This window comes from Pseudophryne corroboree, chromosome 6, assembly GCF_028390025.1.
Source record: "Pseudophryne corroboree isolate aPseCor3 chromosome 6, aPseCor3.hap2, whole genome shotgun sequence".
Classification (NCBI taxonomy): domain Eukaryota; kingdom Metazoa; phylum Chordata; class Amphibia; order Anura; family Myobatrachidae; genus Pseudophryne; species Pseudophryne corroboree.
Window position 1 is genome coordinate 812,146,508 of NC_086449.1, and position 288,358 is coordinate 812,434,865.

Sequence of the window (288,358 nt, forward strand, 5' to 3'; positions counted from 1 at the left end):
GGGGGGCATGTCATGTGTAGCTGGCACTGCTGGGGGGCATGTCATGTGTAGCTGGCACTGCTGGGGGGCATGTCATGTGTAGCTGGCTCTGCTGGGGGGCATGTCATGTGTAGCTGGCACTGCTGGGGGGCATGTTATGTGTAGCTGGCTCTGCTGGGGAGCATGTCATGTGTAGCTGGCACTGCTGCGAGGCATGTCATGTGTAGCTGTCATTGCTGGGGGGCATGTCATGTGTAGCTGGCACTGCTGGGGGGCATGTCATGTGTAGCTGGCTCTGCTGGGGGGCATGTCATGTGTAACTGGCACTATACTGGAGACATTGTGTGTACCTGACACTATACTGGAGACATTGTGTGTACCTGACACTATACTGGAGACATTGTGTGTACCTGACACTATACTGGAGACATTGTGTGTACCTGACACTATACTGGAGACATTGTGTGTACCTGACACTATACTGGAGACATTGTGTGTAAGGAACACTACTGTGGCTGTTATGTGTAAGGCTGCTAACTGTGTGCATAGAGGGTGTGTGAAAATATATTTATTTATAGTTTGATTATATGAACTTATGAAGCCACGCCCACTTTTCCATGAGGCCACACCCACTTTTCCAGGAGCGAGCGCGCATGAGTGTGTGTGTGTGTGGGGGGGGGGGGGGGGGGCTCTTAAATCTTCTCGCTCAGGGTGCTAGTAGGCCTGGAGCCGGCCCTGCACTTACTGTCATATAATTAGTATTACCAGGCTTCCTATGATGGAGCAAATAGCTCCATGTGTAAGGTGTGTGACTGCAGAGTAATTAGTACCGGGTGTGACATCCTGAGACGTGTATAATACAGGGGATGTAATGGAAGGAGCACATATCTCCTATATGTACAGGCTTAGCTGTGGAAACCAATCACACAAGCCTGCCTGGCTGATTCCCCCCACTCCCCATTACATCAGTAGAACAGAAATATTTCGAAGAGACGTTGATTACAAAGTTATGATCGATGTCTCCCAAAGTCTCTGACTGTGACGTTATAACGTTGTTTATTACATGTATAATGTCATTAGTATGATTTAAGGCTCTTATGGTGACAGCGTACATGGCTGTAAGTGATGGCGGCAGTATAAAGGGCGCGATGTAAAGAGAGAGCGCTGTATAATTTATACTATACTTGTATAATGGTGAGCACATAAACAGTCATTATACATTGTGATTCCTGCATAAGATAATACAGATAAGCAATGAGGCATCATGCAGTTAGGAGCTATCCAGCCAATCATGTGTTATGTAAGAAACATCGGCTTTTGTCACAGTTCCCAGTAGGCGGAGCTTTACACAGTCCCCGCCCCATTCTCCCCCTACACACATAACACCCAGTGCGAGCGAGTGTAGCTCTGACTACAGTAATAGGGGGCACCAATGGTCTCAGTGTTACTGAATCGCAGCGCCCTAGAGTATCAGCATTTTATTCACAGGACTCCGAGGCCAAATGTTTTATATTAAGGAATTCAGCAAATATTACATAGATAAAATAGTGCTGGGCTGTCCTCCCTATGGTCAGCTGTGTGGTGATGGGCCGGGGATGTAGTCACAGTGATGTCACTCATAATGTCACCATCACACTATACTGACATCAGCACACTGACAGATATTCCAGCCAATCACAGGTGTCAGAGGCAGAGATGTGTATTTATATAGTTATAATGACAGCAACACACCAATAAGGGAACAGCTCCAGACACACTGGTCATGTGGTCATATACTGGGAGGAGCTCAGCTGTAGCTCCACCTACTGCTACATTCTATTGGCTGAGTGCTCCACCAATCATATTCCTCTCCATGTGATGTCACCAGTCTCTGGGAGGATTTCCTATGGTAATGTCTTCCAGCTCCTGACTCCCCCACATATAGTTATAGAACCTCTTGGTTCAAATAAACTGTTTCCTACCCATAATGCAGCATGGAGGGGCTCAGTGAGGGCGGCAGTGTAGGTGTGTAAGTGTCTGATGGGGTCACACAGAGAATAAAAGGACAGCTGTCCTGCCTCATAATCCAGATATACCCTCACTCTGTCACAGGGGATACTGTCAGGTAACTGGATCTCTCTACTGTCATGTGTCACTGAGTACTGATTATTATCTCTACACAGACACCAGGACTTGTTATTATATCCAATGAGTGACTGACGTCCTCTCCTGTCTATACTGGGATAACACATCCCCACCCTCCACCACTCTGACTTACTGACATCCACCTCCCAGTAATGTCGCCCTGAGGAGAATCTCCTGGTGCTTATTACCTGATCACACTGAAATCTCTCTGGTGTTACTGGGTGATTCTGACTTGGTGACCAGGATGCAGTTTTCCTGTCACCTGATATCTGTATATTATTACCAGCTGTGGTTACATCCAGTAATATGTCTGTAGCCTCCTGCACATAGATCCCTGTATTTATACCTGTTATTATATCAGATAATGTGTGTAATGTCTCTGAGATGAGACCCACATCCAGATCTCCTGCACCACGGACCTGGGTATCATGTCTCTCTGTGTCCTCAGTATCACACAAGTCCCCTGTGTCTGGTTCCTGTAAGACAGTCACTGGATCAGACATGTTACACAGCTCCTCAATGTGACGCATCTTCCCGGACAGCTCGTCCTTCTTTATTTCCAGCTGCTGGATCAGGTCAGAGACTGAGAGTGAAACGCGCTGTTCCTGCCTGGAGATCTCACTGAGGACTCTCTTCTCCAGGTCTGCCAGCTGTCTCCTGATGTCTCTAAACAGGGCAGTGACTGTCTCTGTTACACCCACTGCTTTTCCCTGTTCTTCTCTCCTGCGCTCCTGCAGACTCTGGACTCTTTTCTCAGTCTCCTCTCTCTTTATGGTTAGTTTCTGCAGAACATTTCTCAGCTTCTCTTTCTTCTTCTCAGAGGCCTCATCCAGCATCTCCACATGGTGTCCCCGATGTTCCCCAGCTGAACAGTACACACAGATACAGGCAGCGTCCTCAGTGCAGTAATACTCCAGGATCTTCTTATGGACGGAGCATTTCCTGTTCCCCAGGGCAGTGGTGGGATCACATAAGACGTGCTCTGATGACTTGCTGTGTACTCTCAGGTGATTATCACACAGAGAAGCCTCACACAGCAGACAGGATTTAGCAGCAGGTACAGGAGAGTCCACACAGTAAGTGCAGAAGATCCCAGTCTCCTCCTGATCTGGCCGAGTAGACAGGAACCTCCCCACTATGTTACACAGCGTTATGTTCCTCTGCAGTGCAGGACGCTCCTGACACTCTGCTCTGCATTCAGGACAAGTATACGCTCCAGCCTCCTCCTGTGTATCCAACACACGATCAATACAGACCCGGCAGAAGTTGTGGCCACATCTCAGGGTTACAGGATCTGTGTAAATGCTCAGGCAGATGGAACAGTCCAGCTCCTGTCTCAGATCAGCAGACGCCATCACTGGAAGCAGGAAAGAGAAATGAAAGTGAGAATTTCTGACACTCAGATACCAGTGAGGTCACATTCTGCACACAGGGCGAGGCTGAGCTTCACTCAGATTATAGCTACAGGCTCAGTTACACTAAAGGGCCGTACACACGGGGGAGATGTGTGCTCAGCGTTCTAGAACAGACTGCTCTGCACACATCTCTCCCCCCCGATCAGCACGACGTGATGTGAGCTGAGCGAGGGCGCACATTTCACCCAGCGGTCAAATGAGCAGTGTGCTAGATTAAGTCTGCATCAAGGGCGTAGCTACCATAGGTGCAGGCAGTGCAGCTGCTATGGGGCCCAGAGCTGAGAGGGGCCCCACCTTCCCTATCAAAGTTACATGAGGTATATACATTTCTCTGACGTCCTAGTGGATGCTGGGAACTCCGTAAGGACCATGGGCTATAGCGGCTCCGCAGGAGACTGGGCACAAAAGTAAAATCTTTAGGACTACCTGGTGTGCACTGGCTCCTCCCCCTATGACCCTCCTCCAAGCCTCAGTTAGATTTTTGTGCCCGGCCGAGAAGGGTGGACACTAGGGGCTCTCCTGAGCTTCTTAGTGAAAAGTTTAGTTTTAGGTTTTTTATTTTCAGTGAGACCTGCTGGCAACAGGCTCACTGCATCGAGGGACTAAGGGGAGAAGAAGTGAACTCACCTGCGTGCAGAGTGGATTGGGCTTCTTAGGCTACTGGACACCATTAGCTCCAGAGGGACCGAACACAGGCCCAGCCTCGGAGCTCGGTCCCGGAGCCGCGCCGCCGGCCCCCTTACAGAGCCAGAAGCAAGAAAAGGTCCGGAAAAATCGGCGGCAGAAGACATCAGTCTTCAACAAGGTAGCGCAGGGCTATATGGGTGTATTTTAACCCCTGCCAGAACTCACCTAAAAAGCGGGAGAAAAGGCCGCCGAGAAGGGGGCGGAGCCTATCTCCTCAGCACACGGGCGCCATTTTCCATCACAGCTCCGCTGGAAGGACGTCCTGCACTACAGAAAAGGGTAAAAAAGAGAGGGGGGCACTAATTTGGCGCAGTTTTATACTAACAGCAGCTATAAAGGGAAAAGCACATTTTATAGTGGTATTCCTGTATATATATAGCGCTCTGGTGTGTGCTGGCATACTCTCCCTCTGTCTCCCCAAAGGGCTAGTGGGGTCCTGTCCTCTATCAGAGCATTCCCTGTGTGTGTGCGGTGTGTCGGTACGATTGTGTCGACATGTTTGAGGAGGAAAATGAGATGGAGGCGGAGCAATTGCCTATTATACAGTTGTCACCCCCTAGGGAGTCGACACCTGAGTGGATGAGCTTGTGGAAGGAATTGCATGACAGTGTCAGCTCCTTACGACAGACAGTTGACGACATGAGACAGCCGGCTACTCAGCTTGTGCCTGTCCAGGGGTCTCAAACGCCATCAGGGGCTTTAAAACGCCCGTTACCTCAAATGGCAGACACAGACACGGATTCTGACTCCAGTGTCGATGATGAGGAGACAAACGTGACTTCCACTAGGGCCACACGTTACATGATTGAAGCAATAAAAAATGTATTGCATATATCTGATAATACCACTAAAAAGGGTATTATGTTTGGCGAGAAAAAACTGCCTGTAGTTTTTCCTGTATCCGAGGAATTAAATGAAGTGTGTGATGAGGCGTGGGTTTCCCCCGATAAAAAAACAAAAAACTGATAATTCCTAAAAGGTTATTGGCATCGTACCCTTTCCCGCCAGAGGATAGGGCACGTTGGGAAACACCCCCTAGGGTGGATAAAGCGCTCACACGCTTGTCTAAACAGGTAGCACTACCCTCTCCTGATACGGCCGCCCTAAAGGAACCTGCCGATAGAAAGCAGGAGAATATCCTAAAATGTATATACTCTCACACGGGGGTTATACTGCGACCAGCAATCGCCTCAGCCTGGATGTGCAGTGCGGGCCTGGCGTGGTCGGATTCTCTGACTGAAAATATTGATACCCTAGATAGGGACAGTATATTACTGACTTTAGAGCATTTGAAGGATGCATTTCTATATATGCGTGATGCACAGAGGGATATTTGCCGACTGGCATCAAGAGTTAGCGCGCTGTCCATTTCTGCAAGAAGAGGTTTATGGACGCGGCAGTGGTCAGGTGATGCGGATTCTAAAAGGCACATGGAAGTATTGCCTTATAAGGGGGAGGAGTTAATTGGGGTAGGTCTATCAGACCTGGTAGCCACGGCAACTGCTAGAAAATCCACATTTTTACCCCAGGTAGCTTCTCAACCTAAGAAGACGCCATATTATCAGGCGCAGTCCTTTCGGCCCCATAAGGGCAAGCGGGCAAAAGGCGCCTCATTTCTGCCCCGTGGCAGAGGGAGAGGAAAAAGGCTGCAACAAACAGCCAGTTCCCAGGAACAAAAGCCCTCTCCCGCCTCCGCAAAGTCCTCAGCATGACGCTGGGGCTTTACAAGCGGACTCAGGCACGGTGGGGGCCCATCTCATGAAGTTCAGTGCGCAGTGGGCTCACTCGCAAGTGGACCCCTGGATCCTTCAGGTGGTATCTCAGGGGTACAAATTGGAATTCGAGACGTCTCCCCCTCGCCGTTTTCTAAAGTCTGCTTTACCGACGTCTCCCTCAGACAGGGAGGCAGTATTGGAAGCCATTCACAAGCTGTATTCCCAGCAGGTGATAATCAAGGTACCCCTCCTACAACAGGGAAAGGGGTACTATTCCACACTATTTGTGGTTCCGAAGCCGGACGGCTCGGTGAGACCAATTTTAAACCTAAAATCCTTGAACACTTACATACAAAGGTTCAAATTCAAGATGGAGTCACTCAGAGCAGTGATTGCAAACCTGGAAGAAGGGGACTATATGGTGTCTCTGGACATCAAGGATGCTTACCTACATGTCCCAATTTACCCTTCTCACCAAGGGTACCTCAGGTTTGTGGTACAGAACTGTCACTATCAGTTTCAGACTCTGCCATTTGGATTGTCCACGGCACCCCGGGTCTTTACCAAGGTAATGGCCGAAATGATGATACTCCTTCGAAGGAAGGGAGTTTTAGTTATCCCTTACTTGGACGATCTCCTGATAAGGGCAAGATCCCGGGAACAGTTGGAAGACGGAGTAGCACTATCTCAGATAGTGCTGCGCCAGCACGGTTGGATTCTCAATATTCCAAAATCGCAGCTGATCCCGACAACACGACTTCTATTCCTAGGGATGATCCTGGACACAGTCCAGAAAAAGGTGTTTCTCCCGGAGGAGAAAGCCAGGGAGTTATCCGAACTAGTCAGAAATCTCCTAAAGCCAGGCCAAGTCTCAGTGCATCAATGCACAAGGGTCCTGGGAAAGATGGTGGCTTCTTACGAAGCAATCCCATTCGGCAGATTCCACGCAAGAACCTTCCAGTGGGATCTGCTAGACAAATGGTCCGGGTCGCATCTTCAGATGCATCAACGGATAATCTTGTCACCAAGGACAAGGGTGTCTCTCCTGTGGTGGTTGCAGAGTGCTCATCTTCTAGAGGGCCGCAGATTCGGCATTCAGGACTGGGTCTTGGTGACCACGGATGCCAGCCTGAGAGGCTGGGGGGCAGTCACACAGGGAAGAAATTTCCAGGGTTTGTGGTCAAGCCTGGAGACATCACTTCACATAAATATCCTGGAGCTAAGGGCCATCTACAATGCTCTAAGCCTAGCAAGACCTCTGCTTCAAGGTCAGCCGGTGCTAATCCAGTCGGACAACATCACGGCAGTCGCCCACGTAAATAGACAGGGCGGCACAAGAAGCAGGAGGGCAATGACAGAAGTTGCAAGGATTCTTCGCTGGGCGGAAAATCATGTGATAGCACTTGATAAAGCTAAATATTTATCTTATTTAAAACCCTTTAAGAGGTCTAAGAACACTGTACGCTATTGACGTATGGAGTACCGTAAGGGTACGCACGTTGCGTAACAATCGCTTAGCCGTAGTCGAGACGCTCAAGCGTTACGTTCGCTCACGGCCAAGAGATCACAGGCAGGCACGCTATTGGCTGCCGACTAACGTAATGGTTCGCTATTAGCGTAGCGGACGCTTGGGACCACGAGGAGATCACCAGCGGCGCAGACGCTCACACTGTTAAACCTTTGTATCTAAACCATACACAATGTAATATGCAGTAAACCTTTGTGTAGTGATAGGGTGTAAATGCAACACAGTGTAACCTTATTAACTTAAAAGCTGTTTGGGCGTCACCGACGCTCTGAGAATACTTAGCGATATAAGAAATACACAGATACCGGTCTTAGGGTCTAACGCCTTATATGAATGTTATACTTGCAAAAAGAATAATACAATACAAGTCATACACTACAATATAACATAGACTAACTAACCAGATAACTACACAGGAAATACAATACAATTACGTTTAAGGGAAAATGAGAGAAAAAGGAGAAGAGAGAGAGAGAGAGATATGGCTCACAATAACAACAAAGACAATATGATTGCGGAGAAAACTTACGCACAAAGGGAATGATCGCATGCACCTCTGAATATCCAGCTCCCGATTATCAGTGATGAGAACCGTTGAAGAGAGTGAGCTGGATATCATCGGCTTGTCTATTTATGCCCCACACACAATACAATTCAATGGTCCCTACAATCTCATTGTTCATTGGACACAGGAATTCGTCTTCGCATTATAACAAAAGGTCATAGGTTGATTCATACAGGTGGGCTGTGGCTACTTCCAACTGCTCAGGTGGGTGGGAAACTAGGTTGCAAGTAAGTGCAAATAATAGTAAATGGACATAACTTCTTATGTCCATAACTATTCGCACGAGCGATTAATCCGCTTCAAACCAACACCGGAATATTGCTAATTAAATACTCTTCCGATGGATACTAAACACCACTGTATGACCCCTGTCGGACCCTTCGTATCAAACAAAGAGGGATCTCTTTGTCCAGGAACATGCTACCTTAACTAAACTTTCAGATTCTATCAAAGGGACCATGATCTACAAAATACATTATATAGTGAAAATATGTAATGATTGAGTCGCACGCTACGAACACATAAACTCTACCGTAAATACGCATACCGTGCACCTGCGGGTGCACGTAACAGCGGGTATGCGCACGCACGGGAGAGCGCACGCATGCGCAGCGCGGACATGTATGAGGTGCAAATATGGCAGTGTGCATAGTGATATTTTTCTGACTTTGACAGTCCACCCTTTGGCAGTCAACAATAACTGCCACTTCCTAAAACATTTCAAAAAGAGAAAAATATATGTCAGGTGTTAATACATTTCCATGGTTGGGTAAGGGAGGAGAGAAGAAGGTGTGAAAAGGGTATGACCTAGTGAGATAGCAGAAGCATGTGTGTATGAATCCATGTTTGGGGGAGTCATGTATTATCGTGCCGTACGTGTTGTAAATCAAGCTTCGAGGTATTGCGAAGTATACATTTGAATTCCTTCTTATCCCGTATCAAGGGTCTGTGGATGGGCTGTCAAACTCTACCGAGCTCTTTTCGGCTGTGGTTGTAACAAAATGGGGGAGCACATTTTAGTTGATGATACATGAATGGGGGAATATGTGATTGCTGATATCTGTGCCTGTATTCCCTATCGACTATGTGTGTCATTACCTGAGGGTTGTAGAAATGAAGATAAAGAACACTTATGGTAAATGCAGTGGTATTCTATGTCAGGTTAATGAACGTTTGTCGGTTGAAGTCTTGTTCGGTGTCTGTTGAATGCAGTCTTCTTTGTGCTTTTGCCCAAAAGGTGTGGGCAAAAAGCTTTGTCAATGTCCATAGACTTACAAAAGTGTTGGGCTAGCGTAATTTTAAAATTTCTAGGGAAACTGGGGGTCTATGGCATAGTTCATCAAATATCTGTGTATAAGGTTGTCAAAACTTCTTCTTTAATCCATCAGTTGTCTGTATACAGGCTCATCAAATTCCTCGTCCAAGTGGGTCTTTTTACCTTGGAGAAAACGGAAAAACAGGTGAAAGAAACGGACCGTATAATCGCATTTTCATCACATCATTGTTTCTACCGTTGGGTCATAAATCAAATCCATTGGAATTACAGTTTCCTCACTCCTCAGACTCATTACCCTGGTACTATGTTTGCACTTCATTAAAGCCTGACCGCATCTAAATATCAAGCCAATTGATATGACAACACCTAAGATACATAGAAGAAACTTCCCAACATCCATTATGACTCCTTGAGCCCATTCTCCTAAACCAGAGAACCAATTTCGCGGGTTCAACCATGACACTCAACCAGTCAGCTCATTACCTACAGCAGCAAGAGTGAGATTGTGTCTCCTGCGAAATTCCCACTTTAGTTGGAGAATATCGTCCATCTTTTGGTCTATGACCTCGACCGGGTCCTCGGTGCTATTCGTAATATATGTGCAACATTTCACGCCGTACTGCGTTGCCAGTGTGACACAATATCCGCCTGTCACTGCTGTGAGGTAATTGAGAACCATTCTATGCTGTACCAGTTCTGTTTTATAAGCTTGAAGTTCTCTTCCAGTATACCTAAACGTGTCATCATACATTTCAGTGATATTATCTAACAAATTTGCAAGCGCAGATATGTATCTATAGTTCATCACTCCTCGAGCGGTGCGAGTGAAATCTAACGCAAGCAGGACCTGAATCCCGGTGGATTCATGGATCAGATCAGAGGCCGGATGCTCTGTCCTTTCTCTCAGTTGCCTTTTAACTACGTGCTCGTAATGAGTATGAGTATTAGGAGCTTGGGCACCACGGTGTATATCTTTCATTCTGGCATGTGATACAGTCATTACCTCAGGCAGTACTTTTCCAATATAACACAATCCTTCAGAGTTTGGGACAAGCCACTTATACGCCTTCCTCCCGCATATGAAATATGCATCATCGGGGAGAACATAGGGGACGGAGTAGGACATAACCATGTTACACATCTTCCATGTGAAATCTCCTAGCCCTAATTCTCCCATCTGCCTAGTACACGTATCAGTTTGTACGATATGTGCACAGTATCCTGGTGATACCTCTCCAACTCTCGTAATCCTACTTCCTAGGGTATACCTATATCGGAAAGATTTTCCTCTACTGGCTATGTGGCGTATAAGCTCTGTATCTGTAGGCATTCTATCTGCCCTATATGAAAAGGTCATGGTTTGGTTACTCCATGACACTTCCCAATTTCCCGGCTTTCGGGGATTGGTAATGTTAAAACATATTAGGGATCTATCCACATGATATTGGTGGAGCTTCAAACTAGGAGGACTGGAGATATTGAACCTCCTGTCCACCGGTCTCCCACCCTTTAGCTCAAGTACCTCCCCTACCGTTAAAGGAAATGGTACTAGCCCTGATTTGCTATGACCTTGAGGTACTTGAGAGCATACCCAACAATCTGTTTGATTTAACACACTACCCACTAAGGAGTGATAGTCACTCAATGGATGCCGGTCCATGTGGATATTAAAACTGGATTGGCATTTCTTGATGCACCCATCCTCAACTTCATTGTTACAGAGCCTACAGATACAGTTTTCTTCAGCTAACAATCCTTCACAATTCCTTCTATTGTCAATGCTATCGGATCGTTTTCTGATACTCGCCTTTACTTGTTGGTTAAGTTGTTCTTGGAAAACTACGCCTCCATCTTTATCATCAGAACCCATTCCAGAACCTCTCTCGACCTCCATGGTACTCTCGCCGGAACAGACTGCTCTGGTCAACATCATGGTCAACAGGAAAATCCGGATCACAGTCTCTTGGGGCAAGTCCATCTTATAGGAGGAAACGGAGAAGAATGAGAAGGGGAAAAAAATAATTTGAAGGAGAGGGGATGGGAAGTGGAGAAAACAATAAAAGGGAACAGGGAATCGACAACTGCTTTTGATCTTGTGATTTTCAATGCTCAGGTGCTGCCTCAGTCCTCCTGGAACAGACACTCCAGTGATACAACTTCCTCTACCGTCTGTTCCTTATCACGGGACCTCTCTGGATCAGCAACCTTCTTACAGTGGGATGAATGAACCCAAGTCTCTCTCTCGGCAACCTTCAATGTTGTAGTGCTAGTCAATAAGACTTGGTATGGTCCTTCCCATCTGTCAATAAGGCAACCTGAGCGTAGAAAATTCCGTATCATTACATAATCCCCAGGTTCAATGTCATGACAATTACTATCTGGTAAATCAGGAATCACCAACTTCAAATTATCATTTTGATTCCTTAACTGTTTACTCATGTTAATCAAGTATTTTACAGTCACTTCATTGTTACACTTCAAATCATCCTGAGGGTTAATCATAACATGCGGTTGTCGACCAAACAAGATTTCAAAGGGGGACAGATTAAGAGGGGACCTGGGAGTGGTTCTGATGCTGTACAGTACAATGGGTAAAGCTTCTGGCCATGTCAATCCTGTCTCTGCCATAACTTTGCTCAGTTTATTTTTAATAGTGCTGTTCACTCTTTCCACCTTCGCACTCGCCTGTGGACGGTATGGAGTGTGCAGCTTGCTATCAATTCCCATCAACTTACACATTCCTTGAAAGACATCACCTGTAAAATGGGTACCCCTATCACTTTCGATTATTCTAGGGATACCATATCTACATACAAATTCCTGCACAATTTTCTTAGCAGTAAACATAGCGGTATTTGTGGCCGCAGGAAATGCTTCGACCCAATTTGAGAAAACATCTATACAAACAAGTACATATTTTAAATTTCGACAAGGGGGTAATTGAATGAAGTCAATCTGTATTACCTGGAAAGGGCCGCCTGCAGGTGGGATATGAGATGGTTCTGTTGGTATTGCCTTTCCGATATTCTTTCTCAAACAGGTAAGGCATGACATTGCTCTCTTACTCGCATGAGATGAAAATCCTGGGTCGCACCAATATGCTCTTACCAACTTGCACATTCCCTCCTTGCCCAGATGAGTCAGCCCGTGAGCTGCCTCAGCCAAACATGGAAGGTATGCTCTGGGGGCCACTGGTTTACCTTGTCCATCCGTCCAGAGTCCTGAGGACTCCTGGCCATATCCCTTTGCCTTCCAGACTGCCTTTTCCTGTGTGGAACACAAATTTTGCATTTCACTCAGCTTCTGTGTGTTGATGGTATTAAATACCATCAGTTGTGTGGTGTCTGTCTGTCTGGGGGTACCAGCTGCTAACTTAGCAGCTTCGTCTGCTCGGCTGTTACCAAGTGATACTGGGTCCTGGCTATATGTGTGTGCTTTACACTTGATAACAGCCACTCTGTCGGGTTCCTGTATCGCTGTTAGAAGCCTTTTAATGTGAGCTGCATGCGCTACCGGTGTACCAGCTGCTGTCATGACATTTCTGAGGCGCCATAGGGCTCCGAAATCATGGACTACCCCGAAGGCGTATCTAGAATCGGTGTAGATATTGGCTGACTTACCCTTAGCCAATTCACATGCTCTGGTTAGGGCGACCAGTTCAGCAACCTGGGCTGAGTGAGGTGGGCCTAGCGGTTCTGCTTCTATGGTGCCTTGGTCATCTACGACTGCGTATCCAGTACACAAGTCTCCCGATTCCGACTGTCTGTGACAACTACCGTCCGTGTAAAAAGTAAGTTCTACATCTTCCAGTGGGTTGTCACTGATGTCAGGCCTCGCCGTGAAATTTTGGGTCAAATATTCCATACAATCATGTGTGTCTTCCTTTGTATTAAATCCTCCCTCCCCACCACTCTCATCCTCCACCCTTTGTGCCTGTCCAGGCACACCTGGGAGATATGTTGCAGGATTTAATGCAGTGCATCTCCTTATGGTGATGTTTACAGGGGCCATTAGTGCCAATTCCCATCTTGTAAACCGTGCTGATGAGACGTGCCTGGTTTGGGCAGAATTTAACAAAGCTGACACCGCATGTGGCGTATGAATTGTGAGGTTGTGACCTAGCACGACATCTTCGCTTTTCGTCACTAGCAATGCAATCGCAGCAACGCTTCGCAAACATGTGGGGAGGGATCGCGCTACCGTGTCTAGCTGAGCGCTATAGTATGCTACCGGCCTGCTGGCATCACCATGCTTCTGGGTTAGGACGCCTGCCGCGCAACCAGCACTTTCTGTTCCGTACAGCTCAAAGGGTTTCCCATAGTCTGGCATACCTAATGCTGGTGCCTGCGTTAGGCACTGTTTAAGTCTCTCAAATGCCTTCTCGGACTCGTCTGTATGCGAAATCCGATCCGGTTTGTTTGAGGAGACCATCTCCTGCAAAGGTAACGCTAGAATGGAAAATCCTGGGATCCAGTTACGGCAATACCCACACATTCCTAAAAACGTTCTGATCTGTTGCTGTGTTTGTGGCAGAGTCATGTCTCTAATTGCTTGAATTCTATCAGCGGTCAGGTGTCTCAGTCCTTGTGTTAGACAGTGTCCCAAATATGTTACTTTAGTTTGGCATAATTGCAACTTGTCTTTGGAAACCTTGTGTCCTGTGTCTGAAAGATGAAACAGGAGCTGTTTCGTATCCTTCAGGGATGCTTTCAATGAATCTGAACACAGCAGTAAATCATCCACATACTGTATCAATACTGATCCACTCTCTGGTTGGAAAGACTGTAAACAATCATGCAAAGCCTGGGAAAATATACTTGGACTATCTATGAAACCTTGTGGTAATCGAGTCCATGTGTATTGGACTCCTCTGTATGTAATGCGAACAAATATTGGCTGTCAGGGTGCAGAGGTACCGAAAAGAAAGCGGAGCAGAGGTCAATAACAGTGAAAAATTTCGCAGTGGGAGGGATTTGCATAAGGATGACAGCTGGATTTGGCACTACGGGGAACTGACTCTCAACTATTTTGTTAATCCCCCTTAGATCCTGCACTAGCCTGTAACCCCTCCCCCCACTCTTTTTCACAGGGAAGATGGGACTATTGGCTGTGCTGGATGTTCTTACCAGAATGCCCTGTTGTAGCAAGTGCTCTATTGCGGGATACACTCCTAACTCCACCTCTGGCTTCAGAGGGTATTGTGGGATTTTAGGAGCTATCCTACCATCTTTTACTTGCACAACTACCGGAGCTACGTTTGCCATCAATCCAGTGTCCTGTCCATCTTTAGTCCAAAGTGACTCTGGTATTTGGGATGTCATTTCTTCTACTTGGGATGGAGTCCTATTTGTCATAATGGTATGTGACATTAATTTTGATGGGGAGTCTAACATGTCTCGCACTTCCTGAGCGTGATTCTCAGGTATGTCCAAGAATACACCTTCAGGAGTACAATAAATGACGCACCCCGGACTTCCGGGGGCGGAGCCAGCGAGTATGGCTGCCTTTTAATGTGGCTCCCAAAGCTGACTGAAAATTCCCCAATATTGGCAAGAATTGGGAATTCAGGTCCTCATATTTTCATTGCTGACACCTGAGGGACCTCGGGACTAAAACATTTATCAGGGAGAATTGAAATTACCCCGGAGTCAGGCCATCGGTAAGAGACGGCCAGCAGGCTTGCTAACACGGCGTGGGCGCGAAAATGGAGCTGCGTGTGTGAGCAAGCTCTGAAGAATCGAGTCCCTGGTAGCACTTGAGCCCGCCTAAATCACAGCCCTTAAAGAAACAACTGACGACGAGCTCGTGGAGCGAGGCTAGAGAGGAGTTGCGGGCAGAGGAAGAGGTGAACGTGTACCGTGTCCCGGGCGGGTGTAAGGACACTGAGAGCGGCGGCAGAGACCATCCTCCCTGCAGGACCCTGGGGACGCTCGCTCGCTAGCAAAGGGATTGCCGGCTACCTAATCCTGAAGAAAGAGTGTGAGCAGAGGAAGCGGTATACCTATACCGAGTCTCGGACGGGCGTCAGGACACTGTGTGCTGTGGCGGAGACCATCCTTCCTGCAGGACACCGAGGACGCTCACAAGTACGGAGGAGAGAGAGTGCCGGCTACCTAAACCCCGCTGGGCGCGACATACTGGCCGGACCGGAGGGTGCTCCCAGGAGGCGTAGAAGCGGCATAGCTCAGAGGGGCTCCCTGTCAGATACACGACCATAAGCCAACAGCATTGTGGACGGAGCTCAGATCGGAGCTCAGTAACGGGGACCGCAAGAACAAGAACACAGGGTTCCCTACAGTGCCCCTCCAGGGTCCGAGCCTAATATTTCTTTGCCCTCCAAGGTACTAATTTTGTTTGTACACCTCCTTCTCTTTTATTAACACTCTTCATAACTGCCTGCACCCTTCCTAAACTTGTATCCATCCCCCCTTGTGTGTTTCCCATATCCCCCCCTCCCCATGATTTCCCTCCCAACTCTATGATCCCTTTAGCTATCCCCTTTTTCCTCTTCTTGGCACATAACTCCAAGACAGCGGAACGCGGGCTGTGACCGGCTATCTGCCACTCCGAGTGAAGCAATCACAGAACACTAGGTGAACTGCTCTGAACCGACCTGTGAACAGTTTATGGACTGGCGGCATATTATCCTTACACCTGTCAGAGTGAATTATTCTACATACTGGGGAGGTTCTTTAATAGAAGAAAACCTCTGCAATTTCCCTTGTCCCCTTATTTTCCTCCACGTGCAGTACAGGTTTTTCAGCCTACTCACGAGGCTGGGATAGTATTACATGTGCCTGTAGTGACACCTTGTGGCTGATTTGAAAATAATTCTATTTAAAATCTAACTTGCAGGCTGCTGCCCTCATTTCACCATAACTGCTTGTTATATGTTTCACACTGAGGTTCCATTACACCTGATCCTGCTGCGGATCTGAATTTAATTTTTATTCTTATTTGATTTATTCATCTAATTATTGATTGATCTTATTTTTTTTTTTTATTTTTTTTTTTTTTTTTTTTTTCTCCTCTCCCCTTCCCTTCTTACCACAAAATGCCATGATCCTTGCATATACTATTGAATTAAGTGACAGAGATATGCTGTTTATTTTGTAAGTGGCACCTGCTACGTTTCTTATTTACCATTCAATTGCTTGTACACGGCTCCCAGGGCAAGTGAGACCGCTGGTCTTTTAGCCTCCGGATCCGTATATTTTTCAGGTACTTTTCTATGTGCAAGTTACCCATCTCGTGAGAATATGTAGTTAACATTTCGTTCGCAGGGTCTAACGTACACATCTCAGTAAGACTTATGTATGCTTTATAGCGGTTAATTTACCATTGCGGCTATCATTGGTCACATCTGCTCTGCTTCTAGTGCTAGTACACCGTGGTATGGACAAGTATTTGGCTAAAAACCAAAATCCATCCGCAGACATGCCTAGTTCCGCGGCTAAATCAGGCTACAAACGCCAAACCAACCAGAAAACAAATGCGTCTCAATCATCTTCTCCTCCTTCTCCATTATCAGGAGGAATTGAGGACACACATCATGTCCATATGGCAATTCCGTCACCAGCGGATAACGCCAAAGAAGTAATCAACATGCTAATGCCCCTCATTGATAAAAAATTTGAGGATCTGCATGCGCGACTAGACACATCGCTAGCAAAGATAGAATCAAATACTGCTAGAATAGACACTTTAGAACAACGAACAAGCGATGCTGAGGACTCAGTTCACGCTTTGCAACAAGAACTAGCGATTAAATCTCAAACTATACACACCATGGTCGAGAAACTCGATGACCTGGAAAACAGGAATAGAAGATGTAATTTACGTTTTATTGGCATTCCCGAAGAGGTTACTGACACACAATTGCAGGATTACGTTGGTAACCTTATCCCGTCTGCTCTGGGTCTGCTAGAATCTGACCTGCCACTGCCGGTGGAAAGGGCGCATAGGTTAGGTGCAGTTCGCAGGGATAGGGGTAATCAATCTAGGCCCACTATTGCTAAATTCTTAGACTACAGAGACAAAGAAAAAGTACTGCAGGCTTACCGTGCCGCCCCAGAGTTGCGAGTGGGAGGTCACAAAATTCTGGTGTTCCAAGACTTCTCAGCCTTGGTATCACAGAAACGTAAGGCATTTTCGGAGGTCTGTAGGTTTTTGGTGGACAAAAAGATAAGATTCGCTTTACTTTATCCAGCCAAATTGAAAGTAACTGAAAATGGCCGCACTCAGCTTTTTACTGACCCCCAACAGGCGAAGTCCCATTTCCTTAGACAGGGCCCTCCCTCGCCTGCCCGCTCTAATGCTAGTTCACGAGAATAAACAAGTCACACTCAAATAGCTCCTTATTGTGTTATCTTCTCGGGGGGGGGGAGGGGCGCTCGGCCTAAACCCACTTGGTAGCCGGACCCCTACAACTTTCGCTCATTTCTGTGCCACCATGTCAATGAATAGGGGGGCTCTGGGGGGGTGGAGGGCCGGACGCACTTCCCCCTTATATTAGGTCTTACCCTACACTGTATTATTTACCCAGACCCTGACTGAAGGTTAAGATTTTTCTTTTTGATCTTCTCTTTGTTCTTCATTAATGATGTTTTGTGGGCTTCTTATACCTGCATTACAATGTTTGTTGTTTGTATTGTTTTTGTTCAAAAAACGGAGCATTCCCTCCATTACGGTTGGGAGTCCTCAGTTTGTTGACATGGGTCAATTAAATGACCCACGTTTAGTTATAGTTCTAAAAAATGGAAATGTATTACTTCACCTGAATTTATTGAATGTGATAGCCTGTTCTGTCTCCTCAGCGGTCTCCAGGGGTTGTGTAGCGGGGGGAGGGGGTCGGGACCTGAGCGCCAGGAACTTTGGGACCCCTGCTGTTCTACTCTTCGTGGGGGAACAGTTGCTCCCAATTGGGAAGGTTTGGGAAACATCGGGGCACCCCTTTCAGCTCTTCATCACCAATGATGGCGGATGATAATAGGCGCACGTCTGCGGGCCGGGAGACCGCCCACCGTTCTATACTATCTTGGAACGTGGGTGGACTTAACACCCCGATCAAGAGAAAAAAAGTACTCATTCACCTTCGTCGGAAAAAACCCTCTATCACCTTCCTCCAGGAAACTCACTGGAGGCTTGGTGATGAATCTACTTTGCGAGCCCCCTGGTTAGCGGAATGCATACAGGCTTCTCACTCCTCAAAGTCCAGGGGAGTGGCAATCTTGTTTCATAAACAATTGAGATACAAGATTCTACATACACTGGTGGACCCAGAGGGCCGCTATTTGATTCTTGATGTGGAAATTGAGGGTAAAAAATTTACCTTAGTGAATTTATATGCACCCAATGTGGCAACCGGGGAATTTTTACGTCACCTTACGCAGATCTTAGCCAGCAGAACCAATTACTCTTTAATAGTTGGAGGCGACTTCAACGCGGTTGATGACCACACACTGGATAAGTCATCTCCTGTCGCTAGACCGACCTCCCCATGTTGGCAATTTATACAGGAAATGAAGGAAATATTAGAACTGAGCGACCCATGGCGTTTACTAAATCAAACGGACAGATCTTATAGTCACCTATCTAGGGTACATGGTACTATGTCCCGGATAGATTATATATTACTGGCCAATCACTTATTGGACCAGGTGAAAAGTACGGCATTGGACGATATCGTTATCTCGGACCATGCTATTATACGATTAGAGTTATATGTGGATTCTCAGGGGGGCGGGGACCGCCTTTGGCGCTTTCCGGATCACCTCTCCAATTCAGAAGATTTCAAGAAATTTCTATTACAGTCCTGGCACAACTTTGTAGATGACAATATAGAACATTGGGATGACACGGTGCTTTTTTGGGAAGCGTCAAAGGCGGTGTTACGAGGTCACATAATAGGTTATGTAGCAAAGTTGCGGAAAGATAGCTCAAGACAATATCATACTTTACACAACGCTATGTCTCACAGCTTCAACATCTATAAAGCCACTCCCTTAGAGGAACATCTGGAGAGATATGTCAGGGATAAAAAATTACTTGATGCCTTTTTGACGGCTCAAGCTCAACAACGCTTAGACTACACCAAATTTCATTATTATAAGTGGGGCAACAGAACTGGTAAACTCCTAGCTACTATGTCTAAACCGAGAAGGCAACGCTCCTTCATAGCAGCGCTGAGAGACGATTCCCAGAACAAGACCTACACAACGACAGCGGACATTTTAACACATTTAAGTGATTATTACACTGCCCTTTATAGTCCCGTATCTCCTCATGAAGAGTTACAGAGGGAATTTCTAAATATGGCGAATCTACCTCATCTCAGTACCGACCAACAGGAGGCGCTTGACGGGGACATCAGGGAAGAAGAAATACGGGAGGTTATTGCCTCTTTACAGCCGCACAAATCGCCTGGACCCGATGGATTCACAGGGGCATACTATAAATTGTTACAAAGGGAACTAACACCGACGTTACTAGAACTATTTAATAAAATCTACAGGGAGCACCCAAGCTACTCTTCCTTTTCACAAGCATACACGACACTAATCCCCAAACCAGATAGGGACCTAATGTCAGCAGACTCATACAGGCCCATTACTCTTTTAAACTCTGATTTTAAGATCTTTACGAAAATAATGGCCAATAGGTTACAATTGATTCTCCCTGACTTATTGACGGACCATCAATATGGCTTTGTTCGGGATCGCCAATCGGTTAAAGCCATCCGAACAGCCATAGCGGCCACAATTGCGTCAAGGAATTCACCCCTATCAGAACATATTCTCTTAAGCCTAGATACACACAAAGCTTTCGACACTGTGGCGTGGCATCATTTATTTAATATGTTGAAGTATAGGGGCTTCAGCGACAGGTTTGTGAACCTCATTAAATATCTATATACTGCCCCGAAAACATCATTACTGGTTAATGGCAAACGAGGTAATCAAATAACCATGCAAAGGGGCACTAGGCAGGGCTGCCCATTGTCCCCTCTTCTTTTTAATTTGTCTATAGATCCCCTATTCCGAGTTCTCCAAGACTCAACGGTTTATAAGGGTATTCCTGTTGGAAATATGGAGATAAAATTATCTGCTTTTGCGGATGATGTCCTATTATATATAGGGAACCCTAGAGAGTCCTTAAGGGACATTCTGAGATTGTTAGATGATTTTGGTAAAATATCGGGCTTTCAAGTTAACCTTAACAAATCAGTGGGTTTATGTTTAAAAACTGGAATAAAAAGTCCAGGATGGGCCCGCCAACTTCCTATCAAATGGGCCCCCACATATATCACATATCTAGGCATCAAACTCTCTAAATACCCATCGGATTTGTATCGGCTAAATGTTAAAACGGCGATCGACAACGTAGCAAAGGAGTTGGAGGCTTGGAAGAGCTTGTTGCTCTCATACCTAGGACGGGCTAATTTAATTAAAATGTGCACATTCCCCAAACTGTTGTACATCCTGCAATCCCTCCCTGTACTGCTTAGCAGAGCTGACGTAGCATACATAACTAAACTGTTCAGACAATTCATATGGAAAGGTAAAAGACCGCGTATTGCAATGCACAAATTACAACAACCTAAGGCTAACGGAGGCATTAATTTTCCAAACGTCCAGAAATATAACCATGCTTCTTTATTGAGGTTTTTAAAAGACTGGTTACATAATAGTGACACTTATGCTAATACACAGCTGGAGGCACAATTTGTGGGGTCCAGAAACCTTATATCTTTCCTTCACGGGGTAGAAGCGGAATTTGACCAAGAATTGAAAGATAACCCGCTTCTATGGACAATATATAGATTATGGCATACTCTTAGACGCGCTAGGAATTTAGGTGGGCACAAGTCCTTGTTCCTGACGTTCCTGGGCAATCCGGAGTTCCAACATGGGGAGGCGGTCTTTCCATTCACGCTGTTCAATAAAGGGGGCCTGAAAAACATACGTCACGTAATTGATGAGGGTAGAAGGAAGCCATTGACATTTACAGAGGCGAGGGAAATTTACCCATTTATCTCTGATTTCCCGTTAGCATTTTTTCAGATGCAACATTATGCAAGCTCAGTGATCAAATCTCTTTCGGGGGCGGATTTCACTAACGATTTAGATACTATGCTCTTGACTCTGCCTGCCACGAAACGAGCTATGTCCATATATTATAGAAAACTTACTACTCTACTCGACCATTCTGCATCACAATATGGGATGCAGAAATGGACATCTGATTTCCCTAGGCTTACATGTGAAATAATTTTAAACAGCCTGCTTCAATCCTGTAAATTATTGCCTTCGGCACAGTATCAAGAAATGTTCTATAATATCACCCATAGGACCTATTTCTCCCCATATAAGCAATATTTGGCAGGCATGACAAATTCGGATAGGTGTCTCAAATGCCATACACCCAAATCCGATCTCATGCATTGCTTTTGGTCATGCCCGATTATCCGCCATTTCTGGCTGCAAGTACGGCAATATGCCATGGAAGAGCTGATTAATTTTATTCCCTTCACGGCGGAATGGGCAATTTTCGGAATTCTTCCGTCGGGGCAGAGAGTTACAAAGGGATGCAAACGATTACTTTTGGCAATAAGTGCGGCTGCGAGAAAGGCCATTCTACAGGCCTGGATCCTTAAAGATCCTCCTACCTTACCTCTATTCAAAGGGAAGTTGCACCACCTATTTCAAATGCATTGGATAGAAACTACCATACAAAAAGAGAAATTGGTGGGGCAATTCTTTGAGTCTTGGGAAAGCTATATCACCACCCTTCCCGCTGATTTTAAAATTAGAATAAAAAATTCATTGAAAATGACGCACCCCATTTTACACAATAAGTCCCTTCCCAGGATATTAGTCGGTGCCGATGCAGCCAGCAAAAAGGAATGCTTGGTATGTAAAGGCCCTTTGTTAGAGACACGTGTACACAAAGCAAATATCCACCGTAACACAATGTACACGTTTATCAATGTAGATGATCCCCGATCATCTACCGAGCACCACACCGATTTCTCCTTGTATCTCAGACGAAGCTGTGTGTGTTTTTCTACACCTTAATGTATTACTTTTACTCTTTAACTATGAAATAGCGGCAAATCTCTCTTAGCACGTTTATCAATTATAAAATGGCAAACAGGAGAGTGATATATGAAAATACACGAGTGAAAAAGAAATGCAGATATATATACGTGCGTGCGTACGCAAGACAGAAATAAACAGTTTTGTTTGTTTTTTTAAAAGACACTAGCGTGTTGTTCTTACCTCCGGTTCCCAGATTCCTTCAGCACCCTTTACCAAGCGAAGCAGACGCTTATCCCGTCAGCACTGCGAGGAATATGATCTCCCGCCCTTTGCTGATGGATAATGTCTGCTGTAATTACCTAGTGCAGATATGTGAAGGACGGGCGAGCCGCCAATTGATAAAGCTAAATATTTATCTTATTTAAAACCCTTTAAGAGGTCTAAGAACACTGTACGCTATTGACGTATGGAGTACCGTAAGGGTACGCACGTTGCGTAACAATCGCTTAGCCGTAGTCGAGACGCTCAAGCGTTACGTTCGCTCACGGCCAAGAGATCACAGGCAGGCACGCTATTGGCTGCCGACTAACGTAATGGTTCGCTATTAGCGCTACGGGACGCTTGGGACCACGAGGAGATCACCAGCGGCGCAGACGCTCACACTGTTAAACCTTTGTATCTAAACCATACACAATGTAATATGCAGTAAACCTTTGTGTAGTGATAGGGTGTAAATGCAACACAGTGTAACCTTATTAACTTAAAAGCTGTTTGGGCGTCACCGACGCTCTGAGAATACTTAGCAATATAAGAAATACACAGATACCGGTCTTAGGGTCTAACGCCTTATATGAATGTTATACTTGCAAAAAGAATAATACAATACAAGTCATACACTACAATATAACATAGACTAACTAACCAGATAACTACACAGGAAATACAATACAATTACGTTTAAGGGAAAATGAGAGAAAGAGGAGAAGAGAGAGATAGAGAGAGAGATATGGCTCACAATAACAACAAAGACAATATGATTGCGGAGAAAACTTACGCACAAGGGGAATGATCGCATGCGCCTCTGAATATCCAGCTCCCGATTATCAGTGATGAGAACCGTTGAAGAGAGTGAGCTGGATATCATCGGCTTGTCTATTTATGCCCCACACACAATACAATTCAATGGTCCCTACAATCTCATTGTTCATTGGACACAGGAATTCGTCTTCGCATTATAACAAAAGGTCATAGGTTGATTCATACAGGTGGGCTGTGGCTACTTCCAACTGCTCAGGTGGGTGGGAAACTAGGTTTCCCGCCGCATGGCTAAGTAAGTGCAAATAATAGTAAATGGACATAACTTCTTATGTCCATAACTATTCGCACGAGCGATTAATCCGCTTCAAACCAACACCGGAATATTGCTAATTAAATACTCTTCCGATGGATACTAAACACCACTGTATGACCCCTGTCGGACCCTTCGGATCAAACAAAGAGGGATCTCTTTGTCCAGGAACATGCTACCTTAACTAAACTTTCAGATTCTATCAAAGGGACCATGATCTACAAAATACATTATATAGTGAAAATATGTAATGATTGAGTCGCACGCTACGAACACATAAACTCTACCGTAAATACGCATACCGTGCACCTGCGGGTGCACGTAACAGCGGGTATGCGCACGCACGGGAGAGCGCACGCATGCGCAGCGCGGACATGTATGAGGTGCAAATATGGCAGTGTGCATAGTGATATTTTTCTGACTTTGACACACTGTCAGCAGTGTTCATTCCAGGAGTGGACAACTGGGAAGCAGACTTCCTCAGCAGACATGACCTCCACCCGGGGGAGTGGGGACTTCATCCAGAAGTCTTCCACATGATTGTGAACCGTTGGGAAAAACCAAAGGTGGACATGATGGCGTCCCGCCTCAACAAAAAACTAGACAGGTATTGCGCCAGGTCAAGGGACCCTCAGGCAATAGCTGTGGACGCTCTGGTAACACCGTGGGTGTACCAGTCAGTGTATGTGTTCCCTCCTCTGCCTCTCATACCCAAGGTACTGAGAATCATAAGAAGGAGAGGAGTAAGGACTATACTCATGGCTCCGGATTGGCCAAGAAGGACTTGGTACCCGGAACTTCAAGAGATGCTCACAGAGGACCCGTGGCCTCTACCTCTAAGAAAGGACCTGCTCCAGCAGGGACCCTGTCTGTTCCAAGACTTACCGCGGCTGCGTTTGACGGCATGGCGGTTGAACGCCGGATCCTGAAGGAAAAAGGCATTCCGGATGAAGTCATCCCTACCCTGATCAAAGCCAGGAAGGATGTAACCGTACAACATTTGGCGTAAATATGTTGCGTGGTGCGAGGCCAGGAAGGCCCCTACAGAGGAATTTCAACTGGGTCGTTTCCTGCATTTCCTGCAAACAGGACTGTCTATGGGCCTAAAATTAGGGTCCATTAAGGTTCAAATTTCGGCCCTATCGATTTTCTTCCAGAAAGAACTGGCTTCAGTTCCTGAAGTTCAGACGTTTGTCAAGGGGGTACTGCATATACAGCCTCCTTTTGTGCCTCCAGTGGCACCTTGGGATCTCAATGTAGTTTTGGGGTTCCTAAAATCACATTGGTTTGAACCACTCTCCACTGTGGACTTAAAATATCTCACATGGAAAGTGGTAATGCTGTTAGCCCTGGCTTCAGCCAGGCGTGTCTCAGAATTGGCGGCTTTATCCTATAAAAGCCCTTACCTAATTTTTCATACGGACAGGGCAGAATTGAGGACTCGTCCTCAATTTCTCCCTAAGGTGGTTTCAGCGTTTCACTTGAACCAGCCTATTGTGGTACCTGCGGCTACTAGGGACTTGGAGGACTCCAAGTTGCTGGACGTAGTCAGGGCCCTGAAAATATATGTTTCCAGGACGGCTGGAGTCAGAAAATCTGACTCGCTGCTTATCCTGTATGCACCCAACAAGCTGGGTGCTCCTGCTTCTAAGCAGACTATTGCTCGTTGGATTTGTAGTACAATTCAGCTTGCACAAAATCTGTAAAAGCCCATTACACAAGGAAGGTGGGCTCATCTTGGGCGGCTGCCCGAGGGGTCTCGGCTTTACAACTTTGCCGAGCAGCTACTTGGTCAGGGGCAAACACGTTTGCTAAATTCTACAAATTTGATACCCTGGCTGAGGAGGACCTGGAGTTCTCTCATTCGGTGCTGCAGAGTCATCCGCACTCTCCCGCCCGTTTGGGAGCTTTGGTATAATCCCCATGGTCCTTACGGAGTTTCCAGCATCCACTAGGACGTCAGAGAAAATAAGAATTTACTTACCGATAATTCTATTTCTCGTAGTCCGTAGTGGATGCTGGGCGCCCATCCCAAGTGCGGATTGTCTGCAATACTTGTACATAGTTATTGTTACAAAAATCGGGTTATTATTGTTGTGAGCCATCTTTTCAGAGGCTCCTCTGTTATCATGCTGTTAACTGGGTTCAGATCACAGGTTGTACGGTGTGATTGGTGTGGCTGGTATGAGTCTTACCCGGGATTCAAAATCCTTCCTTATTGTGTACGCTCGTCCAGGCACTAGAGATGAGCGGGTTCGGTTCCTCTGAATCCGAACCCGCCCGAACTTCATGTTTTTTTACACGGGTCCGAGCGACTCGGATCTTCCCGCCTTGCTCGGTTAACCCGAGCGCGCCCGAACGTCATCATCACGCTGTCGGATTCTCGCGAGGCTCGGATTCTATCGCGAGACTCGGATTCTATGTAAGGAGCCGCGCGTCGCCGCCATTTTCACATGTGCATTGAGATTGATAGGGAGAGGACGTGGCTGGCGTCCTCTCTGTTTAAAAATAGATAGGAGAGTGAGAGTGAGACACTTCATTTACTGGAGCTTAGGAGGAGTACTCAGAGAGTGCAGAATTTTGCTGATAGTAGTTAGTTATACTAGTGACTGACCAGTGACCACCAGTGCGGTTTTATTATTATTTAATATAATCCGTTCTCTGCCTGAAAAAAAACGATACACAGTGACTCAGTCACATACCATATCTGTGCTCAGCCCAGTGTGCTGCATCATCTATGTATAATATCTGACTGTGCTCACACAGCTTAATTGTGGGGGAGACTGGGGAGCAGTTATAGGTTATAGCAGGAGCCAGGAGTACATATTAAACAGTGCACACTTTTGCTGCCAGAGTGCCACTGCCAGTGTGACTGACCAGTGACCACACTGACCACCAGTATATTGTGATTGTCTGCCTGAAAAAGTTAAACACTCGTCGTGTGACTTGTGTGGTGTTTTTTTATTCTATAAAAAACTCATTCTGCTGACAGTGTCCAGCAGGTCCGTCATTATATAATATATACCTGTCTGGCTGCAGTAGTGATATATATATATTTTTTATATCATTATTTATCATCCAGTCTATACTAGCAGCAGACACAGTACGGTAGTTCACGGCTGTAGCTACCTCTGTGTCGGCACTCGGCAGTCCATCCATAATTGTATACCACCTACCCGTGGTTTTTTTTTTCTTTCTTCTTTATACATACTACATCTCATTATCATCCAGTCTATATTAGCAGCAGACACAGTACGGTAGTCCACGGCTGTAGCTACCTCTGTGTCGGCACTCGGCAGTCCATCCATAATTGTATACCACCTACCCGTGGTTTTTTTTTTCTTTCTTCTTTATACATACTACATCTCATTATCATCCAGTCTATATTAGCAGCAGACACAGTACAGTACGGTAGTCCACGGCTGTAGCTACCTCTGTGTCGGCACTCGGCAGTCCATCCATAATTGTATACCACCTACCCGTGTTTTTTTTTTCTTTCTTCTTTATACATACTACATCTCATTATCATCCAGTCTATATTAGCAGCAGACACAGTACAGTACGGTAGTCCACGGCTGTAGCTACCTCTGTGTCGGCACTCGGCAGTCCATCCATAATTGTATACCACCTACCCGTGGTTTTTTCTTTCTTTCTTCTTTATACATACTACATCTCATTATCATCCAGTCTATATTAGCAGCAGACACAGTACGGTAGTCCACGGCTGTAGCTACCTCTGTGTCGGCAGTCGCTCGTCCATCCATAATTGTATACCACCTACCCGTGGTTTTTTCTTTCTTTCTTCTTTATACATACTACATCTCATTATCATCCAGTCTATATTAGCAGCAGACACAGTACAGTACGGTAGTCCACGGCTGTAGCTACCTCTGTGTCGGCACTCCATCCATAATTGTATACTAGTATCCATCCATCTCCATTGTTTACCTGAGGTGCCTTTTAGTTGTGCCTATTAAAATATGGAGAACAAAAATGTTGAGGTTCCAAAATTAGGGAAAGATCAAGATCCACTTCCACCTCGTGCTGAAGCTGCTGCCACTAGTCATGGCCGAGACGATGAAATGCCAGCAACGTCGTCTGCCATGGCCGATGCCCAATGTCATAGTACAGAGCATGTCAAATCCAAAACACCAAATATCAGTAAAAAAAGGACTCCAAAACCTAAAATAAAATTGTCGGAGGAGAAGCGTAAACTTGCCAATATGCCATTTACCACACGGAGTGGCAAGGAACGGCTGAGGCCCTGGCCTATGTTCATGGCTAGTGGTTCAGCTTCACATGAGGATGGAAGCACTCAGCCTCTCGCTAGAAAAATGAAAAGACTCAAGCTGGCAAAAGCAGTAGCACCGCAAAGAACTGTGCGTTCTTCGAAATCCCAAATCCACAAGGAGAGTCCAATTGTGTCGGTTGCGATGCCTGACCTTCCCAACACTGGACGTGAAGAGCATGCGCCTTCCACCATTTGCACGCTCCCTGCAAGTGCTGGAAGGAGCACCCGCAGTCCAGTTCCTGATAGTCAGATTGAAGATGTCAGTGTTGAAGTACACCAGGATGAGGAGGATATGGGTGTTGCTGGCGCTGGGGAGGAAATTGACCAGGAGGATTCTGATGGTGAGGTGGTTTGTTTAAGTCAGGCACCCGGGGAGACACCTGTTGTCCGTGGGAGGAATATGGCCACTGACATGCCTGGTGAAAATACCAAAAAAATCAGCTCTTCGGTGTGGAAGTATTTCAACAGAAATGCGGACAACAGGTGTCAAGCCGTGTGTTGCCTTTGTCAAGCTGTAATAAGTAGGGGTAAGGACGTTAACCACCTCGGAACATCCTCCCTTATACGTCACCTGCAGCGCATTCATAATAAGTCAGTGACAAGTTCAAAAACTTTGGGCGACAGCGGAAGCAATCCACTGACCAGTAAATCCCTTCCTCTTGTAACCAAGCTCACGCAAACCACCCCACCAACTCCCTCAGTGTCAATTTCCTCCTTCCCCAGGAATGCCAATAGTCCTGCAGGCCATGTCACTGGCAATTCTGACGAGTCCTTTCCTGCCTGGGATTCCTCCGATGCATCCTTGAGTGTAATGCCTACTGCTGCTGGCGCTGCTGTTGTTGCTGCTGGGAGTCGATGGTCATCCCAGAGGGGAAGTCGTAAGCCCACTTGTACTACTTCCAGTAAGCAATTGACTGTCCAACAGTCCTTTGCGAGGAAGATGAAATATCACAGCAGTCATCCTGCTGCAAAGCGGATAACTGAGGCCTTGACAACTATGTTGGTGTTAGACGTGCGTCCGGTATCCGCCGTTAGTTCACAGGGAACTAGACAATTTCTTGAGGTAGTGTGCCCCCGTTACCAAATACCATCTAGGTTCCACTTCTCTAGGCAGGCTATACCGAGAATGTACACGGACGTCAGAAAAAGACTCACCAGTGTCCTAAAAAATGCAGTTGTACCCAATGTCCACTTAACCACGGACATGTGGACAAGTGGAGCAGGGCAGGGTCAGGACTATATGACTGTGACAGCCCACTGGGTAGATGTATGGACTCCCGCCGCAAGAACAGCAGCGGCGGCACCAGTAGCAGCATCTCGCAAACGCCAACTCTTTCCTAGGCAGGCTACGCTTTGTATCACCGCTTTCCAGAATACGCACACAGCTGAAAACCTCTTACGGCAACTGAGGAAGATCATCGCGGAATGGCTTACCCCAATTGGACTCTCCTGTGGATTTGTGGCATCGGACAACGCCAGCAATATTGTGTGTGCATTAAATATGGGCAAATTCCAGCACGTCCCATGTTTTGCACATACCTTGAATTTGGTGGTGCAGAATTTTTTTAAAAACGACAGGGGCGTGCAAGAGATGCTGTCGGTGGCCAGAAAAATTGCGGGACACTTTCGGCGTACAGGCACCACGTACAGAAGACTGGAGCACCACCAAAAACTACTGAACCTGCCCTGCCATCATCTGAAGCAAGAAGTGGTAACGAGGTGGAATTCAACCCTCTATATGCTTCAGAGGTTGGAGGAGCAGCAAAAGGCCATTCAAGCCTATACAATTGAGCACGATATAGGAGGTGGAATGCACCTGTCTCAAGCGCAGTGGAGAATGATTTCAACGTTGTGCAAGGTTCTGATGCCCTTTGAACTTGCCACACGTGAAGTCAGTTCAGACACTGCCAGCCTGAGTCAGGTCATTCCCCTCATCAGGCTTTTGCAGAAGAAGCTGGAGACATTGAAGGAGGAGCTAACACGGAGCGATTCCGCTAGGCATGTGGGACTTGTGGATGGAGCCCTTAATTCGCTTAACAAGGATTCACGGGTGGTCAATCTGTTGAAATCAGAGCACTACATTTTGGCCACCGTGCTCGATCCTAGATTTAAAGCCTACCTTGGATCTCTCTGACTTTCCGGCAGACACAAGTCTGCTGGGGTTGAAAGACCTGCTGGTGAGAAAATTGTCAAGTCAAGCGGAACGCGACCTGTCAACATCTCCTCCTTCACATTCTCCCGCAACTGGGGGTGCGAGGAAAAGGCTCAGAATTCCGAGCCCACCCGCTGGCGGTGATGCAGGGCAGTCTGGAGCGACTGCTGATGCTGACATCTGGTCCGGACTGAAGGACCTGACAACGATTACGGACATGTCGTCTACTGTCACTGCATATGATTCTCTCAACATTGAAATAATGGTGGAGGATTATATGAGTGACCGCATCCAAGTAGGCACGTCACACAGTCCGTACTTATACTGGCAGGAAAAAGAGGCAATTTGGAGGCCCTTGCACAAACTGGCTTTATTCTACCTAAGTTGCCCTCCCACAAGTGTGTACTCCGAAAGAGTGTTTAGTGCCGCCGCTCACCTTGTCAGCAATCGGCGTACGAGGTTACATCCAGAAAATGTGGAGAAGATGATGTTCATTAAAATGAATTATAATCAATTCCTCCGCGGAGACATTGACCAGCAGCAATTGCCTCCACAAAGTACACAGGGAGCTGAGATGGTGGATTCCAGTGGGGACGAATTGATAATCTGTGAGGAGGGGGATGTACACGGTGATATATCGGAGGATGATGATGAGGTGGACATCTTGCCTCTGTAAAGCCAGTTTGTGCAAGGAGAGATTAATTGCTTCTTTTTTGGTGGGGGTCCAAACCAACCCGTCATATCAGTCACAGTCGTGTGGCAGACCCTGTCACTGAAATGATGGGTTGGTTAAAGTGTGCATGTCCTGTTTATACAACATAAGGGTGGGTGGGAGGGCCCAAGGACAATTCCATCTTGCACCTCTTTTTTCTTTAATTTTTCTTTGCGTCATGTGCTGTTTGGGGAGTGTTTTTTGGAAGGGCCATCCTGCGTGACACTGCAGTGCCACTCCTAGATGGGCCCGGTGTTTGTGTCGGCCACTAGGGTCGCTTATCTTACTCACACAGCTACCTCATTGCACCTCTTTTTTTCTTTGCGTCATGTGCTGTTTGGGGAGGGTTTTTTGGAAGGGACATCCTGCGTGACACTGCAGTGCCACTCCTAGATGGGCCCGGTGTTTGTGTCGGCCACTAGGGTCGCTTATCTTACTCACACAGCTACCTCATTGCGCCTCTTTTTTTCTTTGCGTCATGTGCTGTTTGGGGAGTGTTTTTTGGAAGGGCCATCCTGCGTGACACTGCAGTGCCACTCCTAGATGGGCCCGGTGTTTGTGTCGGCCACTAGGGTCGCTTATCTTACTCACACAGCTACCTCATTGCGCCTCTTTTTTTCTTTGCGTCATGTGCTGTTTGGGGAGGGTTTTTTGGAAGGGACATCCTGCGTGACACTGCAGTGCCACTCCTAGATGGGCCCGGTGTTTGTGTCGGCCACTAGGGTCGCTTATCTTACTCACACAGCTACCTCATTGCGCCTCTTTTTTTCTTTGCGTCATGTGCTGTTTGGGGAGGGTTTTTTGGAAGGGACATCCTGCGTGACACTGCAGTGCCACTCCTAGATGGGCCCGGTGTTTGTGTCGGCCACTAGGGTCGCTTATCTTACTCACACAGCTACCTCATTGCGCCTCTTTTTTTCTTTGCGTCATGTGCTGTTTGGGGAGGGTTTTTTGGAAGGGACATCCTGTGTGACACTGCAGTGCCACTCCTAGATGGGCCAGGTGTTTGTGTCGGCCACTAGGGTCGCTTAGCTTAGTCATCCAGCGACCTTGGTGCAAATTTTAGGACTAAAAATAATATTGTGAGGTGTGAGGTATTCAGAATAGACTGAAAATGAGTGGAAATGATGGTTTTTGAGGTTAATAATACTATGGGATCAAAATGACCCCCAAATTCTATGATTTAAGCTGTTTTTTAGTTTTTTTGGAAAAAAACACCCGAATCCAAAACACACCCGAATCCGACAAAAAAAATTTGGTTAGGTTTTGCCAAAACGCGGTCGAACCCAAAACACGGCCGCGGAACCGAACCCAAAACCAAAACACAAAACCCGAAAAATTTCCGGCGCTCATCTCTACCAGGCACAGTATCCTAACTGAGGCTTGGAGGAGGGTCATAGGGGGAGGAGCCAGTGCACACCAGGTAGTCCTAAAGCTTTTACTTTTGTGCCCAGTCTCCTGCGGAGCCGCTATTCCCCATGGTCCTTACGGAGTTCCCAGCATCCACTACGGACTACGAGAAATAGAATTATCGGTAAGTAAATTCTTATTTTTTTGTCATTTGGTGGTATGTAGGGGTTCTTTCAGACCTTTTCCTTTGGGCCTGCAATATATCTAGGTATGCCCCTGGGCCTGCTCATTGTAGTGTGGTATAAAATGAACTGGAGGGCATTTTAATGTTATATAATATGAACCGGGGCACTGTAATGAGGCACAATGTGAACAGTGAGCACTATATATCATAATGTGAATTGGGGGTACTGTGCGGCATAATGTGTACTGGCAGCTCTGAATTGTGACATAGGGGGAACTTAAGCACTACTGTGATTCATAAAAGAAACTAGGGCACTACTATGGGGCATAACATTAATGAGGCTCTACTATGGTTCAGAAAATGAACTAGGGCACTAATGTAGGGCATAACATTAACAACTGCTGCAGAGAAGTGTCTCTAGAAGCATTGGGACGGGGGCCCCTTCAAAATGTTGCTATGGGGCCCACAAAGTTCTGGCTACGCCTCTGGTCTGCACGCAGGCTCAATCTAGCACCGGCGACAGCGACGTGCGGGGACGTGCATCACTATCACTGTGGGGCAACACACAGAGATTTCCGTGCTTAAGTTCTAAGCAATCTAGTCAGATTGCTTAGAATTTATGCACGGATATCTCCGCGTGTACCCCCTTTAGGGACACATAATATGTATGACTGATAAAGATACACATTGGGCCTTATACAGAGTTGGAGATCAATGTAATCACAAAATGTATCTTGGAAAAAGCGCATTTTCTTCCTAGTATGAGTGGGCGTGTTCTGTTCTGATGTTATCTTATAGCAATGAAGAATAATGTATGCTGATTATGTCTTTTATTTCTTTTTGGTAATACCTGATTTATTACAGGTAGACACAGACAGTATCGGACTGAGGCATTAAGGGCCCACCGGGGCGGATGCTATGGTAGGAGGCCATGTATAGGGGTGTAGCAAGTCTCCAGAGGGGGTGTGGCCAGTATCCAGAGAGGGTGTGGCCTGCCACCACATTGGTTTGCCTAACCATTAGAGCGTGCATGGCCCCTTGATAAATATATACCGTATATACTGCTAGTGCGTGCATGATAATGTACCAGAGTAATAACAGCAATGCACTGTAGAGAATACACCATAGTCCTGTGCAGGATAATGTAACATAAGTATAATGTATGTAACCCTAATATGGGGTTTACAGTGACAAATTAGTTACTATCTATGGTGGGTAGTATTATATGGTATAACCCTGACACTTAATGACTGATATAGATTTATTATTTATGGGAAAATATATATATATATATGGATATATATGATACATAATTACAGTATGAATACATGTAAGTATGTGTTATGCACCAATGGTGGTAGACAGGTGGTAAATGTAAATGCCCCCGGGAACTGGGGTAAATTCTTCTGAGTGTCCTCGAGCTAAAACAAAAGTGCTGTGTGCAGAGAGGGGAGCGAGCATGCAGCACGCGGGGTTAAGGGACTGTTACTCCGTGGGGGGAAAAAAAAAAACGGAGCGAAGGAGACAGATCTGACAGGAGGAGAACGGAGAGAGCTGACAGAGGCACCGCTGTGGAGAGCGGGGAAGTCAGTTGATTGACCGGGACCAGAAGCGGTAGTGAACCCGGACCAAGAGGACTGGACTGCGGCCACCGGAGCAGGGGGAGCACCGATTGGAAGAAAGGCGGAGATCTAACTGACGGCGACGCTGAGGAGAAGTGGAGGGACTCTATACCAGAGAAGGCCGCTGCTGACGAGACTGGGAAGGGAGAGGATGGTGGAAGCAGCGATCGGGGTACACGGAGCGGGTGACCGGTGAGGAGACATCGCGCTAAAACATCCACCCAGCAGGGAGAGAGATAATCACCTGAGGTGACATTATGGTGTATAGTCAGTTCGGAGTATAATACAGAGACTGTGCCCATACTCACCTCATAGAACTCAGGGAAAGTTGGGAGTACTAGCCAGTTGAGTCTGCAGGGGAAGAGGAGAGCCAGCCCCTATATTAACATACTGAGTTCAGCCCAGATCTGGGGGAGGAGTGCTTGGCATGAGGGACAGAGACTGCTAATGATAAAGAATATAGAACATAAATAGACTTGTGTTCCTTATAAGTATCAGTGGAAAACCGGTGCTGGACATAAACTATACCGATACATTCTCTCTTCAGTAGTGCAGTGCAATAATCTAAATAAAGGAAGATATTCTGTAACCCCCATGAAATACTCCTTGTATTGCTACATACAATTGTTAAGTCAGCACGAGGGCTGAGGTACTGTAGGATATTATACACAGAGATTCTACACAGAGGGATGAGATACTTTTGCACTGGGGGTATCATTGTATTTATCGCTGGCCCCTTTGACTGCATTTAACCTAATAGTCACCAGGATAGAGCTACGGAAGCATTGGAAAGTTATAAATATTGGAGGAGATTGAAAGCAGATACCCCTAATAGTATAATCTCCATGGATAACAAGGATAGTTATATATGCAGCAAGAGACAAGTACCCTTCTCCGTTGTCGCCTAAGACTGTACTTGAAAGCAGCTAAGAGAAGATCATCAGACCCACGCTAGGCCATCGATACGTAGCGATCAGTAGATTTGAAGTACTGGACATCATACTACTTCGGAATTTGTGACCCAGAAGATGTATATATATTTCCCTCTAATCTTTATGAACCCTACTAGTAATTCATTCATCCTAATGTGACGACTACAACAAGAGTAAATAAGGTAACTTGGGCCCCAACAGTGCACCAACGATAAACAAAGGGTATACCCAACACATAAAACTGAGACTGCAGTGTGAATTATAAGGTTATAGTAACTGTATTATTAATCTATCTGATAAACCTAGTTGAAATAAGTTGTTGTATGGTAGAAAAGGTAACAATTTATGTATAGACATATATGTTGGTAAATTATATCATTATTCTGTGGGTAATGATTTCAAATGCTTGTAAGAATTGGTAATGTACTGTTAACCTAAAGTAAATAAGTGTTTATTCGGTGAACCCAAGAACATGAGAAGGTATTAACGTCCTATTAATAAATACTTACCGTTGAATGGGATCCGTTGTTTCAGTCATCTGAATATCCGAATCTGAAAAACATAAGCAGACATAAAAGGTACAGTGAACATCTTACTCAACCCACACAAGACCAAGTAAATATAACATTACTTATAATAGCTTTCCCAAGCAAGCCTGGGTTGGAACAAACACTGCTTGGGTGGAGGCACTCTGTCCTATGTAGAAAGTAACCCTGTGAGGTGAAGTAAGGGTTACATGTATAATTCATGTACACAGTCTGGAACATGATCCCTAGAGGAGGGGCCCCCAGGCATTGGGGCTCACTGGCAGTTACCCCTGTACCCCAGGGGCAAACGCAGGATTTACTTGGGGGGGTTTCCATATTTTAAATATATATGTAAAATATACATATATAGGAAGTGGTGTTGGCGACACTAAGGTAGTGAAAAGACTTTTCTTTACCGGAGTGCTGCCGACACCACTTGCTATATTTGGGCTCCTGGCCGGTGGGCACCATCGGAAGGCATCGGGGCTGTTATTTACATATGGGAGTGCTGCCTCATGGGCTCTTATATATATATACACACACACAAATCAGTCCTTGCGCACAAAGTCCCTCAGGCTCCAGAGTTTAAAATGTCCAAAATGTTGCTCTGATCCCTCCAAGCTCTCCGAGTATCGCAAGAACAACTGGTAAACAAATGGGGAGCGCACTTGTAAGTGGTTAAAAAGTACAATCTTTACTTACAACATATGCTCACGTACATTCCCCCTGACGAAGTCACCCATTGGACGAAATGCGTTGGCATAGCCTAGACGTGGACGCTGTGACGTCATCTGCCGAGACCAGAGCGGACGCTGAGACAAGTCTGCATTACAACCGGAGCAGCTAAGTTGCAGCGATCCATTCATGCCGTTCATTTTACATTTGAATGTACGTGAGCATATGTTTTATGTAAAGAGTGTGCTTATTAACCACTTACACGTGCACTCTCCATTTATTTACTACACACACACACACACACACACACACACACACACACACACACACACACACACACACACACACACACACACACACACACACTGTATAGGGACCAGATGCACACTGACACACACACTGTATAGGGACCAGATGCACACCGACACACACGCACACACACTGTATAGGGACCAGATGCACACTGACACACACACACACACACACACACACACACACACACACACACACACACACTGTATAGGGACCAGATGCACACTGACACACACACTGTATAGGGACCAGATGCACACCGACACACACGCACACACACTGTATAGGGACCAGATGCACACTGACACACACACACACACACACACACACACACACACACACACTGTATAGGGACCAGATGCACACTGACACACACACTGTATAGGGACCAGATGCACACTGACACACACACTGTATAGGGACCAGATGCACACCGACACACACGCACACACACTGTATAGGGACCAGATGCACACTGACACACACACACACACACACACACACACACACACACTGTATAGGGACCTGATGCACACTGACACCCACACACACACTGTATAGGGACCTGATGCACACTGACACACACACACACACACACACACACACACTGTATAGGGACCTGATGCACACTGACACACACACATGTTGTACAGGGGGAGCATACCTTCTCAATCATCACAGGCCAGCTCTCCCTCCTTCAGACCCTACTGCACTGTGTCCCTCCCCCTGTTCCCAGCATGGGGGAGGGCTGCTGTGTGTGCTCAGAGCTGCCGGAGTCTGACAGGCAGTGTCCGTGAAGGCTCCCATCAGAGGAGCCTGTAATATCCACAGCGCAGATTTCTGCAGCAGGAGTGACATGACTCACTGTCACTGACTGCAGTCCACGCTCTACGCCGGCCGCCGAGGGGTGAGTGCGCCGGCTGGAGGGGGCTCTCTGTGTGGCTGCAGGTCCGTCCTCTCCGCTGGTAGGGGTCTCTGATGCGGGCCTGCTTCCATCTTCCGGAAGCAGCCGCACCATGCATGACGATGCCTAGTCCTCCTGGGCGCTGCACATGCGGCTGCTTCCGGAAGTTCAGCTGTGATTGCGGTAGCGGTTGCGATCATCGCGGTTTATATTGAGACGGAGACAAAGCTGTCTCTGTCTCTGAAAACAAGAATTTGCCCTAACAGAGGGGGGGGGGGGGGGGTTCTGGGTACTCAGAAACCCCCCCTGCGTGCACCACTGTACATACCCCGATCTCACATGCCTGATGCAGCGATCGCCGAGCAGGCTGATTACTGTCGCCTCTGTGCTGCACCCTGTCAGGACTGCATTACTGACCGGACACCTGGGTTAATCAAGGATGCCACTGCCACCGGCTTTCAAACTCTCGACTCCACCTCCATGTACAAAAACAGCGTGCAGAGAGAGTTAGATTTGGGTGGGGTGTGTTCAATCTGCAATCTAAATTGCTGTGTAAAAATCAAGCAGCCAGTATTTACCCTGCACAGAAACAATATATAACCCAACCAAATCTAACTCTCTCTGCACATGTTATATCTGCCCCTCCTGCAGTGCACATGGTTTTGCCCAACTGCTAACAAAGTTCCTCCTGCGATCAACTCAGAATTACCCCCAATGTATCTGCTTTATAAGGATTGGTACAAGGGTGGATATTTTATATTGTGTTGACCATCAATAGATGGCGCTAGACACGCCCAAAAGGCGGTGCTAGACACACCCCTCCCGACGGTGTACCCCCTAATAAAACGTGCTGTGCACGCCTATGCTCTCATACTCACCTACTCTCATATTTCTGCTACTTGATAATGCACATAAGCTATATCTATATCATACTCACCTACTCTCAGATGTTGCAGGATACTCACAATATTTTGGGTAGCTCCTGCACCCCCAGAAGAGTAAGCGTCTCTCCCGCATCCTACCCGCTTCCCATCAGGCAGGATGTGGAGAAAATCACCATAATGGTGGTTCCGGGCAGAGGGGGTGGGATTCAGTGATGCTATTTGCATAATTACACCCCGTCCCTGTCCTTGGACCTACAAATTGCAGCATTTTTCCTATGTTGGGGCCTAATAATGTGACAGACCGGCCCCCGGCCCCCAAAGTGGGCAGCAGTGAGGAGACAAAAGTAGGTTACTAAGATATACCAGATGATTCATCGCGCCCTACGGGCGCTCTTCACACCGTCATATGGGGCTACGCCCCATTAACCCTTGTGGCATGCAATATTTGTATTATATGGAGTATTACCTTCAATCATAATTGTGTGAGTGGTTAAATATTGCACGGACAAAGGGTGTGCAATGGTTAAGGGGTCGTAGCCTCTTGCAATGGCGTGAACAGTGCACGCAGGGCCTGATGAATCACCTAGTAGGTGCTGTGGTTGGGGAGTGGTGGGTGAGGGAGAGGTGCAGATGGGGGAGGTGGTTCGGGGGTGGTACGGATGGGGGAGGGGGTGCCATGTGTGGGGGAGGGGCAGTAGCAGTGGTGCTACAGGTGGGGCTGGTGCGGTGGTGGCACAGGTGGGGAAGAGGCAGGTGCGTGGGTGCCACAGTTGGGGGAGGGGGTCCAGAAGAAGATGCACTCAATAAACTTCAGCTCCCAGCAGCCCCTAGCACCGGAGCTATAGTTTATTTAGTGCATCTTCTTCCCTGTAATGTGGCGCGTTGGGACACCGGCACTAACAATAGTGACTGGCTGGCAGAACTGACTGACTCGCTGAATCAATGTAAAAGGTGAGAGTGCTGTGCAGTGTCAGTGACACTGCACACCCACTGCACTGCACAGCACTGTCACCTTTTACATTGATTCAGCGTCCAGACATTACCCTCCGCGATATCAGCCACTCTATCCATTACATTAGCCATCTCGCGGCTTCCAGGCTGGCAGCCCAGGTGCTGTGTTGCTGAGTCAGGGCCTCTGGGGATGTGGGCGCGGCTGTGGTGGGGAGGCACTTCTGTAACATCACGCGCAGAGGAGGCTCCAGGGCTCAGAGAGTATGCAGCGCAGGGAGGGCTATGAAAGCCTTCCGCTGCACCGCTTTCATACACATCTATGCCGGTGGCCGCAGCAGCTTTCGTTCCACCTGCGCCGCCCTACGGAGTGGGGATTATTGATGTCGGAGGGGGCAGGTGGACTGGCAGCAGGACATTGGGGGTCATTCCGACCTGATCGCTAGCAGGCTACTTTTAGCGCTGCTGCGATCAAGTAGTCGCCGCCTACAGGGCTGCAAACGCTTGTGCAGAGAGCTGCACAAACAAAAGTTTTTGCAGTCTCTGCACAGCTCAGGACTTACTCACCCACTGCGATCATCCAGGACGGAGCTGACGTCAGGATCCCTCCCTGGAAACGGCTGGGCACGCCTGCGTTCAGACGGACACTCCCTGAAAACGGGCAGTTGATGCCTCCGGCCGTCCTCTTCCTGTCAATCTTCTTGCATTCGCTGCTGTGAATGCTTTATTCGATATTCTCGTCACTGCCCGGTGACGGGCATCGCCAGGCAGCGATGCTCCTGCGCATTTCCACCCGCATGCATGCGCAGTTCTGACCCGTTCACACGGCTGCAAAAAAGTGCAGCGTGCGTACGGGTCGGAATGACCCCTATAGGACGCTGCAGTAAAAGGATTTTTTTTCCACCTATCTACAGTGCAGAGACTTGCTGCAGATGCAGTGGCATACCCTCCAGCTGCACCTTTTTGGCAGGTACAGTCCCTATTTTATGGTCTGTACCAATTTTTGGCTCTCCAAACTCCCATTGAAAGTGTAGGAAAAGGGGCGTGATCACGGCACTGTACCCGTGGCCACGCCCCCTTTTTGAATTTGTAGCCATTTTTATGTGTAAATTGTTGGAGGGTATGATGCTGCAGATGCAGTGGGCCTATTTTGGGGTGTGTACCTGGAGCTGCAGCTCCATCAGCCCCATTGTTAATCCTGCTCTGGGAAAACACAGCAGCCAAAGGGCAGAGCCTCCCATTGGATGTAACCTGTGTGGGAGGGCATTTCTCGCCCAATCAGCTGTGGACTGGGTGTGATAGACCTGCTGCTAACCCAATGAGAGCTTCTAGCCACGCCCAGCGTTATACACACAGGCACAGAGTCACAGATCTGGGCTATTATATAGGAGATATACAAATATGCTTAAGCCCCATACACACTAGAAGAGAAAGCAAAAGATCTCGTTCAGAAGGGCCAATCTGAGCGAGGTATTTCACAATCTCGTCCAGTGTGTACACTCAATGAACATGTACAGACGAGGGAGGTTCTCGTTAACGACAGCCCCCCACCATCGCTGCCGCCACCAATATCAGCGTCCGCGGGGATCACCTAGTTTGCACCAGGCTTTAGACAGATTTGGTACCCCATAGAAAAGATAATAAATAATTGGATTATAGTGATATTTTATACTGTTTGCTTTCTTGAATTAGCATCACCCATCTCTTCATTCTTCTAATCAGTCATTCAGCCAAAAAATAGAGATAAGTAGTTGCTCTGCTGTTTGGTATCATTGTGTGCACCACACTGAGCATGGTCCAGAGAAAGCAAAGGATAGCATTGTCTGAGATCAGAAAGAAAAGCATACACCTGCATAATAAAGGTAAAGGCTATAAGACCATGTCCATTGGCAACAAGATGGCGGAGTGGGTATTCTTTACCCGGGCCTGTTGCGGGGCCCTAGTCCAACTGACCCCCCTCCCCTTTCCCAATTGCAGTAAGCCACACTTCAGGAAGGGAGAGAGAGAACGGACTGTTGATGCAGCAGCCTCTCTCCACAGCGTGCTGGGCTGGAGTAAGAGGCAGCAGTCAGTCCTCTCCCTGCATGGGGGAGCGATCGCACTCACACACCCCGGTGCCCCGTGTGTGGGTCTGAGCATAAGATAATTTTTTTATATTTTCTAAGGATGGGGTCTGGCCACACCTCCCCCCATTGGCCATGCCCCTCCCTGTACCGGGGCCTGGCAAAGCTGTCGGCACTCCTCTCCATGTCCAAGCCGCTGTGACTATAGCTGCAAATATTATTATGAAGTTTAAAGTCCATGAGACTGTGTCCTGGATGTGGCTGCAAGAGGATAACTGGCCCCAGATTAAACAGAAGGATGGTGGGAATTATAGAAAAAGAGCCAAGGAAAACGTCCACAGAGATACAGCTGAGCTCAAAGGTCAGGGTATGTCAGGGTCTGATCCCACCATCCAGCGCTTTCTGACTGGTCAACACTTTTGATAATACCACATCAGGGCCGAAACTAGGATTTTTGTCACCCGGGGCAAGGTAGTCATTTGACACCCCCCCCCGGCAAAAAAAAAAAAATTATTTTACAATAAATAAATAAAAATAATAATAAAAAAAATTAAAATAAATAAATACATGAATAAAAATATTATATGTATATATATATATCTCTTTCAGAACTTTTTTACCTGAAAAATTGCCTTTTCTAACATGAACTTCATATCCAGGAAAAAGTGTCCCCATTTTACACAGTACGACAGGCAAGTGTCCCCATTCCCCATTTTACACATTGCGGCAGACAGGTGACCCCATTTTACACATTGCGGCAGACAGGTGTCCCCATTTTACACATTGCGGCAGGAAAAAGTGTCCCCATTTGACACATTGCGGCAGGCACGTGTCCCCATTTTACACAGTACGCTGGCAAGTGTCCCCATTTTACACATTGCGGCAGGAAAAAGTGTCCCCATTTTACACATTGCGGCAGGAAAAAGTGTCCCCATTTTACACATTGCGGCAGGCACAGGTCCCCATTTTACACAGTACGCTGGCAAGTGTCCCCATTTTACACATTGCGGCAGGCACAGGTCCCTATTTTACACAGTACGCTGGCAAGTGTCCCCATTTTACACATTGCGGCAGGCACAGGTCCCTATTTTACACAGTACGCTGGCAAGTGTCCCCATTTTACACATTGCGGCAGGCACAGGTCCCCATTTTACACAGTACGCTGGCAAGTGTCCCCATTTTACACATTGCGGCAGGCACAGGTCCCCATTTTACACAGTACGCTGGCAAGTGTCCCCATTTTACACATTGCGGCAGGCACAGGTCCCCATTTTACACAGTACGCTGGCAAGTGTCCCCATTTTACACATTGTGGCAGGAAAAAGTGTCCCCATTTTACACATTGAGGCAGGCACAGGTCCCCATTTTACACATTGCGGCAGGCACAGGTCCCCATTTTACACATTGCGGCAGGACGGTGGTGGAGGGAGAGAGAGAGAGAGGAAGGGAGAGGGGCTGACTTACATTTGAAGCGGTTCTCGCCGCTCTTCAGCCGCCTCTCCCTCCTCGTCCGGTCTGCGCGGCTCCCCCTTCTCCCTCCTCCGGCGGGGTTTCGTGGAATGACGCGTTTGCGCCGTGACGTCACGACGCAATCGCGTCATTCCGCGAAACCCCGCCCCCCGAGCTGAACACTCGGGAGAAGGGGGTTTCAATGTTATAAAAGTGCCGCGGCGGGTGTTAGGGGGTCTCGGCGCCCCCTCCAATCCGGCGCCCAGGTCGCCTGCCCCCCTAGCCCCCCCCTAGTTTCGGCCCTGACCACATACAGGCCAGACTGGAATCTGCTATAATGTATATTGGGGGTGATTCCGAGTTGTTCGCTCGCTAGCTGATTTTAGCAGCATTGCATACGCTAGGTCGCCGCCCTCTGGGAGTGTATCTTAGCATAGCAGAATTGTGAATAGAAATTTCTTAGCAGTTTCTGAGTAGCTCCAGACCTACTCACAAATAGCGACCAGTTCAGTCAGTTTCGTTCCTGGTTTGACGTCACACACACGCCCAGCCACTCCCCCGTTTCTCCAGACACTCCCATGTTTTTCCCTCAAACGCCTGCGTTTTTCCGCACACTCCCAGAAAATGGCCAGTTTCAATCACACTCCGATCAGTGCCCCCAGTTGCTGTGCCCCTTGTAGCTGTGCCCCCTGTAGCTTTGCCCCCAGTAGCTGTGCCCCTTGTGGCTGTGCCCCCAGTAGTTGTGACCCCTGTAGCTGTGCCCCTAGTAGCAGTGCCCTGAGTAGTGGTGCCCTTAGTTGCTGTGGCCCCTGTAGCTTTGCCCCTAGTAGTTGTGACCCCAGTCGCTGTGCCCCTTGTAGCTGTGTCCCCTGTACCTTTGCCTCAATAGCTGTGCCCCGAGTAGTTGTGACCCCAGTCGCTGTGCCCCCTTTAGCTGTTCCCCCAGTAGCTTTGCCCCCTGAAGCTGTGCCCCCAGTAGTTGTGACCCCAGTCACTGTGCCCTCAGTCGCTGTGCCCCCTGTAGCTTTGCCCCCTGTAGCTTTGCCCCCAGTAGTTGTGACCCCTGTAATTGTGCCCCTTGTAGCTGTGCCCCCAGTTGCTGTGCCCCTTGTAGTTGTGCCCCCAGTTGCTGTGCACCAGTTGCTGTGCCCCTTGCAGTTGTGCCCCAGTTGCTCTGCCCCTGGTAGCTGTGCCAGTGCCCCAAACACAAACACATTAAAAAAAAAACACACACACATACTTACCACTCCTGGATGGTCATTCGCTCGTTGCCGATTTTCGCTATGCTGTGATTTGTGGCTAAATGCACATGCGCATGGTACGAGGGCGCATGCGCTAAATTATTTAACCCAAAACTTAGTAGATTTGCTGTTGTCTGTGCAGCGCTTTTCAGTCGCTCTGCTGATCGGTGAATGATTGACAGGAAAGGGGCGTTTCTGGATGGTAACTGAGCGTTTTCCGGGAGTGTGCTAAAAAACGCAGGCGTGCCAGGTAAATGCGGGAGTGTCTGGAGAAATGGGGGAGTGGCTGGGCGAACGCTGGGCGTGTTTGTGACGTCAAACCAGGAACTAAACGGACTGAGCTGATCGCAGTCTGTGAGTAGGTCTGGAGCTACTCAGAAACTGCAGGGAATTATTATTTAGTAGCAGTTCTGCTAATCTTTCGTTTGCTATTCTGCTAAACTAAGATACACTCCCAGAGGGCGGCGGCCTAGCGTTTGCAATGCTGCTAAAAGCAGCTAGCGAGCGAACAACTTGGAATGACCCCCCTGCTGCGCTGTCCTCCGTCTGCGACCGCCGGCTCGTCTCTACTATGGGAGAGATGTCATGACTCATGACGTCTCTCCCATAGTAGCGCCGCTCAGACACTAGGGGTCAATTATGACCTCTAGTGTCAGTCAGCGGCGCCGTCTGCAGCGGGCGCCCACACAGCCCACGGCGCTCGCTGCAGCCGCGAAGGGGGCTCGCTACTGATTGGACAGCGGATCCAGCACTGGATCCGCTGGGGCACGGACAGGGACGTGCATTTATCGGGACTGAATGCACGCTCCTGTCATTGCGGCACCAGTATAGGTGCCGCTTCCCAATTATTTTTCAATGGGCTTTCACAGCCCATTGCTGTGCCCCGCCCCCTGCCCGCCCCCCGCTGCTCGGACTTTTAGTGTTAGCAGCGGGAGGCACCTCTCCCGCTGCCTCCCAGCCCAACTATGCAGCCATAGTAAGAGGGGAAAAATTATTACAATAATAAAAGAAGATATTTATTGCAGACTCTGTTATATCTTCTTTTTATTATTTTAATCATTATGACAGGGGAGGCACTGCCTCCTACCTCCCCTGCCTCCCCTGACTGCAAGTCCCTGACACAGGTGTACGGGTCGTTGGATAGACACAACTTAGGTCGACAGTCACTAGGTCGACCATGGAATGTCGACATGCATTATGTCAACAGGGACGATAGGTTGACATGGTCTTTAGGTCAACATGTACTAGATGGACAGGTCAAATGGTCGACATGGGTTTTTGGACTGTTTTTGGCGTTGTATTCTTCGTAACGTGACGGGAAACCCCAATTAGTGCACCATGTCCCCTCGCACGGCTCGCTTCGATCGTTATGCTTCGGGCAAGGTTACCGTTCCAATCGTAGTCCACGTGGATCGTTAAGTATGAAAAAAAATTAATACAAAAAAAGTGAAAATCTCATGTCGACCTTTTGACCTGTCTACCTAGTACATGTCTACCTAATGCATGTCGACCCTTAGTGGTCGACCTAATGACTGTCGACCTAAGCTGTGTCGACCTAACGACCGTAACCCGGACACAGATACCATTCAGCAAGTTCCAAAAAAGCAATTTTTTTAAGGAACTTGCAGTAAGAGTGTAACTACGCCATCCTGAGATGGCGCACAGTCCCCCATTTGTCTTCACAAGCTGTGGTTTATATGGCAACTTGTGCAGAAGAGGGATCTTATCAGATGCTTCCCCTTATGTGTCCTCACTGTCTCCAACTCTCTGCGCAACTTCTGTCCATCCACGTCACCCACACCCCCGTCATCATCCCAGGGGTCATGGGTCAGTATCTGCGGTATCTGAATATTCCACATGATATTGCCATCAGATCTGCTCCTTACACTTACCTTAGTAGGGAGATAGGTCCTGAGCTCTGTGTCCAGTTTCTCTGGTCACACTGCATTGCCGTCTTCTCTGATGGGTACCGGGGTAACTTGGACATCACTGTGCCCTGGGGCAGAGCTACTGAGCACCCATGCTGGCCCCCAGAGCAGCACCCTCCGGCCCCGGCAGCCAGCGTGCCCCGCATCAAGCTTCTATTTATCCAGCCAGTTCTGTGTTAGACTGCCAGGAGAGCGCCCCCTGTGGTGTACGCATGTAATTTCTGCTGGATCTATAATAATATGGTGATGCACAATGTAATGGATGCTCAGTCCAGTGACCCGTCATAAGCCGCATTACCACCTGTATGTGAGCAATTAGACATGAATAATGCACAGTAATGGCTGATTGTTACCGGGAATGGTGGATAAAATGACCTCTGAAGGCAAATAAGACTTGTGACTTCACACGTGTGACGCGCTGGTTAATAAATACATGTCACAAATAAAGACAAACACACAATTGACAAGGTGCTTGAACTAATTAATTCCTGTTACAGCCAGTAACACAAGGGTTACTCAGACCTTGCAAAGAGAAAAGGAATTGTTACAGCGCACAACCACCGATTGGTAAGAACAACCACCGGCCACTTTACATACACACAATAAAAATAAGTTTAGACATAAATTATTCCCTATGTTTGTTATTAATAAACAAAGTGACTGATCCTGCAGCAGGTGTAATAGTTATGGCTCAATTAGCAACAGCTATTTTGTAACTGGTCTCAGAAACATGTTGCATCCAATTCATATCAAGTTGTTCAGATAAAGTTGACTCAAAACTGCGTTCGTAAAACTCAGAATAGCTAATCATTAAATGGTCTGGCCAGACAAAGTAGTATATAGCCGTGATCTCACCACTCTCCAACTCCTCCACTGCACAAGATTGCCCCCCTCCCACCCTCGGCCGCTTATCTGTTCGTTACAGCCATCCCTGGGGACAACTATCGGAATATTCCCGTACTGAAAGCTGCAGGATAGGTGCTGTACAGTATGTCCGACCGGGTGGTGGGTGTCTGGTACATTGAAGGCTTGATGCTTTTCCCCGCCTCCTCACAGTATCAGCGGCTTCCTCAGAAGCGGATATATACTATTTTGTCTGGCCAGACCATCTAATGATTAGAGATGAGCGGGTTCGGTTCCTCTGAATCCGAACCCGCCCGAACTTCAGGTTTTTTACACGGGTCCGAGCAGGCTCGGATCTTCCCGCCTTGCTCGGCTAACCCGAGCGCGCCCGAACGTCATCATCACGCTGTCGGATTCTCGCGAGGCTCGGATTCTATCGCGAGACTCGGATTCTATATAAGGAGCCGCGCGTCGCCGCCATTTTCACTAGAGATGAGCGGGTTCGGTTTCTCTGAATCCGAACCCGCCAGAACTTCATGTTTTTTTTCACGGGTCCGAGCGACTCGGATCTTCCCGCCTTGCTCGGTTAACCCGAGCGCGCCCGAACGTCATCATGACGCTGTCGGATTCTCGCGAGGCTCGGATTCTATCGCGAGACTCGGATTCTATATAAGGAGCCGCGCGTCGCCGCCATTTTCACACGTGCATTGAGATTGATAGGGAGAGGACGTGGCTGGCGTCCTCTCCATTTAGATTATAAGAGACTGAGAGAGATTTACTGGAGCTGACTAGGAGGAGTACTGTTACTGTAGAAGTGTAGAGACTGAGTGGAGAGAGTTTACTAGTGAGGACAGTGCAGTTTACTTTATAGTCCGTTCTCTGCCTGAAAAAAGCGATACACAGCACACAGTGACTCAGTCACATACCATATCTGTGTGCACTGCTCAGGCTCAGGCCAGTGTGCTGCATCATCTATTATCTATATATAATATTATATATATATCTGTCTGACTGCTCAGCTCACACAGCTTATAATTGTGGGGGAGACTGGGGAGCACTACTGCAGTGCCAGTTATAGGTTATAGCAGGAGCCAGGAGTACATAATATATTATATAGTGAGTGACCACCAGACACACAGTGCAGTTTATTTAATATATCCGTTCTCTGCCTGAAAAAAGCGATACACACAGTGACTCAGTCAGTCACATACCATATCTGTGTGCACTGCTCAGGCTCAGGCCAGTGTGCTGCATCATCTATATATATTATATATCTGTCTGACTGCTCAGCTCACACAGCTTATAATTGTGGGGGAGACTGGGGAGCACTACTGCAGTGCCAGTTATAGGTTATAGCAGGAGCCAGGAGTACATAATATTATATTAAAATTAAACAGTGCACACTTTTGCTGCAGGAGTGCCACTGCCAGTGTGACTAGTGACCAGTGACCTGACCACCAGTATATATAATATTAGTAGTATACTATCTCTTTATCAACCAGTCTATATTAGCAGCAGACACAGTACAGTGCGGTAGTTCACGGCTGTGGCTACCTCTGTGTCGGCACTCGGCAGCCCGTCCATAATTGTATATACCACCTAACCGTGGTTTTTTTTTCTTTCTTAAACATCTTAGTGATATTTGGTGGACCCCTTTCTTTGAAAGTAAAGCATTCATAACCATAACCAGAAATAACGACACAGAGACTTGAATTTGGCAGAAAATTGCTAGCTATTTATTTGTCCCTAACCATTAGGAAACCTGTAATAAAAGAGATTAATTTAATATGCCGCTCCAGCTGGCATATGGTGGCGGCCCAAAAGAACGGCTCCTTAATCTAAATTAAACTTAAATAACTCAATCCTATAAATTTACTAAAAGCTTACCATAAACCGGTAATAGGTGACAACTCAACCCCCACAGTGACTACCCACCGCTCCTGGGTGCCCTGCCGCTGCCTTCCCGGACGGGTGGTCAAGCGGCCATAAGTCGATGGAGGTGAGTGCACCTAAACCACAACAAACTGTAAAACACTACAGTTTTCTCTACCATACGAAACTGCCGTTCTTTTCCGCCAATAAATAGCCAACGAAAAACAGCCAACAACTTAGAGCCAAAGCACCACGTGCCACCATTTCCAACTACCAGGGCGGGTGGGTGGGAAACCGAATCACCAAGAGACTTAAAATGGCTTCACCTTCCCTATATATATCAAGCCCTCCCCTTAAAGAAGGCTGTTCTTTCCTTACAGCTAGGTCCACCCCTCCCCAGATGTTTAACCCTTTCCTCTCCTATGCAGTCAATACTCTCTTCTAAACATCTTAGTGATATTTGGTGGACCCCTTTCTTTGAAAGTAAAGCATTCATAACCATAACCAGAAATAACGACACAGAGACTTGAATTTGGCAGAAAATTGCTAGCTATTTATTTGTCCCTAACCATTAGGAAACCTGTAATAAAAGAGATTAATTTAATATGCCGCTCCAGCTGGCATATGGTGGCGGCCCAAAAGAACGGCTCCTTAATCTAAATTAAACTTAAATAACTCAATCCTATAAATTTACTAAAAGCTTACCATAAACCGGTAATAGGTGACAACTCAACCCCCACAGTGACTACCCACCGCTCCTGGGTGCCCTGCCGCTGCCTTCCCGGACGGGTGGTCAAGCGGCCATAAGTCGATGGAGGTGAGTGCACCTAAACCACAACAAACTGTAAAACACTACAGTTTTCTCTACCATACGAAACTGCCGTTCTTTTCCGCCAACAGCGAAAGACTCATCCCCAACAGTCTTTCGCACCGCCACCATAAACCTACCCTAACTCCTGCAAAGCGAAACCTAGATCCTCCAGAAAAAACATCATCCCCTCATTGGATAGATGTACTCCATCGCGCCGGAAAAGGTGGCTGTCTTTTAACCGACTCCTCGGGTGGCGAACCACCCTCCCACCGTGGGACAGCACCCACTTTGCCACCGCTCCGTTCACCTTTTTCCGGGCCTCATCAATCTGGCGACCATCCGCCACACCCCTCCAACACAATCTTGGCACCATCATGGAAAAAACCAACACACAATCGGTCCATGCCGCGGTCACACTTGCCAGATCCTGTATCATGGCCCACCGCAGATCCAAGGATGTCCTCTTCCCCAGGTCGTTGCCACCTAGATGGACAACCAAAAACCCTAGGGACTCCATGCTTGCTGGCCTGACTCACTAACCTACTCCTCAGCTCACCCCACATCATTCCTCGCCAGCCAAGCCATCTGACACCCTGTGCTCCAAGCAATGCCTGAGACCCTTCCGAGGCCACAAACCTGGCCGCCCAGTAAATGTAAGAGTGGCCAACCACCCAAATGGGCAAATAGTCTCCGAACCATCCTGAAGGGAAAAAGAGGGGTAGAATTGATTACTAAGAGGCTTATTAATTGTTTATACTGAAGGATCTGCCAAAAAAGAAAACTTTAGATCTCGCTATTGCAGCAGTCACGGCCTAGCCGACTGCACCATGTTTCGTAGCCAATTTAAAAGCGCAATTAAAGACACAAAGGGGAAAGATCAAATAAAATAAACGAAATAAAAACAGGGGGGGGTGGGGGGAGGGGGAGGCGGGGGTATAAAATGGGAAACACATGTAATAACTCAGCTGGAGGTGAAACGTAAAGACCTGCTGAGGGACTCTGATTAGACCAAATTAGCCGAATTGTAGATTAGAATTCAGTCCGTCAAGTCAGGCAAAAAATCGCAAATAACTCCAGACCCCCGCTGCCGACTCATGCCAGCAACGGCGAGTAGCTAATCCCTGAGTAGGATAAAAAACAAAAAAAAAACAAAAGGGGTAACACCAACAGACGCACAACACCATAAAATCACAGAACTGTAACAACATAATACATTGCAAATTTAAACAAAGCCCAAGCGCAAACCGACCTCTCATGTGACGGGGCGAATATATCGTCTATAACTTGACGACTTCCATCGCCCCACCGCCTGTATTTCAGTTCTGGAGCAACCCGCCGCAGCAGCCAACGTCGCTGCGCCTATGCGAAAGGAATGGGTACCAAAAACAGTGGGTGGGAGGCCCAAGCCCGCCAAACAGCGACTCAGCATCCATCGAAACTGGTATTTCGTGACTGGCAGCCCATCATAATGCAACAGCCAAGACCCCTCCTTAACGGGTCGCACCACCACGTATTGCCTTGCCAGCCCCACCGGGCAAACGCTCTCCTCCAGCGCTGGAACCATTGTAACCCAGCGCCCTCTCCCCCCTTGATCCGTCTTGGAGCGTCGCAACCTGCACAGCAAGGACCTCTCACCCACTACTACGTCTCCGACCAGCATGCGCGAATCTGCTCTCTTGGAAGGCGCTACCAACTCAGAAACTCGAAAGGCCCCGTGGTAAGCCATTGAGAACGCCAAACTAAACAAAAGCGTCTCAAACCTGGACGACGCGACTCGCCCTACTGCCTCGATGACGGCCGGCAACAACGCCGCATCGATGGGCCACCTCCTATCCGGTGGCGACGGCGCGACTCGCGCCCATCCTTTCATTGCCTTCCGCAGAACCTCGCTTTTTGTTACGTCAGGGACGCCTCGCTGCTTGCAGAAAAATGAGATGCCTGCCAAATACCGCGAAACCACTGCTCGTGACCTACCGGAGACGTAAAGCTGCCACATAAAAGAAAGCATCAGCCGATGCCTGCTCTTACCTTGTTGCTGACGACCTTGGACAAACTCGTCCCACTCATTCCAAGCATGTCCGTAAGCCTTGAGCGTGGCTGGCGCGACTGACCGCAACGCTATACCCTCCAGTCCGGCCCGATCACCTGCCAAACCTAACCGGGACAGTGAAAACCCTGCTCGTTGGCCTCAGGTGCCAACAACCAACACCTCTCCCACTGTCCTCGCGACAAAGCGTCGACAATACCATTCTCCAAACCGGGCACATGTTGCGCGCGGAACCACAGGTTCCTACGCAAGCATGTCAAAAGCAATTGCCCTAGCACCCGCATAACCACCAACGAATTTGCCCTTTGGTTATTAATCGCATGCACCACGCCCAGATAATCGCATCTAAACAAAATGCTGCGATTAGCCAGCCGATCGCCCCAGACCTCCAACGCCACCATAATGGGAAAAACTCCAGAAGCAAAAGGTCCTTCGTGAAACCCCCGCGATGCCATTCTGCCGGCCACGCGCACCAAGATCCCTCCAGATGGCAACCGAATCCAGAGGCGCCCGCTGCGTCGGTGAACAGCTGCAACCTAGCGCTGTCCGCCATTGGGGCCTGCCATATACACACCCCGTTGAAGTCCTCGAGGAACGAGGCCCATATTGCCAAATCCCTCTTAATCTCTGAGGACAAACGCACGAAATGGTGCGTTCTGGCACACCCCGCAGTCGCCCTTCACAGCTTCCGGCAGTACCCACCTAAAAGCGAACTCAAATGAGCCGGAAGGCGCCTGGAGCCTTCTTAGGAACCACCCCCACTGGAGAGATGACCAAGTCATCCCCCGAAGGAACACACCGCGTTGTTAAACGCGAAACATTTTCCTTTTGTGGTGGCACGCCCCCCCTGCGCGGACTGCCGACCTACCTGACTTGGCCAATCCGCCGTCCGCGCCGAACCCCTGGGAGGACGACCCTGCGTGGTGCCCGTCCGCCCCCGGCTTCCGGGGCTCCTCCGCCTGTAGCGAAGCCCGGGTGACCTTGAGCCCAACCTCAACGTCCTTGAACCCGAAGTCCATGACCTGCAAACCTTCCTGTTGTTCCCTGAATTCCTGATCGTACCTGCGCCACTCCGATCCCGAAGACGTGCGCTGCATGTCATGTATGAGATGCAGGTACCTTATTATATTCGTGTGCTCTGCTGGCCTGTCCTCCAGGTAAGATGCCGCGAAGACCCAGAACCCGGCCAGGCAATTATCGAAGGTACGGAATGCCTCAGCCCCGATGCCCTTCTTTGCGCCGCCACCTTATACTCTTTCTTCGCGACCTTCGTCAATACGAACACGTCCACGAAGTCCCCCCTCCAAATCTTCTTGCGGCAGCTATCTCGCAGCCCCCGCAGTACAGCAGTATAGACGAATCGCACGACACCGGGCAAATTGCGAGCTTCTTGGCCCTACGCGCTTCCTCGCTAAGCCGCTTGCGCCTGTTCCGCTGCCCTCTTGGCGAATTTAGTTGCCCGCTTCTTTGCCCTAGTTGTGCTACTGACTTCGGACGCCTGTGACGACATTGAAGATGAAGAGGAGGAAGAGGAAGAACTACGCGAACTAAAGCTCGTGGAGGAACCCGAATACCGACTGCACCACCTTACCTGATGCCGCCGACTCCCCCGACATGGAATCTTCCGGCGCGTCCAAATCGTTGCCTTCCTCCTCGAAATCTGCCATCGCCTCATCCCCGAGCTCCCTTGAAAAAGAGGAAGAAGCGGAGGACCCCTCCAGTACTCGCGGCACATGCCGCGGCCTCCGTGCTGGGGGCGTTGCGGCCGTGAGCTCCCCCGCGTCCTGCCCTGGACCCTGTTGTAATTCTGCGGCGACCGTCCCGAGCTCACGGCAGGCGCGTGCCACCCGCTGCGCCGCCATAGCCCGCCGGAACGAACAGCCGTTCTAGGGGAGGCAGCCGCGGCTAGCGGCCCTAACACCTTCACCGCTGTGGCCAGGGCCGAGCCAGCGCTCCGGAGGGGTCGTGACTGCCCCAAAGCGCGGTCCTGGGTCCTTCGCCGGGGCCCGCGTGCGACCACGCGCTCGCCGCCCGACATGCGTGTGCCGGGCATCCGACGCACGCTGCCCTTGCGGGAAAGCGGAGGCACCGCTGTCGGCGCCCGCACTGCCCTTGCCTCTGAATTTGTCCCCTCTTCCCGTGTATCGGAACTATCCGATGCCGCAGAGGGGGGGGGGTGACCGCCGCGAGTTCCTGCGGCGCGTGCAGCAGCCCCGCGGCCACTAACCCATTCCCTGTCCCCCCTCCTCCCCCGCAGGCCGCTAGATTCCGGCCCCGGGGGAGTGATCTGAAAAGACCGGGAACCCCGCGGCGCAGCAGAGCGCGTGCGCACCGCTCCGCTTGCAGTGGACACGGGCTCGCGCACCTCCTGTGCATGCACCCCGTGACCTCTTGCTGCCGCACCCCTTCTCCTTGGTATCGCACTGCCCTGCCAGTGATCATAATTGCCCTGTCTCCCCTCTATCCCCGGCTCCCGCCGGATTCCGGCTGCCTGGGAGATAGCAGGGGAGACAGCAGGGCCGGCGGCGCTGCTGCGCACACACGTGCGCGGCTGGCGGCGCCAAAGGCGAGCGTGGGCGCGCGCGCACCTCGGGCGCGCGCCCCACTGCTCTCTGTCACCACAAGGCCTCTTGTCTGGGCTCCTGCATTAAGAGCCCCACTAGCTTAACCTGGTTGATCACTGCCTCTCCCCCTCCCTCCCCGCTCCACACCGTGTTCCGGCTGCGGGGGAGAGGGCTGAGGAGACAAGGAGGAAAGCGGCGCCGCTGCGCGCACACGTGCGCGAGCGGCACCGCCGGAGCCGCGCGTGGGCGCGCGCGCGTCCCACCGCTTCCGGTCCGTGCTCTCTCAGCCGAAGCGTTTGGGGATGACGTCGTGCGAGGCCCTGCAACAGGCCTCGCTCAGCTGGCCACCGTCCCCCGCCCAGTGCCCTCCCCCCGCCTGGAACCACTAGCCGGCCCCGGCAAGGGGGAAGAGCTGGGCATCGAACTCAGTCTCCGGTCCCTGGATGAGCGCCCAGTGCGGCGCGCTCCCGCGGGCACCCGGCACTGGGGCTTCCCCGGCCATGCCCGGAGGCAAGGGCTGCTGCCCGCCCACCTCCGTGCGGCCTGACTCCCTCTCTGATCCTCCTTGTCGGCCGCTCCCGCCAGTCACAGCCGGCCCGGCTTCCGCCAGATCCCTCTAGGAGGCCCTAGCCAGCTCGCCCCCGGAACCAGCCCCCACCGCCAGATGAGCGGTAACGGGCTGGGGTCCCGGCGGACCGTCGTGGGCGAGTGGCAGCCAGAGCACTGATGTGTGACCTAAATGCAGGGGGCTGACAATAGAGATGGCTACTGACTCTCTGTCTCAACACAGTAGCTGGAATCATCAGGAAGTGTGAATGACTCGAGTCACTCACTGTTTCATGAGTGGAGACAGCAGCAGCAGCAGCTTCTCTCAGACAGAGGGAGGAAACTCTGTGTCCTGTGTCCTTCAGTCAGTGTGTTCTGCTGTCTTTAGCTGTGATTGGCCAGAGGCTATACCAGGTGACACCCAGTGGGAGGGGGGAGGGAGCAGTCACGACTCACCAGTCAGTGAGTGCTCTGCTGCTGTGCCTGATCCATGTCATGAATCATGATTCATCCTGAGTCTGCCAGTGAGTGAGACAGTTGTACACTGTGTAGACTCAGTGACTCAGTGGATGGATCTGATTCATGCAGCAGGAGGTGGAGCCCCTGTGGTACAGGGCTCTCGGCTCAGTGCTCACTGATCCTGCTCAGTGTGATTGTGGGTGGAAAACTCCCTGGAGGCTAGATAGTGGATAATATAATAAATCCAAGCCCACCTAAAATCATCCAATCAGCAAAGTATGCAAGATTAAAAAAAACGTTTTTATTTGGTTTAGTTACAGAATGAATGATGTGTTTCATGGCTGTTAAGCTTTCTCTCCTCAGCCAGAAGTAATGTCATATTCTATAACTAGTATGCAATAAGTGGTTATTAATAATATATCAACATAACAGTAAATCTATGTTAATATATTATTATCAGGGCATAAGCAGCTGCCTCCCCCAGATACACTGTACAATCACTGCAGCTGAATAACTCCATGAGTCCAGCACTGATCCTCCAGCCCTGGCAACTCACTGATTCATGTGCAGTCTCTGCAACACATTCCACTACAGATGAGTCATGACTCATGTGCCGAGACACTGACTCCAGACACTTCACTGAACTGTAACTTGCACAGCAAGAATCCCCTAATAAAACAAAGTTTTGCTTGCACTGCAGCACTCACCTAACCGAATCACCAAGAGACTTAAAATGGCTTCACCTTCCCTATATATATCAAGCCCTCCCCTTAAAGAAGGCTGTTCTTTCCTTACAGCTAGGTCCACCCCTCCCCAGATGTTTAACCCTTTCCTCTCCTATGCAGTCAATACTCTCTTCTTATACATACATACTAGTTACGAGTATACTATCTCTTTATCAACCAGTCTATATTAGCAGCAGACACAGTACAGTGCGGTAGTTCACGGCTGTGGCTACCTCTGTGTCGGCACTCGGCAGCCCGTCCATAATTGTATATACCACCTAACCGTGGTTTTTTTTTCTTTCTTTATACATACATACTAGTTACTAGTATACTATCTCTTTATCAACCAGTCTATATATTAGCAGCAGACACAGTACAGTGCGGTAGTTCACGGCTGTGGCTACCTCTGTGTCGGCACTCGGCAGCCCGTCCATAATTGTATATACCACCTAACCGTGGTTTTTTTTTCTTTCTTTATACATACATACTAGTTACGAGTATACTATCTCTTTATCAACCAGTCTATATTAGCAGCAGACACAGTACAGTGCGGTAGTTCACGGCTGTGGCTACCTCTGTGTCGGCACTCGGCAGCCCGTCCATAATTGTATATACCACCTAACCGTGGTTTTTTTTTCTTTCTTTATACATACATACTAGTTACGAGTATACTATCTCTTTATCAACCAGTCTATATATTAGCAGCAGACACAGTACAGTGCGGTAGTTCACGGCTGTGGCTACCTCTGTGTCGGCACTCGGCAGCCCGTCCATAATTGTATATACCACCTAACCGTGGTTTTTTTTTCTTTCTTTATACATACATACTAGTTACGAGTATACTATCTCTTTATCAACCAGTCTATATTAGCAGCAGACACAGTACAGTGCGGTAGTTCACGGCTGTGGCTACCTCTGTGTCGGCACTCGGCAGCCCGTCCATAATTGTATATACCACCTAACCGTGGTTTTTTTTTCTTTCTTTATACATACATACTAGTTACGAGTATACTATCTCTTTATCAACCAGTCTATATATTAGCAGCAGACACAGTACAGTGCGGTAGTTCACGGCTGTGGCTACCTCTGTGTCGGCACTCGGCAGCCCGTCCATAATTGTATATACCACCTAACCGTGGTTTTTTTTTCTTTCTTTATACATACATACTAGTTACGAGTATACTATCTCTTTATCAACCAGTCTATATATTAGCAGCAGACACAGTACAGTGCGGTAGTTCACGGCTGTGGCTACCTCTGTGTCGGCACTCGGCAGCCCGTCCATAATTGTATATACCACCTAACCGTGGTTTTTTTTTCTTTCTTTATACATACATACTAGTTACGAGTATACTATCTCTTTATCAACCAGTCTATATATTAGCAGCAGACACAGTACAGTGCGGTAGTTCACGGCTGTGGCTACCTCTGTGTCGGCACTCGGCAGCCCGTCCATAATTGTATACTAGTATCCAATCCATCCATCTCCATTGTTTACCTGAGGTGCCTTTTAGTTGTGCCTATTAAAATATGGAGAACAAAAATGTTGAGGTTCCAAAATTAGGGAAAGATCAAGATCCACTTCCACCTCGTGCTGAAGCTGCTGCCACTAGTCATGGCCGAGACGATGAAATGCCAGCAACGTCGTCTGCCAAGGCCGATGCCCAATGTCATAGTACAGAGCATGTCAAATCCAAAACACCAAATATCAGTAAAAAAAGGACTCCAAAACCTAAAATAAAATTGTCGGAGGAGAAGCGTAAACTTGCCAATATGCCATTTACCACACGGAGTGGCAAGGAACGGCTGAGGCCCTGGCCTATGTTCATGGCTAGTGGTTCAGCTTCACATGAGGATGGAAGCACTCAGCCTCTCGCTAGAAAAATGAAAAGACTCAAGCTGGCAAAAGCAGCACAGCAAAGAACTGTGCATTCTTCGAAATCCCAAATCCACAAGGAGAGTCCAATTGTGTCGGTTGCGATGCCTGACCTTCCCAACACTGGACGTGAAGAGCATGCGCCTTCCACCATTTGCACGCCCCCTGCAAGTGCTGGAAGGAGCACCCGCAGTCCAGTTCCTGATAGTCAGATTGAAGATGTCAGTGTTGAAGTACACCAGGATGAGGAGGATATGGGTGTTGCTGGCGCTGGGGAGGAAATTGACCAGGAGGATTCTGATGGTGAGGTGGTTTGTTTAAGTCAGGCACCCGGGGAGACACCTGTTGTCCGTGGGAGGAATATGGCCGTTGACATGCCAGGTGAAAATACCAAAAAAATCAGCTCTTCGGTGTGGAGGTATTTCACCAGAAATGCGGACAACAGGTGTCAAGCCGTGTGTTCCCTTTGTCAAGCTGTAATAAGTAGGGGTAAGGACGTTAACCACCTCGGAACATCCTCCCTTATACGTCACCTGCAGCGCATTCATAATAAGTCAGTGACAAGTTCAAAAACTTTGGGTGACAGCGGAAGCAGTCCACTGACCAGTAAATCCCTTCCTCTTGTAACCAAGCTCACGCAAACCACCCCACCAACTCCCTCAGTGTCAATTTCCTCCTTCCCCAGGAATGCCAATAGTCCTGCAGGCCATGTCACTGGTAATTCTGACGAGTCCTCTCCTGCCTGGGATTCCTCCGATGCATCCTTGCGTGTAACGCCTACTGCTGCTGGCGCTGCTGTTGTTGCCGCTGGGAGTCGATGGTCATCCCAGAGGGGAAGTCGTAAGCCCACTTGTACTACTTCCAGTAAGCAATTGACTGTTCAACAGTCCTTTGCGAGGAAGATGAAATATCACAGCAGTCATCCTACTGCAAAGCGGATAACTGAGTCCTTGACAACTATGTTGGTGTTAGACGTGCGTCCGGTATCCGCCGTTAGTTCACAGGGAACTAGACAATTTATTGAGGCAGTGTGCCCCCGTTACCAAATACCATCTAGGTTCCACTTCTCTAGGCAGGCGATACCGAGAATGTACACGGACGTCAGAAAAAGACTCACCAGTGTCCTAAAAAATGCAGTTGTACCCAATGTCCACTTAACCACGGACATGTGGACAAGTGGAGCAGGGCAGGGTCAGGACTATATGACTGTGACAGCCCACTGGGTAGATGTATGGACTCCCGCCGCAAGAACAGCAGCGGCGGCACCAGTAGCAGCATCTCGCAAACGCCAACTCTTTCCTAGGCAGGCTACGCTTTGTATCACCGCTTTCCAGAATACGCACACAGCTGAAAACCTCTTACGGCAACTGAGGAAGATCATCGCGGAATGGCTTACCCCAATTGGACTCTCCTGTGGATTTGTGGCATCGGACAACGCCAGCAATATTGTGTGTGCATTAAATATGGGCAAATTCCAGCACGTCCCATGTTTTGCACATACCTTGAATTTGGTGGTGCAGAATTTTTTAAAAAACGACAGGGGCGTGCAAGAGATGCTGTCGGTGGCCAGAAAAATTGCGGGACACTTTCGGCGTACAGGCACCACGTACAGAAGACTGGAGCACCACCAAAAACTACTGAACCTGCCCTGCCATCATCTGAAGCAAGAAGTGGTAACGAGGTGGAATTCAACCCTCTATATGCTTCAGAGGTTGGAGGAGCAGCAAAAGGCCACTCAAGCCTATACAATTGAGCACGATATAGGAGGTGGAATGCACCTGTCTCAAGTGCAGTGGAGAATGATTTCAACGTTGTGCAAGGTTCTGATGCCCTTTGAACTTGCCACACGTGAAGTCAGTTCAGACACTGCCAGCCTGAGTCAGGTCATTCCCCTCATCAGGCTTTTGCAGAAGAAGCTGGAGGCATTGAAGAAGGAGCTAAAAGGGAGCGATTCCGCTAGGCATGTGGGACTTGTGGATGCAGCCCTTAATTCGCTTAACAAGGATTCACGGGTGGTCAATCTGTTGAAATCAGAGCACTACATTTTGGCCACCGTGCTCGATCCTAGATTTAAAGCCTACCTTGGATCTCTCTTTCCGGCAGACACAGGTCTGCTGGGGTTGAAAGACCTGCTGGTGACAAAATTGTCAAGTCAAGCGGAACGCGACCTGTCAACATCTCCTCCTTCACATTCTCCCGCAACTGGGGGTGCGAGGAAAAGGCTCAGAATTCCGAGCCCACCCGCTGGCGGTGATGCAGGGCAGTCTGGAGCGACTGCTGATGCTGACATCTGGTCCGGACTGAAGGACCTGACAACGATTACGGACATGTCGTCTACTGTCACTGCATATGATTCTCTCAACATTGATAGAATGGTGCAGGATTATATGAGTGACCGCATCCAAGTAGGCACGTCACACAGTCCGTACTTATACTGGCAGGAAAAAGAGGCAATTTGGAGGCCCTTGCACAAACTGGCTTTATTCTACCTAAGTTGCCCTCCCACAAGTGTGTACTCCGAAAGAGTGTTTAGTGCCGCCGCTCACCTTGTCAGCAATCGGCGTACGAGGTTACATCCAGAAAATGTGGAGAAGATGATGTTCATTAAAATGAATTATAATCAATTCCTCCGCGGAGACATTGACCAGCAGCAATTGCCTCCACAAAGTACACAGGGAGCTGAGATGGTGGATTCCAGTGGGGACGAATTGATAATCTGTGAGGAGGGGGATGTACACGGTGATATATCGGAGGGTGAAGATGAGGTGGACATCTTGCCTCTGTAGAGCCAGTTTGTGCAAGGAGAGATTAATTGCTTCTTTTTTGGGGGGGGTCCAAACCAACCCGTCATATCAGTCACAGTCGTGTGGCAGACCCTGTCACTGAAATGATGGGTTGGTTAAAGTGTGCATGTCCTGTTTTGTTTATACAACATAAGGGTGGGTGGGAGGGCCCAAGGACAATTCCATCTTGCACCTCTTTTTTCTTTTCTTTTTCTTTGCATCATGTGCTGATTGGGGAGGGTTTTTTGGAAGGGACATCCTGCGTGACACTGCAGTGCCACTCCTAGATGGGCCCGGTGTTTGTGTCGGCCACTAGGGTCGCTAATCTTACTCACACAGCTACCTCATTGCGCCTCTTTTTTTCTTTGCGTCATGTGCTGTTTGGGGAGGGTTTTTTGGAAGGGACATCCTGCGTGACACTGCAGTGCCACTCCTAGATGGGCCCGGTGTTTGTGTCGGCCACTAGGGTCGCTAATCTTACTCACACAGCTACCTCATTGCGCCTCTTTTTTTCTTTGCGTCATGTGCTGTTTGGGGAGGGTTTTTTGGAAGGGCCATCCTGCGTGACACTGCAGTGCCACTCCTAGATGGGCCCGGTGTTTGTGTCGACCACTAGGGTCGCTAATCTTACTCACACAGCTACCTCATTGCGCCTCTTTTTTTCTTTGCGTCATGTGCTGTTTGGGGAGGGTTTTTTGGAAGGGACATCCTGCGTGACACTGCAGTGCCACTCCTAGATGGGCCCGGTGTTTGTGTCGGCCACTAGGGTCGCTTATCTTACTCACACAGCGACCTCGGTGCAAATTTTAGGACTAAAAATAATATTGTGAGGTGTGAGGTATTCAGAATAGACTGAAAATGAGTGTAAATTATGGTTTTTGAGGTTAATAATACTTTGGGATCAAAATGACCCCCAAATTCTATGATTTAAGCTGTTTTTTAGTGTTTTTTGAAAAAAACACCCGAATCCAAAACACACCCGAATCCGACAAAAAAAATTCGGTGAGGTTTTGCCAAAACGCGTTCGAACCCAAAACACGGCCGCGGAACCGAACCCAAAACCAAAACACAAAACCCGAAAAATTTCAGGCGCTCATCTCTAATTTTCACACGTGCATTGAGAGTCATAGGGAGAGGACGTGGCTGGCGTCCTCTCCGTTTAGAGAAGAGAGAGACACAGTATTTTGGGGAGCATTATTAGGAGGAGTACTACTATACTGTATACAGGTTGAGTATCCCATATCCATATATTCCGAAATACGGAATATTTTCCGAAATACGGACTTTTTTGAGTGAGAGTGAGATAGTGAAACCTTTGTTTTTTGATGTCTCAATGTACACAAACTTTGTTTAATACACAAAGTTATTAAAAATATTGTATTAAATTACCTTCGGGCTGTGTGAATAGGGTGTATATGAAACATTAATGAATTGTGTGAATGTAGGCACACTTTGTTTAATGCACAAAGTTCTAAAAAATATTGGCTAAAATAACCTTCAGGCTGTCTGTATAAGGTGTATATGCAACATAAATGCATTCTGTGCTTAGATTTAGGTCCCATCACCATGATATCTCACTATGGTATGCAATTATTCCAAAATACGGAAAAATCCCATATCCAAAGTACCTCTGGTCCCAAGCATTTTGGATAAGGGAGACTCAACCTGTACTACTATACTTCTTGCTGAAGTGATATTTATAGATTAGATAGTGTGACTGTAAGTGTATTATCTGACTTGTGGGGGAGACACTGACAGTGGGGAGCAGTTAGAGTCTGAGAGCAGGACTCAGGAGTACATATAACGTACAGTGCACACTTTTGCTGCCAGAGTCAGTGCCACACTGCCATTGTTGTGACCACACTGACCACCAGTATAATAATATATTTTGTGATTGTCTGCTTAGGCCTCGGAGTACTAGTTGCAAGTTGCAACGTGACCTGACCACCAGTTTAATAATCAATCACCACCAGTTTAATATATATATATATATATATATATATATATAATTGTATATAATATATATATATATATATATATATATATATATATATAATATTGTATACCACCTACCCGTGGTTTTTTTTTTTTCATTCTTCTTTATACATACTACTATAGTAGCTTACTGTAGCAGTCTGCGGTGCTGTGCTGACCTGACAGTGTCCAGCAGGTCCGTCATCAGTCATTACATAATAAATATATATAGTACCTGTCCGGCTGCAGTACTAGTGATATTATATTGATTTCATCTCATTATCAATAATTTATCATCCAGTCTAGACTCTATATTAGCAGCAGACACAGTACGTTAGTCCACGGCTGTAGCTACCTCTGTGACGGCACTCGGCAGTCCATCCATAATTGTATACCACCTACCCGTGGTTTTTTTTTTTCTTTCTTCTTTGTACATACTACTATAGTATAGTAGCTTACTGTAGCAGTCTGCGGTGCTGCTGAGCTGACAGTGTCCAGCAGGTCCGTCATCAGTCATTATTACCTAATAAATATATTATCTACCTGTCCGGCTGCAGTACTAGTGATATTATATATACATACATATATATATTGATTTCATCTCATTATCAATCATCCAGTCTATATTAGCAGCAGACACAGTACGTTAGTCCACGGCTGTAGCTACCTCTATGTCGGCACTCGGCAGTCCATCCATAATTGTATACCACCTACCCGTGGTTTTTTTTTTTTCTTTCTTCTTTGTACATACTACTATAGTATAGTAGCTTACTGTAGCAGTCTGCGGTGCTGCTGAGCTGACAGTGTCCAGCAGGTCCGTCATCAGTCATCATTACCTAATAAATATATTATCTACCTGTCCGGCTGCAGTACTAGTGATATTATATATACATACATATATATATTGATTTCATCTCATTATCAATCATCCAGTCTATATTAGCAGCAGACACAGTTGTTATGATTCCAGTACTTCTGACCAGAGGAGATCTTATGACAGAGGCCAGAGTACTGGAAGGGAATGCTGGTTACGGGAGCAGGAAAGCCTAGTAACCCCTGGCGCCCTAACTCCGTTGTCTCGCCCGTGTTATCAGAAATCCCCTGCGAGACTATGGTTGCTTGAGCCCATGGCAGCCGCGTTTGAAGGGCGGATTATGTCTGCCCAACTCCGATGCTCCCTCAGGTCTTAATGGGAGACAAAGGGAAATCCGAGACAGGGTGATAACAAGGGGCCCTCTGACTAAGAGACCAGGCCAGGGGCTACAAGCTAACTAACTTAAACCAGAAGTATGTGCGGACAAACCGCCAGGGAAAAGGACAACCAAAAATCCACTAATCCGTAACTCCTATCCAGCACCGCTGGATACCAGAGTGGATTTGTGGGAGCGGAATCCTCCGCAAAAAGCTCCGAAACACAATATAACCAAATGATAAATAGTAAGCGATCAAGCCGCAACACACGGCTACGCCGCGACTCACGAACACCACAGGATGTTAAAGGTGCTCGGTCTGGACTCCAGGAAAAGATGACAACTTCCGAGTACTGGACCACTGAGGACAGGAACGACCGGATAGAACAGGACTGGAAAACTCTCTGCAACTGACACAGCAAACAGGAAGCTATTACCGGCGTCTGTGAGAAGTCCTGAGAGTGCCTTTAAATGGGAGCCCTCCAATCAGGAGCCAGACAGGGCTAATTACAACATGCCGTGCAGCTGCATGCTGCACGGCCAGGAACCAGTGAGGTGATTAACTTAGACCCAGCAACGGGGAACGCGGTCCGACAGAGGCGTCCCCGTTGCTAGGGTCTGTGCGGCTCCGTGCGCCCGGCGTCTAGCGTTGCTAGGGAGCCGGCGGCTGTCCGCATGCGGTGTCCCTAGTTGCTAGGCGCCGGGCCGCACTGACGAGCGGACCCTCGGCGCCTAACAGTACCCCCCCCCTTGAGGAGGGGTCAAGGAACCCCTAAAGCCAGGTTTCTGAGGAAATTCTCGAAAAAATGCCCTCTTGAGCCTCGGGGCATGGAGATCCTTATCCAGGACCCAAGACCTTTCTTCTGGACCATAACCTCTCCAATGTACCAGAAAATAAAGCCGACCCCGGGACAACTTGGAATCGAGAACCTTCTCCACCAAGAACTCCTGCTGACCCTGTACATCTACTGGTGATTTCCCCTGAGAGACCTTTCGAGGAAATCTACTGGAAGAAACGTATGGTTTCAACAAGGAGCAATGGAACGTATTTCCGATCCGGAGAGTTCTTGGTAAACGTAACCGGAAAGCAACTGGATTGATTTTTTTTATAATATGAAATGGTCCAATAAATTTGGGGCCCAATCTGGCTGAGGTTTGTCGAAGTTTAATGTTGCGAGTCGACAACCATACCCTATCTCCTACTTTAAAAGTGCAAGGCCGCCGGAGCCTGTCAGAAAATTTTTTCTCCCGAAATGCCGCTTTTCTGAGAGCAAGGTGCACTTTTCTCCAAATGAGTCTGAGATGAGAGGTCAAGGTCAGCGAGGAGACAGAGGAATGTTGAAAAAAGGAATTAGCCCTGGGGTGAAAACCGAAAACTGTAAAAAATGGAGACACATTGGTGGAGGAATGACAGGCATTGTTGTAGGCAAACTCCGCCAAAGGAAGAAACTCGGACCAATCATTTTGGAGTTTGGCCGAGTACAAACGCAAATACTGTTTTAATGATTGATTAACTCGCTCAGTCTGCCCGTTGGATTGGGGATGGTAGCCGGACGTTAAAGACAATTTCATCTTTAATGAGGCACAAAAAGACTTCCAAAATTGTGCAATGAATTGTGGACCCCGATCAGAAACAATATCAGTGGGTAATCCATGGAGTCTGAAAACATGGCGGAGGAACAAAACTGCCAATCCCTGGGCAGATGGCAGTCGGGGAAGAGCAATGAAATGAGCCATCTTGCTAAAACGGTCCACTACTACCCATATGACTCGGCATCCGGCTGACAGAGGGAGGTCTACCACAAAATCCATGGAAATATGAGACCAGGGCTTGAGAGGAACATTTAAGGGCATAAGTTGACCGATAGGCAAGGAACGGGGAACTTTATGCTGTGCACAGACTTGACAAGAAAAAACAAACTCCTTAATGTCTTTGGAAAGACCAGGCCACCATACTGAGCGGGAGACTAATTCCAAAGTCTTAGAGATCCCCGGATGCCCGGCAACTTTGCTATCATGAAACTCAGTCAAAACAGTTGCTCTCAAAAACTCAGGGACATAAAGACGACCAGCAGGAGTATTTCCAGGAGCTTGATGTTGAAGCTGCTTCAACTGGGTGAATAAATCTTGTGTGAGACCTGCCCGAATGACTGAAGACGGAAGTATGGGAGTAACAGGACTGTTATCATGAACTGGAAGAAAACTGCGTGACAGGGCATCCGCCTTGGTATTCTTGGAACCTGGCCTGAAGGTGATAAAAAACTTGAAACGAGTGAAAAATAAAGCCCAACGAGCCTGCCGGGCATTCAGCCGTTTAGCTGATTCGATGTACTGAAGATTTTTGTGATCAGTCAAAACTGAAATGGTATGTGTTGCTCCCTCAAGCCAATGCCTCCACTCCTCGAAAGCCCATTTAATAGCCAGTAATTCCCGGTTACCAACATCGTAGTTGGATTCAGCAGAAGAAAATTTCCTGGACATAAAGGCACAAGGATGTAATTCTAGAGAGTCCGGATCCTTCTGAGACAGGATAGCCCCTACTCCAACCTCCGAGGCATCAACCTCAACAATGAAAGGCAATTCTGGGTTGGGATGTCTGAGGACTGGGGCTGAGATGAAGGCTTGTTTCAAGGCCTGAAAAGATACTTCAGCTTCACGTGACCAGTTGGTTGGATCCGCTCCCTTCTTAGTCAGTGCCACAATGGGAGCAACCAGGTCGGAAAAAGAATGAATAAATCTTCTATAATAATTCGCAAACCCTAAAAAGCGCTGAATTGCTTTTAAGTTGGTGGGTTGCGCCCAACTAAGGATGGCTTGGAGCTTCTTTGGTTCCATACAGAATCCCCAAGGGGAAATAATGTACCCTAAAAAGGATACCTCCGTGACATGAAATTCACACTTCTCTAGCTTGGCATATAGGTGATTTTCACGTAATTTTTGAAGAACCTGACGCACCTGGGTAACATGTTGTTCAATAGAGTCAGAATAGATCAAGATATCGTCTAAGTAGACGACTACGAATTTTCCAAGAAAATCACGGAGCACATCGTTAATGAGATCCTGGAAAACTGCCGGAGCGTTAGACAGGCCGAATGGCATAACCAGATACTCGTAGTGACCCGATTGAGTACTGAATGCCGTTTTCCACTCATCTCCTGACTTGATTCGGATGAGGTTATACGCTCCTCTCAGGTCAATCTTAGAAAAAATCACAGCCGAACGTAGCTGATCAAAGAGGACAGAAATCAGCGGCAAAGGGTAAGTATTCTTTACTGAGATCTTATTCAAGGCTCTAAAGTCAATGCAGGGTCTGAGTGATCCATCTTTCTTCTCCACAAAGAAGAAGCCTGCACTTAAAGGGGATTTAGATGGCCTGATAAATCCTTTCCCTAAGCTCTCTTTAACATACTCATTCATGGCCACAGTTTCTGGTCCGGACAATGCATATAACCTTCCCTTTGGCAATGTGGCACCAGGAATTAGCTCAATAGCACAATCATAAGGCCGATGGGGAGGCAGAATGTCCGCATTGCCCTTGGAAAATACATCAACAAAATCCTGGTATTCCACAGGAATGGGTGCGGGAATGACAGCAGCAATTCTGAGGGGAAGCGTAATACATTCCTTATTACAGATGGTACCCCATTGTGAGATCTCCCCCGACTGCCAATCAATGATGGAATTATGAAAGGCCAGCCAAGGGTGACCCAGGACCACTGGAACTGCTGGGCAATGGGTAAGGAAAAATTCAATTTTTTCGGAATGAAGAGCTCCTACCGAAAGTAGAACAGGGGGTGTACAGAGAGAAATAACCCCATTGGATAAGGGACTCCCATCTAAACCATGCATTGTGATATGCCTACCCAAGGTTAACTGAGGAATACCTAAGGCCTTGGCCCACGTTAAGTCCATAAAGTTCCCTGCAGCTCCACTGTCAACGAAAGCCGACACCGAAGAACAGAGGCTGCCAAAGGAAACTTTAGCTGGGACTAACAGGGAATTATTCGAGGAGATAAGCTGCAGACCAAAGTGAACCCCCTCACAATTCACTTGGTCGAGGCGTTTCCCGACTTGTTCGGACAATTACGGGCAAAATGTCCTTTACCCCCACAGTACAAACAAAGACCAGAATTTTGCCTTCTGGTTCTTTCTTCAGGAGACAGCTTGGAGAGACCCATCTGCATGGGCTCCTCTATGTCCACAGGAATGGAAAAAACACAAGGGGTAGACCCGACAGGTGCTCCTTTTTCAGCCCTCCGCTCTCTGAGACGACGATCAATCTTAATAGAAAGCTCCATGAGTTTATCGAGAGTCTCAGGAGCGGGATACTGAAGGAGACTGTCTTTTATAGACTCAGATAAGCCGAGGCGAAACTGACTGCGCAGGGCTGGGTCATTCCATCCACAGTCGTTCGACCAACGGCGAAACTCCGTACAATAAATCTCTGCGGGATTCCTACCCTGTCTGAGAGCACGTAACTGACTCTCGGCGGATGCCTCTCTATCAGGGTCATCATACAATAGCCCTAAAGACCCCAGAAAGGCGTCTACAGACAACAATGCCGGATCCTCTGTTCTTAAACCAAAAGCCCAGGTCTGGGGATCCCCCTGAAGTAAAGAAATAATAATTCCGACCCGCTGAGATTCCGTACCTGAGGAGATTGGTCTTAAACGAAAATAAAGTTTACAAGACTCTTTAAAATAAAAAAACTGCTTCCTATCACCAGAAAAACGGTCAGGCAAATGCATTTTCGGTTCAGGAACGACCCTCGGGGAAGTCCGTAAAAGATCTTCCTGTGACTTCACCCGAAGGGAAAGATCCTGAACCATCTGAGTAAGTTCTTGAATCTGGCTAACTAGAAGCTGGCCAGGATTTGGCCCTAAACCAGTGGGATTCATGAGGCCGACAAATCTTCTAAACTGAATAAGGGAAAAAAATCAAACCCTGTTTAATTTTAAGTTTTGGTCTGGCCGGTAATAATGTTATGATTCCAGTACTTCTGACCAGAGGAGATCTTATGACAGAGGCCAGAGTACTGGAAGGGAATGCTGGTTACGGGAGCAGGAAAGCCTAGTAACCCCTGGTGCCCTAACTCCGTTGTCTCGCCCGTGTTATCAGAAATCCCCTGCGAGACTATGGTTGCTTGAGCCCATGGCAGCCGCGTTTGAAGGGCGGATTATGTCTGCCCAACTCCGATGCCCCCTCAGGTCTTAATGGGAGACAAAGGGAAATCCGAGACAGGGTGATAACAAGGGGCCCTCTGACTAAGAGACCAGGCCAGGGGCTACAAGCTAACTAACTTAAACCAGAAGTATGTGCGGACAAACCACCAGGGAAAAGGACAACCAAAAATCCACTAATCCGTAACTCCTATCCAGCACCGCTGGATACCAGAGTGGATTTGTGGGAGCGGAATCCTCCGCAAAAAGCTCCGAAACACAATATAACCAAATGATAAATAGTAAGCGGTCAAGCCGCAACACACGGCTACGCCGCGACTCACGAACACCACAGGATGTTAAAGGTGCTCGGTCTGGACTCCAGGAAAAGATGACAACTTCCGAGTACTGGACCACTGAGGACAGGAACGACCGGATAGAACAGGACTGGAAAACTCTCTGCAACTGACACAGCAAACAGGAAGCTATTACCGGCGTCTGTGAGAAGTCCAGAGAGTGCCTTTAAATGGGAGCCCTCCAATCAGGAGCCAGACAGGGCTAATTACAACATGCCGTGCAGCTGCATGCTGCACAGCCAGGAACCAGTGAGGAGATTAACTTAGACCCAGCAACGGGGAACGCGGTCCGACAGTGGCGTCCCCGTTGCTAGGGTCTGTGCGGCTCCGTGCGCCCGGCGTCTAGCGTTGCTTGGGAGCCGGCGGCTGTCCGCATGCGGTGTCCCTAGTTGCTAGGCGCCGGGCCGCACTGACGAGCGGACCCTCGGCGCCTAACAGTACCCCCCCCTTGAGGAGGGGTCAAGGAACCCCTAAAGCCAGGTTTCTGAGGAAATTCTCGAAAAAATGCCCTCTTGAGCCTCGGGGCATGGAGATCCTTATCCAGGACCCAAGACCTTTCTTCTGGACCATAACCTCTCCAATGTACCAGAAAATAAAGCCGACCCCGGGACAACTTGGAATCGAGAACCTTCTCCACCAAGAACTCCTGCTGACCCTGTACATCTACTGGTGATTTCCCCTGAGAGACCTTTCGAGGAAATCTACTGGAAGAAACGTATGGTTTCAACAAGGAGCAATGGAACGTATTTCCGATCCGGAGAGTTCTTGGTAAACGTAACCGGAAAGCAACTGGATTGATTTTTTTTATAATATGAAATGGTCCAATAAATTTGGGGCCCAATCTGGCTGAGGTTTGTCGAAGTTTAATGTTGCGAGTCGACAACCATACCCTATCTCCTACTTTAAAAGTGCAAGGCCGCCGGAGCCTGTCAGAAAAATTTTTCTCCCGAAATGCCGCTTTTCTGAGAGCAAGGTGCACTTTTCTCCAAATGAGTCTGAGATGAGAGGTCAAGGTCAGCGAGGAGACAGAGGAATGTTGAAAAAAGGAATTAGCCCTGGGGTGAAAACCGAAAACTGTAAAAAATGGAGACACATTGGTGGAGGAATGACAGGCATTGTTGTAGGCAAACTCCGCCAAAGGAAGAAACTCGGACCAATCATTTTGGAGTTTGGCCGAGTACAAACGCAAATACTGTTTTAATGATTGATTAACTCGCTCAGTCTGCCCGTTGGATTGGGGATGGTAGCCGGACGTTAAAGACAATTTCATCTTTAATGAGGCACAAAAAGACTTCCAAAATTGTGCAATGAATTGTGGACCCCGATCAGAAACAATATCAGTGGGTAATCCATGGAGTCTGAAAACATGGCGGAGGAACAAAACTGCCAATCCCTGGGCAGATGGCAGTCGGGGAAGAGCAATGAAATGAGCCATCTTGCTAAAACGGTCCACTACTACCCATATGACTCGGCATCCGGCTGACAGAGGGAGGTCTACCACAAAATCCATGGAAATATGAGACCAGGGCCTGAGAGGAACATTTAAGGGCATAAGTTGACCGATAGGCAAGGAACGGGGAACTTTATGCTGTGCACAGACTTGACAAGAAAAAACAAACTCCTTAATGTCTTTGGAAAGACCAGGCCACCATACTGAGCGGGAGACTAATTCCAAAGTCTTAGAGATCCCCGGATGCCCGGCAACTTTGCTATCATGAAACTCAGTCAAAACAGTTGCTCTCAAAAACTCAGGGACATAAAGACGACCAGCAGGAGTATTTCCAGGAGCTTGATGTTGAAGCTGCTTCAACTGGGTGAATAAATCTTGTGTGAGACCTGCCCGAATGACTGAAGACGGAAGTATGGGAGTAACAGGACTGTTATCATGAACTGGAAGAAAACTGCGTGACAGGGCATCCGCCTTGGTATTCTTGGAACCTGGCCTGAAGGTGATAAAAAACTTGAAACGAGTGAAAAATAAAGCCCAACGAGCCTGCCGGGCATTCAGCCGTTTAGCTGATTCGATGTACTGAAGATTTTTGTGATCAGTCAAAACTGAAATGGTATGTGTTGCTCCCTCAAGCCAATGCCTCCACTCCTCGAAAGCCCATTTAATAGCCAGTAATTCCCGGTTACCAACATCGTAGTTGGATTCAGCAGAAGAGAATTTCCTGGACATAAAGGCACAAGGATGTAATTCTAGAGAGTCCGGATCCTTCTGAGACAGGATAGCCCCTACTCCAACCTCCGAGGCATCAACCTCAACAATGAAAGGCAATTCTGGGTTGGGATGTCTGAGGACTGGGGCTGAGATGAAGGCTTGTTTCAAGGCCTGAAAAGATACTTCAGCTTCACGTGACCAGTTGGTTGGATCCGCTCCCTTCTTAGTCAGTGCCACAATGGGAGCAACCAGGTCGGAAAAAGAATGAATAAATCTTCTATAATAATTCGCAAACCCTAAAAAGCGCTGAATTGCTTTTAAGTTGGTGGGTTGCGCCCAACTAAGGATGGCTTGGAGCTTCTTTGGTTCCATACAGAATCCCCAAGGGGAAATAATGTACCCTAAAAAGGATACCTCCGTGACATGAAATTCACACTTCTCTAGCTTGGCATATAGGTGATTTTCACGTAATTTTTGAAGAACCTGACGCACCTGGGTAACATGTTGTTCAATAGAGTCAGAATAGATCAAGATATCGTCTAAGTAGACGACTACGAATTTTCCAAGAAAATCACGGAGCACATCGTTAATGAGATCCTGGAAAACTGCCGGAGCGTTAGACAGGCCGAATGGCATAACCAGATACTCGTAGTGACCCGATTGAGTACTGAATGCCGTTTTCCACTCATCTCCTGACTTGATTCGGATGAGGTTATACGCTCCTCTCAGGTCAATCTTAGAAAAAATCACAGCCGAACGTAGCTGATCAAAGAGGACAGAAATCAGCGGCAAGGAATTAGCTCAATAGCACAATCATAAGGCCGATGGGGAGGCAGAATGTCCGCATTGCCCTTGGAAAATACATCAACAAAATCCTGGTATTCCACAGGAATGGGTGCGGGAATGACAGCAGCAATTCTGAGGGGAAGCGTAATACATTCCTTATTACAGATGGTACCCCATTGTGAGATCTCCCCCGACTGCCAATCAATGATGGGATTATGAAAGGCCAGCCAAGGGTGACCCAGGACCACTGGAACTGCTGGGCAATGGGTAAGGAAAAATTAAATTTTTTCGGAATGAAGAGCTCCTACCGAAAGTAGAACATAAGGGACTCCCATCTAAACCATGCATTGTGATATGCCTACCCAAGGTTAACTGAGGAATACCTAAGGCCTTGGCCCATGTTAAGTCCATAAAGTTCCCTGCAGCTCCACTGTCAACGAAAGCCGACACCGAAGAACAGAGGCTGCCAAAGGAAACTTTAGCTGGGACTAACAGGGAATTATTCGAGGAGATAAGCTGCAGACCAAAGTGAACCCCCTCACAATTCACTTGGTCGAGGCGTTTCCCGACTTGTTCGGACAATTACGGGCAAAATGTCCTTTACCCCCACAGTACAAACAAAGACCAGAATTTTGCCTTCTGGTTCTTTCTTCAGGAGACAGCTTGGAGAGACCCATCTGCATGGGCTCCTCTATGTCCACAGGAATGGAAAAAACACAAGGGGTAGACCCGACAGGTGCTCCTTTTTCAGCCCTCCGCTCTCTGAGACGACGATCAATCTTAATAGAAAGCTCCATGAGTTTATCGAGAGTCTCAGGAGCGGGATACTGAAGGAGACTGTCTTTTATAGACTCAGATAAGCCGAGGCGAAACTGACTGCGCAGGGCTGGGTCATTCCATCCACAGTCGTTCGACCAACGGCGAAACTCCGTACAATAAATCTCTGCGGGATTCCTACCCTGTCTGAGAGCACGTAACTGACTCTCGGCGGATGCCTCTCTATCAGGGTCATCATACAATAGCCCTAAAGACCCCAGAAAGGCGTCTACAGACAACAATGCCGGATCCTCTGTTCTTAAACCAAAAGCCCAGGTCTGGGGATCCCCCTGAAGTAAAGAAATAATAATTCCGACCCGCTGAGATTCCGTACCTGAGGAGATTGGTCTTAAACGAAAATAAAGTTTACAAGACTCTTTAAAATTAAAAAACTGCTTCCTATCACCAGAAAAACGGTCAGGCAAATGCATTTTCGGTTCAGGAACGACCCTCGGGGAAGTCCGTAAAAGATCTTCCTGTGACTTCACCCGAAGGGAAAGATCCTGAACCATCTGAGTAAGTTCTTGAATCTGGCTAACTAGAAGCTGGCCAGGATTTGGCCCTAAACCAGTGGGATTCATGAGGCCGACAAATCTTCTAAACTGAATAAGGAAAAAAACAAACCCTGTTTAATTTTAAGTTTTGGTCTGGCCGGTAATAATGTTATGATTCCAGTACTTCTGACCAGAGGAGATCTTATGACAGAGGCCAGAGTACTGGAAGGGAATGCTGGTTACGGGAGCAGGAAAGCCTAGTAACCCCTGGCGCCCTAACTCCGTTGTCTCGCCCGTGTTATCAGAAATCCCCTGCGAGACTATAGTTGCTTGAGCCCATGGCAGCCGCGTTTGAAGGGCAGATTATGTCTGCCCAACTCCGATGCCCCCTCAGGTCTTAATGGGAGACAAAGGGAAATCCGAGACAGGGTGAGAACAGGACTGGAAAACTCTCTGCAACTGACACAGCAAACAGGAAGCTATTACCGGCGTCTGTGAGAAGTCCTGAGAGTGCCTTTAAATGGGAGCCCTCCAATCAGGAGCCAGACAGGGCTAATTACAACATGCCGTGCAGCTGCATGCTGCACGGCCAGGAACCAGTGAGGTGATTAACTTAGACCCAGCAACGGGGAACGCGGTCCGACAGTGGCGTCCCCGTTGCTAGGGTCTGTGCGGCTCCGTGCGCCCGGCGTCTAGCGTTGCTAGGGAGCCGGCGGCTGTCCGCATGCGGCGTCCCTAGTTGCTAGGCGCCGGGCCGCACTGACGAGCGGACCCTCGGCGCCTAACAACAGTACGTTAGTCCACGGCTGTAGCTACCTCTGTGTCGGCACTCGGCAGTCCATCCATAATTGTATACCACCTACCCGTGGTTTTTTTTTTTTTCTTTCTTCTTTGTACATACTACTATAGTATAGTAGCTTACTGTAGCAGTCTGCTGTGCTGCTGAGCTGACAGTGTCCAGCAGGTCCGTCATCAGTCATCATTACCTAATAAATATATTATCTACCTGTCCGGCTGCAGTACTAGTGATATTATATATACATACATATATATATTGATTTCATCTCATTATCAATCATCCAGTCTATATTAGCAGCAGACACAGTATGTTAGTCCACGGCTGTAGCTACCTCTGTGTCGGCACTCGGCAGTCCATCCATAATTGTATACCACCTACCCGTGGTTTTTTTTTTTCTTTCTTCTTTGTACATACTACTATAGTATAGTAGCTTACTGTAGCAGTCTGCGGTGCTGCTGAGCTGACAGTGTCCAGCAGGTCCGTCATCAGTCATCATTACCTAATAAATATATTATCTACCTGTCCGGCTGCAGTACTAGTGATATTATATATACATACATATATATATATTGATTTCATCTCATTATCATCCAGTCTATATTAGCAGCAGACACAGTACGGTAGTCCACGGCTGTAGCTACCTCTGTGTCGGCACTCGGCAGTCCATCCATAAGTATACTAGTATCCATCCATCTCCATTGTTTACCTGAGGTGCCTTTTAGTTGTGCCTATTAAAATATGGAGAACAAAAATGTTGAGGTTCCAAAATTAGGGAAAGATCAAGATCCACTTCCACCTCGTGCTGAAGCTGCTGCCACTAGTCATGGCCGAGACGATGAAATGCCAGCAACGTCGTCTGCCAAGGCCGATGCCCAATGTCATAGTACAGAGCATGTCAAATCCAAAACACCAAATATCAGTAAAAAAAGGACTCCAAAACCTAAAATAAAATTGTCGGAGGAGAAGCGTAAACTTGCCAATATGCCATTTACCACACGGAGTGGCAAGGAACGGCTGAGGCCCTGGCCTATGTTCATGGCTAGTGGTTCAGCTTCACACGAGGATGGAAGCACTCAGCCTCTCGCTAGAAAAATGAAAAGACTCAAGCTGGCAAAAGCACCGCAAAGAACTGTGCGTTCTTCGAAATCCCAAATCCACAAGGAGAGTCCAAGTGTGTCGGTTGCGATGCCTGACCTTCCCAACACTGGACGTGAAGAGCATGCGCCTTCCACCATTTGCATGCCCCCTGCAAGTGCTGGAAGGAGCACCCGCAGTCCAGTTCCTGATAGTCAGATTGAAGATGTCAGTGTTGAAGTACACCAGGATGAGGAGGATATGGGTGTTGCTGGCGCTGGGGAGGAAATTGACCAGGAGGATTCTGATGGTGAGGTGGTTTGTTTAAGTCAGGCACCCGGGGAGACACCTGTTGTCCGTGGGAGGAATATGGCCGTTGACATGCCTGGTGAAAATACCAAAAAAATCAGCTCTTCAGTGTGGAGGTATTTCAACAGAAAAGCGGACAACAGGTGTCAAGCCGTGTGTTGCCTTTGTCAAGCTGTAATAAGTAGGGGTAAGGACGTTAACCACCTCGGAACATCCTCCCTTATACGTCACCTGCAGCGCATTCATAATAAGTCAGTGACAAGTTCAAAAACTTTGGGTGACAGCGGAAGCAGTCCACTGACCAGTAAATCCCTTCCTCTTGTAACCAAGCTCACACAAACCACCCCACCAACTCCCTCAGTGTCAATTTCCTCCTTCCCCAGGAATGCCAATAGTCCTGCAGGCCATGTCACTGGCAATTCTGACGATTCCTCTCCTGCCTGGGATTCCTCCGATGCATCCTTGCGTGTAACGCCTACTGCTGCTGGCGCTGCTGTTGTTGCTGCTGGGAGTCGATGGTCATCCCAGAGGGGAAGTCGGAAGACCACTTGTACTGCTTCCAGTAAGCAATTGACTGTCCAACAGTCCTTTGCGAGGAAGATGAAATATCACAGCAGTCATCCTGCTGCAAAGCGGATAACTGAGGCCTTGACAACTATGTTGGTGTTAGACGTGCGTCCGGTATCCGCCGTTAGTTCACAGGGAACTACACAATTTCTTGAGGTAGTGTGCCCTTGTTACCAAATACCATCTAGGTTCTACTTCTCTAGGCAGGCGATACCGAAAATGTACACAGACCTCAGAAAAAGACTCACCAGTGTCCTAAAAAATGCAGCTGTACCCAATGTCCACTTAACCACGGACATGTGGACAAGTGGAGCAGGGCAGGGTCAGGACTATATGACTGTGACAGCCCACTGGGTAGATGTATGGACTCCCGCCGCAAGAACAGCAGCGGCGGCACCAGTAGCAGCATCTCGCAAACGCCAACTCTTTCCTAGGCAGGCTACGCTTTGTATCACCGCTTTCCAGAATACGCACACAGCTGAAAACCTCTTACGGCAACTGAGGAAGATCATCGCGGAATGGCTTACCCCAATTGGACTCTCCTGTGGATTTGTGGCATCGGACAACGCCAGCAATATTGTGTGTGCATTAAATATGGGCAAATTCCAGCACGTCCCATGTTTTGCACATACCTTGAATTTGGTGGTGCAGAATTTTTTTAAAAACGACAGGGGCGTGCAAGAGATGCTGTCGGTGGCCAGAAGAATTGCGGGACACTTTCGGCGTACAGGCACCACGTACAGAAAACTGGAGCACCACCAAAAACTACTGAACCTGCCCTGCCATCATCTGAAGCAAGAAGTGGTAACGAGGTGGAATTCAACCCTCTATATGCTTCAGAGGTTGGAGGAGCAGCAAAAGGCCATTCAAGCCTATACAATTGAGCACGATATAGGAGGTGGAATGCACCTGTCTCAAGCGCAGTGGAGAATGATTTCAACGTTGTGCAAGGTTCTGATGCCCTTTGAACTTGCCACACGTGAAGTCAGTTCAGACACTGCCAGCCTGAGTCAGGTCATTCCCCTCATCAGGCTTTTGCAGAAAAAGCTGGAGACATTGAAGGAGGAGCTAACACGGAGCGATTCCGCTAGGCATGTGGGACTTGTGGATGGAGCCCTTAATTCGCTTAACAAGGATTCACGGGTGGTCAATCTGTTGAAATCAGAGCACTACATTTTGGCCACCGTGCTCGATCCTAGATTTAAAGCCTACCTTGGATCTCTCTTTCCGGCAGACACAAGTCTGCTGGGGTTGAAAGACCTGCTGGTGAGAAAATTGTCAAGTCAAGCGGAACGCGACTGTTATGATACCAGTACGTCTGACCAGAGGAGATCTTATGACGGAGGTCAGAGTACTGGAATGGAATGCTGGTTACGGGAGCAGGAAAGCCTAGTGACCCCTGGCGCCCTAACTCCGTTGTCTCGCCTGTGTTATCAGAAATCCCCTGCGAGACTATGGTTGCTTGAGCCCATGGCAGCCGCGTTTGAAGGGCGGATTATGTCTGCCCAACTCCGATGCCCCCTCAGGTCTTAATGGGAGACAAAGGGAAATCCGAGACAGGGTGATAACAAGGGGCCCTCTGACTAAGCAACCAGGCCAGGGGCTACAAGCTAACTAACTTAAACCAGAAGTATGTGCGGACAAACCGCCAGGGAAAAGGACAACCAAAAATCCACGAATCCGTTACTCCTATCCAGCACCGCTGGATACCAGAGTGGATTTGTGGGTGCGGAATCCTCCGCAAAAGCTCCGAAACACAATAAACCAAATAATAAATAGTAAGCGGTCAAGCAGCAACACACGGCTACGCCGCGACTCACGAACACCACAGGATGTTAAAGGTGCTCGGTCAGGACTCCAGGAAAAGATGACAACTTCCGAGTATTGGACCACTGAGGACAGGAACGACCGGATAGACAGGACTGGAAAACTCTCTGCAACAGACACAGCAAACAGGAAGCTATTACCGGCGTCTGTGAGAAGTCCTGAGAGTGCTTTTAATTGGGAGCTCTCCAATCAGGAGCCAGACAGGGTAATTAACAATCATGCCGTGCAGCTGCATGCTGCACGGCCAGGATACCAATGAGGTGATTAATCTAGACCCAGCAATGGGGAACGCGGTCCGACAGTGGCGTCCCCGTTGCTAGGGTCTGAGCGGCTCCGTGTGCCCGGCGTCTAGCGTTGCTAGGGAGCCGGCGGCTGTCCGCATGCGGCGTCCCTAGTTGCTAGGCGCCGGGCCGCACTGACGGGCGGACCCTCGGCGCCTAACAGTACCCCCCCTTGAGGAGGGGTCAAGGAACCCCTAAGGCCAGGTTTCTGAGGAAATTCTCGAAAAAATGCCTTTTTGAGCCTCGGGGCATGGAGATCCTCATCCAGGACCCAAGACCTTTCTTCTGGACCATAACCTTTCCAATGTACCAAAAAATAAAGCCGACCCCGGGACAACTTGGAATCGAGAACCTTCTCCACCAAGAACTCCTGCTGACCCTGTACATCTATTGGTGATTTCCCCTGAGAGATCTTCCGAGGAAATCTACTGGAAGAAACGTATGGTTTCAACAAGGAGCAATGGAAGGTATTTCCGATCCGGAGAGTTCTTGGTAAACGTAACCGGAAAGCAACTGGATTGATTTTTTTTATAATATGAAATGGTCCAATAAATTTAGGGCCCAATCTGGCTGAGGTTTGTCGAAGTTTAATGTTGCGAGTCGACAACCATACCCTATCTCCAACTTTAAAAGTGCACGGCCGCCGGAGCCTGTCAGAAATTTTTTTCTCCCGAAATGCCGCTTTTCTGAGAGCAAGGTGCACTTTTCTCCAAATGAGTCTGAGATGAGCGGTCAAGGTCAGTGAGGAGACAGAGGAATGTTGAAAAAAGGAATTAGCTCTGGGGTGAAAACCGAAAACTGTAAAAAATGGAGACACATTGGTGGAGGAATGACAGGCATTGTTGTAAGCAAACTCCGCCAACGGAAGAAACTCGGACCAGTCATTTTGGAGTTTGGCCGAGTACAAACGCAAATATTGTTTTAAGGATTGATTAACTCGCTCAGTCTGCCCGTTGGATTGGGGATGGTAGCCAGACGTTAAAGACAATTTCATCTTTAAAGAGGCACAAAAAGACTTCCAAAATTGTGCAATGAATTGTGGACCCCGATCAGAAACAATATCAGTGGGTAACCCATGGAGTCTGAAAACATGGCGGAGGAACAAAACTGCCAATCCCTGGGCAGATGGCAATCGGGGAAGAGCAATGAAATGGGCCATCTTGCTAAAACGGTCAACTACCACCCATATGACTCGGCATCCGGCTGACAGAGGGAGGTCCACCACAAAATCCATGGAAATATGAGACCATGGCCTGAGAGGAACATTCAAGGGCATAAGTTGACCGATAGGCAAGGAACGGGGAACTTTATGCTGTGCACAGACCTGACACGTAAAAACAAACTCCTTAATGTCTTTGGAAAGACCAGGCCACCATACTGAGCGGGAGACTAATTCCAAAGTCTTAGCGATCCCCGGATGCCCGGCAACTTTGCTATCATGAAACTCCGTCAAAACAGTTGCTCTCAAAAACTCAGGGACATAAAGACGACCAGCAGGAGTATTTCCAGGAGCTTGATGTTGAAGCTGCTTTAACTGGGTAAATAAATCTTGTGTGAGGCCTGCCCGAATGACTGAAGACGGAAGTATGGGAGTAACAGGACTGTTATCATGAACTGGAAGAAAACTACGTGACAGGGCATCCGCCTTGGTATTCTTGGAACCTGGCCTGAAGGTGATAATAAACTTGAAACGAGTAAAAAATAAAGCCCAACGAGCTTGCCGGGCATTCAGCCGTTTAGCTGATTCAATGTACTGAAGATTTTTGTGATCAGTCAAAACTGAAATGGTATGTGTTGCTCCCTCAAGCCAATGCCTCCACTCCTCGAAAGCCCATTTAATAGCCAGTAATTCCCGGTTACCAACATCGTAGTTGGATTCAGCAGATGAGAATTTCCTGGACATAAAGGCACAAGGATGTAATTCTAGAGAATCCGGATCCTTCTGAGATAGGATAGCCCCTACTCCAACCTCCGAGGCATCAACCTCAACAATGAAAGGCAATTCTGGGTTGGGATGTCTGAGGACTGGGGCTGAGACAAAGGCTTGTTTCAAGGCCTGAAAAGATAACTCAGCTTCACGTGACCAGTTGGTTGGATCCGCTCCCTTCTTAGTCAGTGCCACAATGGGAGCAACTAGGTCGGAGAAAGAGTGAATAAATCTTCTATAATAATTCGCAAACCCTAAAAAGCGCTGAATTGCTTTTAAGTTGGTGGGTTGCGCCCAACTAAGGATGGCTTGGAGCTTCTTCGGTTCCATACAGAATCCCCGAGGGGAAATAATGTACCCTAAAAAGGATACCTCTGTGACATGAAATTCACACTTCTCCAGCTTGGCATATAGGTGATTTTCACGTAATTTTTTTAGAACCTGACGCACCTGGGTAACGTGTTGTTCAATAGAGTCAGAATATATCAAGATATCGTCTAAATAGACTACTACGAATCTTCCAAGAAAATCACGGAGCACATCGTTAATGAGATCCTGGAAAACTGCCGGAGCGTTAGACAGGCCGAATGGCATAACCAGATACTCATAGTGACCCGACTGAGTACTGAATGCCGTTTTCCACTCATCCCCTGACTTGATTCGGATGAGGTTATATGCTCCTCTCAGGTCAATCTTAGAAAAAATCACAGCCGAACGTAGCTGATCAAAGAGGACAGAAATCAGCGGCAAAGGGTAAGTATTTTTTACTGAGATTTTATTCAAGGCTCTAAAGTCAATGCAAGGTCTGAGTGATCCATCCTTCTTCTCCACAAAGAAGAAGCCTGCACTTAAAGGGGATTTAGATGGCCTGATAAATCCTTTCCCTAGGCTTTCTTTAACATATTCATTCATGGCCACAGTTTCTGGTCCGGACAATGCATATAACCTTCCCTTAGGCAAAGTGGCACCAGGAATTAGCTCAATAGCACAATCATAAGGCCGATGGGGAGGCAGAACGTCCGCATTGCCCTTGGAAAATACATCAACAAAATCCTGGTATTCCACAGGAATGGGTGCGGGAATGACAGCAGCTATTCTGATGGGAAGCGTAATACATTCCTTATTACAGATGGTACCCCATTGTGAGATCTCCCCCGACTGCCAATCAATGATGGGATTATGAAAGGCCAGCCAAGGGTGACCCAGAACCACTGGAACTGCTGGGCAATGAGTAAGGAAAAATTCAATTTTTTCGGAATGAAGAGCTCCTACCGAAAGTAGTACAGGAGGTGTACAGAGAGAAATAACCCCATTGGACAAGGGACTCCCATCTAAACCATGCATGGTGATACACCTACCCAAGGCTAACTGAGGAATACCTAAGGCCTTGGCCCACGTTAAGTCCATAAAGTTCCCCGCAGCTCCACTGTCAACAAAAGCCGACACCGAGGAACAGAGGCTGCCAAAGGAAACTTTAGCTGGGACTAACAGTGAATTATTTGAGGAGATAAGCTGCAGACCAAAGTGAACCCCCTCACAATTCACTTGGTCGAGGCGTTTCCCGACTTGTTCGGACAATTACGGGCAAAATGTCCCTTACTCCCACAGTACAAACAAAGACCAGAATTTTGCCTTCTGGTTCTTTCTTCAGGAGACAGCTTGGAGAGACCTATCTGCATGGGCTCCTCTATGTCCACAGGAATGGAAAAAGCACCAGGAGTAGACCCGACAGATGCTCCTTTTTCAGCCCTCCGCTCTCTGAGACGACGATCAATCTTAATAGAAAGCTCCATGAGTTTATCAAGAGTCTCAGGAGCGGGATACTGAAGGAGACTGTCTTTTATAGACTCAGATAAGCCGAGGCGAAACTGACTGCACAGGGCTGGGTCATTCCATCCACAGTCGTTCGACCAACGGCGAAACTCCGTACAATAAATCTCTGCGGGATTCTTACCCTGTCTGAGAGCACGCAAATGACTCTCGGCGGATGCCTCTCTATCAGGGTCATCATACAATAGCCCTAAAGACCCCAGAAAGGCGTCTACAGACAACAATGCCGGATCGTCTGTTCTTAAACCAAAAGCCCAGGTCTGGGGATCCCCCTGAAGTAAAGAAATAATAATTCCGACCCGCTGAGATTCCATACCTGAGGAGACTGGTCTTAAACGAAAATAAAGTTTACAAGACTCTTTAAAATTAAAAAACTGCTTTCTATCCCCAGAAAAACGGTCAGGCAAATGCATTTTCGGTTCAGGAACGACCCTCGGGGAAGTCCGTAACAGATCTTCCTGTGACCTCACCCGAAGGGATAGATCCTGAACCATCTGAGTAAGTTCTTGAATCTGACTAACTAGAAGCTGGCCAGGATTTGGCCCTACACCAGTGGGATTCATGAGGCCGACAAATCTTCCAAACTGAAATAAGGGAAAAAATCAAATCCTGTTTAATTTTAAATTTTAGTCTGGCCGGTAATAATGTTATGATACCAGTACGTCTGACCAGAGGAGATCTTATGACGGAGGTCAGAGTACTGGAATGGAATGCTGGTTACGGGAGCAGGAAAGCCTAGTAACCCCTGGCGCCCTAACTCCGTTGTCTCGCCCGTGTTATCAGAAATCCCCTGCGAGACTATGGTTGCTTGAGCCCATGGCAGCCGCGTTTGAAGGGCGGATTATGTCTGCCCAACTCCGATGCCCCCTAAGGTCTTAATGGGAGACAAAGGGAAATCCGAGACAGGGTGATAACAAGGGGCCCTCTGACTAAGCAACCAGGCCAGGGGCTACAAGCTAACTAACTTAAACCAGAAGTATGTGCGGACAAACCGCCAGGGAAAAGGACAACCAAAAATCCACGAATCCGTTACTCCTATCCAGCACCGCTGGATATCAGAGTGGATTTGTGGGAGCGGAATCCTCCGCAAAAGCTCCGAAACACAATAAACCAAATAATAAATAGTAAGCGGTCAAGCAGCAACACACGGCTACGCCGCGACTCACGAACACCACAGGATGTTAAAGGTGCTCGGTCAGGACTCCAGGAAAAGATGACAACTTCCGAGTATTGGACCACTGAGGACAGGAACGACCGGATAGACAGGACTGGAAAACTCTCTGCAACAGACACAGCAAACAGGAAGCTATTACCGGCGTCTGTGAGAAGTCCTGAGAGTGCTTTTAATTGGGAGCTCTCCAATCAGGAGCCAGACAGGGTAATTAACAATCATGCCGTGCAGCTGCATGCTGCACGGCCAGGATACCAATGAGGTGATTAATCTAGACCCAGCAACGGGGAACGCGGTCCGACAGTGGCGTCCCCGTTGCTAGGGTCTGAGCGGCTCCGTGCGCCCGGCGTCTAGCGTTGCTAGGGAGCCGGCGGCTGTCCGCATGCGGCGTCCCTAGTTGCTAGGCGCCGGGCCGCACTGACGGGCGGACCCTCGGCGCCTAACAGCGACCTGTCAACATCTCCTCCTTCACATTCTCCCGCAACTGGGGGTGCGAGGAAAAGGCTCAGAATTCCGAGCCCACCCGCTGGCGGTGATGCAGGGCAGTCTGGAGTGACTGCTGATGCTGACATCTGGTCCGGACTGAAGGACCTGACAACGATTACGGACATGTCGTCTACTGTCACTGCATATGATTCTCTCACCATTGAAAGAATGGTGGAGGATTATATGAGTGACCGCATCCAAGTAGGCACGTCACACAGTCCGTACTTATACTGGCAGGAAAAAGAGGCAATTTGGAGGCCCTTGCACAAACTGGCTTTATTCTACCTAAGTTGCCCTCCCACAAGTGTGTACTCCGAAAGAGTGTTTAGTGCCGCCGCTCACCTTGTCAGCAATCGGCGTACGAGGTTACATCCAGAAAATGTGGAGAAGATGATGTTCATTAAAATGAATTATAATCAATTCCTCTGTGGAGACATTGACCAGCAGCAATTGCCTCCACAAAGTACACAGAGAGCTGAGATGGTGGATTCCAGTGGGGACGAATTGATAATCTGTGAGGAGGGGGATGTACACGGTGATATATCGGAGGATGATGATGAGGTGGACATCTTGCCTCTGTAGAGCCAGTTTGTGCAAGGAGAGATTAATTGCTTCTTTTTTGGTGGGGGTCCAAACCAACCCGTCATTTCAGTCACAGTCGTGTGGCAGACCCTGTCACTGAAATGATGGGTTGGTTAAAGTGTGCATGTCCTGTTTTGTTTATACAACATAAGGGTGGGTGGGAGGGCCCAAGGACAATTCCATCTTGCACCTCTTTTTTCTTTTCTTTTTCTTTGCATCATGTGCTGATTGGGGAGGGTTTTTTGGAAGGGACATCCTGCGTGACACTGCAGTGCCACTCCTAGATGGGCCCGGTGTTTGTGTCGGCCACTAGGGTCGCTAATCTTACTCACACAGCTACCTCATTGCGCCTCTTTTTTTCTTTGCGTCATGTGCTGTTTGGGGAGGGTTTTTTGGAAGGGACATCCTGCGTGACACTGCAGTGCCACTCCTAGATGGGCCCGGTGTTTGTGTCGGCCACTAGGGTCGCTTATCTTACTCACACAGCTACCTCATTGCGCCTCTTTTTTTCTTTGCGTCATGTGCTGTTTGGGGAGGGTTTTTTGGAAGGGCCATCCTGCGTGACACTGCAGTGCCACTCCTAGATGGGCCCGGTGTTTGTGTCGGCCACTAGGGTCGCTTATCTTACTCACACAGCTACCTCATTGCGCCTCTTTTTTTCTTTGCGTCATGTGCTGTTTGGGGAGGGTTTTTTGGAAGGGCCATCCTGCGTGACACTGCAGTGCCACTCCTAGATGGGCACGGTGTTTGTGTCGGCCACTAGGGTCGCTTAGCTTAGTCATCCAGCGACCTAGGTGCAAATTTTAGGACTAAAAATAATATTGTGAGGTGTGAGGTATTCAGAATAGACTGAAAATGAGTGGAAATTATGGTTTTTGAGGTTAATAATACTTTGGGATCAAAATGACCCCCAAATTCTATGATTTAAGCTGTTTTTTTAGTGTTTTTTAAAAAAAACACCCGAATCCAAAACACACCCGAATCCGACAAAAAAAATTCGGTGAGGTTTTGCCAAAACGCGGTCGAACCCAAAACACGGCCGCGGAACCGAACCCAAAACCAAAACACAAAACCCGAAAAAATTTCCGGCGCTCATCTCTACTAATGATTAACTATTTTGAGTGGACTGCAATATTGGATCTATAATCACATGCTGGTTACTAAGCTGAATAGTGAAAGTGCACTTATGGATCAATAAAATTATATGTGGATACTAAAAAGGAATCATATTGGATCCGTACCACAGCGCCGACTTGGGGGTATATTTACTAATATTCGTGTTTTTGCCGTTTTTAAGGGTGTATGATCTCGAATGGTATCGGGTGCATTGTACTGCAACTTTAATGCTACAGCAGGGGGATCCCACACTGAGTGTCTCCCATGCTATGGCATTACCCCTTCCCCCCGGGCTGGTTCGGCCTAGTGCTGGTTTTGCTTAAGTAAGGGGAATCCTATGCTTTATTTTTCTTTATTTGTGGGTTTTTGTATGGGGGGGCGCCAGTGCCTCACCAGTCATTGCCCTCACCTCACGTCATTGATACAAACATAAACTGTAGATCTTACGAATAATCAAATTAGCATTTAATTAATGCATAATTGCATAAGGAAGAACATTCACAGGTAAGTACAAGTAAAATGATATGTGGGCAGAAATGGCCGCTGTTACCAGATACCAGACTGGGGGGTACATTTACTAAGCAGTGATAAGAGCGGAGAAGTGAGCCAGTGGAGAAGTTGCCCATGGCAACCAATCAGCACTGAAGTAACATCTATAATTTGCATACTATAAAATGATACAGAGCTGCTGATTGGTTGATGGGGAAATATCTCCACTGGCTCACTTCTCCACTCTTATCACTGCTTAGTAAATGTACCCCTGGGTGAGCCGGGTGGTGATCTCCCCGTTACCTCTGGGTAAGAACACTTCTCGGTGTCCCGTCCACACAGCGCTGGGCTCACTCTCCAGAGCATCGCCCTCCTGCTCCTCCCGCACATCCTGCAGGGACAGCACTGGGTCCTCGGCAGGGGCCTTCCCCGTGCTCAGCTTCTCCCAGACCCAGACTCCCACAGCCCATCTTCTGCCGCCATCATCCCAGGGAGAGGAGACTGACTAACACTGGTGGCGGGCGGAACTAGTCAGCGCAGCCACTGGCTGGGAGGATGTGAGAGTGGAGTGTCCGTGCAGCGCAGAGCGGGGGATGGCGATTACACCAGGACAATCACTGGAGGTGGGGTAGCTCACTCCGGCCGGCCCGGCAGCAGGAACAACAGTGGATTTGATCCGCCACTGTCTGTATGCGGACAGCAGGCTTAATCCGGCTCTGGAGGGCAGAGAAGGAGGGGAGAGAGCGCACTGCTGCACCCGGCTCTGCCACCGGCGGGGTAGCTGGAGGTACTTGTCCCACCGCCACGTATAGGTGATTGGACCAGCGGATCCAGAACTGGATCCGCTGTCCAATCACATCTGCAGCGCTGGCAGGGACGTGATTTTATGTGAGCTGAAAGCCCGGCCCCGTCAATGAGGCACTGATACTAGTGCCGCTTTCACCACCTCCCAAACTAATTATATGCATTAAAATGATTGGAATAATATAAAGAAGAAACTTATACAGAATATGTGTCATAAGTATCTTCTTTCTATTAGAGATGAGCGGGTTCGGTTCCTCGGAATCCGAACCCGCCCGAACTTCAGCCTTTTTACACGGGTCCGAGGCAGACTCGGATCTTCCCGCCTTGCTCGGTTAACCCGAGCGCGCCCGAACGTCATCATCCCGCTGTCGGATTCTCGCGAGGCTCGGATTCTATCGCGAGACTCGGATTCTATATAAGGAGCCGTGCATCGCCGCCATTTTCACACGTGCATTGAGATTCATAGGGAGAGGACGTGGCTGGCGTCCTCTCCATTTAGATTAGAAGAGAGAGAGTGAGAGTGAGACACTTGATTTACTGGAGCTTAGGAGTACTACTCAGAGAGTGCAGAGTTTACTAGTGACTGACCAGTGACCACCAGTGCAGTTTTATTATTATTTAATATAATCCGTTCTCTGCCTGAAAAAAAACGATACACAGTGACACAGTAACAGTATACCATATCTGTGCTCAGCCTCAGTGTGCTGCATCATCTATGTATATCTGACTGTGCTGAGTGCTCAGTGCTCACACAGCTTAATTGTGGGGGAGACTGGGGAGCAGTAGCAGGAGTACATATTATTTAACAGTGCACACTTTTGCTGCCAGAGTGCCACTGCCAGTGTGACTGACCAGTGACCACTGTCTGACCACCAGTATATTGTGATTGTCTGCCTGAAAAAGTTAAACACTCGTCGTGTGGTGTTTTTATTCTATAAACGCATTCTGCTGACAGTGTCCAGCAGGTCCGTCATTAATTATATAATATATACCTGTCCGGCTGCAGTAGTGATATATATATTTTTTTTATATCATTATCATCCAGTCTATATTAGCAGCAGACGCAGTACGGTAGTCCACGGCTGTAGCTACCTCTGTGTCGGCAGTCGCTCGTCCATCCATAATTGTATACCACCTACCTGTGGTGTTTTTTTTTTTTTCTATCTTCTTGATACTAGTAGCTTACTTTAGGAGTCTGCAGTGCTGACAGTGTCCAGCAGGTCCGTCATTATATAATATATACCTGTCCGGCTGCAGTAGTGATATATATATATATTTTTTATATCATTATCATCCAGTCTATATTAGCAGCAGACGCAGTACGGTAGTCCACGGCTGTAGCTACCTCTGTGTCGGCAGTCGCTCGTCCATCCATAATTGTATACCACATACCTGTGGTGTTTTTTTTTTCTTTCTATCTTCTTGATACTACTAGTAGCTTACTTTAGGAGTCTGCAGTGCTGCTGACAGTGTCCAGCAGGTCTGTCATTATATAATATATACCTGTCCGGCTGCAGTAGTGATATATATATATTTTTTATATCATTATCATCCAGTCTATATTAGCAGCAGACGCAGTACGGTAGTCCACGGCCGTAGCTACCTCTGTGTCGGCAGTCGCTCGTCCATCCATAATTGTATACCACCTACCTGTGGTGTTTTTTTTTTCTATCTTCTTGATACTAGTAGCTTACTTTAGGAGTCTGCAGTGCTGCTGACAGTGTCCAGCAGGTCCGTCATTATAATATATACCTGTCCGGCTGCAGTAGTGATATATATATTTTTTATATCATTATCATCCAGTCTATATTAGCAGAAGACGCAGTACGGTAGTCCACGGCTGTAGCTACCTCTGTGTCGGCAGTCGCTCGTCCATCCATAATTGTATACCACCTACCTGTGGTGTTTTTTTTTCTTTCTATCTTCTTGATACGTATACAGATGTGGATAAATCCACAGGGAACCAGCGCTCAAACCTTATTTGTAGTGGTGAATGATACGGTTATAAAGTGAAACTAAAATCAGTAATGAAAAAGCAGGTAATATACTTAAGGTTGTTTATTCTAAGATGCTGAGATACTTTCTTTCCCAACAGGTATAAATTCGGTTTAAAAGTCAATCAGTGATTGGGGCACGCTCCTGGTTTGAGCTTAAATTCTGAAGTGCAAGGTTCAATTGAAAGAACAATTGCTGTAATCTTTGTAAAGTCGAAAAAAAGAAAAAGAAAAAGAAAAATGCCACAAAAAAATATTAATGATAATATGTACTAAAGTCCAAACGGTTTACAAGTCTATACAGACAGCGGCGTCCCGCTAATCTGTGCTCTGAAGTGAAGGATTCTCTTGTGAAGTGATGAACAGTTGACAGCGGTAGTGTATGCTTTGGTTAGAGTGGAGAATAAAGACCCTGGACTGGCGCTATTCCTCCTGCAGCACGTCCCACAGTAGAGCGCCCGAATCAGGCCCGCTCTGTGGGGCCGCTGACCTGGGGTGTGCGCCTGTCACAGAGGCGAAGTGGACCCGGCCGGAGCTCTCCGAGCGGCTGGCCGCGCCTCTCCTCCTCATACAGGGACTTACCTTCTCCCTTCCCCTCCGCCTTCCACTCTCCGCTGTCTCGGGCTTCTTCCGTCGCCTGGCAACCGGTTGCTTCCGGAACTCCGGATCACGTGACCGGATGGTTTGCGGAAAGGATTAGCAGTACTGTCCTTCTTTGTAGTGAATATTCGTCCTCAGTCCAATGTAGTATAGATGGGTAGCTCCTACGCGTTTCGACCTGTTAGGGTCTTCCTCTGGGAGTCCCAGAGGAAGGACCCGGGTCCTTATTCTCCACTCTAACCAAAGCATACACTACCGCTGTCAACTGTTCATCACTTCACAAGAGAATCCTTCACTTCAGAGCACAGATTAGCGGGACGCCGCTGTCTGTATAGACTTGTAAACCGTTTGGACTTTAGTACATATTATCATTAATATTTTTTTGTGGCATTTTTCTTTTTCTTTTTCTTTTTTTCGACTTTACAAAGATTACAGCAATTGTTCTTTCAATTGAACCTTGCACTTCAGAATTTAAGCTCAAACCAGGAGCGTGCCCCAATCACTGATTGACTTTTAAACCGAATTTATACCTGTTGGGAAAGAAAGTATCTCAGCATCTTAGAATAAACAACCTTAAGTATATTACCTGCTTTTTCATTACTGATTTTAGTTTCACTTTATAACCGTATCATTCACCACTACAAATAGGGTTTGAGCGCTGGTTCCCTGTGGATTTATCCACATCTGTATACTTACCATTTAAGGGGGGGTGGGACACCCCTCATTACCAGCAGCACAGCCCGCCTCAGATGAACACCTCAGTGCGCAGAGAACCCATTTCTGTATATCTTCTTGATACTACTAGTAGCTTACTTTAGGAGTCTGCAGTGCTGCTGACAGTGTCCAGCAGGTCTGTCATTATATAATATATACCTGTCCGGCTGCAGTAGTGATATATATATATTTTTTATATCATTATCATCCAGTCTATATTAGCAGCAGACGCAGTACGGTAGTCCACGGCCGTAGCTACCTCTGTGTCGGCAGTCGCTCGTCCATCCATAATTGTATACCACCTACCTGTGGTGTTTTTTTTTTTTTCTATCTTCTTGATACTAGTAGCTTACTTTAGGAGTCTGCAGTGCTGCTGACAGTGTCCAGCAGGTCCGTCATTATAATATATACCTGTCCGGCTGCAGTAGTGATATATATATATTTTTTATATCATTATCCAGTCTATATTAGCAGCAGACGCAGTACGGTAGTCCACGGCTGTAGCTACCTCTGTGTCGGCAGTCGCTCGTCCATCCATAATTGTATACCACCTACCTGTGGTGTTTTTTTTTTCTATCTTCTTGATACTACTAGTAGCTTACTTTAGGAGTCTGCAGTGCTGCTGACAGTGTCCAGCAGGTCCGTCATTATAATATATACCTGTCCGGCTGCAGTAGTGATATATATATATATTTTTTATATCTGTTAGGGTCTCCTGCCCTGTGCTGCCACGTCGTCATGGCAACCGGGAGACAAGTGCTAGCGGAGTAACCTGAGTGCAGCTGATACTCCGGTTCGGGTCTTTTGCTGTGCAGTGGTTATAGGCTCTGTGCACGGCAGGGGATCCGGTGCTGGTTTTTGTGCTCACAGTCTGTGAGGTCTGAGTGGGGCGTGGACAGCACCTGCTTTATAAGGCCTCTTCTCAGGGTAAGCAGATGCTGCTGAATCTTTGTTGGTTAGTCAGTTCCTGAAAGTTAACCAGTACTGTGTAGCTTTGTATTTGTTTGTTGCTTACTGCAAATAGGCCTGGGGATTTGGTATTACACTCTGCCAATCCAGACCTAGCAGTAAGACTGGAGTCAGTCGTTTAGCTTGCTGGGGTTCAGTTACTACTCTGTGAACTTAGCAAGTTTGCGGCTGTATTCTAAGACTTGCCTGTCTAATCCTGTCTCACTGTGCTAGGTGTCAGGGGTCAGTTTAGTGGCAGTAAGCTGAACCTGTGCACTGCAAGTGAGAATTAGGATTGTGGAGACTCTCCTTGTGTCTATCATTCCATCTCTGACCAAGGAGTTTACTGCCACACCCGTTGGTAACCCTTTAGGGTTTTGCTGTTGCCCTTAGCAACAGCATTTCGGGTTCTCTATGTATTAAAACACAACATCTTGCTTTTCCCATCTGAGCATTTCTAATACAAGGGAGATACCCAGTTCCTTAGCCTCTGGGCTTCTCTGTTCACTTTGTGTGTATTTTGTTACCCTATCACCTTCTGTGTACGTTATGTCATATTCCCCAGTCTGTCTGTGAGTCCATTTGTTTTGCATAACAGTTCAAACTCCAGTACATTCCTGCAGGCACTGGAGTGCATAACAGTTCTGACACCAGTACTTTCCTGCAGGCACTGGTGTGCATAATATATTCAGCAGCCCCATACTCCTGTTGAAATTTTGTGGGAATATGGAGCATACCCCTCAAAATACGTTGCAACAGGTGGTCGATCAGGTGCAGGTCCTGACTCGACAATTTAATGATTTGTCCATTAAAATGCACACCTCCCAGGCTGCTGGCGGAGCTCCCGCAGCAGCAGCACCTGCAGGGGTTAAGGAGCCGAAAGTAAATCTCCCGGATCGTTTTTCTGGAGATCGCTCGCAGTTCTTTTGTTTCAAGGAGAGCTGCAAACTATACTTCCGGCTTAGGCCTCAGTCTTCTGGGTCGGAGATTCAGCGGGTGGGCATAGTGATTTCCTTGCTACAAGGAGACCCACAGGTCTGGGCATATGGGTTGCAGCCTGACTGTCCGTCGCTTAAAAGTGTTGATGCTTTTTTTACGGCACTGGGCATGTTGTATGATGACCCTGACAAGACGGCCTCAGCCGAGGCTCAGATTTCGATCCTTAAGCAAGGGCGAAGGCCAGTTGAGGTTTACTGTACGGAGTTTCGGAGGTTGGCCCATGATACCCAGTGGAATGACCCAGCCCTGAGACACCAGTACAGAAGAGGTCTTTCTAACCAGATAAAGGACCAACTGGTACAATATCCCTTGCCTGATAGCTTGGATCAGCTCATGCAGTTATCCATCTGGGTGGATAGACGGCTGAGAGAGCGTAGGCTTGAAAGGGAGACTGAGATTTCCTTCCTTCCCAAGGGAACCTCAGACTCTGAGGAATTTTCCGAGGAGCCTATGCAGATTGGGGCTACCCGCCTCTCCTCGCGTGAGAAGACGCGGAGGAGACAGCAGGGGTTGTGTTTGTACTGTGGGAATAAAGGTCATGTGGTAGTATCATGCCCAGAAAAGCCGGAAAACTTCAGGGCCTGAGGGTGATGGGAAATATCCTGTCAGGCCAGAAGTCAGAATTTCCCAAGAAGACTTTTATCATTCCGGTGACCTTGAAGATCCTTGGTCAAACTGTCAAGACTGAGGCCTTTGTGGACAGTGGGGCCGACGGGGTTTTTATGGACCGCCAATTCGCCCTGAAACACTCTGTTCCCTTAGTACCCTTGGCATCGGAAATTGAGATTTGTGGGTTAAACGGGGAACCATTATCCCAAGGTAAAATTACCTCTTGCACTAGCCAGATTTCTTTGTTTATTGGAGCCACACACTCTGAAAAATTGTCCTTTTATGTGACTGTCTGTACTTTTGCCCCATTGGTGTTGGGGTTACCCTGGATAAGGGCCCACAATCCTCAATTTGACTGGGTCTCTGGGGAGATTCTTAGTTGGGGTACTGATTGTTTCAGGAGTTGCTTGAGCCTTCCAGTCAGGCTCTCGCAGCTAAGTTTGCCAGGATTGCCAGGGTGTTATGCAGATTTTGCGAACGTGTTCTCCAAAAAAGTTGCAGAGGTACTACCTCCCCATCGGCCCTATGACTGTGCCATTGATTTGTTGCCAAATGCTAAGCTTCCCAAGAGCAGGTTGTACTCCCTGTCACGTCCTGAGACTCAGGCTATGGCAGAGTACATTCAGGAGAACTTGGCTAAGGGATTTATCAGACCTTCACAGTCTCCAGTTGGGTCGGGGTTCTTCTTCGTGGGTAAAAAGGACGGTTCGTTGCGACCCTGCATCGTCTTCAGGGAATTGAACCGTATCACGATTAAAAACTCATACCCACTGCCTCTCATTTCGGTCTTGTTTGACCAGCTTCGTACTGCCACCATTTTTTCTAAGATTGACCTACGCGGTGCGTACAATCTAATCCGAATAAGAGAGGGGGATGAATGGAAGACTGCCTTTAATACCCACTCAGGGCATTATGAATATTTGGTGATGCCTTTTGGGCTCTGTAATCCCCCGGCAGTCTTCCAGGATTTCATGAATGATGTGCTCAGGGAATATTTGGATAGATTCTTAGTTGTATACTTAGATGACATCCTAATCTTCTCCCATTCCCTGGAGGAACATCGGAAGCATGTACGCTTAGTCCTCCAGAAACTCAGAGACCACCGGCTTGGGGCGAAGCTGGAGAAGTGCGAATTTGAAGTTCAGCAAATCGCATTTCTAGGATATATTATCTCCCCAGAAGGTTTCCAAATGGAGGGTTCCAAGGTACAGGCAGTCCTGGATTTGGTGCAGCCCACTAGTTTGAAGGCGCTTCAGCGTTTCCTGGGCTTTGCGAATTTTTATAGACGATTTATCGCTGGATTTTCGTCTATAGTGGCGCCCTTGGTGGCACTCACTAAGAAAGGGGCGGATGTTGCTCACTGGTCTTGTGAGGCTAAAGCGGCTTTTGCCCGTCTCAAAAGGGCATTTGTTTCGGCCAAGGTGCTGCGACACCCAGATCCAGAGCGTCCTTTTGTGGTGGAGGTGGATGCCTCTGAGATGGGTATTGGGGCAGTGCTTTCTCAGATGGGAGTGTCTGATAATCGCCTTCATCCCTGTGCTTACTTTTCCCGTAAATTTTCCCCTGCCGAGATGAATTATGACGTGGGTAACCGGGAATTGTTGGCTATTAAGGATGCACTCGAGGAGTGGAGACACTGGCTTGAGGGGGCTAAGTTTGTGGTCTCAATTCTCACTGACCATAAGCATCTGGCATATTTAGAGTCAGCGAAGCGTCTCAATGCCAGGCAGGCACGATGGGCTTTGTTTTTTGCTCGCTTTAATTTTTTGATAACATATCGCCCTGGGTCAAAAAACATCAAGGCTGATGCGCTCTCGCTGAGTTTTGCTCCAATCCAGGAGACCACCGAGGAGCCGTTGCCCATTGTTTCTCCATCATGTATTAAAGTGGGCATTACCCAGGACCTCTTATCATTAGTCCTTAGAGCACAGGAGCAGGCTCCTCCAGACCTTCCGGTAGGTCTTTTGTTTGTGCCTTCTAGGTTAAGACAGCGAGTGTTCCTGGAATTCCATGCCAAGAAGTCGGCAGGTCACCCGGGTATTGCCAGAACTCGGGAGTTGCTATCTAGGGCGGTGTGGTGGCCCTCGGTGGCTAAGGATGTGGATCAGTGGGTTCCCGCATGTGACATCTGTGCCCGAAATAAGACTCCTAGAGGGGTTCCTGTTGGCCCATTACATCCACTCTCTATCCCATCTAAGCCATGGACCCACATTTCAATGGATTTTGTGGTGGACTTGCCCAAATCCTCGGGGATGACAGCCATCTGGGTTGTCGTTGACAGGTTTTCGAAGATGGCGCACTTCGTTCCACTGGTTGGGCTGCCATCGGCCAGACGCCTGTCTGAATTATTTATGCTGCATGTTGTGCGTCTCCACGGGTTGCCACTTGATGTGGTCTCTGACCGCGGATCCCAGTTTGTGGCCAAATTCTGGAGGGCATTTTGTTCCGATCTCCAGATTTCTGTCAGCTTGTCCTCAGGCTACCATCCGCAGTCTAATGGGCAGACTGAAAGGGTGAACCAGTCCTTGGAGCAGTTCCTCAGGTGTTATGTCTCCAAGTGTCAGACTGACTGGGTTGCTCATCTGTCCATGGCGGAGTTTGCCTATAACAACGCGGCTCACTCTGCTACAGGGATCTCTCCCTTCCTTTGTGTGTATGGGCATCATCCTAAGGCCAATTCTTTTGACCCCCTGGACTCCACGCCTGGTGGTTCCTCTGTGGTTTCGGTCCTTAGAGGTATTTGGCGGAAAGTGAAGAAAGCCCTTGTGTCTGTGTCATTAGTGACCAAAAGGGTTTTTGATAAGCGGAAAAGACCCTGCAGCTTCAAATTAGGAGACTTCGTCTGGTTGTCTACCAAGAATTTGAAGTTGAGACAGCCATCTCATAAGTTAGGCCCCCGGTTCATCGGCCCTTATAAGATCACCAGGGTTATCAATCCGGTGGCATTTCAGTTAGATCTGCCCCGTTCTTTGGGTATCAATAAAACATTTCATTGTTCCCTTTTAAAACGGGCGATTAGTAATCCTTCTTCCAGTGGAAGACCTTCCCCTCTTCTGATACGTGGCCAGAGGGAGTTTGTTGTTGAAAGGATTCTTGACTCCAAGGTGGTTCGGGGTCGGCTGTCATTTTTGGTGCACTGGAAGGGGTATGGCCCGGAGGAGCAGTCGTGGGTGCGCAGTTGTGATCTTCATGCCCCCAGACTGATACGCTCTTTCTTCTCGCAGTTCCCCGATAAACCCGGTGGTAGGGGTTCTTTGACCCCTCGTCAGAGGGGGGGTACTGTTAGGGTCTCCTGCCCTGTGCTGCCACGTCGTCATGGCAACCGGGAGACAAGTGCTAGCGGAGTAACCTGAGTGCAGCTGATACTCCGGTTCGGGTCTTTTGCTGTGCAGTGGTTATAGGCTCTGTGCACGGCAGGGGATCCGGTGCTGGTTTTTGTGCTCACAGTCTGTGAGGTCTGAGTGGGGCGTGGACAGCACCTGCTTTATAAGGCCTCTTCTCAGGGTAAGCAGATGCTGCTGAATCTTTGTTGGTTAGTCAGTTCCTGAAAGTTAACCAGTACTGTGTAGCTTTGTATTTGTTTGTTGCTTACTGCAAATAGGCCTGGGGATTTGGTATTACACTCTGCCAATCCAGACCTAGCAGTAAGACTGGAGTCAGTCGTTTAGCTTGCTGGGGTTCAGTTACTACTCTGTGAACTTAGCAAGTTTGCGGCTGTATTCTAAGACTTGCCTGTCTAATCCTGTCTCACTGTGCTAGGTGTCAGGGGTCAGTTTAGTGGCAGTAAGCTGAACCTGTGCACTGCAAGTGAGAATTAGGATTGTGGAGACTCTCCTTGTGTCTATCATTCCATCTCTGACCAAGGAGTTTACTGCCACACCCGTTGGTAACCCTTTAGGGTTTTGCTGTTGCCCTTAGCAACAGCATTTCGGGTTCTCTATGTATTAAAACACAACATCTTGCTTTTCCCATCTGAGCATTTCTAATACAAGGGAGATACCCAGTTCCTTAGCCTCTGGGCTTCTCTGTTCACTTTGTGTGTATTTTGTTACCCTATCACCTTCTGTGTACGTTATGTCATATTCCCCAGTCTGTCTGTGAGTCCATTTGTTTTGCATAACAGTTCAAACTCCAGTACATTCCTGCAGGCACTGGAGTGCATAACAGTTCTGACACCAGTACTTTCCTGCAGGCACTGGTGTGCATAATATATTCAGCAGCCCCATACTCCTGTTGAAATTTTGTGGGAATATGGAGCATACCCCTCAAAATACGTTGCAACAGGTGGTCGATCAGGTGCAGGTCCTGACTCGACAATTTAATGATTTGTCCATTAAAATGCACACCTCCCAGGCTGCTGGCGGAGCTCCCGCAGCAGCAGCACCTGCAGGGGTTAAGGAGCCGAAAGTAAATCTCCCGGATCGTTTTTCTGGAGATCGCTCGCAGTTCTTTTGTTTCAAGGAGAGCTGCAAACTATACTTCCGGCTTAGGCCTCAGTCTTCTGGGTCGGAGATTCAGCGGGTGGGCATAGTGATTTCCTTGCTACAAGGAGACCCACAGGTCTGGGCATATGGGTTGCAGCCTGACTGTCCGTCGCTTAAAAGTGTTGATGCTTTTTTTACGGCACTGGGCATGTTGTATGATGACCCTGACAAGACGGCCTCAGCCGAGGCTCAGATTTCGATCCTTAAGCAAGGGCGAAGGCCAGTTGAGGTTTACTGTACGGAGTTTCGGAGGTTGGCCCATGATACCCAGTGGAATGACCCAGCCCTGAGACACCAGTACAGAAGAGGTCTTTCTAACCAGATAAAGGACCAACTGGTACAATATCCCTTGCCTGATAGCTTGGATCAGCTCATGCAGTTATCCATCTGGGTGGATAGACGGCTGAGAGAGCGTAGGCTTGAAAGGGAGACTGAGATTTCCTTCCTTCCCAAGGGAACCTCAGACTCTGAGGAATTTTCCGAGGAGCCTATGCAGATTGGGGCTACCCGCCTCTCCTCGCGTGAGAAGACGCGGAGGAGACAGCAGGGGTTGTGTTTGTACTGTGGGAATAAAGGTCATGTGGTAGTATCATGCCCAGAAAAGCCGGAAAACTTCAGGGCCTGAGGGTGATGGGAAATATCCTGTCAGGCCAGAAGTCAGAATTTCCCAAGAAGACTTTTATCATTCCGGTGACCTTGAAGATCCTTGGTCAAACTGTCAAGACTGAGGCCTTTGTGGACAGTGGGGCCGACGGGGTTTTTATGGACCGCCAATTCGCCCTGAAACACTCTGTTCCCTTAGTACCCTTGGCATCGGAAATTGAGATTTGTGGGTTAAACGGGGAACCATTATCCCAAGGTAAAATTACCTCTTGCACTAGCCAGATTTCTTTGTTTATTGGAGCCACACACTCTGAAAAATTGTCCTTTTATGTGACTGTCTGTACTTTTGCCCCATTGGTGTTGGGGTTACCCTGGATAAGGGCCCACAATCCTCAATTTGACTGGGTCTCTGGGGAGATTCTTAGTTGGGGTACTGATTGTTTCAGGAGTTGCTTGAGCCTTCCAGTCAGGCTCTCGCAGCTAAGTTTGCCAGGATTGCCAGGGTGTTATGCAGATTTTGCGAACGTGTTCTCCAAAAAAGTTGCAGAGGTACTACCTCCCCATCGGCCCTATGACTGTGCCATTGATTTGTTGCCAAATGCTAAGCTTCCCAAGAGCAGGTTGTACTCCCTGTCACGTCCTGAGACTCAGGCTATGGCAGAGTACATTCAGGAGAACTTGGCTAAGGGATTTATCAGACCTTCACAGTCTCCAGTTGGGTCGGGGTTCTTCTTCGTGGGTAAAAAGGACGGTTCGTTGCGACCCTGCATCGTCTTCAGGGAATTGAACCGTATCACGATTAAAAACTCATACCCACTGCCTCTCATTTCGGTCTTGTTTGACCAGCTTCGTACTGCCACCATTTTTTCTAAGATTGACCTACGCGGTGCGTACAATCTAATCCGAATAAGAGAGGGGGATGAATGGAAGACTGCCTTTAATACCCACTCAGGGCATTATGAATATTTGGTGATGCCTTTTGGGCTCTGTAATGCCCCGGCAGTCTTCCAGGATTTCATGAATGATGTGCTCAGGGAATATTTGGATAGATTCTTAGTTGTATACTTAGATGACATCCTAATCTTCTCCCATTCCCTGGAGGAACATCGGAAGCATGTACGCTTAGTCCTCCAGAAACTCAGAGACCACCGGCTTGGGGCGAAGCTGGAGAAGTGCGAATTTGAAGTTCAGCAAATCGCATTTCTAGGATATATTATCTCCCCAGAAGGTTTCCAAATGGAGGGTTCCAAGGTACAGGCAGTCCTGGATTGGGTGCAGCCCACTAGTTTGAAGGCGCTTCAGCGTTTCCTGGGCTTTGCGAATTTTTATAGACGATTTATCGCTGGATTTTCGTCTATAGTGGCGCCCTTGGTGGCACTCACTAAGAAAGGGGCGGATGTTGCTCACTGGTCTTGTGAGGCTAAAGCGGCTTTTGCCCGTCTCAAAAGGGCATTTGTTTCGGCCAAGGTGCTGCGACACCCAGATCCAGAGCGTCCTTTTGTGGTGGAGGTGGATGCCTCTGAGATGGGTATTGGGGCAGTGCTTTCTCAGATGGGAGTGTCTGATAATCGCCTTCATCCCTGTGCTTACTTTTCCCGTAAATTTTCCCCTGCCGAGATGAATTATGACGTGGGTAACCGGGAATTGTTGGCTATTAAGGATGCACTCGAGGAGTGGAGACACTGGCTTGAGGGGGCTAAGTTTGTGGTCTCAATTCTCACTGACCATAAGCATCTGGCATATTTAGAGTCAGCGAAGCGTCTCAATGCCAGGCAGGCACGATGGGCTTTGTTTTTTGCTCGCTTTAATTTTTTGATAACATATCGCCCTGGGTCAAAAAACATCAAGGCTGATGCGCTCTCGCTGAGTTTTGCTCCAATCCAGGAGACCACCGAGGAGCCGTTGCCCATTGTTTCTCCATCATGTATTAAAGTGGGCATTACCCAGGACCTCTTATCATTAGTCCTTAGAGCACAGGAGCAGGCTCCTCCAGACCTTCCGGTAGGTCTTTTGTTTGTGCCTTCTAGGTTAAGACAGCGAGTGTTCCTGGAATTCCATGCCAAGAAGTCGGCAGGTCACCCGGGTATTGCCAGAACTCGGGAGTTGCTATCTAGGGCGGTGTGGTGGCCCTCGGTGGCTAAGGATGTGGATCAGTGGGTTCCCGCATGTGACATCTGTGCCCGAAATAAGACTCCTAGAGGGGTTCCTGTTGGCCCATTACATCCACTCTCTATCCCATCTAAGCCATGGACCCACATTTCAATGGATTTTGTGGTGGACTTGCCCAAATCCTCGGGGATGACAGCCATCTGGGTTGTCGTTGACAGGTTTTCGAAGATGGCGCACTTCGTTCCACTGGTTGGGCTGCCATCGGCCAGACGCCTGTCTGAATTATTTATGCTGCATGTTGTGCGTCTCCACGGGTTGCCACTTGATGTGGTCTCTGACCGCGGATCCCAGTTTGTGGCCAAATTCTGGAGGGCATTTTGTTCCGATCTCCAGATTTCTGTCAGCTTGTCCTCAGGCTACCATCCGCAGTCTAATGGGCAGACTGAAAGGGTGAACCAGTCCTTGGAGCAGTTCCTCAGGTGTTATGTCTCCAAGTGTCAGACTGACTGGGTTGCTCATCTGTCCATGGCGGAGTTTGCCTATAACAACGCGGCTCACTCTGCTACAGGGATCTCTCCCTTCCTTTGTGTGTATGGGCATCATCCTAAGGCCAATTCTTTTGACCCCCTGGACTCCACGCCTGGTGGTTCCTCTGTGGTTTCGGTCCTTAGAGGTATTTGGCGGAAAGTGAAGAAAGCCCTTGTGTCTGTGTCATTAGTGACCAAAAGGGTTTTTGATAAGCGGAAAAGACCCTGCAGCTTCAAATTAGGAGACTTCGTCTGGTTGTCTACCAAGAATTTGAAGTTGAGACAGCCATCTCATAAGTTAGGCCCCCGGTTCATCGGCCCTTATAAGATCACCAGGGTTATCAATCCGGTGGCATTTCAGTTAGATCTGCCCCGTTCTTTGGGTATCAATAAAACATTTCATTGTTCCCTTTTAAAACGGGCGATTAGTAATCCTTCTTCCAGTGGAAGACCTTCCCCTCTTCTGATACGTGGCCAGAGGGAGTTTGTTGTTGAAAGGATTCTTGACTCCAAGGTGGTTCGGGGTCGGCTGTCATTTTTGGTGCACTGGAAGGGGTATGGCCCGGAGGAGCAGTCGTGGGTGCGCAGTTGTGATCTTCATGCCCCCAGACTGATACGCTCTTTCTTCTCGCAGTTCCCCGATAAACCCGGTGGTAGGGGTTCTTTGACCCCTCGTCAGAGCGGGGGTACTGTTAGGGTCTCCTGCCCTGTGCTGCCACGTCGTCATGGCAACCGGGAGACAAGTGCTAGCGGAGTAACCTGAGTGCAGCTGATACTCCGGTTCGGGTCTTTTGCTGTGCAGTGGTTATAGGCTCTGTGCACGGCAGGGGATCCGGTGCTGGTTTTTGTGCTCACAGTCTGTGAGGTCTGAGTGGGGCGTGGACAGCACCTGCTTTATAAGGCCTCTTCTCAGGGTAAGCAGATGCTGCTGAATCTTTGTTGGTTAGTCAGTTCCTGAAAGTTAACCAGTACTGTGTAGCTTTGTATTTGTTTGTTGCTTACTGCAAATAGGCCTGGGGATTTGGTATTACACTCTGCCAATCCAGACCTAGCAGTAAGACTGGAGTCAGTCGTTTAGCTTGCTGGGGTTCAGTTACTACTCTGTGAACTTAGCAAGTTTGCGGCTGTATTCTAAGACTTGCCTGTCTAATCCTGTCTCACTGTGCTAGGTGTCAGGGGTCAGTTTAGTGGCAGTAAGCTGAACCTGTGCACTGCAAGTGAGAATTAGGATTGTGGAGACTCTCCTTGTGTCTATCATTCCATCTCTGACCAAGGAGTTTACTGCCACACCCGTTGGTAACCCTTTAGGGTTTTGCTGTTGCCCTTAGCAACAGCATTTCGGGTTCTCTATGTATTAAAACACAACATCTTGCTTTTCCCATCTGAGCATTTCTAATACAAGGGAGATACCCAGTTCCTTAGCCTCTGGGCTTCTCTGTTCACTTTGTGTGTATTTTGTTACCCTATCACCTTCTGTGTACGTTATGTCATATTCCCCAGTCTGTCTGTGAGTCCATTTGTTTTGCATAACAGTTCAAACTCCAGTACATTCCTGCAGGCACTGGAGTGCATAACAGTTCTGACACCAGTACTTTCCTGCAGGCACTGGTGTGCATAATATATTCAGCAGCCCCATACTCCTGTTGAAATTTTGTGGGAATATGGAGCATACCCCTCAAAATACGTTGCAACAGGTGGTCGATCAGGTGCAGGTCCTGACTCGACAATTTAATGATTTGTCCATTAAAATGCACACCTCCCAGGCTGCTGGCGGAGCTCCCGCAGCAGCAGCACCTGCAGGGGTTAAGGAGCCGAAAGTAAATCTCCCGGATCGTTTTTCTGGAGATCGCTCGCAGTTCTTTTGTTTCAAGGAGAGCTGCAAACTATACTTCCGGCTTAGGCCTCAGTCTTCTGGGTCGGAGATTCAGCGGGTGGGCATAGTGATTTCCTTGCTACAAGGAGACCCACAGGTCTGGGCATATGGGTTGCAGCCTGACTGTCCGTCGCTTAAAAGTGTTGATGCTTTTTTTACGGCACTGGGCATGTTGTATGATGACCCTGACAAGACGGCCTCAGCCGAGGCTCAGATTTCGATCCTTAAGCAAGGGCGAAGGCCAGTTGAGGTTTACTGTACGGAGTTTCGGAGGTTGGCCCATGATACCCAGTGGAATGACCCAGCCCTGAGACACCAGTACAGAAGAGGTCTTTCTAACCAGATAAAGGACCAACTGGTACAATATCCCTTGCCTGATAGCTTGGATCAGCTCATGCAGTTATCCATCTGGGTGGATAGACGGCTGAGAGAGCGTAGGCTTGAAAGGGAGACTGAGATTTCCTTCCTTCCCAAGGGAACCTCAGACTCTGAGGAATTTTCCGAGGAGCCTATGCAGATTGGGGCTACCCGCCTCTCCTCGCGTGAGAAGACGCGGAGGAGACAGCAGGGGTTGTGTTTGTACTGTGGGAATAAAGGTCATGTGGTAGTATCATGCCCAGAAAAGCCGGAAAACTTCAGGGCCTGAGGGTGATGGGAAATATCCTGTCAGGCCAGAAGTCAGAATTTCCCAAGAAGACTTTTATCATTCCGGTGACCTTGAAGATCCTTGGTCAAACTGTCAAGACTGAGGCCTTTGTGGACAGTGGGGCCGACGGGGTTTTTATGGACCGCCAATTCGCCCTGAAACACTCTGTTCCCTTAGTACCCTTGGCATCGGAAATTGAGATTTGTGGGTTAAACGGGGAACCATTATCCCAAGGTAAAATTACCTCTTGCACTAGCCAGATTTCTTTGTTTATTGGAGCCACACACTCTGAAAAATTGTCCTTTTATGTGACTGTCTGTACTTTTGCCCCATTGGTGTTGGGGTTACCCTGGATAAGGGCCCACAATCCTCAATTTGACTGGGTCTCTGGGGAGATTCTTAGTTGGGGTACTGATTGTTTCAGGAGTTGCTTGAGCCTTCCAGTCAGGCTCTCGCAGCTAAGTTTGCCAGGATTGCCAGGGTGTTATGCAGATTTTGCGAACGTGTTCTCCAAAAAAGTTGCAGAGGTACTACCTCCCCATCGGCCCTATGACTGTGCCATTGATTTGTTGCCAAATGCTAAGCTTCCCAAGAGCAGGTTGTACTCCCTGTCACGTCCTGAGACTCAGGCTATGGCAGAGTACATTCAGGAGAACTTGGCTAAGGGATTTATCAGACCTTCACAGTCTCCAGTTGGGTCGGGGTTCTTCTTCGTGGGTAAAAAGGACGGTTCGTTGCGACCCTGCATCGTCTTCAGGGAATTGAACCGTATCACGATTAAAAACTCATACCCACTGCCTCTCATTTCGGTCTTGTTTGACCAGCTTCGTACTGCCACCATTTTTTCTAAGATTGACCTACGCGGTGCGTACAATCTAATCCGAATAAGAGAGGGGGATGAATGGAAGACTGCCTTTAATACCCACTCAGGGCATTATGAATATTTGGTGATGCCTTTTGGGCTCTGTAATGCCCCGGCAGTCTTCCAGGATTTCATGAATGATGTGCTCAGGGAATATTTGGATAGATTCTTAGTTGTATACTTAGATGACATCCTAATCTTCTCCCATTCCCTGGAGGAACATCGGAAGCATGTACGCTTAGTCCTCCAGAAACTCAGAGACCACCGGCTTGGGGCGAAGCTGGAGAAGTGCGAATTTGAAGTTCAGCAAATCGCATTTCTAGGATATATTATCTCCCCAGAAGGTTTCCAAATGGAGGGTTCCAAGGTACAGGCAGTCCTGGATTGGGTGCAGCCCACTAGTTTGAAGGCGCTTCAGCGTTTCCTGGGCTTTGCGAATTTTTATAGACGATTTATCGCTGGATTTTCGTCTATAGTGGCGCCCTTGGTGGCACTCACTAAGAAAGGGGCGGATGTTGCTCACTGGTCTTGTGAGGCTAAAGCGGCTTTTGCCCGTCTCAAAAGGGCATTTGTTTCGGCCAAGGTGCTGCGACACCCAGATCCAGAGCGTCCTTTTGTGGTGGAGGTGGATGCCTCTGAGATGGGTATTGGGGCAGTGCTTTCTCAGATGGGAGTGTCTGATAATCGCCTTCATCCCTGTGCTTACTTTTCCCGTAAATTTTCCCCTGCCGAGATGAATTATGACGTGGGTAACCGGGAATTGTTGGCTATTAAGGATGCACTCGAGGAGTGGAGACACTGGCTTGAGGGGGCTAAGTTTGTGGTCTCAATTCTCACTGACCATAAGCATCTGGCATATTTAGAGTCAGCGAAGCGTCTCAATGCCAGGCAGGCACGATGGGCTTTGTTTTTTGCTCGCTTTAATTTTTTGATAACATATCGCCCTGGGTCAAAAAACATCAAGGCTGATGCGCTCTCGCTGAGTTTTGCTCCAATCCAGGAGACCACCGAGGAGCCGTTGCCCATTGTTTCTCCATCATGTATTAAAGTGGGCATTACCCAGGACCTCTTATCATTAGTCCTTAGAGCACAGGAGCAGGCTCCTCCAGACCTTCCGGTAGGTCTTTTGTTTGTGCCTTCTAGGTTAAGACAGCGAGTGTTCCTGGAATTCCATGCCAAGAAGTCGGCAGGTCACCCGGGTATTGCCAGAACTCGGGAGTTGCTATCTAGGGCGGTGTGGTGGCCCTCGGTGGCTAAGGATGTGGATCAGTGGGTTCCCGCATGTGACATCTGTGCCCGAAATAAGACTCCTAGAGGGGTTCCTGTTGGCCCATTACATCCACTCTCTATCCCATCTAAGCCATGGACCCACATTTCAATGGATTTTGTGGTGGACTTGCCCAAATCCTCGGGGATGACAGCCATCTGGGTTGTCGTTGACAGGTTTTCGAAGATGGCGCACTTCGTTCCACTGGTTGGGCTGCCATCGGCCAGACGCCTGTCTGAATTATTTATGCTGCATGTTGTGCGTCTCCACGGGTTGCCACTTGATGTGGTCTCTGACCGCGGATCCCAGTTTGTGGCCAAATTCTGGAGGGCATTTTGTTCCGATCTCCAGATTTCTGTCAGCTTGTCCTCAGGCTACCATCCGCAGTCTAATGGGCAGACTGAAAGGGTGAACCAGTCCTTGGAGCAGTTCCTCAGGTGTTATGTCTCCAAGTGTCAGACTGACTGGGTTGCTCATCTGTCCATGGCGGAGTTTGCCTATAACAACGCGGCTCACTCTGCTACAGGGATCTCTCCCTTCCTTTGTGTGTATGGGCATCATCCTAAGGCCAATTCTTTTGACCCCCTGGACTCCACGCCTGGTGGTTCCTCTGTGGTTTCGGTCCTTAGAGGTATTTGGCGGAAAGTGAAGAAAGCCCTTGTGTCTGTGTCATTAGTGACCAAAAGGGTTTTTGATAAGCGGAAAAGACCCTGCAGCTTCAAATTAGGAGACTTCGTCTGGTTGTCTACCAAGAATTTGAAGTTGAGACAGCCATCTCATAAGTTAGGCCCCCGGTTCATCGGCCCTTATAAGATCACCAGGGTTATCAATCCGGTGGCATTTCAGTTAGATCTGCCCCGTTCTTTGGGTATCAATAAAACATTTCATTGTTCCCTTTTAAAACGGGCGATTAGTAATCCTTCTTCCAGTGGAAGACCTTCCCCTCTTCTGATACGTGGCCAGAGGGAGTTTGTTGTTGAAAGGATTCTTGACTCCAAGGTGGTTCGGGGTCGGCTGTCATTTTTGGTGCACTGGAAGGGGTATGGCCCGGAGGAGCAGTCGTGGGTGCGCAGTTGTGATCTTCATGCCCCCAGACTGATACGCTCTTTCTTCTCGCAGTTCCCCGATAAACCCGGTGGTAGGGGTTCTTTGACCCCTCGTCAGAGCGGGGGTACTGTTAGGGTCTCCTGCCCTGTGCTGCCACGTCGTCATGGCAACCGGGAGACAAGTGCTAGCGGAGTAACCTGAGTGCAGCTGATACTCCGGTTCGGGTCTTTTGCTGTGCAGTGGTTATAGGCTCTGTGCACGGCAGGGGATCCGGTGCTGGTTTTTGTGCTCACAGTCTGTGAGGTCTGAGTGGGGCGTGGACAGCACCTGCTTTATAAGGCCTCTTCTCAGGGTAAGCAGATGCTGCTGAATCTTTGTTGGTTAGTCAGTTCCTGAAAGTTAACCAGTACTGTGTAGCTTTGTATTTGTTTGTTGCTTACTGCAAATAGGCCTGGGGATTTGGTATTACACTCTGCCAATCCAGACCTAGCAGTAAGACTGGAGTCAGTCGTTTAGCTTGCTGGGGTTCAGTTACTACTCTGTGAACTTAGCAAGTTTGCGGCTGTATTCTAAGACTTGCCTGTCTAATCCTGTCTCACTGTGCTAGGTGTCAGGGGTCAGTTTAGTGGCAGTAAGCTGAACCTGTGCACTGCAAGTGAGAATTAGGATTGTGGAGACTCTCCTTGTGTCTATCATTCCATCTCTGACCAAGGAGTTTACTGCCACACCCGTTGGTAACCCTTTAGGGTTTTGCTGTTGCCCTTAGCAACAGCATTTCGGGTTCTCTATGTATTAAAACACAACATCTTGCTTTTCCCATCTGAGCATTTCTAATACAAGGGAGATACCCAGTTCCTTAGCCTCTGGGCTTCTCTGTTCACTTTGTGTGTATTTTGTTACCCTATCACCTTCTGTGTACGTTATGTCATATTCCCCAGTCTGTCTGTGAGTCCATTTGTTTTGCATAACAGTTCAAACTCCAGTACATTCCTGCAGGCACTGGAGTGCATAACAGTTCTGACACCAGTACTTTCCTGCAGGCACTGGTGTGCATAATATATTCAGCAGCCCCATACTCCTGTTGAAATTTTGTGGGAATATGGAGCATACCCCTCAAAATACGTTGCAACAGGTGGTCGATCAGGTGCAGGTCCTGACTCGACAATTTAATGATTTGTCCATTAAAATGCACACCTCCCAGGCTGCTGGCGGAGCTCCCGCAGCAGCAGCACCTGCAGGGGTTAAGGAGCCGAAAGTAAATCTCCCGGATCGTTTTTCTGGAGATCGCTCGCAGTTCTTTTGTTTCAAGGAGAGCTGCAAACTATACTTCCGGCTTAGGCCTCAGTCTTCTGGGTCGGAGATTCAGCGGGTGGGCATAGTGATTTCCTTGCTACAAGGAGACCCACAGGTCTGGGCATATGGGTTGCAGCCTGACTGTCCGTCGCTTAAAAGTGTTGATGCTTTTTTTACGGCACTGGGCATGTTGTATGATGACCCTGACAAGACGGCCTCAGCCGAGGCTCAGATTTCGATCCTTAAGCAAGGGCGAAGGCCAGTTGAGGTTTACTGTACGGAGTTTCGGAGGTTGGCCCATGATACCCAGTGGAATGACCCAGCCCTGAGACACCAGTACAGAAGAGGTCTTTCTAACCAGATAAAGGACCAACTGGTACAATATCCCTTGCCTGATAGCTTGGATCAGCTCATGCAGTTATCCATCTGGGTGGATAGACGGCTGAGAGAGCGTAGGCTTGAAAGGGAGACTGAGATTTCCTTCCTTCCCAAGGGAACCTCAGACTCTGAGGAATTTTCCGAGGAGCCTATGCAGATTGGGGCTACCCGCCTCTCCTCGCGTGAGAAGACGCGGAGGAGACAGCAGGGGTTGTGTTTGTACTGTGGGAATAAAGGTCATGTGGTAGTATCATGCCCAGAAAAGCCGGAAAACTTCAGGGCCTGAGGGTGATGGGAAATATCCTGTCAGGCCAGAAGTCAGAATTTCCCAAGAAGACTTTTATCATTCCGGTGACCTTGAAGATCCTTGGTCAAACTGTCAAGACTGAGGCCTTTGTGGACAGTGGGGCCGACGGGGTTTTTATGGACCGCCAATTCGCCCTGAAACACTCTGTTCCCTTAGTACCCTTGGCATCGGAAATTGAGATTTGTGGGTTAAACGGGGAACCATTATCCCAAGGTAAAATTACCTCTTGCACTAGCCAGATTTCTTTGTTTATTGGAGCCACACACTCTGAAAAATTGTCCTTTTATGTGACTGTCTGTACTTTTGCCCCATTGGTGTTGGGGTTACCCTGGATAAGGGCCCACAATCCTCAATTTGACTGGGTCTCTGGGGAGATTCTTAGTTGGGGTACTGATTGTTTCAGGAGTTGCTTGAGCCTTCCAGTCAGGCTCTCGCAGCTAAGTTTGCCAGGATTGCCAGGGTGTTATGCAGATTTTGCGAACGTGTTCTCCAAAAAAGTTGCAGAGGTACTACCTCCCCATCGGCCCTATGACTGTGCCATTGATTTGTTGCCAAATGCTAAGCTTCCCAAGAGCAGGTTGTACTCCCTGTCACGTCCTGAGACTCAGGCTATGGCAGAGTACATTCAGGAGAACTTGGCTAAGGGATTTATCAGACCTTCACAGTCTCCAGTTGGGTCGGGGTTCTTCTTCGTGGGTAAAAAGGACGGTTCGTTGCGACCCTGCATCGTCTTCAGGGAATTGAACCGTATCACGATTAAAAACTCATACCCACTGCCTCTCATTTCGGTCTTGTTTGACCAGCTTCGTACTGCCACCATTTTTTCTAAGATTGACCTACGCGGTGCGTACAATCTAATCCGAATAAGAGAGGGGGATGAATGGAAGACTGCCTTTAATACCCACTCAGGGCATTATGAATATTTGGTGATGCCTTTTGGGCTCTGTAATGCCCCGGCAGTCTTCCAGGATTTCATGAATGATGTGCTCAGGGAATATTTGGATAGATTCTTAGTTGTATACTTAGATGACATCCTAATCTTCTCCCATTCCCTGGAGGAACATCGGAAGCATGTACGCTTAGTCCTCCAGAAACTCAGAGACCACCGGCTTGGGGCGAAGCTGGAGAAGTGCGAATTTGAAGTTCAGCAAATCGCATTTCTAGGATATATTATCTCCCCAGAAGGTTTCCAAATGGAGGGTTCCAAGGTACAGGCAGTCCTGGATTGGGTGCAGCCCACTAGTTTGAAGGCGCTTCAGCGTTTCCTGGGCTTTGCGAATTTTTATAGACGATTTATCGCTGGATTTTCGTCTATAGTGGCGCCCTTGGTGGCACTCACTAAGAAAGGGGCGGATGTTGCTCACTGGTCTTGTGAGGCTAAAGCGGCTTTTGCCCGTCTCAAAAGGGCATTTGTTTCGGCCAAGGTGCTGCGACACCCAGATCCAGAGCGTCCTTTTGTGGTGGAGGTGGATGCCTCTGAGATGGGTATTGGGGCAGTGCTTTCTCAGATGGGAGTGTCTGATAATCGCCTTCATCCCTGTGCTTACTTTTCCCGTAAATTTTCCCCTGCCGAGATGAATTATGACGTGGGTAACCGGGAATTGTTGGCTATTAAGGATGCACTCGAGGAGTGGAGACACTGGCTTGAGGGGGCTAAGTTTGTGGTCTCAATTCTCACTGACCATAAGCATCTGGCATATTTAGAGTCAGCGAAGCGTCTCAATGCCAGGCAGGCACGATGGGCTTTGTTTTTTGCTCGCTTTAATTTTTTGATAACATATCGCCCTGGGTCAAAAAACATCAAGGCTGATGCGCTCTCGCTGAGTTTTGCTCCAATCCAGGAGACCACCGAGGAGCCGTTGCCCATTGTTTCTCCATCATGTATTAAAGTGGGCATTACCCAGGACCTCTTATCATTAGTCCTTAGAGCACAGGAGCAGGCTCCTCCAGACCTTCCGGTAGGTCTTTTGTTTGTGCCTTCTAGGTTAAGACAGCGAGTGTTCCTGGAATTCCATGCCAAGAAGTCGGCAGGTCACCCGGGTATTGCCAGAACTCGGGAGTTGCTATCTAGGGCGGTGTGGTGGCCCTCGGTGGCTAAGGATGTGGATCAGTGGGTTCCCGCATGTGACATCTGTGCCCGAAATAAGACTCCTAGAGGGGTTCCTGTTGGCCCATTACATCCACTCTCTATCCCATCTAAGCCATGGACCCACATTTCAATGGATTTTGTGGTGGACTTGCCCAAATCCTCGGGGATGACAGCCATCTGGGTTGTCGTTGACAGGTTTTCGAAGATGGCGCACTTCGTTCCACTGGTTGGGCTGCCATCGGCCAGACGCCTGTCTGAATTATTTATGCTGCATGTTGTGCGTCTCCACGGGTTGCCACTTGATGTGGTCTCTGACCGCGGATCCCAGTTTGTGGCCAAATTCTGGAGGGCATTTTGTTCCGATCTCCAGATTTCTGTCAGCTTGTCCTCAGGCTACCATCCGCAGTCTAATGGGCAGACTGAAAGGGTGAACCAGTCCTTGGAGCAGTTCCTCAGGTGTTATGTCTCCAAGTGTCAGACTGACTGGGTTGCTCATCTGTCCATGGCGGAGTTTGCCTATAACAACGCGGATCACTCTGCTACAGGGATCTCTCCCTTCCTTTGTGTGTATGGGCATCATCCTAAGGCCAATTCTTTTGACCCCCTGGACTCCACGCCTGGTGGTTCCTCTGTGGTTTCGGTCCTTAGAGGTATTTGGCGGAAAGTGAAGAAAGCCCTTGTGTCTGTGTCATTAGTGACCAAAAGGGTTTTTGATAAGCGGAAAAGACCCTGCAGCTTCAAATTAGGAGACTTCGTCTGGTTGTCTACCAAGAATTTGAAGTTGAGACAGCCATCTCATAAGTTAGGCCCCCGGTTCATCGGCCCTTATAAGATCACCAGGGTTATCAATCCGGTGGCATTTCAGTTAGATCTGCCCCGTTCTTTGGGTATCAATAAAACATTTCATTGTTCCCTTTTAAAACGGGCGATTAGTAATCCTTCTTCCAGTGGAAGACCTTCCCCTCTTCTGATACGTGGCCAGAGGGAGTTTGTTGTTGAAAGGATTCTTGACTCCAAGGTGGTTCGGGGTCGGCTGTCATTTTTGGTGCACTGGAAGGGGTATGGCCCGGAGGAGCAGTCGTGGGTGCGCAGTTGTGATCTTCATGCCCCCAGACTGATACGCTCTTTCTTCTCGCAGTTCCCCGATAAACCCGGTGGTAGGGGTTCTTTGACCCCTCGTCAGAGGGGGGGTACTGTTAGGGTCTCCTGCCCTGTGCTGCCACGTCGTCATGGCAACCGGGAGACAAGTGCTAGCGGAGTAACCTGAGTGCAGCTGATACTCCGGTTCGGGTCTTTTGCTGTGCAGTGGTTATAGGCTCTGTGCACGGCAGGGGATCCGGTGCTGGTTTTTGTGCTCACAGTCTGTGAGGTCTGAGTGGGGCGTGGACAGCACCTGCTTTATAAGGCCTCTTCTCAGGGTAAGCAGATGCTGCTGAATCTTTGTTGGTTAGTCAGTTCCTGAAAGTTAACCAGTACTGTGTAGCTTTGTATTTGTTTGTTGCTTACTGCAAATAGGCCTGGGGATTTGGTATTACACTCTGCCAATCCAGACCTAGCAGTAAGACTGGAGTCAGTCGTTTAGCTTGCTGGGGTTCAGTTACTACTCTGTGAACTTAGCAAGTTTGCGGCTGTATTCTAAGACTTGCCTGTCTAATCCTGTCTCACTGTGCTAGGTGTCAGGGGTCAGTTTAGTGGCAGTAAGCTGAACCTGTGCACTGCAAGTGAGAATTAGGATTGTGGAGACTCTCCTTGTGTCTATCATTCCATCTCTGACCAAGGAGTTTACTGCCACACCCGTTGGTAACCCTTTAGGGTTTTGCTGTTGCCCTTAGCAACAGCATTTCGGGTTCTCTATGTATTAAAACACAACATCTTGCTTTTCCCATCTGAGCATTTCTAATACAAGGGAGATACCCAGTTCCTTAGCCTCTGGGCTTCTCTGTTCACTTTGTGTGTATTTTGTTACCCTATCACCTTCTGTGTACGTTATGTCATATTCCCCAGTCTGTCTGTGAGTCCATTTGTTTTGCATAACAGTTCAAACACCAGTACATTCCTGCAGGCACTGGAGTGCATAACAGTTCTGACACCAGTACTTTCCTGCAGGCACTGGTGTGCATAACAATATCATTATCATCCAGTCTATATTAGCAGCAGACGCAGTACGGTAGTCCACGGCTGTAGCTACCTCTGTGTCGGCAGTCGCTCGTCCATCCATAAGTATACTAGTATCCATCCATCTCCATTGTTTACCTGAGGTGCCTTTTAGTTGTGCCTATTAAAATATCGAGAACAAAAATGTTGAGGTTCCAAAAATAGTTAAAGATCAAGATCGACTTCCACCTCGTGCTGAAGCTGCTGCCACTAGTCATGGCCGAGACATGAAATGCCATCAACGTCGTCTGCCAAGGCCGATGCCCAATGTCATAGTACAGAGCATGTAAAATCCAAAACACCAAATATCAGTAAAAAAAGGACTCAAAAATCTAAAATAAAATTGTCGGAGAAGCGTAAACTTGCCAATATGCCATTTACCACACGGAGTGGCAAGGGACGACTGAGGCCCTGGCCTATGTTCATGGCTAGTGGTTCAGCTTCACATGAGGATGGAAGCACTCAGCCTCTCGCTAGAAAAATGAAAAGACTCAAGCTGGCAAAAGCACAGAAAAGAACTGTGCGTTCTTCGAAATCCCAAATCCACAAGGAGAGTCCAATTGTGTCGGTTGCGATGCCTGACCTTCCCAACACTGGACGTGAAGAGCATGCGCCTTACACCATTTGCACGCCCCCTGCAAGTGCTGGAAGGAGCACCCGCAGTCCAGTTCCTGATAGTCAGATTGAAGATGTCAGTGTTGAAGTACACCAGGATGAGGAGGATATGGGTGTTGCTGGCGCTGGGGAGGAAATTGACCAGGAGGATTCTGATGGTGAGGTGGTTTGTTTAAGTCAGGCACCCGGGGAGACACCTGTTGTCCGTGGGAGGAATATGGCCATTGACATGCCTGGTGAAAATACCAAAAAAATCAGCTCTTCGGCGTGGAAGTATTTCACCAGAAATGCGGACAACAGGTGTCAAGCCGTGTGTTGCCTTTGTGAAGCTGTAATAAGTAGGGGTAAGGACGTTAACCACCTCGGAACATCCTCCCTTATACGTCACCTGCAGCGCATTCATCATAAGTCAGTGACAAGTTCAAAAACTTTGGGCGACAGCGGAAGCAGTCCACTGACCAGTAAATCCCTTCCTCTTGTAACCAAGCTCACACAAACCACCCCACCAACTCCCTCAGTGTCAATTTCCTCCTTCCCCAGGAAAGCCAATAGTCCTGCAGGCCATGTCACTGGCAAGTCTGACGAGTCCTCTCCTGCCTGGGATTCCTCCGATGCATCCTTGAGTGTAATGCCTACTGCTGCTGGCGCTGCTGTTGTTGCTGCTGGGAGTCGATCGTCATCCCAGAGGGGAAGTCGGAAGACCACTTGTACTACTTCCAGTAAGCAATTGACTGTCCAACAGTCCATTGCGAGGAAGATGAAATATCACAGCAGTTATCCTGCTGCAAAGCGGATAACTGAGGCCTTGACAACTATGTTGGTGTTAGACGTGCGTCCGGTATCCGCCGTTAGTTCACAGGGAACTAGACAATTTCTTGAGGTAGTGTGCCCCCGTTACCAAATACCATCTAGGTTCCACTTCTCTAGGCAGGCGATACCGAGAATGTACACGGACGTCAGAAAAAGACTCACCAGTGTCCTAAAAAATGCAGTTGTACCCAATGTCCACTTAACCACGGACATGTGGACAAGTGGAGCAGGGCAGACTCAGGACTACATGACTGTGACAGCCCACTGGGTAGATGTATTGCCTCCCGCCGCAAGAACAGCAGCGGCGGCACCAGTAGCAGGATCTCTCAAACGCCAGCTCGTTCTTAGGCAGGCTACGCTTTGTATCACCGCTTTCCAGAATACGCACACAGCTGAAAACCTCTTACGGCAACTGAGGAAGATCATCGCAGAATGGCTTACCCCAAATGGACTATCCTGTGGATTTGTGGCATCGGACAACGCCAGCAATATTGTGTGTGCATTAAATCTGGGCAAATTCCAGCACGTCCCATGTTTTGCACATACCTTGAATTTGGTGGTGCAGAATTATTTAAAAAACGACAAGGGCGTGCAAGAGATGCTGTCGGTGGCCAGAAGAATTGCGGGCCACTTTCGGCGTGCAGGCACCGCGTACAGAAGACTGGAGCACCACCAAAAAAACCTGAACCTGCCCTGCCATCATCTGAAGCAAGAGGTGGTAACGAGGTGGAATTCAACCCTCTATATGCTTCAGAGGATGGAGGAGCAGCAAAAGGACATTTAATCCTATACATCTGGCCACGATATAGGCAACGGAGGTGGAATGCACCTGTCTCAAGCGCAGTGGAGAATGATTTCAACGTTGTGCAAGGTTCTGCAACCTTTTGAACTTGCCACACGTGAAGTCAGTTCAGACACTGCCAGCCTGAGTCAGGTCATTCCCCTCATCAGGCTTTTGCAGAAGAAGCTGGAGACATTGAAGGAGGAGCTTACACAGAGCGATTCCGCTAGGCATGTGGGACTTGTGGATGGAGCCCTTAATTCGCTTAACAAGGATTCACGGGTGGTCAATCTGTTGAAATCAGAGCACTACATTTTGGCCACCGTGTGTTATGATACCAGTACGTCTGACCATAGGAGATCTTATGACGGAGGTCAGAGTACTGGAATGGAATGCTGGTTACGGGAGCAAGAAAGCCTAGTAACCCCTGGCGCCCTAACTCCGTTGTCTCGCCCGTGTTATCAGAAATCCCCTGCGAGACTATGGTTGCTTGAGCCCATGGCAGCCGCGTTTGAAGGGCGGATTATGTCTGCCCAACTCCGATGCCCCCTCAGGTCTTAATGGGAGACAAAGGGAAATCCGAGACAGGGTGATAACAAGGGGCCCTCTGACTAAGCAACCAGGCCAGGGGTTACAAGCTAACTAACTTAAACCAGAAGTATGTGCGGACAAACCGCCAGGGAAAAGGACAACCAAAAATCCACGAATCCGTTACTCCTATCCAGCACCGCTGGATACCAGAGTGGATTTGTGGGAGCGGAATCCTCCGCAAAAGCTCTGAAACACAATATAACCAAATTATAAATAGTAAGCGGTCAAGCCGCAACACACGGCTACGCCGCGACTCACGAACACCACAGGATGTTAAAGGTGCTCGGTCAGGACTCCAGGAAAAGATGACAACTTCCGAGTCTGGGACCACTGAGGACAGGAACGACCGGATAGACAGGACTGGAAAACTCTCTGCAACAGACACAGCAAACAGGAAGCTATTACCGGCGTCTGTGAGAAGTCCAGAGAGTGCTTAAAACTGGGAGCTCTCCAATCAGGAGCCAGACAGGGTAATTAACAATCATGCTGTGCAGCTGCATGCTGCATGGCCAGGATACCAATGAGGTGATTAATCTAGACCCAGCAACGGGGAACGCGGTCCGACAGTGGCGTCCCCGTTGCTAGGGTCTGAGCGGCTCCGTGCGCCCGGCGTCTTAGCGTTGCTAGGGAGCCGGCGGCTGTCCGCATGCGGCGTCCCTAGTTGCTAGGCGCCGGGCCGCACTGACGGGCGGACCCTCGGCGCCTAACAGTACCCCCCCCTTGAGGAGGGGTCAAGGAACCCCTAAGGCCAGGTTTCTGAGGAAATTCTCGAAAAAATGCCTTTTTGAGCCTCGGGGCATGGAGATCCTCATCCAGGACCCAAGACCTTTCTTCTGGACCATAACCTCTCCAATGTACCAAAAAATAAAGCCGACCCCGGGACAACTTGGAATCGAGAACCTTCTCCACCAAGAACTCCTGCTGACCCTGTACATCTATTGGTGATTTCCCCTGAGAGATCTTCCGAGGAAATCTACTGGAAGAAACGTATGGTTTCAACAAGGAGCAATGGAAGGTATTTCCGATCCGGAGAGTTCTTGGTAAACGTAACCGGAAAGCAACTGGATTGATCTTTTTTATAATATGAAATGGTCCAATAAATTTAGGGCCCAATCTGGCTGAGGTTTGTCGAAGTTTAATGTTGCGAGTCGACAACCATACCCTATCTCCAACTTTAAAAGTGCACGGCCGCCGGAGCCTGTCAGAAAATTTTTTCTCCCGAAATGCCGCTTTTCTGAGAGCAAGGTGCACTTTTCTCCAAATGAGTCTGAGATGAGTGGTCAAGGTCAGTGAGGAGACAGAGGAATGTTGAAAAAAGGAATTAGCTCTGGGGTGAAAACCGAAAACTGTAAAAAATGGAGACACATTGGTGGAGGAATGACAGGCATTGTTGTAAGCAAACTCCACCAACGGAAGAAACTCGGACCAGTCATTTTGGAGTTTGGCCGAGTACAAACGCAAATATTGTTTTAATGATTGATTAACTCGCTCAGTCTGCCCGTTGGATTGGGGATGGTAGCCAGACGTTAAAGACAATTTCATCTTTAAAGAGGCACAAAAAGACTTCCAAAATTGTGCAATGAATTGTGGACCCCGATCAGAAACAATATCAGTGGGTAACCCATGGAGTCTGAAAACATGGCGGAGGAACAAAACTGCCAATCCCTGGGCAGATGGCAATCGGGGAAGAGCAATGAAATGGGCCATCTTGCTAAAACGGTCAACTACCACCCATATGACTCGGCATCCGGCTGACAGAGGGAGGTCCACCACAAAATCCATGGAAATATGAGACCATGGCCTGAGAGGAACATTCAAGGGCATAAGTTGACCGATAGGCAAGGAACGGGGAACTTTATGCTGTGCACAGACCTGACACGAAAAAACAAACTCCTTAATGTCTTTGGAAAGACCAGGCCACCATACTGAGCGGGAGACTAATTCCAAAGTCTTAGCGATCCCCGGATGCCCGGCAACTTTGCTATCATGAAACTCCGTCAAAACAGTTGCTCTCAAAAACTCAGGGACATAAAGACGACCAGCAGGAGTATTTCCAGGAGCTTGATGTTGAAGCTGCTTTAACTGGGTAAATAAATCTTGTGTGAGGCCTGCCCGAATGACTGAAGACGGAAGTATGGGAGTAACAGGACTGTTATCATGAACTGGAAGAAAACTGCGTGACAGGGCATCCGCCTTGGTATTCTTGGAACCTGGCCTGAAGGTGATAATAAACTTGAAACGAGTAAAAAATAAAGCCCAACGAGCTTGCCGGGCATTCAGCCGTTTAGCTGATTCAATGTACTGAAGATTTTTGTGATCAGTCAAAACTGAAATGGTATGTGTTGCTCCCTCAAGCCAATGCCTCCACTCCTCGAAAGCCCATTTAATAGCCAGTAATTCCCGGTTACCAACATCGTAGTTGGATTCAGCAGATGAGAATTTCCTGGACATAAAGGCACAAGGATGTAATTCTAGAGAATCCGGATCCTTCTGAGATAGGATAGCCCCTACTCCAACCTCCGAGGCATCAACCTCAACAATGAAAGGCAATTCTGGGTTGGGATGTCTGAGGACTGGGGCTGAGACAAAGGCTTGTTTCAAGGCCAGAAAAGATAACTCAGCTTCACGTGACCAGTTGGTTGGATCCGCTCCCTTCTTAGTCAGTGCCACAATGGGAGCAACTAGGTCGGAGAAAGAGTGAATAAATCTTCTATAATAATTCGCAAACCCTAAAAAGCGCTGAATTGCTTTTAAGTTGGTGGGTTGCGCCCAACTAAGGATGGCTTGGAGCTTCTTCGGTTCCATACAGAATCCCCGAGGGGAAATAATGTACCCTAAAAAGGATACCTCCGTGACATGAAATTCACATTTCTCCAGCTTGGCATATAGGTGATTTTCACGTAATTTTTTTAGAACCTGACGCACCTGGGTAACGTGTTGTTCAATAGAGTCAGAATATATCAAGATATCGTCTAAATAGACTACTACGAATCTTCCAAGAAAATCACGGAGCACATCGTTAATGAGATCCTGGAAAACTGCCGGAGCGTTAGACAGGCCGAATGGCATAACCAGATACTCATAGTGACCCGACTGAGTACTGAATGCCGTTTTCCACTCATCCCCTGACTTGATTCGGATGAGGTTATATGCTCCTCTCAGGTCAATCTTAGAAAAAATCACAGCCGAACGTAGCTGATCAAAGAGGACAGAAATCAGCGGCAAAGGGTAAGTATTTTTTACTGAGATTTTATTCAAAGCTCTAAAGTCAATGCAAGGTCTGAGTGATCCATCCTTCTTCTCCACAAAGAAGAAGCCTGCACTTAAAGGGGATTTAGATGGCCTGATAAATCCTTTCCCTAGGCTTTCTTTAACATATTCATTCATGGCCACAGTTTCTGGTCCGGACAATGCATATAACCTTCCCTTAGGCAAAGTGGCACCAGGAATTAGCTCAATAGCACAATCATAAGGCCGATGGGGAGGCAGAATGTCCGCATTGCCCTTGGAAAATACATCAACAAAATCCTGGTATTCCACAGGAATGGGTGCGGGAATGACAGCAGCTATTCTGATGGGAAGCGTAATACATTCCTTATTACAGATGGTACCCCATTGTGAGATCTCCCCCGACTGCCAATCAATGATGGGATTATGAAAGGCCAGCCAAGGGTGACCCAGAACCACTGGAACTGCTGGGCAATGGGTAAGGAAAAATTCAATTTTTTCGGAATGAAGAGCTCCTACCGAAAATAGTACAGGAGGTGTACAGAGAGAAATAACCCCATTGGACAAGGGACTCCCATCTAAACCATGCATGGTGATACACCTACCCAAGGCTAACTGAGGAATACCTAAGGCCTTGGCCCACGTTAAGTCCATAAAGTTCCCTGCAGCTCCACTGTCAACAAAAGCCGACACCGAGGAACAGAGGCTGCCAAAGGAAACTTTAGCTGGGACTAACAGTGAATTATTTGAGGAGATAAGCTGCAGACCAAAGTGAACCCCCTCACAATTCACTTGGTCGAGGCGTTTCCCGACTTGTTCGGACAATTACGGGCAAAATGTCCCTTACTCCCACAGTACAAACAAAGACCAGAATTTTGCCTTCTGGTTCTTTCTTCAGGAGACAGCTTGGAGAGACCTATCTGCATGGGCTCCTCTATGTCCACAGGAATGGAAAGAACACCAGGAGTAGACCCGACAGGTGCTCCTTTTTCAGCCCTCCGCTCTCTGAGACGACGATCAATCTTAATAGAAAGTTCCATGAGTTTATCAAGAGTCTCAGGAGCGGGATACTGAAGGAGACTGTCTTTTATAGACTCAGATAAGCCGAGGCGAAACTGACTGCGCAGGGCTGGGTCATTCCATCCACAGTCGTTCGACCAACGGCGAAACTCCGTACAATAAATCTCTGCGGGATTCTTACCCTGTCTGAGAGCACGCAAATGACTCTCGGCGGATGCCTCTCTATCAGGGTCATCATACAAAAGCCCTAAAGACCCCAGAAAGGCGTCTACAGACAACAATGCCGGATCGTCTGTTCTTAAACCAAAAGCCCAGGTCTGGGGATCCCCCTGAAGTAAAGAAATAATAATTCCGACCCGCTGAGGTTCCGTACCTGAGGAGACTGGTCTTAAACGAAAATAAAGTTTACAAGACTCTTTAAAATTAAAAAACTGCTTTCTATCCCCAGAAAAACGGTCAGGCAAATGCATTTTCGGTTCAGGAACGACCCTCGGGGAAGTCCGTAACAGATCTTCCTGTGACCTCACCCGAAGGGATAGATCCTGAACCATCTGAGTAAGTTCTTGAATCTGACTAACTAGAAGCTGGCCAGGATTTGGCCCTACACTAGTGGGATTCATGAGGCCGACAAATCTTCCAAACTGAAATAAGGGAAAAAATCAAACCCTGTTTAATTTTAAATTTTTGTCTGGCCGGTAATAATGTTATGATACCAGTACGTCTGACCATAGGAGATCTTATGACGGAGGTCAGAGTACTGGAATGGAATGCTGGTTACGGGAGCAAGAAAGCCTAGTAACCCCTGGCGCCCTAACTCCGTTGTCTCGCCCGTGTTATCAGAAATCCCCTGCGAGACTATGGTTGCTTGAGCCCATGGCAGCCGCGTTTGAAGGGCGGATTATGTCTGCCCAACTCCGATGCCCCCTCAGGTCTTAATGGGAGACAAAGGGAAATCTGAGACAGGGTGATAACAAGGGGCCCTCTGACTAAGCAACCAGGCCAGGGGTTACAAGCTAACTAACTTAAACCAGAAGTATGTGCGGACAAACCGCCAGGGAAAAGGACAACCAAAAATCCACGAATCCGTTACTCCTATCCAGCACCGCTGGATACCAGAGTGGATTTGTGGGAGCGGAATCCTCCGCAAAAGCTCCGAAACACAATATAACCAAATTATAAATAGTAAGCGGTCAAGCCGCAACACACGGCTACGCCGCGACTCACGAACACCACAGGATGTTAAAGGTGCTCGGTCAGGACTCCAGGAAAAGATGACAACTTCCGAGTCTGGGACCACTGAGGACAGGAACGACCGGATAGACAGGACTGGAAAACTCTCTGCAACAGACACAGCAAACAGGAAGCTATTACCGGCGTCTGTGAGAAGTCCAGAGAGTGCTTAAAACTGGGAGCTCTCCAATCAGGAGCCAGACAGGGTAATTAACAATCATGCCGTGCAGCTGCATGCTGCACGGCCAGGATACCAATGAGGTGATTAATCTAGACCCAGCAACGGGGAACGCGGTCCGACAGTGGCGTCCCCGTTGCTAGGGTCTGAGCGGCTCCGTGCGCCCGGCATCTTAGCGTTGCTAGGGAGCCGGCGGCTGTCCGCATGCGGCGTCCCTAGTTGCTAGGCGCCGGGCCGCACTGACGGGCGGACCCTCGGCACCTAACACCGTGCTCGATACTAGATTTAAAACCTACCTTGGATCTCTCTTTCCGGCAGACACAAGTCTGCAGGGGTTCAAAGAAATGCTGGTGAGAAAATTCTCAAGTCAAGCGGAACGCGACCTGTCAACATCTCCTCCTTCACATTCTCCCGCAATTGGGGGTGCGAGGAAAAGGCTCAGAATTCCGAGCCCACCCGCTTGCGGTGATGCAGGGCAGTCTGATGCTGACATCTGGTCCGGACTGAAGGACCTGCCAACGATTACTGACATGTCGTCTACTGTCACTGCATATGATTCTGTCACCATTGAAAGAATGGTGGAGGATTATATGAGTGACCGCATCCAAGTAGGCACGTCAGACAGTCCGTACGTATACTGGCAGGGAAAAGAGGCAATTTGGAGGCACTTGCACAAACTGGCTTTATTCTACCTAAGTTGCCCTCCCTCCAGTGTGTACTCCGAAAGAGTGTTTAGTGCCGCCGCTCACCTTGTCAGCAATCGGCGTACGAGGCTACTTCCAGAAAATGTGGAGAAGATGATGTTCATTAAAATGAATTATAATCAATTACTCCTTGGAGACATTCACCAGCAGCAATTGCCTCCAGAAAGTACACAGGGATCTGAGATGGTGGATTCCAGTGGGGACGAATTAATAATCTGTGAGGAGGGGGATGTACACAGTGAAAGGGGTGATGAATCGGAGGATGATGATGAGGTGGACATCTTGCCTCTGTAGAGCCAGTTTGTGCAAGGGGAGATTGATTGCTTCTTTTTTGGTGGAGGTCCAAAACCAACCCGTCATTTCAGTCACAGTCGTGTGGCAGACCCTGTCACTGAAATGATGGGTTGGCTAAAGTGTGCATGTCCTGTTTATACAACATAAGGGTGGGTGGGAGGGCCCAAGGACAATTCCATCTTGCACCTCTTTTTTTCTTCTTTGCGTCATGTGCTGTTTGGGGAGTGTTTTTTTGAAGGGCCAGCCTGCGTGACACTGCAGTGCCACTCCTAGATGGGCCAGGTGTTTGTGTCGGCCACTAGGGTCGCTTATCTTAGTCACACAGCTATCTCATTGCGCCTCTTTTTTTCTTTGCGTCATGTGCTATTTGGGGAGTAGTTTTTTGAAGGGCCAGCCTGCGTGACACTGCAGTGCCACTCCTAGATGGGCCAGGTGTTTGTGTCGGCCACTAGGGTCGCTTATCTTAGTCACACAGCTACCTCATTGCGCCTCTTTTTTTCTTTGCGTCATGTGCTGTTTGGGGAGTGTTTTTTTTGGAAGGGCCATCCTGCGTGACACTGCAGTGCCACTCCTAGATGGGCCAGGTGTTTGTGTCGGCCACTTGGGTCGCTTATCTTACTCACACAGCTACCTCATTGCGCCTCTTTTTTTCTTTGCGTCATGTGCTGTTTGGGGAGTGTTTTTTGGAAGGGCCATCCTGCGTGACACTGCAGTGCCACTCCTAGATGGGTAATAAGGACAGGAGAGAAAGGAAAAAAGTGACCCTTGTTGGGAGCACTCCCTCTTGGAAACAACTGTGATTGGAATTATGTATAATGTATTTTTATTTAAAACGTAACCTTTAATTCTTAATGAGTAATATAGGAGTACACACAAAGTATGTTTAAAAATTGATTAAATAGTTTGAATCGTAAATTCGGGATTGCAACTGTGAACATAAGGATGAAAAAAACATAATATAATATAAAAGGCAAATGTGCGGTACAAGTTACGGCAAAACCAGAAGATTTGCCCGCCTGGTGTTGATTAATGCAATAGGTGCAATAGCCAAGGTATTGCCTTCAAACTTGACCTACAACACCTGGTATTCCTTAGTGGTCAACCACCTAAGTACTGACCAGGCCCAACACCGTATTGCTTCCAAGATCGGACGAGATTGGGCATGTACGGTGTGGTATGGTAGTAGATTGAAGTTGATGAAGCAAAGACCTATAATGGGTATGCAATTGTTAGATCCACCCAAGGCCTGGTAGAATGGGCAAAAAAATCTCTTAAAAAAGAGACTGATGTTTAACCATCATTGCACCAAAGTGTATTCCAAATGTATAGGTATACATAGGTTTTAAATCATATGGTCAACCGGTTTTGCCAAAAATAGCCGCCAATATGTTGCTTTATACTGTGCTATGCAACATTGATCCCAGAGGATTTTTCACGTGTAGTAGGGCAATAGTGAACCCTAGTTATTCTGATGACATGCCAGCAAAGTTTAAGAGATATCAAAACATAAATGTGTTGCAAGTATAGGTACTACTGAATATGCAAAAATCAACACCAGGCGGGCAAATCTTCTGGTTTTGCCGTAACTTGTACCGCACATTTGCCTTTTATATTATATTATGTTTTTTTCATCCTTATGTTCACAGTTGCAATCCCGAATTTACGATTCAAACTATTTAATCAATTTTTAAACATACTTTGTGTGTACTCCTATATTACTCATTAAGAATTAAAGGTTACGTTTTAAATAAAAATACATTATACATAATTCCAATCACAGTTGTTTCCAAGAGGGAGTGCTCCCAACAAGGGTCACTTTTTTCCTTTCTCTCCTGTCCTTATTACCCATGTAATAGACCCATGGGAGCACCATCGACAATCACCCTTTTTTTCTGCCTAAACAAGAACCTTTTTCTGTTCAATGGTAGATGGTGATTAATTCCAGAAGCTTTTCTGGTTCGTCGGTTTTCTTGGCAACACACATTAATTACACACCTATACAATCTCACTTAGTCCTGTGCGGCATCCTTAATCCCACACTTTACCACTCCTAGATGGGCCAGGTGTTTGTGTCGGCCACTTGGGTCGCTGAGCTTAGTCATCCAGCGACCTCGGTGCAAATTTTAGGACTAAAAATAATGGTGTGAGGTGTTCAGAATAGACTGAAAATGAGTGGAAATTATGGTTATTGAGGTTAATAATACTTTGGGATCAAAATGACCCCCAAATTCTATGATTTAAGCTGTTTTTGAGGGTTTTTTATAAAAAACACTCGAATCCAAAACACACCCGAATCCGACAAAAAAAATTCGGTGAGGTTTTGCCAAAACGCTTTCGAACCCAAAACACGGCCGCGGAACCGAACCCAAAACCAAAACACAAAACCCGAAAAATTTCAAGTGCACATCCCTACTTTCTATTATTTTAATCCTTAATGACAGGGCAGGCACTGCCTCCTACCTCCCCTGCCTCCCCTGACTGCACGTCCCTGGTTCCAGGTGCTGTGGGGCAGAGATGATGCCACCACCAGCATCCGGCATCTCCCGCACACCCTACTTACAGCCTGTGTCAGCCACATACTCCGCAGTCAGACACCTGACACATGGAGCTATTTGCTCCGGCATTGGAAACCTGGTAATCTACTATATAAAAGTGAAAATTTGTCCTTCTGTCTTTCTATACAAATCCACAGTTTACAAGCGAAGATCGTGAAATTTGACATACGAGCATTATAAACATGGCGTAGGTAACTAAAACAATTATAAATCCCTGGCACCCCTAGGGGGCGGGACAGCAGCACAGAGTATATCAGGACACAGCATTACTCCGGAATTGCTGGACCCATGTACTAAAAATTTGGTACACATCTGCCTTACAATCTGGGAACAAACATTGTGACAGGGGGGGGGGGGGGGAGGGGGGAAGAGACACTCCTAGCACCCCTAGGGGTGAGGCAGCAGCTCAGAGTTTTTCAGCTGACACCATAACTCTGGAATGCCTGGAGCTATTTAGACCAAACTTGCTCATACTTGCTACTTTTGAAAAAGCATTTCAGGGAGATGTGAAAGTGACACCTATCAGTGCGGGCGTGTACGGCTACATCTGAGAGGCGTGTCATGAAAATGACTTGTATCCAAATGTAAATGAGCCCCAAAGTTAGTAAGATCTACTTGTTAAAAAAAAAGACACTGATATTTTGCAGGATTTGTTCATGTATTGTGTTTTACAAGAGGTTCCATATACTGTAAGTGGCCACAAGAAACGTTACTTAAAATGCATGTAGCCATAGGGATCTTTGTGCGTAACTAGGGGTCCGCAGACACTGCGCTCCCTTGGGGGACCGCAGGGCTGCGGGGTGCCCTAGTCGCCACTGATCTCTGCCGTGAAGTGACTTCCTGCTGCCTCCATTCCCCTTCTCACATCATGTCACTGCCCCTGTCACATGCAGCCCTGTCCTCACTGACACATCACTCATCTCCTGATATACTCTGTGCTGCTGGGGACCCTGCTCCTCCCACTATATAACTCTCAGAGTATATCAGGAGATGAGTGATGTGTCAGTGAGGACAGGGCTGCATGTGACAGGGGCAGTGACATGATGTGAGGAGGGGAATGCAGGTAGCACATATACACACACTGAGAGTTATATAGTGGAAGTAGCATGGTCCCCCAGCAGCACAGAGTATATCAGGAGATACATAATGTGCTGCGCTATATAAGAAACTGTAAATAAATTGATCATTTCACAGGGGCAGTGACATGATGTAAGGAGGGGAATCGAGGCAGCAATAAGCCACAGACTGAGAGTTGTATAGTGGGAAGAGCAGGGTCCCTTGGGAGACCAAAAAGGGGTCCGGCCACTACACAGTGTATCAGGGAAGCAAGACATGCCTATAGACTACATCTCCAACCAACGTAAATTAACGAACAACTATCAGTCTAATTAACCATCATCATCCTGTAGTGAAGCACGGTATTCAGCTATCTACAATGTTATTTCTACTGTGTGTTTAATATTTACATTTATTTGTGTAAACAAACATTCTTAAAATCCGGGCAACCCTGTGTACTCCAGCTAGTACTATATGAAGCTATGGGGGTCATTCCAAGTTGATCGCTAGCTGAAAATGTTCGCTGCCCAGCGATGATGCACAAAAACGGCACTTCTACGCATGCGTATGCGGCGCAATGTGCACGCGCGGCGTACTTTCACAACGGACGAAGTAGTTTCACACATGGTCTAGCGAAGCTTTTCAGTCGCAGTGCTGGCCGCAGAGTGATTGACACGAAGTGGGCGTTTCTGGGTGTCAACTGGGTGTCTGGGTGTTTCAGGGTGTGCCCGGAAAAAGGCAGGCATGGCTGGCCGAACGCAGGGCGTGTATGTGATGTCAAATCCGGGACTAAACAGTCTGAAGTGATCGCAAGCGCTGAGTAGGTCTGGAGCTACTCTGAAACGACACAATTTTTTTCGTAGTCACTCTGCGATCCTTTCGTTCGCACTTCTGCTAAGTTAAAATACACTCCCAGAGGGAGGCGGCTTAGCGTTTGCACGGCTGCTAAAAAGTGCTAGCGAGCGAACAACTCGGAATGACCCCCAAAGTGTAATGGTCAGGTTACATCATATTCTGCTGCGCTGCAATGGTTATAAACTGACACATCACATTTACCCTGGGCCGGCGCTCCAGGCACGTTCAACTAGAGCGGGCGCCGCGCTTTGGCACCGCCATCTTTGTGCTTGGAGCCAGCCTGCAGTGCTCCCTGGCCTAAACTTAAATTGTTGTGTATGCGGCTGTGCGGCGCCGGCGTCTGACGTTAGATGCCGGTGTCGGGCAGCCGCGCACACAAGAGTTTTAGAAGAGCCGCCGTGTCCTTACTGTGGGGGCATTTATGTATCTGGCACTGTGGGGTCATTTATGTATCTGGTACTATGGGGGCATATCTGCACTGTGGGGGCATTTATGTATCTGGCACTGTGGGGCATTTATGTATCTGGCACTGTGGGGTCATTTATGTATCTGGCACTATGGGGGCATATCTGCACTGTGGGGGCATTAATGTATCTGGCACTGTGGGGGCATATCTGCACTGTGGGGGCATTGATGTATCTGGCACTGCTGGGGGGCATGTGACGTGTAGCTGGCACTGCTGGGAGGCATATCATGTAGTGTTCCCGCTAGGCGTCTGTGGCTAGGCAATGTGTCTCAGTGCTCTGCCTGGCGCAAAGTGTATAGGAGGTTCTACCTGGTGCAATGTGTATTAGCTGCACTACTATGTGGTGTAATGTGAATTGCCACTATTATGTGGCCACACCCCTTCTCCACGAAGCAACGCCCCTAAATTTTTGTTGCGTGCCTTCGGCGCGCACTGTCCATGCTTTGCCATGTAGGTAGGGGAGCACCAAGCATTACAGTATGTACATCATTTTGCCCTCCTAACTTAAAAATGTGCCCTCCCTGTGATCAGCACCCTGCCCTAAAAAGTGAAAACTATCATGTGTAGCTGGCACTGCTGGGGGGCATGTCACGTGTAGTTGGCACTGCTGTGGAGCATGTCACGTGTCGCTAGCACTGCTGGGGGGCATGTCATGTGTAGCTGGCACTGCTGGGGGGCATGTCAGGTGTAGCTGGCACTGCTGGGGGGAATGTCATGTGTAGCTGGCACTGCTGGGGGGCATGTCATGTGTAGCTGGCACTGCTGTGGGGCATGTCATGTGTTGCTAGCTCTGCTGGGGGGCGTGTCATGTGTAGCTGGCACTGCTGGGGGGCATGTCATGTGTAGCTGGCACTGCTGGGGGGCATGTCAGGTGTAGCTGGCACTGCTGGGGGGCATGTCATGTGTAGCTGGAACTGCTGGGGGGCATGTCATGTGTAGCTGGCACTGCTGGGGGGCATGTCACGTGTTGCTAGCTCTGCTGGGGGGCATGTCATGTGTAGCTGGCACTGCTGTGGGGCATGTCACACGTTGCTAGCACTGCTGGGGGGCATGTCATGTGTAGCTGGCACTGCTGGGGGGCATGTCATGTGTAGCTGGCACTGCTGTGGGGCATGTCATGTGTAGCTGGCACTGCTGGGGGGCATGTCATGTGTAGCTGGCACTGCTGGGGGGCATGTCATGTGTAGCTGGCACTGCTGTGGGGCATGTCACATGTTGCTAGCACTGCTGGGGGGCATGTCATGTGTAGCTGGCACTGCTGGGGGGCATGTCATGTGTAGCTGGCACTGCTGGGGGGCATGTCACGTGTAGCTGGCACTGCTGTGGGGCATGTCACGTGTTGCTAGCAGTGCTGGGGGGCATGTCATCATGTGTAGCTGGCACTGCTGGGGGGCATGTCATGTGTAGCTGGCACTGCTGGGGGCATGTCATGTGTAGCTGGCACTGCTGGGGGGCATGTCATGTGTAGCTGGCACTGCTGGGGGGCATGTCATGTGTAGCTGGCTCTGCTGGGGGGCATGTCATGTGTAGCTGGCACTGCTGGGGGGCATGTTATGTGTAGCTGGCTCTGCTGGGGAGCATGTCATGTGTAGCTGGCACTGCTGCGAGGCATGTCATGTGTAGCTGTCATTGCTGGGGGGCATGTCATGTGTAGCTGGCACTGCTGGGGGGCATGTCATGTGTAGCTGGCTCTGCTGGGGGGCATGTCATGTGTAACTGGCACTATACTGGAGACATTGTGTGTACCTGACACTATACTGGAGACATTGTGTGTAAGGAACACTACTGTGGCTGTTATGTGTAAGGCTGCTAACTGTGTGCATAGAGGGTGTGTGAAAATATATTTATTTATAGTTTGATTATATGAACTTATGAAGCCACGCCCACTTTTCCATGAGGCCACACACCCACTTTTCCAGGAGCGAGCGCGCATGTGTGTGTGTGTGTGTGGGGGGGGGGGGGGGGGCTCTTAAATCTTCTCGCTCAGGGTGCTAGTAGGCCTGGAGCCGGCCCTGCACTTACTGTCATATAATTAGTATTACCAGGCTTCCTATGATGGAGCAAATAGCTCCATGTGTAAGGTGTGTGACTGCAGAGTATGAGTACCCGGTGTGACATCCTGAGACGTGTATAATACAGGGGATGTAATGGAAGGAGCACATATCTCCTATATGTACAGGCTTAGCTGTGGAAACCAATCACACAAGCCTGCCTGGCTGATTCCCCCCACTCCCCATTGCATCAGTAGAATAGAAATATTTCGAAGAGACGTTGATTACAAAGTTATGATTGATGTCTCCCAAAGTCTCTGACTGTGACGCTATAACGTTGTTTATTACATGTATAATGTCATTAGTACGTATTAAGCCTCTTATGGTGACAGTGTACATGGCGGTAAGTGATGGCGGCAGTATAAAGGGCGCGATGTAAAGAGAGCGCTGTATAATTTGTACTATACTTGTATAGTGGTGAGCACATAAACAGTCATTATACATTGTGATTCCTGCATAAGATAATACAGATAAGCAATGAGGCATCATGCAGTTAGGAGCTATCCAGCCAATCATGTGTTATGTAAGAAACATCGGCTTTTGTTACAGTTCCCAGTAGGCGGAGCTTTACACAGTCCCCGCCCCATTCTCCCCCTACACACATAACACCCAGTGCGAGCCAGTGTAGCTCTGACTACAGCAATAGGGGGCATCAGTGGTCTCAGTGTTACTGAATCGCAGCGCCCTAGAGTATCAGCATTTTATTCACAGGACGCCGAGGCCAAATGTTTTATATTAAGGAATTCAGCAAATATTACATAGATAAAATAGTGCTGGGCTGTCCTCCCTATGGTCAGGTGTGTGGTGATGTGCCGGGGATGTAGTCACAGTGATGTCACTCATAATGTCACCATCACACTATACTGATATCAGCACACTGACAGATATTCCAGCCAATCACAGGTGTCAGAGGCAGAGATGTGTATTTATATAGTTATAATGACAGCAACACACCAATAAGGGAACAGCTCCAGACACACTGGTCATGTGGTCATATACTGGGAGGAGCTCAGCTGTAGCTCCACCTACTGCTACATTCTATTGGCTGAGTGCTCCACCAATCATATTCCTCTCCATGTGATGTCACCAGTCTCTGGGAGGATTTCCTATGGTAATGTCTTCCAGCTCCTGACTCCCCCACATATAGTTATAGAACCTCTTGGTTCAAATAAACTGTTTCCTACCCATAATGCAGCATGGAGGGGCTCAGTGAGGGCGGCAGTGTAGGTGTGTAAGTGTCTGATGGGGTCACACAGAGAATAAAAGGACATCTGTCCTGCCTCATAATCCAGATATACCCTCACTCTGTCACAGGGGATACTGTCAGGTAACTGGATCTCTCTACTGTCATGTGTCACTGAGTACTGATTATTATCTCTACACAGACACCAGGACTTGTTATTATATCCAATGAGTGACTGACGTCCTCTCCTGTCTATACTGGGATAACACATCCCCACCCTCCACCACTCTGACTTACTGACATCCACCTCCCAGTAATGTCGCCCTGAGGAGAATCTCCTGGTGCTTATTACCTGATCACACTGAAATCTCTCTGGTGTTACTGGGTGATTCTGACTTGGTGACCAGGATGCAGTTTTCCTGTCACCTGATATCTGTATATTATTACCAGCTGTGGTCACATCCAGTAATATGTCTGTAGCTTCCTGCACATAGATCCCTATATTTATACCTGTTATTATATCAGATAATGTGTGTAATGTCCCTGAGATGAGACCCACATCCAGATCTCCTGCACCACGGACCTGGGTATCATGTCTCTCTGTGTCCTCAGTATCACACAAGTCCCCTGTGTGTGGATCCTCTAAGACAGTCACTGGGTCAGACATGTTACACAGCTCCTCAATGTGACGCATCTTCCCGGACAGCTCGTCCTTCTTTATTTCCAGCTGCTGGATCAGATCAGAGACTGAGAGTGAAACGCGCTGTTCCTGCCTGCAGATCTCACTCAGGACTCTCTTCTTCAGGTCTTCCAGCTGTCTCCTGATGTCTCTAAACAGGGCAGTGACTGTCTCTGTTACACCCGCTGCTTTTCCCTGTTCTTCTCTCCTGCGCTCCTGCAGACTCTGGACTCTTTTCTCAGTCTCCTCTCTCTTTATGGTTAGTTTCTGCAGAACATTTCTCAGCTTCTCTTTCTTCTTCTTAAAGGCCTCATCCAACATCTCCACATGGTGTCCCCGATGTTCCCCAGCTGAACAGTACACACAGATACAGGCAGTGTCCTCAGTGCAGTAATACTCCAGGATCTTCTTATGGATGGAGCATTTCCTGTTCCCCAGGGCAGTGGTGGGATCACATAAGACGTGTTCTGCTGACTTGCTGTGTACTCTCAGGTGATTATCACACAGAGAAGCCTCACACAGCAGACAGGATTTAGCAGCAGGTACAGGAGAGTGAATGCAGTAAGTGCAGAAGATCCCAGTCTCCTCCTGATCTGGCCGAGTAGACAGGAAACTCCCCACTATGTTACACAGCGTTATGTTCCTCTGCAGTGCAGGACGCTCCTGACACTCTGCTCTGCATTCGGGACAGGTATAAGCTCCAGCCCCCTCCTGTGTATCCAGCACACGATCAATACAGACCCGGCAGAAGTTGTGGCCACATCTCAGGGTTACAGGATCTGTGTAAATGCTCAGGCAGATGGAACAGTCCAGCTCCTGTCTCAGATCAGCAGACGCCATCGCTGGCAGCAGGAGAGAGAAATGAAACTGAAACCTGACACTCAGATACCAGTGAGGTCACATTCTGCACACAGGGCGAGGCTGAGCTTCACTCAGATTATAGCTACAGGCTCAGTTACACTAAAGGGCCGTACACACGGGTGCTGAGCGTTCTAGAACAGACTGCTCTGCACACATCTCTCCCCCCCGATCAGCGTGATGTGAGCTGAGCGAGGGCGCACATTTCACCCAGCGGTCAAATGAGCAGTGTGCTAGATTAAGTCTGCATCAAGGGCGTAGCTACCATAGGTGCAGGCAGTGCAGCTGCTATGGGGCCCAGAGCTGAGAGGGGCCCCACCTTCCCTATCAAAGTTACATGAGGTATATACATTTCTCTGACGTCCTAGTGGATGCTGGGAACTCCGTAAGGACCATGGGGTATAGCGGCTCCGCAGGAGACTGGGCACAAAAGTAAAAGCTTTAGGACTACCTGGTGTGCACTGGCTCCTCCCCCTATGACCCTCCTCCAAGCCTCAGTTAGATTTTTGTGCCCGGCCGAGAAGGGTGCACACTAGGGGCTCTCCTGAGCTTCTTAGTGAAAAGTTTAGTTTTAGGTTTTTTATTTTCAGTGAGACCTGCTGGCAACAGGCTCACTGCATCGAGGGACTAAGGGGAGAAGAAGTGAACTCACCTGCGTGCAGAGTGGATTGGGCTTCTTAGGCTACTGGACACCATTAGCTCCAGAGGGACCGAACACAGGCCCAGCCTCGGAGCTCGGTCCCGGAGCCGCGCCGCCGGCCCCCTTACAGAGCCAGAAGCAAGAAAAGGTCCGGAAAAATCGGCGGCAGAAGACATCAGTCTTCAACAAGGTAGCGCACAGCACTGCAGCTGTGCGCCATTGTTACTCAGGCACACTTCACACTCCGGTCACTGAGGGTGCAGGGCGCTAGGGGGGGGGGGGGGGCGCCCCTGAGCAGCAATGTAAAACACCTTGGCTGGCATAAATACACCACATATAACCCCCAGGGCTATATGGGTGTATTTTAACCCTTGCCAGAACTCATAAAAGCGGGAGAAAAGGCCGCAGAGAAGGGGGCGGAGCCTATCTCCTCAGCACACGGGCGCCATTTTCCATCACAGCTCCGCTGGAAGGACGTCTCCCTGACTCTCCCCTGCAGTCCTGCACTACAGAAAAGGGTAAAAAAGAGAGGGGGGGCACTAATTTGGCGCAGTTTTATACTAACAGCAGCTATAAAGGGAAAAGCACATTTTATAGTGGTATTCCTGTATATATATATAGCGCTCTGGTGTGTGCTGGCATACTCTCCCTCTGTCTCCCCAAAGGGCTAGTGGGGTCCTGTCCTCTATCAGAGCATTCCCTGTGTGTGTGTGGTGTGTCGGTACGATTGTGTCGACATGTTTGAGGAGGAAAATGAGATGGAGGCGGAGCAATTGCCTATTATACAGTTGTCACCCCCTAGGGAGTCGACACCTGAGTGGATGAGCTTGTGGAAGGAATTGCGTGACAGTGTCAGCTCCTTACGACAGACAGTTGACGACATGAGACAGCCGGCTACTCAGCTTGTGCCTGTCCAGGGGTCTCAAACGCCATCAGGGGCTTTAAAACGCCCGTTACCTCAAATGGCAGACACAGACACGGATTCTGACTCCAGTGTCGATGATGAGGAGACAAACGTGACTTCCACTAGGGCCACACGTTACATGATTGAAGCAATAAAAAATGTATTGCATATATCTGATAATACCACTAAAAAGGGTATTATGTTTGGTGAGAAAAAACTGCCTGTAGTTTTTCCTGTATCCGAGGAATTAAATGAAGTGTGTGATGAGGCGTGGGTTTCCCCCGATAAAAAAACAAAAAACTGATAATTCCTAAAAGGTTATTAGCATCGTACCCTTTCCCGCCAGAGGATAGGGCACGTTGGGAAACACCCCCTAGGGTGGATAAAGCGCTCACACGCTTGTCTAAACAGGTAGCACTACCCTCTCCTGATACGGCCGCCCTAAAGGAACCTGCCGATAGAAAGCAGGAGAATATCCTAAAATGTATATACTCTCACACGGGGGTTATACTGCGACCAGCAATCGCCTCAGCCTGGATGTGCAGTGCGGGCCTGGCGTGGTCGGATTCCCTGACTGAAAATATTGATACCCTAGATAGGGACAGTATATTACTGACTTTAGAGCATTTGAAGGATGCATTTCTATATATGCGTGATGCACAGAGGGATATTTGCCGACTGGCATCAAGAGTTAGCGCGCTGTCCATTTCTGCAAGAAGAGGTTTATGGACGCGGCAGTGGTCAGGTGATGCGGATTCTAAAAGGCACATGGAAGTATTGCCTTATAAGGGGGAGGAGTTAATTGGGGTAGGTCTATCAGACCTGGTAGCCACGGCAACTGCTAGAAAATCCACATTTTTACCCCAGGTAGCTTCTCAACCTAAGAAGACGCCATATTATCAGGCGCAGTCCTTTCGGCCCCATAAGGGCAAGCGGGCAAAAGGCGCCTCATTTCTGCCCCGTGGCAGAGGGAGAGGAAAAAGGCTGCAACAAACAGCCAGTTCCCAGGAACAAAAGCCCTCTCCCGCCTCCGCAAAGTCCTCAGCATGACGCTGGGGTTTTACAAGCGGACTCAGGCACGGTGGGGGCCCGTCTCATGAAGTTCAGTGCGCAGTGGGCTCACTCGCAAGTGGACCCCTGGATCCTTCAGGTGGTATCTCAGGGGTACAAATTGGAATTCGAGACGTCTCCCCCTCGCCGTTTTCTAAAGTCTGATTTACCGACGTCTCCCTCAAACAGGGAGGCAGTATTGGAAGCCATTCACAAGCTGTATTCCCAGCAGGTGATAATCAAGGTACCCCTCCTACAACAGGGAAAGGGGTACTATTCCACACTATTTGTGGTTCCGAAGCCGGACGGCTCGGTGAGACCAATTTTAAACCTAAAATCCTTGAACACTTACATGCAAAGGTTCAAATTCAAGATGGAGTCACTCAGAGCAGTGATTGCAAACCTGGAAGAAGGGGACTATATGGTGTCTCTGGACATCAAGGATGCTTACCTACATGTCCCAATTTACCCTTCTCACCAAGGGTACCTCAGGTTTGTGGTACAGAACTGTCACTATCAGTTTCAGACGCTGCCATTTGGATTGTCCACGGCACCCCGGGTCTTTACCAAGGTAATGGCCGAAATGATGATACTCCTTCGAAGGAAGGGAGTTTTAGTTATCCCTTACTTGGACGATCTCCTGATAAGGGCAAGATCCCGGGAACAGTTGGAAGTCGGAGTAGCACTATCTCAGATAGTGCTGCGCCAGCACGGTTGGATTCTCAATATTCCAAAATCGCAGCTGATCCCGACGACACGACTTCTATTCCTAGGGATGATCCTGGACACAGTCCAGAAAAAGGTGTTTCTCCCGGAGGAGAAAGCCAGGGAGTTATCCGAACTAGTCAGAAATCTCCTAAAGCCAGGCCAAGTCTCAGTGCATCAATGCACAAGGGTCCTGGGAAAGATGGTGGCTTCTTACGAAGCAATCCCATTCGGCAGATTCCACGCAAGAACCTTCCAGTGGGATCTGCTAGACAAATGGTCCGGGTCGCATCTTCAGATGCATCAGCGGATAATCTTGTCACCAAGGACAAGGGTGTCTCTCCTGTGGTGGTTGCAGAGTGCTCATCTTCTAGAGGGCCGCAGATTCGGCATTCAGGACTGGGTCTTGGTGACCACGGATGCCAGCCTGAGAGGCTGGGGAGCAGTCACACAGGGAAGAAATTTCCAGGGTTTGTGGTCAAGCCTGGAGACATCACTTCACATAAATATCCTGGAGCTAAGGGCCATCTACAATGCTCTAAGCCTAGCAAGACCTCTGCTTCAAGGTCAGCCGGTGCTAATCCAGTCGGACAACATCACAGCAGTCGCCCACGTAAACAGACAGGGCGGCACAAGAAGCAGGAGGGCAATGACAGAAGTTGCAAGGATTCTTCGCTGGGCGGAAAATCATGTGATAACACTTGATAAAGCTAAATATTTATCTTATTTAAAACCCTTTAAGAGGTCTAAGAACACTGTACGCTATTGACGTATGGAGTACCGTAAGGGTACGCACGTTGCGTAACAATCGCTTAGCCGTAGTCGAGACGCTCAAGCGTTACGTTCGCTCACGGCCAAGAGATCACAGGCAGGCACGCTATTGGCTGCCGACTAACGTAATGGTTCGCTATTAGCGTAGCGGACGCTTGGGACCACGAGGAGATCACCAGCGGCGCAGACGCTCACACTGTTAAACCTTTGTATCTAAACCATACACAATGTAATATGCAGTAAACCTTTGTGTAGTGATAGGGTGTAAATGCAACACAGTGTAACCTTATTAACTTAAAAGCTGTTTGGGCGTCACCGACGCTCTGAGAATACTTAGCAATATAAGAAATACACAGATACCGGTCTTAGGGTCTAACGCCTTATATGAATGTTATACTTGCAAAAAGAATAATACAATACAAGCCATACACTACAATATAACATAGACTAACTAACCAGATAACTACACAGGAAATACAATACAATTGCGTTGAAGGGAAAATGAGAGAAAGAGGAGAAGAGAGAGAGAGAGAGAGAGATATGGCTCACAATAACAACAAAGACAATATGATTGCGGAGAAAACTTACGCACAAGGGGAATGATCGCATGCGCCTCTGAATATCCAGCTCCCGATTATCAGTGATGAGAACCGTTGAAGAGAGTGAGCTGGATATCATCGGCTTGTCTATTTATGCCCCACACACAATACAATTCAATGGTCCCTACAATCTCATTGTTCATTGGACACAGGAATTCGTCTTCGCATTATAACAAAAGGTCATAGGTTGATTCATACAGGTGGGCTGTGGCTACTTCCAACTGCTCAGGTGGGTGGGAAACTAGGTTTCCCGCCGCATGGCTAAGTAAGTGCAAATAATAGTAAATGGACATAACTTCTTATGTCCATAACTATTCGCACGAGCGATTAATCCGCTTCAAACCAACACCGGAATATTGCTAATTAAATACTCTTCCGATGGATACTAAACACCACTGTATGACCCCTGTCGGACCCTTCGTATCAAACAAAGAGGGATCTCTTTGTCCAGGAACATGCTACCTTAACTAAACTTTCAGATTCTATCAAAGGGACCATGATCTACAAAATACATTATATAGTGAAAATATGTAATGATTGAGTCGCACGCTACGAACACATAAACTCTACCGTAAATACGCATACCGTGCACCTGCGGGTGCACGTAACAGCGGGTATGCGCACGCACGGGAGAGCGCACGCATGCGCAGCGCGGACATGTATGAGGTGCAAATATGGCAGTGTGCATAGTGATATTTTTCTGACTTTGACAGTCCACCCTTTGGCAGTCAACAATAACTGCCACTTCCTAAAACATTTCAAAAAGAGAAAAATATATGTCAGGTGTTAATACATTTCCATGGTTGGGTAAGGGAGGAGAGAAGAAGGTGTGAAAAGGGTATGACCTAGTGAGATAGCAGAAGCATGTGTGTATGAATCCATGTTTGGGGGGGTCATGTATCATCGTGCCGTACGTGTTGTAAATCAAGCTTCGAGGTATTGCGAAGTATACATTTGAATTCCTTCTTATCCCGTATCAAGGGTCTGTGGATGGGCTGTCAAACTCTACCGAGCTCTTTTCGGCTGTGGTTGTAACAAAATGGGGGAGCACATTTTAGTTGATGATACATGAATGGGGGAATATGTGATTGCTGATATCTGTGCCTGTATTCCCTATCGACTATGTGTGTCATTACCTGAGGGTTGTAGAAAATAAGAATTTACTTACCGATAATTCTATTTCTCGGAGTCCGTAGTGGATGCTGGGGTTCCTGAAAGGACCATGGGGGATAGCGGCTCCGCAGGAGACAGGGCACAAAAAGTAAAGCTTTAGGATCAGGTGGTGTGCACTGGCTCCTCCCCCTATGACCCTCCTCCAAGCCTCAGTTAGGATACTGTGCCCGGACGAGCGTACACAATAAGGAAGGATTTTGAATCCCGGGTAAGACTCATACCAGCCACACCAATCACACTGTACAACCTGTGATCTGAACCCAGTTAACAGTATGATAACAGCGGAGCCTCTGAAAAGATGGCTCACAACAATAATAACCCGATTTTTGTAACTATGTACAAGTATTGCAGATAATCCGCACTTGGGATGGGCGCCCAGCATCCACTACGGACTCCGAGAAATAGAATTATCGGTAAGTAAATTCTTATTTTCTCTATCGTCCTAGTGGATGCTGGGGTTCCTGAAAGGACCATGGGGATAATACCAAAGCTCCCAAACGGGCGGGAGAGTGCGGATGACTCTGCAGCACCGAATGAGAGAACTCCATGTCCTCCTTAGCCAGGGTATCAAATTTGTAGGATTTTACCAACGTGTTTGCCCCTGACTAAATAGCCGCTCGGCAAAGTTGTAAAGCCGAGACCCCTCGGGCAGCCGCCCAAGATAAGCCCACCTTCCTTGTGGAATGGGCATTTACATATTTTGGCTGTGGCAGGCCTGCCACAGAATGTGCAAGCTGAATTGTATTACACATCCAACTAGCAATAGTCTGCTTAGAAGCAAGAGCACCCAGTTTGTTGGGTGCATACAGGATAACAGCAAGTCAGTTTTCCTGACTCCAGCCGTCCTGGAACCTATATTTACAGGGCCCTGACAACATCTAGCAACCTGGAGTCCTCCAAGTCCCTAGTAGGCGCAAGGCACCAAAATAAGCTGGTTCAGGTGAAACACTGACACCACCTTAGGGAGAGAACTGGGGACGAGTCCGCAGCTCTGCCCTGTCCAAATGGACAACCAGATATGGGCTTTTTTGAGAAAAAAACCACCAATTTGACACTCGCCTGGTCCAGGCCAGGGCCAAGAGCATGGTCACTTTTCATGTGAGATGCTTCAAATCCACAGATTTGACTGGTTTTAAACCAATGTGATTTGAGGAATCCCAGAACTACGTTGAGATCCCACAGTGCCACTGGAGGCACAAAAGGGGGTTGTATATGCAATACTCCCTTGACAAACTTCTGGACTTCAGGAACTGAAGCCACTTCTTTCTGGAAGAAAATCGACAGGGCCGAAATTTGAACCTTAATGGACCCCAATTTGAGGCCCATAGACACTCCTGTTTGCAGGAAATGCAGGAATCGACCGAGTTGAAATTTCTTCGTGGGGCCTTTCTGGCCTCACACCACGCAACATATTTTTGCCACATGTGGTGATAATGTTGTGCGGTCACCTCCTTTTTGGCTTTGACCAGGGTAGGAATGACCTCTTCCGGAATGCCTTTTTCCCTTAGGATCCGGCGTTCCACCGCCATGCCGTCAAACGCAGCTGCGGTAAGTCTTGGAACAGACATGGTACTTGCTGAAACAAGTCCCTTCTTAGCGGCAGAGGCCATAAGTCCTCTGTGAGCATCTCTTGAAGTTCCGGGTACCAAGTCCTTCTTGGCCAATCCGGAGCCATGAGTATAGTTCTTACTCCTCTACGTCTTATAAGTCTCAGTACCTTAGGTATGAGAAGCAGAGGATGGAACACATACACCGACTGGTACATCCATGGTGTTACCAGAACGTCCACAGCTATTGCCTGAGGGTCTCTTAACCTGGCGCAATACCTGTCCCGTTTTTTGTTCAGACGGGACGCCATCATGTCCACCTTTGGTATTTCCCAACGGTTTACAATCATGTGGAAAACTTCCCGATGAAGTTTCCACTCTGCCGGGTGGAGGTCGTGCCTGCTGAGGAAGTCTGCTTCCCAGTTTCCATTCCCGGAATGAAACACTGCTGACAGTGCTATCACATGATTTTCCGCCCAGCGAAAAGTCCTTGCAGTTTTTGCCATTGCCCTCCTGCTTCTTGTGCCGCCCTGTCTATTTACGTGGGCGACTGCCGTGATGTTTTTCCCACTGGATCAATACCGGCTGACCTTGAAGCAGAGGTCTTGCTAAGCTTAGAGTATTATAAATTTACCCTTAGCTGCAGTATATTTATGTGGAGAAAAGTCTCCAGACTTGATCACACTCCCTGGAAATTTTTTCCTTGTGTGACTGCTCCCCAGCCTCTCGGGCTGGCCTCCGTGGTCACCAGCATCCAATCCTGAATGCCGAATCTGCGGCCCTCTAGAAGATGAGCACTCTGTAACCACCACAGGAGAGACACCCTTGTCCTTGGATATAGGGTTATCCGCTGATGCATCTGAAGATGCGATCCGGACCATTTGTCCAGCAGATCCCACTGAAAAATTCTTGCGTGAAATCTGCCGAATGGAATTGCTTCGTAGGAAGTCACCATCTTTACCAGGACCCTTGTGCAATGATGCACTGATTTTAGGAGGTTCCTGACTAGCTCGGATAACTCCCTGGCTTTCTCTTCCGGGAGAAACACCTTTTTCTGGACTGTGTCCAGAATCATCCCTAGGCACAGCAGACTTGTCGTCGGGATCAGCTGCGATTTTGGAATATTTAGAATCCACCCGTGCTGTTGTAGCAGTATCCGAGATAGTGCTACTCCGACCTCCAACTGTTCCCTGGACTTTGCCCTTATCAGGAGATCGTCCAAGTAAGGGATAATTAAGACGCCTTTTCTTCGAAGAAGAATCATCATTTCGGCCATTACCTTGGTAAAGACCCGGGGTGCCGTGGACAATCCAAACGGCAGCGTCTGAAACTGATAGTGACAGTTCTGTACCACGAACCTGAGGTACCCTTAGTGAGAAGGGCAAATTTTGGACATGGAGGTAAGCATCCCTGATGTCTCGGGACACTATATAGTCCCCTTCTTCCTGGTTCGTTATCACTGCTCTGAGTGACTCCATCTTGATTTGAACCTTTGTAAGTGTTCAAATTTTTTTAGATTTAGAATAGGTCTCACCTAGCCTTCTGGCTTCAGTACCACAATATAATGTGGAATAATACCCCTTTTCTTGTTGTAGGAGGGGTAATTTGATTATCACCTGCTGGGAATACAGCTTGTGAATTGTTTCCCATACTGCCTCCTTGTCGGAGGGAGACCTTGGTAAACCAGACTTCAGGAGCCTGCGAAGGGGAAACGTCTCGACATTCCAATCTGTACCCCTGGGATACTACATGTAGGATCCAGGGGTCCTGTACGGTCCCAGCGTCATGCTGAGAGCTTGGCAGAAGCGGTGGAACGCTTCTGTTCCTGGGAATGGGCTGCCTGCTGCAGTCTTCTTCCCTTTCCTCTATCCCTGGGCAGATATGACTCTTATAGGGACGAAAGGACTGAGGCTGAAAAGACGGTGTCTTTTTCTGCAGAGATGTGACTTAGGGTAAAAACGGTGGATTTTCCAGCAGTTGCCGTGGCCACCAGGTCCGATGGACCGACCCCAAATAACTCCTCTTCCTTTATACGGCAATACACCTTTGTGCCGTTTGGAATCTGCATCACCTGACCACTGTCGTGTCCATAAACATCTTCTGGCAGATATGGACATCGCACTTACTCTTGATGCCAGAGTGCAAATATCCCTCTGTGCATCTCGCATATATAGAAAATGCATCCTTTAAATGCTCTATAGTCAATAAAATACTGTCCCTGTCAAGGGTATCAATATTTTTAGTCAGGGAATCCGACCAAGCCACCCCAGCTCTGCACATCCAGGCTGAGGCGATCGCTGGTCGCAGTATAACACCAGTATGTGTGTATATACTTTTTATGATATTTTCCAGCCTCCTGTCAGCTGGCTCCTTGAGGACGGCCCTATCTATAGACGGTACCGCCACTTGTTTTGATAAGCGTGTGAGCGCCTTATCCACCCTAAGGGGTGTTTCCCAACGCGCCCTAACTTCTGGCGGGAAAGGGTATACCGCCCATAATTTTCTATCGGGGGGAACCCACGCATCATCACACACTTCATTTAATTTATCTGATTCAGGAAAAACTACGGTAGTTTTTTCACATCCCACATAATACCCTCTTTTGTGGTACTTGTAGTATCAGAAATATGTAACACCTCCTTCATTGCCCTTAACGTGTGGCCCTAATAAGGAATACGTTTGTTTATTCACCGTCGACACTGGATTCAGTGTCCGTGTCTGTGTCTGTGTCGACCGACTAAAGTAAACGGGCGTTTTAAAACCCCTGACGGTGTTTCTGAGACGTCTGGACCGGTACTAATTGTTTGTCGGCCGTCTCATGTCGTCAACCGACCTTGCAGCGTGTTGACATTATCACGTAATTCCCTAAATAAGCCATCCATTCCGGTGTCGACTCCCTAGAGAGTGACATCACCATTACAGGCAATTGCTCCGCCTCCTCACCAACATCGTCCTCATACATGTCGACACACACGTACCGACACACAGCACACACACAGGGAATGCTCTGATAGAGGACAGGACCCACTAGCCCTTTGGAGAGACAGAGGGAGAGTTTGCCAGCACACACCAAAAACGCTATAATTATATAGGGACAACCTTATATAAGTGTTTTCCCTTATAGCATCTTTTATATATTTCTAACGCCAAATTAGTGCCCCCCCTCTCTGTTTTAACCCTGTTTCTGTAGTGCAGTGCAGGGGAGAGCCTGGGAGCCTTCCCTCCAGCCTTTCTGTGAGGGAAAATGGCGCTGTGTGCTGAGGAGATAGGCCCCGCCCCTTTTTCGGCGGGCTCGTCTCCCGCTCTTTAATGGATTCTGGCAGGGGTTAAATATCTCCATATAGCCCCCGGAGGCTATATGTGAGGTATTTTTAGCCAAAAAGGTTTTCATTTGCCTCCCAGGGCGCCCCCCTCCCAGCGCCCTGCACCCTCAGTGACTGCCGTGTGAAGTGTGCTGAGAGGAAATGGCGCACAGCTGCAGTGCTGTGCGCTACCTTAAGAAGACTGAGGAGTCTTCTGCCGCCGATTCTGGACCTCTTCTCGTTTCAGCATCTGCAATGGGGCCGGCGGCGAGGCTCCGGTGACCATCCAGGCTGTACCTGTGATCGTCCCTCTGGAGCTAATGTCCAGTAGCCAAAGAAGCCAATCCATCCTGCACGCAGGTGAGTTCACTTCTTCTCCCCTAAGTCCCTCGTTGCAGTGATCCTGTTGCCAGCAGGACTCACTGTAAAATAAAAAACCTAAGCTAAACTTTTCTAAGCAGCTCTTTAGGAGAGCCACCTAGATTGCACCCTTCTCGGCCGGGCACAAAAATCTAACTGAGGCTTGGAGGAGGGTCATAGGGGGAGGAGCCAGTGCACACCACCTGATCCTAAAGCTTTACTTTTTGTGCCCTGTCTCCTGCGGAGCCGCTATCCCCCATGGTCCTTTCAGGAACCCCAGCATCCACTAGGACGATAGAGAAATGAAGATAAAGAACACTTATGGTAAATGCAGTGGTATTCTATGTCAGGTTAATGAACGTTTGTCGGTTGAAGTCTTGTTCGGTGTCTGTTGAATGCAGTCTTCTTTGTGCTTTTGCCCAAAAGGTGTGGGCAAAAAGCTTTGTCAATGTCCATAGACTTACAAAAGTGTTGGGCTAGCGTAATTTTAAAATTTCTAGGGAAACTGGGGGTCTATGGCATAGTTCATCAAATATCTGTGTATAAGGTTGTCAAAACTTCTTTAATCCATCAGTTGTCTGTATACAGGCTCATCAAATTCCTCATCCAAGTGGGTCTTTTTACCTTGGAGAAAACGGAAAAACAGGTGAAAGAAACGGACCGTATAATCGCATTTTCATCACATCATTGTTTCTACCGTTGGGTCATAAATCAAATCCATTGGAATTACAGTTTCCTCACTCCTCAGACTCATTACCCTGGTACTATGTTTGCACTTCATTAAAGCCTGACCGCATCTAAATATCAAGCCAATTGATATGACAACACCTAAGATACATAGAAGAAACTTCCCAACATCCATTATGACTCCTTGAGCCCATTCTCCTAAACCAGAGAACCAATTTTGCGGGTTCAACCATGACACCCAACCAGTCAGCTAATTACCTACAGCAGCAAGAGTGAGATTGTGTCTCCTGCGAAATTCCCACTTTAGTTGGAGAATATCGTCCATCTTTTGGTCTATGACCTCGACCGGGTCCTCGGTGCTATTCGTAATATATGTGCAACATTTCACGCCGTACTGCGTTGCCAGTGTGACACAATATCCGCCTGTCACTGCTGTGAGGTAATTGAGAACCATTCTATGCTGTACCAGTTCTGTTTTATAAGCTTGAAGTTCTCTTCCAGTATACCTAAACGTGTCACCATACATTTCAGTGATATTATCTAACAAATTTGCAAGCGCAGATATGTATCTATAGTTCATCACTCCTCGAGCGGTGCGAGTGAAATCTAACGCAAGCAGGACCTGAATCCCGGTGGATTCATGGATCAGATCAGAGGCCGGATGTTCTGTCCTTTCTGTCAGTTGCCTTTTAACTACGTGCTCGTAATGAGTATGAGTATAAGGAGCTTGGGCACCACGGTGTATATCTTTCATTCTGGCATGTGATACAGTCATTACCTCAGGCAGTACTTTTCCAATATAACACAATCCTTCAGAGTTTGGGGCAAGCCACTTATACGCCTTCCTCCCGCATATGAAATATGCATCATCGGGGAGAACATAGGGGACGGAGTAGGACATAACCATGTTACACATCTTCCATGTGAAATCTCCTAGCCCTAATTCTCCCATCTGCCTAGTACACGTATCAGTTTGTACGATATGTGCACAGTATCCTGGTGATACCTCTCCAACTCTCGTAATCCTACTTCCTAGGGTATACCTATATCGGAAAGATTTTCCTCTACTGGCTATGTGGCGTATAAGCTCTGTATCTGTAGGCATTCTATCTGCCCTATATGAAAAGGTCATGGTTTGGTTACTCCATGACACTTCCCAATTTCCCGGCTTTCGGGGATTGGTAATGTTAAAACATATTAGGGATCTATCCACATGATATTGGTGGAGCTTCAAACTAGGAGGACTGGAGATATTGAACCTCCTGTCCACCGGTCTCCCACCCTTTAGCTCAAGTACCTCCCCTACCGTTAAAGGAAATGGTACTAGCCCTGATTTGCTATGACCTTGAGGTACTTGAGAGCATACCCAACAATCTGTTTGATTTAACACACTACCCACTAAGGAGTGATAGTCACTCAATGGATGCCGGTCCATGTGGATATTAAAACTGGATTGGCATTTCTTGATGCACCCATCCTCAACTTCATTGTTACAGAGCCTACAGATACAGTTTTCTTCAGCTAACAATCCTTCACAATTCCTTCTATTGTCAATGCTATCGGATCGTTTTCTGATACTCGCCTTTACTTGTTGGTTAAGTTGTTCTTGGAAAACTACGCCTCCATCTTTATCATCAGAACCCATTCCAGAACCTCTCTCGACCTCCATGGTACTCTCGCCGGAACAGACTGCTCTGGTCAACATCATGGTCAACAGGAAAATCCGGATCACAGTCTCTTGGGGCAAGTCCATCTTATAGGAGGAAACGGAGAAGAATGAGAAGGGGAAAAAAAAATTTGAGGGAGAGGGGATGGGAAGTGGAGAAAACAATAAAAGGGAACAGGGAATCGACAACTGCTTTTGATCTTGTGATTTTCAATGCTCAGGTGCCGCCTCAGTCCTCCTGGAACAGACACTCCAGTGATACAACTTCCTCTACCGTCTGTTCCTTATCACGGGACCTCTCTGGATCAGCAACCTTCTTACAGTGGGATGAATGAACCCAAGTCTCTCTCTCGGCAACCTTCAATGTTGTAGTGCTAGTCAATAAGACTTGGTATGGTCCTTCCCATCTGTCAATAAGGCAACCTGAGCGTAGAAAATTCCGTATCATTACATAATCCCCAGGTTCAATGTCATGACAATTACTATCTGGTAAATCAGGAATCATCAACTTCAAATTATCATTTTGATTCCTTAACTGTTTACTCATGTTAATCAAGTATTTTACAGTCACTTCATTGTTACACTTCAAATCATCCTGAGGGTTAATCATAACATGCGGTTGTCGACCAAACAAGATTTCAAAGGGGGACAGATTAAGAGGGGACCTGGGAGTGGTTCTGATGCTGTACAGTACAATGGGTAAAGCTTCTGGCCATGTCAATCCTGTCTCTGCCATAACTTTGCTCAGTTTATTTTTAATAGTGCTGTTCACTCTTTCCACCTTCACACTCGCCTGTGGACGGTATGGAGTGTGCAGCTTGCTATCAATTCCCATCAACTTACACATTCCTTGAAAGACATAACCTGTAAAATGGGTACCCCTATCACTTTCGATTATTCTAGGGATACCATATCTACATACAAATTCCTGCACAATTTTCTTAGCAGTAAACATAGCGGTATTTGTGGCCGCAGGAAATGCTTCGACCCAATTTGAGAAAACATCTATACAAACAAGTACATATTTTAAATTTCGACAAGGGGGTAATTGAATGAAGTCAATCTGTATTACCTGGAAAGGGCCGCCTGCAGGTGGGATATGAGATGGTTCTGTTGGTATTGCCTTTCCGATATTCTTTCTCAAACAGGTAAGGCATGACATTGCTCTCTTACTCGCATGAGATGAAAATCCTGGGGCGCACCAATATGCTCTTACCAACTTGCACATTCCCTCCTTGCCCAGATGAGTCAGCCCGTGAGCTGCCTCAGCCAAACATGGAAGGTATGCTCTGGGGGCCACTGGTTTACCTTGTCCATCCGTCCAGAGTCCTGAGGACTCCTGGCCATATCCCTTTGCCTTCCAGACTGCCTTTTCCTGTGTGGAACACAAATTTTGCATTTCACTCAGCTTCTGTGTGTTGATGGTATTAAATACCATCAGTTGTGTGGTGTCTGTCTGTCTGGGGGTACCAGCTGCTAACTTAGCAGCTTCGTCTGCTCGGCTGTTACCAAGTGATACTGGGTCCTGGCTATATGTGTGTGCTTTACACTTGATAACAGCCACTCTGTCGGGTTCCTGTATCGCTGTTAGAAGCCTTTTAATGTGAGCTGCATGCGCTACCGGTGTACCAGCTGCTGTCATGAAATTTCTGAGGCGCCATAGGGCTCCAAAATCATGGACTACCCCGAAGGCGTATCTAGAATCGGTGTAGATATTGGCCGACTTACCCTTAGCCAATTCACATGCTCTGGTTAGGGCGACCAGTTCAGCAACCTGGGCTGCGTGAGGTGGGCCTAGCGGTTCTCCTTCTATGGTGCCTTGGTCATCTACGACTGCGTATCCAGTACACAAGTCTCCCGATTCCGACTGTCTGTGACAACTACCGTCCGTGTAAAAAGTAAGTTCTACATCTTCCAGTGGGTTGTCACTGATGTCAGGCCTCGCCGTGAAATTTTGGGTCAAATATTCCATACAATCATGTGTGTCTTCCTTTGTATTAAATCCTCCCTCCCCACCACTCTCATCCTCCACCCTTTGTGCCTGTCCAGGCACACCTGGGAGATATGTTGCAGGATTTAATGCAGTGCATCTCCTTATGGTGATGTTTACAGGGGCCATTAGTGCCAATTCCCATCTTGTAAACCGTGCTGATGAGACGTGCCTGGTTTGGGCAGAATTTAACAAAGCTGACACCGCATGTGGCATATGAATTGTGAGGTTGTGACCTAGCACGACATCTTCGCTTTTCGTCACTAGCAATGCAATCGCAGCAACGCTTCGCAAACGTGGGGAGGGATCGCGCTACCGTGTCTAGCTGAGCGCTATAGTATGCTACCGGCCTGCTGGCATCACCATGCTTCTGGGTTAGGACGCCTGCCGCGCAACCAGCACTTTCTGTTCCGTACAGCTCAAAGGGTTTCCCATAGTCTGGCATACCTAATGCTGGTGCCTGCGTTAGGCACTGTTTAAGTCTCTCAAATGCCATCTCGGACTCGTCTGTATGCGAAATCCGATCCGGTTTGTTTGAGGAGACCATCTCCTGCAAAGGTAACGCTAGAATGGAAAATCCTGGGATCCAGTTACGGCAATACCCACACATTCCTAAAAACGTTCTGATCTGTTGCTGTGTTTGTGGCAGAGTCATGTCTCTAATTGCTTGAATTCTATCAGCGGTCAGGTGTCTCAGTCCTTGTGTTAGACAGTGTCCCAAATATTTTACTTTAGTTTGGCATAATTGCAACTTGTCTTTGGAAACCTTGTGTCCTGTGTCTGAAAGATGAAACAGGAGCTGTTTCGTATCCTTCAGGGATGCTTTCAATGAATCTGAACACAGCAGTAAATCATCCACATACTGTATCAATACTGATCCACTCTCTGGTTGGAAAGACTGTAAACAATCATGCAAAGCCTGGGAAAATATACTTGGACTATCTATGAAACCTTGTGGTAATCAAGTCCATGTGTATTGGACTCCTCTGTATGTAAATGCGAACAAATATTGGCTGTCAGGGTGCAGAGGTACCGAAAAGAAAGCGGAGCAGAGGTCAATAACAGTGAAATATTTCGCAGTGGGAGGGATTTGCATAAGGATGACAGCTGGATTTGGCACTACGGGGAACTGACTCTCAACTATTTTGTTAATCCCCCTTAGATCCTGCACTAGCCTGTAACCCCTCCCCCCACTCTTTTTCACAGGGAAGATGGGACTATTGGCTGTGCTGGATGTTCTTACCAGAATGCCCTGTTGTAGCAAGCGCTCTATTGCGGGATACACTCCTAACTCCACCTCTGGCTTCAGAGGGTATTGTGGGATTTTAGGAGCTATCCTACCATCTTTTACTTGCACAACTATCGGAGCTACGTTTGCCATCAATCCAGTGTCCTGTCCATCTTTAGTCCAAAGTGACTCTGGTATTTGGGATGTCATTTCTTCTACTTGGGATGGAGTCCTATTTGTCATAATGGTATGTGACATTAATTTTGATGGGGAGTCTAACATGTCTCGCACTTCCTGAGCGTGATTCTCAGGTATGTCCAAGAATACACCTTCAGGAGTACAATAAATGACGCACCCCATTTTACACAATAAGTCCCTTCCCAGGATATTAGTCGGTGCCGATGCAGCCAGCAAAAAGGAATGCTTGGTATGTAAAGGTCCTTTGTTAGAGACACGTGTACACAAATATCCACCGTAACACAATGTACACGTTTATCAATGTAGATGATCCCCGATCATCTACCGAGCACCACACCGACTTCTCCTTGTATCTCAGGCGAAGCTGTGTGTGTTTTTCTACACCTTAATTGTTAGGGTCTCCTGCCCTGTGCTGCCACGTCGTCATGGCAACCGGGAGACAAGTGCTAGTGGAGTAACCTGAGCGCAGCTGATACTCCGGTTCGGGTCTTTTGCTGTGCAGTGGTTATAGGCTCTGTGCACGGCAGGGGATCCGGTGCTGGTTTTTGTGCTCACAGTCTGTGAGGTCTGAGTGGGGCGTGGACAGCACCTGCTTTATAAGGCCTCTTTTCAGGGTAAGCAGATGCTGCTGAATCTCTGTTGGTTAGTCAGTTCATGAAAGTTAGCCAGTACTGTGTAGCTTTGTATTTGTTTGTTGCTTACTGCAAATAGGCCTGGGGATTTGGTATTACACTCTGCCAATCCAGACCTAGCAGTAAGACTGGAGTCAGTCGTTTAGCTTGCTGGGGTTCTGTTATTACTCTGTGAACTTAGCAAGTTTGCGGCTGTATTCTAACACTTGCCTGTCTAATCCTGTCTCACTGTGCTAGGTGTCAGGGGTCAGTTTAGTGGCAGTAAGCTTAAACCTGTGCACTGCAAGTGAGAATCAGGATTGTGGAGGCTCTCCTTGTGTCTATCATTCCATCTCTGACCAAGGAGTTTACTGCCACACCCGTTGGTAACCCTTTAGGGTTTTGCTGTTGCCCTTAGCAACAGCATTTCGGGTTCTCTACGTATTAAAACACAACATCTTGCTTTTTACATCTGAGCAGTTCTAATACAAGGGAGATACCCAGTTCCTTAGCCTCTGGGCTTCTCTGTTCACTGTGTGTGTATTTTGTTACCCTATCACCTTCTGTGTACGTTATGTCATATTCCCCAGTTTGTCTGTGAGTCCATTTGTTTTGCATAACAGTTCAAACACCAGTACATTCCTGCAGACACTGGAGTGCATAACAGTTCTGACACTAGTACTTTCCTGCAGGCACTGGTGTGCATAACATATTCAGCAGCCTAATACTCCTGTTGAAATTTTGTGGGAATATGGAGCATACCTCTCAAAATACGTTGCAACAGGTGGTCGATCAGGTGCAGGTCCTGACTCGACAATTTAATGATTTGTCCATTAAAATGCACACCTCCCAGGCTGCTGGCGGAGCTCCCGCAGCAGCAGCACCTGCAGGGGTTAAGGAGCCGAAAGTAAATCTCCCGGATCGTTTTTCTGGAGATCGCTCGCAGTTCTTTTGTTTCAAGGAGAGCTGCAAGCTATACTTCCGGCTTAGGCCTCAGTCTTCTGGGTCGGAGATTCAGCGGGTGGGCATAGTGATTTCCTTGCTACAAGGAGACCCACAGGTCTGGGCATATGGGTTGCAGCCTGACTGTCCATCGCTTAAAAGTGTTGATGCTTTTTTTACGGCACTGGGCATGTTGTATGATGACCCTGACAAGACGGCCTCAGCCGAGGCTCAGATTTCGATCCTTAAGCAAGGGCGAAGGCCAGTTGAGGTTTACTGTACGGAGTTTCGGAGGTTGGCCCATGATACCCAGTGGAATGACCCAGCCCTGAGACACCAGTACCGAAGAGGTCTTTCTAACCAGATAAAGGACCAACTGGTACAATATCCCTTGCCTGATAGCTTGGATCAGCTCATGCAGTTATCCATCCGGGTGGATAGACGGCTGAGAGAGCGTAGGCTTGAAAGGGAGACTGAGATTTCCTTCCTTCCCAAGGGAACCTCAGACTCTGAGGAATTTTCTGAGGAGCCTATGCAGATTGGGGCTACCCGCCACTCCTCGCGTGAGAAGACGCGGAGGAGACAGCAGGGGTTGTGTTTGTACTGTGGGAATAAAGGTCATGTGGTAGTATCATGCCCAGAAAAGCCGGAAAACTTCAGGGCCTGAGGGTGATGGGAAATATCCTGTCAGGCCAGAAGTCAGAATTTCCCAAGAAGACTTTTATCATTCCGGTGACCTTGAAGATCCTCGGTCAAACTGTCAAGACTGAGGCCTTTGTGGACAGTGGGGCCGACGGGGTTTTTATGGACCGCCAATTCGCCCTAAAACACTCTGTTCCCTTAGTACCCTTGGCATCGGAAATTGAGATTTGTGGGTTAAACGGGGAACCATTATCCCAAGGTAAAATTACCTCTTGCACTAGCCAGATTTCTTTGTTTATTGGAGCCACACACTCTGAAAAATTGTCCTTTTATGTGACTGTCTGTACTTTTGCCCCATTGGTGTTGGGGTTACCCTGGTTAAGGGCCCACAATCCTCAATTTGACTGGGTCTCTGGGGAGATTCTTAGTTGGGGTACTAATTGTTTCAGGAGTTGCTTGAGCCTTCCAGTCAGGCTCTCGCAGCTAAGTTTGCCAGGATTGCCAGGGTGTTATGCAGATTTTGCGGACGTGTTCTCCAAAAAAGTTGCAGAGGTACTACCTCCCCATCGCCCCTATGACTGTGCCATTGATTTGTTGCCAAATGCTAAGCTTCCCAAGAGCAGGTTGTACTCCCTGTCACGTCCTGAGACTCAGGCTATGGCAGAGTACATTCAGGAGAACTTGGCTAAGGGATTTATCAGACCTTCACAGTCTCCAGTTGGGTCGGGGTTCTTCTTCGTGGGTAAAAAGGACGGTTCGTTGCGACCCTGCATCGACTTCAGGGAATTGAACCGTATCACGATTAAAAACTCATACCCACTGCCTCTCATTTCGGTCTTGTTTGACCAGCTTCGTACTGCCACCATTTTTTCTAAGATTGACCTACGCGGTGCGTACAATCTAATCCGAATAAGAGAGGGGGATGAATGGAAGACTGCCTTTAATACCCACTCAGGGCATTATGAATATTTGGTGATGCCTTTTGGGCTCTGTAATGCCCCGGCAGTCTTCCAGGATTTCATGAATGATGTGCTCAGGGAATATTTGGATAGATTCTTAGTTGTATACTTAGATGACATCCTACTCTTCTCCCATTCCCTGGAGGAACATCGGAAGCATGTACGCTTAGTCCTCCAGAAACTCAGAGACCACCGGCTTGGGGCGAAGCTGGAGAAGTGCGAATTTGAAGTTCAGCAAATCGCATTTCTAGGATATATTATCTCCCCAGAAGGTTTCCAAATGGAGGGTTCCAAGGTACAGGCAGTCCTGGATTGGGTGCAGCCCACTAGTTTGAAGGCGCTTCAGCGTTTCCTGGGCTTTGCGAATTTTTATAGACGATTTATCGCTGGATTTTCGTCTATAGTGGCGCCCTTGGTGGCACTCACTAAGAAAGGGGCGGATGTTGCTCACTGGTCTTGTGAGGCTAAAGCGGCTTTTGCCCGTCTCAAAAGGGCATTTGTTTCGGCCAAGGTGCTGCGACACCCAGATCCAGAGCGTCCTTTTGTGGTGGAGGTGGATGCCTCTGAGATGGGTATTGGGGCAGTGCTTTCTCAGATGGGAGTGTCTGATAATCGCCTTCATCCCTGTGCTTACTTTTCCCGTAAATTTTCGCCTGCCGAGATGAATTATGACGTGGGTAACCGGGAATTGTTGGCTATTAAGGATGCACTCGAGGAGTGGAGACACTGGCTTGAGGGGGCTAAGTTTGTGGTCTCAATTCTCACTGACCATAAGAATCTGGCATATTTAGAGTCAGCGAAGCGTCTCAATGCCAGGCAGGCACGATGGGCTTTGTTTTTTGCTCGCTTTAATTTTTTGATAACATATCGCCCTGGGTCAAAAAACATCAAGGCTGATGCGCTCTCGCGGAGTTTTGCTCCAATCCAGGAGACCACCGAGGAGCCGTTGCCCATTGTTTCCCCATCATGTATTAAAGTGGGCATTACCCAGGACCTCTTATCATTAGTCCTTAGAGCACAGGAGCAGGCTCCTCCAGACCTTCCGGTAGGTCTTTTGTTTGTGCCTCCTAGGTTAAGACAGCGAGTGTTCCTGGAATTCCATGCCAAGAAGTCGGCAGGTCACCCGGGTATTGCCAGAACTCGGGAGTTGCTATCTAGGGCGGTGTGGTGGCCCTCGGTGGCTAAGGATGTGGATCAGTGGGTTCGGGCATGTGACATCTGTGCCCGAAATAAGACTCCTAGAGGGGTTCCTGTTGGCCCATTACATCCACTCTCTATCCCATCTAAGCCATGGACCCACATTTCAATGGATTTTGTGGTGGACTTGCCCAAATCCTCGGGGATGACAGCCATCTGGGTTGTCGTTGACAGGTTTTCGAAGATGGCGCACTTCGTTCCACTGGTTGGGCTGCCATCAGCCAGACGCCTGTCTGAATTATTTATGCTGCATGTTGTGCGTCTCCACGGGTTGCCACTTGATGTGGTCTCTGACCGCGGATCCCAGTTTGTGGCCAAATTCTGGAGGGCATCTTGTTCCGATCTCCAGATTTCTGTCAGCTTGTCGTCAGGCTACCATCCGCAGTCTAATGGGCAGACTGAAAGGGTGAACCAGTCCTTGGAGCAGTTCCTCAGGTGTTATGTCTCCAAGTGTCAGACTGACTGGGTTGCTCATCTGTCCATGGCGGAGTTTGCCTATAACAACGCGGCTCACTCTGCTACAGGGATCTCTCCCTTCCTTTGTGTGTATGGGCATCATCCTAAGGCCAATTCTTTTGACCCCCTGGACTCCACGCCTGGTGGTTCCTCTGTGGTTTCGGTCCTTAGAGGTATTTGGCGGAAAGTGAAGAAAGCCCTTGTGTCTGTGTCATTAGTGACCAAAAGGGTTTTTGATAAGCGGAAAAGACCCTGCAGCTTCAAATTAGGAGACTTCGTCTGGTTGTCTACCAAGAATTTGAAGTTGAGACAGCCATCTCATAAGTTAGGGCCCCGGTTCATCGGCCCTTATAAGATCACCAGGGTTATCAATCCGGTGGCATTTCAGTTAGATCTGCCCCGTTCTTTGGGTATCAATAAAACATTTCATTGTTCCCTTTTAAAACGGGCGATTAGTAATCCTTCTTCCAGTGGAAGACCTTCCCCTCTTCTGATACGTGGCCAGAGGGAGTTTGTTGTTGAAAGGATTCTTGACTCCAAGGTGGTTCGGGGTCGGCTGTCATTTTTGGTGCACTGGAAGGGGTATGGCCCGGAGGAGCGGTCGTGGGTGCGCAGTTGTGATCTTCATGCCCCCAGACTGATACGCTCTTTCTTCTCGCAGTTCCCCGATAAACCCGGTGGTAGGGGTTCTTTGACCCCTCGTCAGAGGGGGGGTACTGTTAGGGTCTCCTGCCCTGTGCTGCCACGTTGTCATGGCAACCGGGAGACAAGTGCTAGTGGAGTAACCTGAGCGCAGCTGATACTCCGGTTCGGGTCTTTTGCTGTGCAGTGGTTATAGGCTCTGTGCACGGCAGGGGATCCGGTGCTGGTTTTTGTGCTCACAGTCTGTGAGGTCTGAGTGGGGCGTGGACAGCACCTGCTTTATAAGGCCTCTTTTCAGGGTAAGCAGATGCTGCTGAATCTCTGTTGGTTAGTCAGTTCATGAAAGTTAGCCAGTACTGTGTAGCTTTGTATTTGTTTGTTGCTTACTGCAAATAGGCCTGGGGATTTGGTATTACACTCTGCCAATCCAGACCTAGCAGTAAGACTGGAGTCAGTCGTTTAGCTTGCTGGGGTTCTGTTATTACTCTGTGAACTTAGCAAGTTTGCGGCTGTATTCTAACACTTGCCTGTCTAATCCTGTCTCACTGTGCTAGGTGTCAGGGGTCAGTTTAGTGGCAGTAAGCTTAAACCTGTGCACTGCAAGTGAGAATCAGGATTGTGGAGGCTCTCCTTGTGTCTATCATTCCATCTCTGACCAAGGAGTTTACTGCCACACCCGTTGGTAACCCTTTAGGGTTTTGCTGTTGCCCTTAGCAACAGCATTTCGGGTTCTCTACGTATTAAAACACAACATCTTGCTTTTTACATCTGAGCAGTTCTAATACAAGGGAGATACCCAGTTCCTTAGCCTCTGGGCTTCTCTGTTCACTGTGTGTGTATTTTGTTACCCTATCACCTTCTGTGTACGTTATGTCATATTCCCCAGTTTGTCTGTGAGTCCATTTGTTTTGCATAACAGTTCAAACACCAGTACATTCCTGCAGACACTGGAGTGCATAACAGTTCTGACACTAGTACTTTCCTGCAGGCACTGGTGTGCATAACATTAATGTATTACTTTTACTCTTTAACTATGAAATAGCGGAAAATCTCTCTTAGCACGTTTATCAATTATAAAATGGCAAACAGGAGAGTGATATATGAAAATACACGAGTGAAAAAGAAATGCAGATATATATACGTGCGTGCGTACGCAAGACAGAAATAAACAGTTTTTTTTTTTTTTTTTAAAGACACTAGCGTGTTGTTCTTACCTCCGGTTCCCAGATTCCTTCAGCACCCTTTACCAAGCGAAGCAGACGCTTATCCCGTCAGCACTGCGAGGAATATGATCTCCCGCCCTTTGCTGATGGATAATGTCTGCTGTAATTACCTAGTGCAGATATATGAAGGACGGGCGAGCCGCAAATTGATAAAGCTAAATATTTATCTTATTTAAAACCCTTTAAGAGGTCTAAGAACACTGTACGCTATTGACGTATGGAGTACCGTAAGGGTACGCACGTTGCGTAACAATCGCTTAGCCGTAGTCGAGACGCTCAAGCGTTACGTTCGCTCACGGCCAAGAGATCACAGGCAGGCACGCTATTGGCTGCCGACTAACGTAATGGTTCGCTATTAGCGCTACGGGACGCTTGGGACCACGAGGAGATCACCAGCGGCGCAGACGCTCACACTGTTAAACCTTTGTATCTAAACCATACACAATGTAATATGCAGTAAACCTTTGTGTAGTGATAGGGTGTAAATGCAACACAGTGTAACCTTATTAACTTAAAAGCTGTTTGGGCGTCACCGACGCTCTGAGAATACTTAGCAATATAAGAAATACACAGATACCGGTCTTAGGGTCTAACGCCTTATATGAATGTTATACTTGCAAAAAGAATAATACAATACAAGTCATACACTACAATATAACATAGACTAACTAACCAGATAACTACACAGGAAATACAATACAATTACGTTTAAGGGAAAATGAGAGAAAGAGGAGAAGAGAGAGAGAGAGAGAGAGAGAGAGAGATATGGCTCACAATAACAACAAAGACAATATGATTGTGGAGAAAACTTACGCACAAGGGGAATGATCGCATGCGCCTCTGAATATCCAGCTCCCGATTATCAGTGATGAGAACCGTTGAAGAGAGTGAGCTGGATATCATCGGCTTGTCTATTTATGCCCCACACACAATACAATTCAATGGTCCCTACAATCTCATTGTTCATTGGACACAGGAATTCGTCTTCGCATTATAACAAAAGGTCATAGGTTGATTCATACAGGTGGGCTGTGGCTACTTCCAACTGCTCAGGTGGGTGGGAAACTAGGTTTCCCGCCGCATGGCTAAGTAAGTGCAAATAATAGTAAATGGACATAACTTCTTATGTCCATAACTATTCGCACGAGCGATTAATCCGCTTCAAACCAACACCGGAATATTGCTAATTAAATACTCTTCCGATGGATACTAAACACCACTGTATGACCCCTGTCGGACCCTTCGGATCAAACAAAGAGGGATCTCTTTGTCCAGGAACATGCTACCTTAACTAAACTTTCAGATTCTATCAAAGGGACCATGATCTACAAAATACATTATATAGTGAAAATATGTAATGATTGAGTCGCACGCTACGAACACATAAACTCTACCGTAAATACGCATACCGTGCACCTGCGGGTGCACGTAACAGCGGGTATGCGCACGCACGGGAGAGCGCACGCATGCGCAGCGCGGACATGTATGAGGTGCAAATATGGCAGTGTGCATAGTGATATTTTTCTGACTTTGACACACTGTCAGCAGTGTTCATTCCGGGAGTGGACAACTGGGAAGCAGACTTCCTCAGCAGACACGACCTCCACCCGGGGGAGTGGGGACTTCATCCAGAAGTCTTCCACATGATTGTGAACCGTTGGGAAAAACCAAAGGTGGACATGATGGCGTCCCGCCTCAACAAAAAACTAGACAGGTATTGCGCCAGGTCAAGGGACCCTCAGGCAATAGCTGTGGACGCTCTGGTAACACCGTGGGTGTACCAGTCAGTGTATGTGTTCCCTCCTCTGCCTCTCATACCCAAGGTACTGAGAATCATAAGAAGGAGAGGAGTAAGGACTATACTCATGGCTCCGGATTGGCCAAGAAGGACTTGGTACCCGGAACTTCAAGAGATGCTCACAGAGGACCCGTGGCCTCTACCTCTAAGAAAGGACCTGCTCCAGCAGGGACCCTGTCTGTTCCAAGACTTACCGCGGCTGCGTTTGACGGCATGGCGGTTGACCGCCGGATCCTGAAGGAAAAAGGCATTCCGGATGAAGTCATCCCTACCCTGATCAAAGCCAGGAAGGATGTAACCGTACAACATTTGGCGTAAATATGTTGCGTGGTGCGAGGCCAGGAAGGCCCCTACAGAGGAATTTAAACTGGGTCGTTTCCTGCATTTCCTGCAAACAGGACTGTCTATGGGCCTAAAATTAGGGTCCATTAATTTTCAAATTTCGGCCCTGTCGATTTTCTTCCAGAAAGAACTGGCTTCAGTTCCTGAAGTTCAGACGTTTGTCAAGGGGGTACTGCATATACAGCCTCCTTTTGTGCCTCCAGTGGCACCTTGGGATCTCAATGTAGTTTTGGGGTTCCTAAAATCACATTGGTTTGAACCACTCTCCACTGTGGACTTAAAATATCTCACATGGAAAGTGGTAATGCTGTTAGCCCTGGCTTCAGCCAGGCGTGTCTCAGAATTGGCGGCTTTATCCTATAAAAGCCCTTACCTAATTTTTCATACGGACAGGGCAGAATTGAGGACTCGTCCTCAATTTCTCCCTAAGGTGGTTTCAGCGTTTCACTTGAACGAGCCTATTGTGGTACCTGCGGCTACTAGGGACTTGGAGGACTCCAAGTTGCTGGACGTAGTCAGGGCCCTGAAAATATATGTTTCCAGGACGGCTGGAGTCAGAAAATCTGACTCGCTGCTTATCCTGTATGCACCCAACAAGCTGGGTGCTCCTGCTTCTAAGCAGACTATTGCTCGTTGGATTTGTAGTACAATTCAGCTTGCACATTCTGTGGCAGGCCTGCCACAGCCAAAATCTGTAAAAGCCCATTCCACAAGGAAGGTGGGCTCATCTTGGGCGGCTGCCCGAGGGGTCTCGGCTTTACAACTTTGCCGAGCAGCTACTTGGTCAGGGGCAAACACGTTTGCTAAATTCTACAAATTTGATACCCTGGCTGAGGAGGACCTGGAGTTCTCTCATTCGGTGCTGCAGAGTCATCCGCACTCTCCCGCCCGTTTGGGAGCTTTGGTATAATCCCCATGGTCCTTACGGAGTTCCCAGCATCCACTAGGACGTCAGAGAAAATAAGAATTTACTTACCGATAATTCTATTTCTCGTAGTCCGTAGTGGATGCTGGGCGCCCATCCCAAGTGCGGATTGTCTGCAATACTTGTACATAGTTATTGTTACAAAAATCGGGTTATTATTGTTGTGAGCCATCTTTTCAGAGGCTCCTCTGTTATCATGCTGTTAACTGGGTTCAGATCACAGGTTGTACGGTGTGATTGGTGTGGCTGGTATGAGTCTTACCCGGGATTCAAAATCCTTCCTTATTGTGTACGCTCGTCCAGGCACAGTATCCTAACTGAGGCTTGGAGGAGGGTCATAGGGGGAGGAGCCAGTGCACACCAGGTAGTCCTAAAGCTTTTACTTTTGTGCCCAGTCTCCTGCGGAGCCGCTATTCCCCATGGTCCTTACGGAGTTCCCAGCATCCACTACGGACTACGAGAAATAGAATTATCGGTAAGTAAATTCTTATTTTTTTGTCATTTGGTGGTATGTAGGGGTTCTTTCAGACCTTTTCCTTTGGGCCTGCAATATATCTAGGTATGCCCCTGGACCTGCTCATTGTAGTGTGGTATAAAATTAACTGGAGGGCATTTTAATGTTATATAATATGAACCGGGGCACTGTAGTGTGGCACAATGTGAACAGTGAGCACTATATATCATAATGTGAATTGGGGGTACTGTGCGGCATAATGTGTACTGGCAGCTCTGAATTGTGACATAGGAGGAACTTAAGCACTACTGTGATTCATAAAAGAAATTAGGGCACTACTATGGGGCATAACATTAATGAGGCTCTACTATGGTTCAGAAAATGAACAAGGGCACTAATGTAGGGCATAACATTAACAACTGCTGCAGAGAAGTGTCTCTAGAAGCATTGGGACGGGGGGCCCCTTCAAAATGTTGCTATGGGGCCCACAAAGTTCTGGCTACGCCCCTGGTCTGCATGCAGGCTCAATCTTGCACCGGCGATAGCGTCGTGCGGGGACGTGCATCACTATCACTGTGGGGCATACACTAGAGATGAGCGCCTGAAATTTTTCGGGTTTTGTGTTTTGGTTTTGGGTTCGGTTCCGCGGCCGTGTTTTGGGTTCGAACGCGTTTTGGCAAAACCTCACCGAATTTTTTTTGTCGGATTCGGGTGTGTTTTGGATTCGGGTGTTTTTTTCAAAAAACACTAAAAAACAGCTTAAATCATAGAATTTGGGGGTCATTTTGATCCCAAAGTATTATTAACCTCAAAAACCATAATTTACACTCATTTTCAGTCTATTCTGAATACCTCACACCTCACAATATTATTTTTAGTCCTAAAATTTGCACCGAGGTCGCTGTGTGAGTAAGATAAGCGACCCTAGTGGCCGACACAAACACCGGGCCCATCTAGGAGTGGCACTGCAGTGTCACGCAGGATGTCCCTTCCAAAAAACCCTCCCCAAACAGCACATGACGCAAAGAAAAAAAGAGGCGCAATGAGGTAGCTGTGTGAGTAAGATTAGCGACCCTAGTGGCCGACACAAACACCGGGCCCATCTAGGAGTGGCACTGCAGTGTCACGCAGGATGGCCCTTCCAAAAAACCCTCCCCAAACAGCACATGACGCAAAGAAAAAAAGAGGCGCAATGAGGTAGCTGACTGTGTGAGTAAGATTAGCGACCCTAGTGGCCGACACAAACACCGGGCCCATCTAGGAGTGGCACTGCAGTGTCACGCAGGATGTCCCTTCCAAAAAAACCCTCCCCAATCAGCACATGATGCAAAGAAAAAGAAAAGAAAAAAGAGGTGCAAGATGGAATTGTCCTTGGGCCCTCCCACCCACCCTTATGTTGTATAAACAAAACAGGACATGCACACTTTAACCAACCCATCATTTCAGTGACAGGGTCTGCCACACGACTGTGACTGATATGACGGGTTGGTTTGGACCCCCCCCAAAAAAGAAGCAATTAATCTCTCCTTGCACAAACTGGCTCTACAGAGGCAAGATGTCCACCTCATCTTCACCCTCCGATATATCACCGTGTACATCCCCCTCCTCACAGATTATCAATTCGTCCCCACTGGAATCCACCATCTCAGCTCCCTGTGTACTTTGTGGAGGCAATTGCTGCTGGTCAATGTCTCCGCGGAGGAATTGATTATAATTCATTTTAATGAACATCATCTTCTCCACATTTTCTGGATGTAACCTCGTACGCCGATTGCTGACAAGGTGAGCGGCGGCACTAAACACTCTTTCGGAGTACACACTTGTGGGAGGGCAACTTAGGTAGAATAAAGCCAGTTTGTGCAAGGGCCTCCAAATTGCCTCTTTTTCCTGCCAGTATAAGTACGGACTGTGTGACGTGCCTACTTGGATGCGGTCACTCATATAATCCTCCACCATTCTATCAATGTTGAGAGAATCATATGCAGTGACAGTAGACGACATGTCCGTAATCGTTGTCAGGTCCTTCAGTCCGGACCAGATGTCAGCATCAGCAGTCGCTCCAGACTGCCCTGCATCACCGCCAGCGGGTGGGCTCGGAATTCTGAGCCTTTTCCTCGCACCCCCAGTTGCGGGAGAATGTGAAGGAGGAGATGTTGACAGGTCGCGTTCCGCTTGACTTGACAATTTTGTCACCAGCAGGTCTTTCAACCCCAGCAGACCTGTGTCTGCCGGAAAGAGAGATCCAAGGTAGGCTTTAAATCTAGGATCGAGCACGGTGGCCAAAATGTAGTGCTCTGAATTCAACAGATTGACCACCCGTGAATCCTTGTTAAGCGAATTAAGGGCTGCATCCACAAGTACCACATGCCTAGCGGAATCGCTCCCTTTTAGCTCCTTCTTCAATGCCTCCAGCTTCTTCTGCAAAAGCCTGATGAGGGGAATGACCTGACTCAGGCTGGCAGTGTCTGAACTGACTTCACGTGTGGCAAGTTCAAAGGGCATCAGAACCTTGCACAACGTTGAAATCATTCTCCACTGCGCTTGAGACAGGTGCATTCCATCTCCTATATCGTGCTCAATTGTATAGGCTTGAATGGCCTTTTGCTGCTCCTCCAACCTCTGAAGCATATAGAGGGTTGAATTCCACCTCGTTACCACTTCTTGCTTCAGATGATGGCAGGGCAGGTTCAGTAGTTTTTGGTGGTGCTCCAGTCTTCTGTACGTGGTGCCTGTACGCCGAAAGTGTCCCGCAATTTTTCTGGCCACGACAGCATCTCTTGCACGCCCCTGTCGTTTTTTAAAAAATTCTGCACCACCAAATTCAAGGTATGTGCAAAACATGGGACGTGCTGGAATTTGCCCATATTTAATGCACACACAATATTGCTGGCGTTGTCCGATGCCACAAATCCACAGGAGAGTCCAATTGGGGTAAGCCATTCCGCGATGATCTACCTCAGTTGCCGTAAGAGGTTTTCAGCTGTGTGCGTATTCTGGAAAGCGGTGATACAAAGCGTAGCCTGCCTAGGAAAGAGTTGGCGTTTGCGAGATGCTGCTACTGGTGCCGCCGCTGCTGTTCTTGCGGCGGGAGTCCATACATCTACCCAGTGGGCTGTCACAGTCATATAGTCCTGACCCTGCCCTGCTCCACTTGTCCACATGTCCGTGGTTAAGTGGACATTGGGTACAACTGCATTTTTTAGGACACTGGTGAGTCTTTTTCTGACGTCCGTGTACATTCTCGGTATCGCCTGCCTACAGAAGTGGAACCTAGATGGTATTTGGTAACGGGGGCACACTGCCTCAATAAATTGTCTAGTTCCCTGTGAACTAACGGCGGATACCGGACGCACGTCTAACACCAACATAGTTGTCAAGGACTCAGTTATCCGCTTTGCAGTAGGATGACTGCTGTGATATTTCATCTTCCTCGCAAAGGACTGTTGAACAGTCAATTGCTTACTGGAAGTAGTACAAGTAGGCTTACGACTTCCCCTCTGGGATGACCATCGACTCCCAGCGGCAACAACAGCAGCGCCAGCAGCAGTAGGCGTTACACGCAAGGATGCATCGGAGGAATCCCAGGCAGGAGAGGACTCGTCAGACTTGCCAGTGACATGGCCTGCAGGACTATTGGCATTCCTGGGGAAGGAGGAAATTGACACTGAGGGAGTTGGTGGGGTGGTTTGCGTGAGCTTGGTTACAAGAGGAAGGGATTTACTGGTCAGTGGACTGCTTCCGCTGTCACCCAAAGTTTTTGAACTTGTTACTGACTTATTATGAATGCGCTGCAGGTGACGTATAAGGGAGGATGTTCCGAGGTGGTTAACGTCCTTACCCCTACTTATTACAGCTTGACAAAGGGAACACACGGCTTGACACCTGTTGTCCGCATTTCTGGTGAAATACCTCCACACCGAAGAGCTGATTTTTTTGGTATTTTCACCTGGCATGTCAACGGCCATATTCCTCCCACGGACAACAGGTGTCTCCCCGGGTGCCTGACTTAAACAAACCACCTCACCATCAGAATCCTCCTGGTCAATTTCCTCCCCAGCGCCAGCAACACCCATATCCTCCTCATCCTGGTGTACTTCAACACTGACATCTTCAATCTGACTATCAGGAACTGGACTGCGGGTGCTCCTTCCAGCACTTGCAGGGGGCGTGCAAATGGTGGAAGGCGCATGCTCTTCACGTCCAGTGTTGGGAAGGTCAGGCATCGCAACCGACACAATTGGACTCTCCTTGTGGATTTGGGATTTCAAAGAACGCACAGTTCTTTGCGGTGCTTTTGCCAGCTTGAGTCTTTTCAGTTTTCTAGCGAGAGGCTGAGTGCTTCCATCCTCATGTGAAGCTGAACCACTAGCCATGAACATAGGCCAGGGCCTCAGCCGTTCCTTGCCACTCCGTGTGGTAAATGGCATATTGGCAAGTTTACGCTTCTCCTCCGACAATTTTATTTTAGGTTTTGGAGTCCTTTTTTTACTGATATTTGGTGTTTTGGTTTTGACATGCTCTGTACTATGCCATTGGGCATCGGCCTTGGCAGACGACGTTGCTGGCATTTCATCGTCTCGGCCATGACTAGTGGCAGCAGCTTCAGCACGAGGTGGAAGTGGATCTTGATCTTTCCCTAATTTTGGAACCTCAACATTTTTGTTCTCCATATTTTAATAGGCACAACTAAAAGGCACCTCAGGTAAACAATGGAGATGGATGGATTGGATACTAGTATACAATTATGGACGGGCTGCCGAGTGCCGACACAGAGGTAGCCACAGCCGTGAACTACCGCACTGTACTGTGTCTGCTGCTAATATATAGACTGGTTGATAAAGAGATAGTATACTCGTAACTAGTATGTATGTATAAAGAAAGAAAAAAAAACCACGGTTAGGTGGTATATACAATTATGGACGGGCTGCCGAGTGCCGACACAGAGGTAGCCACAGCCGTGAACTACCGCACTGTACTGTGTCTGCTGCTAATATATAGACTGGTTGATAAAGAGATAGTATACTCGTAACTAGTATGTATGTATAAAGAAAGAAAAAAAAACCACGGTTAGGTGGTATATACAATTATGGACGGGCTGCCGAGTGCCGACACAGAGGTAGCCACAGCCGTGAACTACCGCACTGTACTGTGTCTGCTGCTAATATATAGACTGGTTGATAAAGAGATAGTATACTCGTAACTAGTATGTATGTATAAAGAAAGAAAAAAAAACCACGGTTAGGTCACTGGTATATACAATTATGGACGGGCTGCCGAGTGCCGACACAGAGGTAGCCACAGCCGTGAACTACCGCACTGTACTGTGTCTGCTGCTAATATATAGACTGGTTGATAAAGAGATAGTATACTCGTAACTAGTATGTATGTATAAAGAAAGAAAAAAAAACCACGGTTAGGTGGTATATACAATTATGGACGGGCTGCCGAGTGCCGACACAGAGGTAGCCACAGCCGTGAACTACCGCACTGTACTGTGTCTGCTGCTAATATATAGACTGGTTGATAAAGAGATAGTATACTCGTAACTAGTATGTATGTATAAAGAAAGAAAAAAAAACCACGGTTAGGTGGTATATACAATTATGGACGGGCTGCCGAGTGCCGACACAGAGGTAGCCACAGCCGTGAACTACCGCACTGTACTGTGTCTGCTGCTAATATATAGACTGGTTGATAAAGAGATAGTATACTCGTAACTAGTATGTATGTATAAAGAAAGAAAAAAAAACCACGGTTAGGTGGTATATACAATTATGGACGGGCTGCCGAGTGCCGACACAGAGGTAGCCACAGCCGTGAACTACCGCACTGTACTGTGTCTGCTGCTAATATATAGACTGGTTGATAAAGAGATAGTATACTCGTAACTAGTATGTATGTATAAAGAAAGAAAAAAAAACCACGGTTAGGTGGTATATACAATTATGGACGGGCTGCCGAGTGCCGACACAGAGGTAGCCACAGCCGTGAACTACCGCACTGTACTGTGTCTGCTGCTAATATATAGACTGGTTGATAAAGAGATAGTATACTCGTAACTAGTATGTATGTATAAAGAAAGAAAAAAAAACCACGGTTAGGTGGTATATACAATTATGGACGGGCTGCCGAGTGCCGACACAGAGGTAGCCACAGCCGTGAACTACCGCACTGTACTGTGTCTGCTGCTAATATATAGACTGGTTGATAAAGAGATAGTATACTCGTAACTAGTATGTATGTATAGAGAAAGAAAAAAAAACCACGGTTAGGTGGTATATACAATTATGGACGGGCTGCCGAGTGCCGACACAGAGGTAGCCACAGCCGTGAACTACCGCACTGTACTGTGTCTGCTGCTAATATAGACTGGTTGATAAAGAGATAGTATACTACTAATATTATATATACTGGTGGTCAGGTCACTGGTCACTAGTCACACTGGCAGTGGCACTCCTGCAGCAAAAGTGTGCACTGTTTAATTTTAATATAATATTATGTACTCCTGGCTCCTGCTATAACCTATAACTGGCACTGCAGTAGTGCTCCCCAGTCTCCCCCACAATTATAAGCTGTGTGAGCTGAGCAGTCAGACAGATATATAATATATATAGATGATGCAGCACACTGGCCTGAGCCTGAGCAGTGCACACAGATATGGTATGTGACTGACTGAGTCACTGTGTGTATCGCTTTTTTCAGGCAGAGAACGGATATATTAAATAAACTGCACTGTGTGTCTGGTGGTCACTCACTATATAATATATTATGTACTCCTGGCTCCTGCTATAACCTATAACTGGCACTGCAGTAGTGCTCCCCAGTCTCCCCCACAATTATAAGCTGTGTGAGCTGAGCAGTCAGACAGATATATAATATTATATATAGATAATAGATGATGCAGCACACTGGCCTGAGCCTGAGCAGTGCACACAGATATGGTATGTGACTGAGTCACTGTGTGCTGTGTATCGCTTTTTTCAGGCAGAGAACGGATTATAAATAAAAGTGGTGGTCAGTCACTGGTCACTATCAGCAAAACTCTGCACTGTACACTACTGAGTACTCCTAATGCTCCCCAAAATTAGTAAATCAAGTGTCTAAACGGAGAGGACGCCAGCCACGTCCTCTCCCTATCAATCTCAATGCACGTGTGAAAATGGCGGCGACGCGCGGCTCCTTATATAGAATCCGAGTCTCGCGATAGAATCCGAGCCTCGCGAGAATCCGACAGCGTCATGATGACGTTCGGGCGCGCTCGGGTTAACCGAGCAAGGCGGGAAGATCCGAGTCGCTCGGACCCGTGAAAAAAAACATGAAGTTCTGGCGGGTTCGGATTCAGAGAAACCGAACCCGCTCATCTCTAGCATACACACAGAGATTTCCATGCTTAAGTTCTAAGCAATCTAGTCAGATTGCTAAGAATTTATGCACGGATATCTCTGCGTGTACCCCCTTAAGGGACACAGATAATATGTATGACTGATAAAGATACACATTGGGCCTTATTCAGAGTTGGAGATAAATGTAATCACAAAATGTATCTTGGAAAAAGCGCATTTTCTTCCTAGTATGAGTGGGCGTGTTCTGTTCTGATGTCACCTTATAGCATTGAATAATAATGTATGCTGATTATGTCTTTTATTTCTTGTTGGTAATACCTGATTTATTACAGGGAGACACAGACAGTATCGGACTGGGGCATTAAGGGCCCACCGGGGGAATGCTATGGTAGGAGGCCCTGTATAGGGGTGTAGCAAGTCTCCAGAGGGGGTGTGGCCAGTATCCAGAGAGGGTGTGGCCTGCCACCACATTGGTTTGCCTAACCATTAGAGCGTGCATGGTCTGGGCCCCTTGATAAATATATACCGTATATACTGCTAGTGCGTGCATGATAATGTACCAGAGTAATAACAGCAATGCACTGTAGAGAATACACCATAGTCCTGTGCAGGATAATGTAACATAAGTATAATGTATAATTCATGTACACAGTCTGGAACATGATCCCTAGAGGAGGGGCCCCCAGGAATTGGGGCCCACTGGCAGTTACCCCTGTACTCCAGGGGCAAACGCAGGATTTACTTGGGGGGGGTTTCCATATTTTAAATATATATGTAAAATATACATATATAGGAAGTGGTGTTGGCGACACTAAGGTAGTGAAAAGACTTTTCTTTACCGGAGTGCTGCCGACACCACTTGCTATATTTGGGCTCCTGGCCGGTGGGCACCATCGGAAGGCATCGGGGCTGTTATTTATATATGGGAGTGCTGCCTCATGGGCTCTTATATATATATATATACACACACACACACACACAAATCAGTCCTTGCGCACAAAGTCCCTCAGGCTCCAGAGTTTAAAATGTCCAAAATGTTGCTCTGATCCCTCCAAGCTCTCCGAGTATCGCAAGAACAACTGGTAAACAAATGGGGAGCGCACTTGTAAGTGGTTAAAAAGTACAATCTTTACTTAAAACATATGCTCACGTACATTCCCCCTGACGAAGTCCCCCATTGGACGAAATGCGTTGGGCATGGCCTAGACGTGGACGCTGGGACGTCATCTGCCGAGACCAGAGCGGACGCTGAGACAAGTCTGCTTTACAACCGGAGCAGCTAAGTTGCAGCGATCCATTCTTGCTGTTCATTTTACATTTGAATGTACGTGAGCATATGTTTTATGTAAAGAGTGTGCTTATTAACCACTTACACCTGCACTCTCCATTTATTTACTACACACACACACACACACACACACTGTATAGGGACCAGATGCACACTGACACACACACATGTTGTACAGGGGTAGCATACCTTCTCAATCATCACAGGCCAGCTCTCCCTCCTTCAGACGCTATTGCACTGTGTCCCTCCCCCTGTTCCCAGCATGGGGAGGGCTGCTGTGTGTGTTCAGAGCTGCCGGAGTCTGACAGGCAGTGTCCGTGAAGGCTCCCATCAGAGGAGCCTGTAATATCCACAGCACAGATTTCTGCAGCAGGAGTGACAGTGACTCACTGTCACTGACTGCAGTCCACGCTCTACGCCGGCCGCCGAGGGGTGAGTGTGCCGGCTGGAGGGGGCTCTCTGTGTGGCTGGCGGTCCGTTCTCTCCGCTGGTGGGGTCTCTGATGCGGGCCTGCTTCCATCTTCCGGAAGCAGCCGCACCATACATGACGATGCCTAGTCCTCCTGTGCGCTGCACGTGCGGCTGCTTCCGGAAGTTCAGCTGTGATCGCGGTAGCGGTTGCGATCGTGGTTTATATTGAGACGGAGACAAAGCTGTCTCTGTCTCTGAAAACAAGAATTTGCCCTAACAGGCGGGGGTTTCTGGGTACTCAGAAACCCCCCCCTGCGTGCACCACTGTACTCATGTGGGTCAGTCCAACCCTGGACACAGAGCCGGCCCTAACCAATTTGATGCCCTAGGCAAGATTTTGGATAGTGCCCCTTAGCACCACCGCTGGTTCCGCCTCTGACCTTGCACCTCTTTCCCAGCACCATCACCTATAGCAGTCCTTATTTTGGGGTTTGTACCCCCTATATTTTAAATAGGAACAGTTCGCACATTTGGCGCATAGCCCAAAAAGGAGTGTGTTTTTGCTGGCAAGTGGCATAGCCACACAATAGTAAACCCAATTCCAATTACGCCACACAGTACTGCAACTTTATTCACATTAGATCATGCAATAGTGTCCATAATTCATATTACATCCCACAGTAGTATCACTTTACCTTATAAACGTTACTCATCACAGTAGAGCCCCTTATTCACATAACATCACACTGAATTGCTCCTTATTCACATTACACCACACCCTATCGCTCTTTATTCACATTAGATGACACAATAGTGCCATTTCTATACGCAACACCACATAGTAGAGCACCGTATATACATAATGTAATGTATTTATACACATAATTCCACACAGTAATGCCCCTTACACATATGAGATGCATTATTAATGTCCATATAAACATAATGCGCCTTACACATTATGACAACCTTTATTAATGCCCTTTTACACATAATGTCCCTTACACATATGCCGCACATTATTAATGCCATTATACACATAATGACACACATAGTGCCCCCTACACATTTGCTGCACATTATTAGTGCCCCTATACACATAATGACCCACATACAGTAGTACCCTGTTACACATATGCCGCACATTATTAATGCCCTTATACACATAATGACACACAGTGCCCCTTACACATACAGTATGTTGCACATTATTAATGCATTTTACATGACACACATAATGCTCCTTACACATATTCCGAACACTACTGCACAACCGACCCACTCACATGCACACATCACTCACACTGCCACTAGCACTGTTTTTTTTAATGAAAATGCATCTTATTTGCATTGCTATGTGGCTAGGATGCACAAGCAGCTCCTGCTGATTAAAATGATATGCAGCATGCCTATATACTGTATGAGACTGTGGCTGTATCTACATATGAAATGCTGCACACAGAATATAGGCATGCTGCATATCATTTTAATCAGCAGAAGCTGCAGATGCCCCTAGGCATATCAAATGCCCTAGGCAATTGCCTAGTTTGCCTATGCATATGTCCGGCTCTGCCTGGACACAGACGTCATCCTCTCCTCATTGTATACGTGCCTATCCTCCCGGAAGCTGTGGGAGGCTCCCTATATTCCCTAGTGAAGCGGTCAGGATGGTGTAAAAATCACCGGCAATCGGGGGGCTGTGAGAAGGGGGCAGAGCTAAATAATTAGAATGAACCATTTAGCTCCACCCCTCACTGCGGGTCTGTAAATTGAATGTGTTTTCCTGAGTTGGAGGTGGGCCTTAAGCGCCGCCCCTCGCTGTAGACCCACGGATCGCGGGTGTTTTCCAGAGTTGGAGTTGGGCCTTAAGCTCCGCCCCTCGCTGTAGACCCACGGATCGCAGGTGTTTTCCAGAGTTGGGGGTGGGCCTTAACCACATTCCCTTGATGTAAACCCGCAAATCTCGGGTGTTTCCTGGTTCTGGGGGCGGGGCCTAATGGAGACACAGTTTGGCCCCGCCCCCAATGTGACATGTTGCATCTCCTGTCCTGGCTTCTCCCGGAGAGGAGAATGAAAATTAATGTAAGTATGCGTCATTGCTGTTCTCCTTTCCCCAGTTCCTGGTCACATGTCCCTCTGTGCTAATGGAGTTCTCATATTACTGCTACTTGATAATGCACATAAATTATATCTATATTATACTCACCTATTCTCATACTCGCCTACTCTCATACTCACCTACTCTCATACTCGCCTACTCTCATACTCACTCTCATACTCACCTACTCTCATACTCACCTACTCTCATACTCGCCTACTCTCATACTCGCCTACTCTCATACTCGCCTACTCTCATACTCGCCTACTCTCATACTCGCCTACTCTCATACTCACCTATTCTCATATTTCTGCTACTTGATAATGCGCATAAACTATATCTATATCATACTCACCTATTCTCATACTCGCCTACTCTCATACTCACCTATTCTCATATTTCTGCTACTTGATAATGTGCATAAACTATATTTATATCATACTCGCCTACTCTCAGAAGTTGCGGGATACTCACAATATTTCGGGTAGCCCCTGCACCCCCAGAAGAGTAAGCGTCTCTCCCGCATCCTACCCGCTTCCCATCAGGCAGGATGTTGAGAAAATCACCATAATGGTGGTTCCGGGCAGAGGGGGTGGGATTCAGTGATGCTATTTGCATAATTATACCCCGTCCCTGTCCTTGGACCTACAAATTGCAGCATTTTTCCTATGTTGGGGCCTAATAATGTGACAGACCGGCCCCCGGCCCCCAAAGTGGGCAGCAGTGAGGAGACAAAAGTAGGTTACTAAGATATACTAGATGATTCATCGCGCCCTACGGGCGCTCTTCACACCGCCATATGGGGCTACGCCCCATTAACCCTTGTGGCATGCAATATTTGTATTATATGGGAGTATTACCTTCAATCATAATTGTGTGAGTGGTTAAATATTGCACGGACAAAGGGTGTGCAATGGTTAAGGGTCGTAGCCTCTTGCAATGGCGTGAACAGCGCACGCAGGGCCTGATGAATCACCTAGTAGGTGCTGTGGTTGGGGAGTGGTGGGTGCGGGAGAGGTGCAGATGGGGGAGGTGGTCCGGGGGTGCTACGGATGGGGGAGGGGGTGCCATGTGTGGGGGACGGGCAGTAGCAGTGGTGCTACAGGTGGGGCTGGTGCGGTGGTGGCACAGGTGGGGAAGAGGCAGGTGCGGGGGTACAACATGTGGGGGAGGGGGTCCAGAAGAAGATGCACTCAATAAACTTCAGTTCCCAGCAGCTCCTAGCACCGGAGCTATAGTTTATTTAGTGCGTCTACTTCCTGTAATGCGGCGCGTTAAGACACCGGCACTAACAATAGTGACTGGCTGGCAGAACTGACTGACTCGCTGCATCAATGTAAAAGGTGAGAGTGCTGTGCAGTGTCAGTGACACTACACACCCACTGCACTGCACAGCACTGTCACCTTTAACATTGATTCAATGTCCAGACATTACCCTCCGCGATATCACCCACTCTATCCGTTACATTAGTCATCTCGGGGCTTCCAGGCCGGCAGGCCAGGCGCTGTGTTGTGGAGTCAGGGCCTCTGGGGATCTGGGCGCGGCTGTGGTGGGGAGGCACTTCTGTGACATCACGCGCAGAGGATGCTCCGGGGCTCAGAGAGTATGCGGTGCAGGGAGGGCTATGAACGTCTTCCGCTGCACCGCTTTCATACACATCTATGCCGGTGGCTGCAGCAGCTTTTAATCCACCTGCGGCGCGGCTAGGGAGTGGGGATTGTTGATGCCGGAGGGGGCAGGCGGACTGGCAGCAGGACATAGGGGGTCATTCCGACCTGATCGCTAGCAGGCTACTTTTAGCACTGCTGTGATCAGGTAGTTGCTGCCTACAGGGGGAGGTGGTAATCGCTGTGCAGGGCTGCAAACGCTTGTGCAGAGAGCTGCACAAACAAAAGTTTTTGCAGTCTCTGCACAGCTCCGGACTTACTCACCCGCTGCGATCATCCAGGACGGAGCTGACGTCAGGATCCCTCCCTGGAAACCGCTGGGCACGCCTGCGTTCAGACGGACACTCCCTGAATACGGTCAGTTGATGCCTCCGGCCGGCCTCTTCCTGTCAATCTTCTTGCATTCGCTGCTGTGAACGCTTTCTTCGTTATTCTCGTCACTGCCCGGTGACGGGCATCGCCAGGCAGCGGTGCGCCTGCGCATTTCGGCCCGCGCGCATGCACAGTTCTGACCTGTTCACACGGCTGCAAAAAAGTGCAGCGTGCGGACGGGTCGGAATGACCCCTATAGCATACCTTCCAACTGTACCTTTTTAATAGGTACAGTACCTTTTTTTCATGGTCTGTACCGATTTTTGGCTCTCCAAACTTCCATTGAAAGTATAGGAAAAGGGGCGTGGCCACACCCCCTTCCCGGCCGCCCACTTAGCGAGTAAAGGGGGTGGTACGGGCAGGCAATGACGCAATTCTTGTTGAATCGCGTCATCATAACCACGCCCCCTGCTGTAGAATGCCGGTAATAGCGGCATTACACAGCGGGGGGCAGGGCTTACATGACGTGATCCAGCAGCCATTCCGCCTCCGCCTGTTCCACCTCTGGCCCGCCCCCCTCTGCACATCACGCCACTGCCCGCCCCCCTGCTGAGCCGACCCTGGTTGTTCTCTCCCGGAGAGAGCAGCCTTAAAGTCGGCAAGCCCCTCCTCCAGACTCCAGTTATAGGAACTGTGCCCAGGGAGACAGACATTTCGAGGAAAGGCATTATTGTTAAACCACGGTGAGCATCTTACCAGCTCACACCTCAAGCACGCCGCTGAACGTGGCATTCCACAGAATACAAGCCAACGGCATGAACAATTGCAGCACCTGGCTGACAATAAACGTAACACAACATGTGCGTAACCACAAATAAAGCCCAGCATCCTCTACGGACTAAGAGAAAAGCATTTACCGGTAGGTATTAAAATCCTATTTTCTCATACGTCCTAGAGGATGCTGGGGTCACATCAAGAACCATGGAGTAATACCAAAGCTCTAGAATGGGCTGGAGAGTGCGGACGACTCTGCAGTACCGAATGACCAAACGTGAGGTCAACCTCGGCCAAGGTATTAAACTGTATTACTTAACCAAATTGTTTGCTACAGCTGCTCGGCAAAGTTGCAATGCCGAGACTCTCCGGTCAACCGCCCCGGACGAGCCCACCTTTCTAGTAGAATGGACCTTCACCTATTTCAGGTGACCTTCACCTATTTCAGGCAATCCTGCCGTGAGATGAACATGCTGAATCGTACCACAGATCCAGCGCGCAACGGTCTGCTTGGAAGCAGGATACCCAATCTCGTTGGGAACAAACAGGACAAACAGAGCCTGTGTTCGTAAACAGAGCTGTCCTGTCGACATAAATTTTTAAAACTCTGACCACATGCAGAGACATTGACTCAGTGAAGGCGTCGGTAGTCACAGGCACCACAAAGGTTGGTACATGTGGAAAGAAGAAACCACCTTCGGCAAAAATTGTAGACGAGTTTCCAACTCTGCTCTATCTTAATGGAAGATCAAATAAGTACTATTGTGAGACCAGGCCGCTAACTCAGACACTCGCCTTGCGTATGCCAAGGCCAACCTGATGACCACTTTCCAAGTGAGGAAATTCACTCCTCCTTACTTAAAGGTTCAAACCAAAGTGATTGAAGGAACTGCAACACCCCATTAAGATCTCATGGTGCCACTGGGGAACAAATGGAGGTTGGCTGTGCAACACGCCCTTCACGACAGTCTGAACTTCTGGAAGGGAGTCCAATTTATTCTGAAAGAAACCCGCTGAGGCCGATTTTAATTGAGCCCAAGTTTAGGCACGCATCCACACCTGCTTGTAGAAAATGGAGAAAACGTCCTAGCTGAAAATTCCGCCGTAGGAGTCTTCTTGGATTCACACCAAGAAACTTATTTTCTCCAAATACGGCAGTAATGTTTATACGTTACCCCTTTTCCAGCCCGAATAAGTGTGGAGAACTAATTCCGTGGGAATACCCTTATGGGCTAGGATTTGGCGGTCAACCGTCATGTCGGCAAACAAAGCCGTGGTACATCCTAATACACGCAGGGATCTCCTATTAGTAACTCCTGAGATCTGGATACCAAGCCCCCCTTGGCCAGTCTGGGACCATGAGGCTCGCTCGAATTTCCTTTTTTATGCTCCCAGAACTTTTGGAACGAGAGAAAACGTAGGGAATACATATACCGACTGAAAACCCCCACGGTGTCACCAGTGTATTCACAGTTCCTGTTTTAGGGTCCCTTGACCTGGAACTCGGAAGCTTCTTGTTGAGACGAGATGCCATCATTCCTATTTGAGGAAATCCCAACGACATGTCACCTCTTCGAAGACTGCTTAGAGGAGGTCTCCCCTCTCCTGGATGGAGATCGTTTCTGCTGAGGAAGTCTGCTTCTCAGTTGTCCACTCTTGGAACGAACATCGCCGACAGAACGTATGTATGTTTTTCCGCCCAGTGGAAAATCCTTGTGGTTTCTGCCATTGCTGTTCTGCTTTTTGTTTGTAGAAAACCGTTGTAAACAGCCCTTAACTCTAGACCGTTTATGTGGTGACAAGTTTCCTAACTTGACCATCTTCCTTGGAAGTTTTCCCCCCTGTGTGACTGCCCTCCCGCCTCGGAGGCTTGCATCCGTGGTTGCTAGGATCCAGTCGTGGATCTCGAAACTGCGCCCCTCCAGGAGGCGAGAACTGCGCAGCCTCCACAGGAGTAAGATTCTGGTCTTGGAAGGCAGGATTATCCTCCGGTGTATGTGTAGGTGAGAACCGGACCACTTGTCCAACAGGTCCCCCTGGAACACCCTGGCATGGAACCTGCCAACTGAGTGGCCTCGTAGGCCGCAACCATCTTTACCAGCAACCGAATGTATTTATGAATTGACACTCTTGCTGGTCTCGGAATTTGTTTGACCAGACTTTGGATCTCCAGAGCCTTTTCCAGTGGAAGAAAAAGCTCTCTGTAGTTCTTTGTTTAGTATTATACCCAAAACTGACAACCGCGTCGTTGGGACCAACAGTGACTCCGGCAAGTTCAGGAGCCAACCATGTTGTTGAAGAACTGTCAGGGAGAGTGCAATGTTTTGCACCAACTGGTACCTTGACCTCGCCGTTATCAGGAGACCGTCCTAGTACGGGATAAGTGTTACTCCTTACTAGCGACGGAGAACCATCATTACCGCCATCACCTTGGTGAAAATCCTTAGAGCCATGGACAGACTAAACGGCAACATCTGAAATTGGTAATGACAACCCTGAATTGCAAACCTCAGGTAAGCCTAATGAGGAGGAAAATGTAATTAGGCCTCCATTATGTCTGCTGAGACCATGGAAAAAAACTCTTTTTCAAATTGGAAATCACTGCCCTGAGAGATTCCATCTTGGATTTGAATAGAAATTGAGGGATTTCAGATTTAGGATTGGTCTGACCGAGCCATCTGGCTTCAGGACCACGAAGAGGCTTGAATAAAAGCCTTCTCCCTGTTGTGACAGGGGAAACCAGGCCAACGACCTGATCCTGATACAACCCTTGTATTGCGTCGCATATTACCTCCCCGTCCGAAAGGTGAATCAGTAATTTGAAAAATTGGTGAGGAGAAAACGTCTGGAAACTCCAGTATGAACCCTTGGGACACTATTCGTAAAAACTCCCGGGTCCAGGTCCGTTCCAGGACTGACTGAAGAGTTTTAGACGTGGTCCCACCAGTGTGGGCTCCCGCAAGAGAGTCCCAGCGTCATGCAGTGGATGTGGCAGAAAACAGAGAATGATCTCTACTCCTGTGATCTTGAAGAGGTTGCGGACCTCTTCCCTTTTCTGCTTCCTCTACCTGCAAAGAAAGAGGAATCTGTATCTATTGGGCCGAAATGACTACATCCGACAATGATGTGTCATCATCCATAGTAAAGGGAACATAGGGCAAGAAGGCGGACTTACCAGCGGCAGCTGTCGAGATTAAATTCACTAGGCCGTCACCAAACCAGGCTTCACCTACATAGGGAAGAGACTCCCCTTCTTCTCGGAGTCAGCATCAGCATTGCATTGGTGAATCCACAATGCCCTCCTAGCCGAGACCGCCATGGAATTGGCCCGTGAACCCAAGAGTCCTATATCCCTTGCAGTCGCACGAAAGTATGTGGCAGTGTCCGTGATATGACCCAACATAAGGAGTATCCCATCTCTCCCCAGGGTATCTACATCAGATGACAAGGCACCCGGCCATATTTGAATACTACTACTCCCCTTATAACGTAGCTTCCTGCATACGATCCACTGTATTTGTGACAGGGCCCCGTGCAGAACAGGGGGCGACTCCCACTTTATTCTGTCCACGGTGGGAAAAGAAATAAACTATCAGAATCCTCGTGAGGATTTGAAACCATTTTGTCAGGGCTGACCCAGACTTTCTCACACAGAGCTCTCAGCACATGAGAAAGAGGAACGATACCTCATATATATATATATATATATATATATATATATATATATATATATATACACACACACACACGCACAGAAATATGGATTGCTTCCCCTACCCACCCAGAAGATTTTTGTAAACACAAGTGTGGGACAGCCGTAGGTGGGAACTCATACTTGCAGCAGCTTCCGGACAGGATGGGGGTGTCTCATCCCAGTAGTCATTGGGGAGATTACAGCCTTTCTGCATGATCCCTGGGATGTGGTAAAAATCTCATACTCGTCTATTATTTATTTATTTATTAGCAGTTTCTTATATAGCGCAGCATATTCCGTTGCGCTTTACAATTAGAACAACAATTATATACCAAAACTGGGCAAAGACAGACAGACAGACAGACAGACAGACAGAGGTAGGAAGGCCCTGCTCACAAGTTTACAATCTATAGGGACTTTCCTGGTAATGTATAATTGCCATCACCTGTGGTGAAACACCTTTCTTATCAATTACCTAGCTCACCACAGGTGATGACAATCATACATTACCAGGAAATTCCAGGAACAGAGCATTTTCCCCCTCATGGAGAGGGTCAGGTAGGTAGGTATGGGTAAAATCCTGGAACAGTACGGACTATACAGGAAGGCTGCAATCTCTCTCCCCCCGTCTCCCCGGTTACTGCTGTCTCATACACCCCCTGGACTTGGATGGCTGGGGGCGTGCAATACTATCTTCACAATGGCTGAGATTAGTGTAGGCCCAGACTACTCTGGTTTTTACCAAATTCCCACCCATCCACCCACACTCAGGACTGACAGAACCATGCTGGGACCGGACTGTACATATAGTATAAGAAATCTACCTTATTCTGGCTACATGTTTATATTACTTTTATTGCAGTTGGTCCAGGTCTACAAGGGCAGTGGTCACTGGCAGTTCCTCCTGCAGCTCCATGTATTGTCACACTGCTAGAAACTCCAGTCTGTGAGTCCCTTGTAGAAGGAGGCTGGGAAGGGGGCGGAGCCTCACGGACTGACTGGATGGCAAAGCAGGTAAGGGAGCGGTGCTGCTGCTGCCTGGCTTCCTGGTGTTTCCAGTGACACTGTTGTCACGGGATACGGTCGTTAGGTCGACATAGCTTAGGTCGACAGTCAGGTCGATCACTGAAGGTCGACATGGTCATTAGGTCGACAGGTCAAAAGGTCGACAGATCAAAAGGTCGACAGATCAAAAGGTCGACATGAGTTTCTCACATTTTTTACCATTCTTTGGATTTTTTCATTCTTAACAATCCACGTGGACTACGATTGGAACGGTAACCTGTGCCGGGCGCAGAGGTAGCGGAGCGAGGCACCTTGCCCAAAGCATGGTAAGCTAAAAGAGCCATACGAGGGGACACGGTGCACTAATTGGGGTTCCCCGTCACTTTACGAAGAAAACGACGCCAAAAACAGTAAAAAAAACATGTCGACCTTTTGACCTAGTACATGTCGATCTAATGACCATGTCGACCTATTGACCCTGTCGACCTAATGCATGTCGACCTTCCATGGTCGACCAAAGAACTGTAGACCTAAGTTGTGTCTATCCAACGACACGTAGCCGTTGTCACACTCTGTAGAATAGACGGAGCAGTGAAGTAAGAGGGCGGAGCCACAGCGACATGCAGCATCCGAGGCAAGCAGCTCAGCTGCATCATACTAAAGTCAGCAGCACAATAATGCAGCAACTGTACTCACCCGCTGCCCCCCTCCCCCTGATCCGACTCTCAGTATCTACACAGACTGACACAGCTGCATCAGCCTCCTCTCTCTCCTCCCTCACTGTCTCCCGGCCAGCTCCTCAGTATCTACACAGACTGACACAGCCGCATCAGCCTTCTCTCTCTCCTCCCACACTGTTTCCCGGCCAGCTCCTCAGTATCTACACAGACTGACACAGCCGCATCAGCCTCCTCTCTCTCCTCCCTCACTGTCTCCTGGCCAGCTCCTCAGTATCTACACAGACTGACACAGCCGCATCAGCCTCCTCTCTCTTCTCCCACACTGTCTCCCAGCCAGCTCCTCAGTATCTACACAGACTGACACAGCCGCATCAGCCTCCTCTCTCTCCTCTCACACTGTCTCCCGGCCAGCTCCTCAGTATCTACACAGACTGACACAGCCGCATCAGCCTCCTCTCTCTCCTCCCACACTGTCTCCCAGCCAGCTCCTCAGTATCTACACAGCCGCATCAGCCTCCTCTCTCTCCTCCCACACTGTCTCCCGGCCAGCTCCTCAGTATCTACACAGACTGACACAACCGCATCAGCCTCCTCTCTCTCCTCCCACACTGTCTCCCAGCCAGTTCCTCAGTATCTACACAGACTGACACAGCCGCATCAGCTTTCTCTCTCTCCTCCCACACTGTCTACCGGCCAGCTCCTCAGTATCTACACAGACTGACACAGCCGCATCAGCCTCCTCTCTCTCCTCCCACACTGTCTCCCAGCCAGCTCCTCAGTATCTACACAGACTGACACAGCCGCATCAGCCTCCTCTCTCTCCTCCCTCACTCTATCCTGGCCAGCTCCTCAGTATCTACACAGACTGACACAACCGCATCAGCCTCCTCTCTCTCCTCCCACACTGTCTCCCGGCCAGCTCCTCAGTATCTACACAGACTGACACAGCCGCATCAGCCTCCTCTCTCTCCTCCCACACTGTCTCCCGGCCAGCTCCTCAGTATCTACACAGACTGACACAGCCGCATCAGCCTCCTCTCTCTCCTCCCACACTGTCTCCCGGCCAGCTCCTCAGTATCTACAGACTGACAGCTGCATCAGCCTCCTCTCTCTCCTTCCACACTGTCTCCCGGCCAGCTCCTCAGTATCTACACAGACTGACACAGCCGCATCAGTCTCCTCTCTCTCCTCCCACACTGTCTCCCGGCCAGCTCCTCAGTATCTACACAGACTGACACAGCCGCATCAGCCTCCTCTCCTCCCACACTGTCTCCCAGCCAGTTCCTCAGTATCTACACAGACTGACACAGCCGCATCAGCTTCCTCTCTCTCCTCCCACACTGTCTACCGGCCAGCTCCTCAGTATCTACACAGACTGACACAGCCGCATCTGCCTCCTCTCTCTCCTCCCACACTGTTTCCCGGCCAGCTCCTCAGCATCTACACAGACTGACACAGCCGCATCAGCCTCCTCTCTCTCCTCCCACACTGTCTCCCGGCCAGCTCCTTAGTATCTACACAGACTGACACAGCCGCATCAGCCTCTTCTCTCTCCTCCCACACTGTCTCCTGGCCAGCTCCTCAGTATCTACACAGACTGACACAGCCGCATCAGCCTCCTCTCTCTTCTCCCACACTGTCTCCCGGCCAGCTCCTCAGTATCTACACAGACTGACACAGCCGCATCAGCCTCCTCTCTCTCCTCCCACACTGTCTCCCGGCCAGCTCCTCAGTATCTACACAGACTGACACAGCCGCATCAGCCTCCTCACTCTCCTCCCACACTGTCTCCCGGCCAGCTCCTCAGTATCTACACAGACTGACACAGCCGCATCAGCCTCCTCTCTCTCCTCCCACACTGTCTCCCAGCCAGCTCCTCAGTATCTACACAGACTGACACAGCCGCATCAACCTCCTCTCTCTCCTCCCACACTGTCTCCCGGCCAGCTCCTCAGTATCTACACAGACTGACACAGCCGCATCAGCCTCCTCTCTCTCCTCCCACACTGTCTCCCGGCCAGCTCCTCAGTATCTACACAGACTGACACAGCCGCATCAGCCTTCTCTCTCTCCTCCCACACAGTCTCCCGGCCAGCTCCTCAGTATCTACACAGACTGACACAGCCGCATCAGCCTCCTCTTTCCTCCCACATTGTCTCCCGGCCAGCTCCTTAGTATCTACACAGACTGACACAGCCGCATCAGCCTCCTCTCTCTCCTCCCACACTGTCTCCCGGCCAGCTCCTCAGTATCTACACAGACTGACACAGCCGCATCAGCCTTCTCTCTCTCCTCCCACACAGTCTCTTGGCAAGCTCCTCAGTATCTACACAGACTGACACAGCCGCATCAGCCTCCTCTCTCTACTCCCAAACTGTCTCCCGGCCAGCTCCTCAGTATCTACACAGACTGACACAGCCGCATCAGTCTCCTCTCTCCTCCCACACAGTCTCCTGGCCAGCTCCTCAGTATCTACACAGACTGACACAGCCGCATCAGCCTCCTCTCTCTCCTCCCACACTGTCTCCCGGCCAGCTCCTCCATATCTACACAGACTGACACAGCCGCATCAGCCTCCTCTCTCTCCTCCCACACTGTCTCCCGGCCAGCTCCTCAGTATCTACACAGACTGACACAGCCGCATCAGTCTCCTCTCTCTCCTCCCACACTGTCTCCCGGCCAGCTCCTCAGTATCTACAGACTGACACATCCGCATCAGCCTCCTCTCTCTCCTTCCACACTGTCTCCCGGCCAGCTACTCAGTATCTACACAGACTGACACAGCCGCATCAGCCTCCTCTCTCCTCCCACACTGTCTCCCGGCCAGCTGCTCAGTATCTACACAGACTGACACAGCCGCATCAGCCTCCTCTCTCTTCTCCCACACTGTCTCCCGGCCAGCTCCTCAGTATCTACACAGACTGACACAGCCGCATCAGTCTCCTCTCTCTCCTCCCACACTGTCTCCCGGCCAGCTCTTCAGTATCTACAGACTGACACATCCGCATCAGCCTCCTCTCTCTCCTCCCACACTGTCTCCCGGCCAGCTCCTCAGTATCTACACAGACTGACACTGCCGCATCAGCCTCCTCTCTCCTCCCACACTGTCTCCCGGCCAGCTGCTCAGTATCTACACAGACTGACACAGCCGCATCAGCCTCCTCTCTCTCCTCCCGCACTGTCTCCTGGCCAGCTCCTCAGTATCTACAGACTGACACAGCCGCATCAGCCTCCTCCCTCTCCTCCCACACTGTCTCCCGGCCAGCTCCTCAGTATCTACACAGACTGACACAGCCGCATCAGCCTCCTCTCTCTTCTCCCACACTGTCTCCCGGCCAGCTCCTCAGTATCTACACAGACTGACACAGCCGCATCAGCCTCCTCTCTCTTCTCCCACACTGTCTCCCGGCCAGCTCCTCAGTATCTACACAGAATGACACAGCCGCATCAGCCTCCTCTCTCCCCTCCCACACTGTCTCCCGGCCAGCTCCTCAGTATCTACACAGACTGACACAGCCGCATCAGCCTCCTCTCTCCCCTCCCACACTGTCTCCCGGCCAGCTCCTCAGTATCTACACAGACTGACACAGCCGCATCAGCCTCCTCTCTCTCTCCCACACTGTCTCCCAGTCAGCTCCTCAGTAGGCTCTGGGTCGCGGTCAGATGTTACTGACACCCGCGACCAGAGCAAAGTAAAAAAAAGTCACCAGGTCACATAGGAGGAGCGCCACGGCTCTTCTTATTGCAGGAACAGAAGGGCACGGAACAGGGGACAACGGAGGAGGTGCCCCTTCAGGCTGGAGCCTGGCAGCAACCAACTCTGTTGTCTCCGGCAGTTCTGCCACTGCCTCTATGAGCCCTGATCTGACTCCTATGGGACATCTATAGAAAGAGCTGAGACATGCAGTCTGGAGAAGGCGCCATCACACCAGTTTGCGCAGGAGGAGTGGCCCAAACTACCTGCTGACAGGTGCAGAAGTGTCAGTGAGAGCTACAGAAGTCACATGATTGCAGTGATTGCCCCTAAAGATCGTGCAACAAAATATTACATTATATTATATTATGGGTCCCATCAGTGTTGTCTCTGCCATGTTCATTTGTTTCATTAATTATACTTTCTTATTGATTCAAAAATCTAATGCAAATCTGATTTCTACTAACTATGGAATAAACACTGCTGGGTGCTAATTACTATTATCACTTCCAGGTTATTTCAGTGACATAAGGAACCAACCTAGTGTGTGTGTGTGTGTGTGTGTGTGTGTGTGTGTGTGTGTGTGTGCGCGTGTGTGTGTACCATATGTGCGTCGATCATTGTCATGTCAACCTTTTGTACCTGTCACCCTTAAGCATTATCAACATTTTACATGTCAACCTATTTACCATGTCGACCATATGGGGTTGACCTATTGCCTGGTGATGTTATTACTGGTGACCTATGACCCAGATACGGTATTACTGGTGACCTATGACCCGGATACGGTATTACTAGTGACCTATGACCCGGATACAGTATTACTGGTGACCTATGACCCGGATACGGTATTACTGTGACCTATGACCCGGATACGGTATTACTGTGACCTATGACCCGGATACGGTTATACTGTGCAGTGTATTGCAGCATACATATATCCGGGTGATTATTATTACAGTGTTACATCTATCTATACGTTGTATCTATATACTGGTACTGTGTCACTAGTGACTATAGACACCTAGACTGGAATAAAGATACTTTAATGGATTGGAAATGTCGCGGTCAGACAGTGAAATTCCTGATCATCTCTTTCTGACGTCTCATTGTTGTATCATGTATCCTGGTGTGATAAGAGCTAGAATTCATGTGTGTGCGCAATGGCCGCTGCTCACGCAAGTGAGTGACTATTGTCAGACCGCGGATGTGCTGCGATCACACTGCGCATGCTTGAAGGTGCCGCTGCCGTCCCGCTCGCAGTGAGGATGTTATGGGAAAGTGATTGACAGGACGTGACCCCTTGGAGGTGGTAACGGGGAGTGGTTGCAAAAACACAGACGTGCCGATACTATTGTTGAGGTGCGTATCTGCCACCAGCTACGAGCTTGTACATATAAAACATGGTGGCTGTGTTGCTATTGCCCTGTCCAGGCTGCGTAGCCATAGGCCAACCCTTAGTTCATTGTTTTTGCGTATAGGCTGCGAATGTGTATGCAATTGTGAATGAGTTTGCAGTAGCTCCAGTGGACGTCTCTTTTAGTGTCTGGGCGGCAGCGTCACTTGCTAATATCAGCAGTTACGAAGCCGAAATAATCGCTCATGCTAGAGCATTAGTGTACAAACATGGCTGAGGCCCCGTGTGTGAGAGTATGAGGTGTTGCTGGGTTTGGTAACAGTGGCCACTAGGGGGCAGCAGAGTACATGCAGGAACTGAGCTGCTGCCGTTTTCATGTTACTTTTGTTATTTACTAGTGATGAGCGCCTGAAATTTTTTGGGTTTTGTGTTTTGGTTTTGGGTTCGGTTCCGCGGCCGTGTTTTGGGTTCGACCGCGTTTTGGCAAAACCTCACCGAATTTTTTTTGTCGGATTCGGGTGTGTTTTGGATTCGGGTGTTTTTTTCAAAAAACCCTAAAAAACAGCTTAAATCATAGAATTTGGGGTCATTTTGATCCCATATTATTATTAACCTCAAAAACCATAATTTCCACTCATTTTCAGTCTATTCTGAATACCTCACACCTCACAATATTATTTTTAGTCCTAAAATTTGCACCGAGGTCGCTGGATGACTAAGCTAAGCGACCCTAGTGGCCGACACAAACACCTGGCCCATCTAGGAGTGGCACTGCAGTGTCACGCAGGATGTCCCTTCCAAAAAACCCTCCCCAAACAGCACATGACGCAAAGAAAAAAAGAGGCGCAATGAGGTAGCTGTGTGAGTAAGATTAGCGACCCTAGTGGCCGACACAAACACCGGGCCCATTTAGGAGTGGCACTGCAGTGTCACGCAGGATGTCCCTTCCAAAAAACCCTCCCCAAACAGCACATGACGCAAAGAAAAAAAGAGGCGCAATGAGGTAGCTGTGTGAGTAAGATTAGCGACCCTAGTGGCCGACACAAACACCGGGCCCATCTAGGAGTGGCACTGCAGTGTCACGTAGGATGTCCCTTCCAAAAAACCCTCCCCAAACAGCACATGACGCAAAGAAAAAAAGAGGCGCAATGAGGTAGCTGTGTGAGTAAGATTAGCGACCCTAGTGGCCGACACAAACACCGGGCCCATCTAGGAGTGGCACTGCAGTGTCACGCAGGATGGCCCTTCCAAAAAACCCTCCCCAAACAGCACATGACGCAAAGAAAAAAAGAGACGCAATGAGGTAGCTGACTGTGTGAGTAAGATAAGCGACCCTAGTGGCCGACACAAACACCGGGCCCATTTAGGAGTGGCACTGCAGTGTCACGCAGGATGTCCCTTCCAAAAAACCCTCCCCAAACAGCACATGACGCAAAGAAAAATAAAAGAAAAAAGAGGTGCAAGATGGAATTGTCCTTGGGCCCTCCCACCCACCCTTATGTTGTATAAACAAAACAGGACATGCACACTTTAACCAACCCATCATTTCAGTGACAGGGTCTGCCACACGACTGTGACTGATATGACGGGTTGGTTTGGACCCCCCCCAAAAAAGAAGCAATTAATCTCTCCTTGCACAAACTGGCTCTACAGAGGCAAGATGTCCACCTCATCATCATCCTCCGATATATCACCGTGTACATCCCCCTCCTCACAGATTATCAATTCGTCCCCACTGGAATCCACCATCTCAGCTCCCTGTGTACTTTGTGGAGGCAATTGCTGCTGGTCAATGTCTCCGCGGAGGAATTGATTATAATTCATTTTAATGAACATCATCTTCTCCACATTTTCTGGATGTAACCTCGTACGCCGATTGCTGACAAGGTGAGCGGCGGCACTAAACACTCTTTCGGAGTACACACTTGTGGGAGGGCAACTTAGGTAGAATAAAGCCAGTTTGTGCAAGGGCCTCCAAATTGCCTCTTTTTCCTGCCAGTATAAGTATGGACTGTGTGACGTGCCTACTTGGATGCGGTCACTCATATAATCCTCCACCATTCTTTCAATGGTGAGAGAATCATATGCAGTGACAGTAGACGACATGTCCGTAATCGTTGTCAGGTCCTTCAGTCCGGACCAGATGTCAGCATCAGCAGTCGCTCCAGACTGCCCTGCATCACCGCCAGCGGGTGGGCTCGGAATTCTGAGCCTTTTCCTCGCACCCCCAGTTGCGGGAGAATGTGAAGGAGGAGATGTTGACAGGTTGCGTTCCGCTTGACTTGACAATTTTCTCACCAGCAGGTCTTTCAACCCCAGCAGACTTGTGTCTGCCGGAAAGAGAGATCCAAGGTAGGCTTTAAATCTAGGATCGAGCATGGTGGCCAAAATGTAGTGCTCTGATTTCAACAGATTGACCACCCGTGAATCCTTGTTAAGCGAATTAAGGGCTCCATCCACAAGTCCCACATGCCTAGCGGAATCGCTCCGTGTTAGCTCCTCCTTCAATGTCTCCAGCTTCTTCTGCAAAAGCCTGATGAGGGGAATGACCTGACTCAGGCTGGCAGTGTCTGAACTGACTTCACGTGTGGCAAGTTCAAAGGGCAGCAGAACCTTGCACAACGTTGAAATCATTCTCCACTGCGCTTGAGACAGGTGCATTCCACCTCCTATATCGTGCTCAATTGTATAGGCTTGAATGGCCTTTTGCTGCTCCTCCAACCTCTGAAGCATATAGAGGGTTGAATTCCACCTCGTTACCACTTCTTGCTTCAGATGATGGCAGGGCAGGTTCAGTAGTTTTTGGTGGTGCTCCAGTCTTCTGTACGTGGTGCCTGTACGCCGAAAGTGTCCCGCAATTCTTCTGGCCACCGACAGCATCTCTTGCACGCCCCTGTCGTTTTTTAAATAATTATGCACCACCAAATTCAAGGTATGTGCAAAACATGGGACGTGCTGGAATTTGCCCATATTTAATGCACACACAATATTGCTGGCGTTGTCCGATGCCACAAATCCACAGGAGAGTCCAATTGGGGTAAGCCATTCCACGATGATCTTCCTCAGTTGCCGTAAGAGGTTTTCAGCTGTGTGCGTATTCTGGAAAGCGGTGATACAAAGCGTAGCCTGCCTAGGAAAGAGTTGGCGTTTGCGAGATGCTGCTACTGGTGCCGCCGCTGCTGTTCTTGCGGCGGGAGTCCATACATCTACCCAGTGGGCTGTCACAGTCATATAGTCCTGACCCTGCCCTGCTCCACTTGTCCACATGTCCGTGGTTAAGTGGACATTGGGTACAGCTGCATTTTTTAGGACACTGGTGACTCTTTTTCTGAGGTCTGTGTACATTTTCGGTATCGCCTGCCTAGAGAAATGGAACCTAGATGGTATTTGGTACCGGGGACACAGTACCTCCAACAAGTCTCTAGTTGGCTCTGCAGTAATGATGGATACCGGAACCACGTTTCTCACCACCCAGGATGCCAAGGCCTCAGTTATCCGCTTTGCAGTAGGATGACTGCTGTGATATTTCATCTTCCTCGCAAAGGACTGTTGGACAGTCAATTGCTTGGTGGAAGTAGTAAAAGTGGTCTTACGACTTCCCCTCTGGGATGACCATCGACTCCCAGCAGCAACAACAGCAGCGCCAGCAGCAGTAGGCGTTACACGCAAGGATGCATCGGAGGAATCCCAGGCAGGAGAGGAATCATCAGAATTGCCAGTGACATGGCCTGCAGGACTATTGGCATTCCTGGGGAAGGAGGAAATTGACACTGAGGGAGTTGGTGGGGTGGTTTGCGTGAGCTTGGTTACAAGAGGAAGGGATTTACTGGTCAGTGGACTGCTTCCGCTGTCACCCAAAGTTTTTGAACTTGTCACTGACTTATTATGAATGCGCTGCAGGTGACGTATAAGGGAGGATGTTCCGAGGTGGTTAACGTCCTTACCCCTACTTATTACAGCTTGACAAAGGGAACACACGGCTTGACACCTGTTGTCCGCATTTCTGTTGAAATACCTCCACACCGAAGAGCTGATTTTTTTGGTATTTTCACCAGGCATGTCAACGGCCATATTCCTCCCACGGACAACAGGTGTCTCCCCGGGTGCCTGACTTAAACAAACCACCTCACCATCAGAATCCTCCTGGTCAATTTCCTCCCCAGCGCCAGCAACACCCATATCCTCCTCATCCTGGTGTACTTCAACACTGACATCTTCAATCTGACTATCAGGAACTGGACTGCGGGTGCTCCTTCCAGCACTTGCAGGGGGCGTGCAAATGGTGGAAGGCGCATGCTCTTCACGTCCAGTGTTGGGAAGGTCAGGCATCGCAACCGACACAATTGGACTCTCCTTGTGGATTTGGGATTTCGAAGAACGCACAGTTCTTTGCGGTGCTACTGCTTTTGCCAGCTTGAGTCTTTTCATTTTTCTAGCGAGAGGCTGAGTGCCTCCATCCTCATGTGAAGCTGAACCACTAGCCATGAACATAGGCCAGGGCCTCAGCCGTTCCTTGCCACTCCGTGTGGTAAATGGCATATTGGCAAGTTTACGCTTCTCCTCCGACAATTTTATTTTAGGTTTTGGAGTCCTTTTTTTACTGATATTTGGTGTTTTGGATTTGACATGCTCTGTACTATGACATTGGGCATCGGCCTTGGCAGACGACGTTGCTGGCATTTCATCGTCTCGGCCATGACTAGTGGCAGCAGCTTCAGCACGAGGTGGAAGTGGATCTTGATCTTTCCCTAATTTTGGAACCTCAACATTTTTGTTCTCCATATTTTAATAGGCACAACTAAAAGGCACCTCAGGTAAACAATGGAGATGGATGGATACTAGTATACAATTATGGACGGACTGCCGAGTGCCGACACAGAGGTAGCTACAGCCGTGGACTACCGTACTGTACTGTGTCTGCTGCTAATATAGACTGGTTGATAAAGAGATGTAGTAGTATGTATGTATAAAGAAGAAAGAAAAAAAAAACACGGGTAGGTGGTATACAATTATGGATGGACTGCCGAGTGCCGACACAGAGGTAGCTACAGCCGTGAACTACCGTACTGTACTGTGTCTGCTGCTAATATAGACTGGTTGATAAAGAGATGTAGTAGTATGTATGTATAAAGAAGAAAGAAAAAAAAACCACGGGTAGGTGGTATACAATTATGGACGGACTGCCGAGTGCCGACACAGAGGTAGCTACAGCCGTGGACTACCGTACTGTACTGTGTCTGCTGCTAATATAGACTGGTTGATAAAGAGATGTAGTAGTATGTATGTATAAAGAAGAAAGAAACAAAAACCACGGGTAGGTGGTATACAATTATGGACGGACTGCCGAGTGCCGACACAGAGGTAGCTACAGCCGTGGACTACCGTACTGTACTGTGTCTGCTGCTAATATAGACTGGTTGATAAAGAGATGTAGTAGTATGTATGTATAAAGAAGAAAGAAAAAAAAACCACGGGTAGGTGGTATACAATTATGGACGGACTGCCGAGTGCCGACACAGAGGTAGCTACAGCCGTGAACTACCGTACTGTACTGTGTCTGCTGCTAATATAGACTGGTTGATAAAGAGATGTAGTAGTATGTATGTATAAAGAAGAAAGAAAAAAAACCCACGGGTAGGTGGTATACAATTATGGACGGACTGCCGAGTGCCGACACAGAGGTAGCTACAGCCGTGGACTACCGTACTGTACTGTGTCTGCTGCTAATATAGACTGGTTGATAAAGAGATGTAGTAGTATGTATGTATAAAGAAGAAAGAAAAAAAAACCTCGGGTAGGTGGTATACAATTATGGACGGACTGCCGAGTGCCGACACAGAGGTAGCTACAGCCGTGAACTACCGTACTGTACTGTGTCTGCTGCTAATATAGACTGGTTGATAAAGAGATGTAGTAGTATGTATGTATAAAGAAGAAAGAAAAAAAAACCACGGGTAGGTGGTATACAATTATGGACGGACTGCCGAGTGCCGACACAGAGGTAGCTACAGCCGTGGACTACCGTACTGTACTGTGTCTGCTGCTAATATAGACTGGTTGATAAAGAGATGTAGTAGTATGTATGTATAAAGAAGAAAGAAAGAAAAACCTCGGGTAGGTGGTATACAATTATGGACGGACTGCCGAGTGCCGACACAGAGGTAGCTACAGCCGTGAACTACCGTACTGTACTGTGTCTGCTGCTAATATAGACTGGTTGATAAAGAGATGTAGTAGTATGTATGTATAAAGAAGAAAGAAAAAAAAACCACGGGTAGGTGGTATACAATTATGGACGGACTGCCGAGTGCCGACACAGAGGTAGCTACAGCCGTGGACTACCGTACTGTACTGTGTCTGCTGCTAATATAGACTGGTTGATAAAGAGATGTAGTAGTATGTATGTATAAAGAAGAAAGAAAAAAAAACCACGGGTAGGTGGTATACAATTATGGACGGACTGCCGAGTGCCGACACAGAGGTAGCTACAGCCGTGAACTACCGTACTGTACTGTGTCTGCTGCTAATATAGACTGGTTGATAAAGAGATGTAGTAGTATGTATGTATAAAGAAGAAAGAAAAAAAAACCACGGGTAGGTGGTATACAATTATGGACGGACTGCCGAGTGCCGACACAGAGGTAGCTACAGCCGTGGACTACCGTACTGTACTGTGTCTGCTGCTAATATAGACTGGTTGATAAAGAGATGTAGTAGTATGTATGTATAAAGAAGAAAGAAAAAAAAACCACGGGTAGGTGGTATACAATTATGGATGGACTGCCGAGTGCCGACACAGAGGTAGCTACAGCCGTGAACTACCGTACTGTGTCTGCTGCGACTGGATGATAAATAATGATATAAAAAATATATATATATCACTACTGCAGCCGGACAGGTATATATTATATAATGACGGACCTGCTGGACACTGTCTGTCAGCAGAATGAGTTTTTTATAGAATAAAAAAAAAAACACCACACAAGTGAAGTCACACGACGAGTGTTTAACTTTTTCAGGCAATCACAATATAGTATACTACTAACTATACTGGTGGTCAGTGTGGTCAGGTCACTGGTCAGTCACACTGGCAGTGGCACTCCTGCAGCAAAAGTGTGCACTGTTTAATTTTAATATAATATGTACTCCTGGCTCCTGCTATAACCTATAACTGGCACTGCAGTGCTCCCCAGTCTCCCCCACAATTATAAGCTGTGTGAGCTGAGCACAGTCAGATATATATACATAGATGATGCAGCACACTGGGCTGAGCAGTGCACACAGATATGGTATGTGACTGAGTCACTGTGTGTATCGTTTTTTTCAGGCAGAGAACGGATATATTAAATAAAACTGCACTGTCTGGTGGTCACTGTGGTCAGTCACTAGTAAACTCTGCACTCTCTACACTTCTACAGTACTCCTAAGCTCCAGTAAATCAGGTCAATCTCTCTCTCTCTCTCTCTCTTCTAATCTAAATGGAGAGGACGCCAGCCACGTCCTCTCCCTATCAATCTCAATGCACGTGTGAAAATGGCGGCGACGCGCGGCTCCTTATATAGAATCCGAGTCTCGCGAGAATCCGACAGCGTCATGATGACGTTCGGGCGCGCTCGGGTTAACCGAGCAAGGCGGGAGGATCCGAGTCTGCTCGGACCCGTGAAAAAAACCATGAAGTTCGGGCGGGTTCGGATTCAGAGAAACCGAACCCGCTCATCTCTATTATTTACAAGTAACGGACCCATTCATTCATTAATCATGTAATGCAGAAGATATGAATGTTATCTCTTGGTTACAAATCTCACAATAATAGGGGTCATTCCGAGTTGATCGCACGTTGCAACTTTTTGCTGCTCGTGCTATCACCCTGACGCCACCCATAGCAGGGCTGCGATCGCTTCTGCAGCCCTGCTATGCTAAAAAGTTTTGCGCAGAAGAAGACCAGCCCTGCAGCTACTTTTCCTTGTGTGACGGATCCAGCGATGAAGGTCCCGGCTGTGACGTCAGACACCCACGCCTGCGTTTGCCTTACCATGCCCGGGAAACGGTGAGTAGACGCCCCGATCCTCCTTCCAGCTGCCAATCCTCTTGCGATCGGGCCTGCGATCGTTTTCTTCGCTGGGCAACGACGCGCGTGCGCAATGTTGGCGCCACGCAGCAGCAGTTCCGGCCCGTTCGCACCTCAGCAAAGAACCGCTGCGTGTGAACGGGTCAGAATGACCCCCTATGTGCACTCCTGGTGGAGCAGATCTAATGTGCAGAGAGAGTTAGATTTGGGTGGGTATTTTGTTTCTGTGCAGGGTAAATACTGGCTGCTTTATTTTTACACTACAATTTAGATTTCAGTTTGAACATAACACACCTAAATCTAAAGGTGAGTACACACTGGCCGATATATCACGGGTGCGTCAGCCAGTGTGTACGGGCGATATGTCTGTGAACTCCGTCGTTCACAGACGTATCGCGTCGGCCCTGCAGCACCGATATATTGGCGCATCGCTGTGTGTGTACGGGCGACCGGCCAACCGCCCATACTCATGCTACGGCCGCCGGCGGTGATTGACAGCTGAACTGGGCGGCCGTGTGTACAAGCCCTGAGGAAGAGATTATACATCTTGAAACGCGTTGGAAACTGGACACTGGCGTATTGGGACCAGGACTATCGTTGGTAAGCTTGGGAGCCAGAGCAGGGTGAAGTCCAGACCACCCTGCCACATCATACCACCTGCGGCTCCTTGGCTACCTATTTGGTACGCTCTTGTTTTCCAATTGTTTTGGTACAATTTTATATTGTTTTTTTTGCATTTGTTACCATATTAAATCTTTGTCTTGATTTTAAACATTTGCTATTATAACACTGTCATTCAAAAGGTGATTCACGTTCACCTGTTTTTAACTAGTGTATTTCAATTCCATTGAGTTGGTATAAACCACTGAAAGAGGGCGCCCAGGCTACACCATTTTTCTTGTATCATATATGTAATTTTGGGGTAATTAGGAAAACCCTTAGGTGCATCCAAGGCAGCCCACTTTCTTTCCAGCACCCAACGAGTTCCTCCACCCTCCATTCTTACACCCGCCCAGTTCATAACGTCAGTCCCCGACAGATCGGGCAGTGTGTATGCTCAACACACTGCCCGATCTGTCCATAGATATATCTGCCGATCAATTGATCGGCAGGTATATCTACCAGTGTGTACCCACCTTAACTCTCTCTGCACATTTTACATCTGCCCCACCTGCACTGCACATGGTTTTGCCCAACTGCTAACAAATTTGCTGCTGAGATCCACTCTGAATTACCCCCAGTGGTGTTCACTGTGGACACAGATGCCATTCATCAAGCTAAAAAAAGTAGTTTTTTTAGGAACTTGCAGTAAGAGTGTAACTACGCCATCATGAGATGGCGCACAGTCCATCCATTTCAATCTTCACAAGCTGTCGTTTATATGAATCTTATCAGATGCTTCCCCTTATGTGTTCCCACTTCCTCCACCTCTCTGCTCCACTTCCATCTATCCACGTCACCCACACCACCGTCAATATTCCAGGGGTCATGGGTCAGTATCTGCGTTATCTGAATATTCCACATGTCATTGCCATCAGATCTGCCCCTTACACTTACCTTAGTAGGGAGATAGGTCCTGAGCGCTGTGTCCGGTTCCTCTGGTCACATGACATTGCCATCAGATCTGCCCCTTACACTTACCTTAGTAGGGAGATAGGTCCTTAATTCTGTGTCCGGTTCCTCTGGTCACATGACATTGCCATCAGATCTGCCCCTTACACTTACCTTAGTAGGGAGATAGGTCCTGAGCGCTGTGTCCGGTTCCTCTGGTCACATGACATTGCCATCAGATGTGCCCCTTACACTTACCTTAGTAGGGAGATAGGTCCTGAGCGCTGTGTCCGGTTCCTCTGGTCACATGACATTGCCATCAGATCTGCCCCTTACACTTACCTTAGTAGGGAGATAGGTCCTGAGTTCTGTGTCCGGTTCCTCTGGTCACATTGCACTGCAGTCTTCTCTGATGGGATACTGGGGTAACTTAGACATCACTGTGCCCTGGGGCAGAGCTGCTGAGCACCCATACCGGCCCGAGAGTAGCACCCTCTGGCCCCCGGCAGCCAGCGCTCCCCCGCATCAAGCTTCTATTTACCAGCCAGATCTGTGCTAGACTGCCAGGAGAGTGCGTGATATCACGGCTATGTACTATTTCTCTTACGTCCTAGAGGATGCTGGGGTCTCCGTAAGGACCATGGGGTATATACAGGCTCCGCAGGAGACATGGGCACCTAAAAGAACTTTCTAGTATGGTGTGCACTGGCTCCTCACTCTATGTCCCTCCTCCAGACCTCAGTTAGATCTTGTGCCCAGAGGAGATAGGGTGCATTACAGGGAGCTCTCCTGAGATTTCTGTGAAAATAATTTTGTTAGGTTTTTTATTTTCAGGGAGCACTGCTGGCAACAGACTCCCTGCATCGTGGGACTGAGGGGAGAGAAGTAGACCAACTTCTTAAGAGTTTAAGGGCTCTGCTTCTTAGGCTTCTGGACACCATTAGCTCCAGAGGGAGTCGGAACACAGGTCTCACCCTGGGGTTCGTCCCGGAGCCGCGCCGCCATCCTCCTCACAGATGCCGGAAAAAAGAAAGAAGACGTCAGGCGGCAGAAGACTTCAGATCTTCCTGAGGTAAGCGCGCAGCAGTAAGCTGCGCACCATTGCTCCCACATAACACACACACACATGGCACTGATGGGTGCAGGGCGCAGGGGGGCGCCCTGGGCAGCAATAAACCTCGTTTTGGCACAAAAGGATGTTATTAGGCTGCTGAGGCAGTAAATAAACGATTCCCCGCCATTATTTTCAGATACAGAACGGGACCAAAGCCGCCGATGGAGGGGGCGGAGCTTGATCCCTCAGCACTAACCAGCGCCATTTTCTCCACAGAAGCTGCAGAGAACGCTGGCTCCCGGACTCTCCCCTGCTGAAGAACTCAGAGGGCTGAAAAAAGAGAGGGGGGCACATAATTGGCGCAGTGAGTGGGAGAAATCAATTTATATATATATAAAAGCGCTGTCTGGGTTTTCCTGGGTCAGTTTGGCGCTGGTGTGTGCTGGCATACTCTCTCTCTGTCTCTCCAAAGGGCCTTCTTTAGGGAATTGTCCCCTTATAGTTATATCCCAGTGTGTGTGGGGTGTCGGTACGTGTGTGTTGGCATGTCTAAAGCGGAAGGCTTATCCAAAGAGGAGGTGGAACAGATGAGTGGTGTGTCACAGTCGGCGGTGCCGACTCAGGATTGGATGGATATGTGGCATATGTTAAATGCAAGTGTAGTTTCACTACATAAAAGGCTGGACAAAGCAGAGTCCAGGGTGTCAACAGGTGTTCAATCTACGGATGGCACCGACTCACAGGACCCGTCGGGGTCTCAGAAATGTCCATTCTCGCAAATAGGGGACACAGATACCGACACGGACTCTGATTCCAGTGTCGACTATGATGAACAAAATTGCACCCCAGGGTGACAAAAAGTATTCAGTGCATGATTATTGCAATAAAAGATGTGTTACATATCACTGATGAGCCCTCGGTGCCCGACACGAGGATACACATGTTTAAGGGAAAGAAACAAGTTATAAACTTCCCTCCTTCCCATGAAATTAATGAGTTATGTGAAAAAGCATGGGAAACTCCAGATAAGAAGCTGCAGATTCCCAAAAGGGTTCTTATGGCGTACCCTTTCCCCACACAGGACAGGGTACGTTGGGAATCCTCTCCCACAGTGGACAAAGCCTTAACATGCTTTTCCAAGAAGGTGGCTCTACCGTTCCCTGACACAGCGGCCCTCAAGGATCCTGCGGACCGCAGGCAAGAGACTACACTAAAGTCTATCTACACTCATACTGGTACTTTGCTTAGACCGCCAATTACGTCGGCATGGGTATGTAGTGCAGTAGCAGCTTGGACAGATACCCTGTCAGCTGACCTTGATACCCTATATAGGGATACAATTTTGTTAACATTAGCTCATATTAAGGACGCAGTCTTATATATGAGAGACGCTCAAAGAGACATTGGATTACTGGGTTCAAGAGCCAATGCTATGGCTATTTCGGCAAGAAGAGCCTTATGGTTCCGCCAATGGACGGGGGATGCAGACTCAAAAAGGCATATGGAGGTTTTACCTTACAAAGGTGATGTATTGTTTGGGGACGGCCTCGCGGACCTGGTTTCTACAGCTACCGCAGGTAAGTCAACCTTTTTACCTTTTGTTCCCCAACAGCAAAAGAAACCCCCACAATATCATATGCAGTCCTTTCGGTCGCATAGATCCAGAAGAGGTTGGGGCTCCTCTTTCCTCGCCAGAGGTAAGGGTAGAGGCAAGAGGACACCTGCTGCGGCTGGTTCCCAAGAGCAGAAGTTCTCCCCGGCTTCCGCTAAGTCTACCGCATGACGCTGAGTCCGCACAGGTGGGGGCACGCCTTCGACTATTCCGCCAAATCTGGGTTCAGTCAGACGTGGACCCTTGGGTGATAGAAATAGTCTCCCAGGGCTACAAGCTGGAATTTGAAGAGGTGCCACCTCGCCGATTTTTCAAGTCGGCCTTACCAGCTTCTACCCCAGAGTGGGAAGTAGTGCTAGCTGCAATTCAAACGCTGCGAGTGATTATCAGGGTTCCCCTGAGCCAACAGGGAAAAGGGTATTATTCAACCCTATTTGTGGTTCCGAAGCCGGATGGTTCGGTCAGGCCCATTTTAAACCTAAAATCCCTGAACCTGTACCTGGAAAGATTCAAATTCAAGATGGAATCTCTCTGAGCGGTGATAGCCTGCCTGAAAGGGGGGGATTTTATGGTGTAGCTGGACATAAAGGATGCTTACCTTCATGTCCCCATATATCCCTCTCATCAGGAGTTCCTGAGATTCGTGGTACAGGATTGTCATTATTAGTTTCAGACGTTGCCTTTTGGGCTGTCCACGGCCCCGAAGATTTTCACCAAGTTAATGGCGGAAATGATGGTGATCCTGCGCAAGTGAGGAGTCACAATTATCCCATACTTGGACGATCTCCTGATAAAAGCGAGATCAAGAGACCAATTACTGGAGAACGTGTCACTCTCTCAGAGAGTGCTTCAGCAACATGGGTGGATTCTCAATCTACCAAAGTCACAGTTGGTTCCGACAACTCGACTAGCATTCCTAGGCATGATACTGGACACGGAACAAAGAAAGTTTTCCTCCAGTTGGAAAAAGTCCAGGACCTCCAGAACATGGCCCGAGAACTACTAAAGCCAAGAAGAGTCTCAGCTCATCAATGCACTCAGGTTCTGGGGAAAATGGTGGCAACTTACGAGGTCATTCCCTTCGGCAGGTTCCATGCAAGGACGTTTCAATGGGATCTTCTGGACAAATGGTCCAGGTCCCATCTACAATTACATAAAAAAATAACACTCCCCCAGGGCCAGGGTGTCACTTCTGTGGTGGCTGCAAAGTGCTCACCTTCTAGAGGGTCGCAGGTTCGGCATTCAGAACTGGATCCTGGTAACCACGGACGCGAGCCTCCGAGGATGGGGAGGAGTCACCCAATGAAGAAATTTTCAGGAACTGTGGTCAGACCAGGAGTCCTGTCTACACATCAACGTGTTGGAGCTAAGGGCCATATACAACGGCCTTCGACAAGCGAATAATCTTCTTCGCAACCTACCGGTTCTGATTCAATCAGACAATGTGGGGACTTCATCAAGAAGTCTTTGCAGAGATAACGGGTCCCTGGGGAGTTCCTCAAATAGACATGATGGCGTCACGCCTCAACAAGAAGCTTCGGAGGTATTGTGCCAGGTCCCGGGACCCTCAGGCAATAGCAGTAGACGCTCTGGTAATGCCATGGGTGTTCCAGTCGGTCTATGTGTTTCCTCCTCTTCCTCTCATCACAAAAGTGTTGAGGATCATAAGATGAAAAAGAGTACAGACAATACTCATTGTTCTAGACTGGCCTCGAAGGGCCTGGTACTCAGATCTTCAGGAGATGCTCACGGAAGATCCCTGGCCTCTTCCTCTAACAGAAGACCTGTTACAGCAGGGGCCCTGAATGTTCCAAGACTTACCATGGTTACGTTTGACGGCATGGCGGTTGAACGCCGAATCTAATCGGAGAAGGGTATTCCGGAGGAGGTCATACCTACTCTAATAAAGGCTAGGAAGGAGGTGACGGCAAAACATTATCACCGTATCCGGCATAAATATGTCTCTTGGTGTGAAACCAAGAATACTCCTATGGAAGATTTCCATCTGGGTCGTTTTCACCACTTCCTACAGACAGTAGTGGATATGGGTCTAAAGTTAGGCTCTGTTAAAGTACAGATTTCAGCCTTGTCAATATTCCTTCAGAAGGCATTGGCTTCTCTCCCAGAAGTCCAGACGTTTGTAAAAGGAGTACTGCACATCCAGCCTCCTTTGGTGCCCCCAGTGGCACCATGGGACCTGAACGTAGTGTTGCAGTTCCTTAAATCACACTGGTTTGAACTAGAGATGAGCGCCGGAAATTTTTCGGGTTTTGTGTTTTGGTTTTGGGTTCGGTTCCGCGGCCGTGTTTTGGGTTCGACCGCGTTTTGGCAAAACCTCACCGAATTTTTTTTGTCGGATTCGGGTGTGTTTTGGATTTGGGTGTTTTTTTCCAAAAAACCTAAAAAACAGCTTAAATCATAGAATTTGGCGGTCATTTTGATCCCAAAGTATTATTAACCTCAAAAACCATAATTTCCACTCATTTTCAGTCTATTCTGAATACCTCACACCTCACAATATTATTTTTAGTCCTAAAATTTGCACCGAGGTCGCTGTGTGAGTAAGATAAGCGACCCTAGTGGCCGACACAAACACCGGGCCCATCTAGGAGTGGCACTGCAGTGTCACGCAGGATGGCCCTTCCAAAAAACCCTCCCCAAACAGCACATGACGCAAAGAAAAAAAGAGGCGCAATGAGGTAGCTGTGTGAGTAAGATTAGCGACCCTAGTGGCCGACACAAACACCGGGCCCATCTAGGAGTGGCACTGCAGTGTCACGCAGGATGTCCCTTCCAAAAAACCCTCCCCAAACAGCACATGACGCAAAGAAAAAAAGAGGCGCAATGAGGTAGCTGTGTGAGTAAGATAAGCGACCCTAGTGGCCGACACAAACACCGGGCCCATCTAGGAGTGTCACTGCAGTGTCACGCAGGATGTCCCTTCCAAAAAACCCTCCCCAAACAGCACATGACGCAAAGAAAAAAAGAGGCGCAATGAGGTAGCTGTGTGAGTAAGATAAGCGACCCTAGTGGCCGACACAAACACCGGGCCCATCTAGGAGTGGCACTGCAGTGTCACGCAGGATGTCCCTTCCAAAAAACCCTCCCCAAACAGCACATGACGCAAAGAAAAAGAAAAGAAAAAAGAGGTGCAAGATGGAATTGTCCTTGGGCCCTCCCACCCACCCTTATGTTGTATAAACAAAACAGGACATGCACACTTTAACCAACCCATCATTTCAGTGACAGGGTCTGCCACACGACTGTGACTGATATGACGGGTTGGTTTGGACCCCCCCCAAAAAAGAAGCAATTAATCTCTCCTTGCACAAACTGGCTCTACAGAGGCAAGATGTCCACCTCATCATCACCCTCCGATATATCACCATGTACATCCCCCTCCTCACAGATTATCAATTCGTCCCCACTGGAATCCACCATCTCAGCTCCCTGTGTACTTTGTGGAGGCAATTGCTGCTGGTCAATGTCTCCGCGGAGGAATTGATTATAATTCATTTTAATGAACATCATCTTCTCCACATTTTCTGGATGTAACCTCGTACGCCGATTGCTGACAAGGTGAGCGGCGGCACTAAACACTCTTTCGGAGTACACACTTGTGGGAGGGCAACTTAGGTAGAATAAAGCCAGTTTGTGCAAGGGCCTCCAAATTGCCTCTTTTTCCTGCCAGTATAAGTACGGACTGTGTGACGTGCCTACTTGGATGCGGTCACTCATATAATCCTCCACCATTCTATCAATGTTGAGAGAATCATATGCAGTGACAGTAGACGACATGTCCGTAATCGTTGTCAGGTCCTTCAGTCCGGACCAGATGTCAGCATCAGCAGTCGCTCCAGACTGCCCTGCATCACCGCCAGCGGGTGGGCTCGGAATTCTGAGCCTTTTCCTCGCACCCCCAGTTGCGGGAGAATGTGAAGGAGGAGATGTTGACAGGTCGCGTTCCGCTTGACTTGACAATTTTGTCACCAGCAGGTCTTTCAACCCCAGCAGACTTGTGTCTGCCGGAAAGAGAGATCCAAGGTAGGCTTTAAATCTAGGATCGAGCACGGTGGCCAAAATGTAGTGCTCTGATTTCAACAGATTGACCACCCGTGAATCCTTGTTAAGCGAATTAAGGGCTCCATCCACAAGTCCCACATGCCTAGCGGAATCGCTCCGTGTTAGCTCCTCCTTCAATGTCTCCAGCTTCTTCTGCAAAAGCCTGATGAGGGGAATGACCTGACTCAGGCTGGCAGTGTCTGAACTGACTTCACGTGTGGCAAGTTCAAAGGGCATCAGAACCTTGCACAACGTTGAAATCATTCTCCACTGCGCTTGAGACAGGTGCATTCCACCTACTATATCGTGCTCAATTGTATAGGCTTGAATGGCCTTTTGCTGCTCCTCCAACCTCTGAAGCATATAGAGGGTTGAATTCCACCTCGTTACCACTTCTTGCTTCAGATGATGGCAGGGCAGGTTCAGTAGTTTTTGGTGGTGCTCCAGTCTTCTGTACGTGGTGCCTGTACGCCGAAAGTGTCCCGCAATTCTTCTGGCCACCGACAGCATCTCTTGCACGCCCCTGTCGTTTTTTAAAAAATTCTGCACCACCAAATTCAAGGTATGTGCAAAACATGGGACGTGCTGGAATTTGCCCATATTTAATGCACACACAATATTGCTGGCGTTGTCCGATGCCACAAATCCACAGGAGAGTCCAATTGGGGTAAGCCATTCCGCGATGATCTTCCTCAGTTGCCGTAAGAGGTTTTCAGCTGTGTGCGTATTCTGGAAAGCGGTGATACAAAGCGTAGCCTGCCTAGGAAAGAGTTGGCGTTTGCGAGATGCTGCTACTGGTGCCGCCGCTGCTGTTCTTGCGGCGGGAGTCCATACATCTACCCAGTGGGCTGTCACAGTCATATAGTCCTGACCCTGCCCTGCTCCACTTGTCCACATGTCCGTGGTTAAGTGGACATTGGGTACAACTGCATTTTTTAGGACACTGGTGAGTCTTTTTCTGACGTCCGTGTACATTCTCGGTATCGCCTGCCTAGAGAAGTGGAACCTAGATGGTATTTGGTAACGGGGGCACACTGCCTCAATAAATTGTCTAGTTCCCTGTGAACTAACGGCGGATACCGGACGCACGTCTAACACCAACATAGTTGTCAAGGCCTCAGTTATCCGCTTTGCAGCAGGATGACTGCTGTGATATTTCATCTTCCTCGCAAAGGACTGTTGAACAGTCAATTGCTTACTGGAAGTAGTACAAGTGGGCTTACGACTTCCCCTCTGGGATGACCATCGACTCCCAGCAGCAACAACAGCAGCGCCAGCAGCAGTAGGCGTTACACGCAAGGATGCATCGGAGGAATCCCAGGCAGGAGAGGACTCGTCAGAATTGCCAGTGACATTGCCTGCAGGACTATTGGCATTCCTGGGGAAGGAGGAAATTGACACTGAGGGAGTTGGTGGGGTGGTTTGCGTGAGCTTGGTTACAAGAGGAAGGGATTTACTGGTCAGTGGACTGCTTCCGCTGTCACCCAAAGTTTTTGAACTTGTCACTGACTTATTATGAATGCGCTGCAGGTGACGTATAAGGGAGGATGTTCCGAGGTGGTTAACGTCCTTACCCCTACTTATTACAGCTTGACAAAGGGAACACACGGCTTGACACCTGTTGTCCGCATTTCTGGTGAAATACTTCCACACCGAAGAGCTGATTTTTTTGGTATTTTCACCAGGCATGTCAACGGCCATATTCCTACCACGGACAACAGGTGTCTCCCCGGGTGCCTGACTTAAACAAACCACCTCACCATCAGAATCCTCCTGGTCAATTTCCTCCCCAGCGCCAGCAACACCCATATCCTCCTCATCCTGGTGTACTTCAACACTGACATCTTCAATCTGACTATCAGGAACTGGACTGCGGGTGCTCCTTCCATCACTTGCAGGGGGCGTGCAAATGGTGGAAGGCGCATGCTCTTCACGTCCAGTGTTGGGAAGGTCAGGCATCGCAACCGACACAATTGGAGTCGGACTCTCCTTGTGGATTTGGGATTTCGAAGAACGCACAGTTCTTTGCGGTGCTACTGCTTTTGCCAGCTTTAGTCTTTTCATTTTTCTAGCGAGAGGCTGAGTGCTTCCATCCTCATGTGAAGCTGAACCACTAGCCATGAACATAGGCCAGGGCCTCAGCCGTTCCTTGCCACTCCGTGTGGTAAATGGCATATTGGCAAGTTTACGCTTCTCCTCCGACAATTTTATTTTAGGTTTTGGAGTCCTTTTTTTACTGATATTTGGTGTTTTGGATTTGACATGCTCTGTACTATGACATTGGGCATCGGCCTTGGCAGACGACGTTGCTGGCATTTCATCGTCTCGGCCATGACTAGTGGCAGCAGCTTCAGCACGAGGTGGAAGTGGATCTTGATCTTTCCCTAATTTTGGAACCTCAACATTTTTGTTCTCCATATTTTAATAGGCACAACTAAAAGGCACCTCAGGTAAACAATGGAGATGGATGGATTGGATACTAGTATACAATTATGGACGGGCTGCCGAGTGCCGACACAGAGGTAGCCACAGCCGTGAACTACCGCACTGTACTGTGTCTGCTGCTAATATATAGACTGGTTGATAAAGAGATAGTATACTCGTAACTAGTATGTATGTATAAAGAAAGAAAAAAAAACCACGGTTAGGTGGTATATACAATTATGGACGGGCTGCCGAGTGCCGACACAGAGGTAGCCACAGCCGTGAACTACCGCACTGTACTGTGTCTGCTGCTAATATATAGACTGGTTGATAAAGAGATAGTATACTCGTAACTAGTATGTATGTATAAAGAAAGAAAAAAAAACCACGGTTAGGTGGTATATACAATTATGGACGGGCTGCCGAGTGCCGACACAGAGGTAGCCACAGCCGTGAACTACCGCACTGTACTGTGTCTGCTGCTAATATAGACTGGTTGATAAAGAGATAGTATACTCGTAACTAGTATGTATGTATAAAGAAAGAAAAAAAAACCACGGTTAGGTGGTATATACAATTATGGACGGGCTGCCGAGTGCCGACACAGAGGTAGCCACAGCCGTGAACTACCGCACTGTACTGTGTCTGCTGCTAATATATAGACTGGTTGATAAAGAGATAGTATACTCGTAACTAGTATGTATGTATAAAGAAAGAAAAAAAAACCACGGTTAGGTGGTATATACAATTATGGACGGGCTGTCGAGTGCCGACACAGAGGTAGCCACAGCCGTGAACTACCGCACTGTACTGTGTCTGCTGCTAATATATAGACTGGTTGATAAAGAGATAGTATACTCGTAACTAGTATGTATGTATAAAGAAAGAAAAAAAAACCACGGTTAGGTGGTATATACAATTATGGACGGGCTGCCGAGTGCCGACACAGAGGTAGCCACAGCCGTGAACTACCGCACTGTACTGTGTCTGCTGCTAATATATAGACTGGTTGATAAAGAGATAGTATACTCGTAACTAGTATGTATGTATAAAGAAAGAAAAAAAAACCACGGTTAGGTGGTATATACAATTATGGACGGGCTGCCGAGTGCCGACACAGAGGTAGCCACAGCCGTGAACTACCGCACTGTACTGTGTCTGCTGCTAATATAGACTGGTTGATAAAGAGATAGTATACTCGTAACTAGTATGTATGTATAAAGAAAGAAAAAAAAACCACGGTTAGGTGGTATATACAATTATGGACGGGCTGCCGAGTGCCGACACAGAGGTAGCCACAGCCGTGAACTACCGCACTGTACTGTGTCTGCTGCAAATATAGACTGGTTGATAAAGAGATAGTATACTCGTAACTAGTATGACTATAAAGAAAGAAAAAAAAACCACGGTTAGGTGGTATATACAATTATGGACGGGCTGCCGAGTGCCGACACAGAGGTAGCCACAGCCGTGAACTACCGCACTGTACTGTGTCTGCTGCTAATATATAGACTGGTTGATAAAGAGATAGTATACTCGTAACTAGTATGTATGTATAAAGAAAGAAAAAAAAACCACGGTTAGGTGGTATATACAATTATGGACGGGCTGCCGAGTGCCGACACAGAGGTAGCCACAGCCGTGAACTACCGCACTGTACTGTGTCTGCTGCTAATATAGACTGGTTGATAAAGAGATAGTATACTCGTAACTAGTATGACTATAAAGAAAGAAAAAAAAACCACGGTTAGGTGGTATATACAATTATGGACGGGCTGCCGAGTGCCGACACAGAGGTAGCCACAGCCGTGAACTACCGCACTGTACTGTGTCTGCTGCTAATATATAGACTGGTTGATAAAGAGATAGTATACTCGTAACTAGTATGTATGTATAAAGAAAGAAAAAAAAACCACGGTTAGGTGGTATATACAATTATGGACGGGCTGCCGAGTGCCGACACAGAGGTAGCCACAGCCGTGAACTACCGCACTGTACTGTGTCTGCTGCTAATATAGACTGGTTGATAAAGAGATAGTATACTCGTAACTAGTATGTATGTATAAAGAAAGAAAAAAAAACCACGGTTAGGTGGTATATACAATTATGGACGGGCTGCCGAGTGCCGACACAGAGGTAGCCACAGCCGTGAACTACCGCACTGTACTGTGTCTGCTGCTAATATATAGACTGGTTGATAAAGAGATAGTATACTCGTAACTAGTATGTATGTATAAAGAAAGAAAAAAAAACCACGGTTAGGTGGTATATACAATTATGGACGGGCTGCCGAGTGCCGACACAGAGGTAGCCACAGCCGTGAACTACCGCACTGTACTGTGTCTGCTGCTAATATATAGACTGGTTGATAAAGAGATAGTATACTCGTAACTAGTATGTATGTATAAAGAAAGAAAAAAAAACCACGGTTAGGTGGTATATACAATTATGGACGGGCTGCCGAGTGCCGACACAGAGGTAGCCACAGCCGTGAACTACCGCACTGTACTGTGTCTGCTGCTAATATAGACTGGTTGATAAAGAGATAGTATACTCGTAACTAGTATGTATGTATAAAGAAAGAAAAAAAAACCACGGTTAGGTGGTATATACAATTATGGACGGGCTGCCGAGTGCCGACACAGAGGTAGCCACAGCCGTGAACTACCGCACTGTACTGTGTCTGCTGCTAATATAGACTGGTTGATAAAGAGATAGTATACTCGTAACTAGTATGACTATAAAGAAAGGAAAAAAAACCACGGTTAGGTGGTATATACAATTATGGACGGGCTGCCGAGTGCCGACACAGAGGTAGCCACAGCCGTGAACTACCGCACTGTACTGTGTCTGCTGCTAATATAGACTGGTTGATAAAGAGATAGTATACTACTAATATTATATATACTGGTGGTCAGGTCACTGGTCACTAGTCACACTGGCAGTGGCACTCCTGCAGCAAAAGTGTGCACTGTTTAATTTTAATATAATATTATGTACTCCTGGCTCCTGCTATAACCTATAACTGGCACTGCAGTGCTCCCCAGTCTCCCCCACAATTATAAGCTGTGTGAGCTGAGCACAGTCAGATATATATATACATTGATGCAGCACACTGGGCTGAGCAGTGCACACAGATATGGTATGTGACTGAGTCACTGTGTGTATCGTTTTTTTCAGGCAGAGAACGGATATATTAAATAAAACAAACAACTGCACTGTCTGGTGGTCACTGTGGTCGTCAGTCACTAAACTCTGCACTCTCTTCTACAGTATCACAGCCTCAGGTCAATCTCTCTCTCTCTCTCTCAACCCTAATCTAAATGGAGAGGACGCCAGCCACGTCCTCTCCCTATCAATCTCAATGCACGTGTGAAAATGGCGGCGACGCGCGGCTCCTTATATAGAATCCGAGTCTCGCGATAGAATCCGAGCCTCGCGAGAATCCGACAGCGTCATGATGACGTTCGGGCGCGCTCGGGTTAACCGAGCAAGGCGGGAAGATCCGAGTCGCTCGGACCCGTGAAAAAAAACATGAAGTTCGGGCGGGTTCGGATTCAGAGAAACCGAACCCGCTCATCTCTAGTTTGAACCCCTTAAAACGGTGGAGTTGAAATTTCTCGCCTGGAAGGTGGTCATGTTGTTAGCCTTGGCATCTGCGAGGCGTGTGTCAGAATTGGCGGCCTTGTCTTACAAGAGCCCTTACTTGATTTTTCATGTGGATAGAGTGGAATTGAGGACTCGTCCTCAATTTTTAACTAAGGTGGTGTCTTTGTTTCATATGAACCAACCTATAATGGTGCCTGTGGCTATGAGTGACTTGGAGGATTCCATGTCCTTGGATGTAGTCCGGGCCTTAAAAATGTATGTAGCCAGGATGGCTAGATTTAGGAAAACAGATGCATTGTTTGTCCTGTATGCTGCCAACAAGATTGGCGTGCCTGTTTCGAAGCAGACTATTGCTCGCTTGATCTGTAACACGATTCAGCAGGCTTATGTTATGACTGGATTGCCATTACCGCATTCAGTAAAGGCCCATTCCACTAGGAAGGTGGGCTCTTCTTGGATGGCTGCCCGGGGCGTCTCGGCATTACAGCTTTGCCGAGCAGCTACGTGGTCGGGTTCAAACACTTTTGCTAAGTTCTACAAGTTTGATACCCTGGCTGACGTGGACCTCGCGTTTGCTCAGTCGGTGCTGCAGAGTCATCTGCACTCTCCCGCCCGATTGGGAGCTTTGGTATAAACCCCATGGTCCTTACGGAGTCCCCAGCATCCTCTAGGACGTAAGAGAAAATAAGATTTTAAACCTACCGGTAAATCTTTTTCTCCTAGTCCATAGAGGATGCTGGGCGCCCGTCCCAGTGCGGAAAATCTGCAAGACTTGTGTGAAGATACGGGGTTCTTCTAATCACTCAGACACAGAGCCGATGAAACCAAAGTGATGGTTTATTTCTCACAGCACACAGGAATAGATAATTCACAGGAAAAAGACGTAAATATAGCCCAGAAACAGTATACAGGTAGCAGTCCATATAGTAAGTCCCAGTAGAGGATTTAGGTCCACAGCAATTCCACACAGAAGTTCCAGATAAACAGGTCCACACAGCAGAACTATCACTGAGCCTACACAGCAGTGATAGCAGATTAGTCCATGCAGTAGTAAGTACATATGGTGATGCGTTCCACAAGGTTCCCTGGCAGAGAATCACCCCTTAGCCAGAGTCCTGCGACTAACATGCAGAGCTGACCTGCGCAACCTCTTTTAAAACCTTCCAAATTCCCATCATGCCGCGCTCACCTGGGGAGAAGACGCAGGTTCCTGATTGGTGGGACCCCACCTCAGGTATTTCCCTACTCCCGCCCACAGCTGTTCCTTCTCCTGCTGACCACATGCTGGGTCAGGCTCCGCGATGTCTGTCAGAGACCTGGATGGAACAGAGGAAAGTAAACAGAAGGAACAATGACAGGGAAATTGGTTTAAGTCCTGATTGTCCCCTGTGGAGGAGAAGCTTCAGAGACATTACCTGGTCCTCAAATGTATTTCCTGTGTGACCATATAAGGATCACAGGATGGACTCAATAGGCATAGCAATGATAACCTGTAATAACCCCATACCAGACTGGCATCCTCCTACAATAACATAACATGACAGCACTATGTGCCAGGTCACAGCACACCTGTATTTACCTGGGTAAGATTATAGTACAGAATATATAGGCTAATGGATGAACACACACATGGGGTAATAGTGACACAAGCCAGAGAGACATGGAAACAGAAGGAATAAAAAGTACATTAAACGCTATACAGATTGAAACACCACAAATACAATATTAGCCCCCCTTATATCTTTACAACTTGTATATAGTTATTGCTTACATAAGGGTTATGTTATAGTTAGAATCGGTCTTGGACCGATACTGTTGTTTGTTCATACTGTTAACTGATTATGTGTATTCCAGGTTATACGGTGTGGATGGTGTGAGCTGGTATGAATCTCGCCCTTAGATTAACAAAATCCTTTCCTCGTACTGTCCATCTCCTCTGGGCACAGTTCTCTAACTGAGGTCGGGAGGAGGGGCATAGAGGGAGGAGCCAGTGCACACCATACTAGAAAGTTCTTTTAGGTGCCCATGTCTCCTGCGGAGCCCGTCTATACCCCATGGTCCTTACAGAGTCCCCAGCATCCTCTACGGACTAGGAGAAAAAGGTTTACCGGTAGGTTTAAAATCTTATTTTTGTCTGGCCAGACCATTTAATGATTAGCTATTTTTATATTACAAACGCAGTTTTTAGCAACTTGATCTAAACAACTTGATATCAATTGGATGCAACATTTTTCTGAGACCAGTGACAAAAAAGCTGTTGCTAATTGATCCATAACTATTACACCTGCTGCAGGATCAGTCACTTTGCTTATTTTTAACAAACATTTATTTCCTGTGCGCTGTAACAATTCTTTTTCTCCCAAATAAACAGTTTTTCTTAATTGCCTCTGAAAGCAGAAAATTATACAAACATAAACTGTAGATATTATGAATAATCAAATTATTTAATGACTGAATAATCGCATAAGTAAGAACATTCACAGGTAAGTACAAGTAAAAGGACATGTGGGCTGAAGTGGCCGCTGTTACCAGACACCAGACTGGGTGAGCCGGGTGGTGAGAAAATGAGACACCGGAAATCTCTAGATAGCCCTCCGGCACTGGATGAGTAAAGGTGCTGCAAGATTCTCGTCCGACGCGTTTCAAGATGCCCTGATCTCTGTGTCAAGGTACAGAGTCAGATTGCTGGCTTCTGTTATACAGGGTAAGTCTCTGCTACTTCCGGTTTCTTTCTAACTGGAACCGGAAGCGATTATACATTAGCGCTACTGGCTGCAGGAGGCCGTTCCAGGTGCTGTAGGCAGAGATGATGTCACCACCAGCACCCAGCATCTCCCGCACACCCTACTTACAGCCTGTGTCAGCCTCATACTCCGCAGTCAGACACCTGACACATGGAGCTATGTGCTCCGGCATAGGAAGCCTGGTAATACTATATGACGCTGAGTGTAATGGTCAGGTTACATCATATTCTGCTGCGCTGCAATGGTTATAAACTGGCACATTACACTTACCTTCATATAATTAGTATTACCAGGCTTCCTATGCTGGAGCAAATAGCTCCATGTGTAAGGTGTGTGACTGCAGAGTATGAGTACCGGGTGTGACATCCTGAGACGTGTATAATACAGGCGATGTAACGGAAGGAGCACATATCTCCTATATGTACAGGCTTAGCTGTGGAAACCAATCACATAAGCCTGTCTTACATGTATAATGTCATTAGTACGTATTAAGCCTCTTATGGTGACAGTGTACATGGCGGTAAGTGATGGCGGCAGTATAAAGGGCGCGATGTAAAGAGAGAGCGCTGTATAATTTGTACTATACTTGTATAACGGTGAGCACATAAACAGTCATTATACATTGTGATTCCTGCATAAGATAATACAGATAAGCAATGAGGCATCATGCAGTCAGTAGCTGTCCAGCCAATCATGTGTTATGTAAGAAACATCGGCTTTTGTTACAGTTCCTAGTAGGCGGAGCTTTACACAGTCCCCGCCCCATTCTCCCCCTACACACATAACACCCAGTGCGAGTGAGTGTATCTCTGACTACAGTAATAGGGGGCACCAGTGGTCTCAGTGTTACTGAATCGCAGCGCCCTAGAGTATCAGCATTTTACTCACAGGACGCTGAGGCCAAATGTTTTATATTAAGGAATTCAGCAAATATTACATAGATAAAATAGTGCTGGGCTGTCCTCCCTATGGTCAGGTGTGTGGTGATGGGCCGGGGATGTAGTCACAATGATGTCACACATAATGTCACCATCACACTATACTGACATCAGCACACTGACAGATATTCCAGCCAATCACAGGTGTCAGAGGCAGAGATGTGTATTTATATAGTTATAATGACAGCAACACACCAATAAGGGAACAGCTCCATACACACTGGTCATGTGGTCACACAGGGGGAAGGATCAGATGTAACTCCACCCACTGCTACATTCTATTGGCTGAGTGCTTCACCAATCACATTCCCAGCCCTGTGATGTCACCAGTATCTGGGAGGATTTCCTATGGTAATTTCTCCCAGCTCCTGACTCCCCCACATATAGTTATACACCTGTCCCCTACCCATAATGCAGCATGGAGGGGCTCAGTGAGGGTGGCAGTGTAGGTGTGTAAGTGTCTGATGGGGTCACACAGAGAATAAAAGGACAGCTGTCCTGCCTCATAATCCAGATATACCCTCACTCTGTCAGAGCGGGTATTGCCAGCTACCCGGATCTCTGTACTGTCATGTATCACTGAGTACTGATTATGCCACCCACTCCTACACAGACACCAGGACTTGTTATTATTCCCAATGTCTGACTGATCTCCTCTCCTGTCTATACTGGGATAACACATCCCCACCCTCCACACCACTGATTTACTGACATCCACCTCCCAATAATGTCGCCCTGAGGAGAATCCCCTGGTGCTTATTACCTGATCATACTGAAATCTCTCTGGTGTTACTGGGTGATTCTGGTTTGCTGACCAGGATGCCGTTTTCCTGTCACCTGATATCTGTATATATTTACCAGCTGTGGTCACATCCAGTAATAGGTCTGTAGGTTGCTGTACATATATCCCTGTATTTATGCCTGTTATTATATCAGATAATGTGTGTAATGTCCCTGATGTCACAACTGAGGGCCTGAGCTGACGGGAGGCAGCCTCAGTTGTAGGGGCTGAGATGTACCGGAACCTGGGAGGTTGTATCAGACCCCTGGACATGTAAGTAACATGAATAATAACTGCCCAAAGGCATGACCACGACAACTTGGATAAAAGTCAATGATGTTTATTATGACAACTCCGCAACACAGCAGCAGTAAAAGAAAACGTAAAAGTCAGCAAATAATAAATACAGTTCCTGGGTACTACAGGATGGCAGGAACCACAGGGCACTGGTAGTGTGAGATAGTTCTTATGATCTTCTAGATGGAAAGTCCTTACCAGGCCAGACTGTAGCAATGGAGATAACCCAGGATTGTGCCAGCTGGTGTTCCAGGAAAAGCTGGGTTGCTGAAGGTAAAACAGCTGCTGTGGATACTGGCTGGAACCAGACTGTTGTTAGCACGGAGTGGATACTGGCTGGAACCAGTTAAATAATAAATGAACTTGGGAGCGATGAAATATGAACTGAAATGTAGAACTTGAGAGCGGAGAAATAATAATACCGGTGGAGAGTGGTAAAGTGTAGAAAGGACACCGGCCCTTTAAGGGAAGCTGTACTCTGCTGGAAGCTGAGCTGGAAGCAGGTAATGTTGTAGCTGGAAACAGATGAATCCACAATGGATTGGAGAGTCAGGCTACACCGCAGGTGGAATGCTGGTGCGGGTCTCTATGGTGGAAGTCTTGAGACAGGAGCTGGAACCTGGAAGACAATCACAGGAGAGAGACAAACAGGAACTAGGTTTGACAACCAAAGCACTGACGCCTTCCTTGCTCAGGCACAGTGTATTTATACCTGCAGCAAGGAAGGGATTGGCTAGGCAATTATGCAGATTAACAATACTGACAACAGATTGGAGGAAATGATCAGCTGACAGAATCCAAGATGGCTGCGCCCATGCAGACACTTGGAGGGAAGTTTGGTTTGTAATCCATGTGGTAATGAAAACAGTAATGGCGGCGCCGGCCACTGGAGACAGGAGACGCCAGGCTGACAAGTGCACATCCAACCACGCGGACACAGCGGAGGCCGCGGCTGACGTAATCGCCACTCTGACACTCTGCATGCAGAAGCTCAGGGACGGCGGCGGAGGCCGCGGGAGACGCCATGCCAGATGTAATAAGGCGTTACTGTGACAGCGTCTCAGAGAGACAGGAGAGGATGCAGGAATGTGAACATTAGGATAACAGATGGGATCCGGTCCTGGAGCGCTGAGCCAGCCTTAGGAGGCATCTGATGGGTAAGAAATGGCGTCCAGATACCCGGATCGTGACAGCACCCCCCCTTTAGGAGTGGCCCCAGGACACTTCTTTGGCTTTTGAGGAAACTTGGAATGGAATCTCCGGACCAAGGCAGGAGCATGGACATCAGAAGCATTGGTCCATGAACGTTCCTCAGGACCATAACCCTTCCAGTCAATAAGATATTGTAGTTGACCGTAACGGTGACGTGAGTCCAGGATCTTGGCCACTTCATACTCAACGCCTCGTTGAGTTTGGACTTTCGGAGTTGGAGGAAGTGAGGAATGAAACCGATTCAAGATCAGCGGTTTCAACAGGGAAACATGGAATGTCCTGGGTATTTTTAAGAAGGGAGGCAACTGGAGTCTGTAAGCAACAGGATTGATGACTTGTTCAATCTTGAAAGGACCGATATAGCGAGGTGCAAACTTCATACTGGGAACTCTTAACCTCAAATTCTTCGTGGATAACCATACCCGATCACCCACCTTGAGAGCAGGAACTGCTCGACGCTTCTTATCCGCAAACTTCTTGTACCTGAACGATGCCTTGAGCAGAGCTGATCGTACGCTCTTCCAGATATTGGCAAACTGATGCAAGGTGATATCCACTGCGGGAACAGAAGTTGCTGGAAGCGGTTGGAACTCAGGAACTTTAGGGTGGAATCCAAAGTTAGTGAAGAATGGTGTTGAAGCAGATGAAGAATGATACTGGTTGTTATGACAGAACTCGGCCCAGGGAAGTAATTGAACCCAGTCATCTTGAGAGGAGGACACATAGATGCGGAGGAAGGCCTCCAAGTCCTGATTCACCCTCTCGGTTTGACCATTGGTCTGAGGATGGTAAGCCGTGGAAAACTTTAGCTTGACTTGGAGGACTTGACATAAACTTCGCCAGAATTTGGCTGTGAATTGAACTCCTCGATCTGAGATAATTTCTTCAGGAAGACCGTGGAGTCGGAAGATCTCTTGTATGAATACTTGAGCCAACTTGGAAGCTGACGGAAGACCGGTGAGAGGAATGAAGTGTGCCATCTTGGTGAACCGGTCAACTACCACCCAGATGGTATTGAACTTGTTGCACATGGGTAAGTCTGTAATGAAATCCATCGACAAGTGGGTCCATGGTCGACGGGGAACGGATAGTGGAACCAGTTGCCCCGCAGGCGACTGGCGGGATACTTTATGTTGGGCACACTTTGGGCAAGATGCAATAAACTCCAAGACGTCCTTTTTCAGAGTTGGCCACCAATAGGACCTAGAGATAAACTCCAGGGTTTTTTGGATACCTGTATGTCCGGCAAAACGGGAAGCATGGGCCCAATGCATGAGCTTCTTCCTTAGCATCGGCTTCACAAAACTTTTCCCTGATGGGGGCGTAGAGTCCATCCCTACCGTGGAGAATGCCAACGGATTTATAATAGGATGCTTGTCTGAAGACTCTGACTCATTTTCTTGCTCCCATGAGCGGGAAAGGGCATCGGCCTTGCGATTCTGAGAGCCCGGACAGAACTGGAGTTTAAAGTCGAACCTGGAAAAGAAAAGTGCCCATCTGGCCTGACGAGGGTTGAGACATTGTGCGCCCTTCAGGTATAAAAGGTTCTTGTGGTCTGTAAGTATGGTGATTAAATGAGAAGCTCCCTCCAACAGATACCTCCACTCTTCTAGAGCGAGCTTGATGGCTAGCAACTCCTGGTCGCCAATGGCATAGTTGCGCTCAGCTGGGGAGAACTTCCGGGAGAAAAACTGCAAGGATGTAAATGGCCATCTTTAGCCCTCTGAGATAACACCGCTCCTACTCCAACGGAGGAGGCATCCACCTCTAGGATGAAAGGAGAGTCGATGTCAGGCTGTTTCAGGACAGGCGCAGAGATGAACCTCTGTTTTAAAAGATGAAAAGCTTGCATGGCTTCTTCAGACCACTTGGACGGGTTAGCACCCTTCTTGGTGAAAGCAGTAATAGGCGCCACAATGGTGGAAAAGTCTCGTATAAACTTTCGGTAATAATTGGCGAACCCTAAGAACCTCTGGACCCCTTTGAGGGTGTAGTGTACCGGCCAATTCTGAATTGCTTGTAGTTTCTCAGGATCCATCTCTAGTCCGGAACCGGACACAATGTACCCTAGAAACGGAATGGACTTGACTTCAAAGACGCATTTTTCTAATTTGCAATAGAGATGATTGACACGGAGACGGGACAGAACCTCTTTAACCCAAAAACGATGTTCCTCTAAATCGTTGGCAAAAATGAGGATATCGTCTAGATAGACCACGACATGACGGTATAGAATGTCTCTGAAAATCTCATTGACAAAATGCTGGAAGACAGCTGGAGCATTGCTCAATCCGAAGGGCATGACGAGGTACTCATAATGTCCGTCACGGGTGTTAAAGGCGGTCTTCCACTCGTCACCCTCACGGATCCGGATGAGATTGTATGCACCTCGCAAGTCCAGCTTTGTAAAGATGGTAGCTCCGCTAACTCTGTCAAAGAGCTCAGTAATCAGGGGTAAAGGATAACGGTTCTTGATGGTAATGTCGTTCAAACCTCTGTAGTCGATGCACGGCCGCAGACCACCATCTTTCTTTTTTACAAAAAAGAAGCCTGCGCCGGCTGGGGAAGAAGAAGGTCGAATGAACCCCTTTGCTAGGTTCTCTTTAATGTATTCCTCCATAGAATGCGTCTCAGGCAGAGACAACGGATAAGTTCGGCCTCGAGGTGGAACCTTCCCTGGAACGAGATCAATCGGGCAGTCCCATTCTCTATGAGGAGGAAGGATATCAGCAGAAGCTTTACTGAACACATCCATGAAATCTTGATATGGAGGAGGTGGAACATCAGACGACCTGGGGGAGGAAGAACAGACAGGCAATACTTTAAACAAACATGTCTCTGCACAGGAGGAACCCCATGCCAGGATTTGTGTAGTCGTCCAATCAATTGTAGGATTGTGAAGACGGAGCCATGGAAGGCCCAGGACCACAGGATGTGTGGCTCTTGGAATCACTAAAAGTGAAATAAGTTCGGAATGAAGAACTCCCACTCTCAGACGAACTGGTAGAGTCCTTAGAGCAATAACAGTATCAAAAATTTTACTGCCATCCACGGCAGTTAAGGAAAAGGAGGAAGGAAGTCTCTCGGTGGGTAGGGACCACCGTTTAACATAGGCTTCAGTAATAAAGTTCCCAGCTGCTCCGGAATCAAGGAGAGCAATGACGTTCCGATAACGTTGAGCAACTTGAAGCGAGACTGGGAGATTACAATCATGAGGAGATGGAGAGGAGATCATTACTCCTAGCCGGCCCTCTCCTGGGCGAGCTAGGGTTTGGAGTTTTCCCGGACGTTCGGGACAGGCATTGATGGTGTGAGACGGAGCTGCACAGTAAAGACAAAGAGACTCAGAGAGACGTCTTCGGCGCTCAGCAGGAGTTAAACGGGAACGGCCAATTTGCATGGGCTCATCTTTAGATGGTGACAGTTGACGAGGAGGAGGAGCAGAAGATTTTGGAGCAGATGATCTTCCACGCTCAGTTGCTCTCTCTCTGAAACGTAAATCAACTTTCGTGCAGAGTGAGATTAGCTCATCTAACTTAGAAGGTAAGTCTCTGGTAGCTAACTCATCTTTAATAAGCTCAGATAAGCCATGCCAGAATGCAGCATACAGGGCCTCGTCGTTCCATGCCAGTTCGGATGCCAGGATCTGGAACTGTATCAGATATTGTCCTACAGTACGTGACCCCTGGCGTAAACGGAGAATCTCGGATGAAGCTGAGGTTACCCGGCCTGGCTCGTCGAAGATGCGCCTGAATGTTGACACGAATGCAGTGTAAGAAGATAGCAGGGTGTCGGACCTCTCCCATAACGGTGATGCCCAGTCAAGGGCGGAGCCACTGAGAAGAGAGATGATGTAGGCAATTTTTGTACGGTCACTGGGAAAATTGCCAGGTTGTAGCTCAAACTGAATCTCACACTGGTTGAGAAATCCCCTGCAGAATCTTGGAGATCCGTCAAATTTTGCTGGCGTTGGAAGATGAAGACGTGGAGCAGAAATGGGTAAGGTGGGTGGGGTTATAGCTGGAGTCACTGTGGTTGACGCACCAGATGCGCCTGATCCACGGAGAGTTGTCTGAATCCCATCCAGCCGAGTAGAGAGATCCTGGAGACAGCGGATGATGTGGCCCTGTGCAGCCTCCTGATGTTCTAGTCGGGCTGCCAGTTCTTGCATCGGCCTGGCCGCTTGATCCTGGTCTCCGGCTGGATTCATTAGGTCAGTGCTTACTGTCACAACTGAGGGCCTGAGCTGACGGGAGGCAGCCTCAGTTGTAGGGGCTGAGATGTACCGGAACCTGGGAGGTTGTATCAGACCCCTGGACATGTAAGTAACATGAATAATAACTGCCCGAAGGCGTGACCACGACAACTTGGATAAAAGTCAATGATGTTTATTATGACAACTCCGCAACACAGCAGCAGTAAAAGAAAACGTAAAAGTCAGCAAATAATAAATACAGTTCCTGGGTACTACAGGATGGCAGGAACCACAGGGCACTGGTAGTGTGAGATAGTTCTTATGATCTTCTAGATGGAAAGTCCTTACCAGGCCAGACTGTAGCAATGGAGATAACCCAGGATTGTGCCAGCTGGTGTTCCAGGAAAAGCTGGGTTGCTGAAGGTAAAACAGCTGCTGTGGATACTGGCTGGAACCAGACTGTTGTTAGCACGGAGTGGATACTGGCTGGAACCAGTTAAATAATAAATGAACTTGGGAGCGATGAAATATGAACTGAAATGTAGAACTTGAGAGCGGAGAAATAATAATACCGGTGGAGAGTGGTAAAGTGTAGAAAGGACACCGGCCCTTTAAGGGAAGCTGTACTCTGCTGGAAGCTGAGCTGGAAGCAGGTAATGTTGTAGCTGGAAACAGATGAATCCACAATGGATTGGAGAGTCAGGCTACACCGCAGGTGGAATGCTGGTGCGGGTCTCTATGGTGGAAGTCTTGAGACAGGAGCTGGAACCTGGAAGACAATCACAGGAGAGAGACAAACAGGAACTAGGTTTGACAACCAAAGCACTGACGCCTTCCTTGCTCAGGCACAGTGTATTTATACCTGCAGCAAGGAAGGGATTGGCTAGGCAATTATGCAGATTAACAATACTGACAACAGATTGGAGGAAATGATCAGCTGACAGAATCCAAGATGGCTGCGCCCATGCAGACACTTGGAGGGAAGTTTGGTTTGTAATCCATGTGGTAATGAAAACAGTAATGGCGGCGCCGGCCACTGGAGACAGGAGACGCCAGGCTGACAAGTGCACATCCAACCACGCGGACACAGCGGAGGCCGCGGCTGACGTAATCGCCACTCTGACACTCTGCATGCAGAAGCTCAGGGACGGCGGCGGAGGCCGCGGGAGACGCCATGCCAGATGTAATAAGGCGTTACTGTGACAGCGTCTCAGAGAGACAGGAGAGGATGCAGGAATGTGAACATTAGGATAACAGATGGGATCCGGTCCTGGAGCGCTGAGCCAGCCTTAGGAGGCATCTGATGGGTAAGAAATGGCGTCCAGATACCCGGATCGTGACACCTGAGATGAGACCCACATCCAGATCTCCTGCACCACGGACCTGGTTATCATGTCTCTCTGTGTCCTCAGTATCACACAAGTCCCCTGTGTCTGGTTCCTGTAAGACAGTCACTGGGTCAGACATGTTACACAGCTCCTCAATGTGACGCATCTTCCCGGACAGCTCGTCCTTCTTTATTTCCAGCTTCTGGATCAGGTCAGAGACTGAGAGTGAAACGCGCTGTTCCTGCCTGGAGATCTCACTGAGGACTCTCTTCTCCAGGTCTTCCAGCTGTCTCCTGATGTCTCTAAACAGGGCAGTGACTCTCTCTTTTACTCCAGCTGCTTTGACCTTATCTTCTCTCCTGCGCTCCTGCAGTCTCTGGACTCTTTTCTCAGTCTCCGCTCTCTTTGTGGTCAGTTTCTGCAGAACTTTTCTCAGCTTCTCCTTCTCAGAGGCCTCATCCAGCATCTTCACATTGTGTCCCAGATGTTCTCCATCCAAACTGCAGGACACACAGATACAGGCAGCGTCCTCAGTGCAGTAATACTCCAGGATCTTCTTATGGACGGAGCATTTCCTGTTCCCCAGGGCAGTGGTGGGATCACATAAGACGTGTTCTGCTGACTTGCTGTGTACTCTCAGGTGATTATCACACAGAGAAGCCTCACACAGCAGACAGGATTTAGCAGCAGGTACAGGAGAGTCCACACAGTAAGTGCAGAAGATCCCAGTCTCCTCCTGATCTGGCCGAGTAGACAGGAAACTCCCCACTATGTTACACAGCGTTATGTTCCTCTGCAGTGCAGGACGCTCCTGACACTCTGCTCTGCATTCGGGACAGGTATAAGCTCCAGCCCCCTCCTGTGTATCCAGCACACGATCAATACAGACCCGGCAGAAGTTGTGGCCACATCTCAGGGTTACAGGATCTGTGTAAATGCTCAGGCAGATGGAACAGTCCAGCTCCTGTCTCAGATCAGCAGACGCCATCGCTGGCAGCAGGAGAGAGAAATGAAACTGAAACCTGACACTCAGATACCAGTGAGGTCACATTCTGCACACAGGGGGAGGGGGAGCTGCACACAGGGGGAGGGGGAGCTGCACACAGGGGGAGGGGGAGCTGCATACTTGCCTACCTTTGAAAAAGCATTGTCAGGGAGATGTAAAAGTAACACCTATCAGCGCGGACGTGTACTGCTACATCTGAGAGGCGTGTCATGAAAATGACTTACATCCAAATGTAAATGAGACCCAAAGTTAATAAGATCTACTTGTTGAAGAAAAGACACTGATATTTTGCAGGATTTGTTTGTGTATTGTTTTTTTACAAGAGGTTCCATATAGTGTAAGTGGCCATAGGGATCATTGTGCCTTATAACCAATGCAGGGAAATGGCACTAATGATCCCATTTGAATGTATGTATCTCTGATTTATTTTTCCCCCAAGAATGTAATAGCTGCATAATGGGGGTAAGGTGCAATGAGGGAGATTGCTGGATTTTTCAGGGAGTGAGGGAGATTGCTGCTATTTCAGGGAGTCTCCTGCAGAATGAGGGAGGGTAGGCAACTATGGGGAGCTGTCACTCAGATCATAGCTACAGGCTGAGTTACACTAAGGGACACAGCTAATGGGGGTAATTCCAAGTTGATCGCAGCAGGATTTTTGTTAGCAGTTGGGCAAAACCATGTGCACTGCAGGGGGGGAGGCAGATATAACATGTGCAGAAAGAATTAGATTTGGGTGGGTTATTTTATTTCTGTGCAGGGTAAATACTGGCTGCTTTATTTTTACACTGCAAATTAGATTGCAGATTGAACACACCACACCCAAATCTAAAGCTCAGTACCCACGGGCCGATGCGGGAGAGATGTGTGCTGAGCGAACCGCTCAGCACACATCTCTCCTGCCGCTCAGCACAGCGCGATCTGTGCTGAGCATGCGGGGGGAGACTGGGGCCGCTCACTTCACCCAGCGGGTGAAGTGAGCGACCCGCTAGATTGGCCTGCATGCAGGCCAATCTAGCTGCAGCGATAGCGATGCGCGGGGCTGCGCATCGCTATCGCTGTAAGGGGTACTCACGGAGCGATCAGGTTGATATTCTAAGCAATCTAGTCAGATTGCTTAGAATATCGCTCCGTGAGTACCCCCCTTAACTCTCTCTGCACATGTTAAATCTGCCTCCTCTGCAGTGCACATTGGCCCTCATTCCGAGTTGTTCGCTCGCAAGCTGCTTTTAGCAGCTTTGCACACGCTAAGCCGCCGCCTACTGGGAGTGAATCTTAGCATCTTAAAATTGCGAACGAAAGATTCACAATATTGCCATAAGACATCTCTGTGCAGTTTCTGAGTAACTCGAGACTTACTCGGCATCTGCGATCAGTTCAGTGCTTGTCGTTCCTGGTTTGACGTCACAAACACACCCAGCGTTCGCCCAGACACTCCTCCGTTTCTTCGGCCACTCCCGCGTTTTTCCCAGAAACGGTAGCGTTTTTTCACACACTCCCATAAAACGGTCAGTTTCCGCCCAGAAACACCCACTTCCTGTCAATCACATTACAATCACCAGAACGATGAAAAAGCCGTGAGTAAAATTCCTAACTGCATAGCAAATTTACTTGGCGCAGTCGCAGTGCGAACATTGCGCATGCGCACTAAGCGGAAAAACACTGCGATGCGAAGAAATTTACCGAGCGAACAACTCGGAATGACCCCCATGGTTTTGCCCAACTGCTAACAAAATTCCTGCTGCGATCAACTTGGAATTACCCACAATATGTATGCCTGATAAAGATACACATTGGGCCTTATTCTGAGTTGGAGATAAATGTAATCACATTATGTATTTTCTTCCTGGTATGAGTGGGCGTGTTCTGCTCTGATGTCACCTTATAGCAATGAAGAATAAAGTATGCTGATTATGTCTTTTATTTGTTGTTGGTAATACCTGATTTATTACAGGGAGACACAGACAGTATCGGACTGGGGCATTAAGAGCCCACCGGGGTAATTCTATGGTAGGAGCCCATATTTAGGGGTGTAGCCAATCTCCAGAGGGGGTGTGGCCAGTATCCAGAGGGGGTGTGGCCAGTCTCCAGAGGGGGTGTGGCCAGCCACCACATTGGTTTGCCTAACTCATAGTTGCCTACCCTCCCGCATCCTGCAGGAGCTTCCCGTTTCAGCCATAAATCTCCTGGTGCCCTGATTTGTCTGTCACATCTCCCAGATTCTTCACATTCTGCCAGGGGTGACACTAAGGAGTTTTTCGCCAGAACAGTGTTTTGCTGTAGCTGCTCAGGAGTCACTGCTGACAGCTCTCATTATCCCCTTTGTGGGAATGTTTGACTGGAAACAGGGCCGTAACTGGGGGGGGGGGGGGGGGGGGGGGCTAAGGGGGCATGCGCACCGGGTGCAGGATTTCAGGGGGTGCCAAGGAGTTAGAGGAGCAAGGGTTTTGTTTTTTTTCAAACCGGCAGTGCTGTGCTGCTCCAGTGAGACAGCAGACAGCTTCCAGGGCAATGTATCTGACCCATCTGTCTGCCCGCAGCTGGCTCCTACGCTGTGCGGGTGATCTCGAGTACCTGGGATCTCTCCTATGTTGGCTACTGTCTTAAACGCTCTTATTTGCCATGCAGTGCTGCGACTAGCGTGCGGTGCACCGTACAAGCTATAGAAGTGCACTGTGCTCCCAGTTGGCAGTATCAACCTCCGCTTTGCCTCCCAGATGGGGGAAATTGGTGTAGCTTATAATGGGGTGTAGTGCAGTGATGTAGTGTACATATAGGGTATGTAGTGTAGTAATATATTGCAGTATATAGGGGCATGTAGTGCGGTTCCGGTATGAAAGATAGATAGTGTCTAGTTAGACAGTCAATAGATAGACACCATATGTTAGATGGACATTAGGTCAAAAGGTCGACAGGTCAAAAGGTCGACAGGGTCAAAAGGTCGACATGAAAATGGTCGACATGAAAAAGGTAGACACCATGTTTTTTGCATTTTTGTCGTTTGTGTGGATAGTTTTGTCATCTGGGACCCCCAATTGTAGAAAGGCATACCCTCGCAGGGCTCGCTTCGCTCGCCACGCTTCGGGCACGGTGGCTCGCTGCGCTCGCCACAAGGTTTATAACCAACTCTATGCCGACATGGATAGAGAAAGTATGAAATAATCCAAAAACATGTTACATTACAAAAAAAACATTTGTCTATCTTTTTTATGTCGACCATTTTCATGTCGACCTTTTGACCTGTCGACCTTTTGACATGTCGACCTTGTCCATGTCGACCTTTTAACCCTGTCGACCTTTTGACCCTGTCGACCTAATGTCTGTCTAATATATGGTGTCTATCTATTGACTGTCTAACTAGACACTGTGGGGTATATTCAATTTAAATCGATAACGTCTTAAGACCCGTTAAATTGTGGTCACGAGATAATTTTTCCGGGTGAAAAGTTATCGGTATATTCATTTACGTGTTTATCGGGTGATATGTGTGTTTTCGTTTTTGCTTTCGCCCGTAACCGATTTTCAATGGTTAAAGATAGGTTTATCGCGGAATGATATTCAATTTTTCGAAACCGATTTTTTTCGGGCGTTTAGACGGGTACTTATCGCCATTTCTCTTCACCTACTGCTGAGTAGGTGAAATATATTTTAAAGTTATTATTTTGCTGCAAAAAGGCAATAGTTTAGTTGTTTTATTTTTTTAAAAGAGTGCCCAATGTTTTGTTTTTTAATTTATCTTTTTTTTATATTTTTAAAAGCATTTTTCAATTATTTTTTTGGTTACTGTAATATTCATCCCCATGATGCAATGCAAAAGTCCCCATGATGCATTGCTCCAGTTTTGACAGGAATCTGTCACTCCTCTCTTGGGACTTCAAGGAGAAACACAGCAATTGTGCAGTCTGCTGTTGGATACGTTTTTTTGCGGTTAGTTTGCGGATTTATTACTTGACAACTTTTTAGCTCTGTCTACAATCATGGAGCCATTCACTGATACAGTTTGGATGTTCATGATCCAGGCTGCTGTTGTGACACAGGAGGACAGGACAGGTGAGGAAGGTGATCAGTCAATTGCTCCAGGTGGTGAGGTAGAGCGCGTTTCAATTCCACGCCCACGCCCACGTAACTATCGTTGTAGGCGTGTGCTGGCAGACTTCTCCGAGAAGGATGTGATTAAGAACTTTCGCTTATCCTCTCGTTCAATCCATATGCTGTATGACTTGATGGAGCCGGACCTTGAACCACGGGTGCCCACTAATCACGCAGTCAGTGGTATGTCTAAACTGCTGGCTGCATTACATTATTTTGCGTCTGGCACTTTCCAGCCAGTTTTGTCCCTAACAGTCGGTTTTTCACAGCCCACATTGTCGCGTATTTTAACTCAGGTCAGTACGGCTTTCCGTAAATTAACGACCCATTTTATTAATTTTCCAAGCACTGTCAGCGAATGGAGGGAGGTCAAATTGGATTTTTTTGAAAAATCACGCTTTCCCAATGTTCTGGGCGCGATAGATTGCACTCATGTGGCGATCGCACCACCAAGGCAAATGGAAGAGTGTTTTCGTAATAGAAAATCTTTCCATTCCTTGAATGTTCAGATGGTGTGTGATGCCAAATTGAAAATAACCAATCTTTTTGTGGGCTTCCCTGGGTCGGCCCACGATTCTTTTATTTTGAGCCAGTCATCTGTCTTTCGTAATTTTGAAGATTGCAACATGCCGGATGGGTGGCTGTTGGGTGAGTTTTTTTTTTTTTTTCTGTTTTTTAATTTTTTTAATTGTGGTTTATTTATGTTTTTTTCACCCACTTATTTATTTAAGGTGATGGTGGATACCCTAACAAGAGTTGGCTTCTTACCCCATTGTCCAATCCCGATAGTGATGCTGAGCATATGTACCAAAAAGCGCACATTACATCGAGGGGTGTAATTGAAAGGACCTTCGGTGTGCTTAAATCCCGGTTTCGCTGTTTAGACAGGTCCGGGGGTACGCTGTTATATTCTCCGGATAAAGTTTGCAATATAGTTAATGCTTGTTGTATTTTACATAATATTTGTGTTGCAAACCGTTATCCGGAGAATATAGATCCAGGTGTTTGGCCGGATTCGGACATTTGCACAGAATCACTTGAGGGCATGAATGATGGAGGTGATACTCGTCAAACACTAATTGATGGATTCTTCACTGGTGAGTTTTATTTAATTGCCTTTCATTTTGTTTGTGCTTGTTAGATACTGATCATACTAATTTTTTTTTATTTTTTTTTATTGCAGAAGAATGTGCTTGAGATTTTCTTACGAGTTTGGGCCCTGTTGTTTAAAATATGGCCATTTGATTTTTCTTGTTTGCTGTTTGAAGCACAGTTGTTTATTTTTCGATTTACTTGTTGGAGAATTTTTGAAAAAATTTATATCCCATCAGGTATGAAATTTGTAGATTAGTTATGATGTGAATGAGTTTGCTATTTCAAATATGTTAAGTTTGTGTCATTTTTAAAAAAAATATACTTTTTGCTGCTACCTTGACTCCATGAGAGGCGTCTACTTTGTGCCCACACATACCTGTCCCTGGCTCCTGTGATCCATCCTTCCCTGCAGTTAGATGCACTCTCCACTTCTTTGCTGGCAAAAGGAGGTTGATGCTGAGGGATCCCTTCAGTCTCCTTTCCGGTGAGTATCCCCCAAATCCCCTCCCTGCCTCCTCTGTGTCCACGCTAGCTTTTTGGTTGTAAGTGTGTACTAAGGCCAATGTGTGTGTCTCCCTCTCTTTTTTTGCAGCTGCCGTTAACCTTGACTCCATGAGAGGCATCTACTTTGTGCCCACACATACCTGTCCCTGGCTCCTGTGATCCATCCTTCCCTGCAGTTAGATGCACTCTCCACTTCTTTGCTGGCAAAAGGAGGTTGATGCTGAGGGATCCCTTCAGTCTCCTTTCCGGTGAGTATCCCCCAAATCCCCTCCCTGCCTCCTCTGTGTCCACGCTAGCTTTTTGGTTGTAAGTGTGTACTAAGGCCAATGTGTGTGTCTCCCTCTCTTTTTTTGCAGCTGCCGTTAACCTTGACTCCATGAGAGGCATCTACTTTGTGCCCACACATACCTGTCCCTGGCTCCTGTGATCCATCCTTCCCTGCAGTTAGATGCACTCTCCACTTCTTTGCTGGCAAAAGGAGGTTGATGCTGAGGGATCCCTTCAGTCTCCTTTCCGGTGAGTATCCCCCAAATCCCCTCCCTGCCTCCTCTGTGTCCACGCTAGCTTTTTGGTTGTAAGTGTGTACTAAGGCCAATGTGTGTGTCTCCCTCTCTTTTTTTGCAGCTGCCGTTAACCTTGACTCCATGAGAGGCATCTACTTTGTGCCCACACATACCTGTCCCTGGCTCCTGTGATCCATCCTTCCCTGCAGTTAGATGCACTCTCCACTTCTTTGCTGGCAAAAGGAGGTTGATGCTGAGGGATCCCTTCAGTCTCCTTTCCGGTGAGTATCCCCCAAATCCCCTCCCTGCCTCCTCTGTGTCCACGCTAGCTTTTTGGTTGTAAGTGTGTACTAAGGCCAATGTGTGTGTCTCCCTCTCTTTTTTTGCAGCTGCCGTTAACCTTGACTCCATGAGAGGCATCTACTTTGTGCCCACACATACCTGTCCCTGGCTCCTGTGATCCATCCTTCCCTGCAGTTAGATGCACTCTCCACTTCTTTGCTGGCAAAAGGAGGTTGATGCTGAGGGATCCCTTCAGTCTCCTTTCCGGTGAGTATCCCCCAAATCCCCTCCCTGCCTCCTCTGTGTCCACGCTAGCTTTTTGGTTGTAAGTGTGTACTAAGGCCAATGTGTGTGTCTCCCTCTCTTTTTTTGCAGCTGCCGTTAACCTTGACTCCATGAGAGGCATCTACTTTGTGCCCACACATACCTGTCCCTGGCTCCTGTGATCCATCCTTCCCTGCAGTTAGATGCACTCTCCACTTCTTTGCTGGCAAAAGGAGGTTGATGCTGAGGGATCCCTTCAGTCTCCTTTCCGGTGAGTATCCCCCAAATCCCCTCCCTGCCTCCTCTGTGTCCACGCTAGCTTTTTGGTTGTAAGTGTGTACTAAGGCCAATGTGTGTGTCTCCCTCTCTTTTTTTGCAGCTGCCGTTAACCTTGACTCCATGAGAGGCATCTACTTTGTGCCCACACATACCTGTCCCTGGCTCCTGTGATCCATCCTTCCCTGCAGTTAGATGCACTCTCCACTTCTTTGCTGGCAAAAGGAGGTTGATGCTGAGGGATCCCTTCAGTCTCCTTTCCGGTGAGTATCCCCCAAATCCCCTCCCTGCCTCCTCTGTGTCCACGCTAGCTTTTTGGTTGAAAGTGTGTACTAAGCCCAGTCCTCTTTATGTTTTTCACAGGAACACTGATTTGGACTTTTCTTTGATCCTTTCAACACAACCAAATCAACTTTCTTATCAAACAGAACAGAAGGTTGCAAAGTTTATAATTTCTTAAAGTTTACAATGGAAAATAATTTTCAAGGATTTTTAAATGTGTTTATTAAAGTGATGAATTAAATTTGTTTTGTACATGGCAATGAACTGTAAACAATATACTTGAGTTTGCTTTTTTATTTAAGTTTTTTGAATAAACTTACATAAAACTAATTTGTTCTTGATATTTTTTTTAAAATATCAATATAATTAGTATAATATACCTATAAAAATATATAGGTATAGTGTATATCCCTCCATTTAACAGTGCACACACATAAGCATCCAGCAGCACAGAAACAAATCATGTAGGCAAGACGCCTAACAATCAAATACAGTTTTGTTTACCCTAAGAAACAAATGTAAAATGTATTACATTAAAATGAATAACAGTGCAAACCTCAACGAGTAGTACATAGACATTGGTCCTATTTGAGAGGACAAATAAGAATTAACAATGTGATTCATCTGGATTTTGTTGTTGCGTGTATGGTCCTGGTGTGGTTGCACTATCAGGAGGAGCAGGACTAGGACATGTTGGCATTTGCGGATGGACAGAGTCCAATCCATGTAATTGTCCCTCTTGTCCTAAACCAGGAAATGTTTGAGATGATTCTTGAATGGCAGGATGATGTTGTCCCTGACTCAAAGCAGCCAACATCTTCAACATAATAGTATTCATAGTTTGGAGTTGTGTAGCTATTAGAGATGTATTTGCTGCAGTTTGGCTATGGCTTGTCTGCATGATTTGTAGGCTGTTTCCCTGGCACGAAGTGTTGTCCACAAGTTTGTTTAAGGCAATAATCATGGTACCTATTTTTGACTCTATGCCCTGTAACACGGCAGAGGTGGAGGTTGTCACGTCTCTTAGATATTCAGAGAAACGTCCCAGTGTTTCATCCATCTTTAGGAGACGGTGATCTACAGTTACACGAAATGTTTCTTGTCTGTTCTCCATTTGTCTCGCAATGTCATTCACACGTTCAGTAGTCCCTGTTGATAGACCTGTCCGTATATCCTCCAGCACTTGAAATTGACTTTCTATAAAAAAAATATATATATTAAATAAAAATGATACTTAAATATGATTCATTGATACTTGCGTATAGTTCACATTTTGGAAAAAGTAAAAAATTGGAATACACTAGTTACACATTACTGTACCTATAGGAGATGAAACTTGTGTCCTATCAGGATCATCTAAAAGTTCTACATCTTCCTCAGGGGAAAATGCAGCAGTAATTGCTGTGGCAGAATCAATCAGTTCCTCTGATGTGTTGGTATGTATGTCAGATAATCTTGTACTCTCTTGTTCTGGTTCCTGAAATGGCTCATTTATTGGGCTTGAAGGAGAAGTGGAAATTAAATTAAATCTACAAATGAAGAAAAAGTTAAAAATATGAATCATATTACAACCTTGGAATTAATCCCCATATACATTGTTCTCAGTCACTCAAGTGTGCAACATAACTTGTGATGTTCCATTACATTTTTCAAAGCCAGAGCAATTGCATGTCATTCTTATAAATATTAGAGATGATCTCACCCTACTTATGGCATTTTTGCATTAAATAGTATTGGTGGTTGCATCAAAATTTCAGGGTAAGGTCCAAACTTGAAAATTTACCTTCTGCAGTGGGCTGTGGGTCCTGGGTTTTCCCCAATATGGCAGCGGAGCTGATTTCCAGAATATGTGAGGGTGTTAATTTTTCTTTACATTTTTTACGAATTAAATTCACTGGAGTTGGATCTGCTTGGACGTTTTTTACGGCTTTGTCATGTCTTCTCACATCCTCACTTGTCAGTTGACTCATGGTCAATCTACCTGCTTAGTAAGAAAGTTTAATTAGAATAATTTGCAAAACAGTTTATTTAGTTTCCATAATGACTACAAACTTAATTCGTATTCAATTATTTTACTAATATATTTACCAGGAGTTTTACTTGTCTTTTTGGTAGAAGTTCCAGCTGCTGATGCCATTTTTTCTGCAAGTTTCCTTAAAAGCTGTGATTCTCCTAAATTTGGTAATTAGGGCATTAGAGGTATACAAATTTTTGATAAAGAAAATGAATGCAATGTACACTACTTTATTGCTGAGAAGACTATTCTGGTAATAGTGTAATTACCTTGTCCTTTTGAAGACTTTGAAGCTGTGGCTTGTCTACTCCCGCTACCAGATACCTGAACTTGTCTTGGTCGATGAGTTTCACTGGGATCTGTATTAAAGGGAGTTTTATGCATAAATATTAATCTCCTTAATACTAAGGCAACTCTGAAGTAATGATTATTTTTTTTTTACAACTACTTATACAAAAAATGAGCATGGATTAATGACAGATATTCCAATATATACGTTATATCTTGTGTCACATTAGTTATTACTGTTTTATTTGGCATAATTGGTAGTGAATACATGGTACTCTTATTTATTGAAAATGAGGTGAAGTTTACTTTTGGCCGGCTTTTGTATCTTTTTTTTTTCCAATTCAAAATAGTCTGTCATATTTTAATCCATATTAAAAATTATATACAGGAGCAGCACTTTTAAACACAACTTGTAATGTGGTTTGGAATACTTGAGTTTATTATAAATGACTTTTAAAATACCTTCTTCAGTGTGTATACTGCTGACCATTGATGTCATCATGGTTTGTTTAGGGTGATTGGATTTTGCCCTTTTTTCAACTTCTGCAGTGCGTATTTTTTTGCTTGGTCTTCCTTCTTGACAAGTTCTTTCTTTAATTCCACCTTTAGAACATATATACATTAGTAAAAAATAAAAATTTTTACATTAGGATATAATTTTGAAATCACATACTTACTTTGTGACTGACTTGAGACTGAAGGCCGAGAGTGTCTGTGAGCAGTACCACTCGTTGATGGACCTTGATGTCTTTCCATCGATTCTCTTATATCTGTATATTTTTGATAGTAATGACCCCAAAAAATGTTAAATGAAAGACAATAAAAATAGGGATGGGTGGTGGTTTGGTTAGAATGATTACCTGTGCTTATAGCAGGCCTGGAAATGCTGCTATCTATGCTTGCTGGCAAGCCTTGAACCATAGCCGGATTCATTCTCTGCTTGATTTTTTCTTCCCAGGGCAGCCAAGTTATGTCCAATGGCGGTCCTCCACCTGTACCTTTTTTATAATTATGCTCTTTAGCCATTTTTTTCTTGGTGCATCTCCAGCAATCACTGTATCTTTTTTTACAAACATCTACTTCTCTGACTACACCAGAAACTGCTGTAACATTATCTGCAATTTTCCGCCAAATTTTCATCTTTTCACTCGGATGAGTTTTAGCAGAGCGATGACCTAAAAGCTTGTCATAAAATGTGTTCACACCATCGATTAATGCATCATTCTCTGCATTGTTAAATCTGGCAGATCGGATAGCCTTATTTTTTTTAGATTTCGAAGGAGCAGGTACCTCAGCCTCAGAGGTGTCAGTATCCTCATTATTTCCCTGTAAAAAAAAACAACAACAAAAGTTACACCATTATAATAAAAAGAATGGTGGTGGTGGGTGCATGTGTGAGGAGGGATGGTGGGGTGGGTGCATGTGTGTGGAGGGGATGGTGGGGTGGGTGCATGTGTGTGGAGGGGATGGTGGGGTGGGTGCATGTGTGTGGAGGGGATGGTGGGGTGGGTGCATGTGTGTGGAGGGGATGGTGGGGTGGGTGCATGTGTGTGGAGGGGTGGGTGCATGTGTGTGGAGGGGATGGTGGGGTGGGTGCATGTGTGTGGAGGGGATGGTGGGGTGGGTGCATGTGTGTGGAGGGGATGGTGGGGTGGGTGCATGTGTGTGGAGGGGATGGTGGGGTGGGTGCATGTGTGTGGAGGGGTGGGTGCATGTGTGTGGAGGGGATGGTGGGGTGGGTGCATGTGTGTGGAGGGGTGGGTGCATGTGTGTGGAGGGGATGGTGGGGTGGTTGCATGTGTGTGGAGGAAGCATGCGGTGTCAGCCAGTGTTGGGACAGAGCAGGTGTGTGTGTGTGTGTGTGTGTGTGTGTGTGTGTGTGTGTGTGTGTGTGTGTATGTGGGATGGATGAATATGGTGTAGTGGTGGAGGAGTTTGTGAAGCACTGTTTTGTTTAAAAAATTACCTGTGTCTGTTGATGATGCATAGACCCTGAACTCTGTCTTGGCTCAAGCTGCCACTCCTCATCACTACCAGGATTTGAAGATACTGGAGAAGGGATTGGCCTCTGTCTCTTTTCACGTGACATTCTTATAAACGCTGTTTGTAAAAACAGAAGTATACATGCAGCAGTACATTGAACATGATAGAACATGCAGCACTAAGGATGGGCGGGTGGGGGTGGGGGTCGGGGCCCCCGGGGGCCACATGGCACAGGGGGGAATACTGGGGGGCCCATGTGGCCACATGGCAAACTCGGATGGGGGTCGGGGCCCCCAGGGGCCACATGGCACAGGGGGGAATACTGGGGGGCCCATGTGGCCACATGGCAAACTCGGATGGGCGGGTGGGGGTCGGGGCCCCCGGGGGCCACATGGCACAGGGGGGAATACTGGGGGGCCCATGTGGCCACATGGCAAACTCGGATGGGCGGGTGGGGGTCGGGGCCCCCGGGGGCCACATGGCACAGGGGGAAATACTGGGGGGCCCATGTGGCCACATGGCAAACTCGGATGGGGGTCAGGGCCCCCAGGGGCCACATGGCACAGGGGGGAATACTGGGGGGCCCATGTGGCCACATGGCAAACTCGCAAACTCGGATGGGGGTCGGGGCCCCCGGGGGCCACATGGCACAGGGGGGAATACTGGGGTGCCCATGTGGCCACATGGCAAAGTCGGATGGGCGGGTGGACGGACAACACAGATTTATGCACCTTACCAAAACAGGTCCAAACATGCAGGAAAATTATGCTGGCTTCTTGGATGCTGGCTTCTTGGCTGCTGGCTTCTTGGCTGCTGGCTTCTTGGCACTGAACTTGGCACTGCAGTACTTCCACATATAACATACATATATGCTATGCACCGTGGAGGCTGAACTGCGGCGGGAAAACAGTCTTTTATATAGTGATATTTGGAACCACCCCATATACGGCCGATTGGTCAGTTAACGGATGAAGGGGGCGTTAAGTCATTGCTAATTGGATATCTGCGCAAAGACGAAACCGAAAGTAATACTTATCGACCGAATGCACCGAAAACACATTTCACCCGAAAACGTGTGGCGCAGTTCGATAAATTGAATATACCCCTGTCTATCTATCAAACGGATAGGATGTAGTGCACTGATGTGGTGTAACATATAAGGGAATGTAGTGTAGGGATGTAGTGTAGCATATAGGGTATGTAGTGCAGTGGATAGGGGCATTTAGTGTAGTGATGTAGTTCAGGGTGTAGGGGATGTAGTATAGTGATGTAGTGCAGTGTATAGGGGAATGTAGTGCAGTGATGAAGTGTTATGATATAGTGCAATGTATGGGGACACAAAGAGGAGCATGTCCTGTAGTTGAACACGCTGTGATTATTTTAGTATGATAGGGCTTGTTTGTTTTGTGTTTTTTTTTATTATTTTTAATAAGGAAAGACTGAGAGAGACAGCAACACATGATCACACACATACAGGGTCTTATTTGTGCTTCTGTACACTGCCCTATAGCCAGTGCTGTAACTAGACATTTTAGCACTGTGTGCAGGAAACGGCATTGGCGCCCCCCCTTAATGCAAACTGGAGGCAGTGCGCGCCGTAGGCGTGCTCAAAAGTATAGGGGCGTGGCTTCAAGGGGAAGGGGTGTGGCCACAAAATAATACCAATTCATGTAATGGTGCACAGTAGTCTCCATTATTCAAATTACGCCACACAGTATCGTCACTACACCAGGTAGAGCCCCTTTTACATATTACAGTAGACAGCATCCCCTTTTTACACATTACGGCAGACAGCGTCCCCTTTTTACACATTACGTCAGACAGCGTCCTCTTATTACACATTAAGGCAGACAGCGTCCCCTTTTTACACATTACAGCAGAAAGCGTCCCCCTTTTTTACACATTACGGCAGAGTCCCCTTTTTTACACATTAAGGCAGACAGCGTCCCCCTTTTTTGCACATTACGGCAGACAGCGTACCCTTTTTTACACATTACAGCAGACAGCATCCCCTTTTTTACACATTACAGCAGACAGCGTCCCCTTTTTTACACATTACGGCAGACAGCATCCCTTTTCTTACACATTACGGCAGACAGCGTCCCCTTTTTACACATTACGGCAGACAACGTCCCCTTTTTTACACATTACGGCAGACAGCGTCCCCTTTTTTACACATTATGGCAGACAGAGTCCCCTTTTTACACATTACGGCAGACAGCGTTCCCCTTTTACACGTTACGGCAGACAGCGTCCCCTTTTTTACATATTACAGCAGACAGCGTCCACCTTTTACACATTATGGCAGGCAGAGTCCCCCTTTCCCCCTTTAACACAGTACGGCAGCCAGTCCCCCTTAAACCCCCCTCCTACCCATAGGGTGTAGTGTAGTGAAGTGTACTGTGGTGTAGTGTAGTGTACTGTAGTGAAGTGTAGTGTAATATAGTGTAGTATAGTGTAGTGTAGTGTACTGTAGTGAAGTGTTGTGTAATATAGTGTAGTATAGTGTAGTGTAGTCACTTACGTGCTGTTGCGGGCGGCGGCGGCTTCATGGGGACACGGGCGAGCAGGTGGCGGCTTCAGCAGCAGGAGTCTGGTGGGAGGCAGTGGCTTCCTGATTGCAGGGGTGGGGGGCCGGGCTGCCGCTGGGCCATTGTGAAGGCTGCACAGACGCTGCAGCGGCTTGAAAACTTCCTCTGAACTTGAAGCTGCCCGCCCGCCTGTGTCCAGCTGACACGGGCGGGCGGCGGCGGCTTGAAAACTTCCTCTGAACTTGAAGCTGCCCGCCCGCCTGTGTCCAGCTGACACGGGCGGGCGGCGGCGGCTTCAAGTTCAGAGGAAGTTGTGGAACACAGGTGGGCGGGTGGCGGCGGCTTCAGAGGGACATGGGCGTGCGGCTCCGCCGTCACCGGGACACAGGCGGCGCTGCCTTCAGCAGTCTGGGCTCAGAGCTAGCAGGTGTGATGCCCGATGGTGCGCCCTCAGTGCATTTGCGCTGTGGGCAAGGCACCATCGGCACACACCTAGTTACGGCTCTGCCTATAGCGTCTGCTTCTGCTATTAGGGTAAGAATTGTTGTAACCTTTCTGTAGTTAGAGACATTAAAGTACCTGGTATCTGTAATGATTTGCTTAATGCTGTAATGATATGGAAAACAGCACATACAATAAATACAGGTAGTGCCTACAAGATGCAGACAGTGCAATATCCACTATAAAGTAACATCTAATACACCAAAATTATAATTTATTTATATGTTTAGGGATGAGTTTCACACAAGGCATTCCTCCCGACTTCTCACCTGTCTAAAGTGGGACACACGCACGGCGAAGCCGTGCGCACTCCCCTGAGGGGGTGTGGCCTAAGAAAAGGAGGCGTGGCTTCGCAGCAGGACCCGGGATCGCGAGCCACGCCCCGCTCTGTGAGCCGCTGGCATGCCCCCTCTCCCTCTGACTCCGCTGCTAAGCAGGGCAGAGAGAGACAGAGCCTCCCAACTGCCCCCCCCCCCCCACCGCAGGACACTGCGTCCCGCGGGTGGGACAGCGGGACAGTCCCCAAAAAACGGGACTGTCCCGTGAAAATCAGGACAGTTGGGAGGTATGCACAAGGTCAACTTGCATTTGGAATTGATTGCTTTACCATGTATATTTGCTTAGTGAGAAGAAAAGAAATATCAGCAAAATATCCTGGGCTGTGCACAGATTGCACAGAGCGGATATTTGCACCTTGGAGTACACATGCGATCGCACACTTGCACGGGTGAATTTACACTCCCCCTGGGGGCTGCGACTATCTGAACGCAGGACAGCAAAGTTAGCAGCCCAGCGACCAGGTCTGAATTACCCCGTATCAGGATGTGGCCGCAAGAGAATAAATGACCCCAGATTAAACAGAAGGATAATGAGAATTATAGAAAAAGATCCACGGAAAACGTCCACAGAGATACAGCTGTGCTCCAAGGTCAGGGTATGTCAGGGTCTGACCCCACCATCCAGCGCTTTCTGACTGGTCAATACTTTTGATAAAATCACATACAGGCCAGACTGGAATCTGCTATAATGTATATTGTGCAATGCTCCTGGGAGAACGTCCTGTGGACAGATGAGAATTGGATGTATATTGTGCAATGCTCCTGGGAGAACGTCCTGTGGACAGATGAGAATTGGATGTATATTGTGCAATGCTCCTGGGAGAACGTCCTGTGGACAGATGAGAATTGGATGTATATTGTGCAATGCTCCTGGGAGAACGTCCTGTGGACAGATGAGAATTGGATGTATATTGTGCAATGCTCCTGGGAGATCGTCCTGTGGACAGATGAGAATTGGAGCTGTGTGATAAGTCTCCTGAGCTCTGCAGTATGGTCACAGACAGAGACATGAAGCTGTATAAGAAAAGACCCCCGTACCCACAGTGACACATGGTGCTTGGGTATGTGTAGGGGCTGTGTAGCTGCGTCTGGCATGGGGCGACCTGAATCTGTGCAGGACACAATGATATCTCCGGACTATCAGGACATTCTGGAGGAAACATACTGGCCGGTGTCAGAAAGCTCCATCTCAGTCGCAGCAGGTCCTGGGTCCCCCAACAGGATAATGACCCAAAACACACAGCTAGAAAATCACCCATGAATGGATAAGAACATTGGACGGTTCTGAGGTGGCCTCTATGAGCCCTGATCTGACACCTATGGGACATCTATAGAAAGAGCGGAGACATGCAGTCTGGAGAAGGCGCCATCACACCTGAGACCGCTGGGGCAGTTTGCGCAGGAGGAGTGGCCCAAACTACCTGCTGACAGGTGCAGAAGTGTCACTGAGAGCTACAGAAGTCACATGATTGCAGTGATTGCCCCTAACGATCGTGCAACAAAATATTATATTATATTATATTATGGGTCCCATCAGCGTTGTCTCACTGAGAGCTACAGAAGTCTCTATCTATCTATCTATCTATCTATCTATCTATCTATCTATCTATCTATCTATCTATCTATCTATCTATCTATCTATCTATCCATACAGGTGTAGCTGCACTCATCTGATGCGGCTCTATTGCAAACGTGCACTCCCGGTTAGAGATGAGCGCCTGAAATTTTTCGGGTTTTGTGTTTTGGTTTTGGGTTCGGTTCCGCGGCCGTGTTTTGGGTTCGAACGCGTTTTGGCAAAACCTCACCGAATTTTTTTTGTCGGATTCGGGTGTGTTTTGGATTCGGGTGTTTTTTTCAAAAAACACTAAAAAACAGCTTAAATCATAGAATTTGGGGGTCATTTTGATCCCAAAGTATTATTAACCTCAAAAACCATAATTTACACTCATTTTCAGTCTATTCTGAATACCTCACACCTCACAATATTATTTTTAGTCCTAAAATTTGCACCGAGGTCGCTGTGTGAGTAAGATAAGCGACCCTAGTGGCCGACACAAACACCGGGCCCATCTAGGAGTGGCACTGCAGTGTCACGCAGGATGTCCCTTCCAAAAAACCCTCCCCAAACAGCACATGACGCAAAGAAAAAAAGAGGCGCAATGAGGTAGCTGTGTGAGTAAGATTAGCGACCCTAGTGGCCGACACAAACACCGGGCCCATCTAGGAGTGGCACTGCAGTGTCACGCAGGATGGCCCTTCCAAAAAACCCTCCCCAAACAGCACATGACGCAAAGAAAAAAAGAGGCGCAATGAGGTAGCTGTGTGAGTAAGATTAGCGACCCTAGTGGCCGACACAAACACCGGGCCCATCTAGGAGTGGCACTGCAGTGTCACGCAGGATGTCCCTTCCAAAAAACCCTCCCCAAACAGCACATGACGCAAAGAAAAAAAGAGGCGCAATGAGGTAGCTGTGTGAGTAAGATTAGCGACCCTAGTGGCCGACACAAACACCGGGCCCATCTAGGAGTGGCACTGCAGTGTCACGCAGGATGTCCCTTCCAAAAAACCCTCCCCAAACAGCACATGACGCAAAGAAAAAAAGAGGCGCAATGAGGTAGCTGACTGTGTGAGTAAGATTAGCGACCCTAGTGGCCGACACAAACACCGGGCCCATCTAGGAGTGGCACTGCAGTGTCACGCAGGATGTCCCTTCCAAAAAACCCTCCCCAATCAGCACATGATGCAAAGAAAAAGAAAAGAAAAAAGAGGTGCAAGATGGAATTGTCCTTGGGCCCTCCCACCCACCCTTATGTTGTATAAACAAAACAGGACATGCACACTTTAACCAACCCATCATTTCAGTGACAGGGTCTGCCACACGACTGTGACTGATATGACGGGTTGGTTTGGACCCCCCCCAAAAAAGAAGCAATTAATCTCTCCTTGCACAAACTGGCTCTACAGAGGCAAGATGTCCACCTCATCTTCACCCTCCGATATATCACCGTGTACATCCCCCTCCTCACAGATTATCAATTCGTCCCCACTGGAATCCACCATCTCAGCTCCCTGTGTACTTTGTGGAGGCAATTGCTGCTGGTCAATGTCTCCGCGGAGGAATTGATTATAATTCATTTTAATGAACATCATCTTCTCCACATTTTCTGGATGTAACCTCGTACGCCGATTGCTGACAAGGTGAGCGGCGGCACTAAACACTCTGTCTGCTGCTAATATATAGACTGGTTGATAAAGAGATAGTATACTCGTAACTAGTATGTATGTATAAAGAAAGAAAAAAAAACCACGGTTAGGTGGTATATACAATTATGGACGGGCTGCCGAGTGCCGACACAGAGGTAGCCACAGCCGTGAACTACCGCACTGTACTGTGTCTGCTGCTAATATATAGACTGGTTGATAAAGAGATAGTATACTCGTAACTAGTATGTATGTATAAAGAAAGAAAAAAAAAACCACGGTTAGGTGGTATATACAATTATGGACGGGCTGCCGAGTGCCGACACAGAGGTAGCCACAGCCGTGAACTACCGCACTGTACTGTGTCTGCTGCTAATATATAGACTGGTTGATAAAGAGATAGTATACTCGTAACTAGTATGTATGTATAAAGAAAGAAAAAAAAACCACGGTTAGGTGGTATATACAATTATGGACGGGCTGCCGAGTGCCGACACAGAGGTAGCCACAGCCGTGAACTACCGCACTGTACTGTGTCTGCTGCTAATATAGACTGGTTGATAAAGAGATAGTATACTCGTAACTCGTATGTATGTATAAAGAAAGAAAAAAAAACCACGGTTAGGTGGTATATACAATTATGGACGGGCTGCCGAGTGCCGACACAGAGGTAGCCACAGCCGTGAACTACCGCACTGTACTGTGTCTGCTGCTAATATATAGACTGGTTGATAAAGAGATAGTATACTCGTAACTAGTATGTATGTATAAAGAAAGAAAAAAAAACCACGGTTAGGTGGTATATACAATTATGGACGGGCTGCCGAGTGCCGACACAGAGGTAGCCACAGCCGTGAACTACCGCACTGTACTGTGTCTGCTGCTAATATAGACTGGTTGATAAAGAGATAGTATACTCGTAACTAGTATGTATGTATAAAGAAAGAAAAAAAAACCACGGTTAGGTGGTATATACAATTATGGACGGGCTGCCGAGTGCCGACACAGAGGTAGCCACAGCCGTGAACTACCGCACTGTACTGTGTCTGCTGCTAATATATAGACTGGTTGATAAAGAGATAGTATACTCGTAACTAGTATGTATGTATAAAGAAAGAAAAAAAAACCACGGTTAGGTGGTATATACAATTATGGACGGGCTGCCGAGTGCCGACACAGAGGTAGCCACAGCCGTGAACTACCGCACTGTACTGTGTCTGCTGCTAATATAGACTGGTTGATAAAGAGATAGTATACTACTAATATTATATATACTGGTGGTCAGGTCACTGGTCACTAGTCACACTGGCAGTGGCACTCCTGCAGCAAAAGTGTGCACTGTTTAATTTTAATATAATATTATGTACTCCTGGCTCCTGCTATAACCTATAACTGGCACTGCAGTAGTGCTCCCCAGTCTCCCCCACAATTATAAGCTGTGTGAGCTGAGCAGTCAGACAGATATATAATATATATAGATGATGCAGCACACTGGCCTGAGCCTGAGCAGTGCACACAGATATGGTATGTGACTGACTGAGTCACTGTGTGTATCGCTTTTTTCAGGCAGAGAACGGATATATTAAATAAACTGCACTGTGTGTCTGGTGGTCACTCACTATATAATATATTATGTACTCCTGGCTCCTGCTATAACCTATAACTGGCACTGCAGTAGTGCTCCCCAGTCTCCCCCACAATTATAAGCTGTGTGAGCTGAGCAGTCAGACAGATATATATAATATTATATATAGATAATAGATGATGCAGCACACTGGCCTGAGCCTGAGCAGTGCACACAGATATGGTATGTGACTGACTGAGTCACTGTGTGTATCGCTTTTTTCAGGCAGAGAACGGATATATTAAATAAACTGCACTGTGTGTCTGGTGGTCACTCACTATATAATATATTATGTACTCCTGGCTCCTGCTATAACCTATAACTGGCACTGCAGTAGTGCTCCCCAGTCTCCCCCACAATTATAAGCTGTGTGAGCTGAGCAGTCAGACAGATATATATAATATTATATATAGATAATAGATGATGCAGCACACTGGCCTGAGCCTGAGCAGTGCACACAGATATGGTATGTGACTGAGTCACTGTGTGCTGTGTATCGCTTTTTTCAGGCAGAGAACGGATTATAAAGTAAACTGCACTGTCCTCACTAGTAAACTCTCTCCACTCAGTCTCTACACTTCTACAGTAACAGTACTCCTCCTAGTCAGCTCCAGTAAATCTCTCTCAGTCTCTTATAATCTAAATGGAGAGGACGCCAGCCACGTCCTCTCCCTATCAATCTCAATGCACGTGTGAAAATGGCGGCGACGCGCGGCTCCTTATATAGAATCCGAGTCTCGCGATAGAATCCGAGCCTCGCGAGAATCCGACAGCGTCATGATGACGTTCGGGCGCGCTCGGGTTAACCGAGCAAGGCGGGAAGATCCGAGTCGCTCGGACCCGTGAAAAAAAACATGAAGTTCTGGCGGGTTCGGATTCAGAGAAACCGAACCCGCTCATCTCTACTCCCGGTGTGACTAGGCGATCCGGCACCTAGCCACACTACAGGAGTGCACAGAGACTCTGCCATTGCAGTGAGTGGGGCGCCACAGATGCTGCAATAGGCGCACCTCGGCGGGCGCACAGCGACACAGACGGAGACACGATTAGTGTGGCTCCATCTGTTGATACAGTACTGTACAAATCATACTTACCGACATCTGAAGTCTCCTCTCCGGGAGATGCCCGGAGAGGAGAAGCAGGTGGGCGGCGACGAGGGCGGGGCTGAGATAATTACATCATTAAGCCCCACCTACTCACCAGGAAAAGCCCACAGTAGGTTAATATTTGCATAGGGGGTGGAGCTAAATGACACGATTAGCATATAATCGCGTCATTAGGCTCCGCACCCTCCACCAGTCCGCGATTTTGCTCCGTCTTTCTCCACATTCTGCCCACTTCACTAGGAAGTGGGCAGAATGCGGGAGGTGTGCCCACTCTTCCGGGGCTGCGGGGGACTACTCGAAAAACCGGGTGTCTCCCGCAGAATCCGGGAGAGTAGGTAAGTATGGTACAAATGTTTTAGGCAGGTGTAGAAAAAATAAGTGAGTGGTATATATATATATATATATATATATATATACACACACACACACACACACACACACACACACAAACAATACTGTGCAAAAGTTTTAGGCAGGTGTGGAAAAAAATAGGGAAAGTAAGAATGCTTTCAAAAATAGAAGTGATAATAGTTTATTTTTATCACTTAACAAAATGCAAAGTGAATGAACAGAAGAGAAATCTAAATCACATCAATATTTGGTGTGACCGGCCTTTCCTTCAAAACATCATCAATTCTTGTAGGTACACTTGCACCCAGTTTTTGGAGGCACTCGGCAGGGAGGTTGTTCCAAACGGATTATATACTGTATGTAATCCGGTCGGGTGGGATGCTAGCTGTCAGTATCCCGACAGTGGCATCCCGCACGGCAGAATGCCGGCAGTGGGGAGAGCGGCATGAGTCCCCTTGCGGGCTCACTGCATTCACCACGCTGAACTCGCCATGCTGCGCTCGCCATAGGTTCCATTCCAAGTATGGGTGTCGTGGATACGAGTGGGAATAGACCTGATGTGCCAGTATCCTGGCTGTCGGGATTCTGGTGTCGGTATCCTGATCGCCAGGATCTCCACAGCCGGCAAATCGAACAGATCCCATTCCAACCATCTTGGAGAACTAAGCACAGATCTTCTGTGGATGTAGGCGCTTGCTCACATCGTCCTGTCTCTTCACGTAATCCCAGACAGGCTCCAGATCAGGGCTGTGTGGAGGCTATATTATCATTTCCAGGACTCCTTATTCTACTGCAGAATAAATGTAGAGCCAATCAGACACCTCCCTGATGGTATTGCATGATGGATAAGTACCTGTCTGTATTTCTCAGCATTGAGGACACCATTATTCCTGACTAAATCCCAACTCCATTTGCTGAAATACAGCCCCAAACTTGCAAGGAACCTGCACCCTGCTTCACTATTGCCTGCAGACACTCATTATGGTACCGCTCTCCAGCCCTTCTGTACCGTTCTCCAGCCCTTCTGCACCGCTCTCCAGCCCTTCTGTACCGTTCTCCAGCCCTTCTGTACCACTCTCCAGCCCTTCTGTACCACTCTCCAGCCCTTCTGTACCACTCTCCAGCCCTTCTGCGCCACTCTCCAGTCCTTCTGCGCCACTCTCCAGCCCTTCTGCGCCACTCTCCAGCCCTTCTGTGCCACTCTCCAGCCCTTCTGTGCCACTCTCCAGCCCTTCTGTTCTGCTGTCCAGCCCTTCTGTACCATTCTCCAGTCCTTCTGTATCACTCTCCAGCCCTTCTGTGCCACTCTCCAGCCCTTCTGTGCCACTCTTCAGCCCTTTTGCACCGCTCTCCAGCCCTTCTGTACCGCTCTCCTGCCCTTCTGCACCACTCTCCAGCACCACTCTCCAGCCCTTCTGTACCGCTCTTCAGCCCTTCTGTACCGCTCTCCTGCCCTTCTGTACCACTCTCCAGCCCTTCTGTACCGCTGTCCAGCCCTTCTGTACCGCTCTCCAGCCCTTCTGTACCGCTCTTCAGCCCTTCTGTACCGCTCTCCTGCCCTTCTGTACCGCTCTCCTGCCCTTCTGTACCGCTCTCCAGCCTTTCTGTACCGCTCTTCAGCCCTTCTGTACCACTCTCCAGCCCTTCTGTACCGCTCTTCAGCCCTTCTGTACCGCTCTTCAGCCCTTCTGTACCGCTCTCCTGCCCTTCTGTACCGCTCTCCTGCCCTTCTGTACCGCTCTCCAGCCTTTCTGTGCCACTCTCCAGCCCTTCTGCACTGCTCTCCAGCCCTTCTGCACTGTGCCACAGTGTTTTGCAGCGCCGTACGCAGGGCATACAATAGAACAATACAGGGACACAGAACTTAACATTACAGAAAAAAAACAAAAATAGAGAATAAACAAAAATAGGTGTGCTGTCCACCTATGAAGACTCAGGAGACCTGCTCTTTCCACAAAACAATTTATTAAGACAATATTTATTTATTTTTTAAATTCAACAATTTTTATTGAAATTTTTTTCCTTTTTTTGTACAAATTACAAACCAAAAATACAACTTAAACCTAAAGCATTGCTGTCAACAGTAGTATCACGCAACATATAGGGTATCATACACAACATATAGTTATAATCATAATCAGTTGGCATTTGATATTAAACCCGGCAGGCACACCACTTTACCCATATATATATCTATACGCATACACACACCCACATACATATATATATACATATACATATACATACACATATACATACACAAAAAATATAAAAAAGTATAGAAGTATAACTCTCCAGAGCCACTGAATACAACCATATAAAAATAGAGGAAGCGGTGTCTCGGGTGAGCCTCATAGTAAATACCAATATTGTGCAAGCAGTACAATTTCCTAGCCTCATCAGGTAGCTTCGGGGTGATTATGTTGAGGCTAAACTCGCATCCGCAGGTATTGTAATGCAGGCACCCCCAGCATACGGTGATGACAACCATCTATCCCATATCGCATAATATTTAGTAATGGCTTTCCTGGACACATAGACAAATCTTTCATGAGCCACTGTAGTATTCACTAAAGCAATCCATGAGTCAATATCTGGGCCATCAGGTGCCATCCACGATCGGGCTATAGAAACCTGTGCAAGAGCACACAAGTTGATAACGTAACGCCAGGAGGGGGCATCCAGCAACTCCTCATCCACCACCGCCAGCACACATACAGGGGGGGTCAGCACATCCGCAGGTATACCAGTGGAAACCATAATCCTGAGTACATCCTGCCAGAAGGTATTAACTATCCTACAGGACCAAATCATGTGCCAAAAGGTGCCTCCATCTAGAGTACACTTGGGGCATTTAGAATCCATTCTTCCTCCGAATCTCATTAACCTCTCAGGAGTAATATAGACTCTATGTAAAACAAACAGATGCACCTGTTGGTAACGGACCGCTGTGGTCGCCAGTCTAGAGGCACCCAGTGCATCCTCCCAGGTATCATTAGATATGGGCCCCAAATCCCTTTCCCATTTAGATTTAAGAGAAAGAAGAGTCTCACAATGATAGGCACGTAGTAGAGCCGAATAAAATATGGAAATAGTGCAGTTTTGAAGCTTAACAAATAGTTCCCTTACTGGTGTGTCCCGGAGCATCAGGGGAGCGTTTGCAAATTGAGTTTGACAAGCATGACGGAGTTGTAGATATCGATAAAAATAGAAGGTAGGAATATTATAATCCTCCTGCAATTGTTGGAAAGACTTAAATACACCCATATGATACAATTGCCCAAGAGACTGCACTCCCCGGCTGCTCCAGACCTCCCTCATCTGCAATGATGCAAGCTCGCCCAAAGAATGTGTATAGGCTAGAGGCGTTTCCGGATCCCAACCCTCTCCATGGAGCAATCTATGCGTCTGTCTCCATACCATAATTGCTTGCTTGACAACTGGAAGGTTAAGTAGCGATACATTGTCACTCAACAGTAGTTGTAATGGGGTGCAGTTCCTATCGGTTATATAGAGAATTCGGGAGATCAATTCATCTCTACCAGGATCATGTAACCACTTACTAATATGTACCATTTGTGCCGCTAGGTAATATAATCTGAATTTAGGGAGGCTCAGGCCCCCAGAGTCACGTGGGCGCGTGAGGGTATCTAATTTTATTCTGACCCGGCGTTTAGACCATACGATAGAGGATAGAAGACTATCTATTCTCCTAAAGGTTTTTAATGGGAGATATACAGGGGAGTGCTGTAGCGCATATAGCAACTTAGGCAGGGCCACCATTTTCACTAAATTAATTCTACCCGTTATAGTTAGAGGTAGAGTCCCCCATACCGCAATACGGGAGTGCAAATAATCCATGTGAGGTTTTATGTTTAGGGAAAAGTATTGAGAAGGATTATTTGTGACCCAGATTCCTAAGTACTTGAATGAGTCCACCCAGCGAAGAGGTAGGGCCACGAGCGGAGCCCCAGGACAAGTACCCCGAAAGGGCAATATGCAGGACTTATCCCAATTTATGGACAAGCCAGAATACCCGCCATAGGTGTCTATAATACGCAACACGTGCGGCATGGTATTGCAGTAGTCTGATACAAACAGCAGAATATCATCCGCGTATAGAGCAATCTTGTCCGTGGTGGGGCCCACCCGGAACCCCCCCACCCGCAAGTCAGAACGCAGCAAGCACGCCAAGGGCTCCACTGCTAGAGCAAAAAGGATAGGGGATAGCGGGCAGCCCTGTCTTGTACCCCTAGCCAGAGGGAATGCAGAGGAAATGAATCCATTTATCGAGACTCTGGCTGATGGTGCGGAGTAAAGTAACTTGACCCACCGTATAAAGCGTGGTCCTATACCGAAGCGGGCCATAGATCCCCACAAGAACGCCCACTCCACTGAATCAAAAGCTTTAGCAGCGTCGAGAGACACTACCACAGAAGTGTCGGCGTCCCCGCGAGGGCCCTGTAAGTGCGTGAACAAGCGCCTAAGGTTAGTTAGAGTGGACCGCCCCGGCACGAAACCAGTCTGATCTGTGTGTATAATTTGGGTAATAACGGAGTTGAGTCTAAGTGCCAGGATCTTTGCTAACACCTTGATATCAGTTGTAAGTAGCGAGATAGGTCTATATGAATCTACCCGCTCTGGGTTCTTATCCGGTTTCAATAGCACTATTATCAAAGCCTCAGTCATGGAATCCGGCAGCGACCCCAACTCCAACAAGTCATTGAACAGAGCAAGTAATCTAGGGCCATAAAAGTCAATATGTTTCTTATATAGCTCGATAGGAATTCCATCTAGCCCTGGTGCCTTGCCTCCAGGAAATGATTTGATGGCTGTTTCAATCTCCGTTAATGACAAAGGGGAGTCCAGGAATTCAACCGCCACATTAGAGAGCGAGGGCAATGGTAAACCAACAAGATAATCATTTATTTCCGTTGAATCAGCCGATAGTCTCGTACTATACAGATTTTTATAATAAGCAACAAATTGGTCTGCTATTTCCGGGGTTTTTACATAAGTTACACCATCATCCCCGCCTATCGCAAGGACAGTATTAGAGAATTTATCTGCCGCCGCTAAATGTGCTAGATAAGTACCGGGTCTGTCGCCTGTAGCATAATATGAGTGTTGGGCATACAGCAAACGGTATTTGGCTTTATCAGATAGACAGCTCCTCCATTTGGACTGCGCAAGCAGCCATGCGTCCTTGGAGGCAGCCAATCCATCTTGCAAATATTGGATTTCTAGGGACCTACAGGAAGCCTCAAGCTCCACCTCCTGGCGTTTGTAGCCATTTTTTAAGGTAGCAACCCGTCTGATTAGGGAACCACGTATAAATGCTTTAAATGCGTCCCAGAGGATTGCTGGTCCAGTAGTACCCCCATTCAGCTCCAAGAACTCCCGCCAAGCAAGCTCAAGCTCCGTTCCAGTGCCCATCTGTGAAAGCCAGAATGAGTTAAATTTCCAAAACAACTGTCCCCGGGTCCCCCCAGTATCCAGATTCAACAGTACTGGTGAGTGGTCAGAGATACCTCTAGTTGCGTACTGGATATCAACAATCTTGGGAACTAAACAGGGGGAGACCAGGGCCATGTCGATCCTAGAAAAGGAGGAGTAAGTAGGGGAGAAGCAGGAGAACTGTTGAGCAGCTGGATGCCGCGCCCTCCAGACGTCCACCAAACCCATACCCTCCACTAACATAGCAAAGTTACCCGGACGTGGGCGAGGCACAGTAGTATTGGTGCTGAATCTATCCACTCTAAGATCCATAACATTATTAAAGTCCCCAGTGCAGACAGTGGGAATATTGGGGTAAAGGGACATAAAATCAGCAGCCTTGCGTAAAACCTCCGGGGAGTACGGTGGGGGTATGTAAATAGCTAATAATAATAAAGACATGGAGTTTATTTGACATTTAAGAAAAATATACCGTCCCCACTGATCCACCTGGGCCTGGTCCAAAACAAACGGGACAGATTTACGGATCAGAATGGAGACGCCCCTGGAATGGGAGGTATGAGTGGAATGATATAGCCACCCAATCCATGGCTTTTTGAGAGATAGAACTTTGGCTCCCTCCAGGTGCGTCTCCATAAGGCAAACAACATCTGCGGAGTACTGCCTAATCTGCCGAAGCACCAGGGCCCTTTTAATTTTGTCATTAAGGCCCCGCACATTCCAGGATAAAATTTTTAGACTAAGTGATGCCATAATACATAACAGCGCCAAGTGCTAGATGTGCCCACAACATTGAAGGTATCCGAGAGAAACAGAAAAGTAACCGCCTGCGAAAAATTTCTCTAAACATGTCGCCACAGCAATGCTTATAAAACAACCACCCATTAAATCCTCCCTTCCCCCCCATACAACCCCCCACCCTGTATACCGGCCCGAACTGTGGCATACCTAATCCCAAAAAACCCCCTCCCAACAACTAAACGACTAGTATAGAGGACAAAAAATACAGCGGTCGCAAGCAGGCATTGCTCCCCCGCCATAACCTAACCCCCCCCAGGGCCAATTAAGCACCCGACCCCCGAATATGCAAGGACCCGATATCAAGTGCAGCATTTAGTATATTACCAATAAAGGCTGTATCGATGACCTAGTAGGAAAAAGTCAACAAACATTAATACAATAGCTGTGTACACAAATACTTAATGACATAAATCGCAGCCCAGCCAACGGGCAGTTGCAACATTCAGTCATTTGCCAGAGGGCGCCCTGCCGGGAACTGCCGGTCAAGCCACGTCGCCGCCTCCCGCGGGGTCGAGAAAAATTTAGTCTCTCCTCCTGCGACCACCCGCAACTTCGAAGGAAAAAGCATAGCATAGGGGAGATTGAGCTCCCGGAGACGTCTCTTAATTGGAAGGAACTGGGCTCTCTCCTTCTGGACGTCAACCGCAAAATCAGGAAATACAGAGATCCGGGTACCATTCCACTTAAGTGGGCCTTTGGTGCGTGCCAGGGTGAGCACCTTGTCCCGATCCTTGAAGTGGAGGAATTTAGCTTTAAATGTACGGGGAGGAGCCCCCGGCGGCAATGGTCGCATAGGGATTCTATGTGCTCGTTCCACCGCGTAGTGTGATGTAAAGGCATCCGTCCCAAAGAAATCTGTAAGCCACTTCTCCAAAAACTGCTCAGGTGCATCACCCTCCTCCTTTTCCGGCAAGCCTACAAACCGAATGTTATTCCGTCTCAGACGCCCCTCCATATCGGTCAATTTTTTCTGCACCTCCGACATCTGGGATTCAAGGGCAGTGGTGCGTCGGCCGAGCGGAGCCACAGTGTCCTCGACAGTAGAAATGCGGGTTTCCGCCTCCCCCACTCTCTCTCTAACTCGCTGCAGATCCTGATGAATTAAGGAGAGATCTGATTGCACCTGAGTGATCTTTTCGGCCAGCCTGCCTTCGCTGGCATTAACTGCGTCCAGTACCCTTTGGATAGCATCCTCTGAGGTCTCTGGAGGGCCGGAGCCCGCACTTGTAGCCGGGGAGGGGGGAGAGGACCCATCCCGCGACCCCCCCGTTCTCTTATCTTGCGCGGGAGGATTTCTAGCGTATTTTTCAAGCTTGGCCGCAGCCTGAGAAGTCTTCCCCATAGTATTCGTTATAGTCACCCCTACAGGGAGTTGCAGCACTATATGAGAGAGTTATGGTAAATCAAGCAGATAAGCCTCCAGTCAGTGCTACATCAGCAAATCAGGAATCACACAGTGGTCGACCAGCAGCCTCCAGCTGGATATATATAACAAAAAGAGAAACAAGGGAGGGTATAAATATATATAGTTAAGCAGCAGGATCAGAGCCTCCTGGTATAATGCAGTGTGACCGCCTGAAGGAGCAGGGAGTTAAGCAGTGTCCCCCCCAATCAGAGCTGTGCAGTAAAGATAAACAGCCCCTACTGTTGACCTCCAGGCAGGGTGAGATCCGGAACGTTCAGCCAGGGATGTGCAACAGGAGGATAGGGGGGAAGGGTACAGTCCATCAGCCAACTCAGGCAGGCCCCCACAGATTTAACAGTCTGCCCCGTATCAGCAAGTACCTTTTTCCCATTCAGGATGGGTGGAGACAGCAACAAATGACCAGATCAGTGGCCGCGGCAGCCGGGTATGATGAGAGCGGTCTTCCAGGCTCCCCAGAGTGTTCCATATGATATTTCACCCCAGCCCCGCTCAAAGGTCCCGGACGGCTGCAGCGGGCGGAGAGAGATCACGGGAGCCGCACTTCCGGTCCCCCGGGTCCGCGGCGGTGTAGGATGGTGCAGGCAGCCTCAGGGGTGTTCTGGGTCCCCGCAACAGGCACACAAGGCGGCAGCCAAGCTCCCCTCGCTCCCCTCCTCAAAGACGCGGGCAGCGGTGGAGAGCCGGAGCCGAACTTCCGGTCCTCAGGGCGGCACAATTACGTGGCAGTGTAAGGCGCGTAGTGCTCCAGGCGCCAAAGACTCGTCTCGGGTCCCCCAGCAGGCACTCTAGGACGGCAGACGAGCGCTCCCCCTCCCCTCCACGAAGGCGCGGGTCTCGGCGGTGTACGGGAGCCGAACTTCCGGTCTGCGGTGAGCGCGCGGCGGCGGCTCCAGCGCCGAGCAGGGCCCGCCGGGTGAACAGGGCTGCAGGAGTCAGAGGGACTACGGGATCCGGTCCAAATTCACTCCAGGGGGGCAGGAGGGATTCATGCAACGTTTAGCACAATATCAGACCCCGGGGGGGAATACAGGATGATGCTTCAGGATATATCGGCAGGAGAGCTGCACTGTTCAGGTGCTACTCCATGCTCGTCCAGGCCACGCCCCAAGACAATATTTATTTATTAGCAGTTACTTATATAGTGCAGCATATTCCGTTACGCTTTACCATTAGAACAACAGTAACAAAACAAAACTGGGTAAAAACAGATAGATATAGAGGTAGGAAGGCCCTGCTCGCAAGCTTACAATCTATAGGGAAATAGGCATAGATACACAAGGATAGATGCTACCTATTGCAGAATGGTCCACCAGATTGCTAGGTTCTTAATGGTTTATATGATATGATCACCCAGCAATGTTGGAAGACAAAATGTGAGGTTATGTGGACTGTACAGAGGGGATGTGATTAGATAGGGAAGCACTGAAGGTTATGTGGGTGGGTCTGGAATGTGATAGGCTTGTCTGAAGAGATGAGTTTTCAGGGAACGTTTAAGGTTTGGAGACTAGAGGTGAGTCTTATTGTGCGTGGGAGGGCATTCCACAGAGTGGGTCAATCCCGGATAAAGGGGGTCATTCTGACCTGATCACTCGCAGCGCAGCGATCAGGTCAGAACTGCGCATGCACCGGCAACTCAATGCACCAGCGCATGGCTGACAGCCGATGGCTGTTGTTTCCTAGAGATCGCCTCTGCCTGATTGACAGGCAGAGGCAGTCGCTGGGCGGGAGGGGGCGGCACAGCGGCATTTGGCCTCCATTTTGTGGGCAGAGTCCGGCTAACGCAGGTGTGGCCGGACCGTGTGGGTAACATGCAGCAACGGCTGCGTGACGTCACACATGCAGCCGCTGCGACCCGGGCAGGGACGAGTAGCTCCTGGCCAGCATGCTAAAGCTGTGCTGGCCGGGAGCTACTCATGAAGTGCAAAAGCATTGCCACTGTGCGATGCTTTTGCACTTCAGTGACGGGGAAGGTACCGACATGCGGGGCGGGCTAGCCCTTGTCACAACTGAGGGCCTGAGCTGACGGGAGGCAGCCTCAGTTGTAGGGGCTGAGGTGTAGTGGAACCTGGGAGGTTGTATCAGACCCCTAGACATGTAAGTTACATGTAGAAGAATTGCCCGAAGGCGTGACCACGACAACCAGGATAAAAGTCAATGATGTTTATTTTGACAAACTCCATACATCACAGCAGCATTAAAAGAGAAACATAAAATCAGCAGAGAAATAATACAGTTCCTGGGTACTACAGGGTGGCAAGGGCCACAGGGCTCTGGTAGTATGAGACAGTTCTTATTATCTTCTAGTTGGAAAGTCCTTACCAGGCCCGACTGTAGCAATGGGAATAGCCCAGGATCGTACCAGCTGGTGTTCCAGGAAAAGCTGGGCTGCTGTGGATAAAATGGCTGCTGTGGGTACTGGCTGGAACCAGACTGATGTAAGCACGGAGTGGATTACTGGATGGAACCAGCCAAATAATAAATGAAGCTTGAGAGCGATGAAATATGACTGATATATGGAGCTTGACAGCGGTGAAATAATAGTACCGGTGGTGAGTGGTAATCTGCAGAAATGATACCGGCACTTTAAGAAAAGCTGAACTCTGCTGGAAGCTAGGCTGGAAGCAGGTAATTCTGTAACTGGAAACAGATGAGTCCCAGAGGACTGGAGAGTCAGGCTGCACCGCAGATGATGAACTGAAGCGGGTCTCTTTAGTGGAGGTTTGGAGATGGTAACTGGAACCTGGAAAACAACCACAGGAAAGAGAGACAAACTGGAACTAGGTTTGACAACCAGAGCACTGACGCCTTCCTTGCTCAGGCACAGAATACTTATACCTGCAGCAAGGAAGGGATTGGCTAGGCAATTATGCAGATTACAATGCAAACAACGGATTGGAGGAATTTGAGCAGATGACAGAATCCAACATGGCTGCGCCCATGCAGACACTTGGAGGGAAGATTGGTTTGTAATCCATGTGGGAACTTTAACAGTAATGGCGGCGCCGGCCACAGTAAACAGGAGACGCCAGACTGATGAGTGCACATTTGAACCACGCGGGCACAGCGGAGGCCGCGGCTGACGTAAGAGCCACTCTGACATCCTGCATGCAGAAACTCAGGGACGGCGGCGGAGGCCGCAGGAGACGCCATTCAAGATGCAACATGGCGCCGCTGTGACAGCGTCTCAGAGTGACAGGAGAGGAGGCAGGAATGTGGACATCAGAATAACAGATGGGATCCGGTCCTGGAGCGCTGAGCCAGCATCTGAAAGGTAAGTAATGGCGTCCAGATACCCGGATCGTGACAGCCCTGTGCTGGGCGTCCCCCCGCATGTCAGTGTTCCTGATCGTAGCACAGTTACGATCAAGTCAGAATCACCCCCAGTGTCCTGTAATTTTGAGTGAGAACAAGTAATACGTGTGGATGAGAGACGCAGATCTTGTGCAGAGCGGAGAGGTCGGGTAGGGAGATATTTTGAGATGAGTGAAGAGATGTATGTTGGTGCAGTTTGGTTAATAGCCTTGTATGTAATAGTATGTTAATAGCCTTGTATGTAAGTATTTTATATTAAATATGGCAGAATACCGGTAACCAATGTAAACAAGGACATAAAAAAAAAGCATAAAAACACATGTATAAGAATGTAAAAAATATATATTTTGTGTCTGTTTTTCATAATTCTGTTTTGTTCCCTTTAAATGAACCTGCACAGTGGTCGAAGTGGGGCGGTATACGGCGGTATGGTATACCGCCACTTCTCCACAGACCCGGAAGTATTATTATTATTTTTTTTGCACTGCAGTGTGCTGCGTGCAGACTGGAGCCAGCACAGAGAGGCAGCAGGGGCGGGGAGGAGTGGGCAGCCTAGTATCAGCAGCACTACTACGTCAGTGTCCACGACGTGCAGTCGAAGCAGCTTACGTCCACGTGTAGCCGCCCTCCCGCCCGTTCTCCCTCCCACCCGCAACACCAACGCTGGAGCCTGCCCGCACCGCCAGACCACTGCTGGAGCCCACAGGCCAGACCACCGCTGGAGCTGGCCCGCACCGCCGCTGGAGATCGCCCACAACCCCACACCGCCGCTAAAGCCCCCCCCCCCTGCTGGAGCCCGCCTGCACCGCCAAACCACCGCTGGAGCCCGCCCGCACCGCCGCTGGTGCCCGCCAACACCCCACACAGCCGCTGGAGCCCGCCCGCACCCCACACCGCTGCTGGAGCCCGCCCGCATCCCACACCACCGCTGGAGACCACCAGCCACATCGCCGCTGAAGCCCGCCCACCATCCTCACTACTTTCATTAAATTAAACCTACAGTAAGTGGTTTTCTGCTGCCATGCTGTGGGGGCTTTTGTATACCTGGCAGGCTGGCACAGTGGGGACATTTGTATACCTGGCAGGCTGGCACTGTGGATGCAGTTGTATACCTGGTACTGTGGGGGCATTTGTATATCTGACACTGAAGGGGCATTTGTGGATCTGGCATTTAGGGGGCATTTGTGGATCTGGCACTGTGGGGGCATTTGTATACCAGGCAGGCTGGCACTGTGGAGGAATTTGTATACTTGGCAGGCTGGCACTGTGGGGGCATTTGCATACCTGGCAGGCTAGCACTGTGGTGGCATTTGTATACATGGCACTGTGGGGGCATTTGTGGATCTGGCACTGTGGGGGCATTTGTATACCTGACACTGTGGGGGCATTTGTGGGCCTGACACTGAGGGGGCATTTGTATACCTGGCACTGTGGGGGCATTTGTATACCTGGCACTGTGGGGGCATTTGTATATCTGACACGATTGGTTCGAGCCTTTACAGGAGATTGAGATCAAGTTTCTTACTTGGAAGACTGTCACACTGTTGGCATTGGCATCTGCTAGACATGTGTCGGAATTGGGGGCATTGTCCTACAAGAGCACCTACTTAATTTTTCATGAAGATAGAGCTGAGCTCAGGAAGCGTCAGCAATTTCTTCTGAAGGTTGTGTCGGCTTTTCATATCAACCAACCTATTGTGGTGCCAGTGGCTACTGACTCCTCAATTACTTCAAAGTCCTTGGATGTTGTGAGGGCTTTGAAGATTTATGTGAAGATAACTTTTCTTCACAGAATGTCGGATGCTATGTTTGTCCTTTATGATCCCAACAAGGTTGGGTGTCCTACTTCTAAGCAGACTATTTCTCGCTGGATCAAGTTTACTATCCAGCATGCTTATTCTACGGCAGGGTTGCCGTGTCCGAAATCCGTTAAGGCCCACTCTACTCGTAAAGTGGGTTCTTCCTGGGCGGCTGCCCTGGGAGTCTCGGCTTTACAGCTTTGCCGAGCAGCTACTTGGTCAGGGTCGAACATGTTTGCTAAGTTCTACAAGTTCGATACTTTGGCCTCTGAGGACCTAAAGTTTGGACAATCGGTTCTGCAGGAGCCTCCGCGCTCTCCCTCCCGAACTGGGAGCTTTGGTACATCTCCATGGTACTAATGTGGACCCCAGCATCCTCTAGGACGTAAGAGAAAAAATAATTTTAATTACCTATTGGTAAATCCTTTTCTCGTAGTCCGTAGAGGATGCTGGGCGCCAACCCAGCGCTTCGTTTTCCTGCAGTTGTTACTTGGTTCAGTACTGCCTGGTTCCTTGGTTAAGTACTGCACTGCTACTTGGTTAAGTAATGTTGTTCAGCCATTGCTTACTTGATTCAAGCTGGTTAGCGAGCTGTGTGAATCTCACCACTATCTGTGTTAATTCCTTCACTCGAGAGTAAAGGCAGGGCAGCTGAGTGATGGCTCAGCTGTCCAATAGTGGTTTACGCAGCAACCTGCGGCTTAGTCATTGGCTGGGCGTGCAGGCTGCACGCAGGAAGGAAGACGGAATGGATCCAGCAGAGGCTGTGTGCTGGAGAAGAGTAATAAGCTCGAGCTCTCCTGTGTCTCTGAGCAAGTAAGGCTGGCTATATTGGGTTTTATATATATATATATATATATATATATATATACACACACATACACAATCTATACATATATTTATATTTATATATATATATATATATATACACATACATACACACTATATATATATATATATATATATATATATCTCCTATATAATAGCCCAGATCTGTGACTCTGTGCCTGTGTGACTAATGCTGGGCGGAGTCACAGCACTGGGCGGAGTCACAGATCTGGTCAATTACCAGCAGAGGATTCACTTTCTCTAGTGTCCCAGCATGACTGCAGGCACAGGGGGCTGAGGCACAGCGCTCTCCCTGGCTGGTGGTCTGACCGGGGCACAGCTCTCCAGACGCAGCCCCTCTCTGTGCACCATGCTGCATGGGGGACTGCTCAGCTGCATTACCCGGGGATCAGGACCCAGCGCCAGCCCGCTGACTCCACCGCACACCTCACCCGCAGCAGCCGGCCACCGTACTCCACCCTGTGCGGGGACAGCACCACCACCATCATGTCTTTCGCTCCTCAACACTCTGAGTGGGTCTGGGGCACAGCAGCACAGGACATTACATGGTTCAAGCCATGGACCAGCGGTATGGACACACCCGCACCTGCCCCCAACCGCGGCACCCCCACTCCCGCCCCTACCCCACCCACGGCACCCCAGCTCCTTCCCCTCCCTCCCCCATCTGCTGCACCCCCGCATCCACCCCTCCCCCACCCGCGGCACCCCCGCCCGTGGAACCCGCCCATCCCCCACCCGCGGCACCCCAGCTCCCGCCAGTCCCCTGCCCCTCCCCCAAACACGGCACCCCCGCACCTCCCCCAACATCGGCACTCGCCCCTCCCCCACCCGCAGCACCCCCACAACCGCCCCTCCACCACCCGCGGCCAGCCCCCCAACGGCACCCCCACACCTGCCCCACCCCCGCAACCGTCCCTTCCCCACCGCCCATCTGCAGTAGCCCCACAACCACTCATCCACCACCCGCGGCGCCTCCTTTCCCCCTCCCCCAATCGCCGCACCTGCCCCTTCCCCACCCGCGGCACCCATGCTCCTCAGCCCTGCTGGACCCCATCCACTGCACCCCCGCAACCGCCCCTACACCACCCGCGGCACTCCCACACCTGCCCCTCCTCCACCCGCAGCACCTCCAGACCCCATCCATCGCACCTTCCCCATGGCACTTCCGGACCCCTTACCCCACCCGCGGCACCCCCGCAACCTGCCCCTTCCCCACCTGCAGTGCCTTCGGAACCCCTGCCACATCTTCAACAGCCTCGCACCTGTCCATGCCCCACCCGCGGCACCCCCCCTCTCCACCACCCACGGCGCCCCCTGACCCTCCCGCACCCGCGGCACCCATGCCCCTCCCTCCCTCACGGCACCTCCGGATCCCCTACCCCACCCGTGGCACCCCCCTTCCCCCACCCCCACCCGTGGCATCCCTGGACCCGCTCCTCCCCACCTGCAGCGCCCCCCGGATCCCATCCACTGCACCCCCCGCACTTGCCCCTCCACCACCCGCAGTACCTCCGGACCCCCTCCCCCATCCACCACACCTTTCCCATGGCACCCCCGAACTCGCCCCCCACCCGCAGCACCCCCGCAACCACCGCTCCCCCACCAGCGGCACCCCGCCCCTCTCCCACCCACGGCACCCCCGCAACCGCCCCCCCCCACTCGCGGCACCCCCGCACCTGCCCCTTCCCCACCGGCCCCGGACCCAGTCACCCATCCGCGCCTCCCTCCCCCATCCACCGCACCTGCCTCTCCCCCACCCATGGCACCCATGCTCCTCCTCCACCCACGGCACCTCCGGACCCCCTACCCCACCCGCAGCACCCCTTCTCCCACCCGTGGATCCCCGCCCCTCCCTCACCCACAACGCCCCGGAACCCCATCCACTGCACCCACCGGAACCGCCCTTACCCCACCCGCGGCACCCCCGCACCTGACATCATCCGCAACACCTTCAGACCCGCTTCCCCATCGGACCCCCTACCCCACCCACGGCAACCCCACAACCTGCCTCTTCTCCAACCGCAGCGCCTTCAGAACCCCTCCGCCATCTGCAACATCCACGCACCTGCCCCTCCCCTATCCGCGGCACCCCCTTCTCTCCACCACCTGCACCCCTCCCCTACCTGCAGCACCTCCCTCCCCCCTTCCCCATCCACCCCCCTCCACCCGTAGCATCTACAGACACCCTCCCCCATCTGCGGCAACTCCCACAACCGCCCCTCCCCCACTCACGATGCCTCCTGACCCCCTACCCCACCAGCGGCACCCCCGCATCTGCCCCTCCACCACCAGCAGCACCTCCGGACCCCCTCTCCCATCCACCGCACCTTCCCCACCCGCGGTACCCCCGCTCCTATGCAACGGCACCTCCGGAACCCCTACTCCACCCAAGGCACCACCCTCAGCACCTCCAGAACCCCCCATCCACTGCGCCTGCCCCTCCCCCATGGCACCTCCGGACGCCCTACTCCACCCACGGCACCCCCACACCCGCCCCTCCACCACCCGCAGCACCACCAGAACCCCCGAATCCGCTGCACATGCCCCTCCCCCACGGCACCTCCGGATGCCCTACTCCACCCATGGCACCCACACACCCGCTCCACCACCACCCGCAGCACCTCCAGACCCCCCATCCACTGCACCTGCCCCTCCCCACCCGCTGCACCCCCGCTCCTTCCTCATGGCACCTCCGGACCCCCTACACTACCCGTGACACCCCCCGCAGCCTGCCCTTTCCCCACCTGCAGCACCTTCGGAACCCCTCTCCCATGCACAACAGCCCCACACCTGCCCCTCCCCCACCCGCAGCACCCCCTCCCCTCCATCACCCGCAGCGCCTCCCGACCCCTCCCCCATCCGCGGATCCCACTCCCTCACCCCTTCCCCACCTGCAGCACCTCCCGTCCCCGTCCCCCATCCGCGCACCCCCCCCTCCACCCGCAGCATCTACAGACACCCTTTCCCATCCATGGTTCCCTCCGCAGCTGCTACATTCTGAACATCGTGCCCAGCAGGTGCTGTTCACACCGTCGCAAGAGGCTACCGCCCCCTTCACCATCGGACGCCCTTTCGTCGTGCAATATTTAACCACTAACAAAACTAGGAACGCAGGTAATACTCCATATAATACAAATAGTGAAGAGGTTAAGGGGGCATAGCCCCATGTGACGTTGTGAAGAGCGCCCGCAGGGCGTGATGAAGCACCTAGTATATATATACAGTATATACACACACAATGATAGTCCAGCACTCCAACTGGATGAATATTAGATAACATACTACGGTGCCCTCCCACAAGACCTCACAACCCATCAAACTTACGTGAAGGCGGCACTCTGGAGACTGCGTTTTAATTCATCAATATTTTGGGGCCAAGGACCCCGTCATCAGGACACTGTGACGGGGTCTTCGTGTCCTGAAACGTTGATGATGAATTAATACACACCACTGTTTGCATGCTTTATACCAGTCTCCATAGTGCCACCTTTACGTAAGTTTGATATATAATTCATCTGCCTACCTCTTTAAAGTGCCCCAGCCACCCATAGCCTTAATCCAGCTCTGACTGTAGGAGTAAATCCTGGGCTACGCACAGACTGCACAGCCCCCTTTTCCTGGAGCACACGCGCCTTCGGCGCACACATAATTGCAACCTTCACTTTTCTATACCCCCACTTCAAAATTTCCACTTCGACGACTGGGCATATGTGTATCTGGCACTGTACTGTTGTGGCAGTGCGTGTTTCTGGCACTCTACTGTTGTGGCAGTGCGTGTTTCTGGCACTCTACTGTTGTGGCAGTGTGTGTTTCTGGCACTGTACTGTTGTGGCAGTGTGTGTTTCTGGCACTCTACTGTTGTGGCAGTGCGTGTTTCTGGCACTCTACTGTTGTGGCAGTGCGTGTTTCTGGCACTCTACTGTTGTGGCAGTGCGTGTTTCTGGCACTCTACTGTTGTGGCAGTGCGTGTTTCTGGCACTCTACTGTTGTGGCAGTGTGTGTTTCTGGCACTCTACTGTTGTGGCAGTGCGTGTTTCTGGCACTCTACTGTTGTGGCAGTGCGTGTTTCTGGCACTCTACTGTTGTGGCAGTGCGTGTTTCTGGCACTCTACTGTTGTGGCAGTGCGTGTTTCTGGCACTCTACTGGGGGCAGTATGTGTATCTGGCACTCTACTGGGGGCAGTGCGTGTTTCTGGCACTCTACTGTTGTGGCAGTGCGTGTTTCTGGCACTCTACTGGGGGCAGTATGTGTATCTGGCACTCTACTGGGGGCAGTGCGTGTTTCTGGCACTCTACTGGGGGCAGTGCGTGTTTCTGGCACTCTACTGGGGGCAGTGCGTGTTTCTGGCACTCTACTGGGGGCAGTGCGTGTTTCTGGCACTCTACTGGGGGCAGTGCGTGTTTCTGGCACTCCACTGGGGGCAGTATGTTTATCTGACACTCTACTGGGGTCATTATTTGTATTGATGGACATTTTCGAGGAAATTATTTATTGTTAAAACAAGGTGAGCATCTTAACAGCTCACACCACCAGCATGCCACAGAACGTGGCATTCAATAGAACACCAGCCAACAGCATGAACAATTTAGCAGCAACATGCTGACCAGAACCGTACACAATCTGTGTGTAACCACAATTTATAACTGCAGATACAGTACGCACTGGGATGGGCGCCCAGCATCCTCTACAGACTAAGAGAAAAGGATTTACCGGTAGGTATTAAAATCCTATTTTCTCATACGTCCTAGAGGATGCTGGGGTCACCATTAGAACCATGGGGTTATACCAAAGCTCTAGAACGGGCGTGAGAGTGCGGATTACTCTGCAGCACCGATTGACCAAACTTGAGGTCATCATCGGCCAAGGTATCAAACTTGTAAAACTTAGCAAAAGCATTTGAAACTGACCAAGTAGCTGCTCTGCGAAGTTGCACTGCCGAGACTCCCCGGGCAGCCGCCCAGGATGAGCCACCTTTCTAGTAGAATGGGCTTTCACCGATTTCGGAAACGGCAATCCCGCCGTAGAATGAGCCTGCTGAATCATATTACAGATCCAACGTGCAATAGTCTGCTTGGAAGCAGGAGCCCCAATCTTGTTGGGAGCACACAGGAAAAACAGAGCCTCTGTTTTCCTAATCTGAGCCGTTCTGGCGACATAAATTTTCAAAGCTCTGACCACATCCAGAGACTTTGACTTAAATAATGCATCAGTAGCCACTGGTGTGATAGCCGGGTAGCGCCAGGTCCATCAGTGATTTTAAAAGCATTGCACACCAGGCCGTATCATCACATAAGCAAGCAGTTTATTCACAGTTCAGACAGGGTTATCACGACAATAACATTTAACTCCTCATTCTCCTCTCCAGCACAATATTCATATGGGTTACATCAGGTTACATCTCCTTTCATTTGCTTCACTGGCAATAACAGCATTTACAGTGATGTGACAGCATTACAGTACAGTACATACCAGTGCAGTCTCTGGGAATCAGTAGTGCGGCTTCCGCAAACTGAGATTCATTTGTGTGCTCTCCCCCATTCGCTAGGGGCTCTATCTAAACGGGATCTCTCATGGACACGTTACTAGGGGTCTTCCGCCAAACGTGGTTCCTACCACTCACCCAGCTCGTCCTCTCCCGCAGAATCACACCTCCCGTCCTGCTTCTTGGGTACCCCTGAAAATGCCTTTGTTCCTGGTTCCTTCCACTGTACTCTGCATACTGTGGCTCTCACACTGCAAATCTGGATATCTCTTGCTCTTCCTAGCAGAACCTACATGCTGTTCCATAATGCCAGGGACCGTGGAGTTATAGATGCTTGTTCCACAGTTCCCAGACTGCGTTTCTCCTGGACACTAGCCTGTGCCCTCCATCCTCAGTCCTCAGCTCACACTGAACTCTCCTGTGCTTTGTTCCTTTTGCCAAAATCCCCCTGTACTTCCTGTCCTAAACCCCTACATGTGGCAGGCTATGTGAGAACTGGTTTTGGGGCCAGAAAACTCCCCCACTCACTGATAAGAATCAAAAGGCTTTTGGAACTTTCCAAAATCTGTTGTCTCCTAACATTCCAGTATGCCACACTGGCACCACAATAGGTTGGTTCATGTGGAAAGATGAAACCACTTTCGGCAGAAATTGTTGACGAGTTCTCAACTCTGCTTTTTCTTCATGAAAAATCAAAGAAGGGCTCTTGTGAGACAAGGCCGCTAACTCAGACACCCGCCTCGCGGATGCCAAGGACAACAGGATGACCACTTTCCAAGTGAGGAATTTCAATTCCACCTTTCGTAAAGGTTCAAACCAATGCGAGTGAAGGAACTGCAACACCACATTAAGATCCCATGGTGCCACAGGGGGCACAAATGGAGGTTGGATGTGCAACACACCTTCACGAAAGTCTGAACATCTGGAAGGGCGACCAATTGTTTTTGAAAGAAAACCGATAAGGCTGAAATCTGAACCTTAATTGAGCCCAATTTGAGGTCCGCATCCACACCTGCTTGTAGAAAATGGAGAAAACGCGATAACTGAAATTCCTCCGTAGGAGTCTTCTTGGATACACACCAAGAAACATATTTTCTCCAAATACGGTGGTAATGTTTAGACGTTACTCCTTGTCTGGCCTGAATAGTGTGGAAATTACTTCACTGGGAATACCCTTTCGGGCTAGGATTTGGCGTTCAACCGCCATGCCGTCAAACGTAGCCGTGGTAAGTTTTGATACATGCACGGCCCTTGCTGTAACAGGTCCTCATGGAGAGGAAGAGGCCAGGGATCTTCTACGAGTAATTCCTGAAGATCTGGATACCAAGCCCTCCTTGGCCAGTCTGGGACAATGAGGACCGCTTGAATCTTTGTTCTTTTTCGAATGAGAGAAAGTGGAAGGAATACAGACACTGAATGAAACACCCACGGTAACACCAGTGCATCCACTGCCCTTGCTTGAGGGTCCGTTGATGCGGAACAATGTCTATTTGAGGAACTTCCCAAAGACTTGCCACTTCTGTGGAGACCTCTTGATGGAGGCCCCCTCTCCTGGATGGAGATCGTGTCTGTTGAGGAAGTCTGCTTCCCAGTTGTCCACTCCTGGAATGTAGATCGCTGACAGAGCGCTTGTATGCTTTTCCGCCTAGCGGAGAATCTTATTGGATTCTGCCATTGCCGCTCTGCTTTTTTTTTTTTGTACCGCCTTGGCGGTTTATGTACGCTACTACTGTTACAGTGTCCTACTGGATCAGTACGGGCAGATTGCGAAGAAGACGTTCTGATTGTAGAAGGCCGTTGGAAATGGCCCTGAACTCCAGAACGTTTTGTTGGAGACAAGTTTCTTGACTCGACCATCTTCCTTGGAAGTTTTCCTCCTGTGTGACTGCACCCCAGCCTCGGAGACTTGCATCCATGGTCACTAGAATCCATCCCTGGATCCCGAACCGGCATCCCTCTAGGAGGCGAGAGCTGTGCAGCCACCACAGGAGCGAGATTCTGGTCTTGGAAAACCGGATTATCCTTTGGTGCATGAGCAGGTCCCCCTGAAACACCCTGTCATGGAACCTGCCAACTGAAATGACCTCGTAGGCCGCAACCACCTTCCCCAGCAACCGAGTGCATCGATGGATCGATACTCTAGCTGGCTTCAGAATTTGTTTTACCAGACTCTGACTCTCCAGAGCCTTTTCCACTGGAAGAAAAACTCTATAGTTCTGTATCCAGTATCTTTCCCAAAAACGACAACCGCGTTGTCGGAATCAACTGTGAATTTGGCAAGTTTAGGAGCCAACCATGTTATTGAAGAACCGTCAGGGAGAGTGCAATGTTTTGCACCAATTGGTCCCCTGATCTCACTCTTATCAGGAGATCGCCCAATTACGGGATCATTGTGACTCCTTTCTTGCAAAGGAGAACCATCATTTCCGCTAGGGAGGCCTATCCCGGGATCGGCGGGATCCCGGGATTTGGCCCCTAAAACACCGGGATTGTAATCCCGGGATTGCGCCTTCCAATCCTTTTATTTTCGGGATTATACTGCGCATGCGCATTTCATTCAGCCTGCTGTGTTGGGCTGTGTGCAGGGCGCCGCGTGCGGCGTGACATCACGGGTCACGCAGCGTAGACCCCCGCCGACCCGCCCCTTCAGCCGCGCCCGCCAGCCATTTTAAGCAGAAGCTGGAGTGCGGGAGAGCAGGGGACGAGGAGGGCTGCCTGCAGCGCGGACGGTGCTGCTGGCGCACAGACCCCCCTCAGACAGGCGACATGACCCTCATCCCCACACACTAGTATGGCGGCCGTGGCACACAGTAAGTAGAAGTTGGGGGACGGGGGTGGAGGAGATCAGCTGGCTGCTTTCTGTCAGTGACACTGACGCAGCTTGGTGTGTGGTGGTGGGTGAAGCGCCCTGGCTGCCTTCACTCACAGCAGTCTCACACTCACTTATTTTTGTAGCCTGAAGGGAGAAGGAGCCCTGTCAAGGGAGAGGTAGGGAGCCCTGTCCTGCTGCCAGAGTCCTCCAGAGTCCAGTCCACTGCCCAGGCCAGGCCCAGGGCCCATCCCCCAGTGAAGCAGCGGCCATTTTAAGTGGAGCCTAGAGGAGAGGAGAGGACCAGGAGACACCTGCCCAGCGGGCCCCAACAAACCCACCAATCCCACTCCTGTGGCGACAGCACACAGTAATTAGCCGCAGTGGGGAATGGGGATGAGAGCTGCCTGTCTGTCACAGCCTGGGTGACTTCTTGCAGCTGCATAACTAGTAGTCACTCAGTAGTAGAGTCAGACAGATATTGTATTCTGGCCTGGGGGAGGGGGCAGCATGTTTCTAATATTAATTTCTGGTGAATTGATGCTGTGCTGTGCCATGAAGAAGATTATGTATATGTGTTGTTGTTGTGTGTATATATCCTTTCTCTATCGTCCTAGTGGATGCTGGGGTTCCTGAAAGGACCATGGGGGAATAGCGGCTCCGCAGGAGACAGGGCACAAAAGTAAAGCTTTCCGATCAGGTGGTGTGCACTGGCTCCTCCCCCTATGACCCTCCTCCAAGCCAGTTAGATTTTTGTGCCCGGCCGAGAAGGGTGCAATCTAGGTGGCTCTCCTAAAGAGCTGCTTAGAAAAGTTTAGCTTAGGTTTTTTATTTTACAGTGAGTCCTGCTGGCAACAGGATCACTGCAACGAGGGACTTAGGGGAGAAGAAGTGAACTCACCTGCGTGCAGGATGGATTGGCTTCTTGGCTACTGGACATTAGCTCCAGAGGGACGATCACAGGTACAGCCTGGATGGTCACCGGAGCCTTGCCGCCGGCCCCCTTGCAGATGCTGAAGTAAGAAGAGGTCCAGAATCGGCGGCAGAAGACTCCTCAGTCTTCTAAAGGTAGCGCACAGCACTGCAGCTGTGCGCCATTTTCCTCTCAGCACACTTCACACGGCAGTCACTGAGGGTGCAGGGCGCTGGGAGGGGGGCGCCCTGGGAGGCAAATGAATACCTATTTTGGCTAAAAATACCTCACATATAGCCTCCGGAGGCTATATGGAGATATTTAACCCCTGCCAGAATCCGTTAAGAGCGGGAGACGAGGCCGCCGAAAAAGGGGCGGGGCCTATCTCCTCAGCACACAGCGCCATTTTCCCTCACAGAAAGGCTGGAGGGAAGGCTCCCAGGCTCTCCCCTGCACTGCACTACAGAAACAGGGTTAAAACAGAGAGGGGGGGCACTAATTTGGCGATATGCTTATATATTAAGATGCTATAAGGGAAAACACTTATATAAGGTTGTCCCTATATAATTATAGCGTTTTTGGTGTGTGCTGGCAAACTCTCCCTCTGTCTCTCCAAAGGGCTAGTGGGTCCTGTCCTCTATCAGAGCATTCCCTGTGTGTGTGCTGTGTGTCGGTACGTGTGTGTCGACATGTAGGGGGACGATGTTGGTGAGGAGGCGGAGCAATTGCCTGTAATGGTGATGTCACTCTCTAGGGAGTCGACACCGGAATGGATGGCTTATTTAGGAAATTACGTGATAATGTCAACACGCTGCAAGGTCGGTTGACGACATGAGACGGCCGACAAACAATTAGTACCGGTCCAGACGTCTCAAAAACACCGTCAGGGGTTTTAAAACGCCCGTTTACTTTAGTCGGTCGACACAGACACAGACACTGAATCCAGTGTCGACGGTGAATAAACAAACGTATTCCTTATTAGGGCCACACGTTAAAGGCAATGAAGGAGGTGTTACATATTTCTGATACTACAAGTACCACAAAAGAGGGTATTATGTGGGATGTGAAAAAACTACCATAGTTTTTCCTGAATCAGATAAATTAAATAAAGTGTGTGATGATGCGTGGGTTCCCCCCGATAGAAAATTATGGGCGGTATACCCTTTCCCGCCAGAAGTTAGGGCGCGTTGGGAAACACCCCTTAAGGTGGATAAGGCGCTCACACGCTTATCAAAACAAGTGGCGGTACCGTCTATAGATAGGGCCGTCCTCAAGGACCAGCTGACAGGAGGCTGGAAAATATCATAAAAAGTATATACACACATACTGGTGTTATACTGCGACCAGCGATCGCCTCAGCCTGGATGTGCAGAGCTGGGGTGGCTTGGTCGGATTCCCTGACTAAAAATATTGATACCCTTGACAGGGACAGTATTTTATTGACTATAGAGCATTTAAAGGATGCATTTCTATATATGCGAGATGCACAGAGGGATATTTGCACTCTGGCATCATGAGTAAATGCGATGTCCATAACTGCCAGAAGATGTTATGGACACGACAGTGGTCAGGTGAAGCAGATTCCAAACGGCACAAAGGTGTATTGCCGTATAAAAGGGGAGGAGTTATTTGGGGTCGGTCCATCGGACCTGGTGGCCACGGCAACTGCTGGAAAATCCACCGTTTTTTACCCTAAGTCACATCTCTGCAGAAAAAGACACCGTCTTTTCAGCCTCAGTCCTCTCGTCCCTATAAGATCATATCTGCCCAGGGATAGAGGAAAGGGAAGAAGACTGCAGCAGGCAGCCCATTCCCAGGAACAGAAGCGTTCCACCGCTTCTGACAAGTTCTCAGCATGGCGCTGAGACCGTACAGGACCCCTGGATCCTACAAGTAGTATCCCGGGGGTACAGATTGGAATGTCGAGACGTTTCCCCTTCGCAGGCTCCTGAAGTCTGCTTTACCAAGTCTCCCTCCGACAAGGAGGCAGTATGGGAAAAAATTCACAAGCTGTATTCCCAGCAGGTGATAATTAAATTACCCCTCCTACTACAAGAAAAGGGGTATTATTCCACACTATATTGTGGTACTGAAGCCAGAAGGCTAGGTGAGACTTATTCTAAAAACTTTTTTTTGAACACTTACAAAGGTTCAAATCAAGATGGAGTCACTCAGAGCAGTGATAACGAACCAGGAAGAAGGGGACTATATAGTGTCCCGGGACATCAGGGATGCTTACCTCTATGTCCCAAATTTGCCCTTCTCACTAAGGGTACCTCAGGTTCGTGGTGCAGAACTGTCACTATCAGTTTCAGACGCTGCCGTTTGGATTGTCCACGGCACCCCGGGTCTTTACCAAGGTAATGGCCGAAATGATGATTCTTCTTCGAAGAAAAGGCGTCTTAATTATCCCTTACTTGGACGATCTCCTGATAAGGGCATAGTCCAGGGAACAGTTGGAGGTCGGAGTAGCACTATCTCGGATACTGCTACAACAGCACGGGTGGATTCTAAATATTCCAAAATCGCAGCTGATCCCGACGACACGTCTGCTGTGCCTAGGGATGATTCTGGACACAGTCCAGAAAAAGGTGTTTCTCCCGGAAGAGAAAGCCAGGGAGTTATCCGAGCTAGTCAGGAACCTCCTAAAAACAGTGCATCATTGCACAAGGGTCCTGGTAAAAATGGTGGCTTCCTACGAAGCAATTCCATTCGGCAGATTTCACGCAAGAACTTTTCAGTGGGATCTGCTGGACAAATGGTCCGGATCGCATCTTCAGATGCATCAGCGGATAACCCTATATCCAAGGACAAGGGTGTCTCTCCTGTGGTGGTTATAGAGTGCTCATCTTCTAGAGGGCCGCAGATTCGGCATTCAGGATTGGATGCTGGTGACCACGGAGCCCAGCCCGAGAGGCTGGGGAGCAGTCACACAAGGAAAAAATTTCCAGGGAGTGTGATCAAGTCTGGAGACTTTTCTCCACATAAATATACTGGAGCTAAGGGTAAATTTATAATGCTCTAAGCTTAGCAAGACCTCTGCTTCAAGGTCAGCCGGTATTGATCCAGTGGGAAAAACATCACGGCAGTCGCCCACGTAAACAGACAGGGCGACACAAGAAGCAGGAGGGCAATGGCAAAAACTGCAAGGACTTTTCGCTGGGCGGAAAATCATGTGATAGCACTGTCAGCAGTGTTTCATCCCGGGAATGGAAACTGGGAAGCAGACTTCCTCAGCAGGCACGACCTCCACCCGGGAGAGTGGAAACTTCATCGGGAAGTTTTTTCCACATGATTGTAAACCGTTGGGAAATACCAAAGGTGGACATGATGGCGTCCCGTCTGAACAAAAAACGGGACAGGTATTGCGCCAGGTCAAGAGACCCTCAGGCAATAGCTGTGGACGTTCTGGTAACACCGTGGGTGTACCAGTCGGTGTATGTGTTCCCTCCTCTGCTTCTCATACCTAAGGTGCTGAGAATTATAAGACGTAGAGGAGTAAGAACTATACTCATGGCTCCGGATTGGCCAAGAAGGACTTGGTACCCGGAACTTCAAGAGATGCTTACAGAGGTCTTATGGCCTCTGCCGCTAAGAAGGGACTTGCTTCAGCAAGTACCATGTCTGTTCCAAGACTTACCGCAGCTGCGTTTGTCGGCATGGCGGTGGAAAGCCGGATCCTAAGGGAAAAAGGCATTCCGGAAGAGGTCATTCCTACCCTGGTCAAAGCCAGAAAGGAGGTGACCGCACAACATTATCACCAAATGTGGCGAAAATATGTTGCGTGGTGTGAGGCCAGGAAGGCCCCACAAAGAAATTTCAACTCGGTCGTTTCCTGCATTTCCTGCAAACAGGAGTGTCTATGGGCCTCAAATTGGGGTCCATTGAGGTTCAAATTTCGGCCCTGTCGATTTTCTTCCAGAAAGAATTGGCTTCAGTTCCTGAAGTCTAGAAATTTGTCAAGGGAGTATTGCATATACAACCCCCTTTTGTGCCTCCAGTGGCACTGTGGGATCTCAACGTAGTTCTGGGATTCCTCAAATCACATTGGTTTACAACCAGTCAAATCTGTGGATTTGAAGCATCTCACATGAAAAGTGACCATGCTCTTGGCCCTGGCCTGGACCAGGCGAGTGTCAAATTGGCGGTTTTTTCTCAAAAAAGCCCATATCTGTTTGTCCATTCGGACAGGGCAGAGCTGCGGACTCGTCCCCAGTTCTCTCCCTAAGGTGGTGTCAGTGTTTCACCTGAACCAGCTTATTGTGGTGCCTTGCACCTACTAGGGACTTGGAAGACTCCAAGTTGCTAGATGTTGTCAGGGCCCTGAAAATATGTTCCAGGACGGCTGGAGTCAGGAAAACTGACTTGCTGTTATCCTGTATGCACCCAACAAACTGGGTGCTCTTGCTTCTAAGCATACTATTGCTAGTTGGATGTGTAATACAATTCAGCTTGCACATTCTGTGGCAGGCCTGCCACAGCCAAAATATGTAAAGGCCCATTCCACAAGGAAGGTGGGCTCATCTTGGGCGGCTGCCCGAGGGGTCTCGGCTTTACAACTTTGCCGAGCAGCTACTTGGTCAGGGGCACACACGTTTGCTAAATTCTACAAATTTGATACCCTGGCTAAGGAGGACCTGGAGTTCTCTCATTCGGTGCTGCAGAGTCATCCGCACTCTCCCGCCCGTTTGGGAGCTTTGGTATAATCCCCATGGTCCTTTCAGGAACCCCAGCATCCACTAGGACGATAGAGAAAATAAGAATTTACTTACCGATAATTCTATTTCTCGGAGTCCGTAGTGGATGCTGGGCGCCCATCCCAAGTGCGGATTATCTGCAATACTTGTACATAGTTACAAAAATCGGGTTATTATTGTTGTGAGCCATCTTTTCAGAGGCTCCGCTGTTATCATACTGTTAACTGGGTTTAGATCACAAGTTGTACGGTGTGATTGGTGTGACTGGTATGAGTCTTACCCGGGATTCAAAATTCCTCCCTTATTGTGTACGCTCGTCCGGGCACAGTACCTAACTGGCTTGGAGGAGGGTCATAGGGGGAGGAGCCAGTGCACACCACCTGATCGGAAAGCTTTACTTTTGTGCCCTGTCTCCTGCGGAGCCGCTATTCCCCCATGGTCCTTTCAGGAACCCCAGCATCCACTACGGACTCCGAGAAATAGAATTATCGGTAAGTAAATTCTTATTTTTTTTTCCTGTAGGCCTGTACTGGGCCATGAATGTTATATTTTTTTTTTAATATACCTGTGCTGTAGTGTGGTGTTGGGGGGCCATGCCTCAGCTGAACCCTATAACACCAAAGGAATAACATAACATTCATGGCCCAGCACAGGCCCATAGGGAAAAAAAATTATATTTTATTTTTCAGACTGTGGGTGGGCCTGTGCTGCTGGGCCACCCATGATAAATGTTATTTTATTGCTTGCTGTGGTGCAGTGTTGGGCCCAGCCGTGGGTCGACTCGACTCATGATAGTTTCCTCTTTTTCCTGTAGGCCTGTGCTGGGCCATGAATGTTATTTATTTCATTTTTATACCTGTGGTGTTGGGGGGCCATGCCTCCGCTGAACCCTATAACACCAAAGGAATAAAATATAATTCATGGCCCAGCACAGACCCATAGGAATAATATATTTTTTTTTATTTTTCAGACTGTGGGCCTGTGTTGCTGGGCCATGATAAATGTTATTTTATTCCTGTTGTTGTGTTATTTATGGTCTTCAATTGATTGGGCTGGGGCGGGGGACATCAAAGACTTTTACTTCTTGCATGGTGTTTGTACTTTGTAGTGTGTGTGTTTATATACTTCTTTTTTCCTTCTGCTTTTGAAAATTGTTTATTTATGATAATAATATTGATAAGATTGGATAGGGAAGAGAGTCGGACTCGGCAGTCGGCGGCACATGCAGTACATCGCGAACGCAAGAAGTTTATGTAGTGTCAAAGTCGGAAAAATATCATGATGCGTATGCCTTGTTTTAACCCCACGTGCATGCGCACGCTGCTCGTGCACCTAGTCCCCCGTGCGTGCACATACACGCAGGTTGCGTAAGTGACACTCCAGCGTCTCGTGCGCATGGGATGTGTAAATACGGCAGAGTTCGTGAGCTTGTAGCGTGCGACTCGATCGTAACATACTAATCTCATATAGTGCATTTTGTAGGTAATGTTCCCCTAGACAATGACAGCGAGTATGTTTAGTTTAAGCTGTTCCTGAACAGAGAGATTCCTCTTTACATGATAGGAAGGGTCAGATAAAGGTTGGATGGTGGAGTTTAGTATCCAGCTGTTGGGTATTTAGAGGGTAACATTTTGGTGTTAGTTAGGAAGGGATCGCTTGCTTCTGCGTATAGATATGTACAGAAGTATATTTTGAACATTAAATGTATTTGCTGAAAATTACACATGCGGCGGGAATCCTGAGGATGCCACCCACAAGAGCAGTTGGGGAAAGACACTGCCCACCTGTTCAAACCCACCTATGACCTTTCTTGTAATGTAGAGACACATCCCTTTGTCCAATGAACAATGAGGTTACAGTGACCATTGTGTTGTGAATGAATGTTGTGTATAAAAAGGCCACTGTTTCCTGACCGGCCAGAACTCTTTCTCATCAACGTTATCTACCTGATAATTAGAGGACTGGATCCGGGTTGCGCTCGCGAAGTATTCTCACGTATGGTATGTTCTCTGTAGCCACTGTTATTTTCTCTTGTTATTCTGTTAGATTCTTATGTTAGCTTGTAGTGTATAGATTGTATTGTTTTACTTTTTAAATATACTCAAGTCCTCGGCGGGGTTGGAGCTGCTGTGGTTTTAAAAGCTAATTGGTGTTGTGTGTTCACATTTCTGCAAGGGGCTCTCTGAGTGTCTCAATCGCTCAAACAGCATACACATTGTTAAGGTTTTCCAGCGTTACATCGCTGTAGTACTTTACTATAAAGGTTTAGAGTTTAAGCATATCATCACTGTGTTGTATTAACAAGGTTTTCTGCATACCATTCTGTGAGCGTCCGTGCCGCTCGTGTTTCACGTTCACGGCACAGTGTCTCATACGCTATTAGCGTAGCAATACGGTACTCGGTACGCCAATAGCGTGCTAGGTACGTAGCGCTAGTAGTGAGCGTACGTGTCGCTCGTGCGTCGCGCCCTTGGTGTCGCGTCTGTTACGCTAAGTGCGTACCCTTACGGTACTCAGTGCGCAAATAGCGTATTCAGTCCGTAATAGTGTATAGCTTATGTTTGATGGTAATAAATTTTAATTATCAGTAGAGTTTTTGTTTGTTTTTTTGTTTAACTAATGCAAATCCAAACTACTTTATTTCAAGTCTTTGTTTTATTTTACCTCATTTTTTTTTGTTTGTCACTCAGGAATCAGGATTTGGAACTTTGGATAGTTTTTAGACAGTGGATTGCTAAGTACAGGTCTATAACGACCCGTCACCCGGCTTATTGAACGAAGCAGACTACCCTGACCTGACACCGCCCCCTGGCCCCTTGGTTCACCAGTCCACCACCACCACCACCACCTCCTCCTCCTACTGGACTGGACCCTGGCCTGGACGACCTATTAGCCTGACCATCGTTTTCAATGACTGCCTCAAATTCAAAACTACCAGTAGTAGAGTATGTTGTTTATAAGTCTGAAGGAGTGTGGAATTATTTTTTACGTGAGAAAGCCACAGGTGAAGCAGCTCAGTGCAAAGATTGTGGAAAAGTTCTGAAATGTGGTGGCGGCTCTACCAAAGGACTGCATGTGCACCTCAAGACAATGCACAAAATTTATATACAACAAAAACGGTCAAATGTTGCTACATTGAGCGCTCATGCAACAGAGTCAGACTTTGCACTGACTACTGGAACAAAGAAAAAAAGCCCTGATGCTGAAGTTAGGCCTATATTGAAATTTCTTGTAAAAAATATAGAAAATTCACTACAGGCTACTCTTTCCAGAATGGTTGCGCGTGACGGACTGCCATTCTGTATCTTCATTACGTCACCTGATGTTAGAAAAGGTCTTGAGATGCAGGGATTTACACCGCTCCCCAAATCAAAAGAAACAATAAAACATCTTGTCATGGAACATGGAGAGATGACGAGAAGGTTCGTAGCAAGTCAACTTGCAAAGCTGAAGGCAGATGGAAAACGCTTCAGTCTAACTTTTGATGAGTGGACATCTACTTGCAACAGACGGTACATGAATATTAATGTTCACGTTGGGCAAGCTCAGTTCTGGAGCCTTGGTATGGTTTGAGTCTTAGGATCAATGCCTGCTGAAAAATGTGTGGATCTTCTTGAAATTAAACTCTCTGTATTTGGACTTTCGCTCCAAGATGATATTGTTGCTATTTGTACTGATGGTGCCAGTGTAATGAAAAAAGTGGACCGGCTCATATCTGCCAAACAGCAGCTGTGCTATGCTCATGGAATCCATTTAGCTGTTATGGGTGTATTGTACAAGCGCCCTGAAAGTCCTTCGGCTTCAATAGCCAACATCCAATCTGATGATTCAGATGATGAAGATGAGGAGGATGAATTTAAAGTCACGGACATCAATGTTGACGACATCGCAGAACTCTCAGAAGATTACCAGACCCTGGTCAAGAGGATTAGGATGGTCATTAAAATCTTCAGACGGTCACCAGCAAGAAACGATGATGTACTGCAGAAGTACGTAAGAGCTGAAATTGGGAATGAGCTGAACCTAATACTTGACTGCAAGACACGGTGGAATAGCCTTTTTGAAATGTTAAGTAGAGTTATACGTTTGAGGAGATGTATCCTGAAAGCGATGATTGATGTTAAGTCTCAAATTCACATAACGGATGCTGATTTTGAGAGTGTGCAGGAAATTGTGTCAGCGTTGCAGCCAGTCAAACTCGTTGTAGAAGCTCTGTGTCGTCGAGATATCAACCTCATCACAGCTGATGCTGCAGTTAAATTTGCTCTTCAACAGCTGGAAAAACAGTGTTCCGGATTGGCGAAGAACCTTGCAGTTGCTGTTCTTGCCAGGATAAGTGAACGTAGAAATGAATTTGCAGGGATTCTGCAATATTTAAATAATCCACGGGCCACAAATGACAGCACATTCACTGTTGCAAAATCGGCAGAAGTCAAAAGAGCTGTTGTAGCATTGTTGCTACGTCTCCATTCTTTCAATCCGTCTACGTCTGGAGGTGGTGGTGGTGGTGTCGGGTCAACTGAATGTAATCAAGTTACTGAATCTTGCAGTTTAATTAATGAGATTGAGAACAACCATTCTGAAGATGAACATTCCTGTGAATTTGAAATAAGTCTACAAGAACAACTGGAACTGGCAATGAAAGATTCTTTGACACAACCTTCTTTCCGACAGAGTCAGTCTGATGAGGAGAAGGATTTGACTAAAGACATCAAGACTGAGATGGTATTGTTTGAAAGCAATGGAAAGCGTGGGTTATGTCTTCAAAAGGCTTATGAATTTCTGATGACCATTCCGGCTACATCTGTTGAGGCAGAACGTGCTTTTTCAGCAGCTGGCATAATTTGCACCAAAGTACGCACACGCCTGGGAGATGAAACTATTGACACACTCTGTTTCCTACGATCATATTATAAGGACTTGCGCAGTAAATAAGCATATGTTTGTTTTCATGTGAGATTTATAGTCGGTGTTCCTGCTCAAGTCCATTCTTGTATTTTTTTTTACTCTTTAATAATTACAGTCTTTAATAGATATTATTAATAATACTGTTTTTTGTGCTGCTGATACAGTGATGGGCCCAAGGGGGGTGTTGGCCAGTTGGTCATAGTCAGACTCAGGTCAGGGTCCAGTCTTTTTTCTCTTTCATTGTTCTTAAAGACTTTAATAAATATTATTAATACTGTATTTTGTGCTGCTGCTGATACAGATCAGGGACCATTCACCATTCTGTAGACTTGATATACTAGAATAACTTCAATTTAACTTTGAATGTTTTAATACTTGTATTTTGAAAATGTTAATAAAAGCAAGTCATTTTCAGACCTTTATTTGTACTAGTCATTCATTTTTATTTTTAAAAAAGTACAGAATAAATATTAATTTCACTGACCAACTCAATCCCGGGGATCCCGGGAATCCCGGGATTGAGCATTTTTCAATCCCGAATCCCGGGATTGAAAAAATGGCCCGGGATTGGCCTCCCTAATTTCCGCCATCACTTAGGTGAAAATCCTCAGAGCCGTGGACAGACCAAACGGCAATGTTTGGAATTGGTAATGACAATTCTGAATTGTAAACCTCAGGTAAGTCTGATGCGGAGGATAAATAGGAACATGTAAGTAGGCATCCTTTATGTCTACTGAAACGATGAAATCTCCTTCCTCCAGACTGGAGATCACTGCCCTGAGAGATTCCATGAATTTGAATTTCATCAGGTAGAAATCGAGAGATTTCAGGTTTAGGAGTGGTCTGACCGAGCCATCCGGCTTCGTAACCATGAAGAGGCTTGAACAAAAACAGTCTCCCTGTTGTGACAGAGGAGCCGTGATAATGACCTGGTTTCGATACAAATATAGTATCGCGTTGGATACAACCTCCCTGTTCGGAAGAGAAGGGAAGCTCGATTTGAAAAATCGGTGAGGGTGAACGCCCTGAAAACTCCAGTTTGTACCCCTGGGACACTATTTTTACAACCCACGGGTCCAGGTCCGAACGCATCCAGGACTGACTGAAGAGTTTTAGATGTGGCCCCACCGGTGTGGGCTCCCGCACGAGAGCCCCAGCGCCAAGCGGTGGATTTGACCGAAGCAGAGGATGATTTCTGCTCCCGTGATCTTGAAGAGGCTGTGGACCTCTTCCCTCTTCTCCTTCCTTTACCTGCAAAGGAAGGGGAATCTGTATCTATTGGGCCGAAATGACGGCATCCGATAATGATGCGTCTTCATTCGTTGTGAGGGAACATAAGGTAAGAAGGTAAACTTACTTGCGGCAGCTGCCGAGACCAATTTAACTAGGCCACCACCAATCAGGCTTCCCTGTATAGGTGTCAGGTCTGTAACTTTGTCTGTCCCCGGAGGGGGCACTAGTGGGTCAGTGTAGGTGTGATAGAGGAAACGGGGAGACTGAAGAAAAGTCCCGCGCATGTGCGCTTGATATTTATTATCACACAGGGATAACACAGCAACTGAACAACTGATATAACGGATGACAGGAATAATGAATGATAACTTAATACGATAAATGAATATTTCAAAAGTCACTGGTAACAAATGAGCAATGAAGATGAACTTGTAACTTGATATAAATGATAAGGCAATAATGAAATCAGATGCAGCAAACGAAACTCCGATATATAACGAATAGCAATCAAAGCATATAGTCTCTGTAGAAGCACACGTCTTTAAACCAAGCAAGGCCCTAGCAGGAGACAGTCCTAACACAGCAAGATGTTAAGTGCTAAAGGCAATGCACAGTGTGGAATGCAGGTAATTAGGTGCACAGGCTGAGAACAACACCTGAGGATAGTCTCTTACTGCAAATTGGTGTGCAGACTGTGGCTGGAGTTTGTAGCAAGCTGGAACAATGAAGACTGGAGATGAGAAAACGAATAGAACAACAGGGAATCCACTGGAGACAGGAACACAGGAACCAGGAGAAATTGTATACCGAATGTGACTCGCAGGAAAGCTGGAGTGGATGCTGGTACTTGTAGTTCCACAGGAACAGGGAAACAACTTGGAGAGGCCAGAAATAGGAGATCGCTGGAAACAGGGGATTGCAGACTGGAACTGCTGGGACCTGTAGTTCCACAGGTCCAATACACAGGGGAATCTCTGCAGACAGAGGACTTAAGACAGCAGCTGCCTGTTCACAGGATGTGACGCGTTGTCCAAGGCGATGAGACTGAGCCAGGAACTGGAGTTTATACCGCTTGGTCTGTGATGATTGGATGTTGCATCTCTGTGAGAACACATCCCGCTGGATTGGGTGTTCAGATCAGCTGTGAGTTAGCTGAAGCTAATGATTCATCAGGAGAGTTAAGGGCCGACATGACTGCACGATATGAACGATCTCGTTCATAAATGAACGAGATAACGTTCATATCGTGCAGTGTGGAGGCTCCAGCGATGAACGATGCGTGGCCCCCCGCTCGTTCACTGCTGGTCCCCCGTCGGCTGTACATGCAGGCCAATATGGACGATCTTGTCCATATTTGCCTGCAGTTCTATGGAGCCGTGTGACGGGGGGAGTGAAGAAACTTCACTCCCCCCGTCACTGCCCCCCCCGCCGCCGGGTCGCCCGTTGGCCGTATCAGCCGTCGGGCAACTCGGCGGCGGATCGACCAGTGTGTAGGGCCTATAATTCTGCAATGCACTGCTGATTGCTGGCTGGGCTCAGTAGTGCACCGGGAGTAAATGCTGTTAACTAGAAGCACTGTGTACTCCAGGCTGCAGTAGACTGAGGATAGGATATATAAAAAGGTAAAATAATATTAGTGTGCCAAGGCTGCTCCTTGGACTATTATTGGAGAAAAAAAGTGTCACCTTAACACTTGATTGAGTACAACGATTCACAAATCTCCATGCAAGTCCATGGACGCTCATACATAAAAAATAAAAACAGAAAACCATATAGTGCAATATGTTAAAATTCTTATAATAAATATAAAACACTAAGGGAATATCAGCCTTGTACCATAGAGTATTGTCTACTGTTTAAGGTAGACAATAAACGTGTTAGGGAGCAGATATCACCGGACGGAGATGATTTCTCTGTCATAGGATCTTCACTATGGCCGTCCTTTCACCTCATCGGAGTAGCATTTAAAAGAACGGAAATTTCTCCATAGTTTAACACAATTTTTATTAAAAAACAATTAAAAGACAAGCAGCAGGGTTTGTGTGGTCTCTCACCGTTGGGAATGGTCTACCCCAGAAAAAAGTAGACAAATACAGCAGATTTACATATGGAGCCAGGCGTCCCCGGAACCGACTGCAACCCAATTGGTGGTCCTCCTTCTACCCTCTGTCCAAGTCTCACCCTCTGACCCAACGCGTTTCAACACCTGTAATGGTGTCTTTTTCAAGGCATAATGAGAGTGAGTCCTATTCCTTACCTATATACCCCCATCAATTGATGGTCGGGTCAGACCTATTTCCAGACATAGGGGGAAATTTACTAAGCTCCCGATTTTGACCGAGATGCCGTTTTTTCATCAAAGTGTCATCTCGGTAATTTACTAAGCACTAATCACGGCAGTGATGAGGGCATTCGTAATTTTTTGCAAGTTCAGGTAAAAAATTACGAATGAATACACCATCGGTCAAAACGCGGCTGTTTAAGTATGAATCTCGGTCATTTACTAAGAAGTGCAAAGCAAAAAAAGAACAAACACTGCCGTGAAGAATTACAACTCGTAAAAAAGTGCTAAAAAAAAACAGACCTTTTTTTTTTATTCGTGATTGGACAGGCACTTTCTGCCCTGCGGTTGACCTAAAGTGACGTCACCGCTGAGCAGAAAGTTCCCATCATTGGTTACAATGTAGCGCATAGGCGCTACATTGTAACACTGCCGTGTGCTGCCTGTCAGTGAGGACAGGACCACACAGCTGATCAGGAGAGTGCTACAACGTGGCGCTCCCTGATTGGCTGAAGAAACCCACTTAGACAGAAGTCAGAGTGGCTTTCTGGCATTCGTGGAAAGGTGACCCATGTGCAAACATGGGTCCCCTTTCAGTTCGTGGCTCGGGACACCGTTTTGTTTTTTTTGTCAAGTACGTGGATTACCCCTGGATTTCCCGAGGAGCCTGGACCCCTGGATCTCGTGAGTATAATTTCTTCAACAGGTACCCCTTGGATTCTACTGGAGAAGAGGACCGACCTGCGTGGGAACTTAAGGTAAGTATGTATGTATGTGTGTATGTATGTAATAAAATTATACTTTCACGGTGTGTGTGTCTTGTCTTTTTTGGGTATTTTTTTAGTAGTAGTACTACAGGTACCAGCGGGCCCGTTTTTCCGTCGCATGCTGGTACTTGTGGTTCTCCAAGTACCAGCATGCGGGGGAGGCTTGCTGGGCCTTGTAGTACTGCTACTAAAAACAATATCTTTTCTTTTACAACAAAGGCTATCAGCCTCCCCATCCGCAGCCCATTGGATGGGGGGGGGGACAGCCTCGGGCTTCACCCCTGGCCCTTGGGTGGCTGGGGGGGGGGGGACCCCTTGATTGAAGGGGTCCCCACTCCCCCAGGGTACCCCGGCCAGGGGTGACTAGTTGGATTTTTGATGCCACGGCCGCAGGGCACTATATAAAAGTGACCCCCGGCTGTGGCATTATCTGTCCAGCTAGTGGAGCCCGGTGCTGGTTTTAAAAATATGGGGGACCCCTACTCTTTTTGTCCCCCGTATTTTTGGGACCAGGACCAGGCGCAGAGCCCGATGCTGGTTGCTTAAATATGGGGGAACCCCTGTCATTTTTTTCACCATATTTTTGCAACCAGGATCGGCTCAAAGAGCCCGAGGCTGGTAATGCTTAGGAGGGGGGACCCCACGCATTTTTTTTTATTATTTTACAGTGTTTAATAAAAAAAAAAACAAAAAAAAAACCCCAGCACGGATCACACAGATCCGGCCGAGATTGATTGTAAAAAAAGTCGGCAGTGTTTTGCTAATCACTGCCGTAAAAATAGGTAAAAAACCACGAATGACATCGACATCGGAAGAAAAGAAAAACCCGAATACGACAGCTTAGTAAATCCATCGTAATCAATTCAAAAAGTTGCAATTTTACACTGTCGATGTCATTCGTGATTGAACTTGGACATGAATTTGGAAAATACGAATCTTAGTAAATGTACCCCATAGACTTTAGAACAGCGCTTCAGTCCCGCTTATTTATTTAATTACTTATACTGGCGGGGTTTAGGACAGTGCCTTGGCACTAATGTCCCCTCTGGTCAGTCTATTTGTGAGGTTTATGCTGCCCAGGGCGCCCCCCCCAGCATGCTGCACCATTCAGTGCCGTGTGTGTGGGAGCATGGCGCGCACTGCCTGTTCCGCTGCGCGGTACCTCAGAATGCCGTCAACTGAAGAGAAGTCTTCTTTTCTTCTTTTACTCACCTGTCTTCTGACTTCTGGCTCTGAAAGGGGGTGACGGCAGGCTACGGGAGCGAGCATCCGAGCGTACCCGGCGATCATTACCCTCAGGAGCTGAAGCGTCCTGTCAGCCAGAAGCAGAGCCCTGGAACTCACAGAAGTGGGTCATACTTCTCTCCCCTAAGTCCCACGAAGCAGGGAGGCTGTTGCCAGCAGCCTCCCTGAAAATAAAAAACCTAACATAAGTCTTTTCAGAGAAACTCAGTAGAGCTCCCCTGATGTGTGACCAGTCTCCCCGGGCACATTTCTAAACTGAGGTTTGGAGGAGGGGCATAGAGGGAGGAGCCAGTTCACACCCTTTGAAAGTATTAAAGGGCCCATGTCTCCTGCGGATCCCGTCTATACCCCATGGTTCTAATGGTGACCCCAGCATCCTCTAGGACATATGAGAAATTACATAGATAAAATAGTGCTGGGCTGTCCTCCCTATGGTCAGGTGTGTGGTGATGGGCCGGGGATGTAATCACAATAATAGGCGTGCGCACGGGGGGTTCCTGGTGCACTCAGGCACCCCCCCACACGCCACGCCTGATCGCCATGGCCCGCGCCGAGCCCAGCCTGCTTCTCATTGTCACTGTGTGCCTGCCCCCTGCTTCGCCTGCCTCCGGCCGCGGACGATGTACACAGTATTCTTGCCGTGCAGCCGCACTGAGGGGACTGACATCAGGCTCTGCCTCTTGATGAGACGCCACACTTTCTCCCTTCCCACCCGGCTGCACTCTCCTCCCGCCTGCGCTCTCGCCTCTCAGTCCAGGCCACTGCCGTCCCGCCAACGCCGCAGGCCCAGCTTAGGCAGCGTTCCTCTCAGGACTCGGAGGACTCTGGTCTGATCCGATGCCGGAGCGGAGGACACAGCTGAGCCGGAGACAGTTCAGCAAAGGGTGAGGCCGTCATTCTTTCCTTTTTTTTTTTTTACCTTGTTTTTAGTTTTTTACATATACATATGGGCACTCTTCACACCGTCGCAAGCGGCTACGCCCCCTTAACCCTTGCATGCCTTTCTGGGGTTCAATATTTGTATTATATGGAGTATTACCTGCATTCCTTTGTTAGTGGTTAAATATTGCACAATGAAAGGGCGTGCGATGGTGAAGGAGGCGCAGCCCCTTGCGACGGTGTGAACAGCACCTGCAGGGCACGATGTACAGAATGTAGCGGGTGCGGGGGGGACTGTGGATGGAGGAGGGTGTCTGTAGATGCTGCGGGTGGAGGGGGGGGGCGTGCCGGGGGTGGGGTAGGGGGTCCGAAGGCACAGCGGGTGGGGGAGGGGCAGGTGTGGGTGTTGTGACGGATAGGGAAGGGGGTCCGGAGGCGCTGCAGGTGGTGGAGGGGCAGGTGTGGGGGTGCCGTGGGAGGGGTGGGTGAGGGGGGTGACCGCGGATGGAGGAGGGTGTCTGCAGATGCTGCAGGTGGAGGGGGGGCAGGTGTGGGGGGAGACATATATGGGGGGTGGATGGTGGAGGGGGTCTGGAGGTGCTGTGGGTGGTGGAGGGGCGGGAGAGTGGGAGCCGCGGGTGGTGTATGGGGTCTGGATGCACAGCGTGTGGGGGAGTTGGTGGGGTGCCGCATGTGGTGGTGGGGAAGGTGTGGAGGTGTGGTGCATTGGGGAGGGGTCTGGAGGTACTGCGGGTACTGTACCTGCCAAAAAGGTAGTTGGAGGGTATGCAGTAACAGGGCCAGGACAGGGGTGACAGGGTCAGAACAGGGGTGACGGGGCCAGGACAGGGGTGACGGGGCAAGGACAGGGGCGACAGGGCCAGGACAGAAATAACAGGGACAGGATAGGGGGTGACAGGGCCAGGGTAGGGGCGGCAGGACCAGGATAAGGGCGACAGGGCAAGGCCAGGGGTGACAGGGACATGACAGAACACAAGGCACGGGAGAGATTGGTATTAGGGACAGAACAGTGGTGACAGACAGATGTGTGTTACTGGAGTCACTGCTGCTGTTCCACTCCAACCTGTTGGGATCTGCTGCTGGTGGAGACTTGGTATGGCTGACTCAGGCTGGAGTCCTGCTTCCTCTGCCCGTCTGCATCCCTCCCCCCACTCCTCAGTCACACACCGTGCGGCTGCCGGGCACTGTGGTAAGGGGAGACTGGGAGTGACTGGTTAGCCCCCAGGAGACGCTGCGGCTGGAGGGAGGAGGGGTCATAGCATGCACGCGGCGTGGACCTCGCGGCTGCCGGGCACTGTGGTAAGGGAAGACTGGGAGTGACTGGTTAGCCCCCAGGAGATGCTGCGGCTGGAGGGAGGAGGGGGTCGGAGCCTGCAAGCAGCGCGGACTTCTGCAGCGCTACCCGCCGGCTAAAGTGTGTGAAGGAGCTGGGCGCACCTCACTGCAGGCGGCAGTGCTGCAGCTGGTGGTGGGGTTGCCGGGGCTGGAGATAACAGGCAGTATGGAACCTGCACAGCGGCAGGTGCCCCACAAAACTGCAGCTAAGAAGCGTGGAGTGTGCCAGAAAGTGACGCTCCTCCGCGCCAGAGAGCCCCTGCTGAGTATGCTGATGTGGGGGGTCAAGCACACAGTGAGCCGGTGCCCGTCTGTCTGTACGGCATACCCCACACACACCCCCATACCTCCCAACTGTCCCGATTTTCGCGGGACAGTCCTTTTTTGGGGGGTCTGTCTCGCTGTCCCACCCGCGGGCCGCAGTATCCCGCGGTGAGGGGGGGCAGGTGGGAAGCCCCTGTACTCGCTGTTCGCTTAGCTGAGACGCTTCTATTTAGTGAAGACAGGAGGAGAGGGGGCATCAGGGGGTACGGATTAAGGGGGGGGGGGGGCGGCAGCAGAGCCGGATTAAGGGGTGGGGGCCCAGGGGGTACGTACCCCGGGCCCCACAGTGTTAAGGGACCCCCTGGTTGGAGTTGCTCTGTACCAGCTCACAAGCTCCCCGAAGTAACCAGTAACAGCAGCAGCATTGTGCTACAGTCAGCACACGCCATACTTACCTACATTTTTTTTCTCAGGAGACGCCGCAGGTGTCTTCGGGGGGCGGGGCCGGACTGTGACATCACTAAGCGGGTCCGCGGGAAGGGGCGGGGCTAAAATAACGCGATTTGCGTCATTTTAACCCCTTCTCCACCTGACGGACCCGCGAATGTTTGAGGTAATCTCTCCATCCTGCTCGCATCTCTAGGGTGCGAGCAGGATGCGGGAGACCTGCCCACTCTTCGGGGTGCGGGGGGCTACCCCAAAAAACGGGAGCCTCCCGCAGCTTCCGGGAGAGTGGGTAAGTATGGCACACGCTGCTGCATGTTTGCAGGTCTGTGGTGTTGCTGCCTCCCTGCTTTCTTCTAGCGACCACCCCCTCTGGATTTACCCCTAGCTGAGGGGCCAAAATCCCATAAAAAATATATATATACTGGAATTTGCATAAGGGGGCGTGGCCACACAGTCGCGATTTGCCCACGCCTCCAAACCCGCAGCAGGCACAGCAATGAGATAGGGCCCCCTGTCTCAAGTGCCCTGGGCCCCCCGGACTCATAATCCGCCCGTGGGGGCATGCCAGCATCTCACAGAGCGCTGGGCATGCCCCCACATTGATAAAAATGGGAGCGTGACCACACCCCTTTCCGTTGGCCACGCCCCCTTTCCGTCATGCGTGTGTCCCTGCTTCTGCCTGCAGAAAGCTGGGAGGTATGAACCCCTGCTTGGGTCATGCCCATACCATCTGCATCTGCTCCTAGTCTCCTATAGATTTGCCCAGATCTGTGACTCGTTTGACTAACTCCGCCCAGTGTTGTGACTCCGCCCAGCGTTAGCAAATGAAGCACAAAGTCACAGATCTGGGCTAATATATAGGAGATATATATATATAGAGATATATATATATATATATAATTTTATTTCTATAGCGCTCTTTCTCCAATAGGACTCAAGGTGCTTAACAGATATATAGCATGATATAATACAGAAAATAATGAAGTACATTTTCATAAAATACAGAAGCACGAAGATACTGAAAGGGACACTATGGAAATGCTTGAGTAAACAGGAAAGTCTTGAGTCTACTTTTGAAGGATTCTATAGTTGGGGCCTCTCGCACTGTGCGGGGAAGTGAGTTCCATAGAGTCGGAGCCGCATGACTAAAAGCTCGACCCCCAGAAGAATTACGGTAGATTCTAGGTACTACTAAAAGTCCTTCATCTACAGATCGCAGTAATCGAGTGGGGCAGTATGGGGGCATAAGCTGTTTCAGGTACCTTGGGCCTTGGTCATGTAATGCTTTGAAACTCAGTAAGCCAATCTTGAAGATGATTCGCCATCGTACAGGCAGCCAGTGAAGGGAGTAGAGTATGGGTGTTATGTGGCTAGAACGGGGCTGGTTGGTTAACAGCCTGGCAGCTGTGTTTTGCACCAGCTGTAAGCGTTGCAATTCTTTTGCTGGTAGACCAAGGTACAGGGCATTACAGTAGTCTAATCGAGATGATACAAATGCATGTATGACTTTTGGCATATCATCTGAGGGAATTAAGTGCTTGATTCTGGCTATGTTCCTCAGGTGAAAGAATGAGGATTTGATTGTGGCTGATATCTGATGTTTAAGTGTCAAGCCACCATCCAGGACAACGCCAAGATTCCACACACGATCACTGGTCTGTAATTCTGAATCCCCGAGTGTAAGTCCAGTTGGTTGGCTATGCTGCAGTCCTGTCCTTTGATGTTGCGGTCGTATTATAAGGACCTCTGTTTTATCTGGGTTCAGTCGCAGCCAGCTGGCGCTCATCCACTCCTGTAGTTTAACTAGACAGCCATTTAGGGTTGCTATTGGGTTATCAGTGCCCGGAGCAAAGGACAAGTACAGTTGTGTATCATCTGCATAGCAGTGGTAGACCGGGCTATGGCGCCTGATTATTTCACCCAATGGGAGCATGTATACTGCAAAAAGCATGGGGGATAGTATAGAACCTTGTGGGATACCACATGGCAATGGCACTGGTGGTGATGAGTATAATCCAGATGATACTCTCTGTGACCTGCCTGTGAGAAAAGATTTGAACCAGTTTTGGACTGTGCCATCCAGACCACAGAAGTGTATCAGTCGCTCAATCAGAAGCCCATGGTCCACGGTATCAAATGCTGCCGAGAGATCCAGAAGGATTAATATTGAACAGTCACCTCTGTCTTTTGCCATCAGAAGATCATTTAACATACACACCAGGGCTGTTTCAGTGCTATGTCTTCTCCTGAATCCTGATTGAAATGGATCATAAATATCATGGGTTGTCAGGCGGGTTTCCAGTTGATTTGCAACCACTTTCTCAATAACCTTTCCTAGGAAAGGAAGGTTTGATACCGGTCTGTAGTTGGTCATGCAGTCGGGATCTAAATTAGGTTTTTTAAGAAGCGGTCTAACAATTGTTTCCTTTAGGGGTCCAGGAAAAATGCCTGTCTGCAAAGAGCATTGAACAATTTTTGCAAAGACAGGACCAATTATATCCATACAACCTATTAGAAGCTTGGTTGAGGCTGGGTCCAGACCACAGGTGGTGGGACGCAAAATCCGAGCAATTTCAGCAGTGTCCTTTACGGGGTCAAAGCTGGTCCATGAAGGCAGGTAGATTATATTGGCAGGCTTTGTAGTTTGGCACTCCTTTGATGGCACTGTAGAGATTCCAGCCCGGATGGTGGATATTTTATCTGCAAAGAAGTTTGCAAACTCGTTGCATCTTGCCTGGGAAAGGGTCTCATCAGTCTGCAGGCATGCTGGCTTGCAAAGCATCTCCACTGTGCGGAAAAGTTGAGCTGGCCTATTGTTTGCTGCTGTGATCTCATTTGACAGGAACTGTGATTTCTTAAGAGTGATTGTCGATTGATATTCTTCGTTATGCTTTATTAGTTTTATTTTGTCATCCACTAGGTTAGTCTTCCTCCATCCTCTTTCCAGTCTATGCCCCCTTTTCTTGAGCTCACTAACACTGTTGTCGAACCATGGAGCTTGACGTTGTGGTTTACGAGGTCTTATACGCACAGGGGCGATAATATCAATTGCAGCCATAACATCCCTATTATAATAACGGACTAGGGAACAGGGATCTTCACAGGCACCCAGTATAGCAGAGAAATCCAGATTTGCTGCAAGAGCCTGGGGAGTCATACCCCTCCTTGGACGATATCTGGTCAACTCCACGGGCAGAGATCTTATTTGAGGGGTTGCAACTGAGAACCAGAGGGAGTAGTGGTCCGACCAGATGACTGGGTTTATTTTTAGGTCAGTGACTTCTAATCCAATCTGAAAGACAAGATCAAGAGTGTGACCACTTTTATGTGTGGCAGAGGGAATGACCCGTGTGAAGCCCCGATGCATCCTGGGAGGCCAGAAAGCTCGTGACTGTTTGGTGCCATTTCCGCTGTCGCTCCGGCATATCCCAATGTTATCCTGTAGATACAAGAAAAAGAGGAGTATGCTCTCTCTACAATGCCGCTGGTCTCTCTGATGTTAACCTGTACATTTAGCTTTTATGCAGGTATATGAGTGTTGGTAAAAACACACTGATGTAGTAAAAATAAGAATTTACTTACCGATAATTCTATTTCTCGTAGTCCGTAGTGGATGCTGGGAACTCCGTAAGGACCATGGGGAATAGCGGCTCCGCAGGAGACTGGGCACAAAAGTAAAAGCTTTAGGACTACCTGGTGTGCACTGGCTCCTCCCCCTATGACCCTCCTCCAAGCCTCAGTTAGGATACTGTGCCCGGACGAGTGTACACAATAAGGAAGGATTTTGAATCCCGGGTAAGACTCATACCAGCCACACCAATCACACCGTACAACCTGTGATCTGAACCCAGTTAACAGCATGATAACAGAGGAGCCTCTGAAAAGATGGCTCACAACAATAATAACCCGATTTTTGTAACAATAACTATGTACAAAGTATTGCAGACAATCCGCACTTGGGATGGGCGCCCAGCATCCACTACGGACTACGAGAAATAGAATTATCGGTAAGTAAATTCTTATTTTCTCTGACGTCCTAGTGGATGCTGGGAACTCCGTAAGGACCATGGGGATTATACCAAAGCTCCCAAATGGGCGGGAGAGTGCGGATGACACTGCAGCACCGAATGAGAGAACTCCAGGTCCTCCTCAGCCAGGGTATCAAATTTGTAGAATTTTGCAAACGTGTTTGCCCCTGACCAAGTAGCTGCTCGGCAAAGTTGTAAAGCCGAGACCCCTCGGGCAGCCGCCCAAGATGAGCCCACCTTCCTTGTGGAATGGGCTTTTACAGATTTTGGCTGTGGCAGGCCTGCCACAGAATGTGCAAGCAGAATTGTGCTACAAATCCAACAAGCAATAGTCTGCTTAGAAGCAGGAGCCCCCAGCTTGTTGGGTGCATACAGGATAAACAGCGAGTCAGATTTTCTGACTCCAGCCGTCCTGGAAACATATTTTCAGGGCCCTGACTACGTCCAGCAACTTGGAGTCCTCCAAGTCCCTAGTAGCCGCAGGTACCACAATAGGCTGGTTCAAGTGAAACGCTGAAACCACCTTAGGGAGAAATTGAGGACGAGTCCTCAATTCTGCCCTGTCCGTATGAAAAATTAGGTAAGGGCTTTTATAGGATAAAGCCGCCAATTCTGAGACACGCCTGGCTGAAGCCAGGGCTAACAGCATTACCACTTTCCGTGTGAGATATTTTAAGTCCACAGTGGAGAGTGGTTCAAACCAATGTGATTTTAGGAATCCCAAAACTACATTAAGATCCCAAGGTGCCACTGGAGGCACAAAAGGAGGCTGTATATGCAGCACCCCCTTGACAAACGTCTGAACTTCAGGAACTGAAGCCAGTTCTTTTTGGAAGAAAATCGACAGGGCCGAAATTTGAACCTTAATGGACCCTAATTTTAGGCCCATAGACAGTACTGTTTGCAGGAAATGCAGGAAACGACCCAGTTGAAATTCCTCTGTAGGGGCCTTCCTGGCCTCGCACCACGCAACATATTTACGCCAAATACGGTGATAATGCTGCACGGTTACATCCTTCCTGGCTTTGATCAGGGTAGGGATGACTTCATCCGGAATGCCTTTTTCCTTCAGGATCCGGCGTTCAACCGCCATGCCGTCAAACGCAGCCGCGGTAAGTCTTGGAACAGACAGGGTCCTTGCTGGAGCAGGTCCCTTCTTAGAGGTAGAGGCCACGGATCCTCCGTGAGCATCTCTTGAAGTTCCGGTTACCAAGTCCTTCTTGGCCAATCCGGAGCCACGAATATAGTGCTTACTCCTCTCCATCTTATAATTCTCAGTACCTTGGGTATGAGAGGCAGAGGAGGGAACACATACACTGACTGGTACACCCACGGTGTTACCAGAGCGTCCACAGCTATTGCCTGAGGGTCCCTTGACCTGGCGCAATACCTGTCTAGTTTTTTGTTGAGGCGGGACGCCATCATGTCCACCTTTGGTTTTTCCCAACGGTTCACAATCATGTGGAAGACTTCTGGGTGAAGTCCCCACTCCCCCGGGTGGAGGTCGTGTCTGCTGAGGAAGTCTGCTTCCCAGTTGTCCACTCCCGGAATGAACACTGCTGACAGTGCTATCACATGATTTTCCGCCCAGCGAAGAATCCTTGCAACTTCTGTCATTGCCCTCCTGCTTCTTGTACCGCCCTGTCTGTTTACGTGGGCGACTGCCGTGATGTTGTCTGACTGGATCAGCACCGGCTGACCTTGAAGCAGAGGTCTTGCTAGGCTTAGAGCATTGTAGATGGCCCTTAGCTCCAGGATATTTATGTGAAGTGATGTCTCCAGGCTTGACCACAAGCCCTGGAAATTTTTTCCCTGTGTGACTGCTCCCCAGCCTCTCAGGCTGGCATCCGTGGTCACCAGGATCCAGTCCTGAATGCCGAATCTGCGGCCCTCTAGAAGATGAGCACTCTGCAACCAGCACAGGAGAGACACCCTCGTCCTTGGTGACAAGATTATCCGCTGATGCATCTGAAGATGCGACCCGGACCATTTGTCTAGTAGATCCCACTGGAAGGTTCTTGCGTGGAATCTGCCGAATGGGATTGCTTCGTAAGAAGCCACCATCTTTTCCAGGACCCTTGTGCATTGATGCACTGAGACTTGGCCTGGTTTTAGGAGATTTCTGACTAGTTCGGATAACTCCCTGGCTTTCTCCTCCGGGAGAAACACCTTTTTCTGGACTGTGTCCAGGATCATCCCTAGGAATAGAAGTCGTGTCGTCGGGATCAGCTGCGATTTTGGAATATTGAGAATCCAACCGTGCTGGCGCAGCACTATCTGAGATAGTGCTACTCCGACTTCCAACTGTTCCCGGGATCTTGCCCTTATCAGGAGATCGTCCAAGTAAGGGATAACTAAAACTCCCTTCCTTCGAAGGAGTATCATCATTTCGGCCATTACCTTGGTAAAGACCCGGGGTGCAGTGGACAATCCAAACGGCAGCGTCTGAAACTGATAGTGACAGTTCTGTACCACAAACCTGAGGTACCCTTGGTGAGAAGGGTAAATTGGGACATGTAGGTAAGCATCTTTGATGTCCAGAGACACCATATAGTCCCCTTCTTCCAGGTTTGCAATCACTGCTCTGAGTGACTCCATCTTGAATTTGAACCTTTGTATGTAAGTGTTCAAGGATTTTAGGTTTAAAATTGGTCTCACCGAGCCGTCCGGCTTCGGTACCACAAATAGTGTGGAATAGTACCCCTTTCCCTGTTGTAGGAGGGGTACCTTGATTATCACCTGCTGGGAATACAGCTTGTGAATGGCTTCCAATACTGCCTCCCTGTCTGAGGGAGACGTCGGTAAAGCAGACTTTAGAAAACGGCGAGGGGGAGACGTCTCGAATTCCAATTTGTACCCCTGAGATACCACCTGAAGGATCCAGGGGTCCACTTGCGAGTGGGCCCACTGCGCACTGAACTTCTTGAGACGGGCCCCCACCGTGCCTGAGTCCACTTGTAAAGCCCCAGCGTCATGCTGAGGACTTTGCGGAGGCGGGAGAGGGCTTTTGTTCCTGGGAACTGGCTGTTTGTTGGAGCCTTTTTCCTCTCCCTCTGCCACGGGGCAGAAATGAGGCGCCTTTTGCCCGCTTGCCCTTATGGGGCAGAAAGGACTGCGCCTGATAATACGGCGTCTTCTTAGGTTGAGAAGCTACCTGGGGTAAAAATGTGGATTTTCCAGCAGTTGCCGTGGCTACCAGGTCTGATAGACCTACCCCAAATAACTCCACCCCCTTATAAGGCAATACTTCCATGTGCCTTTTAGAATCCGCATCACCTGACCACTGCCGCGTCCATAAACCTCTTCTTGGAGAAATGGACAACGCGCTAACTCTTGATGCCAGTCGGCAAATATCCCTCTGTGCATCACGCATATATAGAAATGCATCCTTCAAATGCTCTATAGTCAGTAATATAGTGTCCCTATCTAGGGTATCAATATTTTCAGTCAGGGAATCCGACCACACCAGGCCCGCACTGCACATCCAGGCTGAGGCGATTGCTGGTCGCAGTATAACACCCGTGTGAGAGTATATACATTTTAGGATATTCTCCAGCTTTCTATCGGCAGGTTCCTTTAGGGCGGCCGTATCAGGAGAGGGTAGTGCTACCTGTTTAGACAAGCGTGTGAGCGCTTTATCCACCCTAGGGGGTGTTTCCCAACGTGCCCTATCCTCTGGCGGGAAAGGGTACGATGCCAATAACCTTTTAGGAATTATCAGTTTTTTATCGGGGGAAACCCACGCCTCATCACACTCTTCATTTAATTCCTCGGATACAGGAAAAACTACAGGCAGTTTTTTCTCACCAAACATAATACCCTTTTTAGTGGTACTTGTATTATCAGAGATATGCAATACATTTTTCATTGCTTCAATCATGTAACGTGTGGCCCTAGTGGAAGTCACGTTTGTCTCCTCATCATCGACACTGGAGTCAGTATCCGTGTCTGTGTCTGCCATTTGAGGTAACGGGCGTTTTAAAGCCCCTGATGGCGTTTGAGACCCCTGGACAGGCACAAGCTGAGTAGCCGGCTGTCTCATGTCGTCAACTGTCTGTTGTAAAGAGCTGACATTGTCACGCAATTCCTTCCATAAGCTCATCCACTCAGGTGTCGACTCCCTAGGGGGTGACAACTGTATAATAGGCAATTTCTCCGCCTCCATCTCATTTTCCTCCTCAAACATGTCGACACAATCGTACCGACACACCGCACACACACAGGGAATGCTCTGATAGAGGACAGGACCCCACTAGCCCTTTGGGGAGACAGAGGGAGAGTATGCCAGCACACACCAGAGCGCTATATATAGACAGGAATACCACTATAAAATGTGCTTTTCCCTTTATAGCTGCTGTTAGTATCAAAAACTGCGCCAAATTAGTGCCCCCCTCTCTTTTTTACCCTTTTCTGTAGTGCAGGACTGCAGGGGAGAGTCAGGGAGACGTCCTTCCAGCGGAGCTGTGATGGAAAATGGCGCCCGTGTGCTGAGGAGATAGGCTCCGCCCCCTTCTCGGCTGTCTTTTCACCCGCTTTTTTGGTGAGTTCTGGCAGGGGTTAAAATACATCCATATAGCCCTGGGGGTTATATGTGGTGTATTTATGCCAGCCAAGGTGTTTTACATTGCTGCTCAGGGCGCCCCCCCCCCCTAGCGCCCTGCTCCCTCAGTGACCGGAGTGTGAAGTGTGCCTGAGTAACAATGGCGCACAGCTGCAGTGCTGTGCGC

General features: G+C 48.4%; 2 protein-coding genes, 1 long non-coding RNA gene and 2 pseudogenes across 4 annotated transcripts; 1 reads left to right on the plus strand and 4 right to left on the minus strand.

The window, feature by feature from the left end:
* Positions 1-1,148: 1,148 nt before the first annotated feature.
* Positions 1,149-3,463, minus strand: LOC134933679 (E3 ubiquitin/ISG15 ligase TRIM25-like). The gene has a single exon (XM_063929054.1). The coding sequence runs from the start codon at positions 3,456-3,458 to the stop codon at positions 1,863-1,865; it is 1,596 nt and encodes a 531-aa protein (XP_063785124.1). The 5' UTR covers positions 3,459-3,463; the 3' UTR covers positions 1,149-1,862.
* A 17,461-nt stretch (positions 3,464-20,924) lies between these two features.
* LOC134933681 (E3 ubiquitin/ISG15 ligase TRIM25-like) lies at positions 20,925-217,451 on the minus strand. Of its 2 annotated transcripts, none has more exons than XM_063929057.1 (3): positions 216,458-217,451; positions 35,430-35,472; positions 20,925-21,240 (listed from the first exon to the last, which is right to left on the minus strand). In XM_063929057.1, the coding sequence occupies exons 1-3, from the start codon at positions 217,428-217,430 to the stop codon at positions 21,045-21,047; spliced, it is 1,212 nt and encodes a 403-aa protein (XP_063785127.1). In that variant the 5' UTR covers positions 217,431-217,451; the 3' UTR covers positions 20,925-21,044. The 2 variants fall into 2 exon arrangements, with proteins under 2 accessions (XP_063785127.1, XP_063785126.1); XM_063929056.1 differs by lacking the exon at positions 216,458-217,451 and adding an exon at positions 130,206-131,216.
* On the minus strand, positions 122,599-122,717 carry LOC134938979 (5S ribosomal RNA; annotated as a pseudogene).
* Positions 208,094-209,528, minus strand: LOC134933683 (tripartite motif-containing protein 14-like; annotated as a pseudogene).
* Positions 217,452-222,926: 5,475 nt separating the features above from the next.
* LOC134933684 (uncharacterized) lies at positions 222,927-224,716 on the plus strand. Its single transcript, XR_010179756.1, has 7 exons — positions 222,927-223,113; positions 223,222-223,381; positions 223,490-223,649; positions 223,758-223,917; positions 224,026-224,185; positions 224,294-224,453; positions 224,562-224,716. It is a non-coding gene; the product is annotated as an uncharacterized LOC134933684 (long non-coding RNA).
* Positions 224,717-288,358: the final 63,642 nt, after the last annotated feature.

What these genes read in the sequence shown, in the direction of transcription:
- LOC134933679 (XM_063929054.1), bottom strand. Translation starts at nt 3,458, where the DNA reads ATGGCGTCTGCTGATCTGAGACAGGAGCTGGACTGTTCCATCTGCCTG.
- LOC134933681 (XM_063929056.1), bottom strand. Translation starts at nt 131,214, where the DNA reads ATGGCGTCTGCTGATCTGAGACAGGAGCTGGACTGTTCCATCTGCCTG. An exon ending in ATTATCTGATATAATAACAG is followed by an intron (nt 35,473 to 130,205) that starts GTATAAATATAG and finishes TATGTTTTTCAG; the next exon opens with ATTCGGATATTCAGATGACT. An exon ending in ACAACGGATCCCATTCAACG is followed by an intron (nt 21,241 to 35,429) that starts GTAAGTATTTAT and finishes TATGTTTTTCAG; the next exon opens with GCCCCCTTTATTGAACAGCG.